The following is a 288,358-nucleotide window of genomic DNA, read 5'->3' as shown; positions in this document are numbered from 1 at the left end:
ACTTAGTGAGATTGTTTCAAAATAAAAAGTATAATATGACTGGGGGTGTCTGTTGTTCAGAGGTAGAACACCCCTGATTTCAATCCCTAGTATCATGCACACGAAAAAATAGAAGTGGCAATATCCCGGGTTATAAGAATGCAAAAAAGAAAAAGCATAAAACCCACATCGCAAGCCTTGATCTATCCTAATAATTTTGTATTTATTATTTTCTTCAATATTGATATAACCCCTAAATACTAATATTCTTTTCCCATTTTACTGTTAACTAAGAAAAAAGTCTCAATGCAATGAAATCTCACCCAGTCTATAATCATTTTCTCACTGTATGCTTAAATTTGAGGAATTCATTAAAATTTTACCAAACTTCCAACATTAACCAGCTTGGGGACTAGATTTTGACCAGCCACAGAAACAATTACAATTTAACTTAAAACCAATAAGTGCCATACAGAAATAATGTTTACAGCCTAAACTGAAATCCATGTATTATTTTCTGAAGCAGGAAGTATGGGGGGGGGCGTTCATATGTTAGCCATGAGGTAAACAAACCACATCTTATTTCAACATCAAATGGTACTAACCTCAAATAAAGTACAGATTTTGACTGTAAGAGGAGAGTATGTTAGGAAGCACATAACTTGCTTGGAGCAAAATCCCTTCCATTCAGAGCTGCCTCCAGAAGGTGATGATTTAAAGTGTGCCTGTCTGTAAGGAACAGCAGTCTCCACTGGTCATATGTTGAGTTCCTCTCATTCAAAATGCTTGCGACTAGATGTTCTGGATTTCAGAGGTGTTTTATTTTTCCAGATTTTGGAATGTCTGCATATATACAATGAGGTCTTGGGAATGGGACCCAAGCCTAAACACAAAATGTATTTATGTTTCACATACACCCTATGCAGTCGCCTGAAAGTAATTTCATACAACATACTGAGTTGGTGTTTGACAACAGCCTGTCACGTGAAGTCAGGTGTAGATGTTTCCACTTGTGGCATTTCAGCGTTCATAGTTTCTGACTTGAGAACATTCTGCATTTCAGATTAGAAATCTCAATCTATGCTAGGAAAGTTTGTACCTTAATGTAACTGAAAAATTCTGACAACGGGCACCCAGAAACACATCCTCCATCTCCATCCTCCATAATTGAACACTCTCTCCTTTTTAGGACCAACTATAAAATATTAGACGTCCAGTACAAAGTGAAGATTCAGGCTGTTTTTTAAAAAAAAATGAGTAGAAATTGCAAAAGAATAGAAGCAGAGCGTTAAACCAATCACAGAGCCCTCTAAACTCAGGGCCCTCAGTGCCCACACAGGTCTCAGAACCATGAAGACGGACCCAGCATCCCTACCACACATCCCTACAAACACACACAATGCCTACTGGGCTGGGTGACTTTTACTCCCTTTCAGTAATATGTCTGATGCTTCTTTTGTTTTTTGAGGGCTTTGTGTGGGGAGAGGGGTACTGGGGATGGAACCCAGGGGCATTCTACCTCCAAGCTACACCCCTACCCCTATTTTTTTTTATTCTTTATTTTGAAATAAGGTCTCACTGAGTTGCAAAGGGCCTCACGAAGTAGCTGAGGCCATCTGCCAACTGCAGTCTTCCTGTGTCAACCTCCCAAATGCTGGGAATACAAGCGTGCTCTACCACACCCAGCTTCTTTTGTGTTTTTTAGCTGGATACTATTGGCAAATATGTCAAACCCTCATACAGGTGGATTTGGTTCCTGCTCAGCCACCATCCCACTGGGCTTAGTCAGCTCTGCCTTCAGTTGCAAAGGCCAAGAACTCACTCTGATATCACAAGCAGCGTGCAACATGTTATTCAGAAGTTGGTGATTCAGTGTCTCTCTGAACTGGGATATTAAGCTGAGCCCTTAAAGATAAAGTAGTGTTTAAGATCCAACCTAATTTAAGGCCTAGACAACTTATAAACATGCCTGTTGTTTGCTTGTTTTCTCAAAACTAAACATTCATTTAAAAGGCACCAGTGCAATGTGGCTATTAATTATCTTTTTCCATAACTTCAAGAAAATGCCACAGCACACACTTGAGCTGCTTAGTACTCCTTTGTGCTGCAGAGACCCCCCACCAGTAGAACTGTATGCTCTTGTGCACCATCTGCGCATTCTGCCCAAGCCAGTGCCGAGGGTGTTCCGTCCAGAAAGGAACCGACTCGTCAGAGAAAAGTTATGCAGAAAAGCTTCTGCCAGAAAACCCACTGTTTCCTGCTCCCCCCACTCCCCTTCATTTGAAATTCATGAAGATGAAGTACAGCTTTTGTTTCCCATCAATGAGATGAGCCTTAATACACTCTTGCCAAAAGCAAGCTAACACAGAGTAATTGTTTTTCATCTAAATTGCATGTCCAACCTGCTTAGTCTTCAAAGAACATAGATGCTACAGCTTTGATACCCAACTGCAGAATGACAAAGGCGAGGGCACAAAGCACACGGGCATGATGAGAATTTTTAATCACCACCTATCTGTCAGTGAGCCCTGGAACTCTGGAGCCGTGAGAGAGAAGAGAGCAGATTATTCATAAGGTAGATAAGGTTCCATATTTCATTTGAGACCAACTCTTCTTTTTAGGGAGAAAAAAGTGATTTGGAGGGAATTAAGATTCCCCAAGGTGTTTTTAATCTCTTTTCACTCCAGGGCCAGGTGCCTCATGTAGCACTTAAAAGGGTTTCAAAAATGAAAGTAAATGCCTAGAACACAGAGATATCCATCTATACAAAGCATCTGCCTTTGTTTAAGAAAAAAGTAGTTTCAGCTTTATGAACTTCACATCTAGACATTTTATATTCCTGATGTTATAGTTCATATACACTTTTCTTTACATATGCTACATTCAATACATAAAGAGGCAAAAATCATCAATACCTAATATTTGATATATCAACCCCCCTTATGCCGATAACTAAGTTCATTTAATTGTACAGAACTGCAGAGTGCTTGCAAGGTTTATGTGATGTGAATACAAACCACCCGAAGAAATGGAATGATCAAATCTGCCTTCAGTGCCACCTTTTTACAGGTAGAGATGCTACCACAAAGCTTGGTGGTTTTCATCACTGATTCCCTGGGCTTCATTGTGCAACCAGGTGCTGAGACAAAAGATTTGATTCCGTTTATTGTGTTTGTTCCAGTTAATTTAATTCTTCTTGCCTGGTTTAAACTTCTATTTTCTAATTACATTCGTAAGCTCTACTGAGACTGGACTGCTACTAGTCTTTTACTTCAACTCAGAAAATGTGGACATAAACTAAATTACCTCTACAGCCATCAGTGAATTGTTTTGCTGCCCTGTATCATCTACACGTTGTAAGTCTTCAACCCTAGGCAGCCTAGCCACAGAAAGCATCTCCCAGAAAACATACAAGAGAATGGAGACACAGCCAGAGGACTGAGGAAGAGCAAAGGGCATGGCTTGAAAATGGGAATGTTGGCCAGAGAGAGCAAACTATAGTGCTGGGGCCAGTCACCCAAACAATTAGGATTTCAGTGTTACCTGTGAAATTCAGTCATAGACCACCTCTAAGCTTAGTCTGTTGGTGTTAAAGGTTATAATTTCAATCTCTATGCTTTCCTTCTTCAGAGAGATTTATGTTCAGTTTTAGAACAGCATTGGTCTTTATAAAGTTAAAATTTTGGACACAAAACAATTATGTCTTATTTTTTTTGAACCCAGGGCCATTCAACCTCCAAACTACATCCCCTGCCCTGTTTTTTATTCTTTATTTTGAAACAGGGTCTCTCTAAGTTATGGAGGGCCTTAATAAGTAGCTGAGGCTGTCCGTGAACCACAATCCTCTGGTCTCAGCCTCCCAAATGCTGGGATTACAAACGTGCGCCACCACGCCCAGCTCAATTATGTCTTCTAAATGAAATAAATGCCCTACCATCTTTCAAATGTTATGAAAAACTGAAATCATCACTGTGTGTGTGTGTGTGTGTGTGTGTGTGTTCCTGTGGTCCTAGGGATGAAACCCAGAGGCCTTCTACCTCTGAACTACACCCACAGCTCTATTTTTTTATTCTTTATTTTTTAATAACAGTGTCTCACTGAATTGTGGAGTGCCTCACTAAGGCCACTAATAGGTGGCCTCCAACCTGTTATCCTCCTGTCTCAGCCTCCCAAGTATTGGGATTACAATCAGGCCACCATGCCCAGCCCTTAAAGCATCAGCTTTCCAGGACTTTAGACCATAAAATGTCATTATACAGTATACTCCAGACTCATGTTTATTTAAATACAAACTGAAGAAACATCCTAAATATATATATTTATATTCATTATATACATATATATATATATTCACTTCAGACCTATTACCTGGACTTTCATAACACATTTAGAAATGCTGTAAGAAATTTCTGTGCAACTACCCTATAATTTAGGAATTTTCTACTATGCCCATCAAGGGCCAAATATTTATCAAATATCCAATTTAGATTGTGTATTAAGCCAGGAAGTTGAGACTCCAGAATTGTGGTTTCCAAAGCAGCCATTATAAGCAAATAAGGAAACCTATTGATTTATAGAACCTAAATATGCCAGAGGAGCCCCTAGCTGCGGCATGGCTGGATCCAGGTGCTTGGTGTTGCCAGAGCTTAGTCGCTTGCTCTCCATTCTTTGCTTCCTCAAATATTTTCCATATAGCATGGCAGGCTTCCTGTACATAGCGGCAAAGAAGGCCTCTTTGCATCTTTAGTTTTAATTGGAGACTAAGCAGGAAAAGAACATGTACCAACTGCAAATTATCTCAATTTCATAATTTTTCCCCTACTTAATGTTAAATAAGGGGAGTTAAGTGATTTGGTTTTATCTAATGATTCAAGAACCAAGCTAAGAATTTCCAAAGGAGGCAATGTCACCGTAGTAGCACTTTGGGGACAGTCTCCATTTGGTCTCTACCAAAATAAACTATTGCATTTTATGGTACTGGAGAATCAGTCCAGGAATGTTCTACCTCTCAGCTATTCCCCAGCCCCTTTTTTTTTTTTTTTTTCTTTACAAAACAGGGTCTCACTAAATTGCTGAGGCTGTCCTCCAACTGGATACTGGGTTTACAGGCATGGCCTACTCTGCCTGGCTCTATTTTATTTTCCTACCAAGCTCTCTCTAGCCTAATGCAATGGTATTTGAAATAATTTGGCCATAAAAATTCCTTTATTTTGCCTCAGTTTTCCAAGGGACAATGTACTATAAGTTGTTAAGTACAGGGAAAAATCGAACAGTTGGAAATCCAGGAGTCTAGATCTGGCCCTACCAGTTTTAAAAGTCCTTAAACGCCATTTCATCACCAAATAACATCAGAGTGTAGAGGGAAGTAATTCTAAGGCTTGTTTTAAACTCTGAAATGTTATGGATCCAGGTAATGCTGACCTTGCTGTTAGCATATTGCAGGTTTCAGTTTTTGGCTTACTTGAAACTATTTTTGGCTTACTTAAAACCAACTAGGACTCAGAACTCTGAGACACACTGACCACTGGGTAAGTCAGAGACATTCAGCAAGACACAAAAGCATTCAGAAATTTTGCAGAATGTAAGTCATAAATTCAGTGATCCATTATCCTGAATACCTCGACTTCCAGAGGAAAATAAGCAAGCATGCAGAAAGCAGCCAGTCCAGCTTCAGTACAAACTGAGGGCCCACATATTGATCTTCTGTCTGACTGGGTCACAGGAGTGCCGGTGTACATTAAGTAGGGAAAGGACTGAAAATTGCATTAATTCAAATGGCTAAATCAATATTTAACAATGCAGTTAGTGGTAGTTGACCTTAAATGCACCTTTAATAAAACAAAGGTGATTCAGGCCAGCCTCTAGCATATGCCATTCAGAAATATGAATTAATGCAGAACAACCATGTTACAGACTCCTGCTAATGCAGATGCCTTTACGGCTGGGTCTGACTGCAAGGAGAAGGTCAAAGCTGCTCTCTTAACAAAAGCAACTGGAATTTTATTCATGTGATGATGTGTCTTCATTTATCACCTCTCCCTGTGTCAAGAATTCAACAGCCTTGATCTTAGCACATTTCAAAGTAGAAAAAGGATTTCTACAACTATTTCCCCAACAAATTAGTAGCAAATCTTTAGTGATAGCTTTGTAACCTTGAACACTTTCATCATGAGCAAACATAGATGTTACCAGTTGTTACTCTAGGAACCAGGACTGCCTTACTGAACATGATTTGCATATATTTGCATATAAACGTATCATTTTGTACTCCACTTGCATTAAGGATTACTGAAATGAGTTTGTTTATATTAAAGGGAATCAAACAAAAAAGAAAAAGTAAGGGATAAATAGAGGCAATCTCTTCAGATGTCAGAAGACCATCTCAGAGGCTACTGGGCTCACAGATGCAAGATTTTAAAATTACCTTCCTGTCCATAAAATACCTTAAGCTATACAGCATTTTAGTTATCACTCCTAAGGACCTGGTGATAACACCCAGGAAAAGGTCAATCTAAGAATCTATTTCAATATACCTTACGGCAACAGGAGGCTCAACGGAATTGTCAAAGGAGCTCAGGTCAGCTTACATGATTTCATGGCCTAAAAGATGCCAGTGCCAATGGTGCTGTTTCCCTCGAACCCTGCTTTGACCGCAAGGACAAATGTGTGATAATTAGAAGTCTCTCCTGAGACACTTCCCTTTGATTTGTTATTTGGTGATAGCTACAGTTCCTCCACAGCCTTGCTGCTCTCGGCCTGTCTGCTGGTTACCATGGCAATGGGGCTCAATGCATCCTATGAGCTAAATCAGCATTCTGCCACATCTAAGCTGCTGGCAATAGAACTTCTCAGAGAATTGAGCAGCAAGTTTTGAGGTTGAACGTAAAAGCAATTGCTTGAAAATATGATCACACACTTGAAAGGGTGGGGGTGTCCTACAGAACAAGATCTTTGTCATCAGGGTTTACAAAAAATATCTGATTTCCCATAGGGCCAGATAGAAGAGCTCTGGGAGACAGGGGGCTGGCAATAAACATTAGGCTCTCTAGCTAATGCTAAAATAGGAAAAGAAGTTTCTTATGATCCAAAGACAGTAAGCAATAGCCAAGCTCCTAGGAACTGCCTCTGTCCAGAGAACCCCTCTCAAACCAGTATGAACATCTCACTTTTCATTTAGCCTCACAAGATATTTGCATAGTTTAAGACACCTATATTGTAAAGGGAGAAGTAAAACTATATCCACAGATTATTATATTATACATACAAAATCCTAAGACATCCACCAATTAAAAACACCAGAACAACATTGTATTCTGCAACTTTGTGAAGTTACAGGTTTCTATTTCTGAACACTACAAATAAACAAGCCAAGAATAAAATAATGAGAATGCTACTGGCAGTATCATCAAAAAGAAAAGGCTTTTTGGAATCAAATAAACAAAATGAAAATGACAGAATTATCTAAAGAAATTAACACCTACATGGAAAGGCATCTATGTCTGTGGACCAGAGTATTAATACTGCAAAGATAACAATCATCAACAAATTCTAAGACCAGAGGATAGCAGTTCACAGACAGTCTCAGCTACTTAGTGAGGTCCTTTGCAACTCAGTAAGACCCTGTTTCAAAAAATAAAAAAAGCTAAAAAATAGGGCTGGGGGCATATCTTGGAGGTACAATGCTCCTGGGCTTCATCACCAGTACTACAAAAATAATAAAATAAAAAACCCTAAATTGATAAACAGAATAAATATAATACATATCAAAATCCTAGCCCTTCTTGGAAAAAAAAACTGGCAAGCTAATCCTAAAATTCCTAGAGAAATGCAAGGAAATTTGAATAGCCAAAACATTCTTGAAAAAGACTCACACTCAGATTTCAAAGATATATTAGAGTAAAATAAGCCATAGTCGTCAAGACAGAAGTAAATCCTAATATTATCAATTGATTTTTGATAGAATAGTCTTTACAACAAGTGGTGCTGGAACAAGAAAATATCCACATGCAAGAATAAAATTAGAACCTTATATCATACATAAAGATGAATTCAAAGTAGCTTAAAAATTTAAGAGTTAAAAATAATCTCTTTTGGCCGGGCGTGGTGGCACACGCTTGTAATCCCAGCATTCGGGAGGCTGAGACTGGAAGATCGGGGTTTGCGGACAGCCTCAGCTACCTAGTGAGGCCCTCTGCAACTCAGTGAGACCCGGTTTCAAAATAAAGCATAAAAATAGGGCAGGGGGTGTAGCTCGGAGGTCGAATGCCCCTGGGTTCCACCCCCAGACCCGCAGTACTGGGAATGGAACCCAGGGGCATTCGACCTCCGAGCGACACACTCAGCCCTATTTTTTATTCTTTATTTTGAAACAGGGTCTCACTGAGTTGCAAAGGGCCTCACTAGGTAGCTGAGGCTGTCTACGAAGTGTAATCCTCCCATCTCAGCCTCCCAAATGCTGGGATTACAAGCATGCACCACCACTCCTGGCTTCAAAATGTTCTATTTTTAAAAGACATGATCTTTCTGTACTTGAATTGGGCAATGGTTTCTTTCATATGACACCAAAACCAGATTTAAAATGAGGAGAGCATTTGAATAGAAATATTCTCAAAAATACAAAATCTTTCCTCAGACATAAACAAATGATAGTACAGACAGAAAACATGCTTACCATCATTAGTCTAAAGGAAATGTAAATAAAAACAATAGTGAGATACTATTTTTTACACACATAAACAGCTATAGTAAAAAAAAAAAAAAACAATAACAAGTTTGGGAGAGTATATGAAGAAACTGGAACCTTCATACATTCCTCATAGGATTGCAAAGTAGTACAACCACTGTGGAAAACAGGCTGGCAATTCCTCAAAAAAATTAGAATTACTATATGACCCAGCAGTACTGGTCCTAAAAGAAGTAAAAATCTATGTTTGCATAAAAACCTGACACAAATGCCTATTGTAGTATTATTCATAATTACCAAAATAATGAGAGCAATCTAATTATCTACCTACTAATGAATGGATAACCAAAATCTGGTATATCCATATAACAGATTATCATTAAAACAGAAAAATGAATTAGGAATCGGTATAAGCTAAAACTACGATGAACCTTAAAAACATTATGCCAAATGATACACTGTTATATTTTGATCTAGAATCTTCCCCATAGGCCCATGTGTTAGAGGTTTGGTCCCCAGTTTCCCACTATTGGGAGGTGGTGGAACCTTTAAGAGGTGGAGCCTAATGTGAGGTCTTAAGGTCACTGGGTGTGTTCTTGAAGGAGATAGTGGGGCCCAAGCCACTTCCTCTACCTTTTTTGCTTCCCATCCATGGAGTGGTTTGGCTTACTCTATGCTCCTGCCATGATATGGTACCACAGGCCCAGAGCAATAGGGCCAAGCAATCATGGACTGAAACCATGAGCCAAAATAATGCCTTTTCTCTTTATAAGTTGATTATGTCAGTAATTTGTAATAGTGATGGAAAGTAGACTAATGCAGACATAAAAGTGACACAAAAAGTAGGTGAGTGGCTTCATTGAGCAAGGAGGGGAGAAGAGAGGAGTAACTGCTAATGAGTTACCAGGTTTCTTTTTAGAGATGATGAAATATTCTAAAGTTAGACAATAGTGATGGTTGCATAATTACGAATATATTAAAAATTGCTAAACTGTAAAATTTTGAGGGTGAATTATGTAGCATGTGAACTCTATCTCCATAAAGTTACTAAAAAGGGTAAATGTATTATGCTTTTACTCAATTGAGTTACTAAAAAGGATAAATTTACTTATTTACATGCTGCCATTTTCAATATTTAGGTAAAAACATCTAATTCAAAAATGATAAAAATTAAAAATATAAAAATTACATTTCAGTAAAGTTACTAAAAAGAATAAAATTATATCTCAATAAAGTTACTAAAAATATATTTATTATGCTTACTCATAGGTGATAAAGAATTAATCAGGTCAAATGTGAAAGGTAATGATTCATCTTAGAGCTTCTTAGAAAAACAGAAGGGGAAGGCTAATTAAGAAAAGACATTTTCATCTGTCTTCAACCCTTGAATGTACTCAAACACCAGAAACTATGAGGACTTTACTTCCTTTTAATAGCTAAGAACTATCTACTATCCACTAAGTTCTCACTTCTTTAATAGAACAGTGGTCTCAAAGAGAAAAATGTCCCTTCTTTAATGGTCATTCACCATAAAATAGTCATTTGGGCTGTTTTAAGTTAAAATATCTAATGATGAGTTGATACTAGCTTACTCTTGTTAGTCCCTGAATCTGTACTATTCTCAAATTTTAGAAAGAATCAATTACACTGAAAATGTAAATTTTTTAAGTCTTCTCTGTGTTGCATAATGAATACACGTTCATCATGTATCACAAACTCAAATTTCCACAAGGTCTAGATAGGGTGCTCTCTTAGTAAAGAGCTTTGTAGAATCTGATAAACCAGCAAGCATGGGCTAGGGGTGGAGGGGGGTTACTGAGGATTGAACCCAGGAGCATTCTACCTCTAAGCTATACTCCTAGCCCTTGTCTCGTTTTGTTTTGTTTTGTTTTGTTTTGTTTTGTTTTGTTTTGTTTTGTTTTGAAACAGTGTCTCACTATGTTGCTGAGAGTTTCACTTTATTGCTGAGGCTGTTCTGGAACCTGCAATCCTCCTGTCCCAGCCTCCCAGTACTGGGATTACAGGCATGCACCACCACATCTGGTTGAACATAATCTATTTTAAGGGAGAAGCTACTATTTAGTTATAGCAGATGGTTGTGATGCAAAGTTACCAAATCTACCCATTATACAAGCTAACAATTTAGATATTTATGTAAAGATGTCTAGCTTTCAAAATGAGAAAAAAATCAGACTATTTTAAAATCAGAGCCTAATGATATCTGTATGCCAGATATAAATTATCTTTAATTTTTCATTTGTTACATATACTTACATCAGTGTACTTATCAGTATATATTTAAAATTACTATTATGTGTCCATATCAATATTAAACCATATACTCTTATGTTCTACATGACACAGATTTTTTTTCTATTCTAGTCAGCTTTTCAACTCTGTGAGAAAATCCCCTTTGAGAGTGAAAGATCTATTTCAGCCCTGGTTTTGCAGCTTCCAGTCCATGTTCAGTGGCTCCTTTACTCTGGGCCTGAGGTGAGGCAGAACAGCAGAGCACAAGAGTGTGGTGGTGCAAATCTTCTTAGCTTAAAGAAGCCAGAGAGCAAAAAGCAATACAGAGAGAAGGACTGGGGACAAGAAATGTCTTTTCAGAGCACACCCCCAGCGACTCACCTCCTATAGCTCCTGCCATCTCCCAACAATGGCCCTTCTGATCCAATCACTTCCGCAGGTCCCCACCTTTAAATATCACTGCCCGTGGACCAAACCTTCAACACATGAGCCTCTGGGAGACATTCCAGATGCAATCCATAACATTTTGTATATCCTGTATACCCAATACCTCTATGCAAAAGTATACTGGCATAAAAAAAACTCAAATAAAGCTTTCAGTTTGTGGTTCAGATTCCAAAAGCATTGGTGAAGAATAGTGTAAGGAGTAAAACAAAACAAAGATAAAATAGTTAAGCAAGAAGATATTCATTATAGCATTATTATTATAATCCAAAATTAGGGAAAATTTCAAAAAGATTATTAATCATGTATGTATATTATAAAATGGAATGTAAAGAAGCTACTGATGTGTGTGTGTGTGTTTGTGTGTGTGTTTGTATGTTTGTGTATTCATGGGTGTGTATATGTGTGTGTTACTAGAGATCAAACCCAGAACCATCATACCTCTGAGCTATACCTCCAGCCCTGTTTGTCTGTTTGTTTGTTTGTTTGTTTGCTTGTTTTGAAACAGGGTCTCAATACACTGCTGAGAGTCCTTCCCAAGTTCTTTTATTACAAACATGTGCCACCATGCCCAGCTGGTCATTAACTTCTAAATTGTATGGGAAAATACTTATGATGCAATATAAAGATGAGAAATATCAAAAAAACTATTCAGTATCTTGTCAATTATGTACACATTTATCTTTTAAAACATTAGATAAAAATTAATATTAAAATATGATCAAACTTGATATTTGTAATCTACAGATTTCCACATTAGTTTATCATTAGAAAAAAAACAGAACAAAAATGTTGACTACTATCTTTTTATCTCCCTGACAATAATGCCTAAAATTATATATTATTATAACTTCACATCCATTGATAGACCTGGTCAATATAGTCAGTTGAAGAAGTCACAGGAAAAAATATAAATTATGCATGTAAATCATGAACTGCATATAAATGATATTTCTTTTTATCATAATTTGTATAAATAACCTGTGCCAGATGTTTTTGAGAGAAGCCTTGGTCACCAGAAACAAAAGGAGAAATCAGTTCATACACATGAAACAATGCCAGTAGAAAAACAACTCAAAGTTCAGTAAGTCCACAGTATCATCTTCATGAGCAAATATACCGTTTTTTAAACAAAACTCAACACTGCCAAATACCCAGATCTGAAAGTCTAGTTAATCGTGTGCACTGTTTACAAAAACAAAAAGAAAAAGTCATGTGGAATGCAGAGAATAGTTGTTTTCACTTCTAACCAAGGAGTGCTATGTCTCAAAGCACAGACTCCCACTCCAGGTGCAATGAAATGTAATTGTATCCAGAGAATTTCTGATTAAGATGTGAAACAAGGTTTGGCAAACTTTTTCTATAAAAGGCCAGATAATATTTTTTGCTTTGTAGGCCATATGGTCTCTGACACAACTATTCAAGTTGTAACCACAAAGAACATATAAACAAAGTGGGCATGGCCTGTGTGCCAATAAAATTGTATTTGCAGAACCAGGTGACGGAAGCACTTGGCCCACAGACCAAAGCACACCCACACTTATTACACAAAGTCACCAGTGAATATTGCTCTCACTCCAGCAATGAGAACAAGCTAACTTAAATACAAATAATTTTTTGAGCCCAGAGAGATAAGATTGCTTAGTAAATCAATGAACTAGAATGTTGCCAAGGAGTGACAAGCTCCTAGAAGAGACAAGATCCATTAACTAATTCATCTCTGGTAGGAAGTAGGAAGATGAGGGACCTGCTGTAGTTCTACTAAGAAAAAGCTGGAACTACCACAAATATTCCAAAAGTAAATATAAGTTGGTATAATAGTTTAGTTTTTGGAAACCTCAAACACAGAGTTAAAGCAGGCTAAGGGAGAGATGTCTCTGTGGCACAACATCCAGGGCTTGCCTAAGTCTGATGGTGAAACAGGTGCATGAGAGAAATGTTCCAGCACTCAGGTCCTACAAGAGTTACAGGATAACAGTCTACCTCTGGGAAAGGAGCAGAAGTGCTGAGTGAAACGCTCCATGGAAGGAGGCACCTGCAACCTAGGCCTGATGGAGCCTGAGGGCGGGAGCACTGGGAGAATCCCTCCAGGGCTCCACCTCTCACACAGAACAGGAAGCAGCGGTGTTCAGCACTGGGGGACTTTGAAGCTTCATTTATGACCATAACCACCACAAAGCCTTCACCCAGCTCTCTAGACCCTAGGTTGGCCCAACCCCCTACAGTAATGGGCTGGTAAAGGTATACTTTTGCCAGAAAATAAATGGTTTAACTCAATCTATTTTCTCCTGTACACTATGAAAAACAAGATAATCGATTAAGCCAGAGAAAGGATGGGCATAGATGTCAGAATTATAAGTCAGAGACTTGAGCAATTGTTAAAATTATCAAAGATGGAACTTTTTATACATACCCTATCTGAAAAATTTTTCATTTTTATTTAAGCAAGCAATATAATAAATGGAATATGATTTTAACTCATTACCCATAATTACCACAAAGAGTAGATAAGATAGCTCTGGACAAGAAAGTCACAACATGGACACTAAGCTTTTTAGGGGAAGACTAAGTTAACAATGTAATCCAATGTCAAGGCTAAGATTCTGTTGATAGTCAAAAAAATACTAAGAATTACATACTTTGATAGCTCTTTATTGGCTAGTAAGTTAGTTTTATTGTAATGGTGTTATAGAATATTGCCAACCAAAGTTATTCTTAGGAATAAGACAATTTCTAAAAACTTTAAAGTTACATTTTCACATATTAAGGCATTGAGTATATTTTCACTTTGTTCAATTTCCTAATGATATCATTTTATAATACCATATTACTTTCTATCCTAAGGGATATAGTTCTTTAAAGCTAAGAGTTTGTTTGAGATTTCATTGTTATCTGCAATTTTGTTAAATATGAATTTATGGGTAAATTTAAACTCAACATATTTGAATAACTCTTCCATGTAGACCATAATCTTCTTAAATTGTGACTATTCTCTTTTTAAAGAAACTAAAGTACCTGATAAACTCAGAGAAAACTGCTAAATAAAAAATAATCTAAACTCTAATTTTCCCCTATTGAAATGTATTGTATAAATGTTTCAGCCCAAACATATTCTCATGTACTGTCTTTTTACTTTCATGCAAACACAACTTGTCAAATGTCTCTTTGTTTTTGTTCTTTTTATTATACTAAATTCCAATAGAGCAAAACTTTAGACCATTTAAATGGCATTCCAATTCAGTATATGAACTTTTTATACTGAAAAATAGAGCTTAATCAAAATTTTTTTCAAGAAATCGAGATATTTCCAATATCTTATGAAATTTCAAGGTTAAAATTTGAAACCAGGTACCTCTGATCAAATTATTTCGTTACTCTCTTGCTTTTTAGGGATTATTTTCAATATATTTCCAAATATAGGTATTGTTTTCAGTTAGTGAAACATGCCAAAAAGTTGAAGTTTGGGTTTCACTGCTGTGTTTAAAGGTGCTTAACACATTTTGAATAATAAGCAAAAATATTCAAAGTATTTGCTTTCAAAATATGTAATGTTATTTAAGACTCAAACACATTTGCAATCTGATGGACAGTAAAAAGAGTTTGTGTCTATTGACTTTCTCATAAAATGTTTTCCTTTTTTCCCCTTTATCTTTGTGTGATAACTATAGATTTTTTAATTCATTATTTTACTTGAATAATACTCAGGAAATTCAACATTGAGTTTCCCAGAAGTTAAAAAAATAGATAATATTGCTAAACAATATAAACTACATTAAATAAGCATTGCTCTAATCTTGAAGAGAGTATACTTTTAAAAGTAAACGTTAGCAAATTGAAGAGATTCAAAATGGCGACTGAGGGACACAGCACTTCTCAGTAGCTGAAATAAAGTTCAACTACTTAGAAGGCAGTGACTTAATCAACAAAATAAATATATCCCAGGAACCAAAACAGATCCAGGTATCTCAGCGGAAGGAATCCAGAAACCCTGAACTCGAGATCCACTGCAAAAAAAGAAGAAAAGGAGGAGGAGGAGGAGGAGGAGGAGGAGGAGGAGGAGGAGGAGGAGGAGGAGAAGAAGAAAGTTTGGGGCATCAGACCTGCTACAGACACAACCGGGCCACCCGCCGGTGCCAGCATGGGCTACCAGCCCAAACTGCATTCCCTAGTCCTGACTGATACCACCATGGCAAAATAACCCAAGAGACTGAAAACGGTCATAGAGCCTCATCTTAAGCAATGAGCAGTGCCCACGCCAGAATCCTGTGTGCGCACCAAAGATGGGACCACAGCAGCACAGTGAGTTCCGCAGACTCCTGGATCAAGAAAGCCAGGTATCTGAGTGCGTCCAGGGAAGCTGCGGGTCTTAGCATGCGCCCCAGCTCTGGCACTGGCCCTGGGCATCTGCCCCGTGCCCCAGAAGCCAGCTCTGTCCTCATGTGCCCTGTCTGCGCCCCAGGGCACCCGGTAGTTGCCTGTGCCTGCGCCACCACCACCCCTAAACTCGGCGCTCACCTTGTGCACCTAGACCCCGCACTTACCTCACCGGCATGGCCTGCTTCCCAGGCGGCCAAAGCTCTGTGCACCCATGAGATTTCCTCGGGCCCCCAGCCCACGCACCGGGCCCAGCACCAGCGTGTATGCCCACCACACACCCTGGACCCTAGTGCTACTGTTGTGTGACCCACTGGAGCCAGAGACCATTGCTGGACCCTGCACTGCGCCTGCGCACCCAGACCCAAGTGTGCCCACCCCACACCTCTGGCCCACCACTAGGTGTCTGCGCCAGCCCCGCAGCTGGAGACTCAGTTCTCGTCTAGAGCAAAACCCTGTGCACCCTGGTGGAGCCCACGACCAGGCACTAGGTGTCTGTGCCCACTCACGCCGGGGTTCAGTAATAGCAATGCACCCAGCCTGCACTCTGGGAACTGGCAGTGCTCTGGCAGTAAGTGTGGGTGTCCAGGGACCAGCAACCCTTTGCCCACGGTGCATCTTGGGACCACATGGGCTAGCCCAGTTAGAATTTCCAGAGACACAGGAAAATTCATTGAGACACAATACCTGCACAGAGCCTTAGGGGGAGGTTCCAAGTCTACTTTGGACATCCTCCACCCCTGCTGTAGGGAAGCACAGGCCTGAGTCTAGGGTGGTGAGTGCAGAGGTGCTGACTACAGGTTGGAAATACACAGAACCTGGGAATTATACAGAATTTATTAACAGTGACACCAGACATCCTGACACCTAAACCCAAAGCAGTCAAAGGAAAGAAAGGTGTCCAAACACCCAGAGAGTGACTTAAGAAGATGAAGATAGAGTACAGAGAAAATTAAGAGACATTGGAATTATATTCTGAAAGCAACCACAGCAATCAGACATTCAAATATTATATAGACCTGACCCCATATTCGTAAATAAGTGAGATTGTTTTTTTCTTTTGCTGTTGATGTTTTGTTTCGTTTTTATATTGCTTTTGTTTTGTTATGGTTGTTGCTGTTTTGTTTCTTTTTCCCATCCTTCTTTTACTTGATCATATATATATATATATATATATATATATATATATATATATATATATATATGATAGTTTGCTTTGTTTTCTGGTTTCACACAGTCGCTAGTTCCTTTTATTTTATTCTTGTCCTTTTTTCCTCTTTCTTACTCTTTCTTTGCTTTTTTTCTTTTTCCTCTTTTGGTTGATTTTTTCTTTGATTACATAATAGTTAGTCTTGGTATCTTTTGTTGATATTTTATTTAGGTTTGTTTGCTCTTTCCCCACCCCTCTTAAAAACTTCCCCACACTAACCTATCTGCTCTTTTGCCCCAAAACTTTTTCCCGTAATATACCTCCTTATTTAATACTCAAAGTATTTCATATATCCATACTTACTCCACTAACTACAAGAGTCCTACTAATGAACTCTCTCTCTCATTCTCAGCAAGATATTACCTTATCATACTTAAAGTCTTTCTCAACCTAAACATATCCTCTACCTAATCCGACTCCTATACCCATCACCCCAGCTCCTCCCCTATCACCCAACCCTCAACATTGGAAAAGCACTACTGACCTGCCAATACCTCTAAACTCCTAATACTAAGATTGGACTAAACATAATACTCACAAGATGGGTAGAAATCAGAAAAACAGGACAGAGAACTCTGAAAATATAAGAACCAGGAATAATGAAGATACAGCAGAAATCATGAATATTAACCTACAAGAAATGCAAGAAGGGGAGTTCAGAATCTTGATCTACAATATGATGAAAGGATTTAAAAAAAAAAGTCTACAGGAAATGAAAGAGGAAACTGAAACACTAAGAAAGAATCAGAAAGAGGTCTGGAATGAAATGAAAGAGTCAATAAATGAAATGAAGACAGCAATAGAAAGAAATTCTGGAAGATTAGATGAAATGGAAAGTAGAATATCACTGTTATAAGACAGTTCATTCAAAACCGAAAACACAGTCAACAGCATACAGAAGTCAATACAGCAACAAAACCTAAGCATCCAGCAACTATGGGACAATATGGAGCGTCCTAACATATGGATAAATGGCATTGAAGAAGGGATAGAATTACAGATTAAGGGCATCTCTAATCTCTTCAAAGAAATAATTTCAGAGAATTTTCCAAACATGGAAAGAGACTTGGATCATCATGTTCAGGAGACATACAGAACACCACTAAGACAAGATCAAAGAAGAACATCCCCGTGTCATATAATAATCAAAATTACCAACATAGAGGTCAAGGAAAGAATCTTAAAAGCAGTGAGAACAAAAGGACAAGTAACATATAGAGGCAAAACAATAAGAATCACTCCAGACTACACATCCCAGGTCATTAATGCCAGGAGAGACTGGTGTGATATGATCCAGACTCTGGAAGAAAACAACTTCCAACCAAAACTACTATATCCAGAAAAACTATTATTTAACATAGATGGAGAAACAAAAGTATTTCAGGATAAGCAGAACCTCAAAAAATTCATGAATTCTAAGCCAACACTAGAGAAAATACTTAAAGAAATAAACCATAAAGAAGAAAAAATAATCAGACTCCAGAACCAGAGAAGAGATGAAGTTGATCAGCAGGGCATCTAAATATGAAGAAATAATACTATATCCAACAGAAGATAGAACACAAAATGACAGGGAATAAACAACACATTTCAATAATAACACTGAATGTCAAAGGACTTAACTCTCCAATCAAAAGGCACAGACAGGCAATGTGGATTAAAAAATATAATCCAAATATATGCTGTTTGCAAGAAACACGCCTTACAGAAAAAGACATTCAAAGACTGAAAGTGAAAGGATGGAAAAAGATATATCATGCCAATGGGGACCAAAAACGGGCAGGAGTAACAACACTGATATCCAACAAAACAAACTTTAAACTAAAACACATCAGAAGAGACAAAGAAGGGCACTTCCTTTTATTAAAAGGAACAACCCACCAAGAAGATATAATGATAGTAAATGTTTATGCCCTGAATGTGGGTGCAACCACATTTGTAAAACAAACCCTCTTGGACATAAGATCTCAAATAGACCCAAATACAATAATAGTGGGAGACTTCAATAAAGCTCTCACACCACTAGATAGACCTTCAAGGCAAAAGATGAGTAAAGACTCTGCAGAACTGATAAAAACTATAAACCAAATGGACTTAATAGACATATACAGAATATTTCAACCAGGAAAAACAGAATACACATTCTTCTCAGCAGCTCATGGCACCTTCTCCAAAATAGATCACATTCTTGGGCACAAAAAAAGCACCAGCAAATTCAAAATATGTAATATAATTCCCTGCATCTTTTCAGACCATAATGGAATGAAAGTAGAAATCAACAACAGAAAACCCAAAATAAACTATTTAAATACATGGAGATTGAATGATACACTCTTGAACAATGAGTGGGTAAGAGCAGAAATTAGGGGAGAAATAAAGACATTTATGGAATTAAATGAAAATAGAGAAACAACTTACCAAAATCTATGGGACACTTTGAAGGCAGTGTTGAGAGGAAAGTTCATAGCATTGAGTGCACACATAAGAAGAACAGAAAGCCACCAAGTAAAAACCTAATGACACAACTCAAGGACCTAGAAAGACTGCAACAGTCTAATCCCAAAGCAGCAGAAGGCAAGAAATTATTAAAATCAGAGCAGAAATAAATGAAATAGAGAACAAAAAAAAAATTAAAAGAATCCACAAAGCAAAAACCTGGTTCTTTGAAAAGATTAATAGGATTGACAAACCCCTGGCCAACCTAATCAAAAGAAAGAGAGAATCAACTCAAATTATTAAAATCAGAAATAAAAAAGGAGACATCACCACAGGCAGAGGGGAAATTCAAAGGATTATTAGAAACTATTTTGATAATTTATACTCCAACAGACTGGAAAACATGGAAGAAATCGATAGATTTCTAAACACATATAACCTACCTAAACTGAACCAAGAGGACATAGCAAACCTAAACCAACCAATAGCAAACAAAGAAATAGAAACAGCAATCAAAATTCTGCCCACAAAGAAAAGCCCAGGCCCCGATGGGTTCCCAGCTGAATTCTACAAAAATTTCAGGGAAGAACTAATACCAATACTTCACAACTTGTTTCAGGAAATTGAAAGAGATAGAATTCTTCCTAATTCCTTCTATGAGGCCAGTATCACATTAATCCCCAAACCAAATAAAGATACTTCAAGAAAGGAAAATTACAGACAAATATCCTTAATGAACATAGACGCAAAAATTCTAAACAAAATACTAGCTATACACATTTAAAACCATATTCAGAGAATTGTACACCATGACCAAGTTGGTTTCATCCCAGAAAAGCAAGACTGGTTCAACATACACAAATCAATACATGTTATTCACGACATAAATAGAACCAAGAACAAAAACCACATGATCATCTCAATAGATGCTGAAAAAGCATTCAACAAAATCCTACACCCATTTATGTTAAAAACACTACAAAAAATTGGAATAGAAGGAACAAATTTCAACATCATTAAGGCTATATACAATAAACCCAAAGCCAACATCATATTGAATGGAGAAAAACTGCAAGAATTCCCTTCAAAATCAAGCACAAGACAAGGATGCCCATTATCACCTCTCCTTTTCAATATAGTCCTTGAGACTCTTGCCACAGCAATAAGACAAGAGAAGGAAATCAAAGGAATTCAAATAGGAACAGAGGAGCTAAAACTATCCTTATTTGCAGATGATATGATTCTTTATCTAGAAGATCCAATGAACTCAACCAAAGACTTCTGGAGCTGATTAACCAATAATCAAAGTTGCAGGATACAAAATCAACTTAAAGAAATCAGTTGTTTTTCTTTATGCCAACAATGAATCCACAACGAAATAAATAAAGAAAACTATTCCATTTACTATAACCTCTAAACCAATAAAATACCTAGGAATAAACCTAACCAAAGATGTAAAAAGACCCCTACAGAGAAAACTACAAAACATTAAAGAAAGAAATTGAAGAAGACCTTGGAAGATGGAAAGATCTCCCATGCTCATGGATAGGCAGAATTAATATCATCAAAATGGCCATTCTGCCAAAAGTGATCTATAGATTCAATGCAATCCCCATTAAAATACCAACAACATTTCTCATAGACCTGGAAAAATCAGTTATGAATTTTGTATGCAGGAAGAAAAGACCCAGAATAACCAAAGCAATTCTCAGCAACAAGAACCAGGCAGGAGGCATCACAATCTCAGACTTCAAATTATACTATAGAGCAATAGTAGTAAAAACAGCATGGTAGTGGCACTATAGGCAGACTGACCAGTGGAACAGAATAGAAGACACAGAAACAAACCCACACAACTATAGTCAACTGATCTTTGACAAAGGGGCCAAACTCATACACTGGAGAAAAGACAACGTTTTCAACAAACGGTGCTGGGAGAATTGGCAATCCATTTGTAGAAAGTTAGATCTGAATCCTTACTTCTCACCATGCACAGGAATCAACTCAACTCGAAATGGATCAAAGACTTAGAAATTAGACCAGAGACTGTGAAGTTATTAGAGAAAGGCATAGGATCTACCCTTCAACATATAGGTACAGGGAGTAACTTTCTCAATAAGACTTCCAAAGCACAGGAAATTAAAGCAAGAATTAATAAGTGGGATCTCTTCAAACTAAAAAGTTTCTTCTCATCAAAGGAAACCATCAAGAACCTAAAGAGGAAGCCTACAGAATGGGAGAAGATCTTTACCAGCCACCACTCTGATAGGGGGCTAATATCCAGAATATACAAAGAGCTCAAAAGATTCTACATTAGCAAAACAAACAACCCAATCAAGAAATGGGCAACTGAAATGAATAGACATTTCACAAAAGAAGAGATACAAATGGCCAATAGATACATGAAAAGATGTTCAACATCACTAGCCATCAGGGAGATGCAAATCAAAACTACGCTGAGATTCCTTCTAACCCCAATCAGAGTGGCAAACATAAAGAAATCAAACAACAACAATTGCTGGTGAAGATGTGGGGAAAGAGAAACTCTTTTACACTGTTGGTGGGAGTGCAAACTAGTTCAGCCACTATGGAGATCAGTATGGAGATTCCTTAGAAAATTGGGAATAGATCCACCATTTGATCCGGCTATACCACTCCTGGGTATCTTTCCAAAGGGGTTGAAATCAGAGAGCTACATTAACATATGCATGCCCATGTTCATAGCAGCACAGTTTGTAACAGCCAAAATATGGAACCAACCTAGATCTCCATCAACAGATGAGTGGATTGCAAAATTATGGGAAATACACACAATGGAATTCTATTCCACTATAAAGAAAAATAAAATAATAGCATTTGTAAGAAGATGGAAGGTACTAGAAAACATTATGTTGAGTGAGATTAGTCAAGCACAGAAAGAAAAGGGACATATGTTTTCTCTAATATGTTCAAGCTAGGGAGTAGTGGTAATATGAGAGGGATTCCAGATGATGGAGGGGAAATCTCAGCAAAGCTTGAATGGAAGGATAGGAGAGGAAGAAAGCTGAGGTTGTTCAATGGAGGAGCTACATACGAATATGTGTAATAGCATACATACAACATGGTTAACCTGGATACTCTCTATTGGGAGGGGAGAAGGGAAATGGAGGGGGAAGGGCATGAAGTACAATGTAAATGTACACCACTCTCAATATGTTCCACTTAAAAAAATAAAAATTAAATTAAAAATAAATTAATAAATTATAAAATAAAATAAAATTTAAAATTTCCAAAAATATTAAAAAAGGTTATCAGTTACTTATAAAAGTTTTAAAAAAGTAAACATTAGCCAGGCATAATAGTGCACGCTTGTAATCCCTGCGCTTGGGAGGCAGAGACAGGAGGATTGCACAGTTTTGAAGCCAGCCTCGCTGGCTTAAGAGACCCTGTTTCCAAATAAAAAGTATAAAATGGGTCTGGGAGTATAGCCCAGAGGTAGAAGGGTTTCGAAGAACCCCAGTACCACCAGAAAAAAATAAAAGTATAGGTTAACAAGAAATTAAAAGGAGGATCAATACATGGGATTGCATTAAACTTAGAGCTTCTGTACAGCAAAGGAAACTATCAAGAATCTCAACACAGAACCGACATAAATGGGAGAAATTTTTATCAACTACTTTTCCAATAGAGGACTAATATCTAGATATACAGAGAATTCAAAAATCTCACCACTAAGAAAACAAATAGCCCAATCAAAAAATGGGCAAGTGAACTAAATAGTCACTTCACCAAACAAGAAATACAAATGGCCAATAAATGCATAAAAATATTCAACATCATTTGCAATTAGATGCAAATCAAAACTATCCTGAGATTTCACCTAACTTCAATTAGAATGGCAATCATTAAAAACACAAACAACATGGCCGGGTGTGGTGGCACATGCTTGTAATACTAGCATTTGGGAAGCTGAGACAGGAGGATAGTGATTTAAGGACAGCCTCAACTACTTAGAGAGGCCTTCGCAACTCAGTGAGACCCTGTTTCAAAAATAAAAAGCCGGGCGTGGTGGCGCACGCTTGTAATCCCTGCGCTTGGGAGGCGGAGACAGGAGGATCACGCTGGTTCGAAGCCAGCCACGCTGGCTTAAGAGACCCTGTTTCAAAAATATAAAATAGGTCTGGGAGTGTAGCCCGGAGGTAGAAGGGCTTCCAGGAACCCCAGTACCACCAAATAAATAAATAAATAAATAAATAAATAAATAAATAATAATAATAAAATAAAAAGACAGGTGGGTATGGTGGTGCACGCTTGTAATCCCCACACTTGGGAGGCAGAGAAAGGAGGATGGCGCAGGTTCGAAGCTAGCTGCACTGGCTTGAGACCCTGTTTCCAAATAAAAAAGTATAAAAATAGGTCTGGGAGTGTAGCCCGGAGGTAGAAGTGTATCCAGGAACCCCAGTACCACCAAAAAATAAAAATAAATAAATAAAAAGACACCTGGCTGGTGGCACACGCTTGTAATCCCCTCGCTTGGGAGGCGGAGAAAGGAAGATCACACAGGTTCAAAGCCAGCCTTGCTGGCTTAAGAGACCCTATTTCCAAATAAAATCATAAAATAGGTCTGGGAGTGTAGCCCAGAGGTAGAAGGGTTTCCAGGAACCACAGTACCACCAAAAATAAAAATAAATAAAAATAAAATGACTAAAAGATAGGGCTGGGTATTTGGGCTGGGGGTTTAGATTGGAGGTACAATGCCCTGAGTGCTGGGGTAGATGTAGAGAAGGAAACTCTAATACATTGTTATGGGATTGCAAATTAGTGCAACCTCTTTGAAAAACTGTATGGTGGATGCTCCATATGACCCAGCAATACCACTTCTAGGTATCTACCCAAAAGAATGGAAACCAAACTACCAAACTAATGCATGCATATCTATGTTTATAGCCAAACAATTCACAATTTCCCAACTATGGAATCAGCTAAGATGTCCATCAACAGATGAATGGATTACAAAACTATGGGATATGTACACAATGTAATTTTACTTGGCTGTAAAGAAGAACAAAACTATATGTCATTTGCATGGAAGTGGATAGAACTGGAGGACATTATGCTAAGTGAGATTATCCAGTCACAAAAAGTGAAAAGTCAGATGTTCTCCTAATATGTAGAAGCTAGGGGAAACATATAAGACATAGGAGGAACTCTAGATAAAGAAGGATAAGCCTTACATGAGGGAGACGTGAAGGGGAGAGAATAACAGCTTAATGCATATGATATTCATTCACAAACATACCAATTCACTAAGCTAAACTCGAGAAGGAGGGAGGGGGAAGGGAACTGGCTGAAATTGGGGAAAGGCTAAATGAGAGATGTGTACATGTATGCCTCTACCATCTTGATGAATGATTACAATGCACCAATAAAATTTTTTAAAAAGTTAATCTCTTCATACATCTGCTAATTAAAATCTTTTCCCAGCCAGGCATAGTGATGCATACTTATAATCCCATGTCCTTGGGAGGCTAAGACAGGAAGATTACAGATTCATGGCCAGCCTCAGCAACTTAGCAAGGCTTTCTACAACTTAGTGAACTCTATTTCAAAATAAAAATAAAATAGGGCTAGGAGTGTAGCTTAGAAGTAGAATGCCCCTGGGTTCAATTCCCAGTACCACAGGGGAAAAAAAATTTTCCTACTGATACTTGCATACTTTTTTGGTCAGTATTTTTTTTAATTTATTTTTATTGGTGCACTGTATTCATACATCATAGTAGGATACAAACTTTTGTAGACATACATGCACACATTGCCCAGTCAGCCCCCACCCGATCCCCACCCCACTCCCTCCCCATCCCTCCTTCCCATGCTTGGCTTAGTGGTTGACATCTAGTATTATAGCAATTTATCCAAAATTAAAAATGATAATCTCACATAACAGTTTCATTTGTCTGATACCAAGCTTTTGATGACTTAAAGATAACATTTCAATATTTCTTTTTGCTTTCTTTCTTACCAGAGGATATTTTTTTCTGTTTTTTTAGGTGAAACTATCATGTATTTATATATTTATTTTTCAGAAAAAATCTATCCTAAAATGAAATATGGATTTTAGATACCCAAAACGATCTTGAAAAAGAACAAAGCTAGAAGATATATATTTTCTGATTTCAAACCATATAAAGCTACAATAATTGAAACAGTGTAGTACTGTTCTAAAGGCAGATATATAAACCATTGGAGTTAAATACAAGCCTAGAGCTAAATTCTTCCCTATATTGTCAAGTTATTTTTGACAAGGTTTCCACGAACATTTGGTGGTGACCATTTATTATTTCCACCACCAAATGGTCAGTATTTTTTAAAGTAAATCTTTGCTGAATTATAACATTAGTGCAAGGTACACGTAGCATGAATGTACATCTTGATGAATTTTCACAATTTTAAACATGCATGTAACCAACACCAGATCTAAAAACTAGTATTTCCATCACTGCCAAAGCCACCTCATACCCTTTCCAGTAATTGCATTCTTTTCTCCCCTCAATTCTGCAACCAGAGTAACCACCATCCATCCTATCTTTTGATACTTTTAACTTTTCTGTAGGTGGAATCAAACTGTACATACTCTGTGTATGAGCATCCTGCCATAAGACTCCTAATAGTGCTACATAAATTGGTTGTTCATTCTCATTGCTGTATGATATTAGATGAATGTACTGAAATTCATTTGTCCATTCTGCCATTGATGGTCATTTTCGCAGTTCCCAATCTTTGGCTATTACAAACCATGCTGCTATGAACAAGAATGCACATGCCTATTGGTGTGCGTAATTATTCATCTCTGTTGCATACATGTGTAAAAGTACACTGATTCTTTGGATACCACTATAAATTACATGTTCATTCCAGCTTCATAGGTCTCCTGATTTAGTAAGACTATTTCACTTCAACTCTGTACACCTGTGTGTGGGGTGGCGGGTATTGGGGTTCCTGGAAACCCTTCTACCTCTGGGCTACACTCCCAGACCTATTTTATACTTTTATTTGGAAACAGGGTCTCTTAAGCCAGCAAGGCTGGCTTCGAACCTGCGCAATCGTCCTTTCTCTGCCTCCCAAGTGCAGGGATTATAAGCATGCGCCACCACGCCTGGCTTCTCTGTACACCTTTAACATTTGCATTCAGATCATTGATGCAAAAATATTTTTTCTATGATATTGAATTTGGTAACTGAATCCTATAGTATCATCCCCAACAACATCAGCTATTTTGTTATTGAAAATAAATATCAAGCCTCAGTGACTTTGCTTTGATTCTGTGGATTAAGAGAAAAAGCCTGGATCACTATTGTGTTAACTGGTTTTTATTTGCAGCATGTGAAGACACTTGCAAAATCAGTCTAACTGTGAAATTTGCCTCTGCTAATGGAGTCGGCACTGTCTAAGAGCTGCTGCTTTGCTTTGTATATGCACAAGAAAACTTGGAATTAAAAGTTACCAAGATTAGCTTAGAACATGATTCATTTACCAAAATTGCACTTCGAGAGAATAAACGCACCTTCTATTGCCGCACATAAAAAAAAACTGTTGCCTTTGGGCACAGTTTTTTAAACTATGCACTCTGAAGTATTTGCCAATGATCTCTCAGAAGATGAGCATCTTCTGGTTTTTATATGGTCAGTGGTACCACTATAGCCCTCCTAGTGGGTGGCAAATGCTACCCATTCATTATCAAATTCCTTAACAAAATTTTAGTATTTAAGTCTTAGTTATACCTATAATTCCATTCCTTTTTTGCTGACTAAAGACTTGCTCCAAAATATGTTAAAGCACTCTCAAAGTTACTTTTGTAGATTTATATCATAAGTGAACAAAATCAGTAGGCAAGAGCATTCAGCCTACTCTCTACATCCACCTCTTCTACTTCCAGCACCATTTCCACGTGCACCTAACTCATAATGCCCTGCTGATTGCAGACTAGTGACTCATGTGTTCAGACTAAAGCTTTAGCCACATACAGCTGGCTCGTATACCAAGTGGCCTGAAGGGGCAACAGCGTCAAATCTTCCTCCCACCACCACTCCAAACTGGAAAGAGTTGTTCCTAGCCACTAGTGGCCAAGGACGCCTATTTATCCTTAAGCACCCTGCACACTGGTTACATTGCTAACTGCTCATAGGCTTCATTCATAGGTTAGTACATTCTAGAATCAGAAGGCACAAAATAGAAATCTAATATTTCTTATGTTATTTTATAGCAACTAAAATATATAAATGAAATAAGAAAAGTGTCACAAGTGTTAGATGAAACACCAGGATATCAGGTATAAACCGAGTCTCAGGCAAAAAGTCTGGCTCAAAAAAAAAGACGGAAAAGTCACAGGGCAGACATTGAGTGAGTGACTCACAGCTCTTGCTTCCTTCAGCTTTGCAGTTGGAAAGCTGGATCATGTTCTTGTTATTTTCCTTTCCCTGACAGGTGGCCAATGAACCAAAGCAGACTCTAGCATAGTGCTCTGGAGAAGGCTTTTTTAAGAAGGCAGAGGTGGCATGCCCTTCAGTCTTCCCCTTTCTCCTTTCTGGTTCCCTTTGATGGCTGGAGACACACAATTTCTCCAGGAAGGATGGGAGAGCCTGGCTATGAGATGCCCACTTGTTGGAGGCATCACTAACATCACGGCACAGCTGCTCCAATATCAACCTGCTTCTTCCTGAACCACTGATTCTGTTCAAATTGTACATAAAATCCTTGTGTGTTGAGGAGGAGGTACAGGGGTTATTTCTGTTGACAGCGAAACAGTTTTTCTAATTGAAATGCACCCATGTCTTTTTAATAAAAACACCTGACATTCATTATTCTTACAAAGGTGCTTCTCTACTAACCATCAAATAACTCGACCTCAACTGGAACTTTGATAACTTACATCTGGTATGTGTTAGAGCTAAAGTGATCATTGAAATTCAGTGATTAAAAGCACACACAAACATGCTTTTTTGACACTTAGAGATTAAACCTCACACGTGCTAAACATGCACTCTACCACTGAGCTACATCCCAGCTCTGTTTTTTACTATGAGGTGGGGTCTTGCTAAGTCACCCAGGCTGGCCTTGAACTTGCAATCGGCCTTTGTCAGCCTCTCGAATAGTTGGTATTTAAGCATGTGCCACTATGCCTGGCCTAATGTGCATTCATATACCTATAAATATATATATCTTTTAGGTGCTGAAGATTGAACCCAGGGGCATTCTACCTCTGAGGGACACCCCTCAGCCTTTTTTATTTTTATTTTGAAACAGGGTCTCACTAATTTACTAAGAGTCTTGCTAAATTGCTAAGGGTAGCCTGGAATCTGTGATCCTCCTATCTCAGTCTCCCACTTATTGGATCACAGGGGTAGGCCACCACACCTAGCCTAACACGCATCCTCAATACACTAGCTTTCTTTTAATTTATTGACTACTTTGTACATGCTGCCTGATATTTTTTATCCATTCAAATACTCATAACATCATTGGGAAGTCCTTGAGACCTGAGGAAGTACATACTTGTGCTGACCTAATGAAATCAATACCTGATTAGAAGCATTTTGCACATTTTACTTTCCCAATATCAGAAACTGTTTGAAATGTTTCTTAAAAGTTTTGTGTGTTAAGAGCTGTAAAAAATTTTGATTCTAAGTTATTCCAAGAATTAAGTTGAAAATTAAATTCTCCTTATAATTTTAAATAAACTCATTTTTATATCCTCTTTAAATTTTAAGTTAATTGGCAAGAAGCCAGCTTTCAGAACTCTAGATTAACCACCTGAGTTATACAAAGGATTAAAAAAATGAAAATAACATTTCCATCTCCCAAAAAATCATTTTTTGCTTTCTTTGGAGTATATCTGCTTTTAAATGAGAAGATGATTGTAAATCACTCTGAATTGCTCCTAGACTGTGTTATATTGTTCCCCAAGATGAACTCTAAGAGGCATCTTGTGATTTATGTATTTGTGATCAAAGTAAAGACAGCCTGACGCATTTGCTGTGGGAGCAATTTGCATTTCATTTTATGTGCTAAGTCAAATGTTAGGAATACAGCTGAGGTGGAGCAATAAAAAAATAGTGATGGCAAGTCTTAGAACTGGAATTTACCTGGCTTTGTAACATCTAAAAGTGACTCATTTAGTTGGCCACATACTGATCTGTTGGGATCCACTTGATAATGTCTAGATGTGCAACAATCTTCCCTCTCCAACTAAGATGGGTTAGTTGAAGGCAGGAAATGTGCCTTTTCTGCATCAGTTTGTATCTTTAATGCATGCTATGCTCCAGGGCGCGTAGCTGGAATGGGATGAATACTATGTGAATGATTGACTGACACCTCCTAAGTTGATAGCTATTTTAGGAGAGTAAGCCCTTCCAGTGATTACTAAAGAGAGAAGGATAGAGTGTCCTTGATTCCCAGTATTTGTAAGCACACATTTAATAAGACTGCCTCTCAAGGGCATTTCTTTCCACTTTGAAAATCACTTGGAAAATATTTGGCACCTGTTCTTGGAATCAGTATTTGACTTGAAGGAAAAATGCTAATAAATTCTTTCAGAATTTATTTTTTTTCCTCATTGTATTTTCTTGCTGTTAAAAACAAAAATATCTCACTCTTCCACAGTCTGCAAATTGCACTGAATTAACCAATCCTCAGTTTACCCTTTTTACTAAATCTGCTGTTACAATTGTGTGTTCCAGCAAAATCACCCAAGTCCTGCAATCTAATACAATTCCTGTTTCCCTGCCTCTACCTTGGCTTGCTTTACTCTACTCATTGTATCTTGTATGTGAGCACATGTATGTGTGTGTATGCGTGTGTGTGTGTGTGTGAGAGAGAGAGAGAGAGAGAGAGAGACAGAGACAGAGACAGAGAGACTGACTGGGGATTAAACTACAGGAACATTCTACCTTTGAGCTATACCTCCAACCTTTTTTTATTTTTTGTTTTGAAACAGGGTTTTGCTAAATTGATGAGGCTGGCCTTGAACCTGCTATCCTCCTATCTCAGCCTCACAAGTACTGGGATTACAGGTATGCACCACCACACGGAGCCTACTACCCCCCTTTTTAAAGAAGCGCTAAGAGGAGGGTTAACACAGCGTTAGGCTTACATGTGGGCCGAGCAATCACCTGATTTGTCTGGGGTGAGAGTTTCCTGAATGCAGGGCTCATGGTGCTAAAACTGGAACAGTTTCAGGAAAACCAGGATGGTTGCTCTATGTACAGAACCTGCACTGCAGGGAACCTCAGTTCTGTATCCTGACCGAAAGACACAGAGTGCCTTGAGAGTTCTGTGACTCTGCCAACTACAGGTTTACCCAACCTGTAGTTGGGAATACTTAAAGCCCACACCAGGGCCTTAAGTATTCCCGGGCGCTGACAAAATGTTTAGGTTCTTGCCCAAACACTGAAAGAAACTGGCTCTGTCCCTGAGCCAAAATTCTTTAAAATATCCATTAAACTCCACACCCCTACTCCCTCATTGTGGAAAGATATACCTTCAGTCTTGCCTTTGACATGAGGATCAACTGCGCTCTAAGTTCCCCTAACTTTAAAGTCTAAATGCTTTAGGCGTATCACCCTGGAACTTAGGGTTTCTTGCTTTAGAATCCTATCTGGTTCCATTTCAGGACACTTTGAAGCACACCCTTGCAGGAACTTTGGGAGCAACTACAGCCATGGGTTCAGTGAGGCAAAACATGTTTTTTCATGACTGGTCAGTCCGTACTGTGCAACCAAAGGCTCAAAGTGGAAGAGAGGGATTGATGTGGTCTAGCAGTCTGGAGCTTCCCCCACCCTCCAGGCCCCAGCCTAACCCAGGTTCCAGGCATAGCCCTGTCAGTGAGCTGGGAAGGAAAGGGAGGATGTCCATGCGCTAGGAGGAATCTCCCCTGTGTCCAGCCCTGATATTTCCCCTGACTAGAAAGGATCCAGCCCTTGAATCTAGGTCTGCATCTCTCAGAAGCCCAATAGCCAAGTCTGGAGGACTTTGAAGAGAAAGCAGGCACCAACCTGTTGAGATCAAGAACTGTTAGGACAAGTTCTTACTCCCAACAGGTAAAGCAGAACATAACCCAGATCTTTGCAGAGTTAGAAGACACTGATGGAGAAGTGTAACATGTTATCACACTTCTGAGTAACCAGGTCACCCAACCCCTTCCACAGAAGATCTAACTTCTCCATGAATGCTGTCCCATCCCTCACTGACAAACCCTATTGATGCTGGCAATTCCATAGAGCCAGGTAAGTTCAGACATCAGCCATTTGATATAAACTGCCATCCAAAGCTAACATTTCCAGAGAAACAGACTATCCCCTCACTCCACACCCCCAGAAGCATCACACACAGTAGCCAGTTCATACAGAAGTGGGCCTGGTTACCTGGAGCCTCTAGTGTGCGTGTCAAGTGTAGGTGTGACTATGAGGGGATTACTTGGGCTCAGTGGTTCCCAGCCCAGTCTGCTCACTAGAATCACATACAGATATTTTAAACCTATTGATGACTTCAACCTGCCCCAGACCAATTTAATCCCATTTTCCAGATTATGATAGTTGATTTGTGATATCAACTTAACTGGATTAAAAATAGCCAGATAGCTGGGAAAGCATTAGTTATTCTCAATGTGTGCTTCAGCTTGCAATAAGTCCATATCTCCTCTGCTGAAAAGGAAGCCCAGGGGATTTTTGCTTCCAATTAGAATAACTGGGCTGTTCCAGGTGTGTCTTGGAAGTTTCCAAAAAGATTCATATGAGTTGGTGGGTTAAGTGGGGAAGGTCCCCCCTTAATGGGGGCAGCATCATCTAATCAGCTGGGGGCCTAGATGGAACAAATGCAAAGGAAGGGCGGTGAATTCTAGCTCCCTTTTCTGAAGCCAGAATGCTCTTCTGCCCTTGAAAAACAGAACTCCAGATCTTCTAGCCTTTGAACTAATGGCCTCCTAGACTCTCAGGCCTCTTCCATAGACCTTTTATCAGTTCCACATAAAGAACACTGACGAATATCACAGACCAAGGCCCAAATGAATCTAAAGCCTAAACAGCATTAGAATCCACTAGTCGGGTGTGGTGTCACACAACTGTAATCCCAGTACATGGGAGGCTGAGACAGAAGAATCCGGGTTCACGGACAGCCTCAGCTACTTAGTGAGACATTGTTTTACAATAAAGAATAAGCCAGGCATGGTGGCACATGCTTGTAATCCCAGAATTTATTTGGGAGGCTGAGACAGGAGACAAATGGTTCATGGAAAACCTCAGCTACTTAGAGAGACCCTGTTTCAAAATAAAGATAAAGCCAGGTGTGGTGGCGCACACTTGTAATCCCCATGCTTTGGAGGTAGAGACAGAAGGATTGCACAGATTCAAAGCCAACCTCACTGGCTTAAGAGACTGTTTCCAATAGATCTGGGAGGGTAACCCAGAGGTAGAAGGGTTTCCAGGAACCCCAGTACCACCAAATAAATAAATAAATAAAAGGAATAAAAATAAAGAATAAAAAATCAGGCTGGGGGTGTAGTTTGAAGGTAGAATGCCCCTGGGTTCCATTCCCAATACCAAAATAATAGAAAGGAGAGAGAGAGGGGGAGAGAGAGAGAGAGAGAGAGAGAGAAAAGAAAAGAGAAGAATAAAAATTAGGTTGGGGTGTAGCTCAGAAGTAGAAAGCCCCTGGGTTCCAATCCAGTAAGCCCCCCACAAAAAAAACATTATTCTAACCAGAGATTCTCAAAGTACTATCCCTGAACCAGCATTATTGGCAGTCTGTTTTTATGCTAACCAGTACAATTATGCTAGTGAGTAAAATGAATTGTTTCCATTAACTTCCATTATAACAATAAAAGTAACTCCATCCATGGGAAAATGACCCCAAAGGTGAGATTTTTTCAAGAAACATTTAACATAGTGACTGTATCTATGAAAGATGCCCAATTAAAATACAAATATGACTTTGTGATGCTTAAACAACAGGATTTCCTCTGTCTCCATTTACCTTGGTCTTCCTTGCTAGCATTTCCCCTAAATTTGGGAGTCTCTTGAATGAGCACTCCCAGGTCTCAAATCCAGATTTCGCTTTTTCAGAAGAGTTGCCTTTCATAGAGTTGTGCTGCTTTTCAATACCTTGTTCTTAAATGTTTTTAATTTCACAATCAAAGTGCTAGTTTGCAAATCAAACATACCTGCTGCCCATACCAGAGTCATATGAATCTTCAGTCAAGTTACAGACTATCTGCTTATGAACCCAGAATGTTGGTGTAAATTTCAAAATATTTTCTAGCTAATTTCAAATAATTTATAAAAATTTTTATTGGAATCATAGGCTCTGAAAATGTTGTGGTCTGAATTCTCTAACATTTAGGTTTTTTAAATTATCTCAATCATAGTAATTATTTTTCTAATGTTACATTAAAAATGACAGTTTAAAATGTTGGACAGGAAGAAGATGTAATTTAATGAAGGGCATCTTTCTCTAAATTGACATGGATGTTAAATCTTTTTTTTTTTTAAGATTCTAATGTGGCCTAATTACTTTAATTTGAAATTCCGGATATGCATGTTTTATTCATGACTTTCTACATGACTGAGAAAGTTTTTGCAGCTCTTTTGAAGCTCTAACTTTAGAAATATAACAAATAATGAGGCCATCATATTTTCAAAATGCTCAGATAGAGACTTTTGAAAGACAGCATAATTGTGAATCAAAGCTTAATCAGCTGCTGTGAAATGAGTTTTTAATTATAGCATTGCCCCTGATAATGCTGGAGTTCACCAAGGTTAAGAGAGTGACCTCACATATATTTCTCCTGAAAGGGTAGAATTTTTCCTCCTTTGGAACTTATCACCTTGAATATTCAGAAACTAAATTGTTCTGCTTTCTATGAAAATATTCCTCAAAACCCATTTTTCATACAAAAAATGGAATGTCTTGTTCATTTTACTCCCACTCAAATGCATTATTTCTACTTCTGAATCAGGTGACTCATGTAAACCCTTTGAAAATGTCATATTTTCTGAGGTGATTTAAAAATTACTTAAAGAGAATATCAAAAGGGGTGCTCAAAGCTCAATCTTTACATTTTAGAATTCTGGATCGAAATAACTGCCTTTATTTCAAATGTCCAAGAATAATGACAGATTTTCCAAACTGTGGAAGAGAATGTTTGCACAAGGGGTGCAAGGGTGTGAGCAGGCAATACCTGATGCCAACTGATGTAAAGTTAAACAAGTTTTCTTTCAGAAAAAATAAAAGAGGTATGGCTTAAATAACTGCTCAAAGTCTAGGTCCAACACTCCAACACAGAGGCACAGGTAGACACTTCTTCAATAAGATCCCCAAGGCAAAAGAAGTTAAAATAAGAATTAACAAGTGGGATTAAAGAGCTTCTGCACAGCAAAAGAAACCATCAAGAGTCTTAAAAGAAAGCCAACAGAATAGAAGAGCTTTACCAACTACTCCAAAAGAGGACTGATATCTAGAATATACAAAAAATTTAAGAAACTTACCACTATAAAAAAACCTAATAAAAAAATAGACAATTGAACTAGTCACTTCACAAAAGAAGAAATACAAATAGCCAATAAATATATTAAAAATACTCAACATTATTAACAATCAGAGAGATGAAATTCAAAACTACTCTGAGATTCCATCTAACCCCAATTAGAATGGCAATCATCAAGAAGCCGAACAACAATAAATACTGGCAAGGATGTGGTAAAATAGGAAATAATGTGGGAAAATGTGAACCCTTTTACCCTGTTGGTGAGATTACAAATTAGTGCAGCCACTATAAAGATCAGTATGGAGATTCCTCAGAAAACTGGGAATGGATCTACCATATATTCCAGCTATACTACTCCTGGGTATCTTTCTAAAAGGACTGAAATCAGAATATTATAGTAACATATGCATACCTATGTTTATAGCTACATAATTCACAATAGCCAAATTATGGAACCAGCCTTAGTGTCCATCAACAGATGAATGAATTACAAAATCATGGGATATGCACACAATGGAATTATACTCAACAAAAAAGAATAAAACTGTGCCATATGCAGAAAAATGGATGGACTTGATGAACATTGCGTTAAATGAGATTATCCAGTCACAGAAAATAAAGGGTCATATATTTTCTCTCACATGGGGAAGCTAAGGAGTAATCCGGATACAAGAAGGACTTCAGATGATGGAGGAGAAACCCCAGTGGAGAGAGATGGTCTAGGGGAGACTTGTTGGTGGGGGAATTAACCTAGGAGGCACTTCCATTGATTATATGTACCTATGTGAGAATACCAATACCAATCTCAATATCATGTATGGGTAAGGGGAGGGAGTGGGAAGGGATCCAAGGAGAAACTCACAAATGCTGTGTGCATGTATGTCCGTATCTCCATGAACTACATTATGATGTGAGACTACAATGCACCAATAAAAGTATATTTTAAAAATAAATTAAAATAAATAATAATAAATAAATTTAAAACTGCTGAAACCTCCTGCTTTGAGTGTAGACATATACATAAATATGTATATGTCTAAATTCTGAAATCTAAATATGACTGGGAGAAATATTACATTACCACATGTCCAAAGCAAAATCAAAATGCTTTGGATTTCGGTGCTATCACCCTATCTTTCCTTTAGATAATAAAAAAAACTTCATCAAATGAAAATGTAGCTCTGCTTGAAAATTACCACTAACATATTGACCTCATCTAAGGCTCTCCGGAAACCAGTTAAAATCGTGATTTCAATACAGTCTTTAAGGAGAAGCACTTAACTCATTTATTTGAAACTCACAATGTCTCTGCTTCCTTAACGTGTGTGTGTGTGTGTCTGTCAATTTTACATGCAATCATAAAAACAGGTATAGATGTACAAAACATGACTCCAAGTCCCTATTACAGTTTCTCTTTTTAGGGGAATGCAAAACACCATGGGCTCTTTAAACAAGTCAGTTGGATCCTGCGTTCCTTACAGAAGCATTATCATTAAAATGCTGCCCCAGAGGTTTGATTTGCATGAAATCTGATTACAGTTAGCAACTGTTCCTGTATCTGTGCTGAATCAATGTCACTTCACCATGCGGTTCATCTTTTCTACTCACACCAGAATGGGCGCAACTGCTAATCAAGAAATACCGTCTTCCACACCCAACATGTCCCTCTGTCACCTGCTTTGTTTGCTCCGGTTCTTGGCTAAAGAGGAAGATCAGTCAAGTATTCTACAGCATTTTTAAGGCTAAATGAACCCTTTGCAATTTATCTCTTGAAAACACTATCTCTGAAAGTATCTGACATTTCTCCTTTGGAGATAAATGACAGAAGAGCCAGTAGACTTACTAGAGATAAAAGTAATAGCAGCAGCTAGCATTTATTGAACAAGTATGAAAGGCCAGATCCTAAGCATTTTAAAATACCCTCTAACCTTCCTGCAGCCCGATGAGGTGGCTATTAGGATCCCACATTCATCATAAGGAAACCAAGGCTTAACGAGGTTTTTTAACCTTCCCAGTATCTGAGGCTCCTCAGGGGTTGACAGGAGACTTAAGTCCATGCTCTTCGGCACACAGTTCTCAGAAACTAAATAATCAATTCCAAAAGTATGCAAACCCAACCAAAGTACAATCAGAACTCTGCCCTTAGTAATGAAACGAAAACAGCCACAGTAAGGCCACTTATTGGAACAAAAATCATTCAGAGGTGACATACGTCATTGGCCTCTCCTAACAGCCCGCAGTAAGCCCTGGGTGCCTGCCCAGCAACAAAAAGGTCCTGGTTGTTTCTGTCACAAGCCCCACCTGCTTAAGACTTTAATCTCTGACCACAAGGAAAATTGATGTTTTGGTAGTTAAATGAAGCTCGGTTTGCACTCAGAATTTCTACTGTGGATGCTGAAAATATAAGAACTGGTGATACTACTGTAAGCCAGTAACAATGATGGAATTGAGAAATTCCCAAAATTGTTGTTAAGCCATATTGACCACCTGTGCAATTTTACAGATCGTGCTAAACACACACATCTTACCGTACACACAGATACACCTATGTACATTCACACTAAGCTAATGGAGAGCGTCGTGACTACAAGTCAACAACATGCAAATGGAGGGCATCTGTTTCCTGTGGCTAAAGTCCCACTTCCACCCACACTCTGTTGGAATACAAGCCAGGCATTTGTACACACTGCACTTCTCCAAGGATTTCAAGACTCAAATGCTGTCAGCTCTACCCTTCATCAGAATGTTGAGGATTCCTTTGCCACAAATCCTGAATATGGTAGTAATTTAAATTGCTAAAAGCTATGCCCTGCTGAAGCACACCTGTTAAAACAAAAAATCCAGATTAAAATAAGAGATCATCTTATGTAATTAAGAGATATTTGTGTGACTGAATCAGAAACACTCAGTCTGTAAGTAAGATAGAATATATTCCACAACTAAGACTATTACTTCTTGATATATTAACCAAACCTCAACAATTCAATCAATAAATATTTATTAAGTAGCAACTAGGAGCAAGACACATAATCGTCTGTAGGGAGCACAAAATGGTTGACACGTTCCCTATTCTGAAGGCAATTACTACCTAGAAAGCATACCATCTAGAAAACATCACTGGTCTTGCTTTAAAAACTGAGCTGAATTATTTACTAATTCATCTAAATCCCAAAGAAATAAAGCTTCCAATTATTTCATCTTATGAACTGTTCAGTGAACCGTGAGAATTCAGAGAAGTCATATGTTATTTTGTAAAAAATCGTTTTTGTGTTTCAACCTAAAATATCTGAACTCCAAATTAGTTCCCAAGATGTTGCTAATCATCCTTTTGTCTTATAATACATTTTCCTTTTTCATTGGCAACCAATATTTGATCCATTTTGGATTGGGAAAAGGGGAGTTTTTGAATAATATTTGGATCAGTTTTAAGCAAGAATAAAAGAATAGAATGTTTCCATTCTTGCCAAAGCAAGAGCCTAATGAGCATTTGACTAGCTAGGCTGGATGAAGACCTCTTTCATCTGCACTGTACGTGGAGTTAAGTTTCTCCTCAATCCTCCCCTCTTTCATGCCCCAGAATATGGACACATGCCTTTTTCTTTTCCCTTACAAATGCTGTGTGTTAGTCCACTTTCTGTTGTAGAGTTCCTCGGAACTGGTCATATATGTGAACAGAAATTCATTTGTCTCATAGTTCTGGAAGGCAACCAGTCTAAGACTGAGGGTCCGCATCTGTTGGGGGCCTTCCTGCCATGTGATACCAGGTGGAAGGCATCCCATGATGAGAGAATGAGAAAAGGAGACCCAAGTTCCTCTTCTGATAACCCACTATGACTAACTGCCTCCATCCACTCATGAGCAAAGTGCCCCACAACCTGTTTCCATCTTTAAGGATCCATCTCTCTACATTGTCACAATGGGAATTCAATTTCAACATGAATTTTAGTGAAGACATTCAAACCATAGCACGCTGCAAAATGGATTTAAGAAAAGAGAGCCAACCGTCCCTCTCTGCTCCCAAACTCTAAACAACACTTCATTTTTGCTGGTGTCAGTTATTATAAACACTTTTCACTTTGTGCCTTGCCTCTGAAAGTCCCTATATCACCACCAGATTAATCTTTTCCCAACAATAAATTCTGCCTTCAATTACTCATCATTGCTGACAGAGCAAAATACCAAACTCTTTAAATTCCATGCAGCCTCCCTTCAAGGACCCTGGGGAACTAAGTGTCAGCAGCAACCTCCATCTGGGTCACTGTGACAAGTGAAAAAACATGTCCACACGTTTCCAAACACACCTAGGGAGACAGCATCTCCCCGGGGAGAGGCAGACGAGCTCCCTGTCGTTGTGAAGCAATACACATGAACACGTCTATGGTGTTCAAAGGCCAAGTCTGTTTCTAGTCATGTCTGTACTTTTCTGGGATGCATCTCACCTAATGAAAGCAAGAAGACTCTGTTTCTAAGCAAAATACAAATTTTTCCCCAAGGCAAAATAACTTAAAAATTCAGGACAGCACAGGTTTTTCTAACCCACCAAACATCATGCAAAGGAGGATTCTCACACAAAAAGTGCCTTACTAGTCCCATTTGCCCTGAAAACAACCTAGCATGCATCATTCCATAAATATGTAAATAGGGGAAACCCTGGTTCTGCCTTCCCCAGATTTTAAAAACTTTATTTGTATACTTTCCTATTCTGCTTATATCTGAGATTTTGCTAAACCTAAGGATATTTTAGGTTTAGTGTTTTGAAAAAGAATTTTCTAGAAAAAAAATATAATGCTCTCAACTTGGAGCTTCTTAAGAGTAAGGACTGTCTTCATTATATTTGCAGCTTTGTTTTCCAAACTGATAATTAAGAATAAGATCAGGATGGAGAAATCAAGTGATAAAGGGCAGAGTTTTAGCCTTTACCCTGTCATCTATACATAATAGTTAAGGGCTTTGCTCCAAATGATATCTGAGTGTAAATTCCCTCAACTGCTAAAAGAGAGGAAATAATTCCACCTATATCACTGGATATTATTGTGAGGACTAAATGGTATAATGTATTATAAAGTGGTTTATAAATGACACTATAAAATGAGTTACTACTCTTGAGTATGGGCTCAAAAATCATAAGAACAGAAAGATGAACAACTATGAAACAAATATCTTTCCAACTGCAAATGACATTTGGACATTGTCAAAGTCTGAGAAACATCACGCAGCTGAATTTCTTTTCCTGTAGGATACATGTATAAGAGAAGTGGAAAACCATGACATGATAGATTTGATTTATATTCCATCTATTGAACTTCCCAAATCCAATAAAACTGAAACAGAAACTTTGTTTTTAATAATATATGGCCTATATGCAAAGTAATTTGTATAAGAGTAATCCTCCAAATAAGAACAAATATAAAACAGTGGATAAAATACATATAAGAGATTATATGAAGTTTATAGAGATGAAAGAAGTTATCCAGGACCTGAAGTTCTGAATCTCAAAGAGAAAACCATAAGCTCAGGTGTGCTGATGATAATCTTGATTTCAGCCTTTATTTTTTCCCCTGTATAGAATTTTCTGATTCCCTGAATAAAAATAGGGCCTAACTGAAGGGAATGGCCTGGAAGTTTCAGCAGTCTAGCAAAGATAATTTATTACTGAATTTAAGGATTCCATAAATGAAATTAATAGCAAGTTAAAGAGAGCATAAAATACATTGATAAACTGGATAAGTCTGAAAAAAATCCAGATTGAATCAAACAGAAAAATGTGTGGAAATACAGAAAATACATAAGAGAGACATATAATCAGGTGTCTAATATGTATATAATTGAAATCTTGAAAAAAGAGGGCAAAGAATGGGAATGAAAAGATATTTGAAGGTGCAAATTCCCAATATGAAAAATGAAATGGGAGATTCTATTACAGATCACATGTTAAAAAAGAATGCTATGAGCAACATACTGTTCATGTATTGTGTTATGTGAATGACATAAGAGAATGTTACAAATAACATAATGTCAATGACTCCATGTAGTAAAGATGTCATTTTCCTTCCCCAAAGTAATCTAAAGAGTCAATTCAATCACCATCAAAATTCCAAGAAGACATGTTGTAGAAACATAGCAAGACATTCTTAAATGGAGAGAAAGTCAGAGACCCAAAACTTATTTAAAAAAAAAAAAACAATTTTAGATGACTTATACTATGTGATAAAAAAAAAATTGTAATAACTAAAATAGTGTAAGGACCCAAGAAAAAACAAGAGGTCAACAGAACTGAGTCCAGAAGCAAGTGCATATGTATATGGTCGCAAATGTATCATTAAACTACAATGAAGTTTGAATGGTCTTTTGAATAAAAAATGTGGGTGACTGAATGTCTATGTAGATAAAAAGGTTACTGTTGACTTGCACTTTATACCATACAAAGAAAAGGCTCCATGTAAACCATAAATCTGAGTATAGAAGGTAAATAAAATTTTTAGAAGTTAATATAGGAGAATACATTTCTGATCTTAACATAAGCAAAGTTTATTTTATATTAGACACGCAAAGAAGCTAAGTATACATAAAAATGTTGATAATACTGAACTTCATTACAGTTAAGAAAATCTATACATCAAAAGATACAATTATGCGCCAGGTGTGTTGGCACACGCTTGTAATCCCAGCATTTGGGAGGCTGAGACAGTAGGATCACAATTCACGGCCAGCTTCAGCTATATAATGAGGTCCATTGCAATTCAGTGAGACCTTGTTTCAAAATAAAGAATAAAAAATCGGGATGGGGATGTAGCTTGGAGGTAGAATGCCACTGGGTTTCATCCTCAGTACCACAAATTTAAAAAAGATACATTTATATGGTTGAAAGAAAACTCAAAGTGGAAAAATATACTTGCAACATGTAGTTCCAAAGAACTCATTTCCAGGATAAATATAGTTTACGAATTCTGAAGAAAAAAGTGAATAAGAATTTTTACCAGTCATGATGATATACACCTGTAATGCCAGTACTTGGGAGGCTGAGACAGAAGGATTAGCGAGGCCCTCTGAAACTTATCAACAACTTAGTGAGGCCCTCTGAAACTTATCAAGACCCTGTTTCAAAATAATAAATAAAATAGCGCTGAAGTATAACTCAGAAGTAGAATGCTATTAGGTTCAATCCCCAGTACAAAAAAAATTTTTTTTCACTGAAGACTTATGCGTAATTTCCCAAAACCAAAAACATCCCAAACATCTATTAACTAAAGAAAGAATAAATCATCTATGGTACAATCTTTCAGTTCCAATAAAGAAAGTACCTATGGAAACCTGCGCCCAAAGCATCAACTATACAACAGTGAAAAAGAACAAGATACCACCACTACTACTCCAACTGATAACCTACACAATAAGATGAATCTTACAAAAATAACATTGATACAAGGAAGCCAGAGACTAATGTATGTAAATGATCCATTTTATTAGATATGGAGCTCAAATACAGACAAAATTAATTCATTGTGATGAAAGTCAGAATGGTCATTACATTTGGGAGAACATACCCAGAAGAGCAGTGGCACGCCTGCTCGTTCTCTCTGAACTTGACCATCGTGTTTAAGAGAGGGATAAAAAAAAAAAAAAGAAAAAAATATTCTCTGGTAAGAAAGAAAGCAAAAAGAAATATTGAAATGTTATCTTTAAGTCATCAAAAGTTTGGTACCAGACAAATGAAACTGTTATGTGAGATTATCAATGTTAATATTGTATAAATTGCTATAATACTAGATGTCAACCAGTAAGCCAAGCGTGGGAAGGAGGGATGGGGAGGGAATGGGGTGGGGATTGTGGTAGGGGCTAACTGGGCGAGATGTGCATGTATGTCTACAAAAGTATTTTCTTTATACCACTATGATGTATGAATACATTGCACCAATAAAAAATAAATTAAAAAAAAAGAAAACCATTGTGTGAACCTGCACTTCACACAATAGTAGCCACCATCTATATGTGACAACATTGAATTCAAATCAATTGTAATTACAATAACAATTCCATTTTTTAGTCACACTAGATACATTTAAAAAAAAAAAAAGAGAGGGATGGAGCAAGTGAAGCCACAGAGAGGTACCCACGCCTGGCTCTTCCTCCCCACCACACACAGAAGCCAGAAGCCACCAGCAAATCTGAGAGCATCAGATCACTCCAGAGCTTTCCAAAGTTGGAAAGATAAAAGTCATTCAATAGCTATGGCACAGCAGATAAAAGTTTATCACAAAGTCCTTCTGGTATCTACAGTTTTTAACTTTTTTTATATTTAAAGAATAAAGAAAAAAATGAACTACAACAATCTAAACCAAATAGAGCATCTTTAGTGTCAACTAAAATAACATGTCCACCTCAACTCTACCCCATTCAGATAAGCGAATGGAATTGACCAAAGCACATAAGAGTATTGATTCTGGAACAATAATTAAAATCTAATGGAGTTAATCAGTTTCACATAGAACCCTGAATTTCATCCAAAGACATGATAAATTGTTGAATAAGACTATCTGGCTGCTCATCTACTCAATTTTTAAAAATTCAGATTTCATTTTCTGACAGTGTTCTTCATTTTCACTGAGAGGAATATTCATATTATCTGAAGTGCTGGACATTTTATTCTAAGAAGGGGAGAGAGAAGAGAAGCATTTTGGTTCTTTATGGGGGTCAAATTATACATCAGACAAAGTATGAAGTTCCTTTGCCAGATACATTTCAGAGAGTTAAATGGTTCTTTCAAGATTTTGCTGACAATAGAGTCTTCAGTCTCTGTTATAATATAGTCTACGACCTCACTAATAAGGATAATAATATATCATCAAAAAATGCTGTTAATTGAAAACTGTAAGTCTAATTAACCAGGGATGTGACCATGCATAACATATTATTAATAGAATGAAAAGATTGCATTACACCAACTGCTACCCAGAAGAAAAAAAAAAACTACAAGGACAGTCCAGCAGTTCAAAGACTCTTCATATCCATTCTGGCAAAAGTTACCGACGATATTTTCCTTTCATTAAACTGCAGGCTTCATAGAAAAATGACTTAAAACCAGAAGAAGAAAGTAGAGCCAGATTTAAAAGATGGGTCACAGGGCAGATACTAGTGATCCAATCTATAAAAGGCCCTTAAAGGCGGTTGGAAGATACTAGAAATATAGTGCCAATTAACTCATGTTTTCACATGAAACTCTTTACATAATGTGTAAAATGTAAATGGGTCCCACTCCCAATGAATTAGACAGTTCCCTCTAATAAAATATATAAATACCCTGTCCTAGTGCATACTTCTTTCCGTTGAATATTTTGTGACCTACACATGCAGTGTGAGAATTAGGGCCACTGCAATTCCATACACCAAATGTGGAAACAGCCAGGTGATCCTCAACCTGAAGTCAGCAATTACGACTGAGGGAAATATCAGTACTAGAAGAACAGATGGTCCAGGACAATCTACAGAGGAAAATGGCTTTACTTATCATCTGAATGTTAAATTCCATGCCTGCTAAGAGGTGGATCCTATAGCAAAGCCTTTTTCAAATCTTAATAAACTACACTGTGAAAAAATAAAAAAGGAATGCATTATATCAACATTAAGAGAAAATCTCAAGATAGCATATTGAGAGCATGTTAAGGATCTCATCATTCCAGCAACTAGAACTTAAAAATGATAGATTAAATACAGTGGATATGAATATGGATGCAAAAATCTATTTGTAGTTGGGCATTGTGGAGCATGCTTGTAATCCCAGCATTTGGGAGGCTCAGACAGGAGGATTGTGGTTTACCAACAGCCTCAGCTACTTAGTGAGGCCCTCTGCAACTGGGAAATGGATGGAACTGGAGGACATTATGCTAACTGAGATTAGTCAGTCACAAAAAATAAGAAATCAGATGCTTTCCCTAATATGTGAGAGTTAGGGAGAAATGGGTCATAGGAGGAACTCTAGATGAAAAAGGAAATCCTATGGAGGAGCAAACAAGACAACCTAAAGGAGAAAGGAGGGGGGAAGAGGAAAATCTCTAAAACACACAATGTACTTAAACATATCGAAGTCAACCACTAAGCCGAACAAGGGAGGGAGGGACGGGAAGGGAATGGGGTGGGAATTGGGTAGGGGTTAAATCAGTGATGTGTACATGTCTGTACACACAGTTTTTTTACCCCAATATGATGTATGAATATAATGCACCAATAAAAATTTAATAAAAAAGAATTGTAAAAAAAACAATAAAATAATAGGGTTAGAGGTGTGGCTCAAAGGTAGAATGCCCCTGGGTTCCATCCCCAGTACTGCCAAAAATAAAAGTCTATTTTTATTTGATGACAAAAAATAATCTCCATGATTAGAAAGAGAAAATAACTAAGTGGTATATCCAGACAAGTCTCATGGCTCCAAGTACTTTGAATCTGGCCATGAGATATTGAGACTCAGGCCTCAATGGTCTGATACAAATGTGATCAGACCTAGACCACACACACACCAGATGGCTCAATACCAGGTTCCTCAATTAAAGGTGGGAGTCAGATATGGGATACTTGAAAGATGTTTCTGTCCACATATCTGCAGTTGTGGCTGGAAAAGTAGTAGGAACTCCTACAGGACATGGATCCCAGGGCTATCAGCTCTCCATGTAGATTATAGAACCCACACTAAACTGCACAAACCTAAATAGGTTACTGGTATGGCAGGCTTCTAGACACTAATAATATCCAAGTTGGTTCTGTTCATTGGCACATAGCTAGTTTTGACTCTTTTATAATAATTTTTCCATTTTATGTGGATCATATTGAAGTTGGCATACATTATTATAATACAATTTTTAAAAATAAAAGAATGAAGCAAAAGTTTTAATTTTATTTTATTATTTTATATATATACATATGTGTGTGTGTGTGTGTATATATATATATATATATTTTTTTTTTTTTTTTGGTGGCACTGGGGTTCCTGGAAGCCCTTCTACCTCCAGGCTACACTCCCAGACTTATTTTATATTTTTTTATTTGGAAACAGGGTCTCTTAAGCCAGCAAGGCTGGCTCCGAACCAGTGCCATCCTCCTGTCTCTGCCTCCCAAGCACAAGGATTACAAGCGTGCGCCACCACTCCCGGTGAAACAAAGGTTTTAGAGCACAAGAATAGCTGGGCATGGTGGCACACACCTGTAATCCCAGCATTCGGGAGGCTAAGACCAGAGGATCGCGGTTTGCAGACTGCCTCAGCTACTTAGTGAGGCCCTCCGCAACTCAGTGAAACCCGGTTTCAAAATAAAGAATAAAAACTAGGGCAGGGGGTGTAGCTCGGAGGTCAAATGCCCCTGGGTTCCATCCCTAAACTCCCACACCAAAAATAAAATAGAGCACAAGGATATCAAAAATAATTCAGTTTTCTTTTTTTCTCTATTAGTCAGCAATATTTTAGCACTCCTGGGATATGCCCATTGGTTAGCCCTATGTGAAAGATGTTTTACTTCAGATACTAAGGTAAAAAATGGACCCAGATGTCTACCCCTGTCCAGTTGTTCAAGGGCAGTGGGGTCAGTTGCAGACAGGTCAAAGAAGGAGCCTGGAGGAAGTATGTGAGACACATGATTTAATGGGGAAAGTGTACAAGAGATCAGTGACTGCTCCCAGGAGTCTAGTGGGGGCGGGCTGCCAGCACCTCTGCCCTCACAGTGCTTAGCCAAGCGGTGCCTGCTCTCCCTCACACTTTTTTGTCCACTGGTGCCCAGCCGGATGAGTGACACTCATTCTTTCCACAGTGTCCTCAGTTCCAGACCTGTCCCCACTAAGAGGGGAGTTTTCTACGTCAGCCTGCAGAGCAGTGACATCGTTAGCACCCACTTGCTCAGTTTGCTTATGTGTCCACATCCCAAAAAAGCATGCACAGGAAAGTAGCTCTCTGCAGACAACACAAGCTTGGCCTAGTTCCCAGGGTACGTGAGAGAAGCCAGTGGCTTCAAGATGATACATAACTGGGCTTTCCTGCCCACCCACAATCAAGATGTGGCTCCAATTAGGGCAGCATCCTAACTCATTCTTCTTTCCAATCCAAGGAAGAAGTCAGAGGCGGTGACAATTCAGGAACAGCCATGGTATCATATGAGGAATGTTCATGAGCACAGCTCTGTTCTATAGTATCAAAATTAAATAGAGAGCTGGAGCCATTTGGGGAGAGAGAGAATTCTTACAGAAACTCTGAACTCATTATAGATTTCTTTTATTACACTATTTTTAAAATTTCTGGTAAAAGAATGCCTAAGTTTTAGGTCAGCATCAGCAAAAGAAACAGCTAAAATACAAGTTATCACATCCTTGTTTCCCACAAGGAGAATGAACGAGAAGACTTAGGAGGCTTTGTTTCTTTCAACAAAAATTTGACCAAAAATCTGATCTGAAACAATCCTTCTTTAATGTATTTTGTTTGTTAAATAGGCAAAGTTTATTTCAGGCAAAAGAAAAGGCTTTGCAAAGCCACGTGTGGTGATGCACACCTTTAATCTCAGTACTTGGTAGAAAAAGACAGGAGGACCAAAGGTTCAAAACCAGCTTCAGCAATTTAACAGGAATCAACAACTTAACAAGACCCAGTTTCAATTGTGGGGGTGGATGGAAACCAGGGGCATTCTACCTCCGAGATACACCCCTAGCCCTATTTTTTTTTTTTATTCTTTGTTTTGAAACAGGGTGTCACTGAGTTGCATAGGGCCTCACCAAGTAGTAGCTGAGACTGTCCTTGAACCACGATCCTCCCATCTCAGCCTCCAGAATGCTGGGATTACAAGCGTGCGACACCATGCCTGGCTTCAATTTTTCTTTTTAAAAAAAGGACTGGGGTATAGCTCACAGGCAAACGTACCTATGTTCAATCCCGAGTACCAAAAATAAAAAATAAAAAAAGACTTGCCTATTAAAGTAAAATAAAAATCATTTATGATGGACTGCAAGTTTAAAATAAATAAGTTTACCAGACGTGGTGGCGCACGCTTATAATCCCCCCCACGCTTGGGAGGCTGAGACAGGAGGATTGTACAGGTTCGAAGCCAGCCTCAGCTACTTAGTGAGGCTTCCAGCAACTTAGTGAGACCCTGTTTCCAAATAAAATCTAAAAAAGGTCTGGGAGTGTAGCCTGGAGGTAGAAAGCCTCTGGGTTCCACCCCCAGTACCACCAAAAATAAATAAATAAATAAATAAATAAATAAATAAATAAATAAATATAAAATAAATAAGTTTAAAGATGTAACAGTGGGATTATACTTTCTAGAGATAAAAGCTAAAGTCATGAACCAAGATCAGGATCCTATCAAAGTCCATTTTAATCACTGAAATGTAAGCACTTAATAAATGATGTAGTGGGCACAATCGAAGAGCAAGTCGCTAAAGTCAAAGATGAACTGAGAGAATATACAAAGAGCTCAAAAGACTCTACACTAGCAAAACAAAGAACCCAATCAAGAAATGGGCAAATGAACTAAATAGACACTTCACAAAAGAAGAGATACAAAGGGCCAATAGATACATGAAAGATGTTCTACATCATTGGCCATCAGGGAGATGCAAATCAAAACTACACTGAGATTCCATCTAACCCCAGTTAGAGTTGCAAGCATAAAGAAATCAAACAACAAATGCTGGCGAGGATGTGGGGAAAGAGGAACTGTTTTACATTGCTGGTGGGAATGCAAACTAGTTCAGCCACTATGGAGATCTGTGTGGAGATTCCTAAAAAAGGTGGGAATAGATCCACCATATGATCCAGCTCTACCACTCCTGGGTATCTTTCCAAAGGGGTTGAATTCAGAGAACTATAGCAACATATGCATACCTATGTTCATAGCAGCACAATTCGTAATAGCCAAAATATGGAACCAACCCAGGTCTCCATCAACAGATGAATGGATAGCAAAACTGTGGGAAATACACACAATGGAATTCTATTCAGCCATAAAGAAGAACAAAATCATACCATTTGCGAGAAGATGGAAAGTCCTGGAGAGCATTATGTTAAGTGAGATCAGCCAAGCACAGAAGGAGAAGGTACATATGGTTCCTCTAATATGCCCAAACTAGGGAACCTAGAGGATGCCAGTGGTATTCCAGATAATGGAGAGGAAATACCAGCAAAGCTAGAATGGAAAGATAGAGGAGGAGAAAGGCTGAACTTGATTAATAAGGGTCCACATCCGAATATGTGTAAAATTATGAATATGGCATGGTTACCTAGGACAATCATTGGTGGGAGGGGGGAAGGGAAAACAGGGGCGGGGGGCGGGTGGAGAGGGCATCAAGTATAGTTTAAATATATACCATTTATGTTCAATAAAAAATTTAAAAAATAAAAAATAAAGAAACATTGGGGAAAAAAACAAAGATGAACTGAGAAAATCTGTGCAGCCATATCACAAGGAGATAAAGAGATAAACAAACTGAAGAGTTTTAAGGAAGTCCCACACACATCTACAAATACCACAAGAAAAATGGCAGAAAATAGTCAAGAAAATAATTATAGATAATTAAATAAAACTAAGCCATGAGGCTTCAGGTTGAAAATCCTACTGAGTTCCAGAATTAAATTTTAAAAATTCTTTATCTGGGTACATTGTTAATAAAGCAAAAAATAATATGAAACTCCTAAAATCTTCCAAAGAGAACAAGCATTTTCCACAAGGAAATGACAATCTGATTGACAATAAACATACTATATCAAGAAATATCAATAGCAGAAGTTAATGGAGTATTTTCATAGTTATACAGGAAAAATAGCTATGAACTGATTGTCATTGTAAAGTGTGAGCAAAAATAACATATTTCTGCTTCAGACGGGCTCAAATCTACTATCCACATACTTTCACAAAAAGAAGAAACTTAAAAGTAGAACTGGTCATTAAGAAAAGTGATCAAGACATTAATAAAACACACTGGCAAATATAAGTGCTCTGATTTTTAAAATAACAATGACATTATATGTTTTTTATACTGAAACTTTAGCATCATATGGTGTTGGAATCCAGTGGCCTGTGGAGACCATCTCAGGATTTCATTTTGTTCAGCAGGGACTAGAAGTACTTACCATTTTAGAGTTTAAGGGAAATTTTGCTATTTAGCTAATTAAATTTAGAATAAAAATAAAAGTAAAGAGGAAAAATTCATACTAAAAAAATACTTTGACATGAAATCCAAGGGGAAAAAGTCAAATACTTTGGACTATTCACGGAGGTGTCTTCAACACGTACTGAGCGTGCCATCTGGTTATGAGTAATTTCACAGTTGTGATTGAAAGGCAGTTCTGAACAAGTTTAAACGTTTGACTATCCATACACCAAGTCTCTTTTGAATATTTAAGATTTTTATAGCCAGGTGTGGTGGCATATGCTTGAAATCCCAGCATTTGGGAGGCTGAGACTGGAGGATTGCAGTTCGTGGATAGCCTCAGCTACTTAGTGAGGCCCTTTGCAACTCAGTGAGACCCTGTTTCAAAATGAAGAATAAAAAATAGGGCTGGGGGTGTAGCTCGAAGGTAAAATGCTTCTGGGTTCAATCCCCAGTACTGCAAAGAAATATATATATATATATATGAAATATATGTATATATGTCATGTTTTATATCAGTATATACACATGTAAATATGTATATGTGTACATATGTGTACACATAATTACTCATATATATATATTTAATTTTAATGAAATGTGATTTTTAACATTCACAGTTAAGAACACCCAGGCAGCCTAGGTAAAGTCCTGGCTAGCATTAAGTTCCTACTGGTTTCTTTAATTGCTTCAATACACATAAATATCTCTAAGGTACATGAAAGACAGTTCTTCTCTTTCATTTGTCAATTGAAACTATTTTCTTGTTTAACAGTAACATGAGCCAAGATTCATTTTTGCAAAGTCTCCTTAAAAACTATGGATAACTAATTTGCATATTAGATTGCAGTCATAAAAAAGAAGAAGCTCATCTGGTAAAGTTCAAATTTTCCTCAATTAACCATACCAGGGCTCTATCAAAATCATTATTTCCCTACTTAAAATATGAAGCCACTCTCGCTTAATGTACCTTTATTTCTTTCCTCACAGCTGGCCCTCTTTTAATTACTGAAGCTCTTAATTTCGAGGCTAAAAGGTAATCTGCAGAAAACTACAACTATTATTCCCATATACCTACTGACATACTGAAGAATTCCAAGTTCTAGGCTATAAATATGACCATTCATTGTGACAAATTCTTCCCTGGGATGAAACTTTTTCTATTCTACAAACAGATACAAATATAGGAGAATAAAATGGATTTTCTCTGTTGCCCAGAGAGTTAACAATGAAACAAATAGAAAAAGAAAGCTCCAGGCTTTTGAGTGTTACCGGTTTTGATGTGTTCAACACCATAATAGTTCTATGTGCTATAGTATAGAGAAAATAATTTAACTTAAACTAAACAAACAAAAAAATCCAGAAAAACATACCTTTCTTAGGTTGGTAAAGTAACATCAGTGGAAGAGCTCAGCAAAACGTCTTTTCTGTACCTTAAAGAGGAAAAAATAATTATAGCTATATTTTTACTTTTGAATAAGTACTTCTCACCTGTATTGTGTCTGTGCTTCAGTCTAATTGAAAATGAAAACTCTCCAACTTGGAGAAATATAGTGACATTTGAAGCCTAAGGCTTGACTCACAAAGTAATTCCAGCAGTAATATTTTCATGGTTGCAGAAAGTAGAAAAACACAGATATTTTGGCTTATAGTATTAAATTTAATTCATAAAGTTTAATAGCAATACTTTCTGAGGATAGACAAAAGTCAGTTTCCAATATAGTAGTTCAGAAAAAAAAAATACATTGCTGTTGCCAGAACTACCTACTCAAAACTCCAAAGTACAGGCTTTAAAGTTCTGAAACTAAGGAAATTATAAATGGATTATAATATGCCACAGATTGCAAAACACCAAAAGGTTTCCTGGGTTTACTATAGAATTCCAAAATGAAGAACAAAACAGAAAAGTTTTAAAAGATGCGTTCTATTTTGTTTTCTCTCCTTTAAAAGATTTAAAAAATTCTAGCTTTCTAATTGCCTGCATAGATATGAAAACCATGAAACAGCTTACAAACTAGTTTATTTTCCACAGAAATGATATTTCACCAAAAATTTAAAAAAGGAGGGAAAAGTCTTGGTTCATGAATGTATCCACATATATGATTGGGGTGGGGGGGCACCAAGTATAATGAAAACCACTTACAAAGACCAGGCCAAGGTAGGGGTGGTGGCACATGTCTGTAATCGCAGTACTTGGGAGGCTAAGACAGGTGGATCACAGGTTCAAAGTCAGACTCAGCAACTTAGACCCTCAACATCTTAGTGAGACCATGTTTCAAACTAAAAAATAAAATAGAGCAGGGGGTGTAGTTCAGAGGTAGAATGCCTATGGGTTCAATTCCTAGTACCATATACACACACCAAAAAAAAAATCAAGCTATATTTTGCACTAGTATATAGCCATGGATCAAAGTACTGCCTCATGCTCATTGAGTATAGAAAAAAAAATGTTTATCCCCAAAATAAATAAATAAATTCATCTCACTGTTTATTTTATCATTTCACCCATAGAAGAAAAAAAGCATTGAAAACAACTTAAATACCCAAATAAAGACCTCAGTTTGCACATTTTGCATAATAAAATATGACACCTGTAATAAAATAACAAATAGTATGCTCCAACAGAGCATAGTGTTCAGTAACTTAATCAAACCCTGTTTCAAAACAAAAAATAAAATAGGGGTGGAGTTTTAGCTCAGAGGTAAAATGCCTCTGGTTTAGCCGGGCGTAGTGGCGCATGCTTGTAATCCCCGCGCTTGGGAGGCGGAGACAGGAGGGTCACACAGGTTCAAAGCCAGCTTCACTGGCTTAAGAGACCCTGTTTCCAAATCAAAAATACAAAATAGGTCTGGGAGTGTAACCTGGAGATAGAAGGGTTTCCAGGAACCCCAGTACCACCAAAAAAAACAAACAAACAAAAAATGCCTCTGGGTTCAATTCCTAGTTTCACAAAAAATATAAAAGTAAAAAAATTTTAAATAGCATACTCTAATAACACATTGAGAGGAAAACAATTACATCTACAATTTAAATGAAATTCTGCAACTCTTTCTTCTTAAAGTAGAATGATTTTTACCATGATCTGTGTCATTTCAAATCTATAAATCAATAAATATTATTTTCCCTTTTTTAGAAGTATAAAAATTTTTTCCTTTTTTTTTTTTTTTTTTTTTTTGGTGGCACTGGAGATGGAACCCAGGGGCCTTCTACCTCCAAGCTACACTTCCAGCCCTAATTTTTAGTCTTTTTTTTTTCTCTCCTTTTGAAACAAGGTCTCACTGAGTTGCGAAGGGCCTCACTAAGTAGCTGAGTTTGTCTGTGAACCTCGATCTTTCTATCTCAGCCTCCCAAATGCTGGAATTCCAAGCGTGCGTTACCAGTCCCGGCAACATTTTCCTTTTTAAATGGTCTAGTTTTCAATGAAAATGGTACCTTCCAGAAAGCTGCCGCTCACTGACAACACCCCCGAATTCTCTATTTTTCTGATGATCTCATCAAGCTGCAAGATTTGATAACTGCCAATTACTATTAATTCCATTCTATTAAATAATATTACAAATATGATGTGACTTCATTACATACATTTGAAATGACAACTTAAAGCAGAATCCTTCATCAGACTGCAATCAAGAGATCATAGCCAGGTGTGGTGACACACACCTATAAATCCCAGTACTTAGAAGGTTGAGACAGGAGGATCACAGATTTGAGGCCAGCTTCAGCAAAGTAGTGAGACTCTCAGCAATGTAGCATGACCCTATTTCGAAAACCAAAAAATAAAAAGGACTGGGAAGGCAGCTTAGAGGTAGAATGCCCCTGGGTTCAATCCCCAGTACAGAATAAGGAGGATGAAGGAAAAGAGGAGGAGGAGGAGGAGGAGGAAGAGGAAGAGGAGGAGGAGAAGGAAGAGGAGGAGGGGGGAGGAAGAGGAGGAGGGGGAGGAGGAGGAAGAAGAGGAGGAGGAGGAGGAGGATGAAGAGGATGAGGAAGAGAAAGAGGAGGAGGGGGAGGAGGAGGAAGAAGAGGAGGAGGAGGAGGAAGAGGAGGATGAAGAGGATGAGGAGGAGGAAGAGGAGGAGGGGGAGGAAGAGGAGGAGGGAGGAAGAGGAGGAGGAGGAAGAGGAAGAGGAGGAGGAAGAGGAGGAGGGTGAAGAGGATGAGGAGGAAGAAGAGGAGGAGGGGGGAGGAAGAGGAGGAGGGGGAGGAAGAGGAGGAGGAGGAGGAGGAAGAGGAGGAGGAAGATGAGCTAATCATCTGTTGCCACAATTATCCAGTTCTTCTCTGAAGTTAAAGGGTCTGCCTCCAAAATGGCTCTGCATGTGATAAGCAAAATAATGTATCTTTTTTATTTTGTTTTGTTTTGCTTTGCTTGTGTTTTAGGACATACTGGGATTTGAATCCAGGGTGGGGGGGGGGAGATTCTGCCATTGAGCTACATGCAAAGCCCATTTTTTATTTTTTTGGTTGAGACAGGGTCTAAGTTGCACAAACTGATCTCCAATTTGCAACCTTTCTGCCTCAGCTTCCTGAGTATTGAGATTACAAGAACATGGCGCCACACAGAGATGGCACTGGCTTTGATGAGAAGTTCTAGTCCTCCCCTCAACACTGACTGAGCATCTTGCAACACGCAGCTGGATTCCTACAGCAAAAGGAGTCCACGGGATCAAGGGAAAAGCCACAATATAACATCTTTTATTGTATTGTCTCTATTGTCCTAGGAATCACACACTCTCTAGCCGGGCTTGGTGGTGCATACTTGTAATCCAGCGTTCAGGAGGCTAAAACAGGAGGATTGCGGTTCGTGGACAGCCTCAGCTACTTAGTGAGGCCTCTGCAATTTAGTGAGACCCTATTTCAAAATAAAGAATTTTTACAAATCGGGCTGGGCTGGGTGTGGTGGCACACTCTTGCAATCCCCGCGCTTGGGAGGCTGAGACAGGAGGATCACACAGATTCAAAGCCAGCCTCAATTACTTAGTGAGGATCTCAGCAACTTAGTGAGACCCTGTTTCCAAATAAAATATAAAATAGGTCTGGGAGCATAGCCCAGAGGTAGAAAGCCCCTGCGTTCCACCCCCAGTACCACCCAACAATCAAACAAACAAAAAAAATTGGGCTAGGAGTGTAGCTCCAAGGTAGAATGCCCCCAGGTTCCACCCCAAGTACTGAAAAAAAAAAAAAATCACACACTCTCATTTCCACCACAACTTTTTTTTTTTTTTTTTTTTTTGGTGGTACTAGGCATGGAACCCAAGGGCATCTACCTCTGGGCTACACTCCTAGACCTATTTTATATTCTTTATTTGGAAACAGGGTCTCTTAAGCCAGCTGAGGGTGGTTTCGAACCTGCGCCATCCTCCTGTCTCAGCCTCCCAAGTGTGGGGATTACAAGCGTGCGCCACCACGCCCAGCTACAACATATTTTTAAAGTGAATTATTAAACAGTTTATGTAATAGTACAGTAATATGTCAATATACTATTACCAATCTCGCTAACTCATGTAGGGAGGGAAGAAGGGGGAGCAGGGAGGATGTGGAGGGAATGTGAAGAATCATGCATGGATGTTTTAACATAGGGAACCTCTCTGTGCTGTAGAATTGCAATGCACCAATAAATTAAGAAAAAATATTCTGAAATAAACATTGATTTAAAAATGAAAATAAAAGTGAACCATTAATCCTGGCCCCCAACTTAAGGGGAATTTGTCTCCACCTTTTAAAAAGGCAAATGTTAACGCTGGGCATGGTGGTGCATGCTTGTAATCCCAGTAGTGGGAGGCTAAAATAGGAGGATCGCACAGGCTCAAAGCCAGCCTCAGCTACTTAGCGAGGCTCTCAGCACTTAGTGAGACCCTCTTTCCAAATAAAATATAAAGTAGAAAGCCCCTGGGTTCCATCTCCAATACCACAAAAAAGAGACAAATGTTAAAAAGAACTAACAGATATATTTTATAAACCATTATAGAAAAAGATTAAATATTAATAAAAGGCAGGTTAAATTTAGTACAGCGATTATCTCCAAACATTTTATATCAAACCCCCTCCAACCAAAAAAAAAGAAAAAAGAAAACACACACTTCTAATATGAATAAAATTTGTTTATTAATCATATGTTGATTCATTTGACTAATAAAATCTACGTTATAGAACAATTTTTATCTTAAATGAGAATTTAAGGGTTAATATAAATGGAAGATTTATGTTTTATTTCCATACCCTACTGAATTATCTTAAAATTTCTTGAGGTGAATGTACTTTATTACTTTAATATATGTAGTCATTTAAAAATAAAGTAAGCTGGGTGTGGTGGCGCACTTGTAATCCCCGCGTTTGGGAGGCTAAGACAGGAGGATCGGGCAAGTTCGAAGCCAGCCTCAGCTGGCCTAAGGGACCCTGTTTCCAAATAAAATATAAAATAGATCTGGGAATGTAGCCCAGAGGTAGAAGGCCCCTGGGTTCCATTCTCAGTACCACAATAAATAAATAAATAAATAAATAATAAGTAAATAATAAATAAATAAAGTAAGCCAGGCATGGTGGTGCACACTTGTAATCCCAGTATTTGGGAGGCTGAGACCGGAGGATCACAGTTCATGGACCCCCTCAGCTACTTAGTGAGGCTCTCTGCAACTCAGTGAGATACTGTTTCAAAATAAAGAATAAAAAATTGGGCAGGGGATGTAGCTCAGAGGTCAAATGCTTCTGGGTTTCATCCCCAGACCTGCAAAAAAAATAAATAAAAATAAAAATAAAGTAGTTCTGAAACAAGAATTTCACTTTTACAATTTCTATTCAGTATAAAAAATAGCCGCCAGAGAAATTAGGCAAAAAAGAAGTAAAAATGATATAAATAGGAAAGGAAGAGGTCAAGTTATCCCTATTTACACACAATACAAGCCTATACTTAGAAGACCATAAAAATTTCACCAGAAGACTTGGATCTGATAAATTCAGCAAAGTATCAAGATACAAAATCAGCATGCAAAAATCAATAGCTTTTCTATGCACCAACATACCTGCAGAGAAAGAAATGAGGGAAACAATTCCACTCACAATCGTTTCAAAGAAATAAACCTCTAAGAAAAAAAACCTAACCAAGGAGGTGGAAGATCTCTACAATGAAAATTACACAACACTAAGGAAATTGAGGATGACAATAGAAGATAAAAGAAGCGCCCATGTTCTTAGGTAAGCAGAATACTATTAAAATGGCCATATTACCGAAAGCAATGTACAGATTCAAAGCAATCACTATCAAAATACCAATGACGCCGCCAAGTGTGGGAGGGTACATAGCTATAATCTCAGCAACTCAGGAGACTGAAGCAAGAGCATCACAAATTCGAGGTCAGTTCCAGTAAATTAGCAATACTCTGTCTCAAAATAAATTTAAAAGGGCTGGAAAAGTGGCTCAGTGGTAGAGCACTAGCCTAACACATGTGAGAGCCTGGGTTCAATGTGCGGGGGGGGGGGGGGGGGGGGGGAGGGACAGAGAGACACAGAGAGACACAGAGAGACAGACTTCACCGAAATAAAAAAATAATCCTAACATTTATATGGAAAAAGAGCTTCAGTAGCCAAAATGATACTAAACACAAAGTATAATTCTGGAAGTAGCACAATACCTGATTTCAAAGTAAATTTTTTTTAAAAAAGCCCATTCAAAATATATCAAAACTCAGCCGGGCGTGGTGGCGCACGCTTGTAATCCCCGCGCATGGGAGGCAGAGACAGGAGGGTCGCACAGGGTTGAAGCCACCACGCTGGCTTAAGAGACCGTTTCCTAACAAAAAAAAAAAAAATAGTATAAAAATAGGTCTGGGAGTGTAGCCCAGAAGTAGAAGGATTTCCAGGAACCCCAGTACCACTAAAAAAATTTTTTAAAAAAATCAATACTCTAAATACAAGACTTGAAACTGTTCAAAGAAAACAGAGGAAACACTTCAATTCATAGGCACAGGCCTTCTAAGTAGGACTCTAATAGCTCGGAAAATAGCAGCAAAGGACAATGAGACTGCATCTAATTAAAAAGCTTCTAAACAAAAGAAACACTTAACAAAGTGAAGGGAACACCCACAGAATTGGGAGAAAATCTTTCCAGCTACTCTTCCAACAGAGGATTGGGATATTCTGGATTTAATATCCAGAATAATGTCAAGGAATGGATAAAGAAAATGTGGCATACATACACATAATGGAGGACTGCGCCGCCATGAAGAACAAAATCGTGCCATTTACAGGGAAAATAGATGGAACCGTAGATCATAATGTCAAGTAAAACAAGCCAGACTCTCGAAGGCAAATATCGTATGTTTTCCCTCGTATGTGGAATCTCAGGGGGGAAAATGACAAGAAAACAGAAATGAGACAAAACAGGGAAGGGCTCAGAAGGAAGAAGGGAGTATTGTAGAGGCAGATATGATCAAAGTATGATGTGTGCATGTACAAATGTGCCACATTCAACCCCATTAGTACACTACCATTATACAAAATAAGTTAACTGGGCTTCCCAGATTTGCATCCAGCCTCAGCAACTTAGACCCTCCACAACTTAGTGAGACCCAGTTTCAAAATGAAAGAATAAAATAAGGCTGGGGATAGCTCAGAGGTAGAATGCCCTCGGGTTCCATCCCTAGTACTACAAAAAAATTTCATTAATTAATTAAGTTCTATGTATATGGACAGGAAGTGGTGATCCAAATAAGAAACAAAATGAATAGTATTTTAAGCTGATTTCATCTTTGTGAAATGTACACACACATGTTTATCCACACATAAAATCTATCTAATGCTGTAAAAGAAGCTCTTAGAAATAGTTATATCTAAGAAGCTGGTGATGAGAAAAAACAACTATCTTTTTATTCCCTTCTATAACTTTTGAATATCATAAGCACACGTTTTCATTTTTATAATCACATACTTCAAGTGAAAAGAAATTTTTAAGGAAAGTAAATGCAACTTAGCATAAAAATTGAAACAACTCAAATGAGCAAAGGATATGGGGGAAATCGCTTTCAGAAAGAGTGCTTCTTAAAGTTGTTAATGGTCAGCCTCATTGGTAATAAGAGAAACATAAATCACTACTATGTAGAGACACCACTTTTCACACATATAATTGGCAAACACCCTAAAGTTTGATAACATGCTGTCTTAGCAGGCAAAAATAGTCACTCTCATTCATAATTTTAAAGACTGTTAATGGACAACAACCCTGTGGAAGTCCATGTGGCAATATCTACCAAAACTTAAAATGTACATATTCTTCAACCCAGCAATTCCATTTTAAAAGTTTCTCCTACAAATGTATGCAAATAGCATATGTCCGGGGTTATTCATTGCTGTCTAGTAATCCATTCCATTAAGGTATAGCTAATAGCTGCATTCACTTTAATAAAATGAATCAAAATATGTATGTATGTAAGCTTACTGTGTTAAGTGAAAAAAACCAAGCACAGAATACTGTGAATAATATGCTATAAATTGGGTTTAAAGGGTGTAGAACATATAATCTCACTTGCTTATATATACAGTTGTCCCCCAGTATCTGTAGAAGATGGGTTCTAGGACCTCATAGGATATTCAGATCTGATAAGTCCCTTATATATTGTCTTATATTTGCATATAACCTACACATACTCTGGTCTATTTTTTTTTATTTTTTATTGGTGCATTGTAGTATACATCTTAACGGGGTACAAGATGGTGGAGACATACATGTACATAGCACCCATTTAGCCCTTACCCAATTCCCACCCCATTCCTTCCCCCTCCCTCCTCTCATGTTTGGCTTAGCGGTTGATATGCCTGTTAATGTACTCTCATGAACATTAGAGAATTACCCTCTTCCCCCCTCCCATACCCTCAGGTTGGCTTATTTGCTCATCTATAGTATCTCTTTCTTTGTGTAGAGTTCCTCCTACTTTGTGTAGAGTTTCTCTCTAGCTTCTGCATATTAGGAAGAACATCCAATTTCTTATTTTTGTGACTGACTAATCTCTACTTTAAATCATCTCTAGATCACTTATAACTCCTAAACAGAGCAAATTTACATAGTTGCTATACTACATTGTTTGGGGAATAATGACAAGAAATAGGTCTGTATATGTTGAGTAAACATGCAATTTCTTTTTCAAATATCTTCTATCCACAATTGGTTAACAAAAATCTGTGGGTCCAGAGGGCTGATTGTACAGAAAGCTACTGGAAGGAGATAAGATAACTACCAGTGAGGAGTAAAGCTGAATGGCTGGGGACAAAACTAGGAGACCTTTAACTCTGTACATTTTTTTTTTGTACCAGAGGCACCTACCTCCAAGCTAACCCCCCCCCCCACACACACACACACACCATCTTATTTTTTTGGACACAATGTCTCACTAAGTAGCTGGGGCTGGCTTTGAACCTGTGATCCTCCCATCTTAGCTTCCCAAGTACTGGAATTATAAGTCTGTGGCACCATGCTTGGCTTTTTATTACTTTTGACCCACGTTAATGTATGACTTATTAAAATGAGAATATGAAATAATGATGTTGGTTGACAGTTATTTCCCTTGTGTTGCTCTACTTTTTCACATGTTTTTTTTTTTTTAATTTAATGCACATATTTTGAAGATGAGGTCACAGAGGCTCAGGCAGGCTGAACACAGCTGAAATCCTCCCAGGAGCCAGAGGTGGGCTAGAATATTACCCCAGGTGGTCCAGGCCAGAGCCTGTCACCTGGCAACTAAGCAATGATAAACGCACAATTTTTCTTAAGAGACAATTATTATTATTTACCGTTCATGATAGGCAATTATCAGTATAAGTGATTTTTCACCAGTGACAGTATCTAAAAAGACTTTACAAATGATATTCACATGTAATCACCATGACACCATTATGCATTAGACCATTATGACGGAGATGGAGATTCTAATCCAGCTCCACAGAACACTAATTTTAATTTCTGCTAGTCTTCACATTGCTGCAGATAGAAAATGGACTGAAAAAAAAATTAAGTGACCTATCACTTGAAGCATCCCAAGTCCTCCAGAACCTTGGTTTGTTTGTTTGATTTTTTGGTGGTACTGGGGGTGGAACGTTGAGGCTTTCTACCTCCAGGCTACACTCCCAGACCTATTTTATACTTTATTTGGAAACAGTGTCTCACTAAGTTTCTGAGAGCCTCACTCAGTAGCTGAGGCTGGCTTCGAACCTGTGCGATCCTCCTGTCTCAGCCTCCCAAGTGCAGGGATTACAAGCGTGCGCCACCACGCCCAGCATTCCTCCAGTACCTTGGGATCACCCTTTTCTTTGAAGACATATTAGATGTTGGTGTGCCTTCCAAAAAAATAACACAGTCCAGCCTCCTAGCCTTTTACCTATCCATAGGCCATATCTCTAACATATCCAGGACAACAGGGATTGTTACCCATTTACTCCTTAAGTCAAGCCACAGAAAAGGACACACTCAGCTGTCACCATACACCTGCACATCCTGCCTTCTCAGCTCCCATCTCTGATGAATGGTCACTTCCAAGAAGCAAGACTGGCTCCTAGTCCTTTTCAAAAACACCAAACCCAAATTTGTCCCATTGTCACATATGTGAACATTTATTTTAAAAACTTAAATTGGTTTTTTTTTTTTTTTTTTTTTTTTTTTTTTTTTTTTTTCAAAATGGCGACTGAGGGACACAGCACCTCTCAGTAGCTGAAGTAAATAAAGTTTAAATACTGAGAAAGCAGTGTCTAAATCAACAAAACAAATACATACCAGGAACCAAAACACATCCTGTACCTCGGCGGAACCCTGAACTTGAACAAGAAGAACAAAGATCGGACACGGGACCTGCTCAGATACAATCTGACCGCGGACCGGAACGCTGAGCCGCGGGCTGCTTTGGCAGCTGTCCAAGGAGCTGCCTGCCCGATATTTCCACGGCAAGATAATCCGGGAATAAAAACGGACTTAGGACCGCATCCTAAGCAGCGAGCAGCACCCACCAGAACTCTGTCTGCCCACCAGCGACCGGATCACATCGGCACAGAGACTCACACGGATTCCTGCACCAAGACAGGTACCTGAGGGCGCCCTAGTAACTGGGGTCCTAGCGTGTGCGGAGTCGCAGTCTCAAACCCCCACCACGGGCTCAAGCCTCAGAGCACTCTCCTCGCGCATCCTGCCTGTCCCCTACTAGTAATCAGTGCCTGTACACTGCCCTCCTAAATTGGAGCCTGCTTCTGTGGCTAACCCCTGCCACCTTGCCAGAGCCTACCCTCCAGGCTGCAAAAGCACTGGGAGACCCGGAAATCTCCTTGGGGCACCCCCAGCCTCTACGTCCCGCGGGACGCAGAGACCATTGCTGGACACCGCACACTGGACCCTTGAGCACCTACCCTGCACCCCTGGCCCACCGCGGGGTATTCCCAACCTCCTGGTAGCCAGATGCTTAGTTCTAAGTGAGAACACAGCTCAATACACCTTGGAAGAACATACCAGCAGCAATAGACAGCTGCACCCACTCTCACTAGGGTCCAGTATTAACAGGGCATCCAGCCTGCACTCTTGGAATAGGCAGAGCTCTGGCAGTAGGTGTGGCCACCCAGGAACCAGCATTCATTTGCCCAGGGCACATCTTGGGACCACACCTGGCTAGCCCAGCTGGAATTTCCAGAGACACAAGAAAATCCATCGGGCCACAAAATCTGCTCAGGACCTCAGGGGGAAGTGCCAATTACACTTTAGTCACTCTCCACCCCTGCTGTAGGGAAGCACAGGCTGGAGGCGAGGGTGGTGAGTGCAGATGTGCTGACCACAGGTTAGAATTTCGCAGAATCTGTGAACTGTACAGAATCAAATAACAGTGAAACCAGACACCCGGACACATAAACCTAAAGCAGCTAAAGGAGAAAAAGGTGTCCAAACACCCAGAGTGACTTAAGAAGATAAAAATAGAGTACAAAGAAAACTAAGAGACATTGGACGGTATCCTGAAAGCTACCAAGCAATCAGATACACACATATTATATGGACCTGACCCCATATGCGTAAATAAGTAGGACTGTTTGTTTTACTTTTAATGTGGATGTTATGTTTTCTTTTGCTTTTAAAGTGCTTTTGTTTTAGTATGGTTATTGCTGTTTTCTTTTTTTTTCTTTTTTTTTCTTCTTTTAATCCAAACTTCTCTTACTTTAACTTGTTGTTTTATATATATATACATTGGATAGTTTGCCTTATTTTTTTATTTCACACGGCTGCTAGTTCCTTTTATTTTATTCCTCTTCCTTTTTCCTCTTTCTTCCCTTTTCCTTCCTTTTCTTTCATTCTCCTCCTTTGATTGGTTTACCTTCCTTTTTCTTGGATTACATAATAGTCTTGGTATCTTGAGGGGATTCTTTTTTTTTTTTTTTTTTTTTTATGTCTGTCTGCTCCTACCAGCATCCCTATTTACAAACCTTCCCACACTAACCTACATACATTTCTCCCCCAAAACTTTTCCCCATAATATACCTCATGGTTTAAAACTCAAAGTATTTTTTATATCCATAACTACTCTACTAACAACAAGAGTCCTAGTAGTTAACTCTCTCTCATTCATAGCAAGTTATTACTTTATCATACTTAAAGTCCTTCTCAACCTAACATATCCTCCACCTAATCTGACTCCTTTACCCATCACCCCAATCACCCCAGCTCCTCCCACATCACCCACTTTCAACACTGGAAAGGCTCTGCTGACTGGCCGATACTCCTAAACTCCTAATATTAAGATTTGACTAAACACATTACTCACGAACGATGGGTAGAAATCAGAAAAACAGGACAGAGAACACTATAAATATGAGAACCAGGAGTTATGAAGAGACAGCAGAAATCACGAATACTGACCTACTAGAAATGCAAGAAGGGGAGTTCAGAATCTTGTTGTTCAATATGATGAAAGGTTTTAAAACAAGTATAGAGGAGGTTAAAGGTGAAATAGAAACACTAAAAAAGAATCAGAAAGAGGTCTGGAATGAAATGAAAGAGGCAATAAGTGAAATGAAGACAGCAATAGAAAGAAACTCTGGAAGATTAGATGAAATGGAAAACAGAATATCAATATTAGAAGACAGTACATCCCAAACCGAAAACACAGTCAGCGATATACAGAAATCTTTACAGCAACAAAACCTAAACATCCAGCAATTATGGGATAATATGAAGCGCCCTAATTTACGGATAATAGGCATTGAGGAAGGGATAGAGGTACAGACCAAGGGCATATGTAATATCTTCAAGGAAATAATCTCAGAGAATTTTCCAAATATGGAAAGAGACTTGAATCTTCAAGTACAGGAGGCATACAGAACTCCACTGAGACAGGACCAAAGAAAAACCACTCCACGCCACATAATAACCAAATTGACCAGCATAGAGGCCAAGGAAGGAATCTTAAAAGCAGTGAGAACAAAAGGACAGGTGACATATAGAGGCAAAACAATAAGAATCACCCCAGACTATACAACCCAGGTCAGGAATGCTAGGAGAGACTGGTATGACGTGATTCAGACCCTGGAAGAACATAACTTCCAGCCCAAATTAATCTACCCAGCAAAACTACTATTCAAGATCAATGGGGAAGTCAAAGTCTTTCAGGATAAACAGAATCTCAAAAAATTCATGAATTCAAAGCCAACACTAGAGAAAATTCTTAAAGAAATAAATCATAAGGAAGAAAAAAGAAGCAGACTCCAGAATCAGAGAAGCGAGGAAGTTAATAAGTGGGCCATTTAAGTAAAGAAGAAAGATCACAACACCCAAGAGTAGACAGAACACAAAATGGCAGAAAACAAAAAGCATATTTCAATAATATCACTTAATGTCAAAGGACTTAACTCACCAATCAAAAGACATAGACTGGCAATGTGGATTAGGAAACATAATCCAAACATATGCTGTCTGCAAGAAACTCACCTCACAGCCAAAGACATTCACAGGTTGAAGGTGAAAGGATGGAAAAAGATATACCATGCCACCAGTGACCGAAAAAGAGCAGGGGTAGCAACCCTGATATCCAACAAAACAGACTTTAAAATAAAACACATCAAAAGAGACAAATCAGGGCACTTCCTTTTATTAAAAGGAACAATACACCAAGAAGATATAATGATAGTAAATATTTATGCCCCAAATGTGGGTGCAACCACATTCGTAAAACAAACCCTTCTGGACATAAGATCCCAAGTAGACCCAAATACAATAATTCTGGGAGACTTTAATACGCCTCTCACACCACTGGATCGATCTTCGAGGCAAAAGATGAGTAAAGATGCTTTAGAACTAAAGGAAACCATAAACCAAATGGACCTAATAGACGTTTTCAGAGTATTTCAACCAGGAACTACAGAATACACTTTCTTCTCAGCAGCCCATGGAACCTTCTCCAAAATAGATCACATCCTGGGACACAAAGAAAATACCAGCAAATTCAAAAAATGTAATATAATCCCATGCATCTTTTCAGACCACAATGGAATAAAAGTAGAAATCAACAACAGGAAACTCGAAAGAAAGTATTCAAATTCATGGAGAATGAATGATACACTACTAAATGACAAATGGGTAAGAGCAGAAATTAGGGAAGAAATAAAGAAATTTATGGAAACAAACGAAAACAGAGACACAACCCACCAAAACCTATGGGACACCATGAAGGCAGTACTAAGAGGAAAGTTTATCGCATTGAGTGCCCACATAAAAAGGATGGAGAACCACCAAGTAAAGAACCTAATGAAACAACTCAAGGATCTAGAAATTCTGCAACAATCCATTCCCAAAGCCAGCAGAAGACGAGAAATCATCAAAATTAGAGCAGAAATAAATGAAATAGAGAACAAAAAAACAATTCAAAGAATCAATAAAACAAAAAGTTGGTTCTTTGAAAAGATTAATAGAATTGATAAACCCCTGGCCAACCTAACCAAAAGAAAAAGAGAATCAACTCAAATTACCAAAATTAGAAATGAAAAAGGAGATATCACCACTGATAGTGAAGAAATTCAAAACATTATCAGAAACTACTTTAAAAATTTATACTCCAATAGATTTGAAAACCTGGATGAAATTGACAGATTTCTAAACACAGTTAACCTTCCTACACTCAACCAAGAGGACATAGCAAGCCTAAACCAACCAATAACAACCAAAGAAATAGAAACGGCAATAAAAATTCTTCCACCAAAGAAAAGCCCAGGCCCAGATGGGTTCCCAGCTGAATTCTACAAAACCTTCAGTGAACAACTAATACCAATACTTCATAACACGTTCCGGGAAATTGAAAGAGATGGAACTCTTCCAAATTCCTTCTATGAGGCCAGTATCACATTAATCCCCAAACCAAATAAAGATACCTCAAGAAAGGAAAACTACAGACCAATATCCTTAATGAACATAGATGCAAAAATTCTAAACAAAATACTAGCTATACGCATTCAAAACTATATCAAGAGAATAATTCATCACGACCAAGTCGGTTTCATCCCAGAAAAACAAGGCTGGTTCAACATACGCAAATCAATACATGTTATTCACCACATAAATAGAACCAAGAACAAAAACCACATCATCATAGCAATAGATGCTGAAAAAGCATTCGACAAAATCCAACACCCATTTATGTTAAAAACACTGCAAAAAATTGGGATAGAAGGAAAGTACTTCAACATCATCAAGGCAATATACTGCAAACCCAAAGCCAACATTATATTGAATGGGGAAAAACTGCAAGAATTTCCGCTACAGTCAGGAACAAGACAAGGATGCCCACTTTCACCTCTCCTTTTCAATATAGTCCTTGAGACTCTTGCTGCAGCAATCAGACAAGAGAAGGAAATCAAAGGAATCCACATAGGAAGAGAGGAAGTGAAATTATCCTTATTCGCAGATGACATGATCCTTTACCTGGAAGACCCAAAGAACTCAACCAAAAGACTTCTGGAGCTGATCGACAAATTCGGCAAAGTCGCAGGTTACAAAATCAACCTAAAGAAATCAGTGGCCTTTCTTTATGCCAACAACGAATCCACAATGAAGGAAACAAAAACAACAATTCCATTCACTATAACCTCAAAACCAATAAAATACCTAGGAATAAACCTAACCCAAGATGTAAAAGACCTCTACAACAAAAACTATAAAACATTAAAAAAAGAAATAGAAGAAGACCTTGGAAGATGGAAAGATCTCCCGTGCTCATGGATAGGCAGAATAAATATCATCAAAATGGCCATTCTGCCAAAACTGATCTATAGGTTCAATGCAATTCCCATTAAAATACCAGTGACATTCTTCAGAGACCTAGAAAAATCAATCATGAACTTCATATGGAGAAAGAAAAGACCTAGAATAGCCAAAGCAATTCTCAATAACAAGAAACACGCAGGAGGCATTACAATCCCAGACTTCAAACTATACTATAGAGCAATAGTAGTAAAAACAGCATGGTACTGGCACAAAAACAGATATACTGACCAGTGGATTAGAATAGAAGATACAGAAACAAACCCACACATCTTTAGTCAATTAATCTTTGACAAAGGGGCCAAACACATACGCTGGAGAAAAGACAGCCTTTTCAACAAGTGGTGCTGGGAGAACTGGCTAGCCATTTGTAAAAAGATGAAGCTAAACCCCTATATCTCACCTAACACAGGAATCAACTCAAGATGGATCAAAGACTTAGAAATTAGACCTGAGACGGTGAAGTTAGTAGAGGAGAACATAGGTTCAACACTACAACATATTGGCACAGGCAGTAACTTTCTCAACAAAACCTCCAAAGCTCAGGAAATTAAAGCAAGAATAAACAAGTGGGATAACATTAAACTAAAAAGTTTCTTTTCATCAAAGGAAACTATCAATAACCTAAAGAGGAAGCCTACAGAATGGGAAAGGATCTTTACCAGCCACCATTCTGATAGGGGGCTAATATCCAGAGTATACAAAGAGCTCAAAAGGCTCTACACCAACAAAACAAACAACCCAATCAAGAAATGGGCAAATGAACTAAATAGACACTTCACAAAAGAAGAGATACAAAGGGCTAATAGATACATGAAAAGATGTTCTTCATCACTGGCCATCAGGGAGATGCAAATCAAAACTACACTGAGATTCCATCTAACCCCAGTGAGAGTAGCAAGCATAAAGAAATCAAACAACAACAAATGCTGGCGAGGATGTGGGGAAAGAGGAACTCTTTTACACTGTTGGTGGGAGTGCAAACTAGTTCAGCCACTATGGAGATCTGTGTGGAGATTCCTAAGAAAGGTGGGAATAGATCCACCATATGATCCAGCTATACCACTCCTGGGTATCTTTCCAAAAGGGTTGAATTCAGAGAAATACAGCAACATATGCATACCTATGTTCATAGCAGCACAATTTGTAATAGCCAAAATATGGATCCAACCCAGATCACCATCAACAGATGAATGGATAGCAAAACTGTGGGAAATACACACAATGGAATTCTATTCAGCCATAAAGAAGAACAAAATTTTATCATTTGCAAGAAGATGGAAAGCCCTGGAAAGCATCATGTTAAGTGAGATCAGCCAAGCACAGAAGGAGAAGATACACATGTTTCCTCTAATATGCCCAAACTAGAAAACACAAAGGATACCAGTAGGACCCCAGATATTAGAGGGGAAATACTAGCTAAGTTTTAATGGAAAGATAGGAGAGGAGAAAGGCCGATCTTGATTAAGGAGCATCTTCACCTGAACATGTGTAAAATTATGAATAAGACATGGTTAACCTGGCCAACCATTGGTGGGGGGGGGAGAAAACGGGGGCGGGGGGAGAGGGCACCAAATATAGTGTAAATGTATACTATTTATGTTCAATAAAAAAAATTGTTAAAAAAAAAATAAATAAATAAAATAAAATAAAATAAAATAAAATTTAAAAAAAAAAAATAAATAAAAAATAGGATTTATGCAAAAAAAAAAAAAAAAAAAAAAAAAAAAAAAAAATAAAAACTTAAATTGAACAGCAAATATATCACTTAAAGTAACTGAATATTTAAATAGAATATTTATTACATTCAAAGAATCAAAAACAGGATTTAATGGACTAAATACAACAACAAATATTTTCAGATATTATCAAGAGCATATAAAACAAGATAGAAACTTATTTCACTTTGAAGGAATGCCTGTTGTCTATATGGTATTTAACTCTTGCCAACACCTTTCCAATAAGGAAATATGAGAAACTCTGCTTGTTTTCTGCCTTTGCAATGGCTGCTAATAATAATCAAACTCCCTGTGTAAAAGGTACAGAAGCTTTGGTTAAAACAAAAAAAAAAAGAGGTTTCATCCAGAGAAATTTAGTTTGACTCTGGCTATTTCTTCATAGGTTAAAATAGTTGTCTGTCCAAGAAGATGACTATCCGGGTGCTCATGATCCTACTTTTATTCCATCACCAATACTAAATGTTCAAATCACTAAAGGAGAAGCACAGAAAACAGTTTCCCTGTTTCTCCTAATTAAAACATTATCTCTATAGATGGTGAAAGCAAAAGCCTTCAAACTTCCAAGTTATTTAACATCTTTTTATCAACAAAGTGACAGAGCAAGAAAATTTACACACCCCTGAGGCAAGACAGTGAAAATATATCACACTCCTGTGAGCGTAGCTGCACATTGCTGCTAGTGATTTTTTTTAACACAGACTTAGAAATAAATCAGAAATTGGCCAAATCAGTTACAATAGGATGTACTGGCTATCTTTTCCAGAATGAGAACTCTCTCAGTTCTCATGTTACAATGTTAGGGACAATTTTGTTATATTAATGGCAATCCTCTGTTTATCTCTCAAAATCATTTAGGAAATGGAGAAGGTAAGGGGCAAATGAGTTGCCTCCCTGGTCTTTATGGATATCAGCAGACTCTCAGATCGCCTCCAGCACTCCACACTGCTGTGCGCAGACCCTCCAGATAACTGTCTGAATAGTAGCAAGTCATCTCAATTCTGGTCCTGCCCTGAGAGCATGTCTACCCACAGCTGCTTTAAGTGGCTCGGGGCCCTTCCTGTACAGGAGCAGGCACTCTCCTTGACTTCGACAGAAAACAGTTGTATCAAGGAAAACAATGACTATTTTTCCTACTTCAGGAATAAAAAGGACCTATTTTCCTGGGATCATCACTCTGCCTACATTCCCCCCCTCCCACATACACACACCAAATAAAATCTTCATCTTAGAATTAATCAGGCTTTCCTGGTGACTTTCAAATATGCTACATCATCCTATGCCAGTGAACTGAACATGGTTACAAAGCAATGATGGTCAAGGGCAAGGTCACTTTCACAAGCCAAGGGCCAAGATGAAGTCATTGCTTTATGAGGAACAGAAGACCCAGGTGGATGTCAGTTGGGGTCCAAGATGCTGTGGCAGAGTGGCCAGGTGCTGGCCTCTCTAGCAGCAAAGCAGGTAACAGAGGCTACCAGAAAGCTTTCAGAACAGAAGGCAGGAGGGTGTTGGGTCAGGAGCTCCAGCACCAGGCTGCTTCAGTCAGCTGCCTGCCAGGTGCATATTCTTGATCATCACTGTTTTCTCAACTGAAGTGAATTAATACCTTACTCCTGTTTAAGCATTAAATGAGTTCATACATGTAAGTCCTTAGATTAATGTCTGGCATAAAGTAACTACTCAATATAAATGTGCCTGCCAGGTGCATATTACAGGATCAAGACAGGCTAAGCAAGTAGTGAGACTCTCATCAACCTAGTAAGACACTGTTTCAAAAATATATATAGGGCTAGGGGTGTAACTCAGAGATAGAATGTCCCTGGGTTCAATTCTCAATACCCTACACACACACACACACACACACACACACACACACACACACACAAGAGGAAGTAGGCATATGGTATTGGGAATGACTGGATGCTTGTCTCAATTGTCCAGATACAATGGCAGTGAGTTTCCTCCCTACCCACTTCTCTAAATCCACACTAGATTGACTTTTAGGAACAGAGAAACTCGCCCATTCTCTAACTGGCTGCCACTCTTTCTGCTCCCATGGGATAGATGAGCAACTTGGCTGGAGGACTGGGGAGGGAATGCCACAAACACACACCTATTAGGTTGATTCATGGAATAAAGCCATGAGGTTGGTCCACGCCGGGCGTGGTGGCACACACTTGTAATCCCCATGCTTGAGAGGTGGAGACAGGAGGATTGTGAAGGTTCAAAGCCAGCCTCTCTGGCTTAAGAGACCCTGTTTCCAAATAAAAATATAAGACTTCCGGGAAGATGGCGACTGAGAAAAGCAGTGTTTACAAGTCCTGCTGACACTCGATCTCTATCACCACAAAATCAGAGCTTTTCATAGCCAGAAAACACAGTCAGCAGAGAAATAAAAAATGTAAACACAAGGGACAGAGAAAAAAAGACTAGAAGAACAACCAAAGACCAGAAAAGAAACCAGCCCGCATCACGGAGCCGCACTGGCACCATCATGCCTTACAGCACCAGGCTCCAGAGAGGAAAGGTAAACAAGGAGCTGAAGTGAGCAGCTGTGGATCATCCAGGTGTAAGTCAGCAGTTCTTTCACCGCAAAGAATGTCTAAAACTCCCAGTGGCCAAGCTCATCATGCCTTCCAGGGACACAGAACGGAGCTCAAAACCAGAAAAGAAATACGCCAGCCTCAAGGCCGAGGCCATGACAAAGGCATCCTATTGCCAGCAGTGGCTGCAAGTTCACCATGCCTGAGACATCTCCAGATCAGGGCGCACAATAACTGTAAGTAAAATTATAGCCCCTGAAGGAGAAATCCCAGCACTGCACCCCAAGGGACTTGCGCAGCTTGATAATCTCCCTGGGTCTAAGATTTTGCAGTCCAACCCAGTGAAGGAGTAGTGGTGGCAGAGGCACCCACCCTAGTTGCAACTCCCCATGGGAAAACTCCCAAATTGGCACCCCCACAGTCTTATGCAGCCTCGACTAACTCCCTGGGTCTGAGACTTTATGATACAACCCAGTAAAGGAGTTTTGGCGGCTGAGATTACCATAAGCTCCAGATCCAGAGCACCCGAAGTGAAGTTGTGATGACCCAGGGAAGAACCCAGAGAAGACAAATACCTATGAAATCATGGGAAAAAGGAACAAAAATAAAGCAATGAACGCCCACAACCCATTGTATCAGAAGCTGATAAAACAGAAATTCAGAGATCTCCAGAAGATCAAATCAGGAATATAACAGTAGAAATAATACAGGACTTTCAAAGAGAATTTAGAAAGAGTCTAAAAGAAATAAAGGATGCAATCATTGAAGTAAAGGCATCAATTCAAACTATAAACTATAAACCCTTTCAGGCTGGGTGTCAAAAACAAGTGTTCAGGGTCATCCTAGAGATAGCGCTTACCCTCATATCTTTCATGTTGGGTGTCACATCCCAAGTGTGCTAGGTCATCCTAGAAATAGCACTGACCCTAGTCCCTTTCAGGCTGGGTGTTACATCACAAGTGTTCTGGGTCAACATAGAGATAGGGCTATCATCCCTTTCAGACTGGGTGTCACATCACAAGTGTTAGGGGTTATCCTTAAAAGCACTGAATCTCATCCCTTTCAGATTGTGTGTCACATCACAAGTGTCAACCTAGAGAGAGAGCTACTCCTCATTCCTTTCATGCTGGGTGTCACATCACAAGTGTTCCAGGTCATCCTAGAGATAGGGCTGACTCTCATCCCTTTCAGACTGGGTGTCACTTCACAAGGGTTCCAGGTCATCCGAGAGTTAATGCTGATTCTCATCCCTTTCAGGCTGAGTGTCACATCACAAATGTTCTGAGTCATCCTAAAGATAGCGCTAACTCTCATCCCTTTCAGGAAGGGTGTAACATCACAAGTGTTCCGGGTCATTCTAGAGATAGCTCTGACTTTCATCCCTTTCAGCCTGGGTGTCACAAGTGTTCCGGGTCATCCTAAAGATAGCGCTGACCCATACCCCTTTCAGACTGTGTGTCACATCACAAGTGTTCCGGGTCATCCTGGAGATAGGGCTGACTCTTATCGCTATCAGACTGTCACATCACAAGTGTTCTCGATCATCCTAGAGACAGCGCTGACCCTCATCCTTTTTAGGCTGAGTGTCACATCACATGTGTTCCAGGTCATCCTAGAGAGAATGCTGACCATCATCCCTTTCAGGCTGGGTGGCACATCAAAAGTATTCCAGGTCATCCTAGAGAGAGCACTGACCCTCATCCCTTTCAGGCTGGGTGTCACATCAAAAGTGTTCCAGGTCAACCTAGAGAGAGCGCTAACCCTCATCCCTTTCAAGCTGAGTATCACATCACAAGTGTTCCGGGTCATCCTAGAGATAGCGCTGACCCTCAGCCCTTTCAGGCTGGGTGTCACATCAAAAGTGTTTCAGGTCATCATAAAGATAGTGCTGACCATCATCTCTTTCAGGCAAGGTGTCACATCACAAGTGTTGCAGGTCATCCTAGAAATAGTGCTGACCCTCATCATTTTCAGGCTGGGTGTCACATCACAAGTGTTCCAGGTCATCCTAGAGAGAGTGCCAACCCTCATCCCTTTAAGGCTGGGTGTCACAAGTGTTCCATGTCATCCTAGAGATAGCGTTGACCCTCATCCCTTTCAGGTTGGGTGTCACATCACAAGAGTTCCAGGTCATCCTAGATATGGCACTGACACTCATCCCTTTCAGGCTGGGTGACACATGCAAGTGTACCGGGTCATCCTAGAGATAGCTCTGACTCTCATCCCTTTCAGACTAGGTGTCACATTACAAGTTTCCGGGTCATCCTAGAGATAGCGCTGACCCTCATTCCTTTCAGGCTCGGTATCACATCACAAGTGTTCCAAGTCATCTTAGAGATAGTGCTTACTCTCATCACTTCAGTCTGGGTGTCGCATCACAAGTGTTCCTGGTCACCTTAGAGATAGCGCTGACCTTCATCCTTTTTTTGCTGGGTGTCACATTACAAATGTCCGGGTCATCTTAGAGATAGCGCTAACCCTTATCCCTTTCAGGCTGGGTGTCACATCACAAGTGTTCCAGGTCATCTTAGAGATAGTGGTGACTCTCATCCCTTTCAGGATGGTTGTCATATCACAAGTATTCCGGGTGATCCTTGAGATAGGGCTAACCCTCCTCCCATTCAGGCTGGGTGTCCCATCAAAATCTTTCTGGGTCATCCTAGAGATAATGATGAATCTCATCCCTTTCAGGCTGTGTGTCACATTACAAGTGTTCCAGGTCACCCTAGAGAGAGAGCTAACCCTCATTCCTTTCAGGCTGGCTGTCACATCACAAATTTCCAGGTCAACATAGAGATTGCACTGACTCTCCTCCCTTTCAGGCTGGGTGTCAAATCACAAGTGTTCCCGGTCATCCTAGACATAGCACTGACTCTCAACCCTTTCAGGCTGGGCATCACATCACAAGTGTTCTGGGTGATCCTTCAGATATAGCTGACCCTCCTTCATTTAAGGCTGGGTGTCACATCACAAGTGTTCTGGGTCATCCAAGAGATAGCGCTGACTCTCATCTTTTTCAGGCTGGGTGTCACATCAAAAGTGTTCCCGGTCACCTTATGGATAGCGCTGACCTTAATTCCTTTTATGCTGGGTGTCACATCACAAGTGTTCAGGGTCATCCTAGAGATAGTGCTGACCATCATCCTTTTCAGGCTGGGTGTCACATCACAAGTGTTCCGGGTCATTTAGATAGCGCTGACCCTCATCCCTTTCAGGCTGGGTGTCACATCAAAAGTGTTCCGTTTTATCCTAGAGATAGCATTGACCCTCATCCCTTTCAGGCTGAGTGTCACATCACAAGTGTTCCTGTCATCCTTGAGATAGCGCTGACCTTCATTCCTTTCAGGCTGGGTGTCACATCACATGTGTTCCGGGTAATCCTAGAGATAGCACTGACCCTCCTCCCTTACAGGCTGGGTGTCACATCAGAAGTGTTTCCGGTCATCCTAGAGATAGCGCTGACCCTCATCCATTTCACATTGGGAGTCATATCACAAGTATTCCTGGTCACCCTAGAGATAGTGCTGACACTCATTCCTTTCACACTGAGTGTCACATCACAAGGGTTGCTGTTATCCTAGAGAAAGCTGGATGTCACATCAAAAGTATTCCGGGTCATCCTAGAGATAATGCTGACCCTCATTTGTCAGGCTAGGTGTCACATCACAAATGTTTTGGGTCATCCTAGAGATAGTGCTTACTCTCATCCCTTTCAGACTGGGTGTCACATCACAATGTTCTGTGTCAACTTAGAGAGAGTGATGACTCTCATTTCTTTCAGGGTGGGTATCACATCACAAGTATTCTGGGTCATTCTTGAGATAGGGCTGACCCTCCTCCCTCTCAGGCTGGGTGTCCCATCAAAAATGTTCTGGGTCATCCTAGAGATAATGATGACACTCATCCCTTTCAGGCTGTGTGTCACATCACATGTGTTCCGGGTCAACCTAGAGATAGCGTTAACCCTCATTCTTTTCAGACTGGGTGCCACATCACAAATGTTCCGGGTTATCCTAGAGAGAGCAATGACCCTCATTTCTTCAGTCTGGGTGTCACATCACAAATGTTCCGGGTCATCCTAGCGATAGGGCTGACTCTCATCTTTTTCAGGCTGGGTGTCATATCACAAGTGTTCCTGGTCACCTTATGGATAGCGCTGACCTTCATCCCTTTTATGCTAGGTGTCACATCACAAGTGTTCCGGGTCATCCTAGAGGTAGCGCTGACCCTCATCTTTTTCTGGCTGGGTGTCACATCACAAGTGTTCTGGTCATCCTAGAGCTAGCGCTGACCCTCATCCCTAACAGTTTGGGTGTCACATCACAAGTTTTCTGGGTCATCCTATACATACCACTGACTCTCATCCCTTTCAGGCTGGGTGTCACATCACAATGTTCCTGGTCATCCTAGAGAAAACGCTGACCCTCATCCCTTTCAGGCTTGGTGTCACATCATAAGTGTTCTGGGACATTCTAGAGATAGTGCTAACTCTCATCCCTTTCAGGCTGGATGTCACATCACAAGTGTTCCATGTCATCCTAGAGATAGCGCTGACCTTCATCCATTTCAGGCTGGGTGTCACATCACAAGTGTTCCCGGTCATCTTAGATATAGTGCTGACCCTCCTTCCTTTTAGGCTGGGTGTCACATCACAAATGTTCCATGTCATCCTAGAGTTAGCGCTGACCCTCATCCCTTTCAGTCTGTGTGTAACATCACAAGTGTTCCAGGTCATCTTAGAGATAGCACTAACCCTCATCTTTTTCAGGCTGCATGTCACATTACAAGAGTTCTGGGTCATCCTAGAGCTAGCACTGACCCTCATCCCTTTCAAGCAGGGTGTCACATCACAAGTGTCCAGGTCATCCTAGAGATAGCACTGAGTCTCATCCCATTCAGGCTCGGTGTCACATCACAAGTGCTCCTGGTCATCCTAGCAATAGTCCTGACTCTCATCCCTTTCAGGCAGGGTGTCACATCACAAGTGTTCTGGGTCATCCTAGAGATAGCACTGACTCTCATCCCTCTCATCCTGTGTCACATCACAAATGTTCCGGGTCATCTTAGAGATTATGATGACCCTCATCCCTTTCAGGCTGGGTGTCCCATCACAAGTGTTCCAGGTCATCCTACAGACAGTACTGACCCTCATCCATTTCAGGCTGGGTGTCATATCACAAGTGTTCCAGGTCATCCTAGAGATGACACTGACTCTCAACTTTTTCAGGCTGGTTGTCACATCACAAGTATTCCTGGTCATCTTAGATATAGTGCTGACCCTCATTGCTTTCAGTCTGGGTGTCACATCACAAGTGTTCCGGGTCATCCTAGAGATAGCCCTGACCCTCATCCCTTTCAGGCTGGGTGTCAAAAGTGTTCCGGTCATCCTAGAGATTTTGCTGACCCACATCCCTTTTAGGGTGTGTGTCACATCACAAGACCACATGGAGAATAGAATCTCACTCCTAGAAGATAATCACTCCAAAACGGAATGCATAATTTATAACTTAGAAAAAAATCAGACAGCAGGAATCTGACATTGAAGAAATATGGGCCCATTTTAAGAGAGCTTACCTAAGAATAATCAGAATAGAGGAGGAAAAAGAAAGTGAAACCAAAGCAATCAATAATCTCTTCAAAGAAATAATAGCAGAAAATTTTCCAAACATAGACCAAATAAAAATATAAAATAGGTCTGGGAGTGTAGCCCGGAGGTAGAAGGGTTTCCAGGAACCCCAGTACCACTATATATATTCTGTTGGAGGGGGTGAGGTACTCTGAGTTGACTACCCTCAGTTTGGGGCTTTTAGACCAAAATTATAAAATAATAAAAAATTTCTCATTTAGCATTCTGTTTCATTTTTGCCTATTTGTCCTGGTGACTTCTTTAACTCAAAATGAAAACTCTAAGAGATCTTTAAAATGTCAGTAAAGCTATATAAATTGAAGTAGAGAACCCTGAAGAGTCTCTCTTGCAGGCAGACAGCAGAGGAAATAGAGTGTCAAGGGTGACTACTGGTCAAATGTAACCAAAGATAAGTTGTCTTCATTCACAACTTCCAAGAGTTTAAATAAGAAATAAAATTGATTCAACTCATTTTGGCAGCAAATAGATAGACTTAGGTTTATCTCCTTCCTGTCCTGCAGAAAGGATAGACGAAAGAAATAGGGTAAATCCCAGGCCAACTTTTAAATAAATTCTGTGCTTTGTCCAAAAGCAGTGCCAAGTTTATATAAGGCATAAAAAAAAACCAAACAAGAGACTGTTGAAAATATTGTTAATCACCAATGCCCTTGAAGGTCACAGGATGATGAGTAACAATGGGCAGGGCTTTGGGAACATCAAGTTCACTCAGAATGCAAACACTTCTCCTCTATCAAAGCAGACCCAGGAGAGATGACATGTTTGTTCTTGACTTGGGACAGGCTTTTTATTCACACACACACACAGTAAATAATCAAGGCTTCCTCAGCCTTTAGATTAAAAATATATCCTAAGTAAAGTTTAGGGTAGAGGGTAGAGGGTGGGGGGTTATCGATAAAGGATACAAAGTTAAATATTTAGTGAATTAAGTTTTGAACCTATTAAAGAGGAAAGTGACCATTATCAATGTATTATATATTTCAAACTGAATAAATTTCGTTTTTAAAACTGAATAAATTTCAAATGTTTTACCATGAAAACAATAGGTAAATGAGGTGCTATATATATATATATATTAATCACCCTCAATGATTCTACCTAGTATGCCTATTATCGCATTGTACTCTATAAAGTGTATATAACTACTTTTGTCAATTAAAATATTTTTAAATACCTATCTATGTATAGAGAGATAGATATATGTATACTTAATCTCATATAATACAAGAAGGAGCCATAATTTTATTTATTTATGGAACCATAATTTTATTTTGTAAAATACCATGTCTTGTGTCTTGGATTTGGGGTTTATAAATTTATTATTTTCTATATCAAACATACTGACAACTCAGTTCTGATAATTAAAAGAAATTATAAATGCCTTATATATACAGCACAATTGTCACTTTTTCTTTACAAAATACAACTTGCCTCACACCATTTTATCTGGACATTTAATAACTACTAATAACGATTCTTTATTAATCAAGCCCACACAACCTGAAGATTTTCTACCTCATGTTCCTTTGGACCCTTGCAAAAACAATATAGAACTCCTGCAGTGTAAAATTAGGCCTAAACTTAATTATCTTGATGCCTATTTCCTGAGTTTAATTAACTTTCCTGAGTGGTTTCCACTGCAGTGAGGACTGGGCCCATTTTGTATTATTTAGTGTTATAATTTCTCTTCTCCCTTAATTCCAAGGACACCACACGCTCCCTCCAGTCCTAATTGCCATGGCAAATGCAGAGATATGAGAACTGAAAAACAGCTATATCCAAAATTAAAAACGTGCTGCTGCGCATACTAATACAGGGACAGAAATCTATGAGCGTGCCATCCATAATTTCTGCTAGCCCCTAAATTAACCAACTTGAAATATTTCATTATCTTGTTAAGTAAATTCACATCATGGATCAAATCCTTGTCAGTAGAGATCATCAGGCCATTTGGGGAGTAGAATGAACCCAGGCAGCAGACTTCCATAAGCTAGAATATGACATTGATTATACTTCAGGGTACTGAAGTATACTCACACAAGAGCTATTCTTAAGTCTGAGAAGACTGGATGTTGCAAGATATTCCATCTCTTGAAAGTGTCTGAGCGTCTTTGTAAGAGTGGAGTGGGATGAAGCCAGGCTGTTCTGTGAGCTCTATGGTCACTGGCAAGTCCCTCTCTGGAACCTAGGTCTTCCTGCTATTGGATGCAGGTAAAGATAAATGCCCCATTGGGGGGGGGGGGTATGAGGATTAAATGAGATAATCACTGAGCTCCCTCACTTTTCCCTCCCTTCATATAAAATGTTCTAGAGAAGAAGACTGTTACCTTCTAGGGAAAGTTGACAGCTGACTTCTAACATGCCAGTGCGTGTTGTGAATGGCTGAGGGGCAGCATGAACAGGACAATAGACTTGAAGGAGAAGGAGCTTCTCTCTCCATATGGGAAAGAATGAAGCAACCTAGTAGAAAAGTTGTAAAGACCAAAATATGGCTTGTTGAAAAACAGACAGAAGATGTGAAGAAAGAGAAGAAAGAGAAAGACAAAGCCTCCAGGATAAACTGATGCGGGCACAGCTTCTAGGATAGTCTATAACAAAAACCAAAGAGAATCCAGAAAGACAGGCAAGCTCCCGGGTCACCTAGCCTCTAGGTCATCCCTTCGTATTCATCCCTGACTTGGCTGCTGTCTGCCTCCAGGGGCTGGGAAACCACTGAAGGATGGCACGGGGAGTCACTGGATACCTTGCCCGTGCCACCAGGTACTTTTGGGCCTCATCATTTTTTCACACACTCCCTCATACTGGTTGCTGGTCCAGCTGCAAAATAGAGAGTATCTTTGTTTTAAAGCACAATTTGCATCCTATAATGAGAAAGGCTGGAGTTATCTCCACGCTGTCCTTAATCAGAGGGATACCTTAAGCTGGTTCTATCTGATCCCTCCTTGAACCCTCCAGAGCTAACCATGAAGATTTCCTCTTCCATAACAACCTCTACAGTTACTGTCCAGGACCTTTCTTCTCATCCAAGAAAGGGGGACAGGGTGAAAGGCGATTACACTTGTGCCCCTTGGCAGCCAGGAAGTTAGCCCCAGCAGCTCTCCCCACCCAGCCCTAGGAATTAGCTAGGAGGCTCTACCTGCACTCCTACCCCTGGAAAGCACCTGAGAGCCTACCTCTGAGCTTGTTGGCCTACAGAGGCCTCCAGAAATGAGTTGAGCAGCCCACTCACCTAGCCCTCTCTCCAGGAAGTAGCCAGGTGGTTCCACCCCCATGCCTTTGACCCCAGAAAGCAGCTGAGCAGCCAGCCCTGAAGTACTTGGCCCACAGAGGCTACGAAAACAGAGAAGCAATTCTGCCCAATCTCCTCTGACCCTCAAAGCACCTAAATAGCCTTTACTAATGGGCTTCCTTAGAAGCCCCTGGAAAGCAACTAGGAAACCCCAACCCCACCCATCATCCTGTGACCCTGAAAAGCAGTTGAACAGCCTATTCTCCGAAGCTTGACCAACTGTGGCCCTGAGAAGCAGATTTTCACCTTCTGGAAGCAGATAAGCGGTCTTCCCTGAGTGGGTCAGCTTCGAGAGGCCCCCATGAAGTCTCTGACATAGCTCTCAGACACTACCAGCCACCCACCCTGCTACTGGGAACACTGGCCCACCAGGATGGCCCTATTCTCAGACAACCCACAGAAACTGATGTGCATTTCACACACACAGGCTGGAGCAGCCAGAGCTGTCAGCTTACTCACCCACCTGGAAGTGCAATGCCACAAAGCCTGCAGTCCAGGTGACCAAGACCAACATGGTTTATGGCTGGAGAAGCTCTAGACACTAACCCTCAGCACCCAGCCCCAAGCAAAGCCAACACAGCATACCCAACCAGTGTGTCCAGGACACATTGCCAGCACAAAGTCTTTCACTATAAAAGCCACCATATAAAATTGGTGAAGCAACTCATCCATCATATGTACAAATACTAATGTAGGAAAACAAGAAACATGAAAAGACAAACTGGCATGATATCTCCTTCAAAAGAACACAAACTGTCTATCAAAAAACATCAAGGAAAAGGAAATTGCCTGAAAAAATTCAAAATAATGACTTTAAAGAAACTTCATGAGATACAAGTGACACAAAAATACAATTCAATGAAAGTAGAAAGACAATTCATGATATAAATGAGGAATTCTGCTCTTTGCTGAATTCATAATGCTGAAATCATAATAAGGAACAAGTCAGATATCTTAAAGAGCCTAATAAGTGAAATAAATATAGTTGAGAGCCCCAACAGCAAAATTATCAAGATAAAAGATTTCTGAGTTCACACAGATCTTCGGAATAACCCAATTGGGGGTGGGCAGAGGAGGAGGAAGAGGAGGTAAAAGGCAATGAGATTTATGGAACACCATGAAGTTAGCAAACTTTAACATTATGGGTATTCCAAAAGGAGAAGAAAAGAGAAAAGACAAGAAAACCCCTGTGAAAAAAAATAATCCTGAAACCTTAGCAAATCTTTGGAAAGACATGGACATACAGATCTAAGAAACTCAAAAGACCCCAAATAGATTTAACCAAAAAATAGCCTCTCTAAACCATACTTATAGTCAAACTCTCAAAAGTATAAAACAAAAAAATTCTAAAAGCAGCAAGAGAAACATGAAATGACTGATAAGGCAATCCCCATTAAATTAAACAAACTTTTCCACAGAAACCTTACAAGCCAGGAAATAATGGAATTAACATATTCAACATCCTAAAAATTAAAAATTGCCAAACAAGAATACTGTACCCAACAAAGCAATCCTTCAGAAATAGAAAAAGAAAGACTCTCCAAGACAAAAAGGAAGTCATCACTGCTGAAGAAACACTAAAAAGACATACTTAAGCTGGGCATGGTGGCGCACACTTGTAATCCCAGCTCTTGGAAGGCTGAGACAGGAGTTTTGCACCGGTTCAAAGCCAGCCTCAGCTACTTAGTGAGGCTCTCAGGAACATAGTGAGACCCTGTTTCCAAATAAAATATAAAATAGGTCTGGGAGTATAGGCCAGAGGTAAAAAACCTCTGGGTTCCAGCCCCAGTACCACAAAAAAAAGAAAAAAAGAATTAAGGAAGTTCCACACTAGCACATACCTGCCATCCTGAAAACATGTGAAAGTACAAAACTCAATAGTACAAAAGATACATAAAAGAGAGAGGAGAATCAAACCATATCAATATTGAATACCATCAAACAAAGATGGACAGAAGAAACAATGGATGCACAAAAACCAGGGGATTTTTTTTTTTTTTTTTTTTTTTTGGTGGTACTGGGGTTCCTGGAAGCCCTTCTACCTCTGGGCTACACTCCCAGACCTATTTTATATTTTTGAAACAGGGTCTCTTATGCCAGCACAGCTGGCTTCGAACCTGCGTGATCCTCCTGTCTCCGACTCCCAAGCACTGGGATTACAAGTGTGCGCCACCACGCATGGCAAAACGGGAAATTTTAATAAAATAATAGTAATGTCTTAATTAATAACTTGAGGGGGGGGCTGCTGCTGGACCCAAGCCCCCACCGTGCGCCATGTGCAGTCGGCCAGTGGCAGGGCGCTGCGGGCCGGGTTAGGATCCAGCCTGGGCTGGCTGCCAGCAGGAGCGGGGCCACAGGTAACCTGCGCGTGGCCAGGGCGCTGGAGGCAGAGGCCGAGCATCGGGAGCAGGTGCTTTGGTCTCCCCTCGGCCCCACCCCTGGCCCGCTTGGACGGCAGCGCAGGAAAGAGAGCCTGGAAATCCTGTCCCAGAGATGTGTGGGTTGACTGACAACCTTGGTGGGGATTCCAGCACTTTAACAGAAAGAATTACAGAAAAGAAAGCTGTGGAGTTCAGAACGGGTGGCTCCAAATAAAGCTGAAGACATTTGAGAAAATGGAGGGAGCAAGAAGGTCATGCTCAGCCTTCTCATCCTTATTCCCTGAAGCACACACAGAGAGCCTACAATGCTTTCCACCTTCCCTCAAGCAGTGGGAAGCCCCTCTTCTGAGAGGTGCCCTCCCCGTACCCAGAGGAAAGGAGCATCCTTATCCTTGAAGACACAGGGCCACAAATGTCTTATCACCATTAGCTCCTATTTAAAAATCTAATCATTGAGACCGGTGCTGGGGCCTGCTAGGGAGGGATCGGGCCTGGCGAGCTGCGAGGCCTGTGCTGGGGCCTGCTGCACGGCAAAGTAAACAGTTGAAGCTGCCGCTGCCTCATCCCATCTCTCAGCAGATCTCCAGATCCAAGTGACCTCTATTTAAAAAATGGGTGTGAGTGAATCATCTCGTCAAAGTCCCTCACCTTCTGGCTGTCATGATTTCAGCAAATGGGAAATAGTGTGGAAAATAAAAGTAGGACTTCCAAGGAAGAGATAAACTGTAATTATGGAGAAGTAGAAACTCTTAATACATTATTGATGGAATTGCAAATTAATGCAGCCACTTTGAAAAACAGCATGGAAGATCCTCAGAAGAATTAAAACAAACTTACCATATAACCCAGCAATACCACCTATGGGTATCTACCCATAAAAATGAAAAACAAACTACCAAACCCATGCAGGAGTATCTATGGTCATAGATGCACAATTCATCATTCCCAAAGTATGGAACCAGCCAAGATGGACATCAACAGATGAGTGGATTACAAAACTATGAGATATGTACAAAATGGAATTTTACCCAGCCATAAAGGAGAACAAAATTATGGCATCTACAGGGAAATGTCACAAAAAATAAGAAATTAGATGCTTTCCTAATATGCAAAAACTAGGGATAAATGGGTAGTAGGAGGAACTCTAGTTGAAGAAGGGGCCCTATGGAGGAGCAATTAAGGTGGCCTATCTGAGGGGATGGGAGGGGGGAAGATGGAAACTCTTTAAAGCACATGACGTACTTAGACAAACATATCAAAGTCAATCACTAAATCAAGCATGGGAACAAGGGAGGGAGAGAGAATGGGATGGGGATTGGATAAAGGCTAATTGGATGCTGTGTGCATGTACATCTCCACAAGTTTTTTATTCCATTAAGATGTTTGACTACAATGATGCACCAATAAAAATATATTAAAAAGAAAAAATAATAAAAATTAATAACTTTGAATGTATTTGAATTAAATTTCTCAATTAAAAACTATAGACCAACTGAATAAATTTCAAAACTAGAGCCATCCGGATGATGCCTGAAAGAAAACATTTCAGCTGTGTATGGTGGTGGCACATGCTTGCAATCCAGTACTTGGGAGGCTGAGACAGAAGGATCAAAGATTCAAGGCCAGCCTTATAAATTTAGTGATGCCCTCAGCAATTTAGTGAGACCCTGTTTCAAAATAAAAAGAGATAAATGTAGTTCAGATGTAGAATGCCCCTGGGTTCAATCCTGAGTACAAAAAAAAAAAAAAAAAAGAAATTCACTTTACTGGTAAAGACATATATACTGAAATGATAGGAAAAAATTATGCTATGCAAATGGAAACCAAAGCATGCATAAGTAACTATATTTAGATAAAATAGACTTTCAAAAATATATATAAAGAGACTAAAATGTGGCCATATAATGATAAAGGAATATATATATATATATATATATATATATATATATACATACACACAACACACACACATGATGCTGGAGCAGAGTTATATAAAGCACACATTAAACTTCACTTTTACCAATTAACAGATAATTCTGGCCAAAAAAAAAGAAGGAACATCGTAAACCATAATTAAACTAAACTATAGACCAAATTGACCTAACAAACACTTGCAAAACATTTCATCTAAAAGCTGCAGAGTACATATTCCTCTTAGCAACATATAGAACATTCTCCAGGATGTTAAAGCACAAAACAAACCTAAACAAGTTAAAAAAAAAAAAAAGGGACCAGGCTAGGGGCTCACACTTGTAATGCCCACGCTTGGGAGGCTTGAGACAGGAGGATCTTACAGGTTCAAAGTCAGCCTCAACTACTTAGTAAGGCTCTCAGCAACTTAGTGAGACCCTATTTCCAAATAATATAAAATAGGTCTGGGAATATAGCCCGGAGGTAGAAAGCCTCTGGGTTCCACCCCAGTACCACACACACACACAAAAAAAAAGTGAGATCATGGTCTGTGTGTCTTCTCTGACCACAGTGGAATAAAACCAGAAATCAATAAGAAGAACTTTAAAAATTGTTCTAATTCCTGGTAATTAAACAACATGCTCTTTAATGGCCAATGGGCCAATTAAGAAATCAAGAGAAAAATTCAAAAATGTCTTGAAACAAAAATTAAAACATTCCAATTCTATGGGATACAGCAAAAGTGGTAGTATAGAGGAAAGCTTCTAACAGGAACCTGTGTCAAGAAAGAAGATTTCAAATGAACAATCCAATCATGAAACTTGAGAAACTAAAAGAACAAAAACAAAACTAACTCAAAATTAGAAGAAAAAATAAAGATCAGAGCATAAATAAATGAAACAGATTTAAAATCAATAAAATTAAAATGGTTTAAAAAGATAAACAAAATTAGCAAACTGTTAGCTAAACTAACCAAGAAAGACCTAAAAAATAAAATTAGAAATGAAAAAGGAGACATTATAACTGATATCATAGAAATATAAAACATTATTAGTGACTATTTTGAGCAACTATATGCCAAATTATAAAACCTAGGAGTGAACAAATTTCTGAACACATATAGCCTACCAAAATTGAACCATGAGGATATAAAAAACCATTAACAGACCAAAAATGAGTAATGAAACTGAATCATCAACAAGGTCTCGGGACATAGAAAAGCCCAGGAACAGATGATTTTACTACTGAAGTTTACCAAATTTTTAAAGAACTACGGCCAATTATTCTCAAAATAATCCATAGTACTGAAGGGAAGATATCTTCTAAAACTCATTCCACAAGGCCAGGCTTACCAATACCAACACCAGACAAGTACAGAGAGAAAAGTACAAACCAATACCGCTGATGAGCCTGAAGGCAAAACCTCAAGGAATACTAGCAAGCTGAATTCAACAATACATCAAAAAGATTATACACAATGATCAAGTGGGACTTATCCCAAGATTGCTTCAACACATGTAAATCAGTAAACATAATACATCAAATCAGCAGACTGAAGAACAAAAACCATATGAGCATCTCAACAGATACAGAAAAGACATATGATAAAATTCAACATCCTTTTATGATTTAAAAAAAAAGAAGCTGGGCGTGGTGGCACACGCTTGTAATCCCAGCATTCGGGAGGCTGAGACCAGAGGATCACGGTTCACGGACAGCCTCAGCTACTTAGTGTGGCCCTCCTCAACTTAGTGAGATCCAATTTCAAAATAAAGAATAAAAAATAGGTCAGGGGCTAGAGCTCAGAGGTTGAAAAAAAAAAAAGAAAGAAAGAAAGGAAAAAGAAAATGCCAAACGTGTGGCGCATGCTTGTAATCCTCGTGCTTGGGAGGCAAAGACAGGAGAATCGCACAGGTTCAAAGCCAGCCTCTCTGGCTTAAGAGACTCTGTTTCCAAATAAAAATATAAAAATAGGTCTGGGAGTATAGCCCAGAGGTAGAAGGGTTTCCAGGAACCCCAGTACTAAAGAAAGAAAGAAAGAAAGAAAGAAAGAAAGAAAGAAAGAAAGAAAGAAAGAAAGAAAGAAAGAAAGAAAGAAAAAAGAAAGAAAGAGAAAGGAGAGAGAGAAAGAAAGGAGGGAGGGAGGGGAAGCATGCCAGACGTGATGGTGCATGCTTGTAATCCCAGGACTTGGGAGGCTAAGACAAGAAGATTGCAGGTTGGAGATCAGCCTCAGCAAGCAGCAAGACTCTCAGAAACCTAGAAAGACTGCTTTAAAACAAATAAAAATTTAAAAATAGGGGCTAGTGGTATAACAAAGAGGCAAAATGCACCTGGGTTTAATCCTCAGTACCACAAAAGAAAGGATATGCAAATAACCAAGAAGTGTATAAAAATGCTCAGTCCCACCCATCACCAGGAAAATGCACATCAGAACCACCACCATGAAGAACGATCACCTTGGTCCAGCTGGAGCAGCCAGTGTCAAAAACACCAGACTTAACAAATGCTATCCAGTGTGTGGAGAAAGGGGAGCGCTCATACACGGTCAGGAACATAAATCAGTATAGCCATTATGTAACACGGTATGAGATTCTTTTTTTTTTTTTTTTCCAGGTTTGGGGATGGAACCCAAGGGCACTTGACCTCTGAGCTACACCCCCTGCCCTATTTTTTTTTTATTACTTATTTTGAAACCAGGTCTCACTGAGTTACAGAGGGCCTCAGGAAGTAGCTGAGGCTCTCCGTGAACCATGATCCTCTGGTCTCAGCCTCCCAAATGCTGAGATTACAAGCGTGCTCCACCAAGCCCAGCTGGAGATTCTTTTTTTTTTTAATTTTTTTTTTGTTGGTGCAATGTATTCATACATCATAATGGTATAAAGAAAATACTTTTGTAGACATACATGCACACATCGCACAGTTAGCCCCTACCCGATCCCCACCCCGTTCCCTCCCCATCCCTCCTTCCCATGCTTGGCTTAGTGGTTGACATCTAGTTTTATAGCAATTTATCCAATATTAACGATGATAATCTCACATAACAGTTTCATTTGTCTGATACCAAGCTTTTGATGACTTAAAGATAACATTTTAATATTTCTTTTTGCTTTCTTTCTTACCAGAGAATATTTTTTCTTTTTTTTTAGGTGAAACTATCATACATTTATTTATTTATTTTTCAGAAAAAAATCTATCCTGATATGGAATATGGACTCTAGATACCAAAAACAATCTCGAAGAAGAACAAAGCTAGAAGATGTATATTTTCTGATTTCAAACCATATGAAGCTACATTAATTGAAACAGTGTAGTAATGTTCTAAAGGCAGATATATAAACCATTGGAGTCAAATAAAAGCCTAGAGCTAAATTCTTCCATATATTGTCAAGTTATTTTTGACAAGGTTTCCACAGACATTTGGTGGAGGAAATAATAATCTTTTAACTAAATATTGTTGAAAAATAATAATTACATGAAAAAGAATAAAATTGGACCCTTACCTAACACATATACAAATATTAACTCAAAATAGATAAAACACCTAAATATAAATCTTAATACTATAAACTTTTAGAAGAAAATCTGGGTCATAAAACCTCATGACATTGAAATTGGCAGTGATTTCTTGGATATGATTTCAATTGCACAGGCAACAGAAGGGTAAACAAACTCCCTAGAAAATAAAAAAAATATTGTATATCCAACAAAGTTAAAAGTTACTGATAGAATGGGATAAAATATTTCCAAAAGCTATATCTGAAGGTATATTAATATTCCAACTAGAAATCCTAAAAATTAGCAACAATAAAAGCAAACACTACAATTTAGAGATAGGTAAAAGACTAACATAAATAATGAATCTCCACAGATAACCAATCTTAGTTGTCTGTTGGATGGAAAATCTTGTTTCTCTGGTTCTGGTGTGTGTTACCTATTTCTTCTTTGTAGTTAATCTCTTTGAGTATTTTCTCTAGCGCTGGTTTTGAAGACATAAATTCCTTCAGTTTCTGTTTGTCGTGGAAGCTTCTTATTTCCCCATCTAATTTGATAGATAGTTTTGCTGGGTAGGAAATTTTTGGCTGGAAGTTGTTTTCTTTCAGAGTTTGGAATATGTTACTCCAAGCCCTTCTGGCTCTCATGACTTGGTTTGGGAAGTCTGGAGTGATTCTAATTGGTTTGCCTCTGAATGTCACTTGGCCCTTTGTTTTTGTTGCCTTTAAGATTCTCTGCTTGGCTTCCACAGTGGTCATTTTGACAATTATGTGGCGTGGGGATCCTCTTCTCTGATCCTCTCTAAAGGGAGTTCTATAAGTTTCCCGGACCTGTGTATCGACCTCTTGCTCTATGTTTGGAAAATTTTCTGCTATTACTTCCTTGAAAAGATTGTTAATCCCTTTGGTTTCACCTTCTTTTCCCTCTTCTATTCCAATTATTCTTAGGTTAGCTCTCTTAAAATGGGCCCATATTTCTTCAATGTCAGATTCCTGCTGTCGGATTTTTTTTTTCTAAATTAGAAACTATGCATTCATTTTTTGAATGATCATCTTCTAGGAGCGAGATTCTATTCTCCATGTGGTCTAATCGGTTGTTTGTACTTTGAATTGAGGCCTTTACTTCATTAATTGCATCCTTTATCTCTCTTTGGCTCTCTCTGAATTCTTTTCGAAACACCTCTATTATTTCTATAGTTATTTTCCTGATTTGATCTTCTATAAATCTCTGAATTTGTGTTTTATCAGGTTCTGATGTTGTGGGGTTGTGGGCATTCATTGCTCCATTGTTATTCCTCTTTCCCATGATTTCGGAAGTTTGTGCCTTCTCTGGGTTCTTCCCTTGGGTCACTATGACTTCACTTAAGGTGCTCTGGATCTCGAGTCTGTGGTATCTCAGTCACCACTACTCCTTTACTGGGTTGTATCACAAAGTCTCAGACCCAGGGAGTCAATCGAGGCTGCTTTAGACCATGGGGGGTGCCAGGTTGGGCGTTCTCCTATGGTGTGATATCTCTGCCACCACCACTCCCCCACTGGGTCAAGTCCCTGGGAGTACAGTACTGGGATTTCTCCTCTAGGGGCCAAAATTTGACTCACTGTTGTTGAGTGTGCAGATGGAGCTGTCGTGGACTCGGTGAATTTGTTGCTGCTGCCGCCAGTAGCAATATGGTGCCACTGCCATGCCCTCACCATGAGGCTGGCATATTTCTTTTCTGTTTTTGAGCTCTGCTCTGAGTCCCTGCAGGGTGTGCTGAGCCCAACCTCTGGAGCTTTAGATGCTCCCTGCGCCGAGAAATCTGCCGAATTCCTCCCGTCTGATCCACAGCGACTCACCTCGGCTCGTTGTCTGCCGCTCCTCTCTGGAGCCTAGTGGGCTGTTGAGTGCGTTGGTCTGGTGCTGTCCGGTGAGCTCGCCGCTGCCGCCGGCAGTAAGGCACTGCTGCTGCGTCCTCGGGCATGAGGCCAGTGTATCTCCTCTGTGGCTCTGAGCTCTGTTATGAGTTCCCTTCCTCTTTGGAGCCTGGTACTGCAAGGGAAAATGGCACCCGCTGCTTCACGCCTCGGCTCCGGCTGCAGCACTGCAGTCTGGTTTCTGGTGTCTCACTTTTCCAGCCCTCTTTTTCTCTGTCCCTTGTAATTACATTTTTTGTTTCTCTGCTGATGGTGTTTTCTGGCTATGAAAGGCGCTGATTTTTTGTGGTAATAGAGATTGGTTGTTAGCGGGGCTCGTAAGCCCCGCTTTTCTCCGCCGCCATCTTCCCGGAAGTCTAGAGATTCTTTAAACTAAAAATAAAACTAGCATATGACAGCAAGCCCACAACTTGATATAGAGCCAAGAAAACTGAAGCAATGTGAAAAAGATACCACTCCTTACATGTTTATTGTGGCCATAGAGACCACAGCCAAGCCATGGACTCAACCTAGATGTCCATCAGTGAGTGAACGAAGAAAATATGGTTGACATGCACGATGAAATATTATTCAGCCATAAAAAATGAAATGCTGTCATTTGCAACAACCTGGGTGGAAGTAGAAGGCATTTTGCTAAATGGAATGCATCAGGCACAGAGAGACAAAATGGCATGTTCTCACTTACATGAGGAAGCTAAAAAGTTGATGTCAAAGAAGTAGAGAGCAGAATTATGGTCTACTAGATATGTTATGGCCGTAGGGGAGGGAGGGGAGGTAAGAGGATGGTTCACAGGTACAAAGGTGCAGTTGGCTAGGAATAGCTTCTCACGTTCTGTACCACAACAGGATAACCGTGTTTGATACCAGTTACTTGAGTATTTAAAACTTGCTAGTAGAGAGGATTTTGAATGTTCCCAAAGAATGAATATGTCTGAGAAGATAGAAATGCCCTTGTGCTGACCTGATTATTGCACATTGTATGCATGTATTAAAATGTCCCATTGTACCCCATAAATATTAGGAATTACTATGTGTCGATTAAAAGAACTTTCTAATTTTACAAACAGGATTGATGTGGGCCATGGAAGGGGGCATGTTCACTTCAGGGAGATCAGCTGGGACCTCAGATTGCTATCAGCACTGGTGGGCAGGCCACGGGCCACGTGAGGTCTTTGCCCGAGAGCAAAGGAGAGGACCATGTATCTGTGCGATTTTGTCAGGTGATGCATTGCACACCACATCCTTGGTTGACACCTGTGATCCTGGGTTATTCTTTCAGTGTTCTCCCCTAGGTTTCTGAGAGTTGTTGTTCTGACTCCAAAACAAAGAGACTTTGGAAATATTTTGTCCCCAGTGCTGTGTCCCAAACCTGAGGATGTCCAGGCTGAACCAACCAACCCTCACATAACTGAGGCACTGGCCAGAACTGTGGTCCAAGCATGTGTCATATCTAATATTTTCCTCACATTACTTTGTAGCCCAGGAGGAACTGCCCTCTCCACATTTCCCATCTTACTGCCTTCATTCCAAATTCTAAATCTACCTTGTTCAGGGAAATAAACCTCCAAGATTAACCTCATACCTGATTCTATTCTTCAAAATGGAAAGACTCCTGGGCAACAGAGAACCTATCTATTTCTCATATTTAGTCCATAATCTTGTCCATCACAGGCTTTTATAATTCATGTACCAGTCCTTATTTCATATTAAACCTTTTAAACTCAGCCTTGAAATTATTCTGAATCAGAGGACTTGGTGGCTGAATATCCTGCTGTCTCTCTGCCCTCCGCCCACACACTCCACTGCACCAGCTCTAAATCACCCCACACGCCCTGCTCTGGTACCTGCCAACATCAGCCACTGTCTAAATGCAGCCAGCAGCTGTTTATTGACAATTAGATCTGCCAGCTGGAAAGCAAACATTCTACGTTACCAAATCAATCAATGTTGCAGGGAGAAGGGGGGAAAAAAACCAGGTACGGCGTGAAATGGAGGACAGGAACATTACATTATATTGCAGCTGTCCTTGTCCGATGCCATTAGATGTTCTCAGCACTAAGAATTAATAGAACTCTGGTCTGCGATCAGCTGTCTTCTAGCTGCAGATTCAACCTCCAAGAAATATGGCCCACTGGAGGTAAGACTGGGGCTTCAGAAACTCATAACCTTCACCAGATGACATGAACAATTCTATCCTAAGGAATGGTTCTCTACAACAGAATTGGAGTTCCTGCCCACATAATTTTTATAAATTTTATTTCCTCTTCTTTTTCCAAGTACTGAATTAGAGCTAAACCACACATGTAAATACTTGGATTTCAAAACACCATACTACCATATATGTGAAATATGTGGGCATTTATGCATTTGGAGACACGATAACTTTTTTTTTCGGATCTTTGGATGGAACCCAGGGGCATTCGACCTCCCAGCTATACCCCTTGCCCTATTTTATTTTGAAACAGGGTCTCATTAAGTTGCGGAGGGCCTCACTAAGTAGCTGAGGCTGTCTGAGAACCGTGATCCTCCAGTCTCTGCCTCCCGAATGCTGGGATTATAAGCATGTGCCACCATGTCCAGCTTGACACATTCATTTTAGAAATCACATATGATGATCAATACATCTTCATAAGATGCCCTTTATAAGTAATCCTCCTTTTTTTGTGGGAAGGTTACTAGGGATTGAACCCAGGGACATTCTACTTCCTGGATACTTCCCAAGCTCTTTTTTTTTTTTTTTAAAGGGTTTTACTATAAGTTACTAAGGTTCTCACTAAGTTGCTGATGCTGGCCTCAGATCTCTAATCCTCTTGTCTCCACCAACAAGTACAGAATTACTAGCATGTGCCACTGTGCTTAGCAATCCCTTATTTTTTTCTTTTCTGGGGAGTGGAACCCAGGGGCTTTCTACCTCTGGGCTATACTCCCTGACCTATTTTATACTTTATTTGGAAACAAGGTCTCACTAAATTGCGGAGAGCCTCACTAAGTAACTGAGGCTGGCTTCAAACCTGTGTGATCCTCCTGTCTCAGCCTCCCAAGGGCAGGGATTACAAGCGTGCACTACCACGCCCAGCAATCCTTCAATTTTTGACTTACATATCTGCTGATGTTCATGACCTTGATTTGGCTGTTAACACATATAACTCAAGTTAAAACATATTTGCAACTGTGCACAGGGACACACAGCTGTAATCCTAATTACTTCAGAGCTGATGCAGGAAGATCACAAAGTTAAAGCCAACCTGGGCAACTTAGAAAGATCCTGTCTCAAAATTAAAATAAAAGCCAGACATGGTGGTACACACTTGTAATCACAGTACTTGGAAAGCTGAAACAGGAGGATCCCAGTTCATAGCCAGCCTCCGCTACTTAGTGAGGCCCTCTGCTACTTAGTGAGGCCCTCTATAACTTAGTGAGAACCTGTTTCAAAATAAAGGATAAAAAATAGGGCTGGGGGTGTTGCTTAGAGGTAGAATGCCTCTAGGTTCAATCCCCAGGACCACAGAAAAATAAATTAAATTAAAATTAAAAAGGGCTGGGGATGTAGATCAGTGGTAGAACACCCTGTTTAATCCCTATTGCTGCAAAAATAAATAAATAAAAATGCCTGGTTCATTCCTCAAAACTGATGAAGCAGAACAACCACAGTTTAGTAGGAGCACAGCAGCAAGGACCTAACAGTGCAGCCTTGATCACTCCTGTTCAAGTTGGTATGACACTTTATGAGAGTTGTCTGTTTTTGTCTCTAAGTTTTTAAGTGATTGATGACAGCCATGACGGGGAAGGAAGGGCTAATTACAGAATCCGAGGGCCATCAGACATGAGATGGAAGTACAGGTCTGAGCTCACGAGAACTTCATATAAGTGCATTCATACTTGCCAATGCCCTCTAACACTCCCTGCAGTTGGACTCCAAGGTAGCCCTGGTGCTTCCTCCTCCAGCCCTGACACACCATGAATTCGAAGGTGTCCTTTTTGTGTGCTGGATTCCGCTAGCAGACTACTGCCCTGGGCGTGGACCGAATGCTGCAGCCTCTGACAACGTGTTGGTGACGCCCAGCCAGGCTGCTGCAGTCCCCTTTGCCCTCAATGGTAAATATACTGCCAGTCACAGAAACACTAAAGCCGAGAGCATTTAAGGAAGCAGAAAAAAAACAATGATGGGCTTTTTTTTTTTTTTTTTTTTTTGTGGTGGTACCGGGGGTGGAACCCAGAGGCTTTCTACCTCTGGGCTATACTCCCAGACCTATTTTATACTTTATTTGGAAACAGAGTCTCACTAAATTGGCGAGAGCCTCACTAAGTAGCTGAGGCTGGCTTCGAACCTGTGCGATCCTCCTGTCTCAGTCTCCCAAGCGCGGGGATTACAAGCGTGTGCCACGACGCCCGACTTGACAATGATGGGCTTTGAAAAATAAATAGTGGTATATAAATAGCCACTAGAGGTTCCAGAGCCTTCCTCCTGCACTTCCCATCTCCCTCTCAGTTTTGTTTTTAACCCAGACTCGAATCCACCCCTTCCATGGAACTACCCCAACCCCAAGGGGAGTAAATCTACTTTTATACTACCTGGATCCCCTAACAGTCCCAAGGAGCCTTATAAATAGTGTCCTGGAGTGCATGGGAGACGCATGGTTTAACATTATAAGCAAATACCAGGATGCAAAGTGGTGATGTGTGTAGGTGATCTGGGATGGAACTGTCTGGCTGAGGAAAGGCAAACAGATTCTGCAGGACTCTACAGCCGGAGGGGGAAAGTCAGGAGCCTACCAGTGGAAACTGGCACAGGGGCCTGCTGGGGGGGCTGCCCTGGAATCCCTGCGGAGCCTGGGACAGTCTTTTGCTTCAGGTGAGAACAGTGTGGGTTGGGGATGAAGGCTGTCCTTCTCAACAGCTTACCAAGTACAAATAAACTCTGTATGGCCTGCTCTAAGTCATTGTGTCATTAGAGTTCCTTCCGTTCTTATCATTTTACTCCTGGAAAAAAATCCCTCTTTTCTCATCCAGCTGATATACTCATTCCCATTCCTCATGACATCCAAGTAACATTATCTTGATTATTTGATTGAATGCGACAAATAAGTTCTGTGTAACTTTGGTAAAGAAAAAAAAAAGTATTTGGAAAAGCTATGGCTAATCCATTAAATAGAAGGGTGAAATGACCAGCCAAGTATAAGGTTGCATGAAAATCAGGTAATGCTGGGAAAATGATGGACAGCCTAGTTAAGAGCACCAACAGGATAAGTGAAAGCCACAAATTCCTAGGTTGGATTACGCGCCTACCCTTACAGAGAGTGGGGCTGAGCCACTGCATGACCTTTCCACGGAGGGGGGAGGGGTCACGACACTAGCGCAGCAGATGGCAGGCTGTACGACCATGCCCCCAATCAAGCTCTGAGAAACTGCAGACTCGGCTCAGCTCTAAACAGTGCAAGTCCCTCCGACCGCCCTGTATTTCATGGCTAAGCACATCCCCCTCCACCACCTGCATCTGCTGCATTCTGTGGCTCCCTTCAACAGAGACTTCTCATGTCAGTATCTCGCGTTCACAGGGAACGTTCACCAGGCTTCAACCCCCTCGGTGGTCTGACTTTGAGGCCTCTGATGTTCATCAGATGAAACCCGGTCCCCAATGTATAATAAGAGGAAAAGCCTTATGGAGGTGACTTAATTATGAGGACAGAACTCTCATGAATGAGACTAGTGCCCTTTTTTAAAAAGCCCAAGAGGCTGGGCATGATGGTACATTTCTGTAATCCCAGTACTTTGGGAGGCTGGAACAGGATTCTAATCTGGAGGCTAGCCTCAGCAACTTGGGGAGACCCTGTTTCAAAATTAAAAAAAAAAAAATTGGGCCAGGCATGGTGGTTTACACTTATAATTCCAGTACTTGAGAGTCTGCGGTAAGAGGATTGAAAGTTCAAGGGCAGCCTCAGCAAATAATGAGACTCCCATCAACCTAGCAAGATTCTGTTTCAAAATAAAAATAAAATACAGCTGAGGGTGTAGCTTGAAGTAGAATGCCCTTGAATTTAATCTGCAGTACCACAAATAAAAAATTAAAAGGTCTAGGGGTGCAGCTCGGGGGTAGAATGCTCCTGGGTTCAACCCTCAGTACCAAAACAATAATAATAGTAATAATAACACATAAAAAAGGCCCAAGGGGCCTGGTTTACCCCTCCCACTATGTGGGGGCACGGTGAGAGGTCAGTGGGCTGCAACCCAAAAGATTGGGGGGATGAGAACCTGACCATACCAGCTTGAGATTCCCAGCCTCTGGAACTCACAGAAATAAACTGGTCTCGTCCATAAGCCATCCAGTTTAAAGAAGCCCAAATGGACTAAAACAGTCCCAACTTTGGCTCTTTCAAAAATTGTGATCAATTCTGTTTATCAAACAAAAAAATAAAGTTACTAAAAAGGTCTAAAAAAAAAAGGGTGTTTTCAACCCCATCAGTGCTGCCCAACAGAACTTTCTGGGATGGTAGGAATGCTTTGTTTATCAGCTATCCAATATGGTAACCACTAGTCACATATAACTAGAACAAGGAACGGAATTTTTATTTCAGTTAAATATAAACATAAGTAGTCAGACCTGGGTAGGAGCTACCATGCTAGCAATTCCAGAAGAGATAATGATGGCCAAGAAGTCCCCTGTTCTGTTTAATTGGGATCTGAATGGCTTCCACATTCGACTGCATTCAAATGTTCTGTAACAGGGAGTACTGAAAGCCAAACTAACAAATATTTTTCCACAAAGTTATCAGCAACTCTGTCCCAATTGCAGAAATGTGACTAATAAAGTAATTTGTTACTGATTTTAACAGGCCACCCAAAGTTTAGCTTATCCTCAGGCAAATCCACAAAGCCCCAGGGAGTCCTGGGCTTCATGCTGGCTCTAAGTAGGTGACCATCAAAAAATCCAGTTCTTCTGTTCTTCAAAAGGAAGAGATGAGCTAGGCACAGTGGCAGCACATCTGTAATTCAAGTACTGACTTGGGGGGCTGAAACAGGAGGATCGCAGGCTTGAGGACAGCCTCAGCAACTTAGTGAGAATCTGTTTTCAAACATAAAATGAAAAGGGCTGAGGGTATAGCTCAGAGGAAGAATATCCCTGGTTCAATCCTCAGTACCAAAAAAACAAACAAAAAGGAATGAGACTAAATGCACTTGGGTGTTTTCTAACACAAATCCCATATTTTTCCTCCCATTAAGATCTAGAGGTTAAAAGACAGGATTACATATGCAAATAACTACGGGGTCCAGGCTGGCCAATAAGCAAAACCTGCCCCGGGGTTGGGGGCCTGGAGCAAGTGGACACACTCATGCCTGCCAGTCACGCACCTGGGAAGGAAGGGTAACTCATTGTCTCAGTGTTCCAATTGTCAGAAAACTTACAGTTTGTGTTTGCTAAAGCCGCTTGTAAGAAAATCTCTGTGAGCCAAGCAAAACATCCATGGGCAGGACCACTTCAAAAAGAGTGAGGCTAAAACCTGGAGCCCTCGCTCCGTCCCTCCAAGTGACCTTCTCCCTCCCCGTCACAGAGTTTTCTGACCGTCTCCACACTCCCCTTTCTTCTTGGATTAAGTTTGTATTTATAAATTGCCCCTCTGGGCTCCAAATGGGACTCACATGCAAATGCTGACTGTTCAGTCAAGCCAAAGCACCGCTGTGCCATGAAGATGGCTTCGTATTCAAGGTGAGTGACAGATGCCCCATCTCTAACTTATCATTTGTCACGCTGTGAAGAGAATTCAAGAATAAAAGGATTCAAAGATCCTGGGAGTCATCAAAAGTTTCTCTCTGTGGAAAATTGATTCAACTGAGTCTCAGATAAAACTGAAAATAATGAATGCTTAGAGAATCCTAACCTTTCTCTAAAGCATTGTCAATGCCACAAATATTGTTGCAGTAAAGGATTACAGCCACCAGGTGGCAGCATTGCCTAACTAAATCAGCTCAGACCTTGGCTTTAATACACATAAAAAATGTCTTGGCCCAATGTGAAATCAATTTACATGCTTTCTAAGTTTTTGATCCGATTTCTTTACACTTTTCAATTATTCATATTATTTTAATCTTTAGTTAAGCCATTCCCTCTGAAATAAAGCATACCTGTTTAAAACGTTTATCGTTACCAACAATGTTCAGAGTTAGCACTAAATGGAATGAAATCACTTAAGTATTTTTAATGGGCTTGTTTAAAGTAGGATCCTTGATTATTAACATGTTTGTGTTATAGGCTCCTGAGAATAACAAATGCTGCAAATGCTAGATTTGTGGCTTGGAATCCCAGAACAGCCTAGAAAAGCAAATAAAATCTTTTAAAAATATAGGAAATAAGTTGGAGTTATAGCTTAATGACAGAGCACTTGCCTGGTAAGCACAATACCCTGGGTTCAGTCCCCAGCCCTCCAAGAAAATAAAATGCAGTAACTGTACTTCTGTGTTTTCTGAAAATGCCCCTAAATTCAGATCTCAACTCTTGTGCTTAACTAGGAATCGGTCTCTTCTCCTATTCCCTCTTTCACTAACAAACACATCAAATTTGTTTCAGTCCACCATAAGAAACTTCCATGGCCTCACAATTTGAAATATGTAAGAATGCATTTTCCTCTAAAATACATTCACACACACATATATTCATAATGCCATTTTCTACCTACAAAGTAAAATTACTCATTATCAAATATCCAGAAAGAGTTATAATTTTAATAGTCTCGCAAATATCAGTACATTCCTATTGTTGTATCAAAATACCTTAGACTAGGTAGATTATAAAAACCAGGACTTAATTTCTCACAATTCTGGAGGCTGAGAAACCCAAGACAAGAGCGAGGGCAGTTGTGTCTGTTGAGGACCACTCTCATTCAAGATGGCAGGGGGAAGGCAAAAAGCACCCTCAGACCTCTTAGGTGAGGGTGTCAGTCTCATCTCCGATGACTCCGACTTCATGACTTAATCTCCTAAAAATCCCACCCCTTAATACTAGTCCATTGGCAATTAAGTCTCAATATGTAAACTGGGAAACCTTTAGAACATAGAATTATTCAACAACATCCCAAAAGTAATGCCTTTCTCACATGCAAAGCATATTAATTCTATCCCAATAGTTTCAATAGTCTTAACTCATTCAAGTATTAACTTAAAGTCTCAAATTCAGAGTCTCATCTATATATCATCTGTCAAACTTTGCAATTACTAAAAAAGGGCATAGGACCAACTCCTACATACAGATACTACTAGAGACTTCCTCAGTAAGGCCCTAAAAGCTCAGGAGATAAAACTGAGACTCAGTAAGTAGGATTGCACCAAGTTTAAAAGCTTCTGCACGACAAAGAAAACCATTGAGAGTTTAGAGAGAGGGCATACAGAACAGAAGAAAATCTTTGCAAGCTATTCCTCTGCTAGAGAATATCCGCATTATATAAAGAACTTAAAAACTTAGCACTAAAAAAGACATGACCAATAAAATGGACAATGGAACTTAACACACAAGTCTCTAAAAAAGAAAAACAAATGGTTAAGAAATATATAAAAAATGATCAACACTGTTAGCAATCAGGGAAATACAAGTAAAAACTACACTAAGATTTCATCTAACTCCAGCTAGAATACAATCATTGAGAACACAAACAATAATAAATGTTGGAAGGTGTGGGGAAATAGGAACTCTTACACACTGCTGTTGGAACTCCCAATTAGTACAGTTGTTATGAATACCAGTGTAAAGTTTCCTCAAAAGACTAGGAATGAAACCTTCATATACCCCAGCTATCCTACTTCTTGGTATCTTTCCAAAAAGAATTAACATTGAAATACTATAGAGATTCACGCATACCTATATTTATAGCAGCACAATTCACAGTCGCCAATAATGGAAGAAACCTAGGTATCTAACAACAGATGAATGGGTAATGAAAATGTGGCATATACATACAATGGAATTTTACTCAGCCATAAAAAAAATTATGTCATTTGCAGGAAAATGGGTAAGACTAGAGAATATTACGCTTAGTGAGATCAGCCAGTCTCAAAAAATCAAGGGGCAAAATGTTTTCTCTCATATATGGAAGCTGGAGAAAAGAATAGGAAACAAAGGAGACTTTAGGGCCGGATGTGGTAGCACACACTTGTAATCCCAGCATTTGGGAGGCTGAGACTGGAGGATCATGGCTCGCAGACAGCCTCAGCTACTTAGTGAGGCCCTCCACAACTTAGTGAGACCCTGTTTCAAAATAAAGAATACAAAATAGGGCAGGGAGTGTAGCTTGGAAGTTCCTGGGTTCCATCCCTAGTACTGCAAAAAAAAAAAAAAAAAAAAGAGGGGAGGACTTTAGATAATTCAGGAGAGTGACCAGCAGAATAGTGGAAGGGAATTGGGAAAAGGGATGGGTAGAATAAAAGGAAAAACTTATTAAGAAAAAAACAATTAAAATTATACTATGCCCATGTATGAAGGTGGCATTACCAATCTCACTATTTTGTACAAGGAAGGGTGGGTAGTGGGACCTGAAGGTAAACACACCAAGACCTGTGGGCATGTATGTTTGTATCACTTTGAATCTCACTATGATGTATAATTACAATGCACCAATGAAAGTATATATAGTATACATACATATCAGTATATCTACATATATTTTTATATATGTATATACGGACGTGGGCGGGTCACTCTTCCATGGCCTGACAGACAGTAAGTACCCGGCTTCCTTCCAGACATAGCAATCACCCATGAGTATTCTCCCCCTGAACACACCTGGTCGTTCAGGCTGAGAATAAATCTAGGTTTTGCTTCCCTTGTGTTTATAAATTTGTCTTGAGTTCATCTGTCTCTCCTTGCATTTTACTACAAGCAGTCAAGAGAAGCCACACAGCACACTGAACACTTCACTTAGAGATTCCATCCACCAAATGTTCTTGTTACTTGCCCTTAAACTCTGCTTCCTACTAACTACATTTCTGAGCCCTCACCAGAATCGCCCTTCATGCTTTACTCAGAGGAAACTGCCATGTATGTGACAGTTTTTTTCTCCTTGTACTGGTGGCAGAAGAGTGTCTCACTAACGGGATGCACTCTGGACCCTTGACACTGGGCTGCAGGCCAGGTCTGCTACTTATTAACAGGGTGATCTTGAGCAGATCTCTTGACCTTGAGCAGATCTCCTGTGTTCTCCATGCTCTGGTTTCCTCATCTGTAGAATAAGGTCATAATAGTCACGCAATGACTTCATCTAATCTTTACCTGTCACACAATAAAGATTAGATGAAGATTGCATGGTATGAAACATGCTGGGTGACTTCATGTATAGTAAGCACACAGAAAAGTTTGTAGCAAATAAACCGTTTTTAACATATCCATCCAATCTGGTCACAACGTAGGTCATCCTGTGTTTTCTCATGTGACGCTACAAGTGTGTAGTCCTCACATGGGTTCTCTTTTCATTTGACAAAATATCAGCAAATGACTCACAACTAGACCATTAAAGTGCTATAGACACAAAAACGGGACAAATAGAAGCTTTCATAATTCATTAAATAGTAATATGATTCAACTTCCTTATTACTACACTAACCACACATCTATTTCTGTGGGTGACTAAAATTTAATTTAGGAGATGCTCACTAGATGGTAATACCCACATATGTTTTCCCCCCAAGAACGTCTAAACATAAAAGACCCATACAGAAAAACATCAAATAACTGTGTGTGCTCTCAATGATGTATCTTCCAAGGACAACCCTTATATTTTATGAAGCGCTTAGCAGATTTATGAGCAGAGTTTATCCTTTTGATAAAGATTATAACACAAGATATATGCTTTGCAAGATTATAACTTGCAAGATATATTCCTTTGATATTCTGGATACTCTTTCAGGTTTGCAGGATGTGATTTTGATTTTTGTAGGTTCCTGTGTGGACATGCATGTGTGTGACCTTCTGTGCAAAGTCACCAATCAGAGCTAAGCAAATGCTCCTTAGCCAGGTAACTGTGTGTGCATTGATTTAAAATCCTTCCTGAGCTAACCCTCCCTGCTTTGAAGAGGCCTTCTAGCCCTGGGCATTTCATTCATCATCTTTAGCTTCTGTTGAGAAAAGAAAAAAACAGCTAACTGTTCACCTCTCTCTAAAGATCAAATCCACTAGGTTCAAGACAAATGGCTTCCTTCTTAGAGGTTTAAAAAATTATTTACTTCTAAGTCCTAATGAAGATATATTACTTCAAAAGCCACCGAACAGAGTTCCCAGACAGAGCTTTCGAGTGAATCCTGAGAAAGGTCAGGAAGGTTGCAGCATAAGAGGTTTCTGCTGCCTTGAATCAATCCCTTCACGGGCTCCTCCGAGCTCTCTGCAGCCTGTGCTAAGCAGCCGCCGTGGCGGTCAAGGGCGAGCCATCCACTGGAGGCGACTTGTATCTGACGCAGCAGCATAACGATCAGATGGACTTTAAGGGAAATAATTCAGCACTCCTTTCATACAATGTGTTCAGAGAGAAAGACCAAAATGGCAGCAGGAAATGCTTTTGACAAAGGATGCAACAAGATCCCTGGGAAGGCAATGGGCTGAGAGTTTCCTACCAGACAAGGAGGTACTCAGAGGGAGACATCAAGGCCAGAAGAACTCGAGCCTCCACTCAATCAAATCAAGACGCCACTTTGAAGGACAGACACTAAGTCTCGCTTTTCTCCAGACCCACAAAGTAGCATATGTCGCAGTCAGAGGTCTTCACAGCATCTTTATGGAAAAGTGAGGAGGAAATGAGATGTGGAGCTCAGAGACTTTCAAAAGGCCACTCAGCAAGACAGGGACGAGCAGGGAAACGTTTCCTGATGGATGCCTCCATTTCATCTTCCACACAAGCATTGGTCCTGGGCGCCCAACCACTAGTCAACCACAGTACACGCACTTCTTTTTGAGAGAGCCTACTGAAAATGTAACGTGGAAAACCCAAGTATCATCTTCGCAAAGGTCCTTACTGTCTTCAGGATACCCCAGGCCAGAGAATCTCTGATTCTGGTAAGCACAGGTTCTGGGCCAGGGGGATTTGAAACCTCTGTGAAATCTCTCTAGGAAGCACCGGGAGAGGCAGAGGGAACCCTGACAATCCAGAAATCTTCTAGGCTGAGCTATTTAAAGGACCCATGCCACACACACACACACACACACACACACACACACACACACACACCACAGAGAAACCAAGCAAAGTACAGGTGAAAGAAAGAGTGGTGAAAACCAAGTTGTAAAGCCTTCAGCCAGCAGCTGAGGTGTAAAGAAGAAAATAGGTGAACTTGAAGTGTCCTGGCAACTAGAAGGTACTTACAAGAGGTGGTTCCTGTAAGTTCATGCAAGCCCAGGGTAGACTTTGTTGGTTGGCTAAGCGTGGGTCCCTCTTCTGTTGAGCTTTACTTTCTTCTACCAGTGAAATTACTGATGGCAGTACGTCATCCTACAAATTGATCTGAATGATTCTTTACCCTTTCTTCTTTTTTAGTTATGAACTCCTCAATCTCTCCTTGGCTACTACTTCAAACTCCAGCCCTTTTGTGGAGTTTTATTCTGAATTAATAACATCAGTTTGGTCCAACAATTGCATGTAAATTGTATTAAACAGAAGCATCGATTCAATCTTGTGTCTATGGTCAATATTGTTTTGAGAAATTAGATGTACTTCAATATTTAAATATATATTCTTTTAAGGAAATATTTCCTTAAATACAGGTTAGTTTAAGGAAATAATATTTCAAATAATAAGACTGTCATCCCCTTCCTACACCAGTGCAGTGGAACCATATGACATAGGAATCGTATAGCAGCAAAGGTCCTTACAACACTTCAGACCATCATCACCTTTAAAGAACATCTTTAAACTCTGACAATAGAAATAAATTTGAAAACTCCAAAGATAAGTTATAACACACACTAAAAATATTCCCCTGCCTTCTATTCTCTAAGTAATTGGGAGGTTGAGACAGGAAGATGGCAGGTTCAAGGCCAGCCTCCACAACTTAATGAGACTCTCGGCAACTTAGCAAGACCCTGTTTCAAAACAAAAATTTTAAAAGGGTTGGAGGTGTAACTGGGAAGTAGAATGCACCAGAGTTGAGTCCCCAGTCACACACACACACTCCTCCCATATTCTATTTTCATTACTTTCACTTTCTATTTCTATTTGCTACCTTTTAACTCTTTTTTTACAGCCCTTGCAGTTCTACATTTTCTTCTCAAATCTTGAAATGCAAGACTATCCACTGGGTTTCAATAGGGTTTGAAAATGAAAAATAACATTTTTCAGTGTTCCTACATAATATGTTCTTCACTGGGCATCTAAGTTGCTTTTCCCCAAAAATTCCCAAAAGCCTGAGCAAGTAATTATTACTGCTAATGTTTTAGCCTGTTATATATATTCTCCCAAGCCTTTTTTCTTATGTGGATGAATAGATATAAAATGTCATCACTCATATTTTGTAAGCCTTCTTTTTTCCAGTGCTGGGGCTTGAATCCAGAGGTTTACACACACGAGGTAAGTACTTTACCACTGAGCTACATCCCAAGCCCTGTTTTTATAAGTTGTTATCCAGTAATATCTTTCAGACATCTTCTGTGACTTTAAAGTAGGTCAGCATTGTTGATTTTATGTTACCCCACCCTATACATGCTATTTAAGTCCAAGAAGTCTCCTGCACTGTACGAATCCCCTCATCCTTGGCCTACCTCAGCATGTGGAGCACGCCAACGGTCCCCAAATGGTCTCCTTGCCCGCTGGCTCCTCTGTAACCCACAGTCCACATGATTGCTGACCCTACCTTCCTAAAACACAGGAGGAGCATGCTATTCTCCTGTTTCTAATACCTCTACTGCTCTTCAGAATAAAATCCAAGCGAACACGACCAGGCGCCAGCCTGGTTTCCAGCTCCAGCCCCAGCCTCCCCACTTCCCCCAGGCCCGATGCCCAGGCTCCACCTCTGCCCACTCCGTGGAAATCCAGGCCTCTGCGCCTCTACTAGTGCTTTTCCTGCACCCTCTGATGACTTTCCCTGCCTGTCTACCTGGTCAATTCCTACGCAGTTTTTTTAATAACACTTTTTTTTTGGGGGGGGTGTCTAGGGATGGAACCCAGGGTTATTCAACCTCTGAGCTACACCCCCTAACCTATTTTTATTTTTTTCTTTATCTATTTTATTTATTTGTGGGGGGGGGGTGCTGGGGGTGGAACCCAGAGGCTTTCTACCTCCAGGCTATACTCCCAAACCTATTTTATATTTTGTTTAGAAACAGGGTCTCAGTAAGTAGCTGAGGCTGGCTTCGAACCTGTGTGATCCTCCTGTCTCAGCCTCCCAAGCACTGGGATTACAAGCATGCGCCACCACGCCCGGCCTACTCAGTTTTTTTAAAACCCTTCTCTTCCTCGTCCTTCCCTGACACAGTATAGATAGTCACTCTTTTTTCCAAGTATAAGGCCATTTCCATGTTTTTAGACATTGGTACTTTCTACAGTTTTTATGTGCATATTTATCTCCAACAATCCTGAGAGGCCTCATGTTTTTCACAGTAAATACTACCCAGTATTTGTGGAGGTAAAGCCAGGTTTGCAACATGGCAGGCTAAGGCATTTGGTTTAGTTTAAATTCTACATTCCAAGGATGAACTCCACTTCTACCCCTCACAGCAGCGTCTTTGCAGTTTCTGTTTCTGCTGCATTATTAATCTGCCTTTCCTCTTGTGACTTCCAAGATGAAGGTAACATCCAGATGTGTGGGGGGTAGAATCTTAGGGACAGTGTCATGACACTAGCTCAATTCTTCCTACTGAATGGAGGGAAATGAGACTTTAGGAATCATTCCAACATTCCACAACAGTTCCCCAGCCCTGACAGAGGCAGCAACTGTGAGAACCATCAGTTCTATTTTGGAAAATGACATCTGCCAAATTAGCCCACTGGGCAAAGAAACCCATCGACTATTTCAAACCCAACAACATAAATGTGAATTTTGAAGAAGGTAAACGAGTCCATTAATTCTACAAGTCTATATTTTTTCCTTCTTCCTCTGCCTTCTAAGAGGTTTTCTTCCCAAAAGAAAAACAAAAACAAACAAATAAAAAAAAAAACTTTCCTTAAGAAATACCAAATGGCCGGGCGTGGTGGTGCACGCTTGTAATCCCTGCGCTTGGGAGGCAAAGACAGGAGGATCGCGCAGGTTCGAAGCCAGCTGCGCTGGCTTAAGAGACCCTGTTTCCAAATAAAAATATAAAATAGGTCTGGGAGTGTAGCCCGGAGGTAGAAGGGCTTCCAGGAACCCCAGTACCACAAAAAAGAAAGAAAGAAAGAAAGAAAAAGAAAGAAAGAAAGAAAGAAAGAAAGAAAGAAAGAAAGAAAGAAAGAAAGAAAGAAAGAAAGGAAGGAAGAAAGAAAGACCAAATGAAAGCAAGGTGTGGTGGTGCACACCAGTAATCCCAGTTGGGAGGCTAAAACACAGGCATCAAAGATTTAAGATCAGTCTCAGCAACTTAGCAAGACTTTCAGCAGCCTAGAGAGAGCTTATTTCAGCTTTTTAAAAAGGGCTGTGTTGTAGCTTGGAGGTAGAATGTCTTCAGTCCTCAACACAAGGAAGGAAGTGAGGAAGGAAGGCAAAATGACCTAATCCTGGATGGTTTAGGGTGGGGGTTGTCTAGATAACACTAGCTCCAGTGACTTCAATGTTCCACTCTTCAGGTTCCTGTTTCCTCATGAGGGATTCTTTGGAATGGCGCCTTTTATTGGTAGCTTTTTCTTGTTTAGTGGAGCACAAAAATCCTTTTTTCAATAAAATGTAGACCTAGAGTTTCATAATACTAAAGGTGTTTTGTTTTGTGCTGCTGAGCTGTTTTTATTACAATGCTGATTACCACAAATTTGTTGGATGTTTGAATCCCTAAATGTGGTTTATAAAGAGACAAACCCAGCCAGGCATGGTGACGCATATCTGTAATCCCGGTGCTTGGAAGGCTGAGACAGGAGGATCACAGGTTCAAGGCCAGCCTCAGCAATTTAGCATGGTTCTCGACAATTTAGTGATGTAGGTTGGAGTCAAAATGCCCTTGGGTTCAAGGCCCAGCAGAGAGAGAGAGAGAGAGACAGAGAGACAGAGAGAGAGAGAGAGAGAGACCCAAGAAAAATCAAAATCATCACTGGACTAAAGTAGGTCTGAAAAATATAAACATTGACAACGTAACAATTCTTAACAAACCACTAGAGAAGTCAACATCAGAGCTCCCTCGAGAGGCAGAAGTGTCTGTCATTCATTGTCCCACTTTTTTTTTCTTTGCAAGTCTGGGGATGGAACCCAGGGGCATTCTATCTCTGAGCTACATCCCCTGCCCTATTTTTTATTCTTTATTTTGAAACTGGGTCTCACTGAGTTGTGAAGGGCCTCACTAAGTAGCTGAGGCTGTCCGCGAACCACTATCCTCTGGTCTCAGCCTCCCGAATGCTGGGATTACAAGCGTGCGCATCCACCCCCGGCTCATTGTCCCACTTTTTAATAAGCTGTAAGAGAAAATAACACAAGTAATCAGATTACAGTTCCATAATTTCCCAAAGCAAAGCCCACAAAGTGACCAGCACTTAGAACCGTAATGAGCACTCCAGAGTCCCTCTGAGCAGCCCGCCTGCCACACCTATCCTGTCCTAACTATAGGTTCGTCTCACCTGCCTCCCATCACCCATAAGTGTAAAGTGATTTGTCTCACTTCTTTTGCCCAATATATTTGTCAGACTCATCTTTATTTTTGCATGCAACAGTAACTTGTTCATTTGTGGCTATAAAGAATTCCCTTATTTTTGTTTCAGGAACATCTAGGCAAACAAGTATTCTGAGGAAATACTTTGAGATACATAAACGCCAGCATTAGAATATAAAATCTTTAATCAAATGACTGGAAAAAAAAAAACACCTCTTAAAATGGCCCGAGATCAATGCCAAGCAGCTGTTTTGAAGAAAGCGGCCAGGCAAGAAGAGTTCTGTGGTTGTGTTAATGAGCCTGATCTTCCCACAGCATGTGCGGGTATCAAAACATTGGATTGTACTCCACGAATATATATAAGTAGTTGCCTGTCAAAAATGAAACTCACAAAAAAGCTCTACAAGATAAGTCAGAGCCAGGCGTGGTGACACACTCCCATAATCCCAGTAGTTGAGAGGCTAAAACAGAGGATCGTGACTCTCTTCAACCTAGCAAGACCCTATTTCAACATAAAAATAAAATAGGGTTGGGGGTATAGCTTAGGGGTAGCATGCCCTTGGGTTCAATTCCCAGTACCAAATAAATAAATAGAGTCAAAAAAGCTGTCTTAGGCTGAACTGAGTCAGCCATCTTGGCTCAAAGATAATAAAACAACCTTCTGAAATTCTTTGATTCAGGCAGTCTTTGCTCTCATCTTGGCAGCGAAGCCTTTCCTTTCCTGCCTCTCCAGCGCTGTCTGTCCTAAGAGCCCATATCAATCTAAAGATAACACACCAAGCCAGCTGTGGTGACATAAGGCTATAATCCTGGTACTTGGAGGCTGAGACTGGAGGAAAGCAGGTCATCCTCAGCACCTAGGGGGACTCTGTTTCAAAATAAAAAATAAAAAAGGGTGGCGTAGTATAACTCGGAGGTAAAATGCCCCTGGGTTCAATCCCTAGCACCAAAAAATAAAACTGAAAATAGCACTGGTGTTAGAAATCAGGCATTGCCACCACATTCCACAAATGGTATTGTACTTGGCCAAGCAACCCCTCACATTAAAACACACTCAGGTTGCCGGGCATGGTGGCGCACGCTTATAATCCCCGCGCTTGGGAGGCGGAGACAAGAGGATCGTGCAAGTTCAAGGCCAGCCTTGCTGGCTTAAGAGACCCTGTTTCCAAATAAAATATAAAAAATAGGTCTGCGAGTGTAGCCCAGAGGTAGAAGGGTTCCATCCCCAGTACCACCAAAAACAAAATAAAATAAAATAAAATACCCTCAGGACTCTGCTACAGCCTTAAACCTCCTTGTCGAGAGCCTTCTAATTGCTTTGTATTTCCTCCACAGTGAGCTGTCACTCTGAAAAGTTCTGTTACTATTGTTACCAGCTAACATTTCATAGTTAAGATAATAAAGCTTATTAGCTAGTGCTTCATAAAACTGCCAACATTTAAAGCAAACCTCTGCAATGAAGATGTGATTAGAACAATTATCAAAATGGCACCATAAATATTGATTTCATTCTGAGAACATAAATGTAAATATATTTTCCCCCTTAAAATTTTTTTATTGCTGCTTTGTAGTCATACATCTTAATGGGGTACAAGATGGTAGAGACATACATGCACACATCACTCATTTAGCCCTTCCCCAATTCCCACTCCATTCCCTTGCCCCTCCTTCCTTCACATGTTTGGCTTAGTTATTGATTTTGATGTTTGTGAATGGACATCATGTACATTAGGGAATTTCTCTCTTCTCCCATCTCATTCCCCTCAGTTAGGTCGCCTTATTTGTTCATCTATGGTTTCTCCTTCTTCATCTAGAGTTCCTCCTATGACCCTAAAAAAATGTTCACAAAAACTATATCTAGTTTTATAAAAACAACTCATGTAAAGTATAATTTCGTGTGTGTGTGTGTGTGTGTGGTGCTAGAGATTAAACCCAGAAACATTGTACCTCTGAGCTATACCCCCACCCCTATTTTTTGTTGTTTACTGGGTTTTTTTTTTTTTTTTTTTTTGGTGGTACTGGGGTTCCTGGAAGCCCTTCTATCTCCGGGCTACACTCCCAGACCTATTTTATATTTTTATTTGGAAACAGGGTCTCTTAAGCCAGCGAGGCTGGCATCGAACCAGCGCAATTCTCCTGTCTCCGCCTCCCAAGTGCAGAGATTACAAGCGTACGCCACCAGGCCTGGCGCCCCCACCCCTATTTTTGATTCTTTAGTTGTTGTTGTTGTTGTTGTTGCTGCTGCTGCTGCTGTTTTTGCTTTTGTTTGGTGGTACTGGGATTCCTGGAAGCCCTTCTACCTCCAGGCTACACTCCCAGACCTATTTTATATTTTTTTATTTGGAAACTGGGTCTCTTAAGCCAGCGAGGCTGGCTCCGAACCAGCGCGATCCTCCTGTCTCTGCCTCCCAAGCAAGGGGGGGGGGGGGATTGCAAGCTTACAAGCGTGTGCCACCACGCCCGGCTTGATTCTTTAGTTTGAAACAGGGTCTCACTAAGTTGCAGAGGGCCTCACTGAGTAGCTGAGACTGTCCACAAACCCTGTCTCAGTCGCCCAAGTTTACAACCATGCACCACCCACCCGGCTGTATAATTTGTTTTTTAAAAATGCAAGTTTCAGTAGATCTGGGAGTTAGCCTGAGAATCTGTGCTTGCTCCTATATTCTACTTACAGATTAACCTGTCATGGTTTCTAGTGCCTTAAAATGGAAATTTTGGGATATTAGACAGAGATTAGTAAGAGATGGATGTAATGGTCTGTCAGCCATGAGCAATTCGTATTCTAGTTATAAAACCAAACCCACATATAAAAGGGCACCCAAAGTTCATTGACAACCAAGACATCCTGCAATAAATGAAAGGTGGTCATTGAAAAAATGAGGAATAGAATTAGGGGTTTAGGAGGGAAGTAAAAACACCAACCAGGTTATCAGAGACCGCTGCTTCATTTGGACCCAACCCCGGCACCCTCCAGAGAGTCAGCCAGCCGTAGAGGAAAGGACCGACGGGCCACTTGTCTAGAGAGTTGCGCATAGTCCTGATCAGCCACCTGAGTCACATGGTGGATCAGAGGCACTGATGTTTTATAGGCATGCCGATTCTCTCGCGACATCTGTAGTCTCACGATCTCTGGAGTCTGTCTCGCGATGTTTGGAGTCTCGACGCACCTGGAGTATCGCGATATCTTTGCTTCTGGCTTCCTGTTCCCACTGCGAGATCACCTGGGGGAGGGACCCAACTTATCAGTCATAAATTGTGTCAGCCCCTCCCCCAAAGAAATGGGGACTCTTCCCTATCACGTGGAACCAAATTGGCCTTGGACTGTCTGCTTGGACCAATAGAATGAGGTGGAAACCACATTGTGCAACTTCTGAGTTTCAGCTCTGAGAACTCTTGTACCTTTTTGCACATGTATTCTTCCTTCCCCATCCGTCTCTCTCACTGGGAGAGCCTGAGCTAGCCTGCTGGAGGTGGTCCTGTGCTGTGCACTGCTCACAGCCCTCACTAGCTCCCAGATAACACGCAGTTCTTCCCACCCCAAGTAGAAGCAGCTACAGAACTGCCTGAACCCAGACCAACTTCATAAAAAAAATATTATTGATGTAAGCCCCCGAACCTGGGGGAGGTTTGTTAATGCACCAAGAGATAAGTGACAAGCACCCAATTCTACCTCACTGGCTACCAAGCACACTAGCTCAATAAGGAAACTGGGCTCTCTGGCGTTTTGCTGTCAAGACTCCAGTTTTAAGTTTCTATAGCTCTGCTCTGCATAGTTTGGGGCCCAATTTATTTCTCATCAGAACTACACTTGATTTCTGGTATCTGCACCTGCCCCCACTTACTTCACATGCCTGTCTAACCTTGATGTTTGCAAAGGGTCTTAATTAAAATTCTCCTGGCCACCACTCTTTGCCTCAAACCTAATTCCATTGGCCAGATGAAAATCCCATAGTGAGCCCAGTACTCATCTCCCTAATGATGCCCTGCATGATGCAGCAGGTGTGAGAATATTTTACCCATTGGCTCCATGCCCACTGACTAAGGATTGTGAACAAAAGTGTTAGCCTCCCCTGTGCTTCCAAGTTGGGTTCTGAAAAGCACCCAACTCCTGACAGCATGCCCAATAGAAGAGGAGCCCTGTCTCAAAGAACATGAGCGGGAGCTTGCACAGAAGTGCCAGGATAAGCCCTGAGGGCATGCCAAGCGTATGGGGACCAACGTGCCTGCTGCACCATGTCTGAGATCACAAACAAAGGACTCATGAAAGGTCTCCTGGAAGGTGCCCGGGTAGCTAAGAGGCATCCCCTGCCTCTTGACTAGATGCTGAGAACATACACGTGGCTTCTGTGTATGACTAAAAACATGACCTGAATTCAATCAAGAGAAAATATCAGAAATCCCCAATTGAGACATTCTAAGAAATAATTTTTCCAGCATTTTTCAAGAAAGGTTTTTTGACCAAAAAAAAAAAAAAAGTCTAAGGAATCATAGATTGAAGGAAACTTTAAAAGTAAAATACTGGCTTGAAGTACAAACCAGAAAAACATGTTAGTGGAAGAGATGCTTTAAAAAGATCTATAAGTTAGGTAATATTGTATTGCTACTGTTTTTCTGATTTTGATAGTTGTACCCTGATTATGTAAGGTGATTATTTGGGGAATTGGAATAGAAGATACGGGACTTTGTATACATTTATAACTTTTTGTAAGTCTGAAATAAAGTCTTCAAAATGAGGTTTTAGAAAGCGGTGAAGATCAGGGGGATAGAAGATGAGCAATTAGAAGAAGACCCTTGAAATTAGACAAGCAACACCTGCCAAACTGCCAAGCTTTATTGGCTATGGGCTAATAAAGCAGTGATTTGCAACACTGGTTTACAGCAATTCCACCACACACAATTAACACAATTTTTTCTTTTGGCTTGTGTTAAAAAAAAAAACTTAGAAATTCAGCCAGGCATGGTGGTGCACACTTGTAATCCCAGTGCTTGGGAGGCTGAGACAGGAGGACCCCACAGGTTTGAAGTCAGCCTCAGCTACTTAGTGAGGCTCTCAGCAACTTAGTGAGAGCCTATTTCCAAATAAAGTATAAAAAAGGTCTGAGAGTATAGCCCAGAGGTAGAAAAGCCCCTGGGTTCCACCCCCAGTACCACAAAAAAATCCTTAGAAAATTCAAAGTTGTGTTGAACACAATTCATTTGATTTTACAATGTAAAATAGCCTACATAATACCCTTTACACGCAGAAAAGAAAAGGAAAGGAATTGGGCTAACTTCAACCGAAGATCTGAGTTTTCACGTCAGCTAAAACAGAATCACCTGGAAGACTTACAAATATAATATTGATGCAGAAATCCCACACCAAACCTATAGAATCAGAATGTATATTAAAGTCAGAGAACCACTCTAAGAAAATGACCAGTCTTTAAATCAGGACGCATCAACCACTAGATGGTGCCAGAAATTCAAAGATGTAGCTTTCTGTTACAGTACTTTCCTTTGAGTATATTCCTTCCACCTCCTTCCCCATACACACGCACATAAGCTCCAAGCTTTAGAGATGAATTATAGCACACAAATACTTTACTCTCTATCAGTTTAGCCATTTTGCCTCGTATTTATCTTGGTTATAACAGACAGGTTTGTTACGAAGGGGTCTTGAGAGGCTATTTCAACCCTCTTTTTTCCCTTAGGTTCTCACTTTGAGTGTAAATATTAAGAAAATTCACTGTGTATGTTGTATTTATTAGCAATTAGTAACTGGATAAGAATTACATAATTCTCAATGTCCTTTCCCAGAAACTATGTCTTCAAAAGTATGCCAGATGTCAGTTTATTCTTTATCTCCTACTGCCTCCATGAAAATATATTTGACAACTTTTTCTTCTGCAGTGTGTGTGTGTGTGTGTGTGTGTGTGTGTGTGTGTGTGTGTGTGTGTGTTACTGGAGATGGAACCCAGGAGCATCTACCTCCGAGCTACACCCCCTAGGTCCTATTTTTTATTCTTTATTTTGAAACGGGGTCTCCTTGGATTGCAAATGGCCTCACTAAGTAGCTGAGGCTGTCTTCCAACTGCGATCCTCCTGTCTCAGCCTCCCGAATGCTGGGATTACAAGCATGAGCCACCACACCTGGCTTTTGTGTGTAGGTTTTGCATGTTAAAAAAAAATCTGTGCACATGATAATCTAATTTCATGTTTTTTTCCAAAGAGTCATTGTGTTTTAAATCTACTCAGGAACATTGTACTTATCCTTGTATGTTTATTTTTAAGTGTGCATTGAACAGAAATGGCTAGAAAGCTACGCAATATAACATATTTTTCTCAGTCCTTGTCTTTTTCTGTTTGCCCTACTACAACAAAAAACATGAGCATAGATAATTTATAAAGAATATAAACTGGGTGTGTTGGCACATGCTTGTAATCCCAGCATTCCAGAGGCAGAGACCAGAGGATGGCAGCTCACGGACAGCCTCAGCTACTTAGCGAGGCCCTTCATGACTCAGTGAGATCCTGGTTCAAAAATTTTAAAAAAGACTAAAAACTAGGGCTGGGGGTATAGCTCAGAGGTAGAATGCCCCTGGGTTCCATCCCCAGTACCACACACCAAAAAAAAAAGAATATATAATTAGCTAGGTGTGGTGGTATACACTTGAAATCCCAGTACTTAGAAGGCTAAGACAGGAGGATCACATGTTCACAGCCAGCCTCAGCAAGTTCGTGAGGCCCTCTACAACTTAGACCCTATTTCAAAATAACAAATAAAAAAGGCTGGGGTGTAGCTCAGAGGTATAATACCTTTGAGTTAAATTCTCAGAGTCACAAAATAGCATATATAAATTTATGTAAAATTAAATATTTAACATTGCTTAATATTAATAATTATATTAAATTTAATGACATATACTTATTAATATTTAATATTGCTACATTATATAAATACATGTGGTTGTATAAAATATAAATATGTACATACATATAATTATATAAAACTATATGTACTTATTTATTTAATTATTTATTTATTTACTTTCTTGCCATTCTGGAGCCAGGGAGTTGAAGACCAAGATGCTAGCCCTTGGTGTCTGGTGAGAGAAATCTTGCTACATCAAGAGGAAGACAAAGGTGAGAGCAGCCAAAGGGCTGTGAGAAGCCTTTTCTGGAGAAGGGCCTTCCTCCCACCAACACTAGAAGCACTAGAAGCCCTCGTGCCCCAACCACCTCTTAGAGGCCTCGCCTCATAACAGATTTCACGTTGTACTAGGATCACACTGGCAAGCCCTGGATTTGGGAGACGCATTCAGATCACAGCAATTCTGTAGATATCTACCAAGCAAGTACGAGCACCTGATACTGTGAGGTACACTGACATGGACCTATAAAGTTGGGACCCATAAAGAGGGAAAAAAGAAAGCAAAGATTACCGGGACATTGACAGAGAGCAGCACTTTCTAAAATAGCAAAGCAGAGAGATGTGATCATTTCTGCACAGGGTGAGAGCGCTTTGGACAGTGTGGTCAGGGAAGGCCTGAGGCCTGAGGACGTGACAGGTGAACCCAAGCTGCACCACAAAAGGAAGAGCTGGAGGGAGGGAGAGGCCAGGAGGTGCAAGAGCCGAGAAAAACCCAGTAGAGAGAAGCAGGAGCTGAGCCGCGTGAGGCTGGGGAGGAAGGCAAAGACCACCAGGGCTGCAGGTTGCCGTGCAGATTTTAGTTTTAGTGAAACATGAAATCATCAGAAGATTTTAAGACAGGGAATAAAGCCGGGCAGGGTAGGCCAGCCGATAGTCTCAGCAACTTGAGAGTCTGAAGCAGGAGGATCTAGGGAGTCTCGTCCTGAATGTTAGTAAATGAGCTCTTAAGGGGACATTTTATGTCTAACTTTAACACCTGGTGACTGCAAAAAAGCCAGAGAAGACAAAGTACCACTCAAGGCTTCTTGAGGTCTGGACTCAGCGTCACCTCTGCCACAGTCTATTGGACAAAGCAAGTCACAAGCCCGCCCAGGTTAGAGTGGGCAGGCACCCCGTTTCTGTATGGGTTATTAATTTAATTGAGGTCATCGATGCCTTCAACCTACCACAGAATCTGAGGGCAAATTTGGTTTGAAAGAGTAGGAAAGAGGATAGACAAGAGAGGATACAGGTTCACATTTTTAACATGCACGGAAGCCTCTGGTCCCACTCTCTAGCCTTAAACTTGAGCATATTGTACCCTTCTCATTTCTAAGTCTTTTTCTTAGCATTTCTAATGTAAATAAACCATCTCCAACATACATTTTATTCTACAAAGGTCTTAGACCTAAACAAATTAAATACTTTAAAGCATGTAATGGTGAGTTCCAAGGACTAGGGGAAGAGATTATTTTGTTTCATTTTGGTTTTTTCGGGAAGCACTGGGGATTGAACCCAGGACCTAGCACATGCTAGGCAAGTGGTCTACCATTGAGCTATACCCCAGACCCTGTTTCCTCATTCTTCTAATCAGTGAACAACTTTAGTGTCTACATTAGAGACACAATGGAAGCATTGTTAAAAAAGAAAAATGGAAAAAAATCAACTTTCCATTGAATTCGCCTTCTGGCGTGACAGAATTATTGTCAGTAAATGTTTATTGAATCACTACAGTGAGGAAAGAATCATGATAAATAAGACACAAAATTGTGTGTGTGTGTTGTTTGTTTTAAAGGTATATTCTCATTATAGAAAGCACAGATGATGTGGGTGATAAGACATTGATAATACTGTTTGGTGGCGAATATTCTGTGTGGTGGTGAATGTTGTATTGGGTATGTTTAATTTATATAAATGTATAGTCACGACCTTTCAGGAGTAAACTGAGGACCATTTGGACAAGTTAGTCTGGCACCTTCAAGGCGGCACATAATATCCTCTAGTGAGGACAAATGTCAGGATGGGAGTCACACATAGCAGTCATGAGTAAGGGATCACCAATGTAATTCCATAGCGTCAAGATAGATGAAAAGCACTGGAGGCGAGGAGGTGGTGTGATCTCACCAGTCACAATGTTTCTATGGTTACTTCCTGAAGGCAGATATGAGTTTCAGGTGTGGCTGATCCCATCAGGCTGAGCAGACTCTGAAAGAGAAACTTTGATCCGGCACTTGTGAAGGCAGAGCAAACCCCGGGGCCAACAGGGCCACCACTGGCCGGCTCCTGGCCAGCTAGCCTCTAAGAGATGAAGGGAAGACCACAGGCCCTGCCAGCAAGGAGCATCCAGCAGAAGCTGCAAGCTCAGCTCACGCCCTGGAGGAACAAGTTCCGGGGAAGGGAAGCAAGGCCAGTGGATCCGAACCTGGAATTGTAAGTGACAGGCTTCAGACCTAGAGAAAAAAACACTATAGAGGGTGGTATTGCCCCTTTGTCATGTAAGAGATTTGGGGGGATCTCAAAGACAGAGTGTTACATGGAGAAGGGCTTTGGTTACTCCTTGGAGCATTTTTCTTATCGGTGGTGGTACGAACACAGGACGATCCCACAGACTTTAAAGTTCTCAAGAACCAAGTGCATTTTTTCTTTCTGTACTGGGGATGGAACCCAGGGGAATTCTACCTCCAAGCAACACCCCCAGCCCTTTTTTTTTATTCTTTATTTTGAAACAGAGTCTCACTGAGTTGCAAAGGGCCTCACTAAGTAGCTGAGGCTGTCTGCAAACTGTGATCCTCCTGTCTCAGCCTCCCATTGCTGGGATTACAAGCGTGCGCCACCATGCCCAACTAACTAAGTGCATTTTGTATGTTTACTGCATAGAAGAACTGGGAGTGTTTGGGTTCTCCTGTCATTCAAGCAGAGGGACGGTGAGCAATGCTAGAAGAGACTCAAAAGGTATGGTTGCGCTGGGCGTGGTGGCGCATGCTTGTAATCCCCACGCTTGGGAGGCGGAGACAGGAGGATCGCGCAGGTTCGAAGCCAGCCGCGCTGGCGTAAGAGACCCTGTTTCAAAAATATAAAATAGGTCTGGGAGTGTAGCCCGGAGGAAGAAGGGCTTCCAGGAACCCCAGTACCACCAAAAAAAAAAAAAAAAAAAAAGGTATGGTTGCAATCTGAGACTCTAATTGTTCAGAAATCAGTACTTCCCGTTTCAAGTGAAGGGAATATATATGCCACATAATATGCTGGTGCCGAGTCACATTGGTCGTGTCAACTCTAAGTTTGGGTTTTAAGTTCCTTTTAATAAAAAAAAAAAATAGGTTTTGTTTGGGCTTGGGTTTCTTTGAGTTCCTTCTAAGCAAGCACTATGGTTAGGCTTTCGGTTTAGGGCCTTTGGCTTTGTTTCCTGGTTTAAATTTTGTAAAACTACAAGTAGAAAACCAAGTATATATTGTAAGTATTTATTAATTCCTCCATCATTCCAACTACAGTTGCTTTAAGATTCCTCAAAGAATTCTATCTTCAAAGGATAAAGAATTGTATTATAAGGTTATTAAGCTCAACCCAGACCTGGGAAGGCAGTGAGTTACAGTGGACACAGGTAGACCTTTGGATTCTCCAGGCCTGCTTTGGAATCCCAGCTCTGTCGCCATGTAACTGAATGCGTGGACTAGGAAAAGAGATGATTTCCCTTGAGTTTCCATTTTCTTATCTCCAAAATGGTGGGGAAAAAAACCTATTTCCTAGCAATATCGAGGTATTATATAAGTTTCTATATGTAGTCTCTGGCATATAGCAATTACACAATAAATAAATTCCTGCCTCTTCTTTTTCTCCTTCTCTGAAAACCTAACAAGAAATTAAACCATGGTGTTAGAGAAACTGACTGGCTCTTAGCCCACGAGGTGGCCACACTAATCACCAAACCTACCCGCTTTTTAATGGGTGCAAGGGTCTGATGTCAAATTCAAACTTGGACTTATAAAAAAATCTCAAAATGACAACTGACTGCCTGGGCTAAGTGCTCACTGTGGCCGTGAGAGTGCCTCAGAAATTTAGTGAGCCCCTCAGCAACCTAGGGAGATCCTGTTTCAAATTTTAAAAAAAGGCTGGAGGTATAACTCAAAGATAGAATGCCCCTGGATTCAATCTCCAGAATCTATTCACACCCCTACACACACACACACAAAGCAGTTAAATATATCAGTTTTACTCCTGAGTATATACAAAAGAATTAAAAACATGTCCACACAAAAACTTGTAGAAAGATATCCACAGCATCATTATTCTTCATAGTCAATGCATGGAAACAATCCAAATGTCTATCAACTAAAGCACAGATACTACCAGGCGTGGCGGCGGCGCACGCTTATAATCCCAGCATTTGTGAGGCTGAGACAGGGGTATCATGGTACGCAGACAGCCTCAGCTATTTAGTGAGGTCCTTTGCAATTCAGTGAGACCCTGCTTCAAAACAAAGAATAAAAAATAGGGCTAGGGGTGTAGCTCAGAGGTAGAATGCCCCTGGGTTCCATCCCCAGTACCGAAAAAAAAAAAAGAAAAGATAAATAAAATGTAATATATCCATACAGTGGAATATTATGTTATCATAAAATGGAATGAAGTACTGTTATATGATATATGGATTAACTTATAAAACATTATGCTAAATGAAAGAAGCCAGCCACAAAAGCCATTTATATACAGTTGTATAGAATAGATACTTCTCTCTCTGCTGATGAGATATGGAATGTCTCATCTACAGAAAAAGAAAATAAAGTAGTAGATTAGTGGCCTAGGGCAGAGTGGGGAAGGTAATGAGGGAAGTTACTGCTCTTGGGTTCAAGGTTTCTTTGGGGAGTGATGAAAACATTCTAAAATTAGTAGGTGGGATGCTTGCATAACTCTGTAAATATACTTGAAAGCCACTAAATTATACACTCTAAACAGGTGAGCTTTGTACCATATAAATTAATAAAGCTACTTTTTAAAATTCCAAAGACAGCTTTTTAAATAAAACTTTATGGTTTATTATAAATATTGGCAGAAATAACTATAACTACTGATCAAAATAAATATAAAAACATTCTGGATACTTATGTGCCAAGCCATATTAAAAAATTTTTACAAACATCAACTAATTGCTTTCCCAACAAACCTATGATGTAGATATTGTTACTTCCATTTTACAGATTCAGAAACTAAAGCATAGGTTTTTTCAAGTCTCCCTGCTAATAAGTGGCAGAAAGAACTAATACACAGAGTCTTCATTTTAAAACAAAAATATGTATTGGTGCTATATTCTAAAATATGAGCTGAAGTTGAGATAACTGGGAAAATTTTTAAATATTAAAATGAATAACCAGGCATGGTGACATACGTCCGTGACTCCAATACTTGGGAGGCTGAGAAAGGAGGATGGCAGTTTGGCAGCCAGCTTCAGCAACTTAGTCAAACTAGCAATTTAGTGAGCCCCTGTTGGGAATTGGGTACAGGCTAATTGGGTGATGTGTGCGTGTATGCCTCTACCGTTGTGTTCTCCATTAATATGTATGACTACACTCCACCAATTAAAAAATGTAATAAATAAATGAAATTAAAAAATAAAATAGGGCTGGAAGTGTAGCTCAGAGATAGAGTACTCCTAGGTTCAATTATTAGTACTTCCCCTCAAAACAAAAATTAATTACAAAACCTAAGAAAGCTAATGGCTGAGAGTAAACTGTACCTATATATGTTGTTTTATATATGTATATACATTTTACTTGTGTGTGTGTATATGTACACTCTTACTCCACACAATAGCTGTGGAAAATGAGAAGCTGTAGGTTGTGTGAGGATAGCCCTCTCTCGTCCTGTCTGAAGACAGTACTAAACTCAGGTGGGCCACTGCTGGAGCCGGGACCTGGCTTGTTTTCACGCTCCAGTGAGTAAGATGAGGAGGAATTCTGCTCTGCACTGTCATGTGAAAGGAGCTGGATGACCAGGTCAAGAGTGAAAGGTGAACCAGAAGGCGCCCTCTCCCGGCATTGATGCCTCTGGTGACTCTGGGTGGGGTCCTCTGTCCCCTCAGGACACAAAGGAGAGCTCAGTAAACATGAAGACCTTAAGGAGACGCTTTCTAAACTCCTTACTGGTTCTAAAGTCTCACCATCTACCAGTGAGTTTCTAGACTATTCTCAAAAGCATCTTGGCCAGTGGGATATGTGCACACTGCCAAATCTTCCTTGAATCTGTTGCATGGAATTTTCCAAACAAGGTTTTGGTTCCATTGCAACCACTGTGGCCCTGGGCGCTCCAGCTGCTAGGGAGGAAACAAGATGTATTTTTCCTGATTTTAAAGGGAAAGCCTTCTTGAAAACAATCAAAACATATTTAGTAAGTGTTTAATATACGTTCAGGATTACCAAACTATTTTGACAAACCTTTGAAGGAAATGTAGTTTTTTTTGTTTTTGTTTGTTTTATATGTTTGTTTTGTTTTTGTTTTGTTTGTTGTTGTTGTTGTTTTCTGTACTGAGGATAGAACCCAGGAGCATTCTACCTCTGAGCTACATCCCCATTCCAATTTTTTTAATCTTTGAAACAGGATCATACTGAGTTGCAAAGGACCTCATTAAGTAGCTGAGACTGGCTAAGAACAGCCATTCTCCTGTCTCAGTCTCCCAAATGCTGGGATTGCAAATTTGCACCACCACACTTGACTTCATAAATGTAGTTTCAGATTATGTTAATTGTGATCATCCCTAGGAGCTAAGGAGTACAGAATTTTTTCTTCATTATACATTGTGTATTTTCAAAATGTTTTCAATAAACATACATTAGTTTTACCAAAAAAAGTACATCTTTAAAACTTCATGAATACAATGTTGTGAATATAGTTAATGCCACTAAACTATAAGCTTTAAAATGAGTAAAATAGTGAATTTATTGTTAAATATATTCTATCTCAATAAAAAATAATACCAAAAAACCCTCGTATGAGGAGACCAGTACTCATACCATCCTCAGAACTATTTCTCTGGAAAGAATTACCAATTTCTACAAAATTATATAACGGTAGAATGTACAATAACTACCGTGTAATTTGTCGGATAAAAAATATTATTTAAGCCAAAGAACGCAAGTTTCTTAAACCTTGCAACTTTGGGGATAAATTCAGATGTTTTACCAAACACCCATATTTAGATGTTTGTGTGTTTACAATGGCAGGAAGATGTCAGCTTATACTGACTCTCTGAGCACATGGTCAGCATCTCTTCTCAAGGCCATGTTCAAGGCATCAGGTTAGTAGCTTGTGATCAACTATAGTGAAAGAGTTTACACTATGAAATCGGCCAATGGTATAAATCAGAGCTTTCTTCTCTTTCTCCTCTTTCTCCTCCTTTAGGAAAACTAGTTTATTGACACATCATTGTTAAACAATAGATATATTCATCAATCAACAGAAGTGTATGATAACAGAATATTTAAAATCAATTATCTTAACTCATTTTACAATTTTAAGCAAATATAATTAAAAACAATAAAAAGATGTGCCCAAGTTGGTGATAAAACTGGAATAGGAACTTGGGTTTTCAAATTTCTTTCCCTTGTACCACAAAGATGACATGCAGAAAAGAAAAGGCTACCTTAAGTCTGATCTCACCATGTTTACTGGAGCTGCCAAATCAATTTTCTAATCTATCTGGGGGCACAATTCCCTCTTAAGTCATGACTGCTACAGATAACCGTTTTCCATCAAGGGCAGCACAGATTTCTCTGCATCCTCTCAGAGAAGGGCTTATGACTTTAGGGTAGAAGTAACCTCCTCTCCAAACTTAACCAGAGAATAAAGGAAATCATCAGGAAAGAACTTTAAATCTAATTCAGTCCATGAGTTAGAGTGGACTCTTCCAGCCTGATTAGCATGGCCATTACCATGAGTGTCAACATCTCATAGGCCCAGACTGTTAACACTCACTCTACCTCTGAGATTAGACCTTCTAATCCACATGCAAGTACACAGCTGATATGACATTGAAAAAAGTAAATCATACCTTTACCTATATTATATGTGACTCAATATTAGTGAAAATATGACTGGCTCAAAAATCCTAGTCATCAACAACACTTTTTGAAGCTATACAACAGACAGGCTTCCTGCTTGAACTTTCCACCCCAAAAGGCATATGCTTAGCATATACAAGCTAATGTTATTAAAACTAACTTGGAGACTTCTGGGAAGATGGCGACCAAGAAAAGCAGCATTTATGAGTCCTGCTAACACTTGATCTCTATTGCCACAAAATCAGCGCTTTTCATAGCCAAAAAACACTATCATCAGAGAAATAAAAAATGTAAATATAAAGGACAGAGAAAAAGAACTCTAGAAGAACAACCAGAGGCCAGAAAAGAAACCAGCCTGCAATGTGGTGGCAGAGCTGCACCAGCGCCATCTTCCCTCACAGCACCAGGCTCCAGAGAAGAAAGGTAAACAAGGAGCTGAAGTGAGCAGCTGCGGATCATTTGGATATAATCCAGCAGTTCTTCTGGCACAAAGAACGACTAAAACTCCCAGTGGACAAGATCATCACGCCTTCCAGGGACTCAGAACATAGCTCAAAACCAGTAAAGAAATATACCAGCCTCACGGCTGAGGGCGTAGCAGCGGCTCCATATTGCCAGCAGCAGTGGTGAGTTCACCAAGCCCACGACAGCTGCAGATCGGCACGCACAATAACCATAAGTGAAATTGCAGCCCCGATAGGAGAAATCCCAGCACTGCATGCCCAGGGACTTGCGCAGCTTTGACAATCTCCCTGGGTCTGAAATTTTACAGACCAACCAGTGAAGGAGTAGCGGTGGCAGAAATACCACACCCTAGTTGCAGCTCCCTGTGGGAAAACAACCAGCCCGGCACCCCCACGGTCTCGTGCAGCCTTGATTTACTCCCTGGGTCTGAGACTTTACAATACGACCCAGCAAAGGAGTAGTGGCAGCTGAGATTAGCACAAACTCCAGATTAAGAGCACCCTAAATGAAGTCATGGTGACCCGGGGAAGAACCCAGAGAAGGCACAAACTTCTGAAATCATGGGAAGAGGAACAACAATAGAGCAATGAATTCCCACAACCCCATAATATCAGAACCTGATAACACAGAAATTCAGAGATCTCCAGAAGATCAAATCAGGAATATAACTGTAGAAATAATAAAGGACTTTCGAAAAGAATTTAGAGAGAGTCTAAAAGAAATAAAGGATGCAATCACTGAGGTAAGGCATCAATTCAAACTATAAACAATCAATTAGACCACATTGAGAATAGAATCTCGCTCCTAGAAGATGATCATTCCAAAAATGAATATATAATTTATGACTTAGAAAAAAATTCAGACAGCAGGAATCTGACATTGAAGAAATATGGGCCCATTTTAAGGTTATTCTTAGGTTACTAAGAATAATCAGATTAGAGGAGGGAAAAGAAGGTGAAACCAAACGAATCAATAATCTTTTCAAATAAATAATAGCAGAAAGTTTTCCAAACATAGAGCAAGAAATTGATACACAGGTCCAGGAAACTTACAGAACTCCCATTAGACAGGATCAGAGAAGAGGATCCCCATGCCACATAATTGTCAAAATGACCAATGTGGAAGCCAAGCAGAGTATCTTAAAGGCAACAAAAACAAAAGGCCAAGTGACATTCAGAGGCAAACCAATTAGTATCACTCCAGACTTCCCAAACCAAGTCATGAAAGCCAGAAGGGCTTGGAGTAACATATTCCAAACTCTGAAAGAAAACAACTTCCAGCCAAAAATTTCCTACCCAGCAAAACTTTCTATCAAATTAGATGGAGAAATAAGAAGCTTCCATGACAAACAGAAACTGAAGGAATTTATGTCTTCAAAACCAGCACTAGAGAAAATACTCAAAGAGATGAACTATAAAGAAGAAATAGGGCCGGGCGTGGTGGCGCACGCTTGTAATCCCCGCGCTTGGGAGGCAGAGACAGGAGGATCGCGCAGGTTCGAAGCCAGCCGCGCACGCTGGCTTAGGAGACCCTGTTTCCAAAAATGAAAATATAAAAAAAATAGGTCTGGGAGTGTAGCCCGGAGGTAGAAGGGCTTCCAGGAACCCCAGTACCACCAAAAAAAAAAAAAAAAAAAAAAAAAGAAGAAATAGGTAATACACACCAGAACCAGAGAAACAAGATTTTCCATCCAGCAGACAACTAAGCAAAGAAGAATAAACAGTATTTCAAACAGAAATAAAAATCTTAACATGTTAGAAATGAAAAGTTATCTCTCAATAATCACACTGAATGTAAATGGCCTCATTTCCCCAATAAGAAGACATAAAGTGGCAAAATTGATTAAAAACCAGAATCCATCCATCTGCTGCTTACAAGAAAATCAATTTACAAGTAAAGATAGTAACAATTTCAAGGTAAAGGGCTGGAGCAAGGTAATTCATGTTAAGTAGCTATCCTAACAAATGGGAAGTAGTATTTCACTATAGTTTTTATTTGTATTTCCTTAATGATTAGTTATATTATGATAATGATGAGTGATATTCATGTGTTTATTGATCATATAAAAATCTTTGGAGATTCATTACCTATTTTTTACCTATCTTTTACCTATTTTTAAATTGTATTTTTTTGTTTTTATTGTTGCTAATTTTTAGGATTTCTATTTGGAATATTAATATACCTTCAGATATAGCATTTGGAAATATTTCATCCCATTTTATCAATAAATTTTAAATCTGCATTGCCTTTGGATGTACAATATTTTTTTATTTTTTATGAAGTTTGTTTATTCTTTTGTTGCCTTTTCCATTTGGAATCTTATCTAAGAAATCACTGCCAATGTCAATGTTGTGAAGTTTTATGACCCAGGTTTTCTTCTAAAAGTTTATAGTCTTAAGATTTAGGTCTTTTATCTATTTTGAGTTGATATTTGTATATGGTTTTAGGTAAGGGTCCAATTTTATGCCTTTTCATGTAATTGTTATTTTTCAACAATATTTAGAGAAAAGATTATTATTTCCTTCATCAAATGTTCTTGGAAACCTTGTCAAAAATAACTTGACCATATATGGAAGAATTTATTTCTAGGCTTTTTATTTTACTCCACTGGTTTATATATCTGCCTTTGTAGCAGTACTACCCTGTTTCGATTATTGTTGCTTTATAAGGTTTGAAATCAGAAATTGTACATCTTCTAGCTGTGTTATTTTTCAAGACTTTTTTGGGGTGTTTAGCATTCATATTTCATGTTAGGATAGATTTTTTCTGAAAATAAATAAATAAATGTATAAAAAATAAAGTAAAGTAAAAAAAAGTTGGAATTAAACACCAAAAAAATATTAATGCAGTCACTTTGGAAAACAGTATGGAAGATCCTCAGAAGAAGGAAAACAAACTTACATATGACCCAGCAATACCACCTCTGGGTATCTACCAAAAAGAATGAAAACCAAAATACCAAACTAATGCATGAGCAACCATGTTCATAGATGCACAATTCACCACTGCCAAACTGTGGAACCAGCCAAGATGTCCTTCAACAGATGAGTGGATTACAAAACTCTGGGATGTGTACACAATGGAATTTGCCCAGCCATAAAGAAGAACAAAATTATGGCATTTGCAGTGAAATGTCACATAAAATAAGAAATCAGATGCTTTCCCTAATGTGCAAAAATTAGGGAGAAATGGATAACAGGAGGAACTCTAGATGAAGAAGAGATCCTGTAGAAGAGCAATTAAAGTGACCTGAGGGGATGGGAGGGGGGAAGAGGGAAATTCTTTATAGCAAATGATGTACTTAAACAAACATATCAAAGTTAATCAGGAAACCAAGCATGGGAAGGAGGGAGGGGGCAGGGAGAGGTTAGGGTTGATTGGGTGATGTGTGCATGTATATCTCAAGTTTTTTTATCCTATTAAGAAGTATGACTACAATGCACCAATAAAAATTTATTTTAAAAAACTAACTTGATCCCAGCATAATCTACCAGATAAATCCTAAAGCACAAATATTTCTAATTTTGCTTAATTGTAGAGGAAATCTCATTTATTTATAAATGGAAATTAATTAATTTATTTATTTATTTATTTATTTTGCGGGTCTGGAGATGGAACCCAGGGGCATTCAACCTCCAAGCCACACCCCCTGCCCTATTTTTTTTTTTTATTCTTTATTTTGAAACCAGATCTCACTGAGTTGTAGAAGACCTCACTAAGTAGCTGAGGCTGTCCGCGAACTGCGATCCTCTGGTCTCAGCCTCCCGAATGCTAGGATTACAAGTGTGTGCCACCACACCCAGCTTATAAATGGAAATTTATTTTTAATGCCTCTAGAAAGCTTAGTTTTGAAACTGTTTATCTGGTGTTTTCAGTTTAGCTTGTTGCTTTGCTATCAAAATCCCACACTTCTCAGCAGAGGAGGAAGAAGAAAAGAAGAATAAACAAGCATACAGACGCCACCTCCTATCTGGCATAGCACCAGTAGGTACATTAGTTCCTTCTTTGTGACCTTCAGATGCCTGGATATAAGGCAACCTTTCGTTTTGTGTATTTGGTCTTTGTGTGAGACGACTACCAAATGCACAAAAATGAACTGTTGAAACTATGGGCCTAGTTTCATTGAGGAAAAAAAAGCATAATCTTATGGTCGAACTTTAATTCATGGGGTTTGAGCAAGGAAATTAGAGCTTAATAAGACTTTCAACATTGTCTAGGCAGGAATATTAAACTCAAATGCAGATGTTTAGAATGCACGCAGCAGACCAGGCTGAGTGAGACAATGAAGGCGGGAGACTGAGCCAAATGTCAGGGTTCGGCATGGCGCGAGAGGGCTCTTCAAACTACTGAGTACCAACCAGGCCTTGTCATGCTCTTATCAGGTCTGATTTTTCAGACAAGGCCAGATAAACATATTCTACATGCAAGATGTAAGGAATTCTGCTTACAAGCATGATAAAGGCCAAGCAAAACATGTCAGCAGGCCAAATCTCACCTAAAATCTCTTGATTTGGCAGAAGAACAAAGCCAAGTCCAAAGACCTTTTTAATTGACTCACCAAGTGGAAAAGCCCAAATTCACTTTTCTTTTTCCCCTGTCAAGCTCTTTCACAAACTCAGTTTATAAAGCTACACCACTGTCACTTATTAGAGTATCAGAAAGTAAAATATTTAAGTCATTGGTGGTCTTACTTAAAACTGCCTGCTAGTTACCAGTTTTTCTCATGCATATAAATTTTTTTATTCTCAATTTCCATAGAAGGCTAGAAAAGAGCCTTGGCTGCCTTTACCCCAGTTATATTCTAGTTGTTATTCTATGTTGTTCATTTTTGCCAGTGTTTATTCTCTTCGTATAGTTATATTCACACAAATGTCCTATTCCTGGTGTTTCTCTTTGATCTTCCAGTCTTTTCATTTTCACGCACGAAAATGGGAGTGTAGCACAAGTTGCAGTTGCCTTGGGCAGAGGCCACATCCAATGGTAAATGGGCCAGCTGATGTCAGTGCTCTGCTCCAAATGTGGACCACTGAATCGCAGTCAGCTGCTATCAGTCTTAAAAACAGAGCAGTCAGAATCTACATTTTCTGGACAGGGGTTGTATCTCAATGGTAGAACCCTTGCCTAGCATGTACAAGGTCCTGGGTTCAATCTCCAGTAAAACACACACACACACACACACACACACACACACACACACACACTAGAATCCATATTTTTCTTTTGGTGGTCATATGCCTCAGAACCTTATTTCCATTTGAACAGAAAGTCCAAACATAATCACCTGAAAATTTGTCAGATTTATCACAGGCAGCTCCTGTCAAGAAGTGAAATTCCTAGGCAAGCTCCAGCAGAATCCTGCCCGCAGACAGGTTGAAACTGTCTCCTCTCACAAGCAGCTGCTTAGTTTAAACCTTGAATACCTCTATGGAGGGCCTGAGCATTCCAGGTTTCTGCCACCTCAGAGTTTTAATCACCTTTCCAGCTCCTGAAGATAGTTGAGTTTTTGACCTCTGCTCTAGACTTTCAGCAAATCATAGCTTCAGCATAATTTCTCATAAGGAGCTGACTCAACACCTTACCGAAGAGTTCAGTCAAGACTGTTTAACTACTTTAGAGTGCTTCCCAGAGGCTGGCAAGCTGCTCCCAGACAGACATAACCATAGGACCCAGATGACTGAAGTAATGGTCCAACTCCTGTCCTGCTTCCAAAATGTCATGTGTATGACCATACAGTGACCATCATTGTATTCCCATGACCTGCAAGATACATGTTTAAACACTGGCACTCAACATTCCTCACAATTCACCTTCCTTGTGAATGTTAAAATGGATTCTTCTACATCACTAACACAAACCCTACTCTCGTGCACACACCTGGTCCACACCAATTTTATCTGCCCATGAGCCCTCTTCTCTTTCCTTTCTTTCCAGGGTGGCTTCATTGAAACTCAACTCAAATCCCATCTTTTCCATGATGCTTTCTGAAGTCATATCAACTGCAGATGATCTTACCTCCATTTATTTATTTATTTATTTATTTATTTATTTATTTATTTTTGTGGTACTAGGGGTGGAACCCAGGGGCATTCTACCTTCAAGCTACACCCCCAGCCTGATTTTTTATTCCTTATTTTGAAATAGGATCTCACTGAGTTGTAAAGGGCCTTCCTGAGTAGTTGCGGCTGGCTGAGATCGGTGATCCTCCTGTCTCAGCCTCCCAAATGCTGGTATTACAAGCATGCACCATCACACTCAGCTTTGCCTCCATTTTTTTGTGTGTGTGGTACTGGGGTTCCTAGAAACCCTTCTACCTCCAGGATACACTCCCAGACCTCAAATATATATATATATATATATATATATATATATATATATATATTTTTTTTTTTTTTTTTTTATGGTAGTACTGGGGTTCCTGGAAGCCCTTTTACCTCCGGGCTACACTCCCAGACCTATTTTATATTTTTGAAACAGGGTCTCTTACGCCAGCGCAGCTGGCTTCGAACCTGTGTGACCTCCTGTTTCTGCCTCCCAAGCGCGGGGATTACAAGCATGTGCCACCACGCCCGGCTTTTTTTTTTTTTTTTTTTTTTTAATTTGGAAACAGGGTCTCTTAAGCCAGCAAGGCTGGCTTCGAACCTGCGCCACCCTCCTGTCTCCGCCTCCCAAGTGCGGGGATTACAAGCGTGCGCCACCACACCCGGCAGCTTTGCCTCCTTTTAAGTATCAAAAGCTCAGTAAATATTTGTGGAGCAAATGGATTCCATCATGACCATTTTCTTACTTTGACCCAATTTTTTAGTTGTTTTTGTTTTGCAGCACTGGAGATAGAACTCATGGGCATTCTACCTCCAAGCTATACCCCAAGCCCTATTTTTTTTATCTTTACTTTGAAACAGGGTCTAACTACATTAATCACTAAGTACCTGAGGCTGACCATGAACCTGTGATCCTCCTGTCTCAGCCTCCCAAGTACTGGAATTACAAGCATGTGCAACCATGTCTGGCTTTAATTATGACCCGGTTTTTAAAATTAGCCTCTCTATCTATAAAAATTGTAATTTGGGTAAGAATTGAGATGTTACATATGAAATTATCTGTCAGCCAACGTTGTGGCACACACTTTTAATCCCAGCATTCAGGAGGCTGAGACAGGAGGATCGCAGTTCAAGGACAGCCTCAGCTACTTAGGGAGGCCCTTTGCAACTTAGTGAGACCCTATTTCAAAATAAAGAAAAGAAAATAGGGCCGGAGTGTTGCTCAGAGGTAGAGTGCCCCTGGGTTCAATCCCAGTACCACAAAAAAAGAAAAAAGGAATTATCTGTCAGAGTTGCTATAAAGCCTCAAAATATATTAGCTAATACAGAGACTCAAGAAATACTAGCCTGACTTATTGCCTCCCCACCTCTTTCATTTATATTTTTTCAATTATGCACATTATCTCTTTCTAGCTACAATGTTGGTGAGGACTCATTTTTAAAAACTGTCTCACTAACTGCAACTGCATAGAACTTTGCCAACAGATGCATAGTTGCTAATTGAGTGAGTACTTAAAAAGCTCATCTATTGAAAAATATCCCCAAAGACTAGCCACCAACACTGGGATTTCTCCTTTAGAGACATTCTGTTAAGCACTGACCCCAGTTAAAATCCAAACCTGCATGAGAGAGTAACATATTACATGTCATAGGTTTTTAACACCTTTGCTAATTAGTCTGTTTTGTTTATAAGAAGCAGAAATTACTGTGCAGGCTGCTGCAATTATGTACAGTACAGTGGTTGGTTTGATTCTTTGGCAATAACTAAACTTAGTCAATGTCATTTCAACATGACTTCCAACACAGTGGTAGTAGAGATAAGGGAAGGAAAGAGAAATTCAGTATGCCCCATTCAGGAAGGACAGGAGGGAATAGCCAGCAGTGAACCATCAGAATTACACCATGGGGCACTTGGCAATAGGTGACGCCCCATCAGTTTGCCCAGCACTAAGGAGGATTCAAGGTATTTAATGCTAAAAAATGAAAAATCCCAGGCAAACTAGGATAAGAGAGTCACCTAATAGGCACCAGAAAAATCCCACTGAAAGACAATTTTGTCCAATTTCAAGCATGGGCTTAGAACCAGTACCGCACAGAGCAGCACAAACCTGTCCCTGCTCGGCTATCAGTTCGTCAGAGCAAAGTGCTAACGAGGCCAAGGCTAAAGGTTTGATTTCCCAGGAAACTTTGCTCTCTTCCACAGTCAGGATCTGCGGACTTCTCCTAAGCCAGCCATCATCATTGACCAGTCACAAAGGCAATCAGAAGAGAAATCATAGCTACTAGAACACTACTGCTAGAAACATTGGTGGAAGGACAGATGTTTTCCTGGGCGTGGACATTAAGTGGCTTCAAGAAACTCAACTCCCGAACTTCCTTGGGTCTAGTACAGTGTAAATCTAGACAGCAATAGTAATGCACAGAAAAACTGCCATTGCCGTGCGTAGTCTCCATGTAATCGCCTTCTAATCCTATGAGCTAGGCAAGGCGAGGTCAAGCACAGTGGGGTTGGGACCACCTGTGGCTGCCCAGCTAGAGAGCAACAGAGATGGGCCACAAACTCCCAGTGTGTGTTTGTCTTTGTTGTTAAGTACAGGTCACAGCCTCCTGTAACTTAGCAAATACAGAGCCTGCCTGTGAGACTCCCTTGACTTTGTACATGCCTTGACCTAATAACTCAGAATCCTTCAGGCCCCGAGGGCTGAGGAGTGCAGCCTTGAACCACCTATGCGTGCTGCCAGGCTTAGGCTGCAACACACACAGGGCACAGCCACTTTCTGTGTGTGCAGAGATGAGAAGCACATCTACCTCCCCACCCGTTTGGCCAGGCTCAGGTGATTGAGAAAAGCATCCTGCTTCCCTGCCTCCCCCACCTCCATGCGGCCAGCCTCTGCTCCTCAGTATTTTCTTTAAGTGTTGTCTTTTTTCTGCCTAAGCCCACAAACTTAGTGGTGTTCGCATTAGTAAACTGAAGGCTGAATTTTCCAAACACATTTACTTCTCTTTTAGAGCAAATGTCAGTAGGATGAAAACCACCCATGTCATACTGATACGTTACTTATTAACTTTAAAAAAAAAAAAAAAAAAAGCCTCCACTGGAGCAGGAGTCAGGTGAAGAGCTTCCTGCAGTGCAGGAACTGTGCAGAGCTGAAACAAACATTTCACTCTACTTTGGAGATTCAGGAATGAGCCCTTGAGCTCACTTCTTGGCGGTGGACACAAGCAGTACAATGGTGAAGAAAAGGTTGTCCTCCAATGACTCGGTGTTCAGGTTTGATGATCGTGGCAGCCTAAGGAAGGAGGCCAGTGTGGACAACCCACACAGCTCCACGGACAGCCCCAGCTCGGTGGTTCTCAGGTAGGGGGAATCTGGCCCTGGCCATCTCGTACGTCTCCGGGCAGCCTCAGCCACCCCACAGGTGGCCCCAGGAATGCTTCCAAAGGGAAAAAGCAGCCCAGGGATCTGGTCAATTAATTTTAAAAAGACAACAAAAAGAAGGGACATGATCTGAGCTAAGGAAAAAATCATCTTTATATTTGGTTAGTACTGAATAACTGACCAATGGGCAGTTCCTCAACTGCTGACCCCATGTCAGGTTCACAAGAAATGAAGCTGGGTAGCTAAGCCAAAAACCTACTTGGAGGTCAGAGTTACCGAATTATTGCTAAAATATTATTAAGTGGGAATTATTAAAATATTAAGACAATTGCTGTATTTTTGCCTTTTTAAATTAGTAAAATTGTATTAGCCAGGCTGGGCATGGTGGCACACTTCTATAATCCCAGTACTTGGGAGGCTGAGATAGGATAGCAGGTTTTCAAGGCCAACCTCAACAATTTAGCAAACTTTTGTTTTAAAATAAAAAATAAGCCAGGCGTAATGGCACACGCTTGTAATCCCAGCATTTGGGAGGCTGAGACAGGAGGATCACAGTTCAAGGACAGCCTCAGCTACTTAATGAGGCCCTGTGCAATGCAGTGAGACCCTGTTTCAAAAAAAAGAATAAAAAATAGGGCTGCGGGTGGAGCTCGGAGGTAGAATGCCTCTGGGTTCCATCCCTAGCACTGCAAAATAAATAAGTAAATAAGTAAATAAATAAATAAATAAATATAAATAAAGGAGGGCTGAAGGTGTAGCTCAGAGGTAGACTGCCCCTGGGCTCAGTCCCCAGTAACACACACACACACACACACACACACACACAATACTAGCTATAATCTTGATTACTTATTTGTAGTGATTTATAGCAGCTTTAATCAGATTCAGAACATGTCCTTTTTAACCTGTAAATAAACAGTCACAACAATACCACCTAAGGTGGTATTGGAGAATTACATATTTTAATAAACATTTCAATCGCTTACAAACTATTCATTTTGTCTCAGTAGTTCTCTAGCAATTTATAAATGTAGAACTCAAATATGAGTTCCTCGTGGAACTTTTATGTATCTAATTTCTCAAGTTCTGAAAGCAAAGGAATGACTTCCACACCCAGACCTCGCCTGTAGATAATACCACATCCAGAAAGCCAAAGGTTAAACGTGATTGTTTTCTTCCTTAATCATTTAAAGTCACTTACACATAGAAAGTGCTTTAGGTTATAGGCTCTAAGGGCAGGGGTGCAGCCCAGGGCAGAGCACTAGCCCGGCACCCGCACACATGAGGCCCTTTGTTCACTCTCCACTATTAGTGCAAAACACCAATAAGTAATAGCTTTTTAAAAATGTATCCAGATGCCAGGTGTGGTGGTGCATGCTTGTAATCTCAGCATTCAGGAGGCTGAGAAGGAGGATCCAGGTTCGCAGCCAGCCTCAGCTACTTAATGAGGCCCTTTGTAGCTCAGTGAGACTGTTTCAAAATAAAAAGTAGGGCTGGGGACATAGCTCAGAGGTAGAATGCCCCTGGGCTCCATCTCCAGTAGAGAAAAAAAAAATCAAAAATTAAAAATCCCATCTTATTTAATGGCATTCACATATCAGAATGCCAGAGTATATAAACAAATAATTTTAAAAAGAAGTTTTAGAAGCTAAGAATCTATGCAAATGGTTGCTTAACATATCTGTTTTCAAGTTTGCCTAATTTTTTATCTACCATTAAAAAGAATCTATCTTATTTGCATCAGAGTTGTTTCAGCAAGAATATAGCTCTCTGACTAAAAATGTAAAACTCCTGAATTATCCCCATATTTTGCCGAGCTTCAAGTAAATGTCTCTTGAATGTTTTGTCTGCTTAACCGTCTCTCAAGTAGACTGTCATACAAACATCCCTTGCGCTGCAAGCTCTAATCAGGAAAAAGAAGCTAAATTAAAGTGCATCCGCAAACAAACACAGATAAAATACATAAAGTATAATTTGAATAAATATGATAGATAAGATTTTCATAATTATAAAAAATAAACAAGATAAAAATAAAATAAAAATCTGTACCAACCTAAACGCAAGCTCTTTCAGAAAGAGCCTACACCTATGTCACCTACATATTCTAGTATTCAACATCAAGTCTTTGTCTTCACATTCCTAAGCGCAACCTTAATATGCATGTTGGAACCAATCTAAAAATATCTCCAAATAATTTAAACACTAAAAGACTTTCAGTATAATTGAAATATCTAGTTAATGTTTTGTATTGAAAATGATTCATGGAAGCATTCAGGTACACATTGGCACACTGGTATTTTGGAGGGTTTATTTGTTTGATTTGTAGGGGGGATTCTATCTCTGAGCTACAACCCCAGCCTTTTTATTATATATAATATATTTTAATATTAAAATATATATCAATAATATATGTATATTTAAAATATATATTAAGACATATATTTTAATATATTTTTAATATTATATATTTTATATTTTATATATACATACATACATATATGTTTATATATAAATATATACACATACTTATACATACATACATGCATATACACACATACGTATATATGATTGATAGATAGTTTGGGAGTTTGGGGGAGTTGCAGTACCAAGGATGGAATCCAGGGGCATTGTACCTCTGAGCTACACCCCCAGGCCTATTTTTTAATCTTTTTATATTTTGAAACAGAGTCCGGCTAAGTTGCTGAGGCTGGCATTGAACTTTCAATCCTCCTATCTCAGCTTTTCAAGTACTGTGATTATAGCTATGTACCACCACAACTATCTCAAATTTTTTAGATAAAAAAATAAGACCAAGTAAATACTTTCCTTTACCTTTTAATTTTTTTTTTTTTTTTTTTTTTTTTCGGGCCTGGGGATAGAACCCAGGGGCATTCGACCTCCGAGCTACACCTCCTGCCCTATTTTTTATTCTTTATTTTGAAACCGGGTCTCACTGAGTTGCAGAGGGCCTCACTAAGTAGCTGAGGCTGTCAACGAACCGCAATCCTCCGGTCTCAGCCTCCCGAATGCTTGGATTATTACAAGCATGCAGCACCACGCCCAGCTGACCTTCTAAATAAATATTAAGAATTTATGTGGTTGGTTTGGTATCCTGTTGTTCTTCTCATGGACTAAAGCTTTTTATCAACCAACTACCTTAAATAGGTACTGGTAGAACTTATGCAGCGTTTTTATTCAATGATTCGATCCAACAAAAGTTTATTGAGTAACCATTATACACCAGGCTATGGGGGAGACCCAGGAGATGTGATCACGAGTTCTCGAGATAAACAGCCCCTGCCCTCATGGAGGTTACTAGTTTGATGTCAGAGACAAGCAAAAAATATATATAAATGAATACATACATAATTCCAAAATTAATGTTTTGTAGGAAAGAAATCAAAGCTGAGAAAGAGAATAGGACAAGGAAACTAACTTAAAAGGAAAGATAAGTTAAGGGCTTTTCAAAAGAGTATTTAGGCCAAATTAAAGGATAAATAGGGCCAAGCATGAAGAGCCTGAGAATGTGTGGATGATCTTGGGTCTTCAGGAGCCAAGGTGTGGAGGTAATTGTACCTGATGAAGTCAGAGAGGTGAGGACGGGTCCAGGGTCTCAACATTCTTATCTAATTGTGTGTGATGGAAGCCACTGCGGGTTAGAAGGGGGGGAGGATGCCACGATGTGATTGTGTCCAGCTTTTTGCTCATTCAGGCAGTGTCCCTCCTGCCCGTGTCTCCCAGGGCTCATGTGCTATGGCATCTCTAAGACAGTTGCCTATGAGAGGAGTCTGCTCATCATAGATTATGGACACGATTAACCTTCTCCATTACTGTTGAATTGTCTTCGAAAGTTCTGTGTCATTTATGCTGCCCCCAACAGTTATTCTGCTGCCTCAATACTTTGAACCATCTGCCTTGTTCATTTTTTCCTGCCTGGAAGGTGTGAAATGTTATCTCGATGTGGCTTTAATATGCATTTCTCTGATTAATGACAGGAGAATCGCCATTTCAACATGTTATTGGTCATTTTCTGTTTGTATGTTTGTTTGTTTGTTTCTTCTTCCTCCCCCTTTTGGAAAGGAGGAGTTACTATCTTTTTCTTCTTTTGGATAATTTTTTAAATACTCCAGACAGTGATTTTTTTTGTTGTTGCTTATAGGTGTTATACATTTTTCTAGTATGTGAATTTGTTTTTTCTTGCTCTATTAAAATTTTTATTTTATGGATAATTTTCCTTATGGTATGCATTTTCTGTGACTTGTTTACAAGATCCTTCTCACTGGATGCAGTGGTGTATGCCTATAATCCCAGTATTTGGGAGGTTGAAACAGGAGGAGTGCAAATTTGAGGGCAGTGCATAGTAACTTAGCAAGAAGACCCTATCTCAAAATAAAATAAAAAGGGATGAGGATGTGCTCAGAGGTCAAATGCCCCTGGGTTCAATCCTCAGTACAAAAAGGAAGGAAGGAAGGAAGGAAGGAAGGAAGGAAGGAAGGAAGGAAGGAAGGAAGTCCTTCCCACCATTCTGTTTCAACCAGTCTTGTATTTTCTGACAGTGGTTGTGAACTTTTCTGTTTTATTTACTATAACCCTAGTGTTACAGTGAATATAATTCCTGAATGTAGAGGTCTCTCAATAAATACATGATGAAAATGAAATAAGAGAAATCCTTCCCTATCCTGATAACATTAGAAGAATGTTTCTATGCATTTTTTCTACTTCTATTTTATTTTCTGTGTGTGTGTGTGTGTGTGTGTGTGTGTGTGTGTGTGCGTGTGTGTGTGTGTGTAATACTGGGGATTGAATCCAGAGACATTCTGCCTAAGCTACACCTCCAGATCTTTTCTAATTTTATATTTGAAACAGGGTCTCAATAGGCTGCTATAAGTCTGACTAAGTTGCTGAGGCTGGTCTTGAACCTGCAATTCTCTAGTCTCAACCTCCAGAGTACGGGGATTACAGGTGTGTACCACCACACCCAGCCATTTTCTTTTTCTAATAGTATGTGTTCTTTTCAAATTAGGATCTATTTCATACTTTGAATTTATTTTTGTTTTGGTGTAAATTAGGCCATCGTTTTAATCTTCTCATATAGATAATGAATTGTCCCACATTAAAGTCTTCTTTTCTCACTGATTTACAGTGTCATCTCTGTCATATATGACATTCTTAATTATTATCAGTTATAATGACAAAACTCTAGTAAACAAAACTTCTCTCGAAACTGGCCGCTATTTATTTATTTATTTATTTATTTATTTATTTATTTATTTATTTTACAGTACAAGGATGGAACCCAGGGACTTTCTACCTCTGAGCTATACCCCCAGCACTATTTTTTATTCTTTATTTTGCAACAAGGTCTCACTAAGTTGCGGACAGCCTCACTAAATAGCCGAGGCTGGCCACAAACCTGAGATCCTCTTGCATCAGCCTTCCAAGTACTGGGATCACAAGCGTGCACCACCACGCCTGGCTGAAAGTGGCTACTCTTGACCTTTTGCTCTTTGACTTAAACTTAAGGATAGACTTGTCAAGCAAAAACTTTACTTGAAATTGCATTGAGTTAATTGCTCAATTTGAGAAAACTTGACATCTTTGCAGCAGAAATACATTTACCCTTCAATAAATCTACAGAAAATTTTACACAGAGATCTTGCCCATAATTTAGTACATTTATTTCTAGGTACTTTACATCTTTGTTACTATTGTAAATATAGTTTATTGCATTTTATTTTGTTGATGTAAGATAGAAACATAATTAGATTTCTAAGCTGGTCTTATATTAAACATCATTACTAAATATTTTTATTAATTGTGATAATTTGTAGTTCCTAAGATATTTTCTTTGTACACGATGTCATTTGAAATGATAAAAGTTTTGCTTTTATCTTTCCAATCTTTGCTCCTTTAAAATCTTTTTTTCTTTATTATACAAGCAAGAAACTATTAGAATGTTGAATGTAAGTTGCAATTCCAGGAATTCTTGTTCTGTCTCTGGTTTTACGAGGAAATGCTTTTAACATTGCAGAATTTATCAGCCTGTTTCAGGGTAGAAATGTTCCCTTCTAACTAAAATTTTCTAAGGAGTAACTGATGCTCTTAAGGTGGGTATTTCTATGAATGGGTAAGGTCAGGGCAGCAGGAATCTGCAAAGGCCACGGAGCCTGGAGACAAAAGTGAGGGCGAGCTCACTGAGGAGGCCCAGAAGGAGGTGCCCGGGATACAGTGAAGCGGGCTGGGAAAGTTACCAGGAGAGGAAGTGCACAGGATGAGGCCTCTTCCTTAGAAGACTCAGAACTTCTCTCCAAGTGGAAGAGAACAGAACTCCTCAGAAACTGCCGTTGCCATGGGAGAAAGGGCCTACCATTTCTTTCTCATGGGAGAAAGGGCCTACCATTTCTTTCTCAAAGTTCAACAGGCACATCCCTACCACACGCTTCTGCTTGTACAAATCACCTAACAGTTTCTCAATAAACATGCTCTGTGCTGTTGCCAAGCTTTTGAACATACTGGAACCCACCCCCATCCACCTTAATTACCTCAAAATTCCTACTCTTTCAAGATACACCTCCTAAAAGGTCTAGTACAGCTAGGGACTTCCCTGTGGCCCCACCCCGGGCCCTCTGCACTAGCCAGCTTCGGCATTTGTTGGCAGCATGTCCCGCGTGCACCTTTACCAAAATGTGTGCCTCCGAGGTACATTTTTCAGGAAGCCAGTGCAGCTTAAGCTCCCACCCTTCCGAGGCACTCACATGGGCACACGTCTTGTCTAATTTGCAGCTGCTGTTTTAACTACAATGATCATTGCTATCTCTCTCCACTCCACTTTCCCTCCGTCACATTCCCTCCCAGTCAGGTGGCCAAGGGCATTTTGACATCCCTGACCTAGGGAAAGTTTTTTGGCAATACATTTAGTTGGTGATTAGTGAAAGATATTTGTGGAATTTGCCTTCATTTCTATGCACACATAAGTTACTGCTGGCCATCTAGGGTCAGAAGGGCTTCCAGAAATATTCCCACTACTCACTAAGCCAAGTCGCCCTGCTTAGTGACACATTGGTACAGAGCCAGAGATGACATCACGGTATGAAGGTGCCCTGCAGGCACTATGCCTCAGAAGCATGTGGGTGTGAAGACAGACATGCCTTGAAGCATGTAGAGCCAAGCGCTGGTTTCTAGAAAATTCTTCCAGTCAGTAGACATGTAAATTCTAAGTGGTGAACTCTATTCTTATTATTGTCTAATTAAAATAGCAGCTTTCTCTTGTTAGGATTGTATGCTCAGCAATGCAGCTGACATAAATCACCAATCTTACACTTTTTTTCTTTTTAAATGGTATTTGCGCATAATAGAGCTTATCAGAATACCTACACCGGGCGTGGTGGTGCACGCTTGTAATCCTCAGGATTGGGAGGCAGAGACAGGAGGATCGCGCAGGTTCAAAGCCAGCCGCGCTGGCTTAAGAGACCCTGTTTCCAAATAAAAAATATAAAATAGGTCTGGGAGTATAGGCCTGGAGGTAGAAGGGTTTCCAGGAACCCCCATACCACCAAAATAAAAAAAAAAAAAGAATGCCTATGTTTGTGGGGCATAAACCCAAAGTAATCCTAAAACAGCCAGCCCATCTGTGTAGATTAGGATGACATTATCAAGGATGGGTTTGAATTTTTTTTTTTGGGGGGGGGGTGCTGGGGATGGAACCCAGGGTCATTGTACCTCCAAGCTACACCCCCAGCCCTAGTTTTTTAGTCTTTTTATTTCTGAAACAGGGTCTCACTGAGTTGTGAAGAACCTCGCTAAGTAGCTAAGGCTGTGTGCGATCCTCCGGTCTCAGCCTCTCAAATGCTGGGATGACAAGCATTAGCCACCATGCCCAGCTTTGGATTTGAATTTTAAAAAATATGTGTAGCCTGTCAAAATACACAAGTTTTGTTTTGTTTTTTCCCTAAGGGAAAGACAAAATTATCTTCCATTCTCTTGATTGAAAGTAGTACAAACTGGGCATGGTGGTGCAGACTTGTAATCCCAGGATTTGAGAGGCTGAAGCAAGAGGATCCTAAATTCCAGGACAGACTCGGCAACTTAATGAGACACTCAGCAACTTAGCAAGACTCTGTTTCGACACAAATCAAGGGGTTGGGGGCTGGGTACAACTTGGAGGTAGAATGCCTCTGAGTTTGATATTCAAGAAAGAAATAAAGCAAGGAAGGAAAGAATGAGTTGTTGCCATATAAAGATATCAACGAACATTGGCGAAAAATCATAAGAAAATATAGAGGTCAGGAGGAGTGGTACCTGCCTATAATCCCAGAACTAAGGAGGCTGAGACAGGAAGATTGCAGGTTGGAGGCCAGCCTTGGCAACTTAGTGAGATCCTGTTTCAAAATAAAAAATAAGATAGGGCTGGGGGTATAGCTCAGAGGTAGGATTCCCTGGAGTCAATGATTCAATCTCCAGTAACACACACATACATACATACATACATACATACATAAAATCATGGACTATGTCAGGCAATTAATTCATAAAAGTATCACATTATTTTTCTGGATTTGAACATGCTTGTAAATTTAGATGGCTTTTTCACATTAATAATTTTTATTTATTTCCTCATTCTAAATGAAATAGTTAATTTCTTTCTTTCTTTTTTTTTTTTTTTTTTTTTTGTGGTACTGGGATTCCTGGAAACCCTTCTACCTCCAGGCTACACTCCCTGACCTATTGTTTTAAATATTTTTATTTGGCTGGCTTGGCTTCGAACCTGCGCGATCCTCCTGTCTCCACCTCCCAAGCGTGGGGATTACAAGCGTGCGCCACCACGCCCGGCTCATACCTAATTTTTATTCATAATTTTTTTTTTTACAGAAGATCTTAAAACTGTATAAGCTTCAGACCCACAGAGCTGCGTCTGCCCTGATTGTATCTGCTACAGTGCCTCTGTTCTCCAGCACAACTGAGCTTTTTGCAAGTGCAGAACCTGGGCCAGGGCGGGCTCTGCAGCGCTGCAGGGAAAGGGGGTGGGGGGTGGGGGTTGTGGCTCCACCTGGAGTGGGGACTCCTGGATCCCTAGGGGAATGCTTGCCCTTGTCAGTGACAGCCTGTTTTCAGTCTTTCATTTTCTGGCACCTTAGAAACATGTATTAGAAAACCCAACTTTAAAAAAAAAAACAAAAAAAGGTTTGGGGCAGTTTTCACTGCATTAAAATGTTCAGACCATCTAAAATTGTTTTTAAATAGAAAAGAAATATGATTTAATAACGTATGCTTTAACTTTGACTCATTTTTAAATGACATTTAAAAACCACATAGAATGTGGTTTCTGGATGGATTCAACTTAAAATCCCCACTTTCATTAAAAGCTTTTTTTCCCAATAGGTTAAGAAAGTCAGTCAAGTACATTTATATGCGTTCCTCTTTGTGTATTATTTTGTTAGCCTTTTGTTTAGTAAAATCAAAACCAGGCAAGTATAATTGAATGGAAAATTCTAAGCGTTGCCTCCTCTGTAACCATGCGGGAGACCCAGCACAGAGCTCTATGAAAGCAAATTGGGGCCCTAGCCAGGACATGCATAAGTGATGGATGGGTGCTTATATATGACCCAGCAGTGATAATAATCATCCCTTCTATTTACACAGTGGCTTATTAAGAGGAATTTTGTTTTACAAAAATGACCTTAGAAACCTTGTTGGCTTTTCACTATGGTAGATGGATTACAATTATTCTTTACTTTGCTTAGAGGAGGAAAGCAAGTAACAGAAATAAAAGAAGTTCTCCATTGTTGGCAGATGACAAAATTAAGCCAACAAAATCAGTCCAGGGAGTGAACATAGAACCAGATGCAGGACAAGAACGATATTTTACAGTTTCATTGGCCTTTTTTTTTTTTTTTACTCTGGCTTAGATTCAAATTATTTGAGCCATTTACAAAAATCAAATCCATCTACCAAGGTCATTCAATATAGTTTCTTCATCTCACCTAGGATGATAGGAGGATTTTTTTTTTTTTTTTTTGGTGGTACTGGGGTTCCTGGAAATCCTTCTACCCTAGGCTACACTCCCAGATCTATTTTATATTTTTACTTGGAAACAGGGGTTCTTAAGCCAGCGTGGCTGGCTTCGAACTCTGCCTCCCAAGCGCGGGGATTACAAGCGTGTGCCACCAGGCCCAGCTCACCTAGGATGATTTTTGGAACCTGAGAGAGGGCACTGGTATCAGAAGTAGGCACAGTTCTGTCTGAAGGAGCAAGGGTACGGAGATAGGCCTGGGATTCCCCCCACACTGAAGCATCATGTGATTCTCTGGTTTGCCAGTACTTGTACAGATGTTCCTCACCTTACGATAGGGTTATTTCCCCATAAACCCAGTGAAAGCTGAAAGCATCCTATGTTGCAAATGCATTTAGCGTACCCACCCGACCGAACACCAGAGCTCAACCATCAGTATGCTGTCACGTGTCAGTGGTTCCCCTCTTGCTCAGGCAGCCGATGGGCTCTGCAGTCCTCTGCCACAGACCAACATCAAGATAAAATATTATGCCACGTATCAGAGCCCAGGAAAGAGTAAAAATTTGAAGTATGGTTTCCCCTGAAAGCATAGGGCTTTCACACCATCATAAAATAGAAAAAATTCTAAGTCAAAGCATCATGTGTCAAGCACCATCTGTATCTATGATAATGGTATGTGTGCTAAGTACTCTTGGGAGGTATAAGGGCAACTGAGGAGTAACCTCACTGAACAGTTATCAGTCACGGTCTGTAATCTCTGTGCACGGACACCGTGGATAAGAAGGCCTGCTGGTGTTCAGCCAGCTCCGTCACTCATGATAATGCATTCTCTCTGTGCCTCACTCTTCAGCTATAAAATAGAGATGATCACAGAATTGTAAAGAATATTAAATGAGATCATGTATGAAATTCTTGGTACATAGCAAACATTCTAATGCCATTTGTTTTATTTTAAAGCAGTGGGGGACCTGAGTGTGGTGGCCTGTAACCCCAGTACTTGGGAGGCCGAGACAGGAGGATTGCAGGTTCAAGGCCCATCTCAACAAATTAGCTAGATCCCTCAGCAACTTAGTGAGACTCTGTTTTTCAAAATAACAAACAAAATAGGACTGGGTGTATCTCAGAGGTAAAATGCTTCTGGGTTCAACCACCAATACCAAAGTTTAAAAAAAAAATTTTTTTAAGGCAATGAGGAGGTAGAAAGATCTGCAGAGAGATGATGGTGCATTTATCACCCAGAGCTCCTAGGGACTAGGAAGAAATCCTGTCCTCCCTCTCCCGGCACCTAGCACATAAAAGAAACTGTGTGGACTCAGCTCCTGCTTCCAGGGGCTCCAGTCTCCGTTGGTGACTGACACAGCAAGAAGACAGACAATGGACTTGCACATTGAAAACTAAAGTATTAGCCTAAATCTCCTAATTATCATTTTCCACAGCATGTTTTCCGTTTGCTCCACGTTGCAACCTTGAGGTCTAGAAATAAACTTCACATTTCAAATGCTCAGTGCCACACAATAAGCCTCGCTAATGTAAAAAACAACAACAACAAAAAAAAAAAAAAACTACAGGATAGTGCTTGGGGACAGGGAGCCTGCTTTTTCATTCCCTCCAACCACCGCAAGGGGGCAGAACAGTGTGCCACCAACACGCCTCACTCCAGACCCGCGGCGCAGAAGACAGACACCCAGAGCAGGGCCGGGAAGAACCACCTTCCTGTATCTCACGGTTGGCCTCTGGCCTCTGCGGAGGACGATTTATGGCCTTGGTGTGCTTCCCTGGTCACAATCCACACCCTAAATCCACACTTGGGCATGAAGGATACTTCGGGGACTTTGCACTTCGTTTTTTGCCAACACCACTTTGGCCACAAACTCTGAGCTCTTCTCCTTGCCTTCAGAAAGCCTCCCCTGATCTGATTACACCGCCTGTAATCCTAGAATTTGGGAGGCCGAAACAAGAGGATCACAGGTTCAAATGCAGCCTCTGCAACTTAAGACCCTCAGTAACTTAACAAGACTCTATTTGAAATAAAAATATATAAAGAGAATAAAATGGGCCAAGGGTGTAACTCGGAAGTAGAAGCTCCTGTATTCAATCCCCTAGTATCCCCCCCCCCCCGCCACCCCGGCCCAAAAAAAAAAAAAGTAGAAAAAGAAAAAGAAAAGCTCCCTGGCATCAATCTCCCAGTCTCTGCGCTCAGGAGAGGCCTCTTGTGTACATGCGATCTAGCGCTTTCCACAGATCAAGCTGTACTTACTGTGGTGCCCTCTTCCTCAGTGCGCTCTTTTTTTCTAACCAATCAGTGCAGTTCCTGGCACTGTGCAGACACGGAGAGACAGCGATGCATAGATGGCTAAGTGCTGGGAGCAGACCCCCAGGGGCCCGGGCCCTAGGAAGGCTGATGCTCAGGGGCACACCACACAAGTCCTTCATCCACCCAGTGCTAGGAGAACAGCTAGAAGCAAAGACACGGGCCTCCTGACTTACAGTCAGGCCCTGTCAGAGCCCCAGAGGGATGTAACACTGGGTCTGAATTAGCATTTGACTCTCTCTGGCCTCAAATGTCTTATCCATGAAATTGGGGGGAAGAAAGGAGGGGGAATTACACAACAAAAAGGCTACGAGGAGCTTAAATTCCTAACTTCATAGTATGGTTTATTGTTGTTTCATTTTGTTTTTGGTTCTAGAGATTGAACCCAGGGGAGTTCTCACCCACACTAGTAGCCTTACTTTATCTATTTATTTATTTTGAAACAGGGTCTTGCTCAGTTTCTGAGACTGGTCTCAAACCTGGGATCTTTCTGTCTCAGCTTCCCAAGTACTGGGATTGCAGGTGCGCGTAACAGTGCCTAGCTTCTATTACCATACATTAAAATGTAAATTTAATTATAACTAATTCCACACTGAATTAATTCCACACTAAATTTTAGAAGTGAATTTAATTACTATAAATTTTAATTAAGCTACATATGAAATAAATAGGCATTTACTTTACTAAGACATCCATTTTTAATTTAATAAATAACCACCAACACACACCACACGCATTCCAATCTTCATGCCTCTGGTCTTGTGTTCTCTGCCTGGAATAAAGGTTCTCTCAAACAACACTCAATCAACAAGACTTTTGGTGTAATAAGGCACTAGAGAGCCTGCAGTGAATAAAAAATAAAAATTGGTCCAGGTTTTTATTTTGCTTACAGTAGGAAGGAGGTGGCAGTAGAGGACTGTGAGTGTCTTGGGATACAGCAAGAGGCAACGCAGTCCCCTAAGTCGGACAGCAGGCAGGCCCTGGGGAAATGAAGTGGGAAAGGTCTGAACCTTTGGCGAGATAGGTGGCTGAAAGAGAGGAGGAGGGAGAATGAACTCCACAACGAAGGAATAACATTTACTCTCTCTGTGCAAAACAAAACACACTTCAAGTTGCTGCAGGAACCACGCTGTTCTCTGGAGCAGAGAAGGAGAGGGGTGGGAGGAAATGAGGTAGAGCCCAGACACACTTTCCTCAAGAGTAAACAGGAACTCAAGAGCTTAATTTTGTCCCAAGTTATAAACAAAACACCCTCCAGGAATAATATCATCCTGTTTGTTTCCCTTTCTGAAATCCCAGTTAATGTGGAAGCTACCTTAAGTGGTTATGCTGTGTGCATGCCACCATTTGGAAATCAATGCTTCCACACCTCCACACCATCACACCCGAGCCCTGACCACTGTCTTTCGTAGCCACCACAATAGCTGTGGGATGACACAAAAACTACAAAATACTTTTAATCTGAAAGGTCACATATGATGCCCGGAGTTATTAGATCCACTGAATCCTAACTCTGCTATTAGTGTGAAACCTGCATCATCGTTATTTAATCTTTCTTTTCTTTTTTTCTTTTTTTTTTTTTTTTTTTTTTTTTTTTTTTTTTTTTTTTGCGGGTCTGGGGAAGGAACCTAGGGGCATTCAACCTCCGAGCTACATCCCATGCCCTATTTTTTATTCTATTTATTTATTTATTTTGTGGTACTAAGGGTGGAACCCAGGGGCTTTACTATCTCTGGGCTACACTCCCAGACCTATTTTATACTTTATTTGGAAACAGGGTCTCACTAAGTTGCTGAGAGCCACACTAAGTCGCTGAGGCTGGCTTTGAACCTGTGCGATCCTCCTGTCTCAGCCTCCCAAGAGCTGGGATTACAAGCGTGCTCCACCACACCCAGCTATTTAATCTTTCTAAACCATAGTGCACTCATCCGTAATATGGGTGGGGCTACACCTGCCTTACTGGACTACTTTGAAAATTATAAGTATGGTAGTAGCAAATAGGAAGCGCTCAAGAATTGCCATTATAGCTACAAGATACGTGACTTGTTACTGCAGACAGACTGGAAATCTCTGTCCACACAGCACTGTGTCAAGTTCCAAAGGTTTTTTTCTTATGTTTCACGTTTGTGTGTTCTTTTATACCTTTGTAACAGCCAAACACAGAGGGAAGAAAAGGTACATAAAGCTTTAAAAATTACTTACTTTTATATTTCGAAACATGTAGGAACCATAAGCACTTTAAGAGCCAGACCTGAAGATCCAAGCTGTCAAACGATCTTGCTCTTCCCATCTGGCCGAAGCCTATCATGGTGACATTAAAGACAGAAATAGGAGGAAAGAAAAAATGTAAAAGATCAATGCTGAGTAAACAGGGTTTCTCAAAATTACAACTCTTTTGAAAAACAAAAATAGATTATCCTTAGAGAAAAAAAAAGACAACTTTCTTTCTTTCTTTCTTTCTTTATTTATTTATTGTGTTACTGAGGATGGAACCCTTCTACCTCTGGGCTACACTCCTAGACCTATTTTATATTTTTATTTGGAAACAGGGTCTCTTAAGCCAGCACGGCTGGCTTTGAACCTGCGCGATCCTCCTGTCTCCGCCTCCCAAGCGCGGGGATTACAAATGTGCACACGGCTAAAAGACAACTTTAAATGGTCCAGTTTATCTAATACCAAACATGATAAATTTTTCCACATTGCTACTGCTTTATGAGGTTAAATGATGTTTTATATTCAGGAATTTGAGCGTTTGTGCTCCGGCTTGGTTTTAAATGCCTCTGACCTTAGTTACTTCTCTAGCAAAATAAGAATAAAGACATTAGGAAAAGAAGATTATTCATGTGGGTATACAAAATAGTATTTTTCCAAATTTGTATGCTGAGAGTACACCTGGATAGAGTCCAGATGTGGCTTTGGCAGGCTTCAGCTTCCTGGAGCCGATCACTAAATCCCCCTTCTTCCTTGTCTCATAAATGGAAAGATCCACAGTGAAGAGGATTTTTCCAGACAATGAAAAAATTGAAAGGGGGGAGGGAGCAAAAGCAGAGAGGTATTTTCTTCTAGAGAAAAAAGTGAAAGAATTTTTTTCACAGATTATTTGATTCGTGTGTGTGTGTGTGTGTGTGTGTGTGTGTGTGTGTGTGTTTTGTGGTGATACCGGGGGTGGAACCCAGGGTTTTTTCTACCTTCACACTATACTCCCAGATCTATTTTATAATTTATTTGGAAACAGGGTTTCATAAATTGTTGAGAGCCTCACCAAGTAGCTGAGGCTGGCTTTGAATCTGTGCGATCCTCCTGTCTCAGCCTTCCAAGCACTGGGATTACAAGCGTGCACCACCACACCCTGTTTCTTGTAGTATTTTAAAAAATTATTTAGTTGCTATCTGACATGGTAGATATACCATATAGTTAACAAAGCTGAAACTTCAGAGTTCTATCACTTTAATGTGTTATATTAATTCAGTATTCACTATTTTCACCAAATTTTGTACTTTTTTCTTAAAGAAGTCCTCCATACTATTTAAACTTCAGGCCCTACAAAACTATGTCCCAGTCACTAACTTAAAGATGCACTTACATCAAGACCAATTTTATAAATATTACAATCAGAATTTCATTCTAATAAGTGGGATATTAGTCACCAACAGATCAATCAAGAAACTATTATTATGTTATAAAAAGTTATTTACAAAATAATTGCTTCCCAGAAAACATGGAAATCATATTATTAGTATATATAGGACATAACTTTTTTGGAACATCCATTTTATTATTATACATGATATAAACCATGTAATTCAGCACACTAGATTGTATATTTTTAATGTAAAATTGTTTGTTTATTTATTTATTTATTTATTTATTTATTTATTTATTGGTGGTACTGGGGTTCCTGGATGCCCTTCTACCTCCGGCCTACACTCCCAGACCTGCTTTTATATTTTTATTTGGAAACAGGGTCTCTTAAGCCAGCGTGGCTGGCTACGAACCTGTGCAATCTTCCTGTCTCCACCAACCAAATGCGGGGATTACAAGCGTGCGCCGCCAGCATGGCTAGAATTTTAAAGTAAACCTTAGACAAAAGTGGCAGTCCCCCCATTTGTTATAAGAGAAAAGGAAAACTATTGATTCTTTTTATCTGCATTATTATGTCACACATTTGGAGAATTATAGAGTCAAAGCTTCTAGAAATTTCAAAGATACTGCACTGATCATTCCTATCTGAATTGACTGCAGAATACAACAGTAGATAAAGAACACTGTCCTTGGCCTCACTGCCCGGGTTCTAATCTCATCTAAATGACTAGCTGTATGCACTTCAGATTGTTCTGCTGTTAAAGAAAAGAGAAAGCTCTTACCTCACAGGTCTGTTGTAGGGACTGATAAGTTACCAACCCTGTGAGTGCTCAGAAAGCTACCTCGCATGCAAAGCACTGTGTAAGTACTGCTTAAACTACCTCTGGCTGGGCCAGGCATGGTGGCTCAAGTTTGTAATCCCCACACTTGGGAGGTGAAGACAGGAGGATCGCGCAGGTTCGAAGCCAGCCTCTCTGGCTTAAGCGACCCTGTTTCCAAACTATATATATATATTAGGTCTGGGAGTGTAGCCTGGAGGTAGAAGGGTTCTATCCCCAGTACCACCAAAAAAATTAATTAATTAATTAATTAAATAAGATAAAATAAAACACCTCTGGCTGATTCCTAACTTGGGCTAGGGCTCCACAAATTGTTTTAGCCACCTGGGTAGTGATTGAAAGTTTTTATATCTCTCTTTCATTCTGTTAGTGATGACATCTTACTTCTAGACCACCTACTAAATGGCCACAGTTATGATGAAAAAAAATGTGTTTTTCATCTTTGTAGCCCCCTCAGGTGTTGTTTGTTTAGTCTTATCTCCTTAGTAAGAGTCCCTAAATGGTGTTTTGGGATTGCAAGACAAGAATAAGCAAAACAGAAAACTGTAGCTGAAATTAGAGTAAATTTTTCACAGCATAGGATTATTACACCTTTTGTGGGGTAGGGGGTTACTAGAGATTTAACCCAGAGCATTCTACTTTCAAGCTATAACACCAGCCTTATTTTATTCTTTATTCTTTATTTTGAAACAGGATTTTCCTAAGTTGCTAAGGGCTTCACTAAGTTGCTAAGGCTGGCCTCAAGCCTGCAATCTTCCTGTCCCAACCTCTCAAGTACTGGGATAACAGATGTGGGTCACCACGGCCATCTATTACACCTTTTTTTTAAGGTGTTTTAATATTTGTTAAATTGTCCACATTGGGAAACATAATTATGCCAATTACTGATAAAGGGTTTTTACTTTTGATAGTGAATAAAGTGGCAAAAATTTAGGTTGAGTTATTTCAGCAAAACTTGCAGAAAGGTCTGTTTCTATTATATATTAATAAGCTCATCTCTATTGAAAAGTGTCTCCTCATTTATCAGTGTACTTGCCACATAGGGGCAGGCTAACCTGAGAAGATGATTTGCTTTGAGCTTTCATCAACTCCTGGGTTTATACTAATAAAAGAGAGTTTGTTTCATTGTGTCCCTAACCTGCTTCTGTTCCCATAAAAACCAAGTGATTGGACATTTGTATGAAAGGTCTAAGGTAATGCTATAAAGCATGGTAAATATTTAACTGAAATATCAAGTGACTTTTCTTAAAGTCTTGTATCTACTGATAGGAAAGGATATTTGCCAGATGTCTCCCCCAAGGCCTTTTTATTTCTCTCTTTCCGTGTGTGTGTGTGTGTGTGTGTGTGTGTGTGTGTACATGTGTGTGTCTGTGAGTATGTCTGTGTGTTTTACTGGAGATTGGACCCAGGGGGCTCTACCACTAAGCTACATCTCCAAAGCCTGTTGACATTTTATTTTTCAGACAGGGTATCCCTAAATTGCCCAGCTTGGCCTTGAACTTGCAACCATCCTGCCTCAGCCTCCTGAGGTCCTGGGATTACAGTTATGTACAACTGAAACTAGCCTCCTATGTCCTTTCACAAGAACTGATTCAAACTTTGCAATAAAGTCATGAAATGGGAACTATTATTAACCCATTTTCCTAAAAGGAAACGAGGCTTGGAAAGATTGAGTTTCCAATTCCCACAATAGAAGAATTGAACTCAACAGTAAAACTCTACATCGTATGATCTTTCCAATTCATTGTATTCAAATTCTTCCCACCTTCAATTCCCTTCCATCATGGAGTATCAGAATTGAGATAAAAGATTTGGACCTCCTAAAGTAAGTGGGGAGATTAAAATCTGGAACTAGAGCTGCACGTGGTGGCCACGCTTGTAATCCCAGCATTTGGGAGGCTGAGACAGGAGGATCACGGTTCATGAACAGCCTCAGCTACTTAGTGAGGCCCTTTGCAACTCAGTGAGATCCTGTTTTAAAATAAAGAATAAAAAATAGGGCTGGGAGTGTAGCCTGGAGGTAGAATGCCCCTGGGTTCCATCCCCAGTATCAAAAAAAAAAAAAAAAAAAGAATCTTGAACTATACTTGAATACAATACCAAAAGCATTAGTGACAAAAATAACAATAAGTAATTTGACTTCATCAAAATTAAATATGAAGAAAGTGAAAGACAATACACAAAATGGAAGAAAGTATTTGCAAATCATCTACTGTATCTACTGATAAAGGTCTAGTATTGAGCATATAGGAAAAAATTCTTACAACTTAGTAAAAACAAAAATAGTCTGAGCATAGTATCACATGCTTGAAATCCCAGTACTTGAAAGGCTGAGACAGGAGGATAGCAGGTTTGTGGCAGCCTCAGCAGCTAACTGAGGCTCTTCACAACTTAGTGAAACCCTGTTTCAAAATAAAATATGACTTGGGAAGAGCTCAGATGCAGAATACCCCTGAGTTCAGTCCCCATTATCACAAAAGTAAATAGAAGATAGATGATAGATAGATGGATGGATAGATAGATGATAGATAGATAGATAGATAGATAGATAGATAGATAGATAGATAGATAGGAAACAGATCATCCAGGTATACTCGTGTAAGCCTGCAATTCCAAGACTTAGGAGATTAAGACAGGGAGATCACAAGTTCAATAGCTGCCTCAGAAATTTAGCAAGACTCTCAGCAATCTAGCAAGATTCTGTTTCTAAGCAAAAATTTAAGGTCTGTGAATGTATCTTAGAGGTAGAATATTCCTAGGTTCAGTCTCTGTTACCAACAAAAAAAAAATTAAAAACAAAATAAAAATAGGCAAAGGGTTTGAATAGCTTTTTCACCAAAAAAAGATATGTAAATAAGCTATAAGATGCAATATTGTACTAAACATCATTAGTCATTTAAAAATTTAAATTTAAATTATAATGAGATATTACTTTGCACCACTAGAATGGCTATGCATGAAAAGAATTAAGATAACAAGTGTTTGTGAGCATCTAGAGAAACTGAAGCCTTATACTGGCTTCTAACCTGTGTGATCCTCTGTCTCAGTCTCCCAAGTGCTGGGATTACAAGCATGTGCCACCACGCCCGGCCTGGTATAAACACTTTGGAAAACAAATGGGTAGTTCTTCAGTCAGACATAGATTTAACATATGACTCAGAAATTTTACTCCTAAGTACGTACCCAAGAGAAATGAAATGTATGTCTTCACAGAAACTTGTTCGTGGTAATTTGACAATTATATCTCAGTAAATGTAGGGAAAACCTGTCCAAACACCACCAACAACCAGTAACACTGTACAGGGATAAGCACAGCAGTATTATTTATAATGCTCAAAAAGTGGAAATGACCACAAGGTCCATCTACTGATAAATGGAATAATAGTCCACAGAATGAAATATTACTTAGCCAGATGATAGAATGCTATTATATAGGCTACAACGTGGATGAAAGAAGCTAGTCACAAAAGTCCACATGATTCTATTCATATTAGATAGCCAGAATGGGCAAATTTGTAGAGACAGAAAGTAAATTAAGAGTTCCCAGAGCTAGTGGGGAAGAGACAATGGAAACTGACTATTACTGGGTACAGGGATTTTTTTCAGGGAAGAGTGTGATTAAAATGTTCTGAAATTAGATAATAGTGATTATTGCATACTATTATTTCATGGTGCTAAAACTGCTGAATTACATCATTTAAAAAAGTGAATTTTGCTGTATGCAAATCATAACTAGAAAAAGCTGTTATTTTTAAAGTTTTAATGAGAAATTCTTAAAAGGCATTCCCTTTATGAAAGCTCATTCTCTACAAGTACAAAATATATAAGTAATTTTCCTATGGCTGATAAACTGCTTGATTTTCAAGAGGATTAACACTTTATTCTTACACAAAATCTTCCAGATTAATATTTTATTTGACTTTAGCTTTTCAAAACCACTTCCCTTAAGCCGGGCGTGGTGGCACACACTTGTAATCCCCACACTTGGGAGGCTGAGACAGGAGGATCACGCAGGTTCAAAGCCAGCCTCAGCTACTTAGTGAGGCTCTCAGCAACTTAGTGAGACCCTGTTTCCAAATAAAATATAAAATAGGTCTGGGAGTATAGCCCGAAGGTAGAAAGCCTCTGGATTCCATCCCAGTACCACTTAAAAAAAAACACTTCCCTTTTGTCTTCACTGAAGTCATGAAAGTTGAGGCTACGATGTATCAGATGAGTTCTACAAGAAAAGGAATTGTGTCAGGTGTCTCCAAGACCAACCCCACACTCCAAGACTCACCAGAAGGACTCATGGAACTCGGCACAAAGTTGTACTCATAGCTGTGACTGATTACAGTGACATAGTAGCAGGATAGAGGAGGAGAGACACAGATAAAATCCAGAAGAATCCAAAAATAACTTCCTTATGCTTCTCCCTCGTGTGATGGGTTCGGAGAGCACAATCTCCCACACCCATAATAAACACTTGGCAACATATGTATAATGTTTCTTCCCAGGGAAGCCCATTAGTGATCCAGCATCCAAGACTAGAGGTCAGTCACATAAATACCCTCTGCCTAACACATGCCCTAAATTCAAACTCCTGAAAGGAAAGCAAGAATTCAGTATAAATCATATTATTTGCATAGTTCTGGGCACAACAAGCCATCTTTCTTATTTAAGAAATTTCAATAACACTTCAAAAATCCAAGATTCCACATACCAGCTAAGGGCAAACCCTGCTGACAGGCCTTCCAAGAACAGAACCCTCAGTTTTGCCATATGAACTTCTTTCTACCCAAAGGATTAAAAAGGAGATCTCAAAACCACCATCCAATGTAAACACATCTTGACAGAGAGAGGAGGAGGACTAAGAACTCTTTGGAAATAGGTTTAGCAAGGCCTCAGGGCCAAGGGGTCACTGCAAGGTTTGGTTCCAAAACCAGGGATCTACAGAAACCCATATATGTGACAAGTTGGATTCTGTTAGAGAATAGTCTCTGGGCCATGTGAAACGTTGAAAATGGAGCTAGGGATTCACAAAGAAGGTAAAATACCAGCCAGGGTATCAAAAGCTGCTTCTTTATTTGGACCCGGCACCCTCAGGGAGTCAGCAGGCCATGGGGGAAGGGACCAACAAGCCACGTGTTTGGAGAGTCGCCTGTAGTCCCAATCAGCCATCTGAGTCACGTGGTGGATCGGAAGCACCAATGTTTTATAGGCATGCCGATTCTCTCGTGACATTTGTAGTCTTGCAACCTCTGGAGTCTGTCTTGCGATGTTTGGAGTCTCGTGACACCTGAAGTCTTGCTATATCTCTACTTCTGACTCCCAGTGTCTGCCACCTGCCCCTGCTGAGGGGTCACGTGGGGGGAGAAGAAAGGGGACCTGACCTATCATCCTGGCTTTTTGGTGATATTGGGTGGAGACCAAGTCCAAGCTACTTCCTGCTGTCAGGGGACGTCACAGGGGATGTTGTAGGGAGCCCCTTGGTGGGGAGAGGTCGAATCATTAGGAAGTGGGCAGGTGGGAGTGTGGCTGCAGCGGGAATTGGAGGTTACCCTGAACATCTTCGTAATGCACATTCAAATAGACTTTAACAGACGAGGAGCTATTAAAAGAAAAGACAAATCGTGAGAGCGAGTCCTGGGTAAGGCAGGAGCCCATCAGCTATTGGCCCTTGCCCCGAAGGGAAGGAGCCCAGCAGCTGCTGGCCATTGGAGCCTTTCTAGATATGAGGTAGATTATCATTAGATTTATTAATAGTAACATTTTCCCTGAGAAAGAGACATACACCACCCTTTTTAGCAGTTTCTTCATTGGACCAGAATCATTAATGTAATAGCAGCATTTTCCCTGAGAGAGAGACACACCACTCTTTTTCAGCAGGGAGTGGGTTTGGGTCAGTGTGGTCAAATGGAAAACATGCTATTGGGTCAGGAGAATCAGTAACAAATTTTAGAGAGTTTAATACTTATGGTTGTATGTCATCCAGAGAGGGAGAGCCCCATACTATGTAAACAAGTGGACCTGCTGAAATAAAAACATTAAAGAGAATTATGCCAAGAAAAACAGAGCTTAATGGGCCCCAACACTGTACAAGAGAATTTGTCATGAGGCTGTTGTAATGGAGCCTTCTTTAGCCGAGTAAGATGATGCCAGTTGGGGTCCCCCAGCAGTTTGGCTGCAGTAGGTATGGTGAGGATCACTGTAAAATCCCAGTCGACCATGGTTTGGGTTGACATGTTTGGGTTGACACGACTTGAGGAGGACTTGATAACTTGGCTTAAGGACCTTCACTGCCGGATGTGGAGCTGCTTCTTCAGTCCCAGGTTGGGGAAGATATTGGTCAGCATGTTCCCTAAGGAGGTGCCTGAGAAAAGACAAGTAAGGGAGATAGGAAACCAAAGGAGGGGGTCCAAAGTGAGAGCATGATTAAACAAAAAAAAGGATGACCATAGAGCAATTCAAAGGGGCTTGTGAAGGTGGGGCTTCGAGGGTGGCCCTTACACAGGCCAGAGCCAGTGGTAGAGGTTTAGGCCATGATACCCGAAGCTCCAGAGAGAGTTTTGTTATATGGTTTTTAAGAATCTCATTCATTTTTTTCTACCTTTCCTGATGACTGAAATGCCAAGGGCTGGTGCCACCCGTTGAGTAACCTTAGAAATAAAAGCTGTTCCATTATCAGACTGTAAGGAATTAGAGAGTCCAAACCAAGAGATGATGTCCAAGCACAGAACATTGACCATGGTGTTGGCTGTCTTGTCCTTTGAGGGAAAAGTCTCTGCCCAACCTGTTAGGGAGTCTACCATAGTAAGAAGATATTTTAGTTTTTTGGGAGATGGCATATGGGTAAAGTCAATTTGCCAGTCCTGTCCTGGCAAGTGTCCTCTCATTTGGTGAGTAAGAAAGAAGGGGTGAAGGCCTCCTTGGGGAGAAACAGCAGCACAAATAGAACAGGAGGCAATGATTTTACTAATCACCTGTTGCAGGAGAGGAGAATAAAACAAGGGGCTTAGGAAATGTTTAAGCACTGTAGGTCCCACTTGTAGGGAATTATGTATTAGGCTAATGACTATCTCCAGCCTGAGTCTCAGGCAGAGCAATTTTGTCCTGTAAAAGAGGGCCTATAGTACGTGGGTAAGAGGACTTGCCGTCAATCCCCTGTACCAAGATCAGAAAAGGAAAACTAGGACCTGAAAAGGATGGAAGGACTGAGTAGTAAACCAAAAAGATTGGCTTACCCACTACCTTGAGACTTACCCTGAGCCTGGCAAGGAGAATTGAGATTGAGGAATCCGGGAGCCATCAGTCTTTGGCCAGGCTGAGTAGGGCCAGCATCAGGGCCTAGTCTGGAAGGGTTTTGCCCCTGTGTTGAGGCACCTGGGGCTCACTGCTTTTCCAAGGGTACTCACTTTTCCAGTGTTCCTCCTGGCCACATGCTGGACACGATCTGGTTGGTGGGTGTGGCTGAGGGCAGCTATGGGCCCAGTGACCATTGAGTCCACATTTAAAACAGGCTACCAGAGGTAGTTGTCATTGCTGTCCTACACCCTTAGGTGGCACTCTGCGCCCCAAGGGCTGAGACTTCTCCGCCGGCCACAGGGCATCTACCAGGGCTCCGGCCTGCAAATCTGCCTCCTGGCAAAGTCGAAATGTACATTCAGCCTCCACCTGTTCCTCTCTGGAATTAAAAACCAGTGCCAAAGCGTGGAACAGAGTAGTGCGGGCCAGCATAGGTGGCTGTGGCCCCGGGCAGGGTTTGGGCGGTGACAAGAGTGCTGAGCTGGAACAGCAGTGGCGGGTACATGGCTGCTGGGCACACTGTGGGGCGCTGAGGCCGGGCCATGGGGCCCAAGCAACGGGCGGCACTGGTGCCAGCAGCAGCCGGTTAGGCAGAGGTTTCAGCAGTGCCTGTGTGGAGCCTACAAGCGGCAGCGGGTGGCGGCAGCAGCTAGCAGAGCCGCGCCTGCAAGCCAAGTGCCAGCACGGGACCTTGCGGACAAGCGGCTGGCAGGTCAGAGAATCCAGTGGTCAAAAAGAGAAAAAAAATCCTCTCAGGTTTCGGCACCAAATGAAACATTGAAAATGGACCTAGGGAGTTGCAAAGGAGGTAAAATACCAGCCAGGTTTTCAAAAGCTGCTGCTTTATTTGGACCCAGCACCCTCGGGGAGTCATCAGGCTGTGGGGGAAGGGACCAACAAGCCATGCATTTGGAGAGTCGTGTGTAGTCCCAATCAGCCTGCTGAGTCACGTGGCAGATTGGAAGCACCAATGTTTTATAGGCATGCCTATTCTCTCACGACATCTGTCATTTTGCAACCTCTGGAGTCTGTCTAGCAATGTTTGGAGTCTCAGAAAACCTGGAGTCTCACAATATCTCTGCTTCTGGCTTCCAGGGTCTGCCTCCTGTCCCCGCTGAGGGGTCACATGGGGGAAGGGAAGGGGGGACCTGACCTATCACCACATAAGCCCCGTCCCTTTGAAGTGGTTCCAGAGTTTCTCCATAAAGGTACATCTATCACCACCATCAAGGCCTTCCTTCCCCTCCTCAGCTTTTTAGAAGAAAACAGCCTTGGTGCTCTCCTGAAGGCCAGATGTCATTCAAAGGAGAGGCAGAAGAAGGATAGATGGAATGCAGATGTGCTTTTTGTCCCAGACATTCAAAGGAACTCACACAGAGGTACAGGAGTTAGATTCATTGAGAACAGAATCCATGACATACACCTGAAATACTGAATATCCTACTGCTTTTATTAGCCTAGATCAGAATTACCTTATATCTTATGGAACTGTACAAGGATCTGGGTTGTTCTTTTTTCCCCCATTTCTTTTTGGGACAGGGATCTATAATAAATCAAACCGAATATATTTGAAAAATAAAGCAGAAGGCTATCTTTTTCCCCAGAACTATAAATTTTGGTTACATTAAAAACTGTTTCACTTTTGACTAGTTAATTACAAAATATAATTATGGTGCAGAACTCAAAGTGCATGAAAGAAAATAATGAAGGACCAAGGGGCTACTTGAAATCTTTAGACACTCTGCCTTCTTTGCATTTCCTCCATTTTCTTCCTTTCTTCCATTTCTCTTCCCTACATTAGCCTTCTCTCTTTTCCCTCTTTCCACTGAGACCATCTCCCCAGTTATAAAGTGACCACAATTCCAAGGAGCTGAAAAAAACGCCTTCTTTTACAATTTTATTTCTCTAGTTTCCCAAGTAAAATATGATCTCACTAACAGAGGCTTTCCAATAAAAACTCCTATAGGTTTGCATGTAAATGTGCCTGCAATTTAAAAATTAATGGTTGGGCTGGGCGTGGTGGCGCATGCTTGTAATCCCCACGCTTGGGAGGCAGAGACAGGAGGACCGCGCAGGTTCAAAGCCAGTCATGCTGACATAAAAGACCCTGTTTCAAAAATATAAAATAGGTCTGGGAGTGTAGCCCGGAGGTAGAAGGGCTTCCAGGAACCTCAGTACCACACACAAAAAAAATTAATGGTTGGATTTTTAAATTACCTTTAGAAAATATTAAAGAAATCATTGAATTCTCTTTGCTAAATTGTACCTCCAGTCAGGTGTGATGGAGCATGCTTGTAATCCCAGCATTTGGGAGGCTGAGACAGGAGGATCACAGTTTGCAGACAGCCTCAGCTACTACTTAATGAGGTCTTTTGCAACTCACTGAGACCCTGCTTCAAAATAAAGAATAAAAAAAAAAATAGTGCTTAGGATGCAACTCAGAGGTAGAATGTCCCTGGGTTCTATTTCCAGTACTGCAAAAAAATAAAAAATAAAAAATAAATTGTACCTTCAGCCTTCTGAAAAAATACATAGTAAGTTATTTAGCAGCAAGATAAACATTTTACTGCCTTTCAATTTCTTCCTAACAACCAGGTTTTTCTACTTGGGGGAATACTATGTACCCAGAATCAGATTTGGAGTCTGAACAGATGGTCGGGCTGCCATGGAGGAAACATTCCAAGTAGTTTTCAACCAGGAAGGGATGATTAAGCCTCCCTGCAGGCTTGATCTTCACACAGATTCAAATTATCTTTGATCTCCAAATAAATCAACAAATAAGACACAACAGATGAATCATTACAGGCTAAGCCAACCTCTGACAATTATCTCCCATATCAGTTGCCTTCCATTGAGGCAGGGTTTTAAGACCAAAATAGAAGTCTCTCTGAAAATCTGGGGAAAAAAAGTTAATTTGATAGCAAAAAGCAAAAACGATCCCATATTGGTAAGGCCCTCCCTAAGCCATTCTGGGCACCTTGCAATGGTGACAATCTGGTGCATGTACAAAAGGGACGTGGGCAGATGTTCATAACCTCGGAAGTTGTTAAAGGACTGGGGATGTTGGTCTTCAAAAGCAAACCTCAGCGGTTAGCTGGAGAGAGTAGGACATGAGGATCAACTCAGAAATTTAAAGGCTTATCATGTGGTAAAGCAAGTTCACACAGTTGGAAGGGCTACATCTTGATCAAATAACCAGGCAGAGATGACAGTCCAGTCATCAAAAAATAATTCTGGACAAACACAATTGCCCAAGAATGGACAAGGCTATCTTGAGCAGGAATTAGTTTCCCATAGCCTGAGGTGCCTAAATTTTGATAGATTCAAGCAACCCTCTGCTTATTTTGGAGGCTCAACATTAGGTATATTTACATGTGAATTAAAATGATGGAGTGACTTCAAATGTATAGAGGAGACACAAGTACATATAAAGTAGAACCCATGAAGTTTTTCCTAACCCCAAGGACCTGTATCTCTAGGAAATAAAAGTCATGGGGTTTTCCACATTTGCAATAGTCCACACATTTTTTTTTCTTTCTCACCAAGAGTGAGATATCCAAATTAACAACATTTAATTATGAAACATCCTGAGGCTAAGCTTAGAGAATATTTGGGATGTATTAGAATTGAGTCATTAAAATTATGACTGGAGGCCTACAAGACTCAAACCCATTTTCCAAAAGTGAGCCAGGGAGAATTACCCTTTTGCTGTTAGTAGCAGTTCTCATAACTCAGTTATATATATTTTATGATTAGAAGATACTTTTCCTTCAGAAAAAATGGAATAACAATGTTTTGTAATTAGGAAAGAAACATAAGGTTGATTAGAAACATACTAAAAGGGATTTTAAAATATGGTTAACATTTAGTCTTAGAATTAAATTCTTTAATGCACAAAATTGGTTAAGTACTATCTATTCTTACCTATTACTTATAATCAGTAAAGTTCATTTTCTAATTACTTTCCTAATAGCATATTTTAAGATATAATCACTTTACCTTAATCTGAATTTAATAACCATAATCTGAGACCAAACTAACAAGATGGTTTGGAATCATTGCCTCTTGAAGCCAAAAGGCCCCTGACAGTTGGCTTAGCTTAACAGGCGGCGAGGAGAGGGGGAAATTCCAGAGCCTGGTCTCACTGATACTCCCAGCATGGCTCCAGGCAACACAGAATTCACAAGCATGTCTTTACGGAAAATTAACTTGCATGCAAAAATGCTCATTTTGTTTTAAAGCTTTTTTTTATTACTAGGACTAATAATAAATCGATTAGAAAACCCAGTATTAATCAGCACTGGAATGTTAGAAGTTTAAAAGAGAAAAAGAATAAAGTCAGGAACTGAAAAGCTAAAAGCAGCAGGAGAAGGCCTGCTACCCAAATTTCCAGGACAGGGGGAAGATATTTTTATTTCCAGCTTTATTGAGGTATAATTCACAAATAAAATCATATATATTTAAGACATAAAATGTGCTGTTTTTACATCTGGATACATGATAAAATGATGACCATGTAGACCATGTAAGTAACTGTATATGAGGTGAGAATACTCTCTTTACAAATCTGAAGTACACAGTGTGCCCACAGTATACAGAGCTCTCTGTCCTCCATCTCATTGACAAGACATGTTATCATTTGTCTTTTTAATAAGAACATCCCAACGTGAAGTGAAATTTCATCATAGTTTGGATTTGCATTTCTCTGATCACTAATGATATTGAGTAACTTTAAATATGCTCGTTTGTTTTTGTCTTTGCTATTGAGATACATAAGTCCCTCATATATTTTGAGTAGTAACACGTTATTAGATATGATTTGAATGCCGTGCCTTTTGATTGGTGAGTTTAATCCATTTGCATGTAGATAGTTATTGATAAATGACTACTGCTATTTTGTTTTGTTTCTATTTTATAGTCCCATTTTCCTCTTTCTTTGTGATATAATTTTATAATGGTAAGTTGCGATTCTCTTTATCTTTTGTGTATTAACTGTTTTTTATTTGTAGTTTTGAAATTTAAATAAAACATTCTATAGTTATAACAGTTTATTTTAAGCTAAGAATTTAACTTCAAATTTATGCACTTTTATTTCTCACACAGTTTATATTATTGACATCACAGTTTACATATTTGAATATTGTGTATCCATGAACAAAATTATTTTGGTGGCAGTTATTTTTAATACTTCTGCCTTTTTTACTTTTATCCTAGAGTTAAAAGTAATTTACATACCACCATTACAGGATTAGAGTATTCTGAACTTGACTACATACTTACCTCTATCAATGAGTTTTATACATTTATGATATGATATGGTCATTCATTTCAACTTAAACAACTCCATTTAGTTTTCTTATAAAGTAGGTCTAGTAACAATGAACTCCCTTTTTTGCTTGTCTGGAAAAGTATCTTCCCTTCATTTTTGAAAGTCAGTTTTGCTGGGATAGTATTCTTGGTTGGAAGGTTTAGGGACTTTATTTTTTTCTCTTCAGTTCATCCTATTTGGAAACCTTTGACCTTCATGAACTTAGATGGCCTGGTCCCTCTCAAGATTTGGGAATTTTACTGCCGTTATTCCTTTAAATAAACTTTCTTTGTATTTCTCTCTCTCCTATTTCTAAGGCTCTCGGTGTGTGCTTGATGATGCTCTATAAATACCATAGGTTTTGTGAAATATCATAATAGAAAACTACCCAGGGCTGAGCATGTTGACATATGCTTGTAATTCTAGTACTTGGGAGCCTGAGATGGGAGGATCGCAGGTTCACAGCCAGCCTTAAGTACTTAGTGAGGCCCTCTACAACTTAGTGAGGCCCTGTTTCAAAATAAAGAATAAAAAAATAAGGCTGGGAGTTTATCTCGGAGATAGAATAAACCCTGGGTTCCATCCCTGGTACCGCAAAAAAAAAAAAAAAAAAAAAAAAAAGAAAAGAAAAGAAAAAAAGCTATCTAGATATTATGTAATATGCAGCATATGTTCATATTACCATTCTAAATGCAAAAATATCTCTAAATTTCAAAACATATCTAGTTCCATAGGTTTTATATAAAAATCTAAGAATCTATAGCAACCTCGAAATTAATTCTAGAGTTTCCATCACTATTTTCTCAAGGGCTATGAGGTAATTGTGCAGATGTATGGCTAAAAGGAGAATGTCACATATAAAAAATAGAAGTCCTCATGCTTTATTGGGGAATTTAATGGGAAGAGAGGACTTTTATAAAAAGAAGAAACTAGGTGTGGTGGCATACTCTTGCACTCCCAGTACTTGGAAGGCTGAAAAAAGGGATCACAGATTCACGACCAGCCTCAGCAATTTGTGAGGCCCTCCTCAATTTAGTGAGAACCCTATTTTAAAATAAAGAATAGCCAGGTGTGGTGTTGCACACTTGTAATCCTAGCATTTGAGAGGCGGAGACCAGAGGATCGGTTTCTGGACAGCCTCAGCTACTTAGCAAGGCCCTTCGCAACTCAGTGAGACCCTTTTTCAAAAAAAATAAAAGGCTAAAAAATAGGGCTGGGAATGTAGCTCAGAAGTACAATGGCCCTGGATTCCATCCCCACTACTGTAAATAAATAAATAAATAAATAAATAAATAAATAAATAAATAAATAAATAAATAAAAATAGGGCTGGGGGTGCAGCTCGGAGGTAGAATGCCTACCGCAATGAATGAATGAATGAATGAATGAATGAATGAATGAATAGAATGAGTGTAAAGTATCTCCAATGTCACAAAGAAGAAAATATTTGCTCTTTAGAATCTAGTTCCTCACTTTTCTGGATACCACTGGACTAATATTTAGCCAAAAAGGAAACAATCTTGAGGGAACTCTATTCTTGAATTCAGTGGAGAGGTCACCTTGAGATGAGAAGTGTCTTTTCCACATAAATAAGCTTTAAAATGATGATTTGATCCCCAGTATAACCCAGAAAAGTTTGCCTCTGGAGTAAAGAGTAGAATTTATGATAAGGCTTAAATTCATTTTGAGTGAACGTAGATATTCAAGTTCTTTTTAAGTTACTCTATATATGGGAAAACATAGTCTGTATACCCAATCATAAATTGCAACCCAGGAGCATTCTACCTCCGAGCTACACCCCTAGTTCTATTTTTTTATTCTTTATGTTTGAAACGGTCTCACTGAACTGCAAAGGGCCTCATTAAGTAGCTGAGGCTGTCCACTAACCGCGATATTCCTGTCTCTAATGCTGGGATAATACACAAGCACCCCCCCCCCCGCCCAACTTACAATGCATTTAGAAGTAGGATGTTGTCTGTAATACGTACTGGGGTTTTTTTGGTGGTGGTACTGAGGTTCCTGGAAGCCCTTCTAACTCCAGGCTACACTCCCAGACCTATTTTATATTTTTATTTGAAAACAGGGTCTCTTAAGCCAGCGCGGCTGGCTTCGAACCTGCGGGATCCTCCTGTCTCTGCTTCCCAAGCACAGGGATTACAAGCGTGCGCCACCACCACCCGGTATATGTACTGCTTTCTAATTAATTAAATGATGATTTATTATTCAAAAAATATTTAATGAGCCCTTATAATAGGTATTAAGAATGAAGGGATCAACAAGAGACAATGAGCCGGTTCCTACAAAGTTTGAATGGAATCTAGGGGGGAAAGCAGCAAGAAGAAAAAAAATATAATACAGTTTAAAGTAAATTCAATGTCAAATATTGAACAAAGTTACATTTTTTTGCTATAAATTTAACCAATGAAACTCTCTTATTCTGTCTCACTTTACTTAAAGGCAACTTTATACATCATGAAATGGAATTTAATACACAAAAAGCCTCCCACTTAATAACAAAGTTATCTAAATTTTCACAAGACAAAATATCTACATAGAAATATTTATTCTCAAGTGCTACAAATAAGAAAGAGGCAATCTGGAAAAGAAGAGTTTATAAAGTTCACAGTACAATTGCAGTATCATTTTTTCAAACATCAGATACTGAAAAATGTTTTTTGAATCTTAAATATTAAAGATAAAAGTTATTGTTCATTTTGTTTTGTTTTGGTTTTGGTGGTACTGGGGGTGGAACCCAGAGGCTTTCTACTTTCGGGCTATACTCCCAGACCTATTTTTATATTTTATTTGGAAACAGGTTCTCACTAAGTTGCTGAGAGCCTCACTAAGTAGCTGAGGCTGGCTTCGAACCTGCACGATCCTCCTGTCTCAGCCTCCCAAGCGCGGGGATTACAAGCGTGCGCCACCACAGCCGGCTGTTCATTTGTTTTTAAGAACTGGGAATGTTGATGCATACTTGTAATCCTAGTACTTGGAAGGCTGACACAAAATGATTGTAGGTTCAAGGCCAGCCTCAACAATTTAGCATGATCTTCAACAATTTAGTGAGAACCTATTTCAAGATAAAAAAATAAAAATAAAAAGGGATGGTGCCGGGCGTGGTGGCACACACTTGTAATCCCAGCATTCGGGAGGCTGAGACCAGAGGATCGCGGTTCGTGGACAGCCTCAGCTACTTAGTGAGGCCCTTTGCAACTCAGTGAGACCCAGTTTCAAAATAAAGAATAAAAAATTAGGCAGGGGGTGTAGCTTCAAGGTCGAATGCCTCTGGGTTCCATCCCCAGACCTGCAAAAAAAAATAAATAAATAAATAAAATAAAATAAAAAAATAAGAAAATAAAAAGAGATGGGAATGTATCTTAGGGGTAGAATTCCCCTGGTTTCAACATCACTACACACAAAAAAAATTTATAACTTTGCCAAAAGAAGATGGAATGTTGCAGGCCATTAGATATAGTCCACATTTTTTAAAGCTTGTTACAAAGTTCTGTATATCATAATTCTAAAAACAATAGTCTGGTGCTATTAAAATGTTGAGGCTAAATTCTCCAACTAGAAACCAAAAAATAATAGTCACCTTCCTTGAAATCAGGAAATCAGAATATTCTACAGTCTCATTACAACCCAAGGAAATTAAGCCTTGAGGTAAACTAGCCCTGTTTATGATAGCAATATTTAATAAAAAGGAGAAATGTCAATAAAGCAAAAAAAAAAAAGCTAAAATTTATTTTTCCTCAAGTCACCTAGTACTGGGGAGTTGAAAGTTTTGTGTCAGTGGAAATGAGAAGTGGTTGATAGAAAGCATGTATTGATTTTCTTACTTGTTACACTAGGACAGTTGGCATCAACTATATAATGCCTAAAAAGGCAGTCCATGCTTTATGTTAATCTTTTAATAAAGAACAACAAAGAAATGAAAAATTTCTAAGTTGAATCGTGGGCATCTTCAATTCTCCTATTCTTTCAGATTTCTAGAGCAACAAGAAGGCTAGGAGCAAGCGCCCACTGGAAATCAGTCCACATAATCTTCAAGAGTAGCTGGAGTCTGTTCTTGATGGAATTATTAAGTAGGGAAATTAGGGAAATTTGAAAAGCCATTAATAGCAAAACCAACCCAATCCAATAGGCTTTTATTCAGTATCTAGACTTTAAAGTACTGATCGTGGTACTGAAGGGAGGGGGAGCAGAGGACTGCATTACAAAGACCATCTCCATGGATATGAGATACCATCACCATGGCGATGGGAAGACATGGGAAACCACAAATGAAAAATGACTAAAGCAACCCCTAATACTCATAAAGCACTTTCAACGTGCCACACCTCATAGGAAAGGCTTTCTATGTTTTAACTCATTCAATTATCACAACCACTATTTTTTTCCTCTGTTTACTCAGAGGAAATTGAATTTAGGAGGTGATAAGTAGCTTCGCCAAGGTCACACAATTAATTAGTGGTAGATTAGGAATTGAAATTCAGGTTCCAAAAGCAACTCACTCATGACCAACTATATGTAGAATTCAGAGGTTTTTATTCTGACTGTGGTACCGGCGCAGGATAAGGTGGAGATGTAGGAGCGGGTAGAAGACACTTGTAGGAGAAATTGGTAGTTGAGTGATATGTTGTCTACAACTTACACAAAGTGCTGGACACGCCCTGGACTGTTTTCTTATCTCCCAACAAGTGGGATGAGTAATGTTATCTCAAAAATCCCTTTGAATCTTTTAATCACTTGAGATTCACTTCTTATGACATCACGAGAGAGAGTGCACTGTGGGAAAAGAGCAGGCTTTGGAAACAGCACAACAAACTACGAATTGTGTAATATGGAGTCAGTTGTTTACCTCTTCTGAATTCAGTTTCTTCATTCGTGCATGAGATAATCCTCCTACGGTTTTGTTTTGTTCTTCATTTTTTGGTCCTGGGGATGGAAACCAGGGGCCTTCTACCTCCAGATTATACCTCAGCCCCATTTTATTTTTTATTTGGAAACAGGGTCTTGATACTTGCTGAGGCTGGCCTTGAACCTATCATTTTGTCTCAGCTTCTCAAGTGCCAGGATTACAGGCATGTGCTAGCTCAAGTGCCAGGATTACAGAGCTGGCTCAAATAGTCACAGTGCATGGTGCATAGGAAGCCCCCAATTGATTTTACTCCACCCACCTCCTTTTTTTTTAATTGTATATAATCTCAGTTCTTGAATTTACCCAAGTCTACTGAACCAGATCATTGTATGGTTGGCTATACATTATTAAAAATACCCTATGGAAGTAGACAGTAAAAAATAGAATCCTTGAAGGTATCAAATTTGTTTTTAACCTTTTAAAATTAATTTGCCATTCAGCTATTTTATATTAAAATGTTTGTTTTTCTTGATCCCTTTGATTAAATAACTCAACTAACTTTTTAAACAGCCACATGATAAACTAAGACATGAACATATAATATTCATAAACCATAACTGATACACCCTAAGAAGTTTTCAATAGATATTTCATAGGTTATGAAAGAAAATAACAAAGCGAAAATGCATAAGTAAGAGTTTAACACTTGAAAATGTAACATACTGAAATAAATATGCAAATGAGAATAGGCAGAACAAGTCCTTTTCAAGAAAATTTTGTCATAATCTGAAGTTTTGTTATGAAATACTAAGTAAAGGAGAAAAATAGTCATTTATTCATAGAAAAGAGTAAAGAGACAAAGATCATATTGGCATGCAAGAGAATAAAAGATAAAAACTTTATGCATGTTGTTTTGTTTCTTCTTTCTCTTACTTTACTAAATCAGAATGATTTTTTTTTTAAACCAGCTCTGGTTGGAGAGATTTAAGGCTTTTTCTTTGTACTTGTTAAAGTTGAGGTTTAATTTACATATATTAAAATGTACACATTGTGGTGCATGCTTAATGAATTTTTTACATTTGCATACACATTGGTAACTAACCACCACTCAGATCAACATTTAGAATATTTCCAGCACCCCTGTAAATCCCATATCCTCTTCTCACCCCACACCTGCAAGATAGCCACTATCTACCCTTTTAAGTATAGCAGATAACAAAAATAGAAAATAATAAATGGCAAAGTAAAGGGTCTTGTGACTGTTGTCTTCTGTTATATGTTACGGTTTTTTCATTGCAAAACTTACTCATTGGAAGTTTAATAAACATTAGATACCCAAAGCTCTAAGGAATAAGTTCAATGAGTGATTAAACTGAAAACCATGGCCTGGGGCCTGGGAGAAGCAGCCTTCAAATTCTCACTGTAAAAAAGAGTGGGATGACTCATAATCTCTTTCTTCTAGAGCAAAATAGTTAAGGAAAACATCTGGTGAATTAAGCCAGATTATTTACAACTGCAGTATCAACATATGTGGGATTCAAAGAGGTTTGAATGAAAAATGTCTTGTAATTAATAAAGGCAAGCTAGGTAATAATAATAATAATAAATCAATTGGTCAGACCCAAACTCTTGACTTGGTCATGAAGCTATCAGTTCTGTGCATAGAGAGATGCTTTGGTTTGATATCAATGGGCATGAGCAGTTGGCTTATCAAGTAGTTGTGCTAACTTGATATTATTACACACACTTGTTCTTACCCACCCTGCTGATAGCCTTTAAGTCATTTAACAGAGTTTAAAAGTATGAGTGACAGAGAGCAGCAGGGCAATAGATACAAGTTATTGATTCATGACATGCGTAACTCCAAACACTAAGTTAATCATTTAGTCTGCTCAATACTATAAATTGGATATCTAAACTTGACATAAATACTTTTAGAGATTAAAAGGTATTATAATTATTATAGTATAATTATTATAATTCGGCCAGAACAGCAGGACCATATCAGGACTGTCTAAACAAATTAGAACATAGAATCACCATAGCCATCAAAGCCTCTACTTTATAAGAGCTCGTTTTGATTAACCCTTAAATCCAATGGCTCTTTTACTAGTTAAGTGAGGGGTTTTGTGGTAACAGAGATACTTGAGAAAAGAAATAAAACAAGGAGGTATAAGAGATCATAGCTGAGATCTAGCAAGTTAAACCTGCCAATGCCTGTAATCTAAGGAAAGAGCCTTTACTTCTGATGAAGAAATCAGCTTGAATAGTGTCAAGGTAGAGGAGGGCAGAGGTCACATCCCACATACCTTTAGTAACTCCTTCTAGCATGGGACATTAATATTCCACACACTGAGGGTTGCCATTAAATATTGAGGGCTGATGAACTAAAATAAAATAGAAGGCAATATCCTCTATTTTCTTTCTTTCTTTCTTTCTTTCTTTCTTTCTTTCTTTCTTTCTTTCTTTTTTGTGGGTCTGGGGTTGGAACCCAGGAGCATTTGACCTCCGAGCTACATCCCCTGCCCTATTTTTTATTCTTTAATTTGAAACCAGGTCTCACTGAGTTGTAGCGGGCCTCACTAAGTAGCTGAGGCTGTCTGCGAACCGTGATCCTCCAGGTCTCAGCCTCCCAAATGCTGGGATTACAAGCGTGCGCCACCACGCCCGGCTTATCCTCTATTTTTTAAAATACTACTTCAGTCAGTAATCATGCAATGATGATAATCAATAGTTATATGAATTGAGTGCCTACTATGTGTTTACCTTAACTGTGTCCATAATACACATCTTATCTTAAATTTCACAATGATTCTATAAGATAAATGCATCTGCTCTACCCACTTTCTCCCACAGATAAGGAAATGAGGTTAAGAGAAGGAAAATCACTTGTCCAAGATAGAAAGATGTACATGAAGGCTGTCAGATCAGTTGACGCCTAACCATTCCTTACTTACCTCCCAGTCAGGGCTCTCTTACTGCTAACTCAAACAAGAAGTGCTATTTATGGAAAGGATACCACAAATAATCTCTTGGTCACCTGAGGGCAGAAAAATAAATACTGTGGACCACCTGAGGATTACAGCTGAGAAGCAGGGACTCAAGACTACTCCCAGCAGCTCTCAGCAGCTGCTTCTCTGTAGCATCTTCTATAAATCTGTACGTTATTTTCTGAAAATCTTGGAGCTGGGGGTTCCATAATACCAAGCATTTCTAATGCCTGACTCTTTGTCTCTGATACATGTCTTAGTGGAGAGGTTATTATATATTTTTATATGAAGTAGAGATGGATTTTTAATTCAATTTCTTTGACTACTACTAAAAAATAAGTTTAAATTATGATTTAAATTTAATTAGTCTATGACCTTAACACAGGGGGAAAATCTTTTATTTTCATCTGGTATGCTTTTAAAAGTAGAAAGTAGTGCTAAGTGCAAAGGCCCATACAAAGGGGGGAAATGCATTTGTCTTCCAGGTGAATAGATTTCAGTAATTACTCTCTTGACCTGAAAAACTTTTAATATTTTTGCAATTGTTTCATACACCATTCCTATGTGAAAAGTTTGTCTCCCCTAATTTTTGTGATTTGTCTATAGAAAGGCAGAAGGAAGTGACATCTCTGTAACTATGAGGGCTAGCTCTCTCTTCAAGGCCAGCAGTTCTGTTACTTTTGGGATGTATTCCATTAATAGATTCACATTCCAGCACAAAGCACAGAGCTTGGACTAGAGCCCAGTTCTCCTGACTTCCAGCCCTGGGCCTTTTCTAAAGTTGTGCGAGTGTGCACGGAGTGGGGGTGGATGGCTTCTGTGTGATCCAAAACCGGAGAGCAGGAAGCATCAATGGGTATCCTCTTCCCTTTCTTTCCATTTGACACCATGATGTTACTTAGCACCAAGTGTCTCCTGAAATGAAAGCATGATAGTGTTTAACGAGGGTTCTGTGTATGTACACCTCATAAGAAGCTGCTTGATGATACGTCTCTCCTGTAGGACTGCAAACTCACTTAGAGCAAGCATGGTACCTTATTTAGTCTATCGCCTAGAACATGGCCTTGCACATGAAAGGCATTTAAAAAAAAAAAGCGTCTTGTTTTTTGTTTTGTTTTGTTGAAGGAAGTCATGAAGCAAGAAAGGAAGGAAAGACAGGGCACAAATTGCCTCAAATGAAGGTTTTATTTGTAAGATCCAACCAGAAAGTAAAGTAAATCTTCTGGATACCTTTTTTCTTATTCCTTCTTGACTCATTTATTTATTATTACTTTAAAATGATTTTTTAATGAATAGTGCTACTAGGTGTGATAGCCAATGCCTGTAATCCCAGTACTTGAGAGGCTGAGATGGGAGGATTGAAGTTTCGAAGGCAGCCTCAGCAACTTAATGAGGACCTCAGCAACTTAGACCCTGTTTTAAAATAAGAAATACAATAGGCTTGGGGGTGTAGCTTAGAGGTAGAAAGACTATGGATTCAATCCCCAATACCACAAAAAGAAAAGAAATATAGTGCTATATAGAGAAAAATGAAAGACTCCATAACTCTTCATTGCTCTCTGTGGATCATAGTCAGTGACTCTTGGACTTTCTCCAGAGCAAGACCAGCTGGGAGTCATGGGCTTCTCTCATCTATCTGGGGCACTTGCTCTCAACTAGCAGGCACGTGATAAGTGGCAGGAGCCAATGCTTTCCATTTTTTTTAATCAGGAAGCAAAATTTTTTATTATAACTCTTTCCCCTTTACTTCTTTTATCCTCCTGTAAAGGAAAAATATTTTTCAATATTAGAGCATCTCAGTCAGAAGTGTGATTGAGAATCAGTGGTTAGATACCACCAGCTGGGCATGGTGGCTCATGCCTATAATCCTAGTTCTTGGGAAGCTGCCTTGAGGCAGGAGGATTGCATGTTTAAGGATTGCATATTTGAGGCAAGATGCTGTTTAAAAATAAAAGATAGCCGGGTGTGGTGGCACACACTTGCAATCCCAGCATTTGGGAAGCTGAGACCTGAGGATCGTGGTTTGCAGACAGCCTCAGCTACTTAGTGAAGTCCTCCACAACTTAGTGAGACCCTGTTTCAAAAAATAAGGAATAAAAGCCGGGCGTGGTGGCGCACGCTTGTAATCTCCGCGCTTGGGAGGTGGAGACAGGAGGATCACGCGGGTTCGAAGACAGCCGCACTGGCTTAAGAAACCCTGTTTCCAAATTTTAAAAAAGTATAAAATTAGGTCTGGGAGTGTAGCCCAGAAGTAGAAGGGTTTCCAGGAACCCCAGTACCACCAAAAAAAATAAATAAATAAAATAAAGTAAAGAATAAAAAATAGGCCAGAGGGTGTAGCTCGGAGGTTCAATGCCTCTGGGTTTCATCCACAGACCCTAAATAAATAAATAAATAAATAAATAAATAAATAAATACCTAACAGTTGTGGTACATTTGTAATTCCAGTACTTGGGAAGCTGAGACAGGAGAATCGCAGGTTCAAGGACAGCCTCAACAAGTAGTGAGACTTTCATCAACCTAGTGAGACCTTCCTTATTTCAAAATAAAAAAATAAAAATAGGGCTGGGGATGTAGCTCAGAACTAGAATGCTCCTGGGTTCAATCCCCAGTGCCACAAAAGAGTAAACAAACAAACAAACAAACAAACAGGCTAGTGATGTAGCTTGGAGGTAGAATGTCCCTGTGTTTAATACCCAACACAAGAGAGAGAGAGAGAGAGAGAGAGAGAGAGAGAGAGAGAGATTCATTCAACATTCACGCATTCACAAAGCATCTAACAGCAAGCAGTCACTATGGATATAATGGCGAACACAACAGCCGAGATCTTTGAGAAGAAAGAAAGAATAGATACAAATGAATGAACAGGAGAGCTATTCTCTGTATGGGACGCCACCTCTTTGGCCAGCCTTCCCCTCTCCCCACCCACCGCAGGCATGGTGAGAGCAGCAGCCGTCATGCTGTTCCTGGGATGCACCAAGCTCAGTCCTGCCTCCCGTCTTGCCATAGGCTCTTCCCTCCTCCTGGCAAGCTTTGCACCAGACTCCATAGGGCTTCCTCCTTCTCCTCACTCAAACTCAGAGAAGTTTCCCTGGTCATCCTATGTAAAACAGGCCTCCCTCAGTCTCTACCCTTTTCTTTTTTCTTTATACATCATTCACTGAAACTGTACTATTTACATAGAGTGGTCCTTTGGTGTCCAACTATTTCCAAGAGCCCTCCGTATATCAAACAAAATCTGAGGATGCTCAAGTCCCTTATATAAAATGGTGTGATATTTGCATATAACCTACACACAGCCCTTGCATATTTAAAGTCACCTCTAGGTTACATATATTATCTAGTACTATGTAAATGCTAGGTAAATGGTTGCTACACTGTATTGTTTAGAGAATGATGACAAGGAAAAAAAAAAGTCTACACATGGTTCAGTGCAGACACAACCATCGTGGGCCTAAGTACATCTCTGATCTGCACTTGGTTGAATCTGAGGATGCAGAACCCGCACTTAAAGACGGCTGACGGTACTTCCCAAATTTTAGTCTCTCCCACTGGAATGCAGGAGCCACAACAACATGGATTTTGCCTGTTTTGTTCATGCCTATGTCTCAGGCAGTTACATCAGCACCGTTAGAAATGTCGACTTACTCATATGCCCAATAATAAAGTCTACAGCCAGCGGGCCTGCTTTATTATCTGCACAGCAACAGCTGGCTCCCAGTGAACCTCACTTCTGGTATCTGTCCACCTTTTATCTGGGCTGATCTGTGCCTCACTTTTGACCGATACAAGGCAGCATAGGTGACGCTGCATGACCACCAGTGATATTTCACAGAAAAGCTGTGTAAATCCCGCCTTGAGACTGTGGAATTTACCATCTCAAGGGATAGTCCCTAATAAGTAAAAATATCCCTATAGCGTGTCGCGTGGAGAGCCTGAGATGCTCAGCTAGCCCTCTGCACTTCCTGCCCTCCCACCTAGGAGTGAAAGTGCCGTCTTACACATCCAGCTCAGATGAGTCTTCAAATCACTCCAACTCTGGCCTCTGTCTCATTGAACCTGAATGCGTGACTACAAGTGGCAACCATCTAGCTGAGCCCCATCAACTCACAGAGCCTTGAGAGATAATAATACATTACTGTTTTAAGCCACCATTGTTTCAAGTTTTCAGGTGTTGAATCATAGAGCAGCAGAAAATTGCAAAATACACCCACCAGAATAGCTCTAGATTCATCCAGGCATAGAGGTGCACACCTGCAATTCTCGTACTTAGGAAGCTGAGACAGAAGAATCACAGGTTTGAAGCCAGACTCAGCAACTTAGTGAGACCCTGTTTCAAAATAAAAAAAATTAAAAATGGCTTGAAGTGTAGCTCAGAGGTAGAATGCCTCTGGGTTAAATCCCCAGCACCAAAAAAAAACAAACCAAAAAAAAAGGTGGACTGTGGTTGTAGCTCAGTGACAGAGTACCCTCAGGTTCAATTCCCAATACAAAACATGCATGCACATGTGCATGCGTACACACACACACACACACACACACACACACACACACACACGAAATAGGGGTGTAGCTTGGAGGTAGAATGCCCCTGGGTTTACTTCTCAGTATATTTTAAAAATAGCCTAGATTCAAATATTTCTCTACTCACAAATATTGTATTCATGCCTCAAGACTCCTCACTGGGTTTTTCCCCAACACACTCTCCCACAAAGCATGTGTCTTTGCCATTAACAAAATGTGTTTTGCACCATTCACTCTATTACAAGCCTATAAGCACTCCACTGAAGTCAAGAAAACTGGGTCTCCATCCTCTTGGGACTGTTTTAATTTTGGCAAAGTCACTAAACTCCTTGAAGCTCAGGGGATTTGAAAACGGTGGTGATTTGATTTCTAAATTTTGTTCAGTGTGTGTTATAGGCCACAGGTTCTCCTTTACACACGTAGAAGAAATTAAATCAAAGCACAAATATATAAAACAGATCCAAGTTCTAGCTGAAGAGTTGTCACTGCAGCAGGAGAGACCACACTGGAGAGGGGTGATGTCAGCACTGAAATCAGAAGACCTAAGTCTAAGTGCCAGGTCCCCCCTTCTGTCCTCAGCACCCAGACTCCCGCGGAACCCAGAGAGAAAAACACGACCCCGAACCATCCCATACACCATTCCACTTCACGGGGTTTGATCTATAACATTCACTGTGCAGAAAATAGACATGTGTTTTAAAACTTTGGATATATTTCAATTTATTATTTATGTAGCATCTTTTATTTTAACTTTTAAAAAATATTGAACTGGAAGAATCTTCACAACACTTCTTTCCCACTGAACTTTATATTACTGTTTCCCAACTAACATCTAACCCCTAGACCAGTGAATACTTATCCTGTTTGTTCTCTCAACACAGGTGCTGAGCTTGGTTCTTGTTTCATTTCTAGGTAGAGAAATAGAGTGTTTCAAATTTTCCAAAATGCAGTATCACTTGGCTTAGGAAATTCCAATTTAAAATCATCTTTTGATTTTATGTCGGGTGTGGTGGTGCACGCTTGTAATACCTGCGCTTGCGAGGCGGAAACAGGAGGATCGTGCAGGTTCGAAGCCAGCCTTGCTGACTTAAGAGACCCTGTTTCCAAATAAAAATATAAAAAAAATAGGTCTGGGTGTGTAGCCCGGAAGCAGAAGGGTTTCCAGGAACCCCAGTACCACCAAAAAATAAAATAAAATAAAATCATCTTTTGATTTTTTTAGGCCTTATTTTCAAAGGTCTCTATGGTAGGAAATTTCATAACCTGCTATAGATTCCCATTCCAGTGTTCAATGGTTATATTTATTAGGAAACTTTCCTTCATATTTGACACAAACCAGTCAATAATGGTATCCCTTCAGGAAGTGTTTTCAATTTTTATTCTTACAACTTTTTTTAAAAAAGGCTTAGAATTAAGTTATTCAGTGGCACTGTGTAGCTCTTCTCTGAACTCTCAAGTTTTCCATCCATTTCTATTTGGGGTAATTGACCTTAATTGAAAACAGAAATGGTCTACCAAGTATTCCTGGAATTCATTGACTACAAAATATTATTCATAGATAAATTATCACAAAGCTCCCAGATTTCATCTTAATAAAAGCATCAACACCTTCTAAAACATGTTATCAGGCAATATACTTAAAATTACAAGTGTGTGAATGTATTTATGCATACTTATGTTGGCTAATAAATATACACCTCTTGTGTATTATAACTTAGGTAACTATTTGTTCATACATTGCAACCAAATCTCTACTCTTGTTTGCAAACTCATTATTTGAAATCTTGAGACAATGGACAGATACACAGTATATCTGGTCTATGTTAAAAAAAAAAAGACTAACATTTGACCGATATTTTAAGCTGTTTGAACAGAAGTTTTCACTTCTGTAAAGGTGAAAAGTTAGGCATTTTCCACCAAAGACATTTCAGTAACTGAAAAGAGTATTAGATAGAACTCTTCTTTCATATTAAAACAAGAATTGTGATTCCCAGAGGAATGGGAGGGGGAGTAATATCTCTTATTGTACAAAATCAAAGAGCTTCCTAAAATACACCGTTAGACCTACTCTTCTGTTCTGTTACGTTTCACCACATTGAAATTCCCCTATTGTTTGCTGCTGCCTTTTAAATACTGTTCTCCACTATAATGTATAATAGTCCCAGGAATAAACAAATGAAGCAGTTGCTTGGCAACATCTTTAAACTTATGCAGATGTCACTAAGTAAAATCATTTAGTTTGCTTTGCTCCTTTTGCATTTTTTTCCTGCACCCACCCCCTTAACCTTGCCTGTGCTTTCTCACTTGAGACCGTACCACCGGAAGTCCTCACCCCACACACTAACACTTGACCAATATTGTAAGCTGTTTGAATACACTAAAGAATGAGTTTCACAGTGTGTGGGTGCTTTCTTTTTGCAGTACTGGGGGTTGAACCCAGAGACATTCTACCTCTGAACTACTCCCCCAGCCCTATTTTTTCTTTCTTGCTTTCTTGCTTTCTTGCTTTCTTTCCTTATTTATTTATTTATTTATTTATTTATTTATTTATTTGTGGGTCTGGGAATGGAACCCAGGGGCATTCATCCTCCAAGCTATACCCCTGCCTATTTTTTATTCCTTATTCTGCAATAGGGTCTTACTAATTTGCAGAGGGCCTCACTAAGTAGCTGAGGCTGTCCGCGAACCGCCATCCTCAGGTCTCAGACTACCGAATGCTGGGATTACAAGTGTGTGCCACCACGCCCGGCTTTTATTCCTTATTTTTAAGCAGGGTCTCACTAAGTTGTGGAGGGTCTCACAAGTTGCTGAGCCTGGCTGTGGATCATGATCCTCCCATCTCAGCCTCCCAAGGTGGGCCACCATGCCCAGCTCTGGGTGCTTTTTGATTGAGCTCTAAGCCTATGCTAGGACCATTCTAAACACTCTCCTTATTCATGAATCAAAAGAAGCCCGACCATAGTTTTTCAAAAGATTAAACATAGAATATCATGTGACCCATGAAGTCTACACCTAAATATAGATCCAAAATAATTGAAAGCAGGGACTTGGGCAGATATTTGTACATCAATGTTCATAGCAGTATCATTCCAATAGACAAAAGGTAGAAATAACCCAAGTGTCTTTCAACAGATGAATGGATAAATAAAATGTAGTATATAGTATATGCAATAATAATGAAATGTTATTCAACTAAACAACAGAATTAAGTTTAAACATGTGCCTCAGCATGGATGGACATGGAAAATATGCTCAGTAAAGTAAAGCAGACATAGAAAGAAAAGTATTGTTTTGTTCCATTTACATGACACACCTAGAACAGACAAATCCATAGAGACAAGGTAGACTAGAGAGGACTTGGGGCTGGGAAAAGGCAGGTGGAGAGGGACTTATTTCTTAATGTGTTTAGTGGAAATTATTGTTTAATCAGAGTTTATGATGGGGATGAAAATTTGGATATAGGTAGTTGTGATGATTACACCACATTGTGAATGCATATAATGCCACTGAATTGTATACTGAGTTGTATACCATGGTTAAAATGATAGCTATTATGTATATTTTACCACCACAACAAAAAATTGAGGGGAAAGTCAGTTCTGAGGTCAGTAGTGCTTGAAAGGCATTGAGATTTGAGCGACTGATAACCTCTTCTGTTTCAATTCACCGCCATCCTGAGCAGCATGAAGCACGAAAGTACCCAAATGCATCAGGAACATCCTCAGGAAGGCACATCTAGGGCACCAAAGCCACAGTCTCTAAGTTTTGGGGTCACCCAGAGCTGTTCCCCACTCCGCAGGGGTCTGCAGGAAGGAGGTCTGTGCTCAGAGAGACAAAAGACAGATCTGACCAGTCATACTCTTGAGGAATGTGTGTAAACTTTTTCCTTCACTTATTTTTCAAGTGTTACACGAATCTGCTTTGGAGCAAGCAGGCTACAAAAAGGTATTTCTGCTCTCCCAGACTCACAATGTAAGCTAGCAGATGGAAAGTATGTAAGAAAACGGTGGAAAGACTTGCCTTTCCAAAATGTTTGAGGTTATTTGGAAGGGTGAATCTTTTACACACACACACACACACACACACACACACACACACACACACACACCATACATGTAGTTGAATATTCTTTGTAATAGTCCTAAATCTGAAATTAATTTTAACAGAAAAATAAAGGACTTGCAAACCCAAAGCATAGAGTTAGTCATTTCTTCCCAGGGACATCATGTTCAACTGTTGCACTTGTAATTGTTTTATAGTTACAGTTGCAATGATATGGTTTTATATTAGTAATTCTTATCAACTACTCTGGAGCAAATTGGAAAACCAACAACACAAATGTTGTTTGCTACAGTAAATCTCTTTAGGACAATGCCTGGAACTTGAGTGGCTCTCGAAAATGTGTTGCCCAATGCGAAAGAACCTGAAAGACAAAACCTCTTTATTTACCTTAGTAGTAAATAAGATGCTAATGGATTCTGATGATTGTTTCCTTCTTACCCCACTCATCATAGAACTAGGGGAGGGTCAACCAGGCAACCTCCAAAGGCAACTCTTTCATACCACCTTTGTTATTTATTCTCACATACAAAATTGAGGAGACCTATTGTTTAAACATGAATTGGCAGTCCTCAATGGGGCAATACCTTGTGTGAATAATTTAGGCCAGCCTAGGGCAGCCCACACAGCACACACGCGCCAGAGCCACCCAGTCGCATCCATTTCCTGAATCTAGGGCACGCTGCCATTTCTGAAAACCCCCTTGTGACGGACGGGGCAGGATTAAAGCCCCTCTGGCCAGGAGGTTAAAGACTTCGTGCCTGGTTAGGCCAATGTTTCACCTGCTTAGCCAATTAGCATCCTCTCCCAGAAAGACTAGTTCAACAGGTTTCTTTTTTCTGCGGGCCGCCCCGGGGTTGGGGGAGGAGGCTGTCGCTCGCCGGGCCCCGCCCCCGGCCCCGCCCCTCGGCCCGCGGACCAATCGCGCGCGCTCGGACGTGTCCAGGTTGGCGGCCGAGCTGGCCGGCGGATGCGCGGCGCCGCTGCTGGCTGGGCCTGCGCCCCGAGCGGCCCCACGGCGCCCCGACCCTCCCGCGGCCCCGATGACCGAGCTACCGCAGGATGTGGAGGACGCCAAGCCCGCCAAAGTGCTCTCCAAGAGGGAGAGCAAAGTCGGCTCAGCCGCGTGAGTAGCCTGCGCCGGGACCCGCCCGACCCAGCCGGGCCGCGGAAAAGCTTTCCCGGGACTGTGCGCAGCCAGTGTCCTGAGCTCTTTCCGAGGCGCCGAGCTCGCCCTCTCTCTCCCTCTCTCCCTCTCTCCCTCCCTCTCTCCCTCTCTCCTTCTCTCCCTCCCTCTCTCCCTCTCTCCTTCTCTCCTTCTCTCCCTCCCTCTCTCCCTCCCTCTCTCCCCCTCTTCCTCTCTCTCCCTCTCTCCTCTCTCCTCTCTCCTCTCTCCTCTCTCCTCTCTCCTCTCTCTCATCATTTTAGGTGTGCATTGTAATTTGCAGTTCGGTGGGGTTGTGAATTATTGGATCTGCAAGCATGATTGACGTTTTGTAACTCCCAAGGTCTGGGAAAACTATTCAAGTTTTCCAGTTTAAACTATTCAAGTTTAAACGGCACTAACATTCCTTTAGTGGAAGTTGCCCTCCTTCTCCATGACGTGTGGGGAGATCCATTGTCTCTGGTTATGAGTTGTTTTATTTTTTTATTGATTGACCTATTTGTTGAGACAGGGTCTCCGTAAGTTTTACAGGCCGACCTCAAACTTGCCATCCTTCTGTCTCCGCCTCCCAGTGTCTCTGGTTTTTAGATTCATGTGGTTATTATCTTCCTGGTGGTATATGGATTTTTGTTTTGTTTTATTCAGACCTTGTGGCTGTCTGTCTCCTTCAGTGTCTCCCCTCTAGAGAGAGCAGGCGGTGGAAAACATTAACTCTGCTTTATCCTTCCCCTCAAAGACTGCCTGCCTGCCTTTGACTGACTAGTTAACACAAACTTACCACTACTTTTTAGAAAGAAGGTGTAAGGTGGGGTGGGGAGCATCAGGAATATATAGGAAAACGAAGACCTCAGACACTGGGCTGTGGCTGCCCTCTAAAACATGCATACACATAACAGGAGGATTTGCACAGCTCTTTGACCTATGAAGTCTTCTGGCTTAGCAAACCAAAAACTCAAATATTTTGGCCGCAAGGATGAACTTTCTGCATGAAACTCATTTTTTCCTCCCCTCTGCTTCTTTGAATTATTTCTTAGTCAACAGGCACGGTTTTTAAATGATCGTCATTCCCATTCTTGTTTTTAAGAAAGGAATATTTCAGTATTTGCTCATTTGTTATATCACTATAACATTATGTAATAATAAGATCCGTATCTACATAAGTCCATTTGTATCGTGTGATGTCAGGTTGTTAGAGTCTTGCTGATATGAAAGTAAAAAGATGATAAAATCTTTTAATAATAAAGGCTCAGTCTCCATCACTCATCCCTTTTCATTTACTTTTTTAAAACAAATCACAGTTTTGTTCCACACAAGGGCTTGTATGTGTGAATGCATATGTTTCAGTTGAAGTTTGGGCTGAAGTTTTGGAAGATGAGCTGTATCAGCTGCATCAATGTGTCCTTTCAAGGCTTTGGTCACATTGGCTTTCAAGGTCTCTGCCTCCTTTGGCCACTCCTTGCTTTGCCTTCCCAACATTGTTAACTTAAGCTGAAGTTTCTCACTTTTCTTTCATTATTATTATTTTTGTTGTTATTTTTGTTATTAAACCCCAGGAGCATTCTACCTCCAAGTTACAACCCCAGTGTTTTTTGCCTTTTTTTTTTTTTTTTGAAACAGGGTCTCTCTAAGTTGCTGAGGGCCTAAGTTGCTGAGACCAGCCTCAAAGCTGCAAACCTTTATTCCTCCTGTATCAGCCTTCCAAGTACTAGGATTATAGGCATGAACCACCAAGTCTGGCTCTTCTTTATGATGAAGAAACAATTATTTTAAGTAACCGCCCCAAAATGGTTTTGTTTTCTCACCCAATATAAAGTCCTAATTTAGTAATTCAAGTCCAAGGAAAAAATGAACTGTTAAATAACATCTATTTCCTTTGGCCTTAATTATTCTTATATATACTTTATTCCCCTGAAAAAGAGGCATCGGAGATAGTCTTCTCACCATGCGATGGACTGGAGGTTACAGACCACCGAGTGGCAATAGCAAGGCTAAAAGCCAGGTTGAAATTCCTAGCTGGGGATTTGCCCAAGGCAAGATTTAGCTCCAGTTACACAAAACAATAATTTAAGTCTGTACAGTGGCTACCAAATTTTGAAATCTTCATGTTCCCAGTTGTCTAGACACTCAGTTTAAAAGATACCTTTGATTGATTGAAGAGTTTACTGTAGAATGTAGACAAATGTTATTAATTTGAAATGTATTAATAAATTAGTTTATTTATTTGGTATGGGGGATTCAACCCAGAGGCTTTCTACCTCAAAGCTACACCCCCAGCCTAATTTTTTTGTGTGTATATGTGTGTGGTGCTGGGTATTGAACCCAGAGGCATTCTACCTCTAAGCTACACCCCTAGCCCTATTTTATTTTTGTTTGGTCATAGGTCTAACTAGGTTGATGTGATTCTCACTACTTGCTGAAGCTGCCCTTGGACCTGTGATCTTCCTGTCTCAGCCTCTCCAGAACTGGGATTACAAGCATGCATCACCATGTCTGACTTGAAATTTTGGATAGTAGGAAAATGACTTTTAGAAAATAAACCTAACCACATTGAAGCTCAGGGCCCCCACACAGCCCTTCATTTGGAATAGCCAATTCATTTCATTCAGCAAATACTATAGTATCTGCTTGTTCAAGAACAGTGGGTAATATAAAGATAAATGCGATTTGGGATCTGCCCTTATGGAACTCCAAGAGCAGGGTGGGGTAGGGAGGCCCAAATGTATAACACTATACTTCAAGAGACTTTGGTAGCCATTGCCACATTATACACAGATAAGCTACTATAGAAAGTTTGGCCCAAACCAGACAGCAATTACAGTACCTAGAAGGCTAAGACAGGAGGCCTGAGATAGATTCAAGGCAGTCTCAGCAACTTAGCCAGATCCTTGGCAAATTAGCAAGAACTATTTATTTATTTATTTATTTATTTATTTATTTTGGTGGTACCGGGGTTCCTGGAAGCCCTTCTACCTCCGGGCTACACTCCCAGACCTATTTTTATATTTTTATTTGAAAACAGGGTCTCCTAAGCCAGCGTGCGTGGCTGGCTTCGAACCTGTGTGATCCTCCTGTCTCTGCCTCCCAAGTGCGGGGATTACAAGCGTGCGCCACCACGCCCGGCTAGCAAGAACATTTAAAAAAAACTTTTTTAAAGGGCTGAAGGTGTAGCTCAGGAATAGGATGTCCCAGGGTTCAATCCTCAGTTCCAAAACAAAAGCAAATCCCAAAACTTTGGCCAAACCAAATCTTCTCTACAGTAAAGATGTTTACCTATTTTATAGTCTTTAGGAAACTATTGCTTTTTGAGGTTTTTATTTGTTTTTCTCTACAAAGTGGTATTTTCCAAGCCTACTAGAGTAATTTCTGATTCAATCTAAGATTATACACATTCTCTCCTTCAAAGCTCTTAAATTATTTGTCTTGTATCAGAGCAAGAGTGGGCTGGCAGAATATGAGTAATTTCAAAACAGTATCATTATCACAATGATATACTAGTGTTATAATTCCACATTGAAATAATTTTAGGTTGCCAAATATTTATGCTTAAAAACCCAGTCTAACTTCTCCATTTTGTACTTTGTAACTTAGTTATCACTAGGCTCAGTCTTTCTGAAGTCCAGGTGTCGCTTTAGGTATGACAGTGACTCTCTTCCATCTTTCCTTACATCTACCTGTAAACACCTAGGCCTAGTGACCTGGAACTGGGCCTCCTAAGTAATAACCACTGGCTTCTGCTGAGGATGCTTGCTAAGCAGCAGAGAGTGTGCCCAGCACTTCAAATGCATGTGCACACAGACTGAGAGAGGCACTGCTGTTAGCTTCATTTTATAATTTAGAATGTTGAAGCTCTGAGAAGTTAGGCAGAGTCATACAGTTAATAAGAGAACACCTCAAAGTCAAGCTCAGATTTTCTCACTGCAAGAGCCAACTTGTAACCACTGCACAACAGTTTAGTCCTGTTGCTTAGCTCCGGAATCCATAATCTAGAGTGGCCTTCTATGGCATATTCTAACACAGGCTCCTCAGTTGGACATGGTGATACATTCCTGTAATTCTAGTACTCAAGAGGCTGAGACAGGAGGATCACAGGTTCAGCAACTTAGCAAGACCCCCCATAACTTAACAAGACCTTTTTTCATAATAAAAATATTAAAATGTCTAGGGGTACAGATCGAAGATAGAATGCTCCTGGGTTCAATTCATAGTACCCCAAATAAATAAACAAACACAGACTTCTCTACCAAGATTTTAAGATCCTAAACGATCAGTATACTCATAGGCCAATCACACTAGCAGCCCTATTCTTGAAGACGTAACAGGCTACTCCCCGTGTTCAATGCAGCATTATCCACTGTAGCCAAGGTTCAGAATAACCTGACCCACGCATTCGTGGGCGAATGGGTAAAGGAAACGTGGCACATGTATGCAGTGGGAAATACAGTAGATAGACACTGTTCAGCTCTACAAAGAAGCAAACCCTGTCCTTTGTGATATGGATGACTCTGCAGTACATGATGCTAAGTGAAAGAGGCTAGACACAGAATGACAAGTGCCGCTTGCTCTCAGGTGCATGTGGAATCTAAAGAAGTTGGTAATCATAGTAGAGTAGAATGATGGTGTCAGAGGCTGGGAAGGGAAGGAACAGGGAGTTGCTTGTCAAAGGGTACAAAGTTTCAGACGTGGGAGGAGTAAGTTTGAGGTCTGTTGTACAGCAGGATGAACTATATGATACTGTCAGTGATACTGTCTTTTAAAATAACTTAAAAGTTCATTTCAGGTGTCTTATAAAAATGATAGATGAAGCCGGGCGTGGTGGCGCACGCTTGTAATACCAGCATTTGGGGGGCTGAGTCCAGAGGATCGCGGTTTGCGGACAGCCTCAGCTACTTAGTGAGGCCCTCTGCAACTCAGTGAGACCCGGTTTCAAAATAAAGAATAAAAAATAGGGCAGGGGGTGTAGTTTGGAGGTTGAATGCCCCTGGGTTTCATCCCCAGACCTGCAAAAAAAAAAAAAAAAAAAAAGATAATGAGGTGCTAGATATATAAATTAGCTTGATTTAATCATCCCATGTTGTATGCATATGCCAAAGTATTATATAAATATTGTTCTTTATAAGTATATACAGTGATCATTAGTCAAATTAAAATATCAATTAAATATAATAAAATAAAAATATATTTCTTTGGTGGGTACTGAGGATTGAACCTGAAGGTATTCTATATCCAAGCTATACCCCCAGCCCTTTTTGTTTTTTATCTTAAAACAGGGCCTCACTAAGTAGCTGAACATCTTACTGAATTGCTGAGGCTAGCCCCAAATCTGCCATCTTCCTGTCTCAGCTTTCGGGGTATGTGGATTACAGGTGTGTACCACCACACCCAGCTTAAGTAAAACTCAAAAGAGGCAATATGCAGGTGGAATAAGAAATGCGGTGAATGTAGTACTGACTAAATTCTATTAGTCTCTTTTCCTTCCCTGTATTCTTTTGATCAAGCAATTTCCTCTCTCCTTTCTCTCAAACTTGGTTAAATCAATAAACTTCCTTTCATTTAAAGCCTTCTCTTGCCGGGCATGGTGGCGCACGCTTGTAATCCCCGCGCTTGGGAGGCAGAGACAGGAGGATCGCGCAGGTTCGAAGCTAGCCCCGCGCGCTGGCTTAGGAGACCCTGTTTCCAAATAAAAATGCAAAAATAGGTCTGGGAGTGTAGCCCGGAGGTAGAAGGGCTTCCAGAAACCCCAGTACCACAAAATAAATAAATAAATAAATAAAGCCTTCACTTATCACCGGCCACAAACTTCTCTTCCATATCCATGTTCGCCTTGTATGTGGTATTCAATCCCATGGAATTTAGCAGCTGCTATTTAACAACTAATGCTTATTGGAGTAGTTTGGTTTGTACAAAGTGCTGTTTTAAGTTGTTAATATACATGAATTCACATGCTAACCATTTGATTATATTGAGTTTCTTTCCTCTAGATTCCTCTAAACTCCAGTCACATGTTTTTTTTCTTGCTGAATTTCCCAAAGGACAAATAAATAACTTCAATAACCATATGCTTCAATAACCATCTGGGGAAGCTGAGGCTCCTGACCTACTTAAGATATATAATATGCTTATACCTGACATTCACCTTCACTTTGTGAGGGTATATTCTACATTTTACTGTTTTCTTAATTGAAATTGCTGTCAGTTATTTTTAGGTACATTTCCTTGTCAGAGAGCTGCAGCTTATTTATTATTTACTATTTATTTATTTCTGAATAAAAAAAGCTACAGAAGGTTAAGCTGTTGATTCACTCATAACCAAACTGCATATTATATTTAAAAAGAGTATATTCCTTTTCTAAGGTCTGTAAGCTGTGTATTTCCTTTTGAGATCCCTATTTTTACAACTTTTATTACTTATGTCATTCTGAATTTCTTTCTCCCCCCCTCCCCGTAGTACTGAACCCAGAGGCATTCTATCTCTGAGCTATACCCTCAGCCCTGTTTTATTTCTTATTTTGAAATATGATCTCACTAAGTTGCAGAGGGCCTCACAAGTTGCTGAGGCTTGGCCTTATACCTGCCATCCTCCTGTCTCAACCTCCCAAGTACTGGGATTATAAGCTGCCACCATGCCCAGCTCTCATTCTGAATTTCATCTAGCATTACATAGACAGTTTTAGCATAGTCAAAATTTTTTTGACACACATTTTATGAACATCCTTTTATTTCTTAACATTTCTTATGGGTCTGATTTTGTAATGGCCAGGTTACTTTTAATAAATTTAGCTAAAACTAATGCGGATATATTTCTCAACAAATGTTACCTTTGATTCATATCCCAAATAGTAAATTATATTACATGTAATGTACATTTCTAATGCAATTTAAATTGTTAACATTTAATCTTTAATAATATAGGGCAAACAAAATCTAAAAATTTACTCAGTTCTTGTAGGAGAGGCTGGATGTAAACAACATAAACATTTACCTTAAAAGGAAGCTATCAGCCAGGCACAGTGGTCCACAGCTCAAATCTTGGCTACCAAGAAGGCTGAGACAAGAGGATTCAAAGTTCAAGACCAGACGGGGAAATTTAAGGAGCATTTCTCAGAATAAAATAAAAAAGGATAAGGATATAGCATTTGTGCAAGGTAAAGCACTTGCCCAGTATCCTTGGCCATGGTTTCAGTCCCTAGTATTAGGGATAGCATAGTAGCGTAGGGGGACAGAGCTCTCTGGTACACCTATTATTTTAGGTGTATTTTTTACTTTCTTTTTTTTTTAATGTGAAATCTAATCATAAATTCTTTATTGTCCCAGGAAAAGAAAATGACAACTACCACACTTTGATATGTAAAATAATATGGGGCCACAGTTGACTTGATACTGTTCTGTACTAATGAAATATACTCCTAGCATCTACACCAACAATTTCTATTTACAAAACACCATACTTCTGTGTTTGAAATTTTTCTACATACATAGATATTCAATATTTAATTTCAAACTTTAAATAATCTTTAAAGTATTCACAGAGAGGTATTATTTTGACCAGTTCTTTTTTTTAAATTTTTTAAATTTTTTTTTTTTTTTTTTTGCGGGTCTGGGGGTGGAACCCAGGGGCATTTGACCTCTGAGCTACACCCCCTGCCTTATTTTTTATTCTTTATTTTGAAACCGGGTCTCACTGAGTTGCAGAAGGACTCACTAAGTAGCTGAGGCTGTCTGCCACCCGCAATCCTCCAGGTCTCAGCCTCCCGAATGCTGGGATTACAAGCGTGCACCACCACCACGCTCGGCATCTTTTATTATTATTATTTGTGCATTGTAATCATACACCTTGCAGAAGTTTAGGGTGAGAGAGGCACACATGCACACAGAACTCACTGAGCCCTCCCCCAAGCCCCATCCCAAGCCCTCTTCCTCCCACCTTCCTGTGCTTGGCATCAGTAGTGACTGGCATTGATGGGTTTGTGTATGTACGTCATGTCCATTGAGGTGTTTCCCTCTTCAAGTCTTCCTCCCTTCTCCTTCAATCAGTTCCCTCCTTCACTCCACTAAGTTTTCTCCTCCTTTGACTGGAGTCCCTCCTGTGTCTCAGTTTCTTTCTACCTTCCACATATAAGGGAAAACATCTGACCTCACACTTTTTGTGAGTAAAATCAAGTAAAAATAAATTGCTGGTAGTTAAATGAGGTATCATCTAAGCTATACTGTGTTTGTTTGTGCATGGCATGTTGTGAATACTTGACAATCATAATAAAGAGTGAGGAATTGACCTCAAATCAGAAGCAAGAGAGGCAAAGGCAAATACTTACTGAGTATAACTTGATTTCTCTAGTGCTTACTTAACTCTGAACTTTGAAAGTTTCTATTTAGCAAAAGAATCTCTCTTACATATTATCTCTGAGTGATTTATTTATTTATTTATTTATTTTGCGGGTCTGGGAATGGAACCCAGGGGCACTCGACCTCCAAGCTACATCCCCTGCCCTATTTTTTATTTATTTTGAAGCAGGGTCTCACTAAGTTGCAGAGAGCCTCACTAAGTAGCTGAGGCTGTCTGCGAACCGTGATCCTCCGGTCTCAGCCTCCCGAATGCTGGGATTACAAGCATGCGCCACCACGCCAAACTCGTGTTTTATTTTTAATTTCCATCAAATCTGAGAGACCTCCCCTTTTATTTTCTAATATAAATTTTGAAATAGGGAGAAAAATCTATGTATAACATATTAGAAAATATACAAATTTCACTAAAGTAACAACAATCAATGGAGATATTTGAAAAGATAGAGAAAAGTAGGGTGTTGTGGTTTGAAAGTGTATGAAAAAAATATGAATTAGCTAGGTGTGGTGGCACACGCTTGTAATCCCAGTACTTGGGAGGCTGAGACAGGAAGATCACAGGTGCACAGCCAGCCTCAGCTACTTAGTGAGGCCCTCCGTAACTTTGGAACACCCTGTTTCAAAATAAAAAATAGGGCTGGGGTGCACCAGTTCCGAGGTAGAATGCCCTGAGTTCAGTCCCCAGTTTGACACACACACACACACACACACACACACACACACACACACTAATTAAATTAGCTCTCTGACTGCATTAATACATAGAAAATTGCTGACTTATAAAGACAGTAAATAAAGTGGCTAAGAATGCAAATGTAAGCTCTAGGAAACTAGGATTTGATTTCTGGCTGCCCTGTGTCCCAGAGGCATGACCCTGGCAGATTGCTGAGCACCTGTCAGCTTCTGTCTTGTCATCTGTTTCATACAGGCTCGATTCGAAGTTTAAGAGGAAAATGTAAGAAATGCTTTTTCATCTGTGCCTGACATTTTGTCAACTATCTAATAACTTCAGTGATGTTTGTCAAGGGTCTGGGATGTGCTATGGGGCGGGGATGAGAGGATGACATAAAATGTAATGAAACTAGTTTTTCAGCATGCAGAAGGTATAAGTTCTTTCAGTAGCATGCAACAACACCTGGACCGTGACCTTGAAGGATTGTGTGAGAGCACCCAAGCATTCCTACAAATCTAATGTGGCATCTTGTTTCCCTCTTTTTATTATTATTATTTATGATGATGATGATGATGATGATGATACAGGGGATGGAACCCAGAGACATTCCACCTCCAAGCTACACACCCCCAGTCCTATTTTTTAGTCTTTTATTTTTGAAACAGGGTCTCACGGAGTTGCAAAGGGCCTTGCTAAGTAGCTGAGGATGTCCGCGAACTGCGATCCTCCTGTCTCAGCCTCCCAAATGCTGGGATTACAAGCGTGCACCACCACACCCCGCTATCTTGTTTTTCTCTTTATGCAGACTGTTCTCATGCCGTAGCTGTTTTGTAATCTCCAAGATTATTTAAATATTACTTACTGCTTTGGTATTACCATGTTTGTTGTCCAATACTTGTATCCATGATCTATTGATTTCCATATCCTGCTTCCTGGCACTAAGCTTCCCCTTACAGATCCAGTTTTAAACTGCAGAGTCTTCCCATTTGCTAAATTCCAACAGAACTGCACTTCAGCACCATTCAAAAATTTTTAATGCTTAGTTTTAGGTACTTTATACATTTTCAAATAGGATAAAGCAAAGGTCCTTGTGAAAGAATTCTCCTCATACACACTTATAAGTCCTACTTTCTCTCTGAAAAAAATATGGACTGTTTTTATCCCAACATAGGTTTGATTATTTACCCTTAGAAGAGAAGCCAAGCCAACTTAAACAGCACTCGCTAAGGCAGAATGATATTTACATACTGTCTTGATCACTCTACATGTGTCAAAAGGTTCCTGTACTCATAATGGGGGATGATACCCCAGAGATGCACACTATTTTTAACAAGCTTACCGAGGTATATTTTATATACCATGAAATTTACCCATGTCTTGGTCATATTTCTGTTACTGTGACAAAGTACCTGAGAAAAATGACTGAAAGAGGAAAGAATTCACCCATGGCCACTTGGCCCCATCACTATGGGCCTGTGGTGAGGCAGAGCATCATGGCAGGAGGCTCATGGCAGAGCAGGCTGCCCACCATGCCTTAGGGAAGCAAGAGAGAGAGAGAGGAAGGGGCAGAGCACAAAACAAACCCTTTGAAGGCCCCCAGTGACCCCCTCCCTCCAGCTAGGCACACCTCCTACAGCTTCCCCTCCCCTCAGTAAAGCCCATCTGGGGACCAAGCCTTCGACATGTGCACTGGGGATGTTTCAGGTCCAACCCATTTCTAGTGTACAGTTCAGCATCTTTAACTTTACCAAGTGGTGCACCATCACCATTACCTAGTTCTGAAGCCTTCCCACCCCTCCAGTGAATTCCTCAGGCATGTTCATCCTTAATCCTTATTCCTAGTCTGACCTCAGCCTTAGCCAATCACTCTTTTCTTTCTAAAGGAAATCTTCCTTTTCTAGGCATTTCATGTACTAAAGTTTATTGACTTATGATGGGGCTCCATCCTAAATAAACTCATCTTAAGCTGTAAATATTCTAAGTAAAAATTGTATATAATTAACTGGGCGTGGTGGCACACGCTTGTAATCCCAGGATTCAGGAGGCTGAGACCGGAGGATCATGGTTGGCAGGCAGCCTCAGCTACTTAGTGAGGCCCTCCACAACTTAAGTGAGACCCTGTTTCAAAAATAAAGAATAGCCGGGCGTGGTGGCGCACGGAGACAGGAGGATCGCACAGGTTCGAAGCCAGCCTTGCTGGCTTAAGAGACCCTGTTTCCAAATAAAAATATAAAAATAGGTCTGGGGGTGTAGTTCGGAGGTAGAAGGGTTTCCAGGAACCCCAGTACCATAAATAAATAAATAAATAAATAGAATAAAAGATAAAGCAGGGGGTGTAGCTTGGAGGTAGACTGCCCCTGGTTTCCATCCCCAGACCCACACAAAAAAATGCATTTAATTTTTCAATTTTTTTTCCTCTACACTAACCTATGAAACATCAAGGCTTATTAGCACATGGTACACTGCAGAGTACTGGGAGAAAACATGCTACCACATATCTCTAGCCTCAGAAAAGATCAAACTTCAAAAATTAAAATATGATTTCTATTGAATGTGTTTTGCTTTCGCACCATCAAAAAGTGGAAAGATGTTAAGTAGGGCCATCATATATTGGGAGTGAGCTGTAAAGGGATCACACAATATCTAGTATCTCTTCTCTGCCTTCTTGTATTTCCTATCATGTTTTGAGGCTCGCCCACATGAAGGTAGTATGTGCAAAGTTTTGATTGTACAAATAGATCTCATTTTGTTTATTCATCTGTTGAACTTTTTGGTTGTTTTCACTTTCTGGCCTTTAGGAATATGCTGCTCTGAATGTTTGCCAGCAGGTCTGTGTTGGCATGTGCTTTCATTTTTCTGGAGTGTATGCCTGGAAGTGGAATTTCTGGGTCATATAGTATTCTATATTTAAGTTAGTGGGGAATTAGCAAACCACTTTCCAAAGTAACCACAACATTTTATGTTCCAACCAGTGATATATGTGTGTATGTTGCAGATTTAAGGAAAGGGTAGCTAGGCTTGGTGGGTGGCACACACCCATAATCCCAGACAGGAAAATCACAGGTTCATAACCAGGCTTAGCAACTTTTAAGGCTTTCAGCAACTTAGTGAGACTGTATATCAAAATAATAAATAAAATAGAGCTGGGGGTATAGCTCAGAGGTAGATGCCCTTGGGCTCAATCCTCAGTACCACAAAACCAAACAGATAAATAAATAACAGCATTCACTTAGCAAGAGAAACAAGATTATAAGAACCTGAAGGGTAGGTCAGTGCCTTATACTTTATTATATAATAAAACTTGTGAAATATTGATTAGGTGACATTTTATGCTAGAGATTTTATAAACTGTCCAAATCACAATGTCAAAGGTAATTCAGGCTGTGATACTTGTATACTTTTTTATAACCTATTAAAATTTCACATATAGTCTTTATTACTGGATTCTTTAATGACAAACTTGGACCATAATTTCCTTATCCATTTTGAGATTTTTTTAAGCCATACATATATAAGATGGAAGCGCACGCTTGTAATCCCATTCCTTGGGACGCTGAGACAGGAAGATCATAGGTTCACAGCCAACCTCAGCTACTTAGTGAGGCCCTCTGCAACTTAGCGAGACCCTGTTTTAAATATAAAGAATAAAAAATAGACTTGGAAGTGTAGCTCATAGGTAGAATGCCCCTGAGTTCAGTATACCCAGTACTAAAAAATAAAAAGAATGAAAGAAAATTAAAACAATGTAGGTCCATGTAAAATAAAAAGTAAAGGCCTTCTTTCTGTCTTCCACCTCATAGCTTCTTGTCTCAAAGGTAACTACTTACCAAGGTTTTGTTTTTCTCGTGCTATTGTCACTGAAGGCCAGAATCAAGTTTTCTGTTGACTTGTTTTTGTCTTAGAATATCTACTTCCAACATTTGTATATTCGTACATTGCTAAGCAATGGGATTATGTTCTGAAAAACGTGTCGCTGGGTGATTTTGTTGTGATATGAACATCCTGGAATGTACTTACACAAACCTAGATGGTGTAGTCTACTACACACCTAGGCTATTTGGCATATATATAATGATAAAGCCTATCACTGTAAGAACCATGATGAGCAAAAAGTAAGAGGCGAAACCAAGCATAAGAGAAAGTAAAACAGAAGGTAGATCAGGAAGCTGCTGGTGCAACCTGGAATTCTGTTTTACAGTACACTGGAGTGCATTTGAAACGAATGATAAAAGTATAATGTACTAAATACAGAGACCAGTTTATTTCATTATCAGTTATTATACGTTGGACATAATGTGTGTGCTATATTGTTATACAACTGGAAGTGCATGGAGTTTGTTCACACTGGAATCATCACCAATATGTGAGCAATGCCTTGTGCTGCCACATTAGCAATGGCCGTGAGGTCCGCAGGCAGGAGGAATCTTTCAGCTGCATTATAATTCCATAGCAGCACCATTGTACATGCAGACCACTATTAACCAAAGCATCAGCACGCAGCACATGACAGTGCGGGTGTCCTGGACTTGGCAAAATGAGGTGGCTCGTGATAATTAAGTGTAATCACACAGTGCTGGAGTGCACACTGTAGGAGAGCTCAATAGATGGCAGGCATTATTCTCATATTTAATTTTTCAAGTTCTTTGAAGAGTTGTTAACTACCTATCCACTTACTACAGTATAATATGACATGATATGATACATGATATACTGTGCTATCCTGTGCTAGGCAAAGCCATCAGAATACAACTTTCTTTTGACCCTAGCAAAGTGAACTCGTAGTGTTAAGTGTAGGGAGCGATTCCTGGGTCATCCTAAGTCGTCTCTTTATTTTCTGACCTCTTTTGTTCCCGTCTTCTAGTCTTGATGCTCCTGGACAGGCCCCTCATCAGCTGAGGTGGCAATGTCCAGGCCACACTCTGACCAACTAAACAGGTCACAATGATGAGACCTGTTAAAAACAGAAGAAACCAAGTGGAGCAATTGAAATGTGAAGTTGGGGGAAATAAGGGGATGGAAAGGGAAGGGAAGAGAATTATTAAAAGATAGCAAAAATAATACTGAATTATATTGAAAAGAGAAAAAAATGCTGACTTACTGTTAACTTGTATCGTTTTCTTTTCTTCTCTCAATGTTTTGTCAGTAGAGTTTCAGGCATTGACATGAGTGGTGACATCTTTCTCCCTACTGGAAATATTAATCTGTCTTTATCCATATGTGTATATCATATATATTTATATGATATATATATATAATGTATATATATATACATTTTTTTTCTTAAAGCCCACATATCAAAAGTATGACTATGTCCATACTCGTTATCTTTTAGATGTTTCAAATTATGTCTTCCATCATGTTCATTGAATTAAAAACTGGAAAGAACCTTAGAAACATGCCAATTTTTGTATCCTTTATTATTAGAAATTGTTATCTGAAGAAGTTACTTCATTTTAAAATATATTACACATATTTTGAAACACGTGATATATAGAGCCATAAAAGTTGAGTTCTGAGTTGAGTTGCTGGATGTCAAGAGTGATGAAAAGTCACTAAGTCATTATGACAACTTTTATTATCACTCTATTGTGTCTGTAATTCACTGGAAAGTACCTCATTTGATTCATTTTATCTTTACAAATTGTGCCAGATTCTTTTTTTGCTGGTTTATTACAAAGGGTATTTTATTTCATTTTATTTTTTAATAAATTTTTATTGGTGCATTGTAGTCATATTTCTTAATAGGATAAAAAAAAAACTTGAGATATACATGTACACATCACCCAATCAGCCCTTTCCAATCCCTAACCCCTACCCTCTCCATCGCTCCTTCCCATTCTTGGTTTCCTGATTAACTTTGATATGTTTAAGTACATCATTTGCTGTAAAGAATTTTCCTCTTCCCCCTCCCATTCCCTCAGATAGTTCACTTTAATTGCTCCTCTATAGGATCTCTTCTTCATCTAGAGTTCCTCCTGTTACCCATTTATCTCTAGTTTTTGCACATTAGAGAAAGCATCTGATTTCTTTTTTTGTGTGACATTTCACTGCAAATGCCATAATTTTGTTCTCCTTTATGGCTGGGCAAATTCCATTGTGTACATATCCCAGAGTTCTGTAATCCACTCATCTGTTGAAGGACATCTTGGCTGGTTCCACAGTTTGGCAATGGTGAATTGTGCATCTATGAACATGGTTGCTCATGCATTAGTTTGGTATTTTGGTTTTCATTCTTTTTGGTAGATACCCAGAGGTGGTATTGCTGGGTCATATGTAAGTTTGTTTTCCTTCTTCTGAGGATCTTCCATACTGTTTTCCAAAGTGATTGCATTAATATTTTTTTTCATGTTCAATTCCAACTTTCTTTTTTTTAACTTTATTTTTATACATTTATTTATTTTCAGAAAAAATCTATCCTAACATGAAATATGAACTCTAAACACCCAAAACAATCTCAAAAAAGAACACAACTAGAAGATGTACAATTTCTGATTTCAAACCTTATAAAGCAACAATAATCAAAACAGTGTACTACGGCTACAAAGACAGATATATAAACCAGTGGAGTAAAATAAAAAGCCTAGAAATAAATTTTTTCATATATGGTCAAGTTATTTTTGACAAGGTTTCCAAGAACATTTGGTGAAGATAATAATAATCTTTTCTCTAAATATTGTTGAAAAATAACAATTACATGAAAAGGCATAATTGGACCCTTACCTAAAACCATATACAAATATTAACTCAAAATAGATAAAAGACCTAAATGTAAATCTTAAGACTATAAACTTTTAGAAGAAAACCTGGGTCATAAAACTTCACAACATTGAAATTGGCAGTGATTTCTTAGATATGATTCCAAAAGCACAGGCAACATAAGAATAAACAAACAAACTTTATAAAAAGTAAAAAAAAATATTGTACATCCACAGACAGTGCAAACAGAATTAAAAGTTACTGATAGAATGGGTTAAAATATTTCCAAATGTTATATCTGGAGGTATATTAATATTCCAAGTAGAAATCCTAGAAATTAGCAACAATAAAAGCAAACAATATAATTCAGAAATAGGTAAAAGACTAAAATAGGTAATGAATCTCCAAAGATTTTTATACGACCAATAAACACATGAATATCACTCATCATTATCATAATTTAACTAATCATTAAGGAAATACAAATAAAAACTATAGTGAAATACTACCCATTTGTTAGGATGGCTACTTAATATGAATTACCTTGCTCCAGCCCTTTACCTTGAGTTTGTTACTATCTTTAATTGTAAAGTGTGTTTCCTGTAAGCAACAGATGGATGGATTCTGGTTTTTAATCCATTTTGCCAATTTATGTCTTCTTATTGGGGAAATGAGGCCATTTACATTCAGTGTGATTATTGAGAGATAACTTTTAATTCCTTACATGTTGCTGAAAATCTTGTTTCTCTGGTTCTGGTGTGTGTTATCTATTTCTTCTTTGTAGTTAATCTCTTTGAGTATTTTCTCTAGTGTTGGTTTTGAAGACATAAATTCCTTCAGTTTCTGTTTGTCATGGAAGCTTCTTATTTCCCCATCTAATTTGATAGATAGTTTTGCTGGGTAGAAAATTTTTGGCTGGAAGTTGTTTTCTTTCAGAGTTTGGAATATGTTACTCCAAGCCCTTCTGGCTTTCATGACTTGGTTTGGGAAGTCTGGAGTGATTCTAATTGGTTTGCCTCTGAATGTCACTTGGCCTTTTGTTTTTGTTGCCTTTAAGATACTCTGCTTGGCTTCTACATTGGTCATTTTGACAATTATGTGGCATAGGGAACCTTTTCTCTGATCCTGTCTAAAGGGAGTTCTATAAGTTTCCTGGACCTGTGTATCAATTTCTTGCTCTATGTTTGGAAAACTTTCTGCTATTATTTATTTGAAGAGATTATTGATCCATTTGGTTTCACCTTCTTTTCCCTCCTCTAATCTGATTATTCTTAGGTTAGCTCTCTTAAAATGGGCCTATATTTCTTCAATGTCAGATTCCTGCTGTCTGATTTTTTTTTCTAAGTTATAAATTATGCGTTCGTTTTTGGAGTGATCATCTTCTAGGAGCAAGATTCTATTCTCCATGTGGTCTAATCGATTATTTATAGTTTGAATTGAGGCCTTTACCTCAATGATTGCATCCTTTATGTCTTTTAGACTCTCTCTAAATTCTTTTCGAAAGTCCTGTATTATTTCTACAGATATATTCCTGATTTGATCTTCTGGAGATCTCTGAATTTCTGTTATCAGGTTCTGATAACATGGGGTTGTGGGCATTCATTGCTCTATTGTTGTTCCTCTCTCCAATGATTTCAGAAGTTTGTGCCTTTTCTGGGTTCTTCCCCGGGTCACCATGACTTCACTTAGGGTGCTCTGAATCTGGAGTTTGTGGTAATCTCAGTCACCACTACTCCTTTACTGGGTTGTATCGTAAAGTCTCAGACCCAGGGAGTTAATCGAGGCTGCACGAGACTGTGGGGGTGCCGGGTTGGGCGTTTTTTCACAGGGAGCTGCAACTAAGGTGTGGTATCTCTGCCACCGCTACTCCTTCACTGGGTTTGTCTGTAAAATTTCAGACCCAGGGAGATTATCAAAGCTATGCAAGTCCCTGGGCATGCAGTGCTGGGATTTCTCCTGTAGGGGCTGCAGTTTCACTCACGGTTATTGTGCATGCCGATCTGGAGCTGCCGCAGGCCTGGTGAATCCGCCACCTCTGCTGGCAGTATGGCGCCGCTGCTATGTCCTCGGCCGTGAGGCTGGCGTACTTCTTTTCTGGTTTTGAGCTCTGTTCTGAATCTCTGGAAGGCGTGATGATCTTGTCCACTGGGAGTTTTAGACGTTCTTTGCGCTGGAAGAACTGCTGAATTACACTGAATGATCCACAGCTGCTCACTTTAGCTCCTTGTTTACCTTTCTTCTCTGGAGCCTGGTGCTGTGAGGGAAGACCAGATTCTTTATATAACATATAATGTCGTCCTCCAAGACCCTATATAAACCATCGAGAACATATTTCCTTCCCTCCTGCTTGTCCTTACACCATTAATGACAAAGTTCCATACTATGTAAAGTAGGACTACTTTTAAAATGAAATTAGTAGATTTCTTACACTTTTTTACAAAGACAACACCTTTGCTGAAATTCTAAAGTCACAAAATGTCAAACCTTTCATTAGAACCTATAAAATGAGAAAATAATAAATGGCACATGAGCTAAGTGAAGGGCAGAGGTTGACAGTTGGTAACGGCCAGAGAGATGTGATCATGCACTCAACTGACATTTATTCAGTAGTTTTGTGCATTGGGAACCAGGCAGAGTATTTTGGATATCACAGGATGAAGAAGAGAAAGCCTTTGCCCATAGGGAAATGGAATAGAAGAAAGGAATATATTGTTTTGAGATTTGATGTTCTTTTAAAATATGCCAAATCTTAAATGAGATGAGATAATTTCACTGTCATGAATTAGACACTGTCCATTGTGTGTCCTACACATACACATATAACAAGGCAGGTTCTATTTTCATCACATTTTATGTACAACAGAGACACAATGACTTGCCCAAGTTCATAAAAGTACTAAAGTATTGAAGCAAAAAATTCAAAGGAGGCAGTCAAATATGAACCATCCTGCTAAAATCATTACTTATACAAGCTCACTAAGAGTACCTCCATTAAATGCCTATGCATCCCTGCGTACATCACTTACTTTTTATAGAATTATAAAACTAAGGGTCATTTCCCTTCTACAGTTCTAACTTTGGAAGAATTTGTAGTGCTCTGTAAAGATTTGCTATCAGCTAAGCACTAGTACTTGTCTCTCTATCTTCAAACATCTGCACCTCTGGGTACTTGTGTTGTGCTCAAACCTGATAGTAAAAAGTGAGGTTCTCTTTTTCAGCTGCAGATTGACAATGTAATTTGCACAATGGTCTTTCATAATTTCAATTTTTTGTTTTGCGCTACTGGGGATGGAACCCAGGGGCATTCTACATCCAAGCTACACCCCTAGCCCTATTTTCTATTCTTTATTTTGAAACAGAGTCTCACTCAGTTGCAAAGAATCTCACTAAGTAGCTGAGGCTGTTCGCGGACCACAATCCTCTGTCTCTGCCTCCTCTGGATGCTGGGATTACAAGTGTGCGCCACCATGCCCAGCTCATAATTTCAACTGTTAAAAACTATATTCTTGGGTTCTTCTTTGTACAAGTGCAAAGTGTTTGTATAAAATAATATGACTGATTTAAGAAACGTGAATATTATCTGTTTAAAAGTAGTCACCAAAGCTGGGCACCATAGCACACACCAATAATCCCAGTAATTGAGAGGCTGAGACAGAAGGATCACAGGTTGGAGACCAGCCTCAGCAACTAACCAAGACCTTCAGCAACTTAGCAAGACCCTGTTTCAACATAAAAATAAAAATGGCTGTGAGTATAACTCAGAGATAGAATGTCCCTGGTTTCAATCTTTAGTACCACAAATAAAGTAAAATAAAAGTAGTCACTGAAGGAACCCAAGAACTTTTCCAACAATGCTTCAGTTGCACAAAGTCTTTTGAAACTTTTCTTGCACAGTTACTTTCAAAGCCTGGAGCTGGCTCCTTGCGTGGTCATAAGGTTGGCCAATCTTCTTCCTTTGAGAGTGAGTTCAAGTGTTGGAAACAGCCTGAGTTTGCTTGAAGCCAAATTTGGTGAATAAGATGGATAAGAATAGTCTAAATACCTTTAAACTACTCCATGAATGAGATGATCATGTTTGATCAAAAACAAGATGTGACTATAAAAATGTAATACAGCTTCTGGCAATACTTAGAAGCCAACTTCACACTTTCAAATTCAAATTTATTACTTTGTAACCTCATTATGAAGACATTAAACCACCTTTATAGTTACTGTTCTGTTCCAAAATCATTTTTCAGTGTTTATACTACAACCACAGAGGTACTGACATATCTGAGCATTAAAACAATAGGGTAGTATGCAAAACATAATTTTTGAAAAAAATTTCTCTGAGTTTCTATCATGAAGACTCAACTATTATAGTTTTCTTGTCCTGTTTTCTACTTTATTGCACATAATGGGAATTTTATGGAAATTACATTTTTATATAGTTTTACACCAACTGGGCCTTTTTCACTGTGTGCAGGGCACTGTTCTTGACTTCCTTTCATGGCGATTATCAATTATTAGCATTTAGCTTTCCACTTTTGTCTAAATATCAACCAGTGGTTAACATTTCTAACTGATTAGTTGGTCTCCTACCTGGTAAGACCTTGAATGTATTTAAGGATAAGTTTACTTTTCTGTTCTTGACTTTTAGTCAGGATAGATTCATTTAGACAAACATTTTGTCTGAGATTTGACTTTAACACTCTGTTTTGTTCAATAACATTACATGTTTTGTCTCCACTCATCCAATCCAGTGTAATCCAACAGGCATTTACCTAGCACCTACTGTATGCTGGGACTATGAGGTTAAGCGGGATGTGTGATCCTTTGGGAACTCCCGGTTTGGGGATAAGGGAGAGGGGCACATACTTACATAACTAACACGTGTGGTAAGAACCCCACAGTTGTTATTAAATGTTATGGGTACACAGATGTAAGCAATCTGTTTTCTTGGAGTGTGCAGAGATAAGAGGCGGTATTTAAAGGGAAGATGATGGATAAGAAGGAATTTGACCACAACTGGATGGGGGGAAAATATTCCAAGAAGAAAAAAGATAGCAAAGTAGCAAGTCTGATCTGTGTTTGAGGAGCACGCAGCGTGCCAGGGTAGCTGGACTGGCGAGCTGCAGGGATGAGCCTGGATGCCGAGAGCCCCATTTGCCTGGGTTTCTGAGGCGCACACAGGGCGCTCGGCAGCTGGACTGTGGGTTGTAGGGAGGAGCGGGGAGGATGGAGAGCCATTTGCCAAGCCCCTCCTCCCTTTGCTTCTGCTTCACTTCCGACTGCTTGACACTTAGGGAAATCATTCTCCTCTGGGCTCTTCCTTTCCCTCCTGTAAAGAGAGAGGAGTGAGTGGCCTGATTTGTGAGATCCCTCCGATCTGAAGAGAAGTGGGCTTTGAAGAAGCTGCCCTACTTCTCAGCGCTCTTCTGTCGCCTTTGTGTAACGAGTTCTGTTAGACTGGCCAGACCTTACAAGGGCGTTTTCATAGGACTAGAATCCTCGCTCACTGGCGTGCTTTGGCTCTCTTTTCTTCATTCTTTTCTTAGGTAAATTTATACCTGTTTAAAGGAGGATTGCTGCCGGGACAGACCTAGACGTTGCAGGTGTCAATCATCATTCTCGCTGCGGTCAGACCACCCTACCTCCCCACCGTGCCTTCCGGACTGGTCAGAGCAGAAACGCCTAATCAAATAAATTAAGTCTGGAACACAAGCAGGAAGCAAATTCATTATCAGTAGAGCAGCAACCTTTTCTGGTATTCAGATCTGAAAATTATCCTTTTTGTACTTGAATACGGTATACAATTTAAAAAGCCCTGCCCCTCAGAAATGAAATTGGGGAGCTATTAAGGGATACTAGCTGCCCAGTTTAACTTAATAATTATAAAAGCACTTTTAATATAATTTATGTTGTTTAAAGGACTTATATTTACATCAGTAATTGAATATAATGCACATTGTTGGAGACCCTATTGTTGGAGACTATACTATGTTATATTAGGGTATATTAGTCATAGACATTGGCCTCAAAAACATTAAGGAAGATTTCAGTTGTTGTTGTTGTTTATTTTTCTTGGTACTGGGAATTGAGCCCAGGGATGTACAACCACAGCCCTATTTTATATTTTATTTTGAAACAGGAGTTTCCTAAGTTGCCAAGGGCCTAGCTAAGTGATTGAGGCTGGCCTTGAACCTGCAAGCCTCCTGTCTCAACCTCCAAGTACTGGAATTAGAAGTGTATGTACATCACCACACCTGGCTTTATGTAATTTTTTTTTCCAGGCCTGGGGATGGAACCCAGGGGCATTCGACCTCTAAGCTATTTTTTATTCTTTATTTTGAAACAGGGTCTCTCTAAGTTGCGGAGGGCCTAAGTAGCTGAGGCTGTCCCCCAATCCGTGATCCTCTGGTCTCAGCCTCCCGAATGCTGGGATTACAAGCGTGCGCCACCATGCCTTTTATATATTTTTTTTAACTAAATTAATTTTTCCTGACAATGTGAAACATGAAAATTTGCACATTAACAGGCTACCATGTGATGCTTCAGTACATGTACACATTGTATGATGTTTAAATCAGGTTAAGCATATCTACCTCCACAGACATTTACCATGAAAAACCCTTTCTTCTAGCTCTTTGAGATACACGGTGTGTTATCGTTATATATAATAGCTCTACTCTGCAAGAGCACACCAGAACTCCTTACTCTTATTCAACTGTAGCTTAGTACCCACTAATCAGAAGGTTCCTCTCCCCCTGCTAGTCTCCCCAGCCTCTGGTAACCACCTGTCTACTCAACTTCCACAAGATCAACGTTTTTAGACTCCTCATGAGTGAGGTCCTGTGGCATTTGTCCTTCTGTGTCTGGCTTATTTCACTTAATGTAACGATTTCCATTTCCATCTCTTGTTGGAATCACTGACAGGATTCCAGTCTTCTCACAGCTGAATAGTATTCCATAGTGTAAATTGCCTCATGAATTTATCCGATGATGGACTCTTCGGTTGCTTCTATTTCTTGACTGTTCAACATACTGATTTCATTTCCTTTGAATATGTGCCCAGTAGTGAAATCACTGGATTATGTGGTCATTTTAATTTCTTGAGGAACCTCCGGATGGATTTTCCTAATGGCTGTTCAAGTTTACACTAAGGACGGGGGTTCCTTTTCTATCCTCCTGCGCATGTGTTATCTTTAGTCTTTGGATAATAGCTGTTCTTACTGGGATGAGGTGATAATCTCATTGCAAATTTTAATTTGCATTTCTCTGATGATGAGCAATGTTAAAACATTTTTTTGTGTGTGTGTGGTACTGGGGTTTCTGGAAACCCTTTTTACCTCCGGGCTACACTCCCAGACCAACTTTTATACTTTTTTAAATTTGGAAACAGGGTCTCTTACACCAGCGAGTCTGGCTTAGAACCTGCGCGATCTTCCTGTCTCCGCCTCCCACGCGCAGGGATTACAAGCATGCGCCACCACGCCCGGCAAACATTTTTTTATATACTTGTTCACCAGTTGTATTTTTTTCTTTTGAGAAATGTCTGTTTAGATCTGTTGCCCACCACTCACCATTTTTTTGTTCCCCCCTTTGGTCACTGGGCTCAGGGCCTCTACCACTGAGCTGCATTCCTAGGTCCATTTGTCCTATTAAGGTTTTGTGGTGGTTGTTGTTGTTGTTGTTGTTGTTGTTATATATATTCCAGATGATTTTACAGTAATTTGTGTGATATCTTAATATGATACTAAATAGAAAATTCAGTTTACTGTGACAAATAAGAATACGTTGAACTTGTTTTAAAATAAAATAGGGCTGGAGGTATAGCTCAGAGGTATAATGTCCCTGAACTCTATCCCCAATACCACACACACAAAGAAAAGAAATTATAAGTGAAAAAATTGGTAAGCTTTTATGAAAGGTGACTTCATCTCCATTGATTGCAGTAATCTCAGGGATCTCTCTGATCTTTTTATAAATTGCAAAGACATATATAACAGTTATAATATGTAAAATTCTGTCAGTATTTCTACAGATTGAAATAGGCCTGAAAAGATGTTCACTAACATTTTTAAAGTGTTAATTTTATGTAAATTGTGTTTTCTTACATTATTGTTGTTTTATTTTCATGTACGTGGTATTGTTTGGCTTTCCTTAAATGAGCATATACTCTCATGGCAGAGAAAAAAGTTCTTCACAAAAATATATATATTCCTATTTTTTATGCCCTTAATCTTAGATCTCTTGTTTTGTGGAAAATATTCATATCTTTTTGACACTAAAATGATAACTGTGCTTATGTAAAATGTAACAGTATGAAAACAGCTTTATTAGATTCTTTTTGGGGGTCTGGGGATGGAACCCAGGGGCATTCCACCTCCAAACTACACTCCCTGCCCTACTTTTTATTCTTTAATTTGAAACAGTCTCACTAAATTGCAGAGGGCCTCACTAAGTAGCTGAGGCTATCCGCGAACCACGATCCTCTCTCTGGTCTCAGCCTCACAAATGCTGGGATTACAAGCGTGCACCACCATGCCTGGCTCTATTATTATTAACACATATTAGTTGCACTCATTAATTGGTTTGAATATGATGTTTCTGTACATGTACATATCATGCTTTGACCATATCTCCACTCCCTTCTATCTTCCTTTCCTCTCCCTTCCTTTTTTTTTTTTTGGTTTTGTTTTTTGTTGTTGTTGTTTGTTGTTGTTGTTGTATTGAGAGTGGAACCCAGGGACTTTTCTTTTCTACCTCCAGGCTATACTTCCAGACCTATTTTATACTTTATTTGGAAACTGCTTCTCACGAAGTTGCTGAGAGCCTCATTAAGTAGCTGAGGCTGGCTTCGAACCTGTGTGATCCTCCTGTCTCAGCCTCCCAAGCGCCCAGATTACAAGCATGCGCCAGCACGCCTGGCTGACTTCATATGTTTTAATTCTAATGAGAAGAGCTTCCCCAAGGAGAGTTTTCTGAGAAATGTGTGAACACACTTGTTAGAAGGTTTTATTAAAAATACCCCTAAATTTTAGACATGTCAGTACACAGGAAAACGGTCACAGGATAGCTCTGACAATGGTCAGGATTTCATCTATTCCCATCTTATTTTCTTACCATTAAAAATACTCAAATTATTCAAATCTTTTTTTTTTTTTTTTTGGCGGGTTTGGGTGTGGAACCCAGAAGCCTTTGACCTTTGAGCTACACCACCTGCCCTATTTTTTTTTAATTCTTTATTTTGAAACAGGGTCTCACTAAGTTGCAGAGGGCCTCACTAAGTAGATGAGGCTGTCCGCGAACTGCAATTCTCCGGTCTCAGCCTCCCGAATGCTGGAATTACAAGTGTGTGCCACCACGCCCGGCTCTCAAATCATTTTTATGTATGTGTGGTACTGGGGGTGGAACCCAGGGGCTTTTTCTACCTCTGGGCTATACTTCCAGACCTATTTTATACTTTATTTGGAAACAGGGTCTCACTAAGTTGCTGAGAGCCTAAGAAGCTGAGGCTGACTTCGAACCTGTGGGATCCTCCTGACTCAGCCTCCCAAGTGCTGAGATTACAAGCATGCACCACCACCACGCCCGGCTTGTCAAATCAGTTTTCATCTGGCTAAAACAAGTGTTGTTTTATGCTGGCGTGGTGGCACACACTTGTAATCCCCGCACTTGGGAGGTGGAGACAGGAGAATCGCGCTGGTTCAGCCAGTCTCACTGGCTTAAGAGACCCTGTTTCCAAAAAAACATATAAAATAGGTCTGGGAGTGTAGCCCAGAGGTAAAAGGGTTTCCAGGAACCCCAGGACCACCACCAACAACAACAACAAAGTGTTATTTTACCTCATTTTAGTAGATTTTTGCGTTTTAAAAATATTCAATAGCTATAAATTTCACAAAAGTTTCACAACATGCCAAGGCAGAGGAATTATTTTTTAATACTTACATGAAGATGTCTATAGATTAACTATTTCACTGAATACCAGGCAAAATAAAAACAGACACAGAATTTGAATTTAGTACCTTAATCCACTGACTCATAATCTCATTTCCACCACCTTCTTTACCTAAAAATTTGAATCAGTTCTAATTGTGAAATAAACTCATCCAAAATTCTATTTAAATTACATTTCCAATGCCGGGCATGGTGGCGCACCCTTGTAATTCCCGCACTTGGGAGGCGGAGACAGGAGGATCACACAGGTTCGAAGCCAGCCACGCTGGCTTAAAAGACCCTGTTTCCAAATAAAAATATAAAAAATTGATGTCTGGGAGTGTAGCCCAGAGGTAGAAGGGTTTCCAGGAACCCCAGTAACACACACAAAAAATACATTTCCAGAGTATAATTATGCATTATAAGATTTCTAGATATTCTGTGAACCTACTGTTCAAAAATCCTCCCTAAACATTTACTTGAGATTTGCTCTAATTTAAGATAGTATGCAAAATAGGTGTCTCAAACTCAAACGTAGTCCTTCTTCCTTCTCCCCCTTTTTAAAAAATGTATATCTAGCTGGGTATGGTGGTGCACGCTTGTAATCCCCGCACTTGGGAGGTGGAGACAGGAGGATCGCGCAGGCTTGAAGCCAGCCACGCTGGCTTAAGAGACCCTGTTTCCAAATTAAAAAAAAAAAAAAAAAAAAAAAAAAAAAAAAAAAAAAAATATATATATATATATATATATATATATATATATATATATTAGGTCTGGTCTGGGAGTGTAGCCTGGAAGTAGAAGGGTTTCCAGGAATCCCAGTACCACCAAAAAAAAAAAAAAAAAAAATTACATCTATAATAATTCTAAGAAACTTGTTGTATAAATTTTTGTATCTACAGATCACAACAAAATAAATAAATAAACAAACAGGACCAGCAATTGTAGCTCCCAACAAAACCCCAGACATGCTCTATGCTTTCATTTTGGGTAGTGTATCTAAGACAGAAACTTTATTCGTAAAAGTAGCATTGCAGACTCATCATTACTGGGAATTCTTCCCCAGTGCTGGCTGCTGCTGGTGACTTTACCACTCTCTCCCAGCCTCCCTTAGAAGATTTCTGGGTAGAAGAAACAATGGAACTGATTCACTTCCCACTTGGCCAATAATCTTGGCCTGGTTGACACTCGGCACTCTGTTTCCTAGATTTTCGTGAGTAGAAGCCTTAAAAAGGCCTGAAGCAGAATAAGAGTGCATTATTACAAGCCCTTCTCTCCCCAGCCCAGGTGGCTCTGAGGTAGCAAATCCCAGGTCACTCGTTGAGAATTCCCAGTTTATGGAGTTGGGACTGTTTACCATTATGGATCAAGCATGACTAAAATGACCCTTAATAGAGAAGTTCTTCAGCCTTCTTAGTGTTCCCAGTCCTGGTTTTAGTAAGTGGCATTTATCTATGTGTTTTCTTTGCTGAGCCAGGGTCTCATTCATAGATAAAAGCCAACAGGGCCCCTCTAGGCAGAATCTGGAGGCTCCAAGGCCTCCCGCATTCTGTCATACCGCTCCCCTGTCTTCCAGGACGCCGTTTCTCCCAGTCACCTACTGCTCCCCCAGTGGAAATGTTGACGAGATTGATGACATCACCCCACATAGTAGGCCCCTTGTCTGCAGTGTCAGTTACCCAGGTCTGAGAGTATTAAATGGAAAATTCCAGAAATAAACAATTTTATAAGGTTTAAAGTGCCAGCATTTTTTAGCCGGACATGGTGGGACATGCTTGTAATCCCAGCATTTAGGAGGCTGAGACCGGAGGATCGCGGTTTGCAGACAGCCTCAGCTACTTAGTGAGGCACTCCATATCTTAGTGAGACCGTGTTTCAAAATAAAGAATAAAAAATAGGGCAGGAAGTGTAGCTTGGGGGTCGAATGCCCCTGGGTTCCATCACCAGACCCACACACACAAAAAAGATTATTCAACTTTATTATTGGTTATTTTCATTAATATCTTATTGTACCTAATTTATAAATTAAACTTTATGATAGGTATGTCTATGTAGGAAAAAAACATAGCATATATAGGGTTTGGTACTATCTGTAGTTTTGAGCATCTATTGGAGGTTTCAGAATGTATCTTCCAAGGATAAGGAAGACTACTGTACCTTTGCTTCCCCCTCCCTCTGAAGCTGGCCTTGACTCAGCTTTGATGGGCACTCCATCGGTGACTTCATGCATTCATGCTGATATAGTCATAACATGAATAATGCTATTGTCATGAGTAATGATGCAGGTACCTTTTTGTGTGTGCGGTACTGTGGATTGAACTCAGGGGCATTCTACCTCCAAGCTATATCCCCAGCCCTATTTTATTTATTTATTTATTTATTTATTTATTTATTTTTAATTTGAAACAGGGTCTCACTAAGTTGCAAAGAGCCTCACTAAGTTGCTGAGGGTAACTGGGAGCTTGCCATCCTCCTGTCTCGGGCTCCCAAGTGTTGAGATTACAAGCGTGGCCACCAAGCCTGGCCAATACAGGTGCATTTCAGCACCCCACCACCAGTTGCCCACCTGGCCTACCTTTTCTAATGGAAATAATTTCAAATAAAAGCATATGGAACACATATGGGATATAAGAATGGATTGGGGTACATGTGAGGGTGGTGGTAAGGGGAATCAGAAACACTACAGAGAGGGGCTCTCCCTGTCATCTCCCACCATGGAACAAACCATATCTGCCTTAAAAGCAAGCTGGCCATCCAGTTTAGATGACATTTCTTCAGTGCCCTTTCTACGGTAACTGGCCTGTTTGGTATATGAAGCTATTCAAGGAGAGGTCTGGAATTATTGTTACCTAAGAGCTATTTTTCATGCACAGGATTCTATAGGTTTTTGTTCAAGATTGCCAAGAACATCTTGTAAGGATAAGGGGACATGTATTGCTTGGGGCGTATATCATGATTAATAATTCTGAGAGTTGAATACTTCTGAGAGGGCTGACCTTTTCACTTAGAACTCCTTATTTCATTTCAAACCCACCTACTGCTCATTTTTCAGATGCTCATTTTACAGCACCATGTTCAGAGCTCTGACCTAATCCTGCAAATTCTCAAAGAATTACAAGCATGTCTGTGTGAAAGCCCAGCCAGTCTCTAGCACCAGCACAGCCGAGGTCTTGTTCACACACGGTCTTGATGGACTTTTGTGTCACCCGTGTCTGCCACGGCTCAGGTTTCTCTCACCGCTGTCCCCTGGGTGTGGGGTGAGGGCCTCCGGGAGGGAGCAGCTGCAGCACAAGGCACAGCCAGGATACAAGTGTCTCTGTCCTCTGACCTAGAATCATAGTAGTGCATCTGCTTCAAGACAGTATTTTCCCATTTCCAAATGGCTTAATGCCGATCTACGTGATCTAGAATCCCTCGACCTTCATTTCCAAGAAAGCCTAATCTGGCCCAGATGTTGGGATTAGAGAATGCCATTTCGATTTCTTCCTTTCTCCAGAAGAGTCAGAGAGCAGGTAGGCCTCCAAGAGAAATGTCTCCAGCCATCTCAAAGTAGGTCCCTCCTCCTGCTGTGCCAGCAGAGACACGTGGACTAATGCAGGGAACGTGACCTCCACTGAGCCCCATACCACGTAGCCAAGCCCCAGCCGTGAGCCTAGAGATGTGTTAGTCCACTCCATCTGAACCCACTACGTAGAGCTAATACCTTCCCTAAAGATACAATCTAGCTGCTGCTAGATTGTACTCATTTTTTTAAAATCAGTTATAAATTCTACTCTTTTTTAGGTTTTATATTAGATTTTTTAAAAGAATCTTCCTTTTCTAGGGCCGCAGACTGCAGTGATTACAGATGAAAAGATAATGTGGGAAAGTTGCTTAAAAATAAATAGGAAATGGGAGTAGTAGACAGAGATTAAAAAAAAGGAATGGCTTGGGTTTATGATATACTATCTACTTCCAAGTGGCTACCTTTATTTATCCAGTTACCATAGATTTAATATCAATCCCCAAAAGTAGGCCAGTCTAAGTTTTTTTTAATGAAAGCCAACAGTAACCCTGACTGGTTTTCAGAGCTGCCACCATTCCCTTTATCGTTGATGCCTAGCTCCATTGACCAAATAGAAAACGCTTTCCAAAGCTCTTGTCCCCAAAGCTTTTTATGGTGAAAGAGGATAAGAGCCTGTGTTTTCTAAATTCAGGAAGGATGTGACAGAGAGCAGCTCCGCGATGTGCAACTCTGTCACAGGGTGTGGGAGGGAGGGCCTGGTGTGGAGGCAGGAAAGCCCAGGTTCTTATTAAGACACCCAAGTATGATAAACATCCCTTTTGAAGATGCTACTCCCAGAAACTGCCTCAGGCTACTTTTAGGAAGCCAAGATCTTGAGGTAGAGATTCTTCTCCTAGATCCTTCTCCATTTCTGAGGAGTAAAATGAAGAAAAATAATCCTGTTTTCTTCCAGTTTCTTGCAATCTTCAGTCTCTAAACATTACCCTTTAAACTGTAACAAAGCCAAGCCAAGCAAGGCATTGGCCCTCCCTGCAGGAACAATGAGCCATCAGGCCTTAGTAAGGAGGCTTACTCCACCACCTTTTACCCAGTTCCGTGGGAAGTGATGGTCAAGATTCCACAGTGAAAATGTTCCCTCTTCAGCCACCCCCTTCACAGGATCGGTTTGTCTGATCTTTGCATGGAAGAATGGAAGGGCAGCTGGGGTGAGGCCTCAGCCGCCCACACCTGTTCAGTCCAAGTTCCCAGAACAGCATTCAACCTCCAGCAGAAAAGTTCCCTGGCCTTTCCCCGTTCCAGTCTTCTCAAGTCCGGGAATTCCAAGTGAAATACATCCTTTCCTGTTGCTATTTACTACTCTGGGATGCAGCCCAAAAGGGCTCTGGGTAAGAATCAGCAAGTCTGGCCTTTAGGGCCAGTTTCAGGAATAGGAAGCACCTCAGGTAAATGAATTGAGCACCTTGGTAGTGATTCAGAGATCCTGCTCTTCAGGGGCTTATGGTCTAAGTAGGAGAAAGACAAGCGAACAACAGCCCATTTGTAACTTTTAAACGAACTGATAATGCTGCCATGACTCTCATATTTTACAGGGTATGGGAGGAAACTTGAAAATGGAACAGGTCAGTTCTTGGAACCCAAAGGAGGTTGGGCAGGGCTTCATTTAGGAGGTGTCTCCAGCAGAGCCAATCATGAAAGATGTACAGTGCTTATGGCAGACGACAAGAAAAGGTGTGGCGGCCCAGTGTAGGTGCATGACCTGCTTTTAGGAGCCGGAAGAAAGGTGGCAGCTTGCAGAGGACCCGTCTGCGGTACTCATCTTCAGCTTCATCCTGTAGTAGTGGAGAACTGCAAGGGCTTCAAAGGGGGCGGTGGAATGACGTGATCACAGGGCAAAGCAATTTCCACATAGATGAAAGGAAAAGGTGTCACATACAACCCAAATTATATCAAGGAGCGGGTGTGGTAGCGCATGCTTGTAATTCCGGTATTTGGGAGGCTGAGACAGGAGGATCCCAGTTTGTGGCCAGCTTCAGCTACATAGTGAGACCCTCCACAACTTAGTGAGACTCTGTTTCAAAATAAAGAATTAAAAAAATCAGGCTGGGGGTGTAGCTCGGAGGTAGAGTGCCCCTGGGTTCAATCGCCAGCACCAAAAAAAAAATAAATAAATAAATATTGAAGCATTTGGTCCAGGCAGGAGACATTAAGGACTCTATCTAAGCCAGCCAAACTAGAAAAAGAAAAGGAAAATATTACAGAGGTAAAATTTACAGGTCTCGAGCTCAATGAGAGGGGATAGTCAAAGCATGAAAGCAGCGGAGGCTCCAGTTTCAGAGATTGTGCAGTGTGGTCCCTCAGGGCTCCCGTCTTTGTCTCTTCACCTGTGAGGTGTGGGTAGCACCTGTCTTACATAGAGCCCTCAAAAGGTTGGCAGGAGGGTAGTGTGGACACATGGTATCATGGGTACAGATACTATTTGAGAACAACAGAGCACATGAAAGTATACTTATTTGGAAAATCCAGTAGGAAGAAGTAGCAAGGAAGAAGGAAGAGACAGAAAAGTTGACTTTTACAAAGCAACATGTTTTTACTGCAGATGGAGAAAATGTGTATTTGTGATGGGAAAAATTAAGGATAAAAATAAGGATTCAGGTATAAGACTAATTAAAATTGTTTAGACTCGGTGCTCATTTCCTTGAAAATAGTGTTAGTTGTAATGTATAAATTACATTTAATCTAATTCTTTTATCCTGTACAAGCTAAATGTATTTTAAAAATGGGGGTAAATGTCTCTTTTCAATAGTAATTAGGAGTTATCACTAATTCTGCAATTAGTCCTTATCTTGATACATATAATAACTATATTATATTTTATAATATGTTACATTAATAATACGGACTAACTCGACATTACTGACACTAATATATATATACAAAACTTGAATAAATTCTAGGAAAAACTATTACAATTAAGAGATGTTTACTTTCTTAGATAGGTTACATTAGCTCTTATTCCTTGCTTTGCTTTTTTGGTTTGGTTGGGGTTTTGTTTTGGTTTGTGTTTGTTTTGTACTAGGGAGTTGAATACAGGAGCATTATACCTCTGAGCTATACCCCCAGCCCTGAAACAGGACCTTGCTAAGTTGATGAGACTGACCTCGAACCTGCAATCCTCCTGTCTCAGCCTTCCAAGTACTGGGATTATATATATCACCACATCCAGCTACAACTTAAAATGACAAAAACTATACTTGTGGGATTTTTGTTGTTGTTTTTTGTCATGAAACAGCATAAACTAATCTTTCTTAATCTAGGATTATTGGGTTAAACCAAAGCTTTTGATAGAAAACTATTTTCTCTAGTGTATAAGTATCTTCTGTTTTAGAAATAATGTGCCTTTTCTACAAGTTGTTCATGGGGCTATGAATCAGAGTCCCACTGTTTTTTTATTTAATTTATTTTCTTTTATTTATCATTATCTTGGACTTAAGTGATCTTCCTGTCTCCTGAGTGGCTATACAGGGGAGTGTTGCCCACTTATTTTTTTGTTGTTGTTAGAAAAAGGGTCCTGGGCTTTAATAATACATAGAGTATTTGAGCATGTGCTGACAATATCTGTACTGTCCTGCGCTGTTGATGACCTGGTGTGATGTGGCTTGATATCCGAGGCTGGCTTCTGGAAAGCTTTTGTGTGGCTCAGCCCCATGAACATTCACGCTGTCCCCAGACACATCCCAGCTGAACTAGGACGGCAGGACATAGGAAGCAGAGGGGAGAGGCACACAGAGGCAGCTTCTGGAGCATGCTGGCACTGTTTGGGTTCTTGTCTGCTCTTAGCTCGGCTACGCTCCCCTGTATTTAGGTCCTGGTCTTTTAGCTTACTCTGACTTCTCTGCTACATAGAATAGAGAGACAGTTACAGGAAGCCAAGGGAAGGACTTGAGTCACCATGGATGCCAGCCTGGTGACAGGAGGTGGCAGCTCCCCCTTCTCGTGCTTCAGGTCTAAGCGCCTACTCCACGACTGAAGGCCAGAATAACACAGCTGGGCTCCATGGGGACAGGGGCTATCCTCAAAACAAAGGTAAACATTTGTCCTTTCCAGGTCAGCTCAAGTGGCCCTGGTTTTCGTTTTAACCCTAAATGTTACTGCACTATAAATAAGTAAAATAGTTCCTTCTGTCCAAATACATGTATTTTTGGCATGATACATTCATTGTTCTCCTGAATAAAATTTGTACCATGGGTACAATTTCACTAAGGCCACAAGAAGGCTGAAATTTAATTCAAGAGGAATTTATATGAATAGGAAGGAATGTTCTGCTCATGAAGTTTATTTAATTTTATTTATTTATTTGTTTGTTTATTTATTTATTTATTTATTTATTTATGTAGTACTAGGGATAGAACCCAGGGGCATTGTACCTCTGAGCTACACCCCCAGCCCTATTTTTTAGTCTTTTTATTTTTGAAGGGCCTCGCTAAGTAGCTGAGGCTGTCAGTGAACCACGATCTTCTGGTCTTTGCCTCCCGAATGCTGGGATTACAAGCATGTGCCACCACGCCCGGCTCATGAAGTTTATTAGCATTGCCTCTGACTGGTCTCTCTGCCTCCTCCCCTTCCCTAGCTCATATTCTATCTCATCCTCATTCATTTTTCACCTGGTGTTGTGGTCTGTCTAGGCTGCTCTAATAAAATACCATAAACTGGGTGGCTTACAAACAACACAAAGTTATTTCTCATGTTTCTGGAGGCTGGAAGTCCATGATCAAAGTGCCATAAAATTCCATATGGTATGAAAGACCTGCCCGTGTTCACAGACACCTGGCTTATTACTTGTCCTCACATGGTGGTAGGGGCTGTGAGCTCCCTTGGGCTTCTTTTGTTTAAATTTCATTTTCTTAAAGTGGTGATATGGAATTCTTATCTAATCAGTACTAATTACATAGAATATCAGGTTTCATTGTGTCATTCCCATGCATGCATCCCACATCCGAGAGTTCCACACTCGTGACCAATCATCTCCCAGAGCACCTACCTCCAAATACCTTCACCGTGGGCATTTAGGTTGCAGCAGAAGAATTTTGTGGAGCTACAAACACTGAAACTGTAGCATCGCTGCCATTACTCTCTTGCAATATCATCTGTCAGTCAGATAAGCAGCAATTTTCTCAGCACTGTCATTTCCAGAAACTGCCTCCTCTCCGGTAATCATGGCAGGGCCTGTTATGCTCCTAAATTCACAACTCTGCGCAGCTGCACCCTTGTCTCTCCACCAAGTTCCTTTCAGTTCTACCCCCAACTCAGTCCTCACGCTATAAACCCTTCCTCTCGGCATTCCTGACACATAAGCTATGTGTTCTCTCTATCTGTCCATCTTTGCATAATCTAACTTTTTATGACTTTTGCCTAAAGTTTCTCAGTCTGTCAATTTTGTACTACCCTTGGCCTTCTATTCCTTGAAAACAGGGTTCCAAAGTCATGTCATTAACTGGGTAGGCCCCAGTTAATTCCGAAAATCCAAAGACGCAGCATCAACATTGTTTTGGGTTTTAACAGAATTGAAATGACAGCGGATTTTTTTATGCATGTGTTTAAATTCTTCAACTATAAATATATTGGGAATAAGGGTCACCCCTAAGTGTTTGTTCTTCCCTACCGTGTGCAGTACATGGTGGGTGCTATATTTGTGGCCATTTATTTATCACGGGTATAAGATCTCTTTTGGTTTATGTAGACCAGATTCTCATATAAAATTTTTACATATGACCAAAGCCAGGTGAAAGAATTTAACTATCCTTAATTTTTAGAATTTCTGCTTTCAGCCGGGCGTGGTGGCGCACTCTTGTAATCCCCACACTTGGGAGGCAGAGATGGGAGAATCGCGCAGGTTCGAAGCCAGCCTTGCTGGTTTAAGAGACCCTATTTCCAAATAAAAAAAAAATAAAATAGAGCCGGGCATGGTGGCGCATGCTTGTAATCCCCGCGCTTGGGAGGCAGAGACAGGAGGATCGCGCAGGTTCGAAGCCAGCCGCGCACGTTGGCTTAGGAGACCCTGTTTCCAAATATAAAAATGTAAAAATAGGTCTGGGAGTGTAGCCCGGAGGTAGAAGGGCTTCCAGGAACCCCAGTACCACCAAAAAATAAATAAATAAATAAAATAAAATAAAATAGATAAATAAGTCTGGGAGTGTAGCCCAGTGGTAGAAGGGTTCCATCCCCAGTACCGGAAAAAAAAAAAAGAATTTCTGCTGTCAGCAATGAATTCACTTATAAATCTGGTCTGTTCTGAATCTGCTGTGTGGAAACAGCTTTGATTTATTTTATTTTAAATTTCAAGTAGCTATTATAATTTATTATGTGGCATACTCTTTTTCTCTCTTACCTCTAAAAATTATTTCCAGAGGCCACAGTGCTCTCCATAATCTAGGTTTTGATTTATAGATATTTCTGAAGCACCTCAACTATTTTTCAATCTTATTAGATATTCATAATATTTTAAATATTTTCCCTAGCAGCTGAAGATTTGTTAGTATTATAATTTATTTGAAAATTTTCCTGAAATTCATGTCCTATTCTTTTTCTTTTCTGTCTTTCTGTTTCGGTAAGGTTATCATTCTATTTAAAAACCAGCTCTTGCCTGGCATGATTGTGTATGCCTATAATCCCAGTACTTGGGAAACTGAGACTGAGAATCGCAGGTTCAAGGCCAGCCTCAGTAATTTAGCAAAACTCTGTTTCAAAAATGTAAAAAGTTGGGGGTGTAGCTCAGAGGTACAGTGCCCCTGTTCTCAATCCCTCATCCCCCCCAAAATGAAATAAAAGCCAGTTCTTCCATAGACCTCCCAGGCCCAAAACTTTATCAGATAGGTATACTCTGATATATCTCAGGCTTACAAAAAGTAACTTATTCTGCTAGTCAGCAATTGTTAATGGAAGAACAGTTTCAAAAAGAATAGAGATAGAAATGAAAAAGAAAAGCATTTAAAATTTCTGCCCCTGAGAGGGTTATATTCTGGCTTGATAGTTGATATATATTCAGTATATACTTTTAGAAATGTTATGATTGAGCTATGCAAAATCATATTTACTTATGTGCTGAGGGTGTAAATAACAAAAGAAAACTCACTATCCACAGCAACAATCCACATTAACTGGAAGCTGGAAGAGTGAGTTGCTGCCTCCTCCATACATTTTCTCATTCCCTTTTTTTTTCCTACTTTCCAACTGTGCTTAGCCTCAAATTGCCACTGCTGAGAAGTTATTCAGATTGATTATGGTTTTGCTTGCTATTGTTGTTTGCTCCAGTGGTGAAGGCAATCTTTTCAAGTTTCCATATGGTTTCAAATGATCACTTACCAAACTTATAATCAGTTTGAAAAATATACATGATGCTAATTCAGCAGGGAGGAGTGGGAAGACTGGACTTTTTCTCCCCCCACCTCCCACCCCACATATAGTGTTCTTCCCACTGTTAGGAACAAGGTTACCAGGAAAGTTTTGAGATAAAATTTATACCTGAGTTTTGTTTTGTTTTGCTTTGTTTTGTTTTGTTTTAAAATACAGATCGTTGTCCTGTATTGTAAATATGCTTAGTTTGGCAGTCAATGAGTATTAATCACACACTTCATTATATCCAGACATTGGATATCAAGAGCTGGAAGCCAGTATAAAAGGGGTATAACTGGGCTTGTCCTGAGTCTGAAAATAACAGTCAAGGAGAAAGGATCTAGCAGGCTATCGGAACCAAAAGTGACACACAGAGGGAGGATGGAGCGAGACCTATTGAGCCGCGGTGAGACCCATAGAACCAAAATGGAGAATTCCTTGGAAAAGAAGAGGGATACTAGGGGCCTTCTGAATGGTCTTGGCCCATGGCCAAATGCCTGGATCTGGAGCAGCGGTATGATGTGAGGGAGGTGGTGTCTCAGCAATGTGAATTGGGCATTGACCTCCCAGAAGACTTAGGGGGAACGCCCTGGAGGTCACTCCTGAGGGTCCCAGGTGTAAGGGAAGCTTCTGCAGCTGCAGCTCTTCTCCCCTGTTGACTTCATCTTCAAGCAGAGACAAAGCTCTTGGGGGCTGGTTTTTGTTTTATTATTTTTTTAATATAAAGGACAAAATTCCTTGTCCCTTCAAGAATGAGAATCCTGACAATAAACCCTAAGCTTTGAGAGAAAGGTAATGATGTAGGAAATCAGAACCAGGAGTAGAGAGGAAGGTGAGAATGGGTCAGTGACGGACCATTAAATGGGAACAGGCAGGGAGAAGACATGTATCAGAGCCAGATGGTGGCCTCAGCTGACCTTCCTCCAGCTTTACCGGTGCCCCGAGATCGAGGTGTCTGTCCCTCCACTGTGGCTGTGCTAGGGACTCAACAGAGTCAGTTTGCAACCTGGCAGAACCCTTCCTGTGTAGTCTTTTTATTGTTGATTTATTTGGGGCTCTTTTGGTTTTTCAGATTGAGTTTTCCAGCTACTAACAATAGTCTTTCTATTATATCCACAATCCTTTCTACTAAACTGCAGTTCCTCTTAGTTCCTGTTTAGATTGGTAGCAGTCCAATCCTCTCCATTCTCCAGCTGACCTCGGGGTGTCCTTGGATGTTTACCTCCATTCTCATTCTCCCCAATCCCTCCATGTTATCTCAGGATTGTTTCTCCAATACAGTCTCTGCTTCTTGCCTTTGAGTTCATCCCCCTCTGCCTGTCTGTTTTCTCTGTCTCCAACCTCCACATTTCCTAATACACTGGTATGAATATAATCCTACAGAAGGACATGTCCCACCAACCCAGCATGATGAGGTGTGGAAAAGGTGGGCACTGAATAACTTGCCATTTCCTTTCTCCTAGTTCCAAATCTTTATTTAAACACCACTGTCAATCAAAGTCTAAAAGCAGACTGCTCTCATTAGGAATCACACTCCTTCCTGCTCCCTCTACTCCAGAAAACACCGAGCTGTTGGACTTCTTGCGAGCAAGCTTGTGACCTCCTTGGCATGGCTTTGCTTCTATGTTTTCTCGTACCCTTCTGGTACCTGTACAGATCCAAGTTATATGTACCCAACTCAAATGCCAACCCTTCCACAATCAGCCCTGCCACACACTTACAGAGTCTTTGGGCAGAGGCGGCAACCGCGGCTGCCCTGCAGCGAAGGAAGGTTCCATTGTTTCCAGTCTCAGGGGCATTTTATTCTGTTCTTTTTTTCCTTCCTGTTTTTAACAGAGGTTTCATTTGTAGAAGCTATTTTTGTGGCACTGTTTTATTCTTACAGGTTTAGAAGACAAATAGAAATATAATTTGCATTTGTGGTTTCTCATACCGTAATATATTTCTGACAGTTATGTTTTTCTGCTAAATTAAAAAAGACATACACACACACACACACACACACACACACACACACACATTATGCTGTGCTTATTTACTTTACAAAACTTCCCTCACTCTCCTTTTTATAATTAGAAGAGATTTATGAAATTTCTGATTTCTTCATGGTAGCTGTTCCTTATAATCTGCATTTTTCTTCATTTATATGCTAAACTAAAACTAGTAAAGGCCAACTCCTTAAAAACACAGAATCTGGCACTAAGTTTTACACATGGTAAGAACTCATTTAAAATAATAGCTCTAATGCTGGGCATGGTGGCTCACACTTGTAATCCCAGCATTCGGGAGGCTGAGACAGGAGGATTGCAGTTCGCGAACAGCCTCAGCTACTTAGTGAGGCCCTCTGCAACTTAATGAGACCTTGTTTCAAAATAAAGAATAAAAAATAGGGCAGGGGGTGTAGGTTGGAGGTAGAATGCTCCTGGGTTCCATCCCCAGAACCGCAAAACAAACAAACAAACAACAACAACAACAACAACAACAACAAAACAGATCTATTGGCCAGGTGTGTTGGCAGACGCTTGTAATCCTAGCATACAGGAGGCGGATATCAGAGGATTGCGACTGGCAGACAGCCTCAGCTACTGATCAAAGTTCTTTGTAACTCAGTGAGACCAGGTTTCAAAAAATAAAAGACTAAAAAATAGGGCTGAGAGTGTAGCTCAGAGGTTAGACTTCCCCTGGGTTCCACCCCCAGTACTGTAAATAACAATAACAACAACAACAACAACAACAACAATAATAATAATAATAAATCTATCTAGTTGGGCATGGTGGCACACTTGTAATCCCAATACTTGGAAAGCAGGTTTGTTGCCAGCTTCAGCAACTTGTGAAGCCCTCCACAACAGTGAGATCCTATTTCAAAATAAAAGAATAAAATTGGGCTAGGGGTATAGCTTGGAGGTAGAATGCCCCTAGGTTCCATTCAAGTACTACAAAAAAAAAGGAAGGAAGGAAGGAAGGAAGGAAGGAAGGAAGGAAAGAAAGAAAGAAAGAAAGAAAGAAAGAAAGAAAGAAAGAAAGAACAATAAATCTACCTATTTTTTATCATGCACTGTATATTTTACATTTTCTTTATGGGAATATTAATAAAGTTTTTTTTATTTTAAAATGTTTACCAAAATAATATAATGCACTAAAACTTTAAAATGAAGTCAAGCCGACTTCTCCCACACCCTCTCTGTCTAGGAATAGCTTCCATTTTTAACTGATTTTAGCTATATTAGTTACTTCATTAGCTATTTTTAAAAATGTATATTTTGCCCTTTCTTGCTTTATTAATTTTAATACTTATCTCTCAATTTCCTGTTGCAATGGAAAAGAATCACATCACTGTGATTCTCTAGCTGCCTACCTCCTCTACCTACTCCCAATTTTTGTTTTTCTGTTTTGGTGCTGGGGATTGAACTCAGACCCCATGCATGCATGCTGAATATACTCTACTACTGAGCTTTGCCCCAGCCCCCTGCTCCCAAATTTAAGAAAGCAGAACACCCTTCTAGTGCCTGTTTTCATGCATTTTTCTCTTTAAATAATACAGCAACCAAAATCTCTCCTTAAATTGATTTAATCTCCCACTTTGTAGGATAAGAAATGAATAGCATCTTCCATTCACCTCTCATTTTCTTCCTTAATATCTCTCTCCTGCTCTCTCCCTTCCCCCAACACAGTAAACTTGTTCCTTTATTATTATTATTATTTTTTTTTTTTTTTTTTTGGTGGTGGTACTGGGGTTCCTGGAAGCCCTTCTACTTCCGGGCTACACTCCCAGACCTATTTCTTTATACTTTTTTTTTTTTTAATTTGGAAACAGGGTCTCATAAGCCAGCACGCGTGGCTGGCTTCGAACCTGCGCGATCCTCCTGTCTCTGCCTCCCAAGCGCGGGGATTACAAGCGTGCGCCACCACGCCCGGCGACTTGTTCCTTTATTTAAAAAAAAAAAAAAAATCTGTCTTGTGTGTGTGTGTTATTTTCCCCTCTAACCTTTTCTCTTTTTGTATTTCTGTAGCTCTCTGCTCTCTTCCAGCTCTTAGCTAGTATATAGCTCTCACAAAGAAGGTGATGCTTGAGTAGAGACTTGAAGGGGATGAAGGTGGTGGAGTGGCTCTCTGGAGGAGAGCAGGCCAGGCAGGGTTCTCTCCCGGGAGCCTGGAATGTGGCGAGATGGAGTTAGTGAGGGTCGAGAGACCAGGAGAGTGGACAGGGCAGGTCCTGAGTGCCTCGAAGGCTGGAAAAAGGATTTGGACTTTGGGAGAATTAGGAAAGAAACAGGCTTTCCTTCTCTGGAACACCATGGCTCTTCATTGTGGAGATAGTACATCTTGGGGTTTTGGCTGTTTTCCTCTTTGCTTATTTGTTTTGAGTTTTCTTCTGTTCTCTGAAATTGGGAAGTGCTGGTTTATCTTCATCTTTTCTTTTAGACTACAGGTGTTCTTTAAAGAGCTAGCATTACTTATCAGATTTCTCAAGCCCAGTGTGGTGATACGACCTATAATCCCAGTGCCTAGGAGGCTGAGACAGAGGGACTCCACGTTCAAGGCCAGCCTCAGCAACTTAGTGAGACTTTGTTTCAAATTTTAAGAACAGGGCTGGGAATAGCTTGGAAGTAGAATGTACCTGGGTTCAGTCCTCAGTACAGGGCGGGCACGTGGGATTTATCACCAGCACAGCTTTAATTAAATCCAATGTCTGCAGCATCACCTTCTTTTCCTATAACATTTCCCTGGACTTCTGACAAACAGATCTCTGTTCTCTTCAGGTTACACTGATGCCCATATGAGCAAATACTGTATTTTACTTTATGCATCCCATTTTGGGGAAATTATTCTTCTAATTAATGGTTTCCAGTCATTATTATAGCAAAATTATTTTATCTTTTTGAAATACTCATTTTAAAGGCCTTGGAGATGAAAGGTTAATATTAATTCTCTATCTTGAACTGGAAACCTGTCAGGTTTTATTGAAAACTTTGCAGAAGTTAAAAAAAAAATGCTGATTTGCCAGAGAACTACAGTTATATATGCAAACCCATAGTTCATATAATAGCCAAATTATAGAAACCCAGGTGTGTCCTTCAACAGATGAATGGATTAAAAATTATGGGAAATACACACAATGGAATTCTACTCAGCAATAAAAAAAAGAACAAAATTATGTCATTTGTGTTGTTCCCAGGCTGATGTCACAGGAACGAAGAATGCACCAACCAAACCTGAAAGATCGGTTTATTTAAACATGGACAAAAAACAGACTAGGTAGGCGGTAGGCTAGGGGCACAGTTTGTCACTTTTTTTTTTTTTTTTTTTTTTTTGGTGGTACTGGGGTTCCTGGAAGCCCTTCTTCCTCCGGGCTACACTCCCGGACCTATTTTATATTTTTGAAACAGGGTCTCTTATGCCAGCGCGGCTGGCTTCGAACCTGCGTGATCCTCCTGTCTCCGCCTCCCAAGCGCGGGGATTACAAGCGTGCGCCACCACGCCCGACTCAGTTTGTCACTTAGTCCAGAGCTGCAACATCAGCCTGGGCACAACATTTTGGGGGCTCGTCCGGGATGTTGACCATAGGATAAGCAGGATGTTGTCTATGCTTGTTACATTTGCTTTCCATTGATGTTACTTTAACACCCTGAAAAACTCAGGAAGAGCATTAACAAAAGGTTCAAACTACTAAACAATTTTGGCTTGGCTCTTACACCCCCCTCCCTCCCTGGAATTATGGGATGAATCAAACCATTGATTCAGGTTTGGGCCCCAGGGAGGGTGTTGTAAGTACAAGCATTTGCAAAACTGAGATTTTTTGTTGAACAAAATGAGCAAAGGCATTTAATGCCAAGGGGTCCAGTGATGGCACTTAGCAGAGTGGTTAGCCATGGGGACCAGTTAAAGATCCTGTGAAACCAGGATCCAGATTGCTAGATAACAAATTGCACAGAAATAGACTACAATCTATAACTAAGACGAATGAAAATGTACCAAGAATAGTGAACTTCCAACATTAGACACAATCAGAAGTGTATCCAACATAAGTATTTTTGAGGTATCCAAGGAAGTATGTATTACAACATATTCTTAAGTTTTTGTGTATATGTGTGGTACTGAGGGTGGAACCCAGAGGCTTTCTACCTCCGGGCTATACTCCCAGACCTTTTTTATATTTTATTTGGAAACAGGGTCTCACTAAGTTGCTGAGAGCCTCACTAAGTAGCTGAGGCTGGCTTCGAACCTGTGCGATCCTCCTGTCTCATCCTCCCGAGCGCTGGGATTACAGGCATGTGTCACCATGCCCGGCTTAAGTTTTTATATGACACATATTGTATCCCCCTTATCGAGACTGTTCATACAGAGAGAATATCAATTTAAAAATGAAACAACACTGCCGGGCGTGGTGGCACACGCTTGTAATCCCCGCGCTTGGGAAGCGGAGACGGGAGGATCGTGCAGGTTCGAAGCCAGCCGCACTCGCTTAAGAGACCCTGTTTCCAAATTTTAAAAAAGTATAAAAATAGGTCTGGGAGTGTAGCCCAGAGGTAGAAGGGTTTCCAGGAACCCCAGTACTACAAAAGAAACAACACCTCTAGTCAGATGGGCCTTGTAAAGATGGATAATGGTCATCAGTAGCTCTCCTAATCTACAAAACTAACAGATGAATATAATGCCTCTGGATTCAATCCCAGCACCACAAAAATAAAATAAAATTTACATGGACTAAGAAGAATGACATAAAGGGAAAACAACAGGCCAGCTGGGGTAAGGCTGCTGGTTTTACTTTTCATTTATTTTCCTGCCTCTAAGCAGTGCTGAGAACTTGGCTATAGTAGCCGACTTGTATAGTCAGGTCTCAGTTTGCTGTTCTATAGAAGGACCAACTTCCAGGTCCTACCATCAGTCTGACCAGCCTTAAGGAGTCTTTATTTCTGCTCTTGAAAATTTCCAGCAATGACTCCATTTTATTAGAAAAGGAATGACACTAACAATGAACAGACAGAGAAGGAGTATCGGCCGAGAAAAAAAGAACGCTGCGCGCAGGGACTCTGGGAAGAGGGTCCCGACCAGATCCAAAGGGCTATATGTGAACAGCCCAATGGCCAGTGGTGGAGTCTGAGTGTCCACCCAACTCCACCGGCTCAGAAACCAATAGCACATCTGCCTGTTCTCTAATGAGGCCCAGATTGTCCGGAATTCAGAAAACCGATGGCAAGACCAAAATAAGAATGGTACTCACCAAGCGCTCCCAGGTAAACTGATTCCAAGGCCGGGGGCTCTTCCTCTAATCCTGGACATGCCCCCCAAATGTTGTGCCCAGGCTGATGTCGCAGCTCTAGACTGAGTGCTGGACTGCGGTTAAATAAACTGATCTTCCAAGTTCAGTTGGAGCACTCTTTCTCTGTCCTGCAACATCAGCCTGGGCACAACAATTTGCAAGAAAATGGAACTGGATAATATTATGTTGAGTAACATTAACCAATCACAAAAAGTGAAGGGTCATATGCTTTCTCTAATGTGCATAAGCTAGGGAGTCATGGGGATATAAGAAGAACTCCAGATAATGGAGGAGAAACCTCAGTGGAGCCAGGGAGGAAAGACAAGGGAGGAGGAAGACTGAGGTTCATCACTGGAAATACTATCATCCTCAAAAAAAAAAAAATCTTAGAAATACATTAATTTCTCCAATTTAAAAATGCTGGCTTTGGCATTCCTTTTATCTGTCTGTAAGTCTTTAATAGAAAGAAGTTTGTCATTAATGATTGATTGATTGATGTTTGTGTTACTGGGGATTGAACCCAGGAACATTCGACCTCTGAGCTACACCACCAGCCCTATTTTTATTCTTTATCTGAAAACAGGATTTTACTAAGCTGTGGAGGGCCTCACTAAGTAGTTGAGGCTGGTGCTGAACCTACAATTTTTCTGTCTCAGCCGCCCAAGTACTAGGATTACAAGTGTATACCACCATGCCTGGCAAATGATTTATTTTAATGTCATGCATCCACTTAATTTTTTAAATGTTTATATTTAAAAAGTCAGTTCTGCCAGGCGTGGTGGCACACACTTGTAATCCCAGCATTTGGGAGGTTGAGACAGGAGGATCTGGGTTTGCAGACAACCTCAGCTTCTTAGTGAAGCCCTTTGCAACTCGGTGAGAGCCTGTTTCAAAATAAAGAATAAAAAATAGGGCTGGGGATGTATCTTGGAGGTAGAACACCCCTGGAGTCTATCCCCAGTACCACAAAAATAAATAAATAAATAAATAAATAAATAAATAAATAAATAAATATGTATAAAAAGTCAGTTATAAGCCAAGTGTGGTGACATGAAGTCAGTTGCTCTGGGCACTGAAGCAAGAGGCTTGCTTGAGCCCAGGAGACCAAGTCTAGCTTGGACAGCACAGCAAGACCTCACCTCTCTCTTTTTTTTTTCTATATGTGGGTAGAACCCAGGGGCATTTATCTCTTAAGTTATACCCCTCAGCCCTTTTATGTTTTTATTTTTTTATTGGTGCACTGTATTCATACATCATAATGAGATAAAAAAAATACTTTTGTAGACATACATGCACACATCGCCCAGTTAGCCCCTACCTGATCCCCACCCTGTTCCCTCCCCTTCCCTCCTTCCCATGCTTGGCTTAGTGGTTGACATCTAGTATTATAGCAATTTATCCAAAATTAACAATGATAGTCTCACATAACAGTTTCATTTGTCTGATACCAAGCTTTTGATGATTTATAGATAACATTTCAATATTTCTTTTTGCTTTCTTTCTTATCAGAGAATATTTTTTTCTTTTTTTTTTTAGGTGAAACTATCTTACATTTATTTATTTATTTTTCACAAAAAATCTATCCTAATATGGAATATGGATTCAAGATACCCAAAATGATCTTGAAAAAGAACAAAGCTAGAAGATGTATATTTTCTGATTTCAAACCATATAAAGCTACAATAATTGAAACAGTATAGTACTGTTCTAAAGGCAGGTATATAAACCATTGGAGTTAAATACAAGCCTAGAGATAAATTATTCCATATATTGTCAAGTTATTTTTGACAAGGTTTCCACGAACATTTGGTGGAAGAAATAATTATCTTTTAACTAAATATTGTTGAAAAATAATAATTACATGAAAAAGAATTAAATTGGACCCTTACCTAATACCATATACAAATATTAACTCAAGATAGATAAAAGACCTAAATATAAATCTTAAGACTATAAACTTTTAGAAGAAAATCTGGGTCATAAAACCTCACAGCATTGAAATTGGCAGTGATTTCTTGGATATGATTTCAATTGCACAGGCAACAGAAGGGTAAACAAACCCCCTAGAAAATAAAAAAAAATATTGTATATCCAACAAAGTTAAAAGTTACTGATAGAATGGGATAAAATATTTTCAAAAGCTATATCTGAAGGTATATTAATATTCCAACTAGAAATCCTAAAAATTAGCAACAATGAAAGCAAACACTACAATTTAGAGATAGGTAAAAGACTAACATAAATAATGAATCTCCACAGATAACCAATCTTAGTTGTCTGTTGGATGGAAAATCTTGTTTCTCTGGTTCTGGTGTGTGTTACCTATTTCTTCTTTGTAGTTAATCTCTTTGAGTATTTTCTCTAGCACTGGTTTTGAAGACATAAATTCCTTCAGTTTCTGTTTGTCATGGAAGCTTCTTATTTCCCCATCTAATTTGATAGAAAGTTTTGCTGGGTAGGAAATTTTTGGCTGGAAGTTGTTTTCTTTCAGAGTTTGGAATATGTTACTCCAAGCCCTTCTGGCTCTCATGACTTGGTTTGGGAAGTCTGGAGTGATTCTAATTGGTTTGCCTCTGAATGTCACTTAGCCCTTTGTTTTTGTTGCCTTTAAGATTCTCTGCTTGGCTTCCACAGTGGTCATCTTGACAATTATGTGGCGTGGGGATCCTCTTCTCTGATCCTGTCTAAAGGGAGTTCTATAAGTTTCCCGGACCTGTGTATCGACCTCTTGCTCTATGTTTGGAAAATTTTCTGCTATTACTTTCTTGAAAAGATTGCTGATCCCTTTGGTTTCACCTTCTTTTCTCTCCTCTATTCCTATTATTCTTAGGTTAGCTCTCTTAAAATGAGCCCATATTTCTTCAATGTCAGATTCCTGCTGTCGGATATTTTTTTCTAGATTAGAAACTATGCGTTCTTTTTTGGAGTGCTCATCTTCTAAGAGTGAGATTCTATTCTCCATGTGGTCTAATCGGTTGTTTGTACTTTGAATTGAGGCCTTTACTTCATTAATTGCATCCTTTATCTCTTTTTTGGCTCTCTCTGAATTCTTTTCGAAACACCTCTATTATTTCTACAGTTATTTTCCTGATTTGATCTTCTAGAAATCTCTGAATTTCTGTTTTATCAGGTTCTGATGTTGTGGGGTTGTGGGCATTCATTGCTCCATTGTTATTCTTCTTTCCCATGATTTCGGAAGTTTGTGCCTTCTCTGGGTTCTTCCCTTGAGACACTACAACTTCACTTAAGGTGCTCTGGATCTTGCGTCTGTGGTATCTCAGTCCCCACTACTCCTTTACTGGGTTGTATCGCAGAGTCTCAGACCCAGGAAGTCATTTGAGGCTGCTTTAGACCATGGGGGATGCCAGGCTGGGCGTTCTCCTATGGTGTGATATCTCTGCCACCGCCACTCCCCCACTGGGTCAAGTCCCTGGGAGTGCAGTACTGGGATTTCTCCTCTATGGGCCGCAATTTGACTCACTGTTGTTGAGTGCGCTGATGGAGCTGTAGTGGACTCGGTGAATTCGCTGGTGCTGCCGTCATTGGCAATATGGCGCTGCTGCTATACCCTCGCCCATGAGGCTGGTATGTTTCTTCTCTGTTTTTGAGCTCCGCTCTTGAGTCTCTGCAGGTTGTGCTGAGCCCAGCCCCTGGGAGCTTTAGATGCTCCCTGCACCGAAAAATCTGCCGAATTCCGCCCGGCCGTTCCGCAGCAGCTCACCTTGGCTCGCTGTCCGCTGCACCTCTCTGGAGCCTGGTGGGCTGTTGAGTGCGTTGGTCTGGTGCCGTCCAGTGAGCTCGCTGCTACTGCCAGTAGTATGGCGCTGCTGCCGCATCTTTGGCTGTGAGGCCGGCGTATGTCTTCTGTGGCTCTGAGCTCCGTTCTGAGTTCTCCTCCTCTCTGGGGCCTGGTGCTGCCAGGGAAAATGGTGCCCGCACGGCTCCGGCCGCAGCACTGCAGTCTGGTTTCTTTCTTGTGTCTCATTTTTCCAGCTCCCTTGTAATTACATTTTTTGTTTCTCTGTTGATGGTGTTTTCTGGCTATGAAAGGCACTGATTTTGTGGTAATAGAGATTGGTTGTTAGCGGGGCTTGTAAGTCCGCTTTTCTCCGTCGCCATCTTCCCGAAAGTCCCCCCTCAGCCCTTTTAAAAACTTTTTTTTTTTTAGTACTGGGAATTGAACCCAGAGGCATTTTACCTCTGAGCTACATCCCAGACAGATTTTATTTCTTATTAGGAAACAGAGTCTCACTACGTTGCCGAGAGCCTCACTAAATTTTTGAGGCTGTCCTTAAACCTGCAATCCTCCTGTCTCAGCCTCCCAAGTACTAGGATTACAAACATGTACCACCACACCTGGCTAAATTTTTTATTTTTTTAAAACGAGGTCTCACTAAGTTTCTGAGGATCTTACTGTGTTGTTGTGGCTAACCTTGAACATATGATCCTCCTGTCTCAGCCTCTCAAGTTCTAGAATTACAAGTGTGTGCCACCATGTCCACTTCCATTTTTAATAAAATAAAATGCAATTCTAGGATGTTGCCAAGAGAATCTGTGATGTAGTTATGAAAAATTGTTTCAATCAAAAACCCATTTGAGTTGGGTGTGCTGTCACACACCTTTAATCCCAGTTTTTGGGAGGCCAAGACAGGAGGATCCCAGGCTCACAGCTATTCTGAGCAATTTAGTGAGGCCCTTCGTAACTTAATGAGACCTTGTTTCAAAATGAAAAATAAAATTTGACTGGGGGTGTAGATCAGAGGTGGAATGCCCCTAGATTCAGTTCCCAACACCATGTACACAAACACACACACGCATGTGCATGCACAAAAACACTTGCAAAAAAAAAAAAAAAAACAGGAATTGGCAAAATACTTATACAAATAGCTAATTCACAAAATAAAAAATTTTGAAAAGCTCTTAATTATATGAAAATATATTTAACTTTGCTCATAAGAAAAGTAATGCATATTTGCCAACTTAAGTTGTAATGGAACCAGGCATGGTGGCACACTACTGTAATCCCAGTAATTGGAAGGCTGAAACAGGAGCATCACAGGTTGGAAGCCAGCCTCAGCAACTTAGCAAGGCTTTCAGCAACCTAGCCAGACCCGGTTTCCAAAATAAAAAATAAAATAGCGCTAGGTTTGTAGCTTGGATATAGACTGCCCCTTGGTTCAATCCCTAATACCACAGGGGGAAAAAAAATAGGGCTGAGGGTGTAGCTTGGAGGTAGAACATCCCTGGATTCAATCCTCAGAACTCCCTCCCCATCTCCGCCATACACAACACACACACAAAAAAAAACTTGTAATGGAATGTTTTTAACACCTCATATTTGCAATGATCAAAAAGGTTAACATTGGGCATTATTTAAATGTTTATTGTTAAGGCCAGATGTGGTGGCACACACTTGTAATCCCAGCATTTGGGAAGCTGAGACCGGGGGATCGTGGTTTGTAGACAGCCTCAGCTACTACTTAGTGAGGCCTTGTGCAACTCAGTGAAACCCTGTTTCAAAATAAAAAATAAAAAATAGGTCTAGGGGTGTAGCTCGGAGGTAGAATGCCCCTGGGTTCCATTCCCAGTACCACACACATACAAAAAAAATGTTTATTGTTATTCTATGTGCCAAGTTCTCTGCTGGGTACTTTTAACATACATTTTTTAAAGTTTAAAACTTTATTAGTAGGAAAATATAAACATGGCTAGTGGGTATGAGTCATAGAAACTCTACTGAGGGTGATTTAAAAATAACTATAAATTTTTTATATCATATCTTTTGATGCAGCAGTTGCATATCCAGGAAATTATCCCGTGGGCATATGCACATGCATAATAAACATAAAAATACACTTGTTGCAGTGTTCTTTGTTTTTGCAAAAGACTAAAATCCACCTGAATGACTGTTAATAAGTAACTGGTTAAATTATAGTTGAGTCATTATAATGGAACTTTATGCAGATATTAAAAAGAACAAGGAAGATATATATATATATATATATATGTTATTTATATATAAGTTAAAAAAAATAAGGCATAGAATAACATGCTATCATTTATACCTTAAAAATACACACACTCATGTATGCACAGACTGTCCAGGAAGGACACACAAATTACTAGGGATAGTAGGTGCCTGCGTGGAAAGAAACCAGGCCAGCGTGAGACAGGAGTGGAAGGGAAATTTGTTTCCCCATTTGTAACTTGCAGTTTGTGTACTAGAGTTTATAGTACCTATTCAGAAACAAAGATGGGGATAGATCCATTGAAAGTGTCTAGGCAAAGATGTGCCATATTGTAATTATAAATGGGAAGCAGCTCTTGATTTACACCAATCTGCCTTGGGAGATTCTGAGTTTACCAGGTGGGAGAAGCTAGCAGCCTCCCATCAGTCCTGGTCTCCACTCCCGATTTCTGCACTTCCACACAACATTCCACTTCCCTCTTTTGGTTCTTGGGATGTCTGTCTGTATTTGTACATGGCTCCTGTCCAGCAGTTCCCAAACACCTCTTCAGTACCTGTGTTAACTCTTTGCTCTACAAGTACTGCAGCCTTTGCTGTCCAGGCCACAGGCCAGCCCATGCCAGGAACGAGGGCCTAGGAGGCCCAGGCTGGTGAGTCCAGGCTTCACCAGTTCTCTCCTATGCACTGCAACCCACTTCCAGGAATTTGCCCTATGAAGATCCCCATTGTTAGTCAAGACTGTGCTTTTAAAAATGAGGATCAGAGTTTTGTTTTTTGAATAATAGTAGATGTAAAACTATCCCACCTATACTACCACAAGGAAGGTGGGGTTATTTTTGGGGCGTGGGGTTGTTTTTGTTTTTGCAGTACTGGGATGGAACCCAGGGGCAAGCTACAGCCCTAGCCCAGTTTTTTTCTTTATTTTGTTTTTTGTTTGTTTGTTTGTTTTTGTTTTTGTTTTTTTAATGTTTTTTTATTGGTGCATTATATTCATACAACTTATTGGGGTAAAAACCTTGTGTGTACAAACATGTACTCATCTCTGATTTAACCCCCACCCAAATCCCACCCCATTCCCTCCCCGTCCCTCCCTCCCTTGCTTGGCTTAGTGATTGACTTCGATATGTTTAAGTACATTGTGAACTTTAGAGATTTTCCTCTTCCCCCCCTCATTTCTCCTCCTTTAGGTTGTCTTGTTTGCTCCTCTTTTCTCCCTAACTCTCACATATTAGGGAAAGCATCTGATTTCTTATTTTTTGTGCCTGACTAATCTCACTTAGCATAATGTCCTCCAGTTCCATCCATTTCCCTGAAAATGATGTAATTGAGTTTTTTTTTTTTTGATGGCTGAGTAAAATTCCATTGTGTACATATCCCACAGTTTTGTAATCCATTCATCTGTTAATGGACATCTTGGCTGGTTCCATAGTTTGGCTATGGTGAATTGTGCAGCTATGAACATAGATACGCATGCATTAGTTTGGTAGTTTGGTTTCTTTTCTTTTGGGTAGATACCCAACAGTGGTATTGCTGGATCAAATGGTAGATTTGTTCCCATTCTTCTGAGGATTCTCCATACTGTTTTCCAAAGTGGTTGCGCTAATTTGCAATCCCACCAACAATGTCTTAGAGTTCCCACTTCTCCACATCCTCGCCAGCATCTGTTGTTATTTGTGTTTTGAATGATGGCCATTCTAGTTGGAGTTAGGTGAAATCTCAGGGTAGTTTTGATTTGCATCTCTCTGATTGCCAGTGATGTTGAGCATTTTTCATGCATTTATTGGCCATTTGAATTTCTTCTTTTGTGAAGTGTTTATTTAGTTCATTTTCCCATTTTGTTATTGGATGCTTTGTTTTCTTAGTGTTGAGTTTCTTGAGTTCTCTGTATATTCTAGATATTAGTCCTCTATCAGTGGTGTAGGTGGCAAAAATCTTCTCCCATTCTGTTGGCTCTCGATTGAGATTCTTGATAGTTTCCTTTGCTGAAGAGAAGCTCTTCAGTTTCATGCAATCCCATGTATTGATTCTCCTGAAGAGGGCATAGGTCCAACACTACAACACGTAGGCACAGACAAACATTTCCTCAACAAGACCCCAAAGGCACAACAAATTAAAAGGAGAATCACTACATGGGATTTTTCTTTATTTTGAATAGGGCCTCACTAAGTAGCTGAGGCTGACCGAGAAACCCTGATCCTCCTGTATCAGCTTCTCAAATGCTGTGATTACAAGAGTGTGCCACCGCGCCCAGCTAACACAAGGAAGTTTAATGACACATTTTTATGCTTAAACTTAAACTAATTTAACACAGGGAATTATTATTGTAAGAATAAATAAAACCCTACTTCCTGGACTAAACCACAGAAAGACACTTGTTTTCATTCACCTGAGATGAAGCTAAGTCATGGCTTCTGCCCAGTAGCTACTTCCTTATCTGGACTTGCAGGTGAACATAACTGGGTAGAGTGCATTCCCAGCAGAAAGGACAAAGGCCCTGGGAGACTGGTGTGACAAGACAAAAGAGCACAGCCTTTGCTTCTAACTCACAGAGACTGTCTCCTGATGGAATGGTAGCTGACGCCATGTAAAATTCTACTTAGAAATTGTGAAATCTGATTTCACATCATCATCAGACTACTGAGGCATGGTAGGTGACAGATCTTAGACTGTCAATAAGTGTGGCCCAACCTGTGTTTTTATTTATAGATTGTGTAATAGTTTGTGTGGCAGTGTTTTATTGGAACCAGCTCATCCTAGCTGGTAATAAAATGCTGTCTGCTCGCAGGTGAAGCCAGCCTTGGTTGGTGCACAAATGTCTAGCTGCCCTGCAATTCCTGTTGGAATGCTCCCATGACCTCTGACTGATGCTTAAGTTTGGGTTGGAGAGGGAAGAAGAAATAACCTGCCAAGGCCAGGTGAAGGGGGACAATGTGTTTCCAACGTGTTCTGCTGTTTCTGTGGGTACCTAGGACTATCGGCCCACTTACAACACTGAGCCTCCAGCCAACAGGAAATGTTCCAATAGAAATCTGTTGAAAGAGCCTCGGATTGGTTGGTTGGTTGGTTTTTTAGTTGACTCTTTTACTCAATATCTTGAAGAGCTCTATCTTCTTGTTTAAAAAGATAATACTGATTGTCTTATTTTCATGATTTAAATAAGCCTGTTTAGCTTCATTGACAGTAACTTCAAAGTTACTGAAAGCCCCTGAGGAAGCATTCCATAGCCCCTTCCACACTCTGCTCACCCAAACACACAGGCGTGTCTCTGCTGTTTAGATTCTGTGTAGTTTCAGTCTGCTGCTGACACGACCTCCAAGGTAAGGGGCACTTGCAGGGGGAAAAAAAAAAAATTTCACCTGTTAGGAACTAACTTGTTTGAGCCTGTACATAAACAAAAACCTAAAACGGAATCAACCCATAGATGGAATTCACTTTTTCTCTGAGACAACACATAATTAATCCCACATCAGTCAACATCTAAATGACTACTTTGAGCAAAATGCTAAGCTTGGTAATTAGAGAAACCAGAAGTCCCTACTGGTGAGAACCTTAGTGTAGTAGTTGGATAGCTAAGATATTAGGGAGAAAAGTTAGGATCTCAAGGCATTAATTGATTAGGTACCTGGTGAGCCATAAAAGGAGCAGCAGAATGGAGAGAAGTGAGACAGAAACTTTGAGGAGGACATGCCACTGGTAGGACTGTCACGGAGAAAGGCACAAACTTATGGAAGAGTGGGGTAGAGAACATCTGGAGAGAGGCTATTTTAGGTTGAGCACACCAGTGTGTTTTGCACTGAGTTATGCTGTGGTGTCAATAGGATGCTCACAGGTGTGCACTGTGATCTTAAAGCATTAAGCTGGAGCCCCTGGCAAAGAACCACTGCATGTGATTAAGCACCTTAGTACCTTGCACTGCACAGAACACCTGACCGGGAAGGGCCAAGGTCAAGAAGGGGCCCCACGCCAGCTCAGGCTCAGCTCCCTTTGCGTCTTGGCATGGGGCTGTTTGTGCCCAGAGTGAGGGGCCGATTCTGTCTGCCAAGCCAAGTATCAGGAGGGCTGCCTCTTAACAGAGGGGCATTATTCTCTGAATGGTTCTTAACAAGAGTGGCTCTTTCTGCACAAAACTGCTCTGTAGGATAGCTATGGCTCTGCCCCTACATCTTATTCCGACCCTCCATAAAATTTAGCAAATATTAAAATTCATGCTAGGATGAATTATCAAAGTTCCACACTCAATTAGTCTCCTTCCTTAAAGAGGGCTTCTCTAGTGGATTTCTGCCTGATAATTTTTTGTGTGTGTGTGGTAATGGGGATTGAACCCGGGAATGCTCTACCTCCAAGCTACACCCCGAGCTCTTTTTATTTTTTGTTTTGGAACAGGATTGTACTAAGTTTCTGAGAGTCTCCTTACATTGCTGAGGCTGTCCTGGAACCTGTGATCCTCCTGTCTTGGCCTCCCAAGGACTGGGATTACAGGCATGCACCAGCATGCCATTTGCCCAAAACTTTTGAAGATCAGGAAGTAACATGTATATCTTCAGAAATAGAGAGAAAAGGCAAGATAAGCTCCACGGCCACCAAACAGTCCTAAAACTCTTTGAGTTCATACATTAATACTAAAATTAAATAAAGTTCAGTTTTCTTATTTCAAACCAAAGCAGTATTTTTAAAATAATATTTCAAGGCCTCCCCTGTACCTTTTGTCACATAAGGAACATCATCATTTATAGGAATCGTCAGTTGGATATTGTCAGATATACTTGATCTTGACATTAGGATATAACTCTGAGTATGGCCTCCAGGGCTCATATGCTGTAAAAAATAGCCAGCAAGCAACCACAAGGCCTGAACTGACCAAAAACATTTCCTGACCGTGGGTCAGATGCATGTGAAAATACCTAATCGGTGGTAAGTTAGGATTCAAATTAGCCAATCTGTAATGACAATGCCATTTTAGCACATGGAAAAAAGCTCTCCTGTTGTTCTTGTCCAGAAATGTGAGCTTTTCCATTTTATTTCATCTTACTTCATGCTCAGCCACGAGGGAGTTCTCACACCCTCAGAAGTATGGCGTGTGAGTTCTTCTGTGCAGGCTGCCATCAACGAAAGTCTAATCCGCAAATAACAAGTTCTGTTCTCCCTTCAGGGTCCTTCCTGTCCTGCTTCCCATGCCAGAACTTGTCCCCAAGTGTCTTTGGAGTCCAGTACACTGGCGTCATCCATTTGTTAGTGGTTTAAGGAAAAATCCCTTGGCTTACGTTCTCTTCTAGATCCTTCCACTCTCTCTTGTACTGAGGTCTGACCTCATTCTTCCAAAGCCTGCTGATCAGGACTATATCCATCACCATCCTAGACCCGTGATTAGTGTAAAGTGGATAAGAGTCCCACCCCACTCCCACTCCAGAGCTCTCTGAAGAACTCAGAAGGGGGATAAATGGACAAGTTAGTGGCTAAGGGGATGGATGGATGGGTGGATGGATGGATAGTGTTTGTATGCAAAAACACTACATATGGAGAGAACCAAGTTTAAATCCCAACCAAGACAGAAGCTAGCTCTTTGAACTGGGCAAGATGATCAGTGAGCGCCTCAGATTTCTCTGTCAAATGAAGGTAGGATTCCTGCCTAGCCTGGGTGGCTGTAAAGATTACAGACTGTAAATTGCTTAGGGAAGTGCTTGGTTAAAACAACAGCCACCCAAAGTGGGACCTTCATAACTACAACAAAAGGTGATAAGTGACATAAGAGAAGTGCAAACAAAGGGGTGGGGGTTCCCGCACCTGGAGGCAGCCACTTGCGCCTGCGCCCTGGGCCCTCCCCGCCTCCAGGTGATTTGCCGGCCCAGCCCACACCCACACTGGTCAGGGCCCGGCAGCACAGGCCACACAGCCCACACTGGAGGCTGAGGAGCCCTGCAGTCCGATGGGTACAGGTGTACAGATGTGACCTGCAGCTACCCCCTCCAGGCCCCAGCAGAGAAGGGTTAGAATGGAGATTGGGAAAGGGCGCCGCTGTCAAAGTTGATGACCTGTCAGTGGGGATCAAGACCATCCCACTCTCCAGACCTCGAGGTCGGATGACTGAGATGAAGCGTTTTTCTCTCTTCTGCAGCTCGGAGGCTGAGAATGGTGTGGAGGACAAAAAGAAAGCCTGCAGGTCTCCAACAGCCCAGTCTCCTACCTGGTCCCTGGAGGCTGAGTCCCCAGACCAGAAGAGAAGCATTTGCCTGCGGTGAGTCCACCTTCGACCCCTGGCTCCGGGCTGCGGGAGGTGCTGGAGCTTCTGGTTTTATGGTCCTTGTTGAGAGTCTAGATCAACATTGGGCAATGAATGCCCTTGAGAAAGAACAGAGCTCCTTCCTTGAAGCCTGAGCCTGTGCTGCACTTCCCCAGCTCTTCCAGCACTCGCAGCTTCTCCTGCCCAGGCCTTCCGCAGAATGCTGCTCTTTCCCAAGCACTGGCGTCCCAAGCACAGTTATGAGGCTCCTGGGAAGGCTGGCCACCGGCAGGGCTGCGCAGCCTCTGGGGAGCACACTTACCTCACCTTCCTCGAAGCCATGGGGAAGAGCAGGGGCTAACCCATCCCAGAAAGCCTCTGCGCCTCTGGTGTCTGGCCTGGGCTGTGAGGGAGGCCTGGCTTGGTTGGAGGGTAGGAGGGGAGAGCCAGTTTGAGATTTACAGCTGCTGCAGACTCCTCATTCTCAGAGGCTCCAACTACCAGGAAGGTCATAACTTAGCAAGACCCTCAGCAACTGAAGACCCCTGACTCACCAACATAAAAAATAAAAGGGACTGGGTGTGTAGTTTCAGAAATAGAATGTCCCTGTGTTCAGAACTTAGTACCACCAAAAAGAAAAAAAAAAAATGCTACCTTTTAGTCCTAAAAGAGGGTCGCTAAAACAACGGTCAGTTGGTCAGTGATAGGTAAATGTGGGGGATATTTGCTTATTTGCTGGGTTTTTGTTTGTTTTATTGGTCAGTTTTTTTGTTTTTTGTGGGAATTTTGTATTTTGCTTTTTGTTTTGTCCTGAAGATTGAACCCAGGGTCTCATACATACTAGGCAAGTACTCTACCACAGACCTACACCCCCAGCCCCAAATGTGTGGGGGGGTTGTTATTGGAGTTATTGGATGGGTGGTTGGTTGGCTGGTAGGTAGGTACTAAGAAAGTAACCCAGGAGCATTCTACTCCCTACACCCTCAGCCTTTTTTTTTTTTAAACAATTTTTTTATTGAACGTAAATAGTATACATTTACACTATATTTGATGCCCTCCCCCCCCCGCCCCCATTTTCCTTTCCCCACTCCCACCAATGGCTGTCCAGGTTAACCATGACTTATTCATAATTTTACACATGTTCAGGTGTAGACCCTCGTTAATCAAGACCGACCTTCCTCCTCTCCTATCTTACCATCCAAACTTAGCTAGTATTTCCCCTTCAATAACTGGAGCCCTTTTTATTTTTTATTGTGAAACAAGTTCTCACTAAGTTGTTGAGGGCCTCACTATGTTGCTGAAGCCCCTTCTCTCAGCCTCCCAAGTCCTGGGATTACAAATGTATGCCAGCAGGCCTGACTCCTAGTGTTGTGTTTGTTTGTTTGTTTAGTTTCTACTGAGGAGTGATTGATTGTTCTCCCTCCCCATTATTAGGACTGTTAGAACTGCTACCTTCTCCCTCTTTGGCCACTGCTAAGAGACAATTAACTAATTCCTGCTTTTCACTTCTTTCCTGGCTCCCAGTCCATACCTTCTCTCCAAACCTATACTTCATTCAGGACCAAGCGTAAGTCTTAACTCTTCCTCAGTTTCCCCTTTTCAGACTCCAGTCCGCTCTCTCCATCTTTTCTCTGTGCCTGTTTTGTGGCCTCTGGCTTTTCACCATGTGTTCTGTGGTTGCTTCTTGTCAGAGCATCCTGCCTCACTATCACACAGGCACAGAACCTGTTGTTTGCTGTTTGTGTGTCTTTCACCACTGTCCTCCATCTGCAGCAGTCACCTTGTGAACTCTCTTGGTTGTACTCTGACTCCCCGGACAGCAGATGAGAACAGCACATATCTCAGCAGGATGTGTGTGGGGCACTGCACAGTATGTGGCCTGTGCTATCACAGGGCCTAATGCTCTGCTCCCTGCCTGAATTCTTATACTCTTGTATAAAGGCCCCACACTTTGGATTTTGCGCAAAGCTTCCCGTTCTGCTCATAGACACCTATAGGAAGTGGGAATAACATGGTTTGGAAGACCCAGAGATAGCAATCCCGTGTAAAGAAGCATCCCACCCCTGCAGGTCTGTGCTGCGCAGGTGGCCCTCTGCTGCTGGACTTTTTGACGTTACCAAGGCAGGATAGCCTAGGTGCCGCATTTGCTATGCGCAATCCCAGGTTCTCCCAAAGACCTGGCTGCTTCCCTAACTCTACTAATACTGATTCACTCCAGTCAGTAGAGGCAGTCTACTCAAATTAGTAAGTAGGATGAATAAATGGAAATTGGACATTTGTAAAAAATAATTTTATTTTTAAGTAGAGTACAAACATTTCAAGTAGAGGACTTGAAATTAAATTTCCAAAAATGTAATCTCTGCAATTCCCGGGGAATTTACAGTTTGAGTTGCTGAGACCTGTGCTTTGAGCATTGTTGAAGCACAAGCTTTTGAGACTAGAAGGAACATGGACATTAGGTGACCCATCCTTTCACAGCTGAGAATATCAGAGCCTAATGCCACTTTTTTTTTTTTTTTTTGCAGTACTGGGGATGAAACCCAGAGGCATTCTACCTCCAAGCTACACCCCTAGCTCTATTTTTTATTCTTTATTTCGAAACAGATAGTAGTAGCAGCAGCAGCAGCAGCAGCAAGTAGCTGCTGAGGCTGTCCGCAAACCACAATCCTCCTATCTCAGCCTCCCAACTAATGCCACTTCTAAGTTTAGTCATTTCTCTCCCTTTGTGACACCCAAATTACTTCAGATTCTTCCTAAATATACTTTGAGCCAAACATGTAACAAAGCCTATTTTAGGGAATAATAATGAAAAATTATGAGTTTCATGTGTACCATGCCCCACCCCCACCCCAGTGACCAAGAAAGTAACTACAAAATTAGAAAATTTAGCTGGGCATAGTGGTGCATGCCTGTAATCCCAGTGCTTTGGATGCTGAGACAAGAGGATTACAGGTTTGAAGCCAGTGTCAGCAACTTAGCAAGGCTCTTTAGCAACTTACTGAGACCCTGTTTCAAATAAAATAGGACTGGGAGTGCAACTCAGAGATAGAATGCGTCTGGGTTCAATCCCAGTACCACAAAAAATATATATAAAACTGTTTCATAACTACCTCTAGAAAACATACATGTGTTGCTATGACTATTTATGGCTGTTTTAGCTGTTTTTAGCTATAAGGTTGAAGATAAGTACAAATTCACACATCTGCTAAAATGGAAAGCCAGGGCTAGAATCGCCTTTAAAAAGATTTTTGGAGCTCTGAGCTCTGCCTTTGACAGGACAAAGGAAGACTTAGATTTGACTTTTTTATTCTTTATTTTGAAACAAGGTCTCACTGAGTTGCAGAGGACCTTACTAAGTAGCTAAGGCTGTCCTCGAACCCAGATCCTCCTGTCTCTTCCTCCCAAATGCTGGATTACAGACGTGTGCTACCACCCCCGACTTATTTTTTTCTTTCCTGATTTCACTTTTACTGCTTTTCCAGTCTGGATGTTTGTCTGTCTTCCTCATACCCAGTTCCCGCTCACCCTGGCAGCCCTGCTTATTAAACCCACATTGCTCTGTTGGTCTCCGCTCTCTTGCCTCTCGTTGGCCTTGTTGTCTCTGTATCTTCTCCTTACTCCTCTGATTTGTGTTGCTAAATCATACACTGCCTTTTAAAAAAAAATATTTGACGTATCTGTATACAAGCTTCCTAAAGAGAAAGACTGCTTTGTGTGCCCAAGGTATTTAAGACAATACCCACTCAATTAACACTTGTAAAATATTCATAGTTCTGAAACAAAAGTATTCTTTGATTAAACTATAGCTATAATTTTATTTGTTAATTTGCTTCAAGTACTCATCCTCTTCATAGTGATTAAAATACTTTCAAAATGACATAATTGCTTTCACATCTCAATTGCTGTTTCTCCTTTTATAAGTTATCGGTTCTCTCTCACATGGCCCGTCTTCTCCCAACTGAAAATCAAAGGTTAAGGTTACTTCTAAGTTTAGCCATTTCTGTCCCTGTGTGGAGCCCAAATTACTTCAGATTATTCCTAAATGTACTTTAAACCAAATATGGAATGGATCTTTAAGGAATAATAATACAAAATAATGGGTTTCCTGTGTGCCATTTCCCCCCATGAATAAGAAAGCAGCTACATAATTATAGAACTTGTTCATAATTACCACTAGGACACATACGTGCGTGGTACTTGGTGATCATCACAGCACTAGGACTCATACATGCACGGTACTTGGTGATCACAGCACTAGGACTCATACATGCACGGTACTTGGTGATTACAGCCTGCTTTCAGCTCCTACTCACCCAAGACACGTGCTGTGTAAATGGCCTACAGTATCATGAAGGACTACCAATATCTAGACAAGAAAAACAAATGTCAGGTTTTCTCGTGACATGGTGTAATAATCAGGATTTATCATATTAAATTAATGAGGGGCATAAATAATTCATCTTCTAATCTCCTGGGTTTTATTTCCCCAGGTCAAAATCCAGTTTCGATGGCGCCTCTTTAGCAAGCGATAAAAACGACTGCAAAACAGAAAGCAAAAATGACCCCAAGACAGAAAGGAAAAAGTCTTCATCTTCCAGCCAGGTGACTAGGGGCGGGTTGTATATTTTCTCAGAGGGTGACACAACTGCTGGGTCCAAGGGAGAGAAAGAACCAGGGCCTGCAGCTTCCTGCTGCTCAGGGCTAGCACAGACACAGAGCTCAGGGAGCTTAGAAGAAAGACAAATTGTAATTCCCCTGGTCCACTTTTCATCAATATTAAATTCCACAATTAACCTCTCAACACATAATGAGAGGTAGTGAATGTGAGTGGTGGCCTCCAACTCTGACAAGTACCCAGAGAGCAGGACCAATAGCCAGGTGCTTGTCTAATAATTAGCAGGATGAGAGTGTGACATGCACACATTACAGTTACAGAGTCCAGGAAGGCAGTAGCTGCACACAGAGGAGACCTATGAGCAGGGTCATGATTCTGCACAAGTCAGTCCAGTTCTGCTCTAAAATACACCCAGACGGATAACAAAGCCTATGCTGCATCACAGCGTGTGACGGGCTTATGGGGGCCAGGAGTTTGGAGGATTTTTGTTTTCTCTTTTGTTTTTGATGCTGGGGAATGAACCTAGGACCTCTCATATACTGAGGACATGCTCTGTCACTGGTTGGTCTTTGTTTGGATACATGACCCAAAGTATTGACACACCCTTGAAATTTAACTAAATATCACTTTCATTTTTAATTTCTGTAATTGTCCTATAAAGAGTCTTTTTTTTATATATATATACTGGGATTTGAATCCCAGGGGCATTCTGCCTCTAAGCTACACCCTCGGGGCTGTCTAATTTTTTGTTTTGAATCAGGCTCTCACTAGGCTGATGAGAGTTTCACTAAGCTGCTGATGCTGACCTGGAAGATACAATCTTCCTGTCTCTGCTTCCCAAGTATTAGGGTTATCAGTATGTGCCACCCTGCCCAGCTAAAGAATGTCCTCTTTGTGTGTGTGGTGCTGGGGATGGAACCCAGGGGCATTCTACCTCTGAGCTACACCCTCAGCCCATTTTTTATTCTTTATTTTGAAACAGGGTCTGACTAAGTTGCAGAGGACCTCGCTAAGTCGCTGAGGCTGGCCATGAACCCAGATTCTCCCATCCCAGCCTCCCAAGTGTTGGGATGACAAGGTTGCGCCATCACGCCGGGCTTGAGGAATGTCCTTTTTAAAGGTGTTTTTGTTGTTGTTGTTTCTGTCTCTAGGATCCAATCAAGAGCCAAGTATTTAATTTATTGGCTATATCATTTCTAATTTAGCTCATTCCTGGTATTTATTTACTCACATTTCCAAAGACTCTGTAACCTAAGATTTTTTTTATTTTTTATTTTTTTGTGGCACTAGGGATTGAACCCAGGGACACTCTGCCTCCAAGCTATACCCCCAGCCCTCTTTTATTTTTATTTTGAAACTGGGTCTGATTAGGTTGATGAGAGCCACATTACTTGCTGAGACCATCCTCAAACCCACAATCCTCCTGTCGCAGCCTCCCAAGTACTGGGATTACAGGTGTGCGCCACCACACCCAGCTAATCTAGGATATTTTAAAATGAGTGCAGCCAATGCTCCCTGTTGCCATTAATAACAGAATCTCTGTGAAGCCCTCCTAGAGTACCTAGCTTTCATCAAGGTAGCTTTCCAGACCCAAAATGTCCTCCCAGAAAGCCGTCTGAGGTAGTGTACTTTATACTGAGTATTCATCTGTAAAATAGCTGCCTCTCAGGTGCCTACTAGCCGTAGCTCTCTGTTCTCATCAGGCTTTTTCTTTGGAAACATCTGATACAGCAGAGTGGCTCAGACGGAGGACTGAACTCTGCCTCCGAGTGGTGCGGGGTGGGCGATGCTGTCAGTGTCCCTGAGGCATGGGCCCTAACCCTACCATGGGGACATCAGGATCCCAGTGCTTTGTGTGGAGGAGGTTTGAGAGAGCCTTCGCACACTACAGTGCCGGCTGCCAGCTGTCATCGTCACTCCCTGGAGACAGATTCCTTGAAAATGAAGCTGTTCACAGCATTTCAGACTCTTGGGTCTTACTCTGCCCTGGAGAGTTGGATGCTTTGTATGAAATCCCACTTGTGTACTTCTGCCCTCCTGCCGCTGGCTGAGGAATTGCCTTCACAATGACAGGGTAGCAGTGGGTTATTTAGATGTGTTATCCCATGTGAGCTCATGGCACCTCCCTGGCACAGAAGAGGAACTGAGGCCCGGGGAAGTTAAGTGACTAGGCCATGACTGTACACCAAGGAGGAGCTGGGGCAGAGACTTAAGGTCAGGTTCATGCATGCAGAGACTTTACCCGTGCTCTTCCGAGGGCACCCACTCCTGTCTCTAGTGCTCTGGATCCAGTGCCTTCCCTACTGAGACTCCCTAGAATGTCATCCCCTTTCATATCGGGAGCACCCTGTCCTGCCCCATCACCTCTGCTGTCCATGCAGCAAGGCACTAAGCATGTTGGAAAATGAACTGTCATGCCCTGATTCCACTGCATCTTGCTGAAGGGTTGTGTTGGAGACTTTATAAGATCATAGAGGATGAATTCCTAAAGGCAATGTTAAAGAGGGAGGAGGTGATTATCGCATCAAATTGGAGTTCTAATGTGTAACATTTCCCCAACATTAAGCACGATGCCACCTGTGTTTTGTTCTTGTAGTTCAAAGCGAACATGCACTTTCACAAGTTGTTTCTTGATGTCCCGACCGAGGAGCCACTGAGACAAAGTAAGTTCTGACAGGTTCGACTTTTCAAGCTACATATCTGAAAAGTTGCTAATTAGTTTGGAGGATAAAGAAAGCACATTCTGGGGACCCAGTCATCCAAGGAACTAGGTTTCTGAAGAGACTGGGTCATGTAGCAATGCCAGCTACCGTCACCTTTCACCAAGCTCCTTGAAAGATACAAGACCAGAATGAGAAGCCGAATCTTTCCACACGATAAGGAATCACCCAGGATGGCTCCAAAATGATCTCCTTGCCTCTAGTATTTATTGCTGAAATGAATGTGATTGAATCACCCTGAGATTTAGGATAACAAGCCTGGGGCATGAGAGGCTACTAGAAGAAGGTTAAAGTGAAACACAAGTTGAAATGGATGGATGTGCTAATATCTGTGCTATGCAGGGTGTGGGGGTCAAACCGAAACGTCTTCCCAGAAGCTATTTGAGTGAGGGGCTCATCTCAGGGCCCAGCATTCGGTTGGAGCCTCTCTCAGTGTACAGATGTGAAGGCCAGATGCTGGATTCCTGCCATGACCTCCAGGCAGGAGGTGTGGTCACCTGTCTTCCCTCAGAGACCATCCATTTCATTACTGAGTCTAGAAGAGAGAGGCAGAGTGCTAATATTAGCACCTGGATGTCACACCTTCCTCAACAAAGATTTCTGGGTTTTGGTGGTGGACTTGGCCTCCCACTGTCATTCTTGTTCTAGAGTGTGTAAGACTTGGGACTAAAAACAAACTGCATAGTTGGGGTCTGGGGGACTGGGGTGTGGTGGGTAGCACATGCCTATAATCCCAGTACTTGGGAAGCAAGACCAGAAGATCATAGGTTTGCGGTCATCTGCCCTGGAACTTAGCAAGACCTTGCTTCAAAACTTTAAAAAATAAAATAAAATAGGGATAGGGGTATGGTTCAGAGGTAAAACATCCCTGGGTTCAATCCCCAGTACCACAAAATAGATAAATAAAAGATAACTTCAGTCACTGTGGCTTCATGCCACAGTGAAAAAGTGATGGTAGAACTTTGGAAGGGAAATGTATATTCTCTGCCCATCTTTGAGGCACCAAAATTTATACAGAATTTTTATTTATTCATTTATTTATTTACTTAGTTTTTTTACTAAGGACTGAACCCAGAGGCATTCTATGTCCAAGCTACACTGCAGCCCTATTTCATTTTTTATTTTGAAACAGGGCCTAAGTTGCTGATGCTGACCTTGAGCCTATAGTCCTCCTGTCTCAGCTTCCCAAGTATTGAAAGTATAGGTATTGTACCCCATACCTGGCTCAATTTTTATTTTCAGTGGAAATTATATTTTAATGGGATTTGAAGTGATTATATTTACCTGTCTATATTCTCCCAGGCTTTACCTGTGCTCTACAGAAAGAAATACTATACCAAGGAAAGCTCTTTGTGTCAGAAAACTGGATTTGTTTTCATTCCAAAGTCTTTGGAAAAGACACCAAGGTCAGTATAATGTTTAGAAAAGAAAGCTAACTCTATATTTTGTAGATATTGCAAATATAAAGTACTTAAAATTTAACTACATTTATAAATATTTATTCTGCCTTCTTCTAACGTTTATTTTGTTTTGGTTCCAAATACTTTAGGCTCTGATTACCTCCAAATGACACTAACTTTCCTCTTTCCCTCAGTACCACCGTGGACTGTAGTCCTGGCCAAAGACCTGGTTCCAGGGGAATGCAGCAGACCAGCACTGTTCACACCCCACACACACACCCCAAAAAATAGCAGGAGTGAGTGAGGAAGCAGGAAAGGAGCCTGCTCTCAGGCTGGTTGTCCTAGGCCTCGGGAACAGCTCTGCAGTTGTGTAGGGAAAGAATCAAGGCAAAAGCAGATGGGTTGTGTAGCTGACAGTTTTGGTGAGGATCTGGCCTCAGGGATTATTATCCTAGGACGAGTCATGCAGAGTGCTAATATTAGCACCTGGATGTCACACCTTCCTCAACAAAGATTTCTGGGTTTTGGTGGTGGACTTGGCCTCCCACTGTCATTCTTGTTCTAGAGTGTATAAGACTTGGGACTAAAAACAAACTGCATAGTTGGGGTCTGGGGGACTGGGGTACAGTGGGTAGCACATGCCTATAATCCCAGTACTTGGGAAGCAAGACCTTCAGAAGATCACAGGTTTGCGGTCATCTGCCCTGGAACTTAGCAAGACCTAGGAAATCATCAATGTGGCTGAGAACGAGAAAGGCAGGTGTGAGGTCTATCACAGGATATTTCTCTGTCACACCCAGGATTCTGGAATTTAAGATAAACTGAGAGACAGAATAATTCAGAAGAAAACAGGTCAGAGAGAGAGAGAGAGCTTGTGAGGCAAGGATCAAGCCCTCCTCCTTCACTCTCACTCATCTGTACCTCTCCCACACAGTGCCCTACATCCCTTTCACCCAGATGTCACCAGACACATTCAGAGCTGTCCATATTGGGTGTGCGCCATAATTTGTTTCAGAGGCACTCATTAAAACCAAAGCGGTTATTTAAAGAAATATCAATTTATGTACCATATTCATACCAGTTACTGTCAGAGAGTTCCAGAATGGCAGGCTTCTAAATAAGCAACTTGCCCCACCCAAGCACACCTAAGCAGGAATTGGGGGAGTCACAGACCCACAAGCCCAAGCCTACTCTGATACTGCATCTTCTCTTTAAACATGGACCCAGGGAGCAGAGGTGTGTCACACCTGAGCATAAATGAGCATAACTTGAAGAAGTCAGCAGTTTGACCAAGGCGGCACCTTCTGCAATGAGGGCTCAGGAAGGGAAAGGATCATCCCTTCCCAGCGACATCCTTGCCTTTGAACTATGGTATCACGTCACAGTTTGCTCAGGCCATCAGAGTAAGACATCCACAGAAAACCTTCTTGGTTTGTTTTTTGAAACCCAAGTTTGTTTTCAGTAATCCCGATTCATGCTTACAAATAAGCAGTTTCATTTTGCTTTTTGTTTTTTCATTTAATACTAATGAACCCAGGGGCATTTTACCTCTGAGCTACCCCCAGCCCTTTTTGTTTTTGAAGCAAGGTCTCACTAAATTGCTAAGGACCTCACTAAGTTGCTGGGGCTGACCTCAGACCTGGCTCAGCCTCCCAAGTACTGACATTATAGGCATGTGCCACCATGCCCAGATGAATAAGCAGATTTTCTGTTTCTAAAATAGCTGATTACAAACTCTGTTTTGAATAGATATGCTTTATTTAAATATTCTTCCTAAAATCATTGGCAATTGCATAAAAACTATTCAAAAAATATAATGTAAAATCTTTACTTGTTGATGTTTAGACTAGCATACTATTCTTAGATAAAAACATGTTATTTTTGTATAGTTTCTTTATTACATAGTTATGCCTAGGTAAACATTTTGACTTGAGGTAATATCTGAATCAGTGGAATGCAAAGCAATATTAGGCAGTATTCCACCATACCTTCTAGATTTCTAGATTATGAGAATTTGTTTCTGGGTCGGGAAAGCAGATTACGCAGTGCTCATTGGTGTCATAAAGATAGTTTTGAGGAATTCAGAGAGAGCCAGCCTGTCTGAGAAGAGCAGCAAAGGCAGAAGGTTCATGAACAAAGCACTAGCCCTCCGAAGGGCTAAGGGATTCACAAAGGCATAAGTGTAGTTTCAAGACAATATGATTCTAGCAGTGGCTTTAAGATCCTACTTCTACCTAAGAGAGAAGTGACAAAAGAAGCTGAAAGAAGTGGTCCTGGTTATTTAAAGACCTGGAAACATTGGAATTTGTTTTCCACGTGCTGTGTCTAAACTACAGAGGCAAGAGATTGAAAATTGGTAGGGGTGGGAATAAAAACCATACGGTGTCTATTCTTCCCCCGTAAAAGTAGACTTCAGAGATGTCACAGAATTTCTTCACTGTCAACAGTGAAGTGTCCAGCATGATCCAGTAAGAACTGAAGACACCCAAACAATTTGCTCTAGGAAGGGGAACTCTCTAAGCACCCTACCCTGGAAAAATGTTAATAAAGAGCCGCCTTTATTTATTTAGTTCATTAGTTAGTTAGTTATTGCAGGTCTGGGAATGGAACCCAGAGGCATTCAACCTCCGAGCTACACCCCCTGCCCTATTTTTTATTCTTTATTTTGAAACACAGTCTCACTAAGTTGCGGAGGGCCTAAGTAGCTGAGGCTGGGCTATCTGCGAACCTCTATCTTCCAGTCTCCACCCCCCAACTGCTGGGATGACAAGTTTGCGCCACCACGCTCGGCTCAAGCCGCCTTTATTTAATTGGAGTCTTTTAGTCAGCCAGTCATATTTGCAGATGCTGGTAAAATTAGCACATGTGTATCACATTCCATTTAGTCTCACTGAAAAATTAGTTTCACAAACGTTCTCTAGTTATAATTTTTACTCATGATTGAAAACTCCTGAAGAGTATTCTCAACCTAAATTTATAGCCCGTTGTCACTGCATGTTTGTGCCGCTGCTCAAAAACCAGGTTGGACTCATTTTTATATCATCACTAATCTTAATCTTTAAATTCTATTTTTCCAAAGCTATCCCAGTTTACAACCTCAGAATTCTCTCCCACCCTTGTATTATCATAATTAAATGATACTTTCATCTTATAAATAGGTATTAATAATGGTAGTTCTTACTGTTATCATTAGTTCTTACTGTTATCATTATGGTTTTTTGAACCATAAATACACTCAGAATTCTTTTATTTCATCCCTGGGTTTCATGAGACAGATGAGGAGGAACCAAATGAAACTTTTGTTAGGCACTGGACATTTCCCATATAGTATCTCATTTGATCCACTGAAAATTCTGAAAAGTAGATAAGACTGTCTCCAACTTTTAAATCAGGAAACAGAAGCCTTAGAGTGGATCATCTATAAGGTTGAGGAGGTCATGGAGATCATAGAGAACTAAATTCTGAACCCATATTTTCAGTCCAGTGATGGCGGTCCAGCACCAGGGCTTTCTAACCCTTTCCCAACCACATGCACCCAGCACAGAAGGAAGTGGGGTGTGTGGAAAAGAGCCCAACACGGACGAGCACAAACCTGAAACGTCCATAGGTCCTTGGGCTGTAATAAGTAAGAGCGAAGGGCAGATCTGTGGTCTATTCCTATGTCTAAAGATAAAGGTTTCCCAGCAGGACCTTCAGTAGACTCGACCCAGGCTTGTCCTCTGGCTGTGTGAGCACCAGTTTGGGGTTGAGTTGACGTCATTCATGCCGCTCTTTCAGATTCACTTTTCTCCATGAGAGCTAGCGAGCTCAGTGCTGGTCTTGGTTTTGTTACCTTTTTTTCCTTCAGTATGTAGTTTTAAAATACTGTTCTGTGAAGTCCAAACCAGTGTTAACTTGGCCATTCTATTTCAGATCTCTATTCCGGCTTTCTCAGTAACCCTGATAAAGAAAACCAAAACTGCTCTTCTAGTGCCAAATGCCCTGATCATAGCGACAGTCACAGACAGGGTAAGTCCTGCCGGCAGGAGCACCTTGGCTTTGTGCCCCTGCTCTGAGCCCGGCTACTTTAAATATCATCATCCATGAGTATCATCGTCCTTGATGGGAAAGCAGAAGATATACTATAAGACTAATCTTAAAATTATCGCCTAGAGATATTGCTGTAATATCATTTCCCTGAATAAGATGATTTAATCTAATATAATTGTTGCCAGTTTTAAATTTCCTTCTGACTTAATTATACTTGCCTGACCAAGGTCAAAAAATAAAGTTCTTTTTCAGTTTCTCTTCTCTTCACATCTATTCAGTCAGCCTACACTAATAGATTTGATTCCTTTAATATTACCTTTTTCCCCTTTTTTGTGGTACTGGGGATTAAACCCAGGGGCTTTCTACCTCCAAGCTATACCCCCAGCCCTATATTTATTTTTATTTTTGAAACAGGGTCTCACTGAGTTTCAGAGGGTCTCACTAAGTCACTGAGGCTGACAGCAAACCTGCAATCCTCCTGTCTCAGCCTCCCACGTACTGGGATTACAAGTGTGCACCACCACACCCAGCTAATACTACTTTTTAAAAAACAAGAACAAGCTTGCTGATGGGGTGAGGCAGGGTGATACTGAAGTATTCCTGGGTGAGTGTGCCCAGCCTCCTCATACCCTCAGTAGGAGCCTCCCCAGTTGCAACTTCAGGATCAGTCCTCAGACCTATGTTTTTTTGTTTTGTTTTGTTTTGTTTTTGCAGGTCTGGGGATGGAACCCAGGAGCATTTGACCTCTGAGCTATACCCCCTGCCCTATTTTTTATTCCTTATTTTGAAACAGGGTCTCATTAAGTTGTGGAGGGCCTCACTAAGTAGTTGAGGCTATCCGCAAACCGCAGTCCTCCAATCTCAGCCTCCCAAACGCTGGGATTACAAGCGTGTGCCACCACGCCTGGCTCTCACATCCTTTTTGCTACCACCTAGACAGCCTCTCTTCTATCCAGAAATTCTACTGCTGTTAATCACTGGGCTGCCCCAGATATGTGCAACCAGAAATATTTCCATTAAAAGTGGTATTTACAAAGCCAGGCGTGGTGACACATGCTTATAATCCTAGTACTTAGGAAGGTGAGACAGGAGGATTGCATGTTTGAGGACAGCCTCATCAAGTAGCGAGACTCTGCTTCCAAATAAATCAAATCAGTCTGGGTGTGTAGCTCAGAGGTAGAATGCCCCTGGGTTCAATTCTCAGTACCACAAAAAATGTACTATTTACAGGTTAGGGATGAGCACAGTGGTAGAGTGCTTGCCGAGCATGCCTCATGCCCAGGGTTCAATCTCTAGCACTGCAAAGAGAGTTATTTATTTCAGCTCAACAGGAGGAAAGGAATAAAAATGCTTAGTTACTCATTTTTCCCTTGTAATCATTTTTTTAGTCTTTAACCAACAATTTTTATGAAAGCATAAAAGCTACATTCTATTTCTAGCCAGAGTAGATAACTTATAAAGAGAAGAGAAACGATGGAAAGATCAAAAGGTCTATTCTGAGAAGCTAGAAAATAAGTTAATATATCTATTTCAAGATGTTTTAAAATACTAATAGTAGGCAGTAAGTATGCCAAGACATACACCAAGTGCTTTCTTCAGGTCGTCTTACTTGTCCATACCACCACCCTGTAAGAGAAGAGTGAATAGGAAATTTCCCCGATGTTACCCACTTATATCAGAGCCAAAATCTGTAACTGATCTAATGCCAGAAACCACAGTGTTCAATACCTTAGAATATAATAAGTGCTTACTTGAAAATTAGAACAGGTTCTCTTGGTGGATGAGAGGGATCATCACAAACTCATAGGAAGGGAGTCTGAAAAGATTCCAGAGCTCGTGTAGATGGAAGAGTGAGTGTTTATGTTTTCTGAGTATACTGATTATGGTAAAGTTTTTCTTATATCATTTGTCCAGCTCTGGTCTTACTCTTTTCCCATCGCTCACTTACAAGCCTCCACTAGAAAATTTCCATATTTGTAAAAGGAAGAATCTGAAAGTGGATTGAAAAAGAACTGGCCTATCAGAACTACTGAGAAGTGTTCAGTGGGCATCTAGGTCAGAGCTGAGAAAGCAGACCCAGGGGAACTGCTAAATACCTTTAAAAACAAAAACAAAACTGGAGAGCGAGAGACTTTGAAGAGGACTTAGCAAATATCACTAGCCTTTTCTTAGCATCTAGGCCTTCCCTATCTCTGATTTTTGGGGCATCCATGTCAAACTTTTAGAGCCTTCACTCTGCCCTACATTTTTTTTTATTACTCCTAAATTGAATTTGGAGGTTTCATTCCTATTTGGGGGAAAATACTTACTTTATTCCAGAAATGAAATTTAACAATTAAGTATTTGAATGAGAAGATGAAGAATACAGACTAGAGGGTGGTCTGTGACTTTGTGTGCATGTGTATATGTGTTTCTGTGTCACTAGGATTGAAATCAGTAGTGCTCTACCACTGAGCTGCACCCACAGCCCTTTTTTAAAATTTTTATTTTCAGACAGGATCTCACTAAGTCCAAGGCTGGCCTTGAACCTGCAATCCTCCTGCCAGGTTTATAGATGAGTGCCACTGGATCTGACTGGTCTCTGTCATTTGAAAATGAAATAACTATGTGCAAACACATTTTAAAATTCTCAACTCATGCTTCTGGTCAGGGAGTATCTGCTAATAATTATTCTCTTTTGTTTTCCAGTACATATTTGTCTCCTTGCTCTCCAGAGATTCAACTTACAAACTACTAAAATCTGTGTGTGGCCATTTAGAAGTGAGTATGTCTTTATCCTGGGTCTGAGTTATTGTCTTTCTTCTGTATTTCTTATGGTTTCGTACTTGATTGTTTTTTTTTTTCATTTTTTTCCAATAATTTCAGAATATAAGTGTTGGAAATAGCCCCATTCAGTCTTCAGCTGAAAATTGTTTCCAGGCAGACCGTCCTTCATCTCTGCCTCTGGTAAGTTGCCCACATACCTATCTAAATGCAGAAAAGGGGATTATGTCCCATAATTAAACTGTATTTACTCACTGACCAGGGCATGGGAAGAATTTAGGACCACAGTGTCTGAGGCACTGATGAAGCAAAGCATATCCCTCTGGAAGAAGAGAATGCCATTGGAGACTATAAACGTTTTTCTAGTAATTGAAGAGTTGTTCCACAAAAGAAAAGAAATAGTAGTTCTATTATTACTAGAAAATAAATATAGTTCTGTGATTACTGTGGGTTCTGACATTAGCTCAGGTTGCAGATAGTGGGCTGTCTTGGTGAATTACTGGTCATCGAAGGTCTTGCTTGGTTTGCTTGTCAATTTGTGTGTGCATGTGTGGTGCTAGGGATAAGCCCAGGGCATCAGGCACATGAGGAAAGCATCTGCCGCTGAACTGTACCCCAGCCATTAGTAGTGTTTCAAAGGGTGAGGTGGGACATGAGTCAGTCCAAAAATGTCTTCTATATTCAAAGCACCGTACGAGTGTATGCTCTAGGAAACCAGGAGCAATCAAAATGAATTCTTAGGGCGTCTCTTCCATTGGGCTGTTGGGTCCCTTTTCTCCTCAGCCAGGGAAGGAGGCTAAGCTCATCCCTGGAGGGTCTTTGTCAGGACTGCCATGATACAGGTAACCCTGTTTGTTTGTTTATTTGTTTGTTTGTTTGTTTGTTTCTGATATTGGGATGGAAAGTGAATTTTTGCCTTCATAGCCTTTATAGCCTAGAAAAGATGAGGAAAACTGAGAAATAACTGTAAAAAGGAAAGCTACAATACCCCAGCGACAGACAAGGCTCATTTGATTCCCTTAGACTTTGTTGCCTGCAAGGGAAATCCCCAGTGGGAAGTAACTCCCATTTGTACAAGATTTGTACCTGTAATGAAATATGTTTTCCCAAGAGAGTTCTAACTATATCACTCAAATGGTTATTCACAAATTGATTTGATACTATTATATTTGCCTTTAGTGAACCATAGTTTCAACATCTCCTATAAATCTTTTGAATTAAAAAAAAAAAAACTAGTAGGATTGAGCTGGGCATGGTAGCACACACCTATAATCCCATTACTTTGGAAGGCTGGAACAAGAGGATCACAAGTTCAAGGCCAGGATCACCAACTTGGGGAAATTCTGTTTGTTTGTTTGTTTTTTAATTTTTTTAAGGGCTAGAGGCGTATCCCAGTGGTGGTAGAGCACTCCTGAGTTCAATCCTCGGTGCCACACACACAAAAAAAAAAAAAAAGAATAGGATTAAAAACATGTTCGCACAAAAACTTGTAGCCATGATAGCCAAAAAGTGGAAGGAACCCTAACATCTTTTAGCTAATGAATGGATTTTTTAAATGTGATACATACACATGGTAAGATATAATTCAGCCATGAAAAGGAGATGTAGTGCTATAACATGCACCATATGGACAGGAGTGGAAACATCATGCTAAAGAAAGAAGCCAGACAAAAGGCCGTGTCATTGCAGTAATGGATGTTTCTCAGCTTCTGGTGGGGTTCTATCCCAATAAACCTATTATAAATTGAAAATACTACATGTCAAAATGTATTTGATATGCCTAACCCACTAAACATCATAGCTTAGCAACACAGTACACTGTAGAACATTGGACATTCCCCGTCATAGTCACATTGCTGGCACTACCTGGAATCAAAGAGTGTTGGAGGGCATGTCACTGGGCCAGGGAAAGACCAAAATTTTGAATCTGACGTGTGTTTCTACTGAGTATCTATTGCTTTCATACCATGATAAAGTCAAAAATTTGTGACACAAGAATTGTCTATGAAATATTCCAAACATGCAAACCATAAATTAGTGGTTAACAGGGAATAGTGGTTAACAGGAAACTGGAGGTGACTAATAGATACAAACTTTCTTTTGGGAGTTATGGAAAGTTCTGGAATAAGATAGCAATAAGAGCCGGGCGTGGTGCCACACTCCTGCAATCCCAGCATTCGAGAGGCTGAGACAGGAGGATCGTGGTTCACGGCCAGCCTCAGCTACTTAGCGAGGCCCTTGCAACTCAGTGACACCCTATTTCAAAATAAAGAATAAAAAATAGAGCTGGGAGTGTCACTTGGAGGTAGAATGCCCCTGGGTTCCATCCACAGTACCACACACACAAAATGATATCAATAAGATAGCAGTAATGATTGCACAGTGTTGTGAATAGTCTAGAAACCACTGAAGTTTTTTTTGTTTTGTTTTGGTTTTTTTGTATTAAAGTTGAACCCAGGGCATCTACCTCCAGTCTATACTCCCAACCCTTTTGAAACAGAGTCTCGCTAGGTTCCTGATAGTTTTTCTAGGTGCTGAGACTGTCCTTGAACCTGCTCTCCCCCTGGCTCATCCTCCTAAGGGATTACAGTATGCACCACAACACCCAGATGAATTGCACATTTTAAAATTGCGAATTTTGCCGGGCGTGGTGGCGCACGCTTGTAATCCCAGCATTCGGGAGGCTGAGACCGGAGGATTGTGGTTCGTGGACAGCCTCAGCTACTTAGTGAGGCCCTCCACAACTTAGTGAGAACCTGTTTCAAATTAAAGAAGAAAAAATAGGGCAGGGTTTGTAGCTCAGAGGTCGAATGCCTCTGGGTTCCATCCCCAGTACCGGGGGGAAAAAATGGTGAATTTTATAGTACGTAAATTTTATCTCAAAAGTAGTGGAAAGTGGTATAAAAAACAACTAATCACATATGATTTGGAATCCATTCATATGGTTCAGATCTGGGCTCTAACAGACAAGCTCTTCATCCACTACGAAGCCAACCTCACAGTGTGGCTGAAAGAGTAAATACAGAGATATGTGTAAGGAACATTGCATACTGCCTCCGTGGTAGGCATTCAGTACTTTTTTATTTACTGTTTATTTATTGGTACTGGGATTGCACCCAGGGGCATCCTATGTCCAAGTGATCCCCCAACCCTTCTTAATTTTTATTTTGAAACAGGGTCTCACTAAGTTGCTAAGGATCTTGCTAAGTTGATGAGGCTGGCCTTAAACCTGTGATCCTTCTGTCTCAACCTCTCAAGTACTAGGATTACAGGCATGTGCCATCACATCCAGCTTTCAATAAATTATTAAATTGAGTTAAATATTTCAATTTTCCTTCCCCTCTAAATTCTTGTTTAAAATTTAAATAAATGGTGAAATGACCAAAACATGGCAAATTCAAGGCAAAAGATTTGCTTACACAATGAGTCTCCGTTTGGCAGCTAACCTAGTTGTTAAAAGCTCAGCCTAATTATACCTTCACCATGATATTTTGATGACACCATGTATCCCTTTACTTCCTTAAGCACTTTAGAAGAGCCCATAGAATATAAAGTAAAACATCTCTGCTTTTTTCCTTGCTCTTCTATAGTCCTAAAATTAAATGCAATAGTACTGACCCCATTTTGATCCAGTTGAGGAAAGAAAAACACTGAAACTTTCTCTCCATGGTGTAATTGCCAAAGCCATTTCCCTCAAGTCAGTCTCAGAAGCACAAGCAGGTAATCCCAGTGACTGGGGAGGCTGAGGCTGGATGATCATAGGTTTAAGGCCAGCCTGAGAAGTTAGCAAGACCCTGTCTTCACGATAAAAAGGGATGGAGATGTAGCTCAGGGTAAAGTGCCCCTGGGTTCAATCCCCAGTACCGCAGAAAATAATAAGGAAATTAAGCTGGATCTGGTGGGACACACCCACAATCCCACTTCTTGGTAGGCTGAGTGAGACAGGAAGAGTGCAGGTTCAAGGCCAGCTCAGCAACTTGGTGAGACCCTCAGTAACTTAACAAGACCCTCTTTTAAAATGAAAAATGAAAAAGAGTTGGGAATATAGCCCAGGGATAAAATGCCACTAAGTTCATTCCCCCGTACTAAAAAATTAAATTGAATAATAATTTAGCAATACCTTTCTCTCTGTCTACATATTCAAACTTGGGTTTAGAGCTTTCTCCACTTTTTTCTCCTTTGTGTCGATTGCACTCGATTTTCCTCACTACAAAATGCTGGTGAGACTTCTCCAGTTTCATGCAAGAAGCTTTTCGATCATTAATGCTCCAAGGTTTTTTCTTTTCCCTAGACATTTATTATTTCAACTAAGTTGGCCATGGTTTATGGAATCACCGAGAAGAGTCTCAGTTTCAGTAACCAGATATTCTGATTTGTTAAGAAAATTTCAATAATGTGGGGTAATCCTTCATTTTCTGTATTTTATGGGTCAGGCCCAAGTGAGATGGACAGGGGTTATAAAAGCCCGGCTGTTTACTAAAGAACATTGGGCCTCTCTTTCCTGTTTAATAAAGAACAATTGGCTTCTCTTTCTTTCCCTGTCCCCCTTCAGGATTTCAATGATGAATTTTCGGATCTGGATGGAGTGGTTCGACAAAGAAGTCAAGACATGGAAGGATACAGCAGTTCTGGTTCTCAGACTCCGGAATCTGAGAACTCTCGAGGTCTAGTAACTCTTTTTATCTTAATTAAATTTGAATCCCCTAGAAAAGCTCCTCATCCCACACCTTTGAAAACAAAAACAAAAACCCATCTTATCATCCTTGGGTAACATTTGGGAAAGAAATCTAAGGAGAGCATGACTTGAAAATTCAAAGGAAAGTAACAGTCTATGTGGTTAAAATCCAATGTCTCTTAGACATAATACTAGGGTAGTTGAGGAAGAGCAATGTATAATATTTTCTTATCTCTTATTTCAGTAATATCATTAATTGCTGTAGTGGAATTGTCCTTGTGGAGTGGGGTGAAAGCAGGCTGTCCTTACATCATTTGATAACTTACTTGCCTGAGTATTAGATTTCAATCCCCAGCCACTTCAACTGACCTGTGAGAAAGTTCATCTATGTACTCAGCCTTTATGGCAGTTAAAACGATCGACACACTCTGTGGTTGTTTCTGTGTTCTTAAATGCACTGGGAGAAAAACTGACGCAGCCCCCTTTTGGCTTGGTAGATTTCCATGTGACAGAATCCCAAACAGTTCTGAATGTTCCCAAGGGAGAAGCAAAACCAACCCGTGCAGATGCCCATGTGAACAGAGTACCTGATGGGAAAACCAAGAGTCTCCCTGGACATGGTAAGGAGTAGACATGTTTTGAGCTATCTCTTTGTCATTTTTAAAAGGCCCCAGTGGTAGATGGTGTGATGACCCATGTCTGTAATCCCAGTACTTGGAAGACGGCGGGGGGAGGGGGGGGTGTCAAAGGTTCAAAACCAGCCTCAGCAACTTAGTGAGACTCTCAGAAACTTTGCAAGACCCTATTTCAAAAGAGCAAAAAGAAAAATGGCTGGGATGTAGCTCATAGGTACAGTGCCTCTGGGTTCAATCCCCAGTACCACAAAAAAAAAGTCCCAGTGTTTTCCTTTAGGACTGCCCTTTGTATTCCCTCCCCTCCCTTATTCATCAAACAAATAGTACCCAGTACTGTGCTTGACTTGAGGGGTACAAAGGTGAATTGGCTGAATTAGCCTTCATAGAGGTCACTTTTATTATTCTGAATACTTTGAGATTATGATCCAAAAATCATGGTAAAACTCAAATTATTGAAGATTTTTACTATCAATCTCACTAACATATTTGGGGGCAAAGGGGGGACAGGTATACAGAATGAAATATATCAAGTGATATGAGCATGTATGTTTGTATCACTCTGAATTTCACTATGATGTATAATTACATTGCACCAATACAAGTTTTTATTTTATTTTATTTTATTTTATGCTGCGGATTGAACCCAGGGGCATTCTACCTTCAAGCTACACCCTCAGCCCTATTTGATTTTTATTTTGAAACAGGATCTCGCTAAGTTGATGAGAGTCTCACTAACTGCTGAGACTGTTCTCAAACCTGCAGTCTTCCTGTCTCAGCCTCCCAAGTGCTGGGATTACAAGCATGTGCCACCATTTCTCACTTAATAAAAGTATTAAAATGAGGCCAGCTTCGCCAACTTAGTGAGGGGCCCTTAGAAACTTAATCAGAAGCTGAGCGTGGTGGTGCACGCTTGTAATCCCAGCATTTGGGAGGCTGAGACCAGAGGATCGCAGTTCATGGACAGCCTCAGCTACTTAGTGAGGCCCTCTGCAACTCAGTGAGACCCTCTTTCAAAATAAAGAATAAAAAATTGGGCAAGGGATGTAGCTCAGAGGTCAAATGCCTCTGGGTTCCATCCCCAGACCTGCAAAAAAAAAAAAAAGAAAAAGAAAAGAAACTTAATAAGAACCTGTTTCAAAATAAAAAACAAAATTTTCTTTAGGGACATAGTTCAGAAGCAGAATGCCCCTGGGTTCTGTCCTCAATACCATCAAAAAAAGAAAAAAGAAAAGAAAAAGAAAAAAGTTCAAATTATTGACTTATTTCTTATTGATTATTCTAATAACTGTAATGACTGGTTACTAGGTATACTACCATAAGAGCAAGGATGGTGTTGTATTGTTCTCCCTGACTCCAACACAGTCTTGACACAGAGAAGGCTCTCTGTAAATGTGTGTTGAATGGAATGTGTTGGGGAGAATTGAAACTCCTGGTTAAGGTGAGAGCTCGACGGCTTCCGTTCATACGGTCCCTGGTTCCTCTCACCTGGAGTGGTCACGTGCCTCAGGTGCCCGTGGAGACAGCACTAGACGAAGGAGGTGTGCCTTAGTGTTAAAGTATTGCTCTTTTGGTTTCTACCCAACAGGTCAGGCAGAAACCATCGGAATCTTGCATAAAGTCAAGTCTCAAAAGTGTCTGGCTCTTCACCACATCCTCATCTTCTATGCAGTTGTGTAAGTAAACGTACTTACTGTGAGTGGCTTAAGCGAATGATTGATTCTCTAAAGGAATAATCTCTTCACATTACCCAACATCTCAGTTGCCTCTGATGTGACCCAAATATTTTTTTGACAATTTCTCCCTTGTACTTTGACATGCTTTTTCCTTAAGCATAGGTCACATTTTCATAACGATCTGTACCAAATCCAGAGATCTGAGTTCTGAGTGGACTATATTTGTTGGAGAGTTGTCCAGTAAATTATGAAGCATCTTTTCCTTGTTATTTATTTTTCCATCTGTTTTCTGTCCTCCTAAGAAGAGCCAAAGCATTTTCAAAATGTCATCTCCCTTCCTGAAAACTTAGGCATGGATGTCTTAAACTTCCCCCATGAGCTTCCAGTCTGTGGCCACTTACTCTTTCGAAAATAGCCTGGCCCAGTTTTAGGCTGTTCCTCACAACCAGTGAAGATATGCCTAGTCTGGTTTTCAGATAAAGCAGGGAATTTGTGAGCCACTGGAGATCAAGGCTGGGCAACCTGCTCCCAGCCTTCTCTAGCAGAGGGAGACAGTACCAGGAGGGGGGAGGAGGGAGGACCTGGTCATCCAGCTGGGGGTTCACTTTGAACAATCTATTTAGAATAGCTATTATTTGCAAATAGCAGGACTTGGGCCATAGGATTTTAAGTCTCTTCTGGCTGTAAAGTTCCATAACAAGTAACTTGTTTTTAAAAAGACCTTTTAAAGGATCCTTAGCCAAGTTGTTCTGGAAAACACCTTGCCCTACACATATAACATTGGCTCTGAGTTTATTGTTTTATAAACATCAGGTCCTGGCCATTAACCTCTTGGAAATTACTCTTTGTCTTTCTCCAGTGTCTGTGCATTAATCATCTCGACCTTCTACATGAGATACAGAATTAATACTCTGGAGGAGCGGCTGGGGTCACTGAGCTCCATCATGGACACCCACAGTACTGAGTAAGACGTTTTCCCCCAGCGTTGCATCTGCCTGCTGTTCTGATTAGTGTGACAACTGACCCAAGCTTAGCATTCTTAGCAAATAATAATTGAGAATACATTCTGTATGAGACATTTGGTTATGTATATATGTGGCGAGTGAAAAGGTAGAAAGATCCTAGACATGACTGACCTGACCCCTCACTATCCTTGAGTTGCTATTGTACCACCAGTAATATGGCAAAAAATAAGCCTAATTTACATTCTCTTGCCCTGTTGTTCCAAGATTCAGTTGTGACTTGGTCTCTTTATTCAACTGTATAAGTTCATCTGCATAAAATGGCAGTGACTTGAGATATTTAAAGAAGGAAAGCAATTCATCTAACTCAGTACCTTTTATTATGCATCACTCTTCATATTAACTAATTTATTTACAAAATTTCTGAGCGCTCTAAAGTCTTATCACTAGAAATTAGTTGAATATATTTGTGAAGATTTTTCTTCAGCCATTTTTGAACATGCCTTACCTAATTAAATCTATTCAGACATAGTATATTTACGTGATTGTTTTGGTGTATTGCCTGACAAGTAAAATAAAATCACACTTTGAGCCAGGCATGGTGGTTCATTTTCTAATCCCAGTATGTGGGAGGCTGAGACAGTACAATCCCTGGTTTGCAACCAGCCTCATCAACTTATCAAGACCCTCCACAATTTAGTGGGACCCTGTTTCAAAATAAAATAATAAATAGCAATGGGAATGTAGTTCAGAAGTAGACTGCCTCTAGGTTCAATTCCTTAGTACCAAAAATAAAATAAACTTTGAGCTTAAGTTTTAAACGTAGAGATTACAGTTTTCCCTCATATATTTTCACCATAACCTTTTAAGAGAGCTGTTATTCCCACAGATGAGGAAACTGAGACTCAAAGAAATAATTGGCTTATGTCTTATAGTTTTTAATAAAACTACAATTCAAATGCAGATATAATGCTGGGCCTGGAGACACACCGAGACAAAAGGATTGCAGGTCCAAGGACAGCCTCTGCAACTTAACAAGGCCCCTCAGAAATGTAGTGAGACACTGCTACAAAATAAAATAAGTCCAGTGGTGTAGCCTGGAGGTAGAATGCTTCTGAGTTAAACCTTCATTACCGCAAAAAAAAAAAAAAAAAAAAAAAATGTAGTTCTCTATAACTACAAAGACCATAGACTTCCCTAACTACTGGTGTCTCTCAGACTTTAATGTGCATCAGAATTGTCTAAAGAGCTTATTCAAATAGACTGCTGAAGCTGGGTGTGGTGACCCATGCCTATAATTGCAGTACTTCAGGGTCTACGGGTCTACATTGAGACAGAAGGATCACAGTTTTGAGGCCAGCCTCAGCAATTTAGCAAGGCCCTCAGCAACTTAGACCCTGTTTCAAAATAAAAAATAAACTAAAATAGGACTGGGATTGTAGCTTGGAGGTAGAATGTCCCTGGGTTTCATCCCAATACCACACACACACACAAACACATACACACACACACACACAAAAAAAAAAAAACCTAAAAAAAAAGCAGACTGTTGTACCCATTCGAGAGTTTCTGATACAATAGCTCTGAGATGCGGCTTCCTGTGTGATGCTGCTAGTGCTGGACTGGGATCTACACATATATCATCCTACAGCTTTCGTTACTGTCTGTCTGAATTACCTAAATACCTTCTTCTGTTGTTTGCATACATGGTGGTACACAGGTTATTTTTTGAACCATAGGAATACATTTGAGCCAATAAAATACAGAAGTCTAATAAATAGTTTGGAATAGATTCAGACCCAGCCTTTACTCTCCCATCTTGTTCAAAATATTAATAGAGGGAAGAGGTGACTCCAGATTATGGCAGACTAGTTCACTGTCACTTAAGTATCGCATAAAGAGTTGATTTTATTAGAAAAATAAACCTCATGCCCCATTATCATTTAGTTAAACTGGTGGTGATAAGCAAGAAATTCCACCCACAAATGGAATATTTATTCTGCTCTTGAAACAACCCAGGAAGAAGTACAATCTGAAAAATAACCCTTCAAAGGACAAAAGATACACAAAGGCCACTTACAACATGAGGTCAGGAGTGACAGACAGGGTGGGAACGGCTGCTGATGTGCTTGTCCATGACCGGGCTTCTCGGGATTTTGTCCAGAGTGGCCCATCTCTGCTGTCCCAGTGGTAAATCTACCCATAAGATTCGATTCTTTGTTTGCTTAAGAGCCATCCTTTTGAATCCATACATGCTACCAGCTTTGTTAACATATTAATAGCCTGCAGACCACAGACTCCACAGGGAATGAGGTCCCCAGGGTCCCAGCCAGTGGTCAGAATACAGGTGCCCCTCGGCCTTCTGTCATTTGCCAAGTCTTGGCCCCAGATCCCTCAGCTAGAAACTCAGAGGTTTAGGATTCTGTGTCTATGGGTACTAAGTACTAGAAAGTAAACATCTTTTGAGATTAAGGTAATCATCAGTAATTTACCAAGTGCCTCTACCTCAAAATTAGACCCTTTGTAAAATAAATCAGACCACTCACTGCCTTTCAAAAGCTGCACAGATAAAATTAAATCATGCCTAGAAAGTATAGTGACATTAGAAACCATGGTTCTTAGCCTTGTCACGGAAATTTGTTAAAAAGCTTTAGACCAAACCAGGCGTGATGGCGCACACTTGTAATCCCAGCATTTGGGAGGCTGAGACAGGAGGATTGCGATTTGCGGCCAGCCTCAGCTACTACTTAGTGAGTTCCTTTGCAACTCAGTGAGACCCTGTTTCAAAATAAAGAATAAAAAATAAGGCTAGGAGTATAGCTCGGAGGTAGAATGCCCCTGGGTTCCATTCCTAGTCCCACACACACACCAAAAAAAAAAAAAGCTTTAGATTATCTTTCCAGGAAAATGTATTTACTGTACCTCAGATCTCTTACATTAATTGGTACAGGATCCTATAGATCCCATGCCATAAAGAGTCAAATGGTAAATATTAAATATACCTGTTTGATTATAAGACAGGGTCAATTATATTTGTATGACAGGTCTCAAGGAAAGAACTAAAAAAAACTTATATTTTAATGGAAATTTGGTTAATTAGAGATAGACATTTCTAAACTTCAATGGGAATTTCATTAGCTAGAGATAGACATTTCTAAACCTTCTGAAAGTCCTAGTATAAATCATATCTTTTCGCATTTTAAAAAATAAGATCTGTATGTGATTGTGAAGAGCAATAATTCTTGCAAACGTATTCTGTGATAGGAAGAAGAGAATGTTAGGAGTTAATAAAAGGGGTCCAAGAAACTGGGAGCTTGAGAACAATTGCCTGATTTTGTTTGGAAGCCAAGGCACAGCTTGTCCACTTGAACAAAAATAGCTTAAGAGATTTCCAGCTGAGCATTTTAGAATTAGTACCCTGGACTAATTCATCGAGTCTGGAGTTGGGGATTACTGCACGGCCTTTCTGAACAAGTGAAATGTTCAGTCTCTCCTAGTTTTCTGTTGGGACAATTTTAAAATGTGCTCATTCCGCTTCCTGTGTTGCCATCCCTGCCCATAACTTTTCTTTTTGTTCTTACAGACAGACAACACCATTTGGCCTGGGATCACAAGTACAATTAAATGTGGAAGTCCTCTGCCAAGAGCTTACAGCTAACATAGTGAAGTTAGAAAAGGTGACCTATTTCTTCCCATGTTCAGGGGCAATCATCATAGTTCCTGTCAATTGCCATAAGCTAGGGAATATACATGCAAACAACTCAGTCTGCAGTCACAAACCTAAATAACCACACACCTGGCCGGGGTCATAGCACAGGTGGAAGAATATTTTTTATTTCCATAAAGAAATAGATTTTATCCTCATTTTCTTGAAAGACATGGTCTCCTTAGTCTGTCTTCTGTGTTTCTTCTTTGATTAGATATTTCTCTGTATCCTAGGGTCCAGTGGCATGTGACCACTGTTTGACAAGCACACAGTGGAGAGACTCAGTAAGAAGCAATCTGGAGACCAGTGGCCTGACCAAAGTATGCAGCTTCAGTGCCACCCAGCTTATGCTTGCCAACATAAAACATTGCATTCAATCCCTATTATAACTGGGAAATAGGTGTCTGTTTCTATCTGATAGGGAAAAAAATAAGTTTCATTACCTTGCTCAAAATGACACACCTAGAAAGTTGACCAGATATCTGGAATTTGAGCCAGGTCTGTCAGACAGCAAAGTTGTGCTTCAGTGCCTTCTCTTGGGGGGCTTGGTGTAGCTCAGTGGTAGAGCATGTGCTTAGCATGTGAGAGGCCCAGGGTTCAATTTCCAGTGCTAGATAATTACATTGATAGATCAATTGATCGATAGATCAGTTTATCAAGTAGCCCTCTCTTAGTGCTTCTTGGACTCCAGCCTTTGGCCTTATGGATAAGGCCACTGATAAATTTCTAACTCTAAAGTTTCTTCCCAGGACTAATTTGTCCTTATCTTGTTGCGTTCTTAGAAGGTAATAGGAGGATGAACTAGAAGAAGATGGTACCATGCCAGAAATATCTCATAATTAAACCTAATTAACAGACCTTAGTTTCTACTCCTTTCACTGTTTCTGTCCCTTATCATCTGATAGGAACTTTTTTGTACCCTAATACTTAAAAATACAGAGTAAAATATCAAATAGTTCAGCCGGGCATGGTGGCGCATGCTTGTAATCCAAGCATTTGGGAGGCTGAGACCCGGAGGATCACGGTTCGCGGACAGCCTCAGCTACATAGTGAGGCCCTCTGCAACTTAGTGAGACCCTGTTTCAAAATAAATTTAAAAAAATAGGGCAGGGTTGTAGCTCAGAGGTCAAATGCCCCTGGATTCCATTCCCAGACCTACAAAAAAATAAAAAATAAAATAATTCATTAGAACATCTCTCACAAATGCCCAGTACATGGTAGCAGTGCAGTTATGAGAAGAAATATGAAATACAAATAAGCAAAATTATCTTTGTTTTCCTATACCAAATGCTATCTAGCATTGAACAACCAAGGGTTGGGAATAAAGGGTTTACCAAACTTTTTTTTTTTTAAATCAAAATCAACATAGACTGTCAGGCATGATGGCACATGCTTATAATCCCAGCATTTAGGAGGCTGAGACTGGAGGATCATGGTTTGCAGATAGCCTCAGCTACTTAGTGAGACCCTTTGCAACTTAGTGAGACCCTGTTTCAAAATAATGAATAAAAAATAAAGCTGGGGCTGTCGCTCAGAAGTGGAATGACCTTGGGTTCCATCCCCAATACCACACTAAAAAAAAAAAAAAATCAACATAGAAAAGATATGAGTTAACTATTCATTTAAAAACAAAGTTAAAACATTGGGTTCTGAGAGTTGAAGAAAACTGTATTTGTTTTGTTTTGTTATAAAGAAATGCTTCCTATTGTTGGCTTTCATGATGACCCAGAGAATGTGGTGGTTTTAATTTTCTACTTTCTCACTCTGACATGCAAATGTTCCTTGGATCCGAAGCACACAGAATTCTGCTGCCTTCTGCCTCTCTTCCCACTCTTCTGAAGCCCTGGCCAAGACTCCACATTCTATAATGAGGGAACAGAACACGAAGGGCTTGTTTACAGCCGGTCAGCAGCAGGCCGGGCCTTGTGCAGCACTTGAGACCAAGCCCAGCTGGGCAGCTAGGGAGGCTCCAGGAGAACCAGTGCAGACCACTTTTGTCCCAAAGCACAATCAGTAAAAAGTGGATTGGGGTCAAAATGTTAGCCAGGTGTGGTGGTACACAACTGTAATATCAGTAATTGTGAGGCTTCGACAGGAGAATCACAGGCTCGAGGACAGCCTCAACAAGTAGTAAGACTCTCATCAACCTAGCAAGACCCTGTTTCAAAATAAAAAATTAAAAAAACATGGCTGGGGATATAGCTCAGAGGTAGAATGCCCCTGGGTTCAATCCCTAGTACCACCCAAGACAAAAGTACATGTTGACATTCTAAATAATTATAAAAGGAATGCTCATAGGAATCTAAGTATTAAAAAGAGTTACCAGAGCCAGGTGTGGTGGCACACACCTGTAATCCCAGTACTTAGGAGGCTGGGACAGAAACACAGATTAGAGGCCAGCCGTAACAGCTTAGCAAGATACCCAGCAACTTAGTGAGACCCTGTTTCTAATAAAAAATAGAATGACTGATGAGTGTAGCTTAGAGGTAGAATGCCTCTGGGTTCAAAACAATAAAGTTACCAGGCCACCCGGTCTCCTAAGAGGCACTCACAATTACACAGCACAGCAGCACAGCCTAGGGGTGAGACAGAGCTCTGTGTGTGTGTGTGTGTGTGTGTGTGTGTGTGTGTGTGTGTGTGTGTAAGGATGCGAGAGCACCAAGCTCATTGTACACAATCCCACACATTCCTTTCCGCTGCTTCAGGGGCTGGTCTATCTGAGGCTCCTAACTTCCCCTGGCAGCGGCTTTTCTTTTTCTATTCATGGTGTCACTGCTCTTTCCGTCCTCTTCTCTGGCAATCTAAGAATAATTTCCACACCCTTCCCCTTTTCATTTGCCAGTGGCTGACTAATTTCTCAGCAAACCCTGTGAGTCTACCTTCCAATGTCTCCTCTCTCAGTGGGCACCACTTTTGTCCTTTCAAGCCCCTGGCTACCACTCTGATACTGTGAAACTGAATCTTATCCTGGATTTTCTTTGTATTTCCCTAATTACTGCTGAGGAAGAACATCTCATTTATTTGTCTACCATCTGGTTTTCTTCTCTAATTTGCCTATTTACCTCTTTTGTCTTAGCGGTGTGTTTTTTGGTCTTAGTAGACGTGTCTTACATATTTGGGATATCTTTCTTTCATCTCATTTCTTTTTGTACCTTCCCATTCCTGTTTTTCCACTTACTCTTGACCCAGAGCGATAGGCAAGGAAGACCTTGTGCAGGAATATGGAGTGAGAAGTACTTTTGAAGGTAAAGAATTAAATAGTAGTTACTTTCTTAGTACTAGAAGTAGCATTAATGTTAGAGTGGCACAGTAGAATGTAAGTTTTGGGGTCAGACTTTTGTTCTTATTCCGACTTTGCTACTTCCTTCCTGCGCTCTGGCCCTGTGGTGTGGTTCAGGTGCACAGCCTCCAGCTCCTGGCACATACATGTGAGAGCTCCTTCCTCTTTGCCTGCCCTGAGTATGCCCACAGGGTTCCACAGACTTCCTCCAGAAGGCATCTGTATTAGTCAAGGTTCTCTAGAGTAACAAAACCCTCAGGATATGTAATTATAAAGGGGAATTTATCAAATCTGCTCACAGTCCAAAGCAGCATAGTCCCAGTGGCTGCCTGCACGCGGAGAGCTAGAGGAGCCAGCAGCTGGCCGAGCGAGCAGTCTCACAATACGAGTGACTGGTAATGCAGTCCCAGTCCAAGATGGAAAGAAAGGCCAGGAAACTCTCTGGAGAAAAGTTGGTGAACAGCAAAAAGAGCTGAAGTTCAGTATGCCCAGGAGAGCAGATGCGCTTTCCTCAGGAGGAACCTCACAGGCCTCCTCCACACCTTCTGCCTTCCTCCTCTCACCTGGGTCTTTAGCCTATCAGAACAGTGCTGTCCACATTCAGGGCAGAACTTCCCTTTCAGGCTACCATTCCATGAGCCAGTCACCTCATTAACACACCCAAAGTCACATAATCTTTGGTGTTTCATAATCCAGTCAAGTTGACAATTCAGACTGATCATCAGTGTCTGAGCCCATTTCTTTCTCTCTCTCTCTCTCTCTCTCTCTCTCTCTCTCTCTCTCTCTCTCTCTCTTTTTTTTTTTCTGTGTGTGTGTGGAGCCCAGGGACATTCTACCTAGGAGCCACATCTCCAGCCCTATTTTTTTTTTCTTTGTTTTGAAACAGATTGGTTAACTCATAAGGAATGAGGTTTCAGCTCATGGTTCTAGGGGCTGGGACATCAAAGATCCAGGGGGCTCCATCTAGTGAAGGCCTTCTTATTGATGGGGACTCTGCAGGATCCTGAGGTGCCATATGGCATCGCATAGAGACAGTAAGCCTTCTATCTTGAGTTTCTCTTCTTCTTATAAAGTCACTAATGCAACTGAAGTGGTAAAGGTCCCACCTTAAAATACCATTAGCATATGACTTCAGGGATTTAAGTTTCAACATGATTTTTAGAGGGAACAAAAACCCAGGCCATAGCAGAAGAATACATTATCTTTCTTTTGATCCATGGGGCTCCCTATTCCCATCATAGTATTGGTTGTTGAAAATCCCTTGCTCTGAATTTTTTTAAATTCATTTATTCAACAGAGCGTTTTTTAATGCCAATATTGGACTTTAGCCTTAAGGTATGAAAATATGACATTCTTGGTCCCTGTCTCTGAAACTCACAATCTTCTTGGGAGTATTGTGCACGATAGCATCTAATAGGAGTGATAAGTATTTGATGTGGCATTTTTCTACTTACAGCTATAGAGTAGATTCTGTAAAGACCAGTTTCCCACTATCTTTCAATGTATTTGGGTCACACTCAGTTCTCTGTTCTTTTTCTCCCATCTCATTTCTCGCAATCTCTACTGATATTTTCATCTTTTGCTACTCCTTTTTCAAGTTCTTTTTTTTTTTTTTTTAGTATTGTGGATGAAACCCAGGGGCATTCTACCTCCAAGCCACACCCCCAGCCTTATTTTTATTCATTATTTTGAAACAGGGACTCACTGAGTTGCAAAGGGCCTCACTAAGTAGTAGCTGAGGCTGTCGGCAAACCACGATCCTCCTGTTTCAGCCTCCCAAATGGTGGGATTACAAGCGTGCACCACCACACCCAGCTCTTTTTTCTTTTCTTTATTTTGTCTTTCTTTTTATTTTTTTAATTTTTTAATTTTCTTTTTTTTTTTTTTGCGGTACTGGGAATAGAACCCAGGGTCATTCTACCTTCAAGCTATATTTTTTATTCTTTATTTTGAGACAGGGTCTCACTGAGTTGCAAGGGACCTCAATAAATATCTGAGGCTGTCCAAGAACCGTGATCCTCCTGTCTCAGCCTCCCTAATGCTGGGATTACAAGTGCACACCACCACACCTGGCTTCTTTTTTCATTTTTAAAATAGATTGTCAAATAAAATTCTACTCCTTGAACAAAGGTTTGCTCATGTCGACCTAACCTACATGGAGCTTTTTATTCAAGGCAGAACAGAGTAATCTTGAGCATTATACAGGCCACAGCAAATACATCCTTAAGACACTCCATTCTACTTACTAACAGGAGCTTCTTTTTTATTATTTCAAGATACAAAACAACTTACAGAAGCTGCTTGACAATAGCGACTGACCAACCAGATTGCTGGGGCCAACACGATACCTCAAGTTTCCCTAGAAGACGGTGCTCCCGCGGCCTTCTTGCTGGGCGCTCCCTGCTGGCCAGAGGCGCAAGCGGATGAGAATCAGGAGTGTTTGCACTGGGGGGTCTCCAGCTCAAGAAAGGGGGAAGGAGAATCATTTTGCTTCTTGTGCAATAAAAGTTGACCTTGTCTCTCTGAGGAAGCCGTTGTTGCTGCTACTGCTGCCTGAAGGAAACAGACTCATCTCTGGAGGTCTCAGGAAGGGCCTGGTGGACGCTCTCTGGAACGATCCTGGTTCGGCGGTTCTTGTGACTGTCTCAGGAAACACTCCATCCCGTGCCTGTGGAGTCCTTTTCACTCCCTCGCATCCCTCTTGGCCAATCGTGAAACTAAAGGATACATCGTGTGCCAATGGACTCACTGTGGTCCTTTAAAGAATTATCCCTGGATCTCCAAGAAGGCAAAAAATGTCTCTAAATGGACAGGTTTGCTTCAAACAGATAACACCTGCCTATGTCATCTGTTTTGGGTTTTTATTTTTCCTTCCGCTGTTATATTCTGGTTTAAATCATGTATGTGTCCTAACTTCTTGATTCCGTTTTGGTTTAAAATGTCAGGCAAAGTGAATTAAACCATCCTTTTTATGTTCTGTTCTTGTAATCCTTAGTTGGAGTGATTCTTACCCACCTCAGGTCAAGAATCTATGAGGCATAAGACTGAAATACTAAATTCAACTTACCTTGAAACCAAAACTAATCTTTAAGCCAAAAGTTGTAACAGTGATTTAATACAGGATGAGAAACACTGAATCTTTAGATCATAGGTGGTCTGCATGAGCAGTTGGGATGCAGGATGCTGAAGCCTGTTTCAGCGTAACAGTTGTATGTCCTTCTCTGCTGACTGAAGTAAAGAAATAACTGGTGGTTTGCTAACTTTATTTACCATAGGGGTTGGCTGAATTTTATTAATAATTACGTACGGTACAAGATCTGTAAGTATAAAACATATTCTGTTTCTATTAGCAATGCATTTTATAATCATTTCTATGAAATGTATTTAATCGGATAAGCTAATAAGTGGATTGGTGACATCATTTGTATCTGTTAGCCTCCTAGACAACAACTGTGCCTGGAGCACCTCTGGCTTTTAATAAATACTCATTGGTTAAAACACTTGCTAACACTGTCTTGTCAGTTTGTAAAAATCCCTTTAACAGAGCCTTACTGTGCTTTTTTAATGCTTTCTCTGCCTCATTCTGCTACTTACAACTTACTTCACACATCTTTTCTCCCAAGTATTTAGTAAATAATGATTTAGTTCTTGGATTACAGTGGTATCAGGAAAAGAGGATAAACTTTTTTATGGTACTGGGGGTTAAGCCCAGGGGCATTCTACCTCCAAGCTATACTCCCAGTCCTATTTTTTTATTCTGGGATTTAGTACTGGGATTACAAGCATGCACCACCACAATTGGCTGAAAGATGAATTTTGAAATCAGAAAAACAATGTTTGAGTCCTAGGTTTGATTCCACATTTTACGAGTTGTGTGACCTCAGGAAAGATATTTGACCATTAACCCTCAGTTGACTGATAAAGATGAAAATGCTCCTACTGTAGCCAGGCGTGGTGGCACACACTTGTAATCCCGGCATTCGGGAGGCTGAGACAGGAAGATAGAGGTTGGCGGACAGCCTCAGCTACTTGGCGAGGCCCTTTGCAACTCAGTGAGACCCTGTTTTAAAATAAAGAATAATTTAAAAAACAGGGCTACGCATGTAACTTGGAGGTAGAATACCCCTGGGTTCCATCCCCAGTACCACACACACACACACACAAGTACTATTTTAGCCAGGTGTGTTGGTGCACACCTCTAATTCCAGTACTTGGAAGGCAACTCCAAGATTTTTTTAAAATCCTGCCAGAAAGTCTCACTCTGACTATTCTTTCTGGAAATGCCTTTGATTATAAGAAGCTTTCTGATAGAAGGGCGAGATTGTGTCATGAAAAGACTTATGAGTCCCTTTGTCCTGCCACCACTGTGGGTTTTTTTTGTTTTTTGTTTTGTTTTGTTTTGTTTTTTTGGTGGTACTGGGGTTCCTGGAAGCCCTTCTACCTCCGAGATACACTCCCAGACCTATTTTTACATTTTTATTTGGAAACAGGGTCTCCTAAGCCAGTGCACACAGCTGGCTTCGAACCTGCGCGATCCTCCTGTCTCTGCCTCCCAAGCGCGGGGATTACAAGCGTGCGCCACTACGCCCGGCAGCCACTGTGTATTTTTAAGGATTTAAGACAGGAAGCTTGCCTCTGTCTCCACAAAACTACGACCACACACTGAGAATGTTGCCTGGTCGGTTTTGGCTGTCTCTAGACCACACCTGCATAAGTAATTTCAGCTACATGTTTTTCTTTGTTTTCATCTCCCTGCCCACTGTATCATGCCTGGTGGTGGAAGGGCCAATCATCTCTGTCCTCAGGCACTCCTGAGCCCCGCCCCTCCTTCTTGGGCCCCACCCTGCAGTGATGCTATTACTTACTGCTCCCTCGCTCCTTCATTCAAGGGTTAGGAAGGAGAACTCCATACATACATGTGGGCCATAGTCGGAGACAGAAACCCTTCCCAAGACCCAGAGCTGGGGCTGGCTTGCCGGGGGAGCCACTCTGGAGTGAGGGTTCAGTTCAAGGCCATAGACACAGAAGAGCTGAGGCGTGTTGGCCACTAAAAGCAATAATTGTGCAGCTTTGTCTAACCATGGTTATCCTAACAGCATTCTGATTTGTTTTCAGTTTTTAGCACTTTACTGACACAATGCATACAGTGTTTAATGTGTGCAGTTACATAGACATGTACTCATGAAACCATCATCAGTCAAGATAATAAGGCTACCCATCTTCTCCCAAAGAACTCCCTCGGCAATCCATCTCTCATGCCTCTCCCACACCCATCCCAAGCAACCACTGATCTATCTACCTTCTGTCTTCATAGAGTATAGTAGTTTTCATTTTCTAGAATTTTACATATATTGATCCATATAATATATACTCTCTTTGGTCTTGATTCTTAGCATAATTATTTTCATATTTATTGATTTTTGCAAGTTTCAATAGATCATTCCTTTTTATTGCCCAGTAGTATTTCATACATATATATGTATATTGTACATATATGTGCGCATATATATGATGATATATGATATATATGTATACATATCATAAGTATGTGTGTGTGTATATATATATATATATATATCATAAGTTGTTTAGTAATTCTACTTGGTTTGTTTCGAGTTTAGTTTATTATAAATCTATGATGACCATTCTGGTTCAAGTCTGTATAGATACACACTTTCATTTCTCTGGGTAAACAGCTAGAAATGGAAAGGGTGTTTCATATAGTTTAAGAGACTATGAACTATTATCCGAAAGTACAGTATTTTGCATTCCCATCGACAGTGTGCGAACATTCCAATCTGCCGAGCGTGGTGGCACACACCCGTAATCTCACTACTCGGGAGACTGAGACGGAAGGATTGCAGATTCCAGGCCACCCTCAGCAATTTAGTGAGGCCCTCAGCAACTCGGCAAAACTCTGGTTTTTTTTTGTTGTTGTTGGTTTTTTTTTTTTTTTTTTTTTTTTTGGTGGTACTGGGGTTCCTGGAAGCCCTTCTTCCTCCGGGCTACACTCCCAGACCTATTTTTATATTTTTGAAACAGGGTCTCTTACGCCAGCACGGCTGGCTTCGAACCTGCGCGATCCTCCTGTCTCCGCCTCCCAAGCGCGGGGATTACAAGCGTGCGCCACCACATCAGGCTCAAAACTCTGTTTTAAAATAAAAAATAAAACAGGGCTGGGGTACAAATCAGAGGTAGAATGTCCCTGGATTCAATCCCCAGTACAAAAGAGAGAGAAAAGGAAAGTTTCAGTTCCTCCACATTCTTACCAAGACATGATATGATGTCGTTAAATTTTAGACATTCATTACCAATGTCGATCTCAATACCCTGTATGGGGAAGGGTGGAGAATGGGGAGAGAGCTGGGAGCCCACCAAGTATGTGTGCATGTAGATCACTATCACTGTGATTTACATTATATGAGACTATAATGCACCAATAAAAGTATATAAAAATAAAGTAAATTTCAGGCATTTTAATACGGGTGTCTTATAACTTGTAGGGTGTTTGTTTGTTTGTTTGTTTGTTGCAGTACTGGGGATTGAACCCAGGGGCATTCTGCCTCTGAGCTATACCCCTAGCCCAACATTTTATTCTTTTTTTTTGAAACAAGATCTCTCTAAATTGGGGAGGGCCTCACTAAGTAGCTGAGGCTGGCCTTGAACCTGAAATCCTCCTGTCTCAGCCTCCCAAATACTGGGATTACAGCCGTGGGCCACCACTTTGTTGTAGTTTTAATTTGCATTTCCCTGATGACTACTGACTGAGCATTTCCTCCTGTGCTTATTTGTTATTGTGTATCTTCTTTGTGAAGGGTCTGTTTCAGTTAGGTGGGAGGGGGTTGCCTTTTTTTTTTTTTTTTAACTGAACTGTTTTCTTTTTTTTTGTTGTTTTGGGGGTTTTGTTTTTTCTTCTTTTGCGGGTCTGGGGATGGAACCCAGGGGCATTCGACCTCCGAGCTACAACTCCTGCCCTATATTTTATTCTTTATTTTGAAACCGGGTCTCACTGAGTTATAGAGGGTCTCACTAAGTAGCGAGGCTGTCCGTGAACCGAGATCCACTGGTCTCGGCCTCCTGAATGCTGGGATTACAAACTTGCGCCACCACACCCGGCATGAACTGTTTTTAGTTAATAGTGAGTTTTTAAAGTTCTTTGTGAGGTGGGCGTGGTGGCACACACTTGTAATCCCAGCACTTGGGAGGCTGAGACAGGAGGATTCTCGAGGCCAGCCTCAGCTACTTAGTGAGGCTCTAAGCAACTTAGTGAAGCCCTGTTTCAAATAAAGTATAAAAATAGGTCTGGGGCGGGTGGGGGGGAAGAGTTCTTTGTGTACTCTGGATAAAACCTCTCAGGAAGCAAGCAGGAAGAGGCAACAGGGTCTTCCCCTCAGCTCTCACCATCTCCCGCTCTAGCGGCCCCTACTGGCAGGACCTAGCAGGAAGCAGCTGGCAAAATGGAAAGATGGTTGTTTTGTTTTGTTTTTGTTTTGTTGTGGTACTGGGGATGGAACCCAGGGGTATTCTACCTCTGAGCTACACTCCCAGCCCAATTTTTATTCTTTATTTTGAAACAGGGTCTCACTGAGTTGCAAGGGGCCTCACTAGTAGCCGAGGCTGTCCGCGAACCTGGATCCTCCTGTCTCAGTCTCCCAAATGCTGAGATTATAAGCGTGAGCCACCATACCCGGCTGGAAAGATGGTTTGAAGAGGCTCAACATTAATATCACAAAATGGAGTACTGAAGGGCAGGTGGATTTCGAGCTGAGACATAATATCTTAGAACCTGGTCATTATCCCTCCCTTTGGCTTCACAGCGTTCATACACATCCTTTTACTCATATTTGAACTCTCAGGCAACAAGAGTTTCTGCCTAACAAGTACAGTTGTCCTTGGTACAAAGGAAAATTATCTCAGGCCTTCCTCAAAATGACAATATGCCAAATCTCAACATTCATTGTCTCCATCTCTGGAAGGCGGTCACACTACCTATTTCTCAGCTTTATTCGTTTCTCCTCAATGCAGTAGAAAGCTGAGCAGAGTGGTGCGTGTCCGTAGGTGGTGCTTTCTAGCAAGACAAAAGGCTGAGGTGAAAGGATCACAAGTTCAAGTCCAGCCTGGGCAACACAGCTAAGCCCTGTCCAAAAAGAAAAGAAAATAGAAAAGGAAAGGGGGAGAGAAGAAAAGAGAGGACGTTAAACTTACTTTGTGAGGTGTGATGCATGTCTGTAGTCCCAGCTACTTCAGGAGGCTGAGACGGAAGGATCACTTGAGCCCTAAATTCAAGACAGAGCCCTCAAAAAAAAAAAAAAAAAAAGGCACAAATAGCAAGGTGTGGTAACTCACACTTGTAATCCCAGTACTTGAGAGGCTGAGACAGAGGATCGCAGGCTCACAGCCACCCTCGGCTATTTAGTGAGGCTGTCCGCAACTTAGTGAGACCCTGTTTCAAAATAAAGAATAAAAAATAGGACAGGGGGTGTAGCCGGAGGCAGAATGTCCCTGGATTCCATCCCCAGTACTGCAAAAAAAAAAAAAAATGGTATAATATCATTCAAAGATTCTGTTTCTAATGACTAAATTGTAAATTTAGCCTCCAACAAAAATTATGCATCATAGCCAGGCATGGTAATATACACCTGTAATCATGGGACTTGGGAGAGTGAGACAGATCACAGATTTGGCATCAGCCTTAGAAACTTAGCAAGATCCTCAACAACTTAGCAAGAGCTTGCTTCAAAATAAAAATAAATAAGGACTGTGGGGGCCAGGCATGGTGACGCACGCTTGTAATCCCAGCATTTGGGAGGCTGAGACTGGAGAATCGCAGTTCGTGGCCAGCCTCAGCTACTTAGTGAGGCCCTCTGCAACTTAGTGAGACCTGTTTCAAAATAAAGAATAAAAAACAGGGCAGGGGGTGTGGCTCGGAGGTCAAATGCCCCTGGGTTCCATCCCCAGACCCACAAAAATAAATAAATAAATAAAATAAAGACTGGGGGTGTGGCTTCGAGGTAGAATTGTTATAGTTTAAATGGTGTTGAGGGCTCTTTTTCTTATTCAACTAAAGTTTGTTGAATAGAAAAATTAAAACTAATCGGCAGCTTGGTACAGCTTTAACAAATCTTTATTACAAAATCAGTAGGAAATAGAGAAGGAAAAAGCAGCATGCTGGCACGCATGTTGGACTGCCCCAAAATGGAACACTGACACCTTTTCAGGACCCCAGCCTTTAAATAAATTTTGTATTGGTATCTTATCTGCGTTACCAATGCAATGGGCTAGTAACCTATTCCTTAGGCAGGTGGTGCCTCTTTGACTCCGGACAGTGCACTTACTAAGTGCAGGGGTCAACAATCTACCTGGCCTTTACCTCTATTATATTGGGCAGTATTGGTTGCTCATCAACTATGGATGTTTTGAAACGGCACAAGTTTAGCTTTTCTATACCCAGGCCAGGAGAGGAGGTAAACAGAGGCACTGATTGCCTAATATAGTTTTAGGGCTAAAGGCTTCAATTGACTCTAAGGCTTTTACTATAGTTTAATCATTAGAATGAAGAGCAAAGAGAGAGGGGAGCTCTGCATTGTAACAGCTGCCGCCCCTCCCTGCCTGAGCGCCTGTGCAGCACCCAGGCCCTGACTACTTTTGACATTTTTTTATTTAATACCAAAGCAATTTTCCAGTACCGGTACAGAATGCCCTGGGTTCAATTCCCAGTATGAAAGAAAGAAAGAAAGAAAGAAAGAAAGAAAGAAAGAAAGAAAGCGGAAAGAAAGAAAGGAAAGAAAGAAAGAGAAAGAAAGAAAGAAGAGGAAAGAAAGAGAAATAAAGAAAGAAAGAAAGAAAGAAAGAAAGAGGAAAGAAAGAAAAGAAAGAAAGAAAGAAGGAAAGAAAAGAAAGAAAGAAAGAAAGAAAGAAGAGGAAAGAAAGAAAAAGAAAGAGAAAGAAAGCAAGAAAGGGCATCGCTGTTCATTTTAAGTTTCCTCTCTCTTCCTTCCTCTACCACTCATTTCATCTACTCTTGCCCTCAGAAAAATCTCATGTGGTCACAGTTCCTCATTCCTAAAGGGTTTGAATTTTCAGTAGTCCTATCTTTCTTTCTCCTTCCCTCCTTCCTCTTCCTTTCCTCCTCCTCCTCTTCCTCTTTTTCTTTTGTTGTTACTATAGTGTTTGCTGTTGGTTCAACGGCATTAGTAAACCGAAATGGGTATCAGGCTGTCTTAACTTCCAATTCTTTTTTTTTTTTTTTTTTTTTTTTTGCGGGTCTGGGGATGGAACCCAGAGGCATTCGACCTCCGCGCTATACCCCCTGCCCTATTTTTTATTCTTTATTTTGAAACAGGGTCTCACTAAGTTGCAAAGAGTCTCACTAAGTAGCTGAGGCTGTCGGCGAACCGCGATCCTCCCGCCTCAGCCTCCCGAATGCTGGTATTACAAGTGCGCGCCACCATACCCAGCTTAACTTCCAGTTCTGTAGAGATATTTTTTGTCTCCTGAATACATTATTCCCTTAGGAATCAAAATCTCCAGATCAGCAGAAATGAACAGCAACAGTTCTGTCCATAGGTTTTTAAGTACAATAAGAAGAGAAGCCATTCCTCCTTTCGATCTTGATGCCTGCACCTGTGTATTCTGGCTGGAAGAGAGACCCAAACATTGCTTTCTACTTCACAGGACCCGCTGCGTCCTGTAAGAGAGAACTCCATGCTCTAAGGACATGTCAGCTGACAGTCCGAGAGTCTTGAGGAGCCCATGCCACTGTCCTAGCAGCCAGGAGCTTCAGGGCAGAGTCCATGGGCATAAACCCACTGCACACATCTTTCACTGTGAAAGGAATTTCTTGATCTGAAGCAATAAAGTGCAAAGCATAGAACGAAGACACCATGATGGTAAACAAGAAAAAAAGCATATGGGTAAGCCAGGTGTGACGGCACACACTTGTAATCCCAGCATTTGGGAGACTGAGACAGGAGGACCGCAGTTTGCAGACAGCCTCAGCTACTTAGTGAGGCCTCTGCAATTTAGTGAGACCCTGTTTCAAAATAAAATATAAAAAATAGACCTGGGGTGTAGCTTGGAGGTAGAATTCTCCTAGTTTCCATCCTCAGTAACACAAGGGAAAAAAAAAACATATGGGAAAAAAGGGCAGATTAATATTGAGAATAGCCAGGCGTGGTGGTGCACGCTTGTAATCTCTGCGCTCGGGAGGCGAAGACAGGAGGATCGCGCAGGTTCGAAGCCAGCCTTGCTGGCTTAAAAGACCCTGTTTCCAAATAAAAATATAAAATAGGTCTAGAAATGTAGCCCGGAGAAGGTTTCCATCCCCAGTACCACATATATATATAATATTGAGACTAAATGTCAGTGTGTGTGTGTGTGTGTGTGTGTGTGTGTGTGTGTGTGTGTGTGAAGATTGAACCCAAGGGCATTCTACCTTTGGGCTACATCCTCAGCTCTATTTTATTTTTTATTTTGAAACAGGGTATCACTAAGTTGCTGAGGCTGGCCTGGAACAGACAATGCTCCTTTCTCTCATCTTCCCAATTACTGGGATTACAGGCATGCACCACCATGCCCAGTTTACATGTCCATTAAAAGAAGAGAAACCTCTTTCCCCTCCATGCTGGAAGAGGTCCCATGTGATCTCACCACCATGTCTGGCTGGTTTGTGGGGAAACGGTGCTATGTCTAGGGTTCACTGGTTGTGCCCACTGTTGCCAGGCTGGGTGCTTCACTGGCTCAGCCCTAGTGAAATGAGCTCTGTATGGTTGAGTCCAAACTGTTTTAGATTAAACACAAGGCAAGGACTCTAGCCTTTACAGCCTCACTTCCCCCAAAACCCAAGATATTCAGTTTTTAGTCTGCCTCCCCACTGGACCTGTTAAAAAGCTATTAATCTAAGCCAGGCATGGTGGCACACACCTGTAATCTCTAAGAGGCTGAGACAGGAGTATCACAGGTTCAGAGACAGTCTCAGCCACATAGCAAGACTCACAACATCCTAGCAGAACCCTATTTCAAAAAAATAAAGCCGGGCGTGGTGGCACACGCTTGTAATCCCAGCATTTGGGAGGCTGAGACTGGAGGATTGCAGTTCACAGACAGCCTCAGCTACTTAGTGAGGCGTCTGCAACTTAGTGAGACTCTGTTTCAAAATAAAGAATAAAAAATAGGGCAGGGGGTAAAGCTTGGAGGTTAAATGCCCCTGGGTTCCATCCCCAGACCTGCAATAAATAAATAAATAAATAAATAAATAATAAAAATAAAAAGGGCTGGGTTTGTAGCTCAGGGGCAGAATGCCCTTGGGTACAATCCCCAGTACCAAAAAAGAGACTATTTATGTAGTGAAAGCTGAGTTAAGAAGTCAGAGCCAAAAAAGCAGACCAGTGGGGATGTTGGGAGGTATAAAAACATTTCCTACATTGCTAGAAAGTCTCCTGACTACTGCAGAAGCTGGGGCAGTGGAGGAGCCATTTGCATTTTCTCTATTGCTATTCCTTCATTTTCAGGCTGTGACAACTTCCCACTCAGGATTAAAATGGTCCATGCAGATTAAGCCGTTTCTTGCTAAACTAAGACATCAGAAGGGCCACGTGACAATGCCGAGGCACAGGCACAGCAGGCGGCTGGTGCAGGCTGTGATGGTCAGTCGGCTTTCAGACAGGCGTATTATGACCCAATCTGTTTGCCAGGCAGTTGTTCCAGAGAGGCAGTTTACTGACAGAGGAAATTGAAGGCAGAGTACTGATTGCACAATCAAAGCCGGACTGAATAAAATGCTGTGTAAATCCTGAAGTCACCCTGGAGGAAAGAAAATTAAATAACAGGGAGGAAGCCGGATTAACTCGGCAATAAAATTCAAGGTGATTCCTACCTGCCTGTCCACATCCCGCAGTGGCCTCGTGTGTTAAGCCCAGTAAACTGGTCTCCATCCGGGTTCAAACGGTTCCCCCAGATCAGAATCCTATTATCAACCATGATAATAAAAGCGAGAAAGCTTTGGGTCAACATACATATCCTTTTTGCTGCCGTTGTTTTTATAACTCTTGGGAAAATTTGAGAGACACTGCCGATTGTATTTTATATCCTTTCATATGATCAGTGAGCAGTAAAGGATATTGATGTTCTCCTCTAACACTATTTTCTCTATTGCTGCAGCAGGAAATTAAGCTTAAGTCAGGGATGTCTTGCAGGCCTTTGACTATATTGATCCTATGGCCCAAATACATTTTTAAATGAAATTTTCTTTTTAAAAAAAAACACTATATATGGACTCTTTATTTTTCCCACTTTGGTACTGGAAATTGAACTCAGGGGCATTCTACCTCCGAGCTACACTCCCAGCCTTTTTATTTGTTAACTTGAAACTGGGTCCCACTAAGTAGCTGAGGCTGGCCTTGAACCTGCAATCCTCCTGTCTCAGCCTTTCAAATACTGGGATTACAGGCATGCATCACTATGACTATATGTAGACTTTTGAAGGGGCTCAAGTTCCTTCAAGGCTACTGATCTTTTTCCTTATACAATCAGAGTCCGTAATTTTGAAACAGGGTCTCACTAAGTTGTGGAGGACCTCACTAAGTAGTTGAGGCTAGACAAGAATCCAAATCCTTCTTTCTCAGCCTCCCAAGTCCTGGGATTACAACATGCACCACCACACTTGGCTGTTATGTTTTATTTCTAAAGCAGTATTTTTGGGCCAGGAGTGGTGGCACATGCTTGTAATCCCAGTGTTTGGAAGAATGAGACAGGAGGATCGCACAGGTTTGAAGCCAGCCTCAGCTACTGACTGAGGCTCTCAGCAACTTAGTAAGATCCTGTTTCCAAATAAAGTATAAAATCGGTCTGGGAGTATAGCCTGGAGGCTATACTCTTTCTACCAAAAGCCCCTGGATTCCAACCCCAGTACCACAAAAATAATTAATTAATTAATTAATTAATTAAAACAGTATTTTTATAACCTTTTGTTCTAGTCCCCTTACGCTTTTTACATATGGAAAACTTCCTGACATTTGGGTCCGTTTCAATAAAGCATCCCATGACATTTAGAATAAACAAAATATTCCTCTCTCATTTTCTGTATCCAACTGCACCCATAGTGCCTGAGACAAGAGGCCACACAGCAAGGTGGATCCCCAGGGCTGACTCCGGCCTCTCACTCCTCCTTTCAATCTGGAAGCTCCTCGAGTGGACGTACGTGCTGGCACACGCCTCTGCTACTTAGACTCTGATTTAAGGAAATGAAAAACCATGAACTCAGTTTTTCTTCTCATCGATTTGATTGTCATTAAATAATAAGCATACCATGAACACTCTGATGAAATGGCATGGCCCAAAAAATGCCCATCACAGAATCCTGGGGAGGTAGACAGGTCTTGAAATAGACCCATGGGCCCTGTCATCTTTCCTGGGTTAACATCTCTGGTGATGGGTTTGGGAATCTAGTGCCACTCACTCAAGAGAGTATACATCAAAAGAAAATAAAATGGTCACATTCAAACTGGCTCAGGAAGCTAGTCGTGGTAGCTCATGCCTTTTTTTTTTTTTTTTTTTTTTTGGTGGTACTGGGGTTCCTGGAAGCCCTTCTACCTCCAGGCTACACTCCCAGACCTATTTTTACATTTTTTAAATTTGGAAACAGGGTCTCCTAAGCCAGTGCGCACGGCTGGCTTCGAACCTGCGCGATACTCCTTTCTCTGCCTCCCAAGCACAGGGATTGCAAGCGTGCGCCACCACGCCCGGCTAGCTCATGCCTTTAATCCCAGTACTTGGGAGACTAAAACAGAAGAATTGAAGGCTTGAGACCAGCCTTAGAAATTTAGCAAGACTCACAAAAACTTAAAAAATTAAAAAGGGCTTGGAGTATAGCTCAGAAGTAGAATGCCCCTGGATTCAATCCCTAGTTGCTTCCCCCCCCCAAAAAAAGGAAAGAAACATTTATTGTAAACAAAGTTCAAGTCCAGGTGATGTGAGAAAATAACCCAAAAATCTATCTTAAGAGGAAAACGGGAGGCTTTGAGTACTGGGATTCCTGGCACCGATTTCCAGAGTTTGAAGCTCTCTATTAATTTTCAATTTTTAACCATGTTTCCAAATATTCCAGCCTGTTGTAAGTCTGCCTCTACAAAAGTAGAGAGCCTCTAGACATTCACTCTAAAATACTAAACATATTCCATGCATCTTGATTGCTACAGATTGGATTTGGAGTCCCCCCCCCCCAAAATCTCATGTGTTGAAAACATGGTCCCAATGCAGCAAGGTTGAGATGGGGTGGGGGTTGGCAGTGATTGAGTCATGTTCATTATGGCTTCATGAGTGAATTAATCATTTTGATGGATTAATCCATTGATAGCTGAATGAACTACTAGTAAGTGAGACCTAGTTGTGGGAAGTAGGTCCCTGGAGGCATGCCCTGGAAAGGTTTTTCTTCTTCTCCCCAATCTCTCTCTCTCTCTCTCTCTCTCTCTCTCTCTCTCTCTCTCTCTCTCTCTCTCTCTCCCTCTCTCCCTCTCTCCCTCTCTCCCTCTCTCCCTCTCTCCCTCTCTCTCTCTCTCTCTCTCTCTCTCTCCCTCTCTCCCTCTCTCCCTCCCTCTCTCCCTCTCTCCCTCTCTCTCTCTCTCTTCTCCCTCTCTCCTTCTCTTCCTCTCTCCGTCCTGGCTGCCATAGCTGAGAAGTCTTTCTCCACCACTCACTTCTGCCATGATATTTGGCCTCACCTTAGGTCCAGAGCATGGGAGCCTGTCAGCTGTGGACAGAATTCCCTGAACATGTGAGCCAAAATAAAGCCCTCCTCCTCCAAGTCATTCTTGTCAGGTATTTTGGTCACAATGATGAAAGGCTAACCAACACATCAATCACAGATTATCTTTTTCCCCGAGGACTCTTGAAAAGCACGAAGCCATACTAGATGCAGGCAGTGAATTTTGTGAGAACCAGACAGAAAAGGAAATAGAAAGAGGCAGTGAACATTACATGGTATTCATGTTTGGATGGCTGAGAGGAATCCATCCCCTTATGCTGCTCTCATGACTCTGTCTAGGTGATGTGTCCATATCTACACAAGTTTTGTACTCCATTATGATGTATGAATACAATGCACCAATAAAATTTTTTTTTAAAATATAAAAAAGTAGCCTTAGAGGTTGAGAATTTCTCATCAAAAGGTATTGAAAATACTCAAAAGGGGGAGAATAAGATAGGAAAGTGAGTCAGAGCCTTAAGAATATTAGTAGGAATTTAGCTTAAGGTAGGGAAAGGTAAGAATTCCCCAATCCTTCTGTCTAGGTGCCCTCCAGCGAGTGAGCAAGCATACAACTTCCAGAGTTAAAGGATCTGTTTCCTAGACAACCTAGAGCCATGACCCCAGAGCTCTCCTAATGTAAACAAGAGAGTCTATCGGTGACACTGATGAGGGCTGGGAGATGGTATGTAGCTTAATCACCTTCCTCCTTTCTGTTTCTTGTTTCTGCTAGATGTAATAAATCTTGCACTTAACCCTCCCAGAGATGGAGGATATAAGAATCATGTGAGCCCTTTATTCAATGCTAAGATCGAGGACAATTGTCAACTGGGCCATTTACTGGTAAATAAAGATGGCTGTCTTTGATTCCAGCCTCTGGATATCCTTTCATTGGAACGAAAGAGGAAAACTGAGGGTCCTGCAACAATTTGGTATTCACTTTGCGACCCCAGATTTCTTTTTATCCCTAAGCTTGCAACCCAAGACTGTCTTCATGGTTGCACAATATGCTCATCATACCTATTCAAGATTTATTAATTAATATAGCTCTAATAATCATTTCTACAGAGCATGAATAAAAATGTCCACTGAGGGACGGCAGATGTCATTTCAAACTACTAATTTCCTCTGAAGTAAACTTGGTAGTGCATATATAAGCACACTGTGAACTGAGAGCATCTCTGGAGATCTGGAAATGTTTGTGCTTCTAAAGCAAAGGCAGAGGTCCTGGAAACCTCCACATTGCTGTCTCTCTGGATGGGGAGGCCACCAGGTGACCTAAATTGGCTCTCATGGGCCAATGAGCTGATGATTCAGGCCAATTTGTTCTATTTTGTATTCCTTGCTGTTCTTCTGAACCTGTGATGGGATTTAAATTGACTGCATCCAAGCCAGCCGTGGTGGTGCACACCTGTAATCCAAGTACTTGGGAAATTGAGACAGGATTGCAGATTCAAGGACAGTCTCAGCAACATAGCAAGACTCTCAGCAATGTAATGAAATCATGTTTCTGAATAAATAAAATTGGGCTGGGGGTGTAAATCAGAAGTAGAACATTTCTGGGCTCAATCTCCAGTAGCTAAATAAATAAATTAATTGACTGCATTTACAATTTTTTTTTTTAAAGTAAGTTTCTTCATAGAAGTTAAATGCTAAACATCCTAAATTGTGTTTTCTTATGGTGGCCCAAGCCTCTAATACCAGTACTTGGAAGACTGAGACAGGGGGATGGCAAGTTTGAAGACAGCCTCAGCAACTGAGCAAGACCCTGTTTCCAAAAAAAAAAAAAAAAAATGTGTAATGCCCCAGGAATCTCATTACAAAGGAAGAAAGGAAGTGGAGGGAGGGGGAAGAGGAAGGGGAGGAGAGGAAAAGAAAGAGAATGTACTGAAATAGGAAGTCAGCACCACAGTATAAGTGGGTCTCAAAGATAAGTAACTCAGCCGGGCGTGGTGGCACACGCTTGTAATCCCCGCGCTTGGGAGGCGGAGACAGGAGGATCACGCAGGTTCAAAGCCAGCCACGCTGGCTTAAGAGACCCTGTTTCCAAATAAACATATAAAATAGGTCTGGGAGTGTAGCCCGGAACTAGAAGGGCTTCCAGGAACCCCAGTACCACCACACATGCACACACACACACAAAGTAACTCACAAACTCTTTCAAATGAGCTCTATTTGGGGTGACAAAGTCTTCCAAACTTTGCTCATCTCAACCATTCTAACTTTTCTGTGAGAGAAATCTTAATAACAAAGATTTAAAGAAAAGGAATGAATCTCTCAAAATGGTGGTAATATAGTACAAAACAAAGAACTAAACAACTACTTTGAAAATTGTAATAATCATTTTACAAATATATTTTAATGCAAAAATTTCAAGATCATGATCAACTTAAGTTTTAACTGATTATGAGAGGGATGACATAATTTAGCATCCATTTCATGACACCTATGAATGTCTATTAATAATTTTGCCAGAACAGTACCCATAAACCAGAACCATCGTAGGCGGTTTGGGACCTATGGTCAACCAAGTGATAATTCACAAACAACATATCCTTCAAAAGAAGCGTGGAAATTCCAAGCATCTAGATGTTCATGTGCTCAACAGGACTTCACACCACCATTGGAAGTAAAATGCTGTAAGCCAGGTCCTGGTACTTCTGACAATGTGCTGCTCTAGTGCCCAGACACTCCTGAGCCTTATGACCCTGCTGCACCTCAGGGACTCGGACCAGCCTGACTCCAGGCCATAGGGGCTGCCTCTGGGACTGCCTTGCAGAGCTCTTGTGACACTCAGTTCCATATTTTTAAATTTTTCTTTTACAAATTTTTTTTATTTTAATATTTCGTTAGTACTGTTATTTGGTTTCCAACATATAAGATGTTTAAACTATTCTTTTTTTTTTTTTGTACTGGTGATTGAGCCTAGAGGCATTCTATTTCAGAGCTACATCCCCAGACCTTTTTATTTTCTATCTGAAACAGAGTCTTTCTAAGTTGCTTAGTGTCTCACTAAATTACTGAGGCCAGCCTCAAGGCTGTAATAATAATTTTACAAGTATATTATTTAATACAAAATATCAATGCTTCAAGATCATGACCAAGTACTGGTAAGCCTCCGAAGTACTGAGATTACAGGCATAGGCCACCATGCCCAGCTAAGCTATCATTCTATTACTAGTCTTCTTTTCTTTTTTCTGAAAAATAAAAATTATAATTATTTATGGTGTACAAAATGGTATTTTGATCTATGTATTCATTGTGAAATGGCTCAATCATGTAATTACCATATGCCTTACCTCACATACTTTTTTCCCCTTCACATGTGGTGAAAACACCTAAAATCCACTCTTAGCAATTCTCAGGTTGTATTAGATAGCTCTTTGCCAGTGGAGAGAATAAAGTTAGAGGAGGAAAGGTTTCTTCTGGCATGGTTTCAGCGGTTTCACTCTGTGGTCATCTGGCTGCATTGCTGGGCCTGGGGTGAGGCAGAGTGTCATGATGAAGAAGGCCTCGTGGAGCAGAGATGCTCATCTCACAGCAGCCATGAAACAAAGAAAGAGAGGGAGTAAAGAACTGTGAACACGATGCACTCTTCCAGGACACGCCCTCAGGACCCATTCCTCCAACCAGGTCCCACGCCGCCAATCCCCACCACCTCCCAAAAATGCCATCAGATTACAAACCCTTGATGAGCTAATCCACTGGTGAGGCCAGAGCCCTTATGAGCCAGTCACTGCCCCAAACCCCGCCTCTGAGCACCTGTGCACTGGTGGTGTGCCCCCAACACACAAGCCTTTGGGGACACTCAGGCCTATGGTACAGTATCACAGTCACCATATGGTGCAAGAGATCTCTTGAACCTGTTCCTCCTGCCTAACAGAGATGCCGTGTCCTTCCACCATCTCTCCAGACTTCCTGTTCCAGCTTCTGATTACCACCATGCTGCTCTCTGCTTCTGTGACATCAATTCTTTTAGGTGCAACCTACATGGGAGTGAGATCATATAGCACCTGTCTTGCTGGGCCTGATTTATTTCAATTAAGATAATGTCCTTTAGGTTGACTCATGTTGTCACAAGTGAAGTTCCTTCATCCTTTTTTTTTTTTTTTTCTGGTACTAGGGCTTTCTACCTCTAGGCTACACTCCTAGACCTATTTTATATTTTATTTGGAAACAGGGTCTCACAGTTGCTGAGAGCCTCACTAAGTAGCTGAGGCTGGCTTCAAATCTACATGATCCTCCTGTCTCGGCCTCCCAAGTACTGGGGTTACAAGTGTGCGCCACTACTCCTGGCTCAGTTCCTTCATTCTTAAGGCTGAATAGTATTCTGATGTACATATATACCAAATCTTTATGCATTCCTCCCTTGCTGGATACTGAGGCAGATTCCATATTTTGGCTATTATAAATAGTGTTTCAATAAATACTATTTGCAATAAACACAATAAAAACTATCTCTTCAATATACCGATTTCATTGCCTTTGAATATACGTGTGAAAGTAGGACTGCTCATATGGTAGCTCTATTTTTAATTTTTTGAGGAACCTACATCCTGTTCTCTTTAATGACTTCTGCTGTTGGTTTCTAATTTTATTGACAATTATCTGAGAACATAGAATGATATTATTTCTTTTGAAATTTAATGAGGCATCCTATATGGCCTCATGCATAATTTGATTTTAATATTTCGTTTTTGCTCAAAGAGTGGATTTACCAGTCCCACTTCTTACTTCCTCATGAGCCACTTCCATGTCTGTGGCTCTTGCATGTCTAAATCTCCTGGTGACTAAAGGAGAATTCTCATCACATACTGCCCAGCAGAGACTGCCGTGCGCTCTCCTTCCCTTCACCCCCACATTGTCCAGTCTGTCCCTTGCAAGGTCCTTGAGATCTTCCTAAGCTTACGCCATAGGCAGCAGCTCCTCCAGCCCCCCACTCCTCAGCCTCGAGGTTCACCTTGTGTCCCCAACAGGCTTCTCCATGCACTGCCTTCCCAAAAATGCACCTTTCCCTACGGGGGATATGCTTACCAGCTGTGAAGAGCATGTGGCTCTCATCATATATTGCATCAAATAAAAATAATTCTTAATAATTAGATAACTTGACAGTTCTAAATCAAACACACCAAAGGTGACCAGGACATACTATCACAAAACAGGCCACTCTGGCCAACAATTGATTTGAGATGAAGACAACTAAGAAGCAGTAGTCTACAGAAATAGTTCTCAACATTTCCCATATAAAGATGGGCAAAACGTGTGTGTGTGTGTGTGTGTGTGTGTGTGTGTGTGTGTTACTACAGGTTGAACCCAGGGGCATTCTACCTTGGACCTACACCCTCAGTCTTATTTTATTTTTTTATTTTGAAACAGGGTCTCACTAAGCTTCTGAGGCTGGCCTCAAACCTGAAATCTTCCTGTCTCAAACTTCCAAGTACTGGAATTATAGTCATATGCTGCCACACCCCTCTGCCATTCCTTTTTTCATTTGTTTTCTGGAATGAGTGACTGGACCTGGTCCATTGGGACTCCTTAAAGTCAGCCCCCCCACCCCCCCCACACACACACTCTGGCCTAGAACTCCAGTAACAATCACACCCTCTGTCTTTGGTAAAACTGATATGTACTGAACACTTATGTCAATCGATAAACTGTATTAAGGCTATCAAGTATGAAAGATTTGCTTTTGGGATTTTAGGAAGTACAACATAGAACACATGAATTCAAATAAAACCAAAAGTGTGTTCCAAAGAGAGAACAGAGCACCTGGGTTTAATAATGTATAAATATTTACAATGATTGGTGCCTTTATTTCTTTACTTTTTTTTTTTTTTTGGTATCAGGGATTGAACCTACCGAGATTACTTTCTTCTCCTCGGCATCTGCGTGAAGAATTTCCCACACAGGAAATTGGCTGGCTTAAAGTAGGTGGAGCCCCGAGGGGAAGTGTTGTCTCTGGCCAAAGTACTCCCCCACTCTTCGATATTCTTTCATAACTATTATTCTTTTGGTAATGATTCTTTTAACTTTCCACACAAATTGCTCCGGTGATGTAAGATCAGGACTGTGAGAGAAACTGAGTCCATGAAAAATAAATTTTCTAGTAATTTGCCTAAGCCTCTAAACGCCCTCGGCTTTGCTCAAATGATAATAAAAATCTAGTTAGAATTCAGATGCAGTGGAAGCATTCCAGTTACAGTAATTACAAACGCGGATTTCTCCTCTATCTCTGACCTTCATTCTAATCATTAACTTACAGTAAAAGCATTGAGTCAGCTGAAACCATTAGCCCAAAAAGGGAGGCAACCGGTAACTCTGCTTACCCCCTCTCCTTGTGATCCTGCCTAGATACAGAGAAGATAAACTTTGTGTGTGACATCAAAGCAGCCTAGTTTATGAGCAGCTAATTCTGCCCAATAAAATAGAGCTGAAGGCTAGGAAGATTCTTGACCTTTACACCCAGTATGTGTGCTTCCCAAAACAGGGAGGTGCCACCTGGCTAAGAAATGAATATGTCAGAACAAAGGACAGATATA

At 40.4% G+C, this 288,358-nt stretch overlaps 1 protein-coding gene across 6 annotated transcripts; it reads left to right on the top strand.

Annotated features, from left to right (window-relative positions):
* Positions 1 to 117,102: 117,102 nt before the first annotated feature.
* GRAMD2B (GRAM domain containing 2B) lies at positions 117,103 to 268,398 on the top strand (the record flags this gene model as incomplete). Of its 6 annotated transcripts, none has more annotated exons than XM_080698310.1 (15): positions 179,553 to 179,616; positions 235,518 to 235,637; positions 237,147 to 237,189; positions 240,113 to 240,224; positions 242,834 to 242,900; positions 244,260 to 244,363; positions 248,270 to 248,365; positions 251,075 to 251,146; positions 251,252 to 251,332; positions 255,702 to 255,812; positions 256,318 to 256,444; positions 258,045 to 258,132; positions 258,992 to 259,096; positions 262,678 to 262,771; positions 268,357 to 268,398. In XM_080698310.1, 15 exons carry the CDS (start codon positions 179,553 to 179,555, stop codon positions 268,396 to 268,398), a joined length of 1,326 nt encoding a protein of 441 aa, XP_080554436.1. The 6 variants fall into 6 exon arrangements, with proteins under 6 accessions (XP_080554435.1, XP_080554434.1, XP_080554438.1 ...); XM_080698311.1 differs by having other exon boundaries at positions 255,702 to 255,813; positions 256,322 to 256,444; XM_080698309.1 differs by lacking the exons at positions 179,553 to 179,616; positions 237,147 to 237,189 and adding an exon at positions 117,103 to 117,227 and having other exon boundaries at positions 255,702 to 255,813; positions 256,322 to 256,444.
* Between the last annotated feature and the right edge of the window lie 19,960 nt (positions 268,399 to 288,358).

This window comes from Muscardinus avellanarius (genome assembly GCF_963383645.1).
Source record: "Muscardinus avellanarius genome assembly, chromosome: 7".
NCBI classification, from domain to species: domain Eukaryota; kingdom Metazoa; phylum Chordata; class Mammalia; order Rodentia; family Gliridae; genus Muscardinus; species Muscardinus avellanarius.
Note: the sequence above shows the minus strand (reverse complement) of the source record. Positions and strands in the feature narration are given on the sequence as shown.